This window comes from Notolepis coatsorum (assembly GCF_963971535.1).
Source record: "Notolepis coatsorum genome assembly, chromosome: 8".
Classification (NCBI taxonomy): Eukaryota; Metazoa; Chordata; class Actinopteri; order Aulopiformes; family Paralepididae; genus Notolepis; species Notolepis coatsorum.
Window position 1 is genome coordinate 85,528,720 of NC_140172.1, and position 276,188 is coordinate 85,804,907.

Consider the following 276,188-nt stretch of genomic DNA (forward strand, 5'->3'; position numbering starts at 1 on the left):
AGGTCTGTAGGCGGAGCTCTAACATAGAGTATGTGTTACACCTGGCTGGGTGTGCTCCTGCACGACACACAAAGTAGAGTGCATGACTGAGCAAGGCAGCTCTCGGTATGGATTTGAATAAAGTAAGACGCTAGTACTAAAGTGTCCATTCCTCGTTCTTACTACGACATAACATATTGGCGACGAGTGATGTCGATGTTGAACCTAAGCCAACCTGCACCTTTTCTTCAAAACGCCGGAGAGCCAGCCATTCCATTCAAGGCATGGATCAGCACGTTTGAAAATTACCTGCTAGCCATGTCCGAGAAGGAGCTACCTGACGCGCGAAAGCGTGCCCTGCTCGTCCATTGTTTGGGAGTGGCAGGACAGAGACTTTTTTTTTTTTTTTTTTATATATTTTTCCCCCTCCTTTTTCCTCCGATTTTTCTCCCATCCCAATGTTAGTCGTTATGCCAATTCCCAATCCCCTTCCTGGTCGCTGCGCACTTACCCCCCACAGTCGGTCTGGGAGAGTGGAGGCTACCACGTGCTTCCTCCGACACACGTCCAGCCAATCAACCGCTTCTTTTCACCTGGCAGCGCGGATCAGGGCGTAGCATGTGGAAGGATCACACTATCCCACTTAGATCCTATCCGCGCTTAGCAGAAGCCCCGACCGAACTGTAGGAGTCGCTGTTTACAACGACCCGGACCCACCCCGCCAGCTTCTCCCACCCTCTAATACTGCCAATTGTATTAGTGTGAACGGCCAGCCAAGCTGGTGACAACCCCGGAGCTGTGAGCTGGACTCGAACAGGCGAATCCAGCCACTCCGGGGTTGGTGACGAACGCAATCTCCGTTACGCCACCTGACCGCTGGACAGAGACTTTTCTATACAATGACGGTGGCAGATGATAAGTACACCACAGCTTTATCAGTTATTGGAAAGTTCTTTACACGGAAAGTTAATGTAGTGGCGGAGCGCTACCGTTTTCGCCAACGTAGCCAACGCAATGGCGAGAGCACGGACCAGTACGTTGCCTCTCTAAAAGAGCTAGCTACAACTTGTGAGTTTGGGGTGATGGAAGAGGAAATGATCCGGAACCAGCTGGTCGAAAAAACCAACTCAGCACGCATCAGGGAGCGACTACTACTGGAAGTTCCACTGACACTGACCAAGTCTGTAATGATCGCTGGTCAGATTGAAACTGCGGTATCGGAGGCAAAAGTCATGCTTCATGGACAGCCAGAGAGCACGGTAGAGGCGGTCCAGTTCTCACGCTCGCGACAGTACAGGTCACAGCGGGGTAATTTTAATGCGTCACCGCAACCCTTGCCTACGCAGTCAATGCAGGGTAAGACATGTTACAGATGTGGCTCTCCTCAACACATCGCCAGCTTTGATGGATGCCCTGCTAGGGATGCACTGTGCAAGACATGTAAAAAGAAGGGACATTTTTCAAAAGTTTGTCGGGGTTCTAATAGTGTGAGTGAGGTAACCGAGTCTGAGACTGTACATGAAGTGACTGTATTGTGCATGGTAGATGGTGCACGCTCTGTTGAAAAGATAGTGTGTACAGTTCAGGTTAACACAAATGAACGAGACGGTCAGGACATTGAGCTCATGCTAGATACAGGTTCAGCTGTGTCTATTTTGCCCAGAGCGAGTTACATGCAATTATTCCCTAATGCATCTCTTACAACACCAAAGCTAAGTCTTGTCAGCTACGGAGGTAATGCAATCCCCGTCCATGGATGCTTGAAGGTTAGCGTAGCTTTTGGTGACCGCTGCACTGACGCAGATATTTACATTGTGCAAAATGGGTCTCCAGTGTTATGGAGGGACCTGTTTACTGCGTTACAGATGCAGATACTAGACGGCAAGGTCACGTCAGCTCAGTGCTACCAGACAAATTCAGTTGCGACCAGTGTTGAGGAAAATACACTTGGGTGTGCAAAGGCATTCACACATCGGGTGAAAATGCGTCCAGAAGTCAGACCTGTGCAACAACCACTACGTAGGTTGCCATTCTCAGTTAGAGCAGCTGTATCCCAGGAGATAAAGAGACTGGTAGAGCAGGACATAATCGAGCCTGTAGAGCAGGGGTGCCCATGGGCGGAGTTTATGGGGGTGCAAGGGGTGCATTGCACCCCCTGGTGGCCGGGGGTGAAATTGCTTCTTTTTTTTTTTTTTTTTTATAAATCAATATTATTTTTATTTTAATAAAATTATAATAATTGTGAGAAACAAATCTGAATTCTATTATGTTTTGTTTTACAATACATTCATTTTATAGTAGTAATCATGTCACATTATATTATTTTCGTAATGACTTGCGACAGAAGTGAGTCAGTCAGACAGACACGCAGGTACGTGACAGTGCAGTAGTGACTGTGACAGTGTCAGAGGGTGACACTGACACAGCAGAGAGACACACACACACACCTGGATTTCGTCACCAACACCTATTTCTACCTGTACTGGATACTCTCATCAGCGAACTGGACAGGCGATTCACAGGAGAGGCAATACCACTTGCACAGGCATGTGCAGCAGTGTTTACATGTGACAAAAAAGGAATCGAACCTCTCCTGGAAAAATATGCACAGCCGCTGAAAATCAACCCTATTCTGGTTGGATCAGAGATGGATCTTGTAAAGGCGTCTTGTGACACAGTTGTTTCACTTGATCATCTTAAAAAGACTGTTACAAAGGGCAGCTATCCAAATCTGTACAAGTTGCTACAGTTGGCACTCACTCTACCCATTGGATCTGCTACCACAGAGAGAAGTTTCTCTGCCATGAGAAGGATCCGAAATTGGCTGCGATCAACAATGGGTGATAAAAGGTTTTCTTCTCTGTCCATTCTGAACATTGAGAATGATATAACGGCAAAGCTGGAACCGGAGAAGATTGTGGACATTTATGATGGACGCAAAAAAAGGCGCCTGCTTCTCCACTAGGTGAGAGTCGTGACTCGTGAGACACTTTTGTTTGTACAGCCTTTGACAACCTACTGTATGCATACGTGTGCGCGGCTGTGCGCTTGGCAGAGTGTTGCACAGTATTTTGTTATTTTTGTATGTCATGTTTGGTACAGTAAAGTGGTCTAGTGCAGTGGTTCCCAAAGTCGGGGTCGCGACCCAAAGGTGGGCCGCGAGCAGCCACGGGTGGGCCGCGAGATGATTTAAAAAAAATAAAAATAAATTTATTATTTTTTTTTGTCAGGCCACTGAACTTAGAAGCAGGCCAGGACAGTGTTTCTAGTTGTATTCTAAAATTCTATTCTATTGTATTCTAAAATGTGACTATATGGTTTTATATTAACTTAATAAATAAACAAAAACGAAAAATCTACTTATTTCAACGAACATTTCAAACTAAATAACAGATTATGCACATAAAACGCTGAAAACAACCGAAGCAACAATAGTATTTTAATGAGGCTATTATTATTATCATTATTATTTTGCAACAAGTTAGCCCTCTCATAAATAGCACATATAAATGAATAACTAACTTGAACTAACTTAATAGGATTGAAGTGATATTTGGCTTAAAAAATCGGTCGCCTGGCAAAAAAAAAAAAAAAAAAAGCCTGACGATGTGCATTGGGCCGCGGCTCTCTGACGCCTTATTTTCTGGGCCCTGGCCTGAAAAGTTTGGGAACCCCTGGTCTAGTGGAGCAGCAATATACTTGTTGTGGTCTTTTTATTTGAGTATTTCCTTCTTTATCTTTGTCACTTTGTCAATGATTAAGAGTAAGTCAGTTAAAAATGATCCCCCGTAGTGCTGTGTGTGTGAGTGTGTGTGTGTGCTGCTGTACTACCTAAATAAAATAAAAAATTAGGGGTTAGGGCATTGTAAAAACGCTAAAATAATAAAATAAAGGCGTGCGCGCGGGTGTCGTTCGCCAAGCAGTCGCACCCCCTGGCGTCAAGTTCAAACTCCGCCTATGGGGGTGCCCAACCTTTTTTGAACCAAGATCTACTTTTTAATTTACCACCTAGCCGAGAGCTACCAGCCAAAATTGTATATTGTAAGCCGTCATTTGAGGCTTTATAAAAGCAGCATAATGAACACAAATCTGTCAATGCCGAGCCCGACCTCATCTTAAATAACAAACAGCATTGCTTGTTGTAGTTAACAAGGAGAGGCAGAGTTGATTTAGCAAAAAAATAATTATAAATATAATCAAATTTTAATAATCGAGATCTACTTGAAATCAGCCCGCGATCTACCTGTCGATCGCGATCGACTGGTTGGGCACCACTGCTGTAGAGGCATCTGAATGGATCTCATCCATAGTAGTTACTACAAAGAAAGACGCAGGATTACGCCTCTGTGTAGACCTGAGGGAGCCAAATAAGGCAGTAGTCATAGATGGGTTTCCACTACCCCACATGGAGGAACTGTTTACAGAATTGAGGGGCGCAACACTGTTTTCGACATTAGACCTTCAGAGTGCTTATCACCAGGTTACACTACACGAGGACAGCCGTAGCTTGATGACATTCATTACTCATGATGGACTGTTTCGCTTTAAGAGAGTGCCGTACGGACTGGCGTCGGCACCCAGCTGCTTCCAACGAATGATGTCAATAATCCTCAAAGGTCTGTCGGGGGTCCAGTGCTATCTCGATGACATCATTGTCACAGGTACATCAGTGGAGGAGCACGACAGGAACCTGACTGCGGTGTTGCGAAGCATAGACAACGCGGGGCTCAAGCTCAACTACTCCAAGTGCCACGTCAGGAAAACAGAGCTGACTTTCCTGGGGCACACAGTGTCAGCAAAGGGACTACAACCTGACGCATCTCACGCTGCTGCTGTGTCTGAGTTACCCCCACCTACAGATCTCATCAGGCTGAGGTCATTCCTGGGGCTCACAGGGTGGTATTCAAAATTCATCCCAGACTACGCCGTTGTCGTGGAGCCGCTGCGAGCGCTGCTCCGAGGGTCAGCAACATTCGACTGGACTCCTGAGGCTCAGCAGAGTTTTGAGGCAGTTAAAGGACTCATAGTTGATAGCCCTGCACTCTCACTATTTGACCCTGAGCTGCCCACGGTCGTCACTACAGACGCATCGGACTACGGTCTGGGCGCCGTCCTCACCCAGATGCATCCGGACGCCTCAGAAAGGACTGTGGCGTTTGCCTCCCGCACGCTGTCCCAGGCAGAGAGAAAATATTCTACTGTGGAAAAAGAGGCGCTGGGCTGTGTGTGGGCAACGGAAAAGTGGAGGACATACCTGTGGGGAAGACACTTCACACTACTGTTAGATTCTGATCAATCGGCCAGTATCACGTCTTCTGGTGTTATCATCTCTCCATCCACTCCCTCTGCGTTGTGTAATTTTATCTCTCCGGACGTCTCATATACTGGCTGTACAATCCTTATCATTTCCCCGTTAGTGCAATCCGCAGCAAGTGTTCACCACCTCCATAAGAATTCGACCCTCAGACAGCATACCTTTCTTGAAAGAGCGTTGTTTATTGATATAAACAGAAACCTCATCTCAGATGTTATCATATTGTATTGTCATTGCTATCAGTCCAATAGTGGCTCAGGCCTGTCGTTAGCCAAAACCCTCCTCGTGTTAGCCGAAGCTAATGATGATGTGTCATTCCCCCCCCCCCACCGGCGAGGGTGAGAGGGATGAGAGTCTCTGATGGTTTCTTCCCTCTTAGTCTCAGTCAGATTGTAGTCTGCCCCTACCCGGAACCACTGTTCGATTTATAGATCTTCGTCATAGCAACGACGGCCCGCCCCTCTTCTGGTTGTCATGTGCCGCTGCCATGACAACCGCGTTTAACCTTTAAACACATTTCAAAACGTTTCATTACTGTGTGTCAAACCCCCCCAGTGCCCGCCGTATCAGCTTGTTGTGTCCTAGATCGGAATGTAAACATTCTGCCCTGCTCAGTGTGGTGCTCACTAACACCCTGCTCGCTCTGAACCACGTCTCCTGCTTCCACCACCGTCACCATGCACATTTCGACCTCTCTGACCTGACCCCCTTTAGATGCTCTCATCTCCCCCCAATCTATACATCACATACATTGAAAAACACCCAAAAACACCAGTTTTCTCTCATTCCCCCCTTTGATTCTTAATCAACCTTCAGAATCAACAGACTACTTGGTTTTTCAATTAATTATACCCAGAAATAGACTCATAACAATTAGGGCCCCTCCGTCTGCTGTTTGCCTTATTGTTTTCCATTACACGCATCACACCTAAACCAGAAAGGATAAACAACGGTCGGGGAGGAGAGAGAGAGAGAAGAGAGAGAGAGAAGAGAGAGAGAGACACAGATCTGCAACTTTTCAGACAACACACCTAAACCCTTTGGCCCCCCTTACTTAGGTACACCCCACGTCAAATCAGGGCGCTCCCTTCCCTCTTACAGTACACCCCCCATCTTGGGCCGGTCCCGTCTTCTAGGGCAAGGGCCCCTTCAGAGACGGCTCCTTTCCTGAGCTGGTCCCCGTTCCAGGGCGCGGTCCCCTAGGCAAAAAATGTCTCCCCTGGTCTGCTACTGTTCAGTGTCTCTGGCTGTCCTCTCCACCTCTGCGCTCCCACCGCCGCCGTCTCCTCCCTCTTGTCGTAGATGATCTGTGTACCAGGCTGCGGTGCCTGGCCCCTGCTGCTCCCTCCTCCTCCAGTCTGTCTCCTGGTCATCTCCACCGCTGTCGTGTCATCTCCAGACCCTGAAAGCAGAAACACAACACCAGCAGTTTCCTGTACACTCGACCCTTGTGTTTTCTATTAGTCTACGACCTTCTCCACACCTATTATCTGTCCTACAGGGCGGTTCCCTGTTTGTCGTCTTCCGTTGTGACACCAGGAGCTAACCGATACCCACTCCGCACAACTCTATCTTCGTCCCAGGTTGGCCCCTGGTGTCTTCCGAAGACTCTGCCTATTTATCAGGTGTGAGAAGGTGCAACTGGGAATTAAACCTATTTAATTAAACTAAATAGAGTTTAATTATATAATTAAAGACACGGTGGGGTTGGAAGAGAGAACGGCCAAGACTGAAGAATGGAGTACAGACGTACAAAAGATTCTAATGGAGACTCTCGAGGAACAAGGGAAGATGAGAGAGAAGTTAACTGACTTGGAGGGGAGATCAAGAAGAAACAATATAAGAGTGTGGGGTCTGAAAGAAGGGCTAGAAGGAGCCTCGATGTCCAAATATATGGAAAGCCTAATCCGAGAGAAACTGGACATGTCACTGTCAGAACACACCGATATGGGAATACAGAGGGCACATAGGATACAAGCACAGAGACCTCAGACGAATGGACCACCGAGAGCAGTCATAATTAACTTCCTGAGGTTTGAAGTCAAGGAGAACATTCTTAAGAGAGCCTGGCAGACGAAGATCGATGTGGAAGGACAGAGAATTTCCTTTGACCACGACTATGCAGCGGAGGTGGCTGCAAAACGCAGAAGTTACGCGGAAATAAAAAAGATTCTAAAAGAAAAAGGGATTCGGTTCCAATCACCGATGACCGCTCTGAAAGTGTACTGGCAGGAAGGCACCAAAACCTACAGCAGCGTACAAGAGGCAGCGAGGGACATAAATCGGGATGGAGAGAGGACGCCGGGACGAAGAGAGGGGGGAAAACCCACATATACACCCACCCCGCCGTCTCCTCCCTCTTGTCGTAGATGATCTGTGTACCAGGCTGCGGTGCCTGGCCCCTGCTGCTCCCTCCTCCTCCAGTCTGTCTCCTGGTCGTCTCCACCGCTGTCGTGTCATCTCCAGACCCTGAAAGCAGAAACACAACACCAGCAGTTTCCTGTACACTCGACCCTTGTGTTTTCTATTAGTCTACGACCTTCTCCACACCTATTATCTGTCCTACAGGGCGGTTCCCTGTTTGTCGTCTTCCGTCGTGACACCAGCAGCTAACCGATACCCACTCCGCACAACTCTATCTTCGTCCCAGGTTGGCCCCTGGTGTCTTCCGAAGACTCTGCCTATTTATCAGGTGTGAGAAGGTGCAACTGGGAATTAAACCTATTTAATTAAACTGCACCTCATCTCTCTGTGCAGTCCTTATCTAATCCATTATATAATTAAACTCTATTTAATTAACCTGTATATCAATATTATTATTATAATAATCCACCCTCTCCCTGCTCCAGTAGATTCTAACTTAAATCACTCCCCCACTCCGCCACTAGGTGGTAGTAGAGACCTGTGGAATCACTCTGTCATCTTCCTGATAAAACTCCCCTTCACTACCCCCCCCCCCCTCCACTAGAGGGTAGTAGAGACCTATCTTCAAACATTTGCCTGCATTATCCCACTGCCCCCCCTAGATGGCGGCCAAACTCAGTCTAGAGTATTTTAGTTGACGTGTCACTCTCTGACTCTAATCCGTTAGCCTCCTCATGGCCCTTTGCGGCCATCTTGTCTGCTCAATTTGGTTGACATTTCCTCTCATCTTATCTCGCTCATCCTCCTCGTGGCCCTTTGCGGCCATCTTGTCTCTGTGCCTAATGGCTACTCTCTCAAACAAACGACCGCTGTCCTCCTTTCGAAGGCCTAAACAACAAAAACAACTGTCTCTTAGAGTCTCGTCGGCCAAACAGGTCATAATGATGTCTGCAGGTCACATGACAATAGATGATCTACTAAACATGCAAGTACTGAACAGGTCAAAAAATTTACTGAATGCCAAATGACGGTAGGTCTGAAAAACGTAGGTAGATTCTCCCGACTCACAGTCCCGCGTTCCCGCCTACTTGTGAGGACAACAACCCTTATAGTACAGACAAACGAAAATGGAATTAACCCTTAGAAACACTGCCTTCCTTCACCGGCCCGTTCGTTTTTCATTCCCTGTAGATAAAACCCCTCTCGGTTTTTCAAAACACCATGGCTCTCTGCTCATATTATTACAGCTGGCTTCTCTGTCTACTTATTTACGTATTTATTTATTTATTTGGCTTAAAAGATCAAAACATGACTGATAGCGTCTATACCGGTTTGAAATGTCTGAGTGAGCAGCCATTGAAAAAAGCTCCCGGTCGCAAATCAAAACAAACGTGGAATAACATGATCTGAAAACGAAAAAGTAAGCATTCAATGACCAGGGTGCGATCCACGAGGGGAGCTCGGTGAGCCATGGCTCCCTTAGATCAGACATCAGCTCACCTGAATGCATGATTTGTGAATCTTTGGGGGGTCTCTAAATTACTGAAAATAAATGCTATTTTGATGTATAAATGATTTCCGCACAAATTCACCGTAATAGACAATAGGTTGCGGGCGGCACTGCAGATATACCCTACTCGTAATACGCATGGAACATGCATGCTATTCTTGCGTTCACCATTCGGAGCGTGGCGGCGCTGCACTGCAGTCTGCACTCTGCAGGCACAAATAGACACATCCAGGATAATGTCGAAAGTTTTTCTAACCAATTTTGATTTTACAAAGAAGACGAAGCAACTTGCTGCGGGGACTACTTCTGTGACATGCAGATTTTGAGAATTGGGCAGACCATCAGGACAGGACAGGTCGGTGGCGATAATGTTGCATTTTTTTACTACTGGAGATGAGGAGTGACTTTTAATAAAACTGCAAGAAAAACAAATGTAATTCTCTCCGCGGCAGTGAGCTGGAGTCTCTCTCTCTCTCTCTCTCTCTCTCTCCGCGGCAGTGCAGTGAGCTGGACTCTCTCTCTCTCTCTCTCTTTCTCTCTCTCTCTCGCGGGCGTCTCTCTCTCTCTCTTTCCGCGGGCGTCTCTCTCTCTCTCGCGGGCGTCTCTCTCTCCCCCCCCCCCCCTCTCTCTCTCCCCCCCCCCCCTCTCTCTCTCTCTCTCTCTCTCTCTCTCTCTCTCTTCTCTCTCTCTCTCTCTCTCTCTCTCTCTCTCTCTCTCTCTCGCGGGCGGGCGTCTCTCTCTCTCTCTCACGGCAGTTGCGAGACTCAGGGAAACGCTCTGACTTTTTTTCTTTTTGCGCCTGACCAACCCCCCCCCTCCCCCCCCGCTCCCCCAAAGATCCTGATATGGATCGCACACTGTCAATGACAAAAGCGAGGAAGAACAAGTGGACATATGAGAAAACAAAAAAGACCCCAGAAGAAAAGGAAATAACGAGGCGACGTGAAGAAATAACGAGACGACGTGAAGAAATGGCGCAGCTGGGCTGTGGAACTCGGAGCTAGTATTCGGGACATACAGGCAAGCATGCAAACTAGTGTGAAGGTAAACGAAGCGAACACGCAAAGCATACAGAAAAGTATAGACAGACTCAGAGAAGAAGTAAAGAAAGGACAAGACGAACTCAAAGAAGAAATAAATAAGAGACTTGAGTCAATTGACGAAAAGTTGCTGAAACAGGAGAAAGACACAGTGGGGTTGGAAGAGAGAACGGCCGAGACTGAAGAATGGAGTACAGACGTACAAAAGATTCTAATGGAGACTCTCGAGGAACAAGGTAAGATGAGAGAGAAGTTAACTGACTTGGAGGGGAGATCAAGAAGAAACAATATAAGAGTGTGGGGTCTGAAAGAAGGGCTAGAAGGAGCCTCGATGTCCAAATATATGGAAAGCCTAATCCGAGAGAAACTGGACATGTCACTGTCAGAAAACACCGATATGGGAATACAGAGGGCACATAGGATACAAGCACCGAGACCTCAGACGAATGGACCACCGAGAGCAGTCATAATTAACTTCCTGAGGTTTGAAGTCAAGGAGAACATTCTTAAGACGAAGATCGATGTGGAAGGACAGAGAATTTCCTTTGACCACGACTATGCAGCGGAGGTGGCTGCAAAACGCCAAAGTTATGCGGAAATAAAAAAGATTCTAAAAGAAAAAGGGATTCGGTTCCAATCACCGATGACCGCTCTGAAAGTGTACTGGCAGGAAGGCACCAAAACCTACAGCAGCGTACAAGAGGCAGCGAGGGACATAAATCGGGATGGAGAGAGGACGCCGGGACGAAGAGAGGGGGGAAAACCCACATATACACCCACCCCGATGGAGAGACTGGAGAAGATGCGCAGGTGGAACAGAGTCGAGAAGAGGAGGATGGATGAGAGATGGGGATTGGAGATGATTCGAGACAGAGCAGCTGAGGAGAGTGACAGAGGGACATCGGAGAAGCACAGGAAGAGCGCGAGGGACCACGATACTTCAAAAGGAAAGATAAGTACAAAACAAAACAAAAACATTTGACTAAGACCATGACTAAATGTGAAAGATACATAGAAATGCACACAACATAGAATATGAGTAATTGTAAACATAAAAAAAAAAAAAAAAAAAGATAAAACTTAAACAGAGAGAAGGCATGTGATACACAGTACAAATGAATGTGGACATGAAAATGACTGATTCTATGTCTCTGAAAATGACTGACAGAGAGAAAAACACACGTTGGACAGATTATATATATATAATAAAAAAATCCATATTACCGGGAGCTCAAGGACAGGGCAGCACACAGACAATGCTGGACTTACATGGTGAGCTTTCTTTTTTAGCCACTAGGGGGAGCCCTCTCACTAGGAGAGCCTTTTCTCCCCACCCCCCAGCAGGGGATAGAGGAAAGAAAAGAATTACCTCTGACACCATGGAATTGTCAAACTTTGTGAATGTTGTAAATGTTTATTATAGTTCTTTGAATGTAAGTCGAGTAGAGTTAGCAGTGGCTACAACTACAAATATTATTTTATGTGACATGGGTAGAACGGGAGATCATTTCGAATGGAAAGATGACACAAATTAAAGGTATTAAGATGATGTCGCTGAATGTTAATGGAATGAATAATCCAATCAAAAGGAGTAAGGTGATGACGAAGCTTAGAAAAGAGGAGGCACAGGTTATTTTTCTACAAGAAACCCATCTAATACAACAAGAACATGAAAAACTGAAGAGATTTGGATACGAGAATATGTTTTATAGTTCTTTTAAACAGAACCTTAGGAGAGGAGTAGCTATATTGATTAAGAATGCAGTGAAGTTTGAATTGATTAAAGAAGTGAGAGATAAAGAGGGGAGATATGTAATGGCCAAGGGGGAAATGGAAGGCCAAATGGTAACATTAATGAATATATATGCACCCCCAGACAGTGAGAAATACCCATTTGAAACCATCTTTGATATTATAGCAATGGAAGGGGAAGGCGTTTTAATCTGTACAGGAGACTTCAACGTAGTATTGAATTACAACATGGACACGACAAGCACAAATAGATGGAGAACACACATTAGCAAATATATGAATATACAAATGACAGAATTAGGAATCACGGATATATGGAGAGAAACACACACACTAGACAGGGAATACACACATTATTCACATCCACACACAACATATTCAAGGATAGATTACTTCCTCATGACAACAGGGGACAGATACAGAGTAGAAGATTGTAGAATAGGGGTAACAGACATATCAGATCACAGCGCAACATATCTGACAGTAAATCTGAAAAGTAGACGGAGAAACACAGTCTGGAGACTGAAGGTCTATTGAATAACAAAGGCTTAGTAGACGAAGTTGGGCCTAAAACCAAATTGCATAGGGTGTAACATCATGTGGCCCTGGCTAAGATAGGCTGTAAGTTGCTCTGTCACCCATTTCTCTACAACCTTGGATCAAATTGGTAGGATGCTAATGGGTCTGTAATTAGTGACATCTTTTGGGTCTCCTCATTTAAATAGAGGAATGACAGCAGCAGATTTCCAAGTGTCAGGGACGACACACTGTCTAATGGACAGGTTTATTAGATGGGATATTGGGTGGGCGAGGGTGTTCTTGTGCCTTTTCAGGAATGCAGTATCCAACCCATATAGACGTCTTTAGTTTTTGTATTCCTCAGAGAGCTGATGGTTTTCTCTACTGCTGATTCTGATATATCAGGGATTGAGAAAACTAAGTTTGTATCATCTGCAGGGGCCAAAGCACCTCAAAGGCACTAAAAACCAAATTACAAACATCTCAAAACAAACTAGTCAGACTACTGCTTGACCTGACTCCTAGAACCCACCTCACCCCTGCCCACTTTGCCAACCTAGGATGGCTTAGACTGAGTAGACAGCAACTTGCAATGGGCCTGGTCTAGAAGATACACGACTACACGACCAAGGTACCCATGTACATGTCAAAATACTTCCCAAAGGTCAGTGAATACCACGATCACAACACCAGAGGGAGTTCCACAAATCATGTGAAACCCAGATTCGGCTCAAACAAGGGACTAAACACGTTTCGCAATTATGCCACATCAATGTGGAACACCCTACCCAAAGCTGTAAAGGAATGTGAATCACTACCCACTTTCAAAAACACTCTCAAAGAACACCTACGGGAGACTGCAATTCGAAACTGGCCCCTACAAATGTCCTAACCCAGTTGTACAGTAAAGATCAAGTATGGCTTTGTCAGTATTCCAATGTACAGTGTGTGTCCCCCTACCCAACCCCCCCCCCCCCCCCCCCCACCTCCAATGTACAGCCCCACCCAACCCCACCCCACCTACCCAACCTCCTCCAATGTACAGTTTCTATGTCAAATGTATGTCAGTATTACAATGTACAGTGTACAGTATCCCCCCCTACCCCTCCCCCCACCTCCAATGTACAGCCCCACCCAACCCCACCCCACCTACCCAACCTCCTCCAATGCACAGTTTCTATGTCAAATGTATATACACTCTTTTTCTGGATTTTTTTGTATCGCAAACAGTACTGTATTTGCAAATCTGGTATGTCATAAATATATAGATGTAGTAGTACTGTCTATCTGTATGTCGTGTGTGTCATATGATGAATTGAAAATGGGGGACCCTGATGTAAACAAGACGAAAGTCTTTCTCTGGTCTGCATCCCCTTAACAATTGTATGTATTAAGCTGTACTGTACTGTACCCATTCTGCAATCTGTTAATAAACTTTTCAATAAATCAATTCAATCAAGTCGATGGCTGTGCTTTATGAGCTTTGGGCCAGCTCCTGAACAGAATCTATAAAAAACTGATTAAATTACTCTGATATTATAGTAGGATCTTGGGTTAAGGTTCCATTCACTTTGATTTCCAGTTGTTTTGATTGATCATTATCATTCCCGATTAATTTATGAAGGTTTTTCCAAATTACTTTACCATTTCCTTTATCACCTTTATGAAGAACTCGGCTTTGGCTTTTCTGATGTTCCTAACAACCTTGTTATGAAGAGAAGTAAATACGAGCCTATCTGTGCTAAGTCCTGACCTGAGAGTGCATTTTTCAGAGCAATGTCACACTTTTTCATCTGCCTCCAGAGGTCCTCGTTGAGCCAGGGTAAAGAAGCCTTTTGTCTGTGAGCTTGTTTTTTCACCTTTCTACTGAATGAGTCGAAGATGTTGCCAATAGTTGTTGTGTAAACCTCGTACTCTTTGGTTCACATATAATAACGAGACGGAGAGCATGTGTTCACGTTGACTGTTTACTAGCTTCCCCACCAGGAAGTACTGTGCCACATATATACCTGTCCGTGTAGCAACACGAGCCAATACCTTACATGACATCTTCCCCTTTTAGTAAGAAACATCTCCCCGTCCCTTAATAACAAATAATAATAATAATAATAATAATAATAATAATAATAATAATAATAATAATAATAATAATAATAATAATAATAATAATAATAATAATAATAATAATAATAATAATAATAATAATAATAATAATAATAATAATAATAATAATAATAATAATAATAATAATAATAATAAATCTTAACACCACAATAGGCATCCACTATTTGCATAACATTTTCAAACAATAAATCTTACTGAACTTATGAACACCTACAAATCACATCATCTTTCCTCTCTCTTCCCATCTTTTTTTTTCTCTTTTTTTTTCAGAAACAATTCACATTCTCCGATCATCACAATACTTCATTTACTGTTTTTTTCTTATTTTTTTTCAAACAGTCTTTCACATATCCAATCTAACTGGAGGATGTGACACCCTGCCAGAGAAAGTCACATAGGGCACTTTGGTGTTATCAGAATGTCTGTCATTTCTAATGTCACTGCCACATCGAGCTGGCTGGCATGTGTGTGTGTCTGAGTTACCTTGTTCCACAGTTGGCTCAGGTACCTCAGGTGTTGTTGTCTGTGGAGCCGGTTGTTGAAGAGTGCACAGGTGAGCACGATTTCTTCTCAACTGTCCTTCGTCCGTCTGTACGCTGTATGACAGACCCTCCTCCGTCCGCTTTGGAGAGCCACACCTTTTGGCCACACCGCAGCGTAGGTAAGGGACGGGCTCCCTGACGCAAATTGTAGCGACGTCGTCGCTCTTTTGCCTGCATCTCCGACTCCCCGAAGTCCCTGAGGTTTGGCCCGCGAGGGAGTAGAGACTTTGGGAGTTGTGGTATGTTGGAGCAAATCTGTCTCCCCATGAGGAGCTGTGCAGGGGAATAACCGCTCTCCAGGGCTGTGGCGCGGTATACCAGCAGCGCCTTTGCCTTGTCGCCTCCCCCTTTCCACAGTCTTTTCACCGTAGCCACGGCCCGCTCAGCCTCTCCGTTTGCCTGCGGATACCGTGGACTGCTGGTCACATGGGTGAAACCATACTCACTAGCAAAGTTCCGGAAGGGCAACCCACTGTATTGGGCCCGATTGTCCGAAACCAGGGTCTGTGTGGTCCCATTACGGCTGAATATGTCCTTCAATGCAGCCACAACCGTCTCAGCTGAAGCTACCTTAAGATGGGCAGCCTCCATGTAATGTGAGAAGAAATCCACAACCACCATATAAGTATTTTTCTCCCATAAGAACAAGTCTGTAGCGACCCGCTGCCAGGGCCTTTCTCGCACTGGTGTGGGGACTAAGGGCTCTCTGCGTTCCGCCCTGTGTTGTGAACATGTGCCACACAGTTCCGCCCTCACCGTCTCTCGCAGGGGCAAGGGATGTGGACTTGACAGGCCGTATGGGACAGCATCGGGCTCTAGCCCAATTTTGTAGGACCCGTTTAGCTTCCCTAAGCCTGAGAATACTTTGTGGTATTGAACCTTGACATCACCTCGCTGGGCTGATACTGTGTGCAGCCGCTTTATGAGTCCAAGCGCCTCTATTGCAGGAAGGCCTAGAAGGGCCCTGGTTAGCTCTTCTACAACATAGATTAATTGTGCTGTTGTTCTCTTCCTAATGGTTAGTTCACCACTGAAGCAGCCTCTTGTATTTAACTTGTATTTTCCTGGTCCATACAGTACTTTTTGTGGTGGCTGTAGATGACCATGTTTTTCAACTGAGTGCATGCTACTTGGCACCGCTGTGACCTGGGCACCTGTATCCAGCTTGAATATGGCCTCCTGTCCATTCAGCTCTAACCGTTCCAGCCATTCATCTTCAGGTTCCTCTAGGTTTACTACATTCAGGAACCCAAAGTCCTCCTCTTCATCTTGAGAAGGCACATCTGGAGAAGCCCCTGTGTGTGCCAGTGTGATGTCATGGACCCGTTTCTCTGTTCTGCATGTCTTTGCAAAGTGTCCTATTTTATGACACCCTACACACAGCATCACGGGCAGGGCATTATCTCCACATCCAGGAGACTGTGTGTCAGTCCTGTACTGTTGTACCTTCTGCCATTCATATTTCTGTATGGCCTCTACATGTGCAGCTGCCTGCTGCTCCGTGCCTCTTAAGACGGGCTGTTGTTCCTTTATTGCTGCACTCTGCTTCACCTTAGTCATTGTCCTTTCCAGAGTCAAATCTGCATCCATTTGCAGGTTTTCTGATAGCTTGGCATCTTATGCCTACTACAATTCTGTCCCTTATCAAGTCTTCTCTTAGGGTTCCGAATTGACAATGTTCAGCCAGTGTGTGTACAGCAGTGATAAAGGATTCAACATTCTCACCCGGTTCTTGGTTCCGTCTGTTGAAACATGCTCTATCAAATATGACGTTCCTCTTACTGACACAATGTGCATTGAAAGCATCCGTAACATCCTTGTATTTATTTTTCTGTTCCTCTGTGAGCGGCAAAACACTTAATATGTCTTCGGCGTCGTCTCCCGCTGCATACATGAAGGCATTTACTTGGAATTCTTCTGACTGTCTATCCAATCCAGACGCTATTATTTAACGTCCAAATGCTTCATCCATCTTGTCCAGTCATTAATATTATTGTTGAAATCAAACCTGCCTGGCGGAGCCAGCTGTGGCAGCGACGGCAACTGGGCTGCTTCGTCTCCCATCCTGTCGTCGTCTTTTACTTTCTTCTTGGCCGCTGGCTTCTTTGCTGGTTTTCTTGCTTTAACCTCAGCCTTCTTGTTGATCCTGAAAGACCTGTACGTGCAATTTCCTGCAATATAGAGCCTTCAATCTTGACCAATAAAGCTGCTCTTTTCACTATAAAACTCAGTTAACCATAACGTAGTTATGGTTAGATTTATATATTGGGGGGGGATATATCATATTTTTCATATGATCAAAAAGTGGTGGAGCAAGAGCATACCTTTGCTCCCCCAAGTTCAATAGTCGGAGAGCAGAGATGCTCCGAATGCTCTTATGGCCAGGCGTCTATGATTCACTGATACAAAGTAAAATAGTGCAGTGCAATAAAATAGTTAGTAAAATAGAATAAAATAATGCAATAGTGCATTACAATAAAATAGTTATCATCGTATTTTTTCGGGAGGCCGGTAAGGAGTGCATTACAGTAGTCGAGTTGGCTTGAGATAAAGGCATGGATCTGGTTTTCAGCGTCCTTTTGATTTATAAATGGCCGTACTTTAGCTATGTTTCTAAGGTGGAAGAATTAAGTTTTTGTCAACTTGCTGATTGTGATTTAAAGCTTAGGTCTGAGTCTACCATGACACCAAGACTTAACTCACTCAAATACAGTTAGCAGCTGGATAGACCACAGATGGAAATTAGCTTCTGCTAAATCTGGTGCAATCATATTTTCATGTAACAATGATGAATTAAAAAAAAAAAGAAAAAAAAAACCATTTATTTTTTATTTTTTTTAAATTAAAAAAAAAATTTAAATAGATTCTGGGCTTTTCAGAAAACATTCGGGGCTTGAGCCCCAGTAGCCACCCCTAGCCCCGCCCCTGACCCCGCTCCTCTTTTTAGAAGCAGATACTGCCTCGACGACCAGGTCACTGACACTGAGACCTGCTTTCTTGAGTCTGGGAGCTGCCTTCTTCTTGGCGGCCGGCGCGGCGGGAGCTGGATCGACTGCTTCCATTATCCTCTCGTTCCCTGCTGCGACACATCTTTTTTTTTTTTTCCCCTCGTCTCCTTATATTAAGTTATCCCACTTCTGACACCATGTTGTGTAAACCTCGTACTCTTTGGTTCACATACTATCATTGCCTTCCTTCACATTCTCATTGAGTAAAACATTAGACCAGTCAATTTCCGTTATATAATTATCAAAATTATTTAACACATTTTTAGAATTATTTCGTTGATCGAGGTTTTTAATAGGCCTAGTACCAAAAGTGTTTTGCGGATAACCCAGTCACTACTTTTAATTTGCACTATGCAGTCATGCTAACATTAGAATCTCATAATAACATCTGCCACTTAAACCATGTGCCTTGAAAATATTGGATGAAATATAGACGGTTTTAACTTGACAACATAAACACTCTAAAGGGACCCACATTAACCCTTTCACTACCACACTACCAAAGGGTTAACCCTTTCACTGCGACAATACAGAAGGTTAACCCTTTCACTGCCACACGACAAAGGGTTAGCCCTTTCACAACCACACTACAGAAGGTTGGTTAACCTTCTGTAGCGTGGTAGTGAAAGGGTTAATTATTATAAATCTTTTTCCAGTGGGCGATGGCCACTAGAATTGTATTTTTGGGTGTCGCTCCTCCCATAGTCGAGCGGACCAGACCGTACACGGAGCAGACTCCCGTGGACTCAAAGCGGACCCAAAGGGTACTCAAAGCAGACCCAAAGCAGACTCCAAGTGCGAACTGCATTTAATGTGACGCCGATCTGCATTTTACTCTGACCACTCGCTCCGTGCCAAGAGAGAGTAGGGCTTGAGATGTTTGAATGGCTTTTCTAAATGAAGTGTGTAAAACTGTCAGTTTTATTTCGAAATATTGGAAACGGAGATAACACTACTGTAGAGTAGTGTTCCGGTTTCTGCGGCTCTGCTGCTCTGCAGATAGACACGTTTATAGAATAGTGTTCCGGTTTCTGCGGCTCTGCTGCTCTGCAGATAGACACATTTGTAGAATAGTGTTCCGGGCTCTTCCCGGATCCACGAGGTTCAGGATCTATTCAGTGCTATCCAGAGGAGCGAGTGGATGTCTTTTGAAAAGCAGCATGGAGCAGAAGAAATAACACTGTGTGCCATAAGCTTGTTATCAATACCAAGTATGATGGTTATGCCAACTTTGCCAAGACGAAGAGGATGTTCGGCAGATGGACTGAAGATGAAAGTTGTTGCATGTTAGAACCTTCAGTCAGGCTATAGCTATGTCGGCTAGTACTAGTAGCAATTAGCTAAAGGCAGGGATGCGTAACTAGCGTTAGCTAATGCTAACGCTAGCATTAGCTAACGCTAGTTACGCGTCCCTGCCTTTAGCTAATTGCTAAGTTATCGAGTGCTAACGTGTGGCAGATAAACTAGGACTCCCAAGGGACTGGTACTTTTCATCTCCACGGAAAATGCGTCGATGTCGTCTCCTTCCAATTTTGCCATTGATACTGCGTTATGGTGAGTTTTTCATGCAACCTATTCTATTCCCGCCGTTGAGCTCTCTCTCTCTCTCTCTCTCTCTCTCTCTCTCTCTCTCTCTCTCTCTCTCTCTCTTTCTCTGTCTCTCTCTCTCTCTCTCTCTCTCTCTCTCTCTCTCTCTCTCTCTCTCTCTCTCTCTCTCTAACACACACACATACATTCTCTCTCTAACACACACACAGACATGCTCTCTCTCTCTAACACACAAACACACATGCTCTCTCTCTCTCTCTCTCTCTCTCTCTCTCTCTCTTTCTAACACATACAGACATGCTCTATATCTCTCTCTAACACACAAAATGACATGCTCTCTCTCTCTATCTTTCCCTCTCTTTCTAACACACACACACATATACATGCTCTCTCTCTAACACACACACACAAACAGACATGCTCTCTCTCTCTCTCTTTCTAACACACACAGACATGCTCTATCTATCTCTCTCTCTTCAATTCAAATGGGCTTTATTTCACATTCTTGTATTTCTCCCAGTAGGTATGGGAGTTTTGAGTTATTGTCCATGTTTTCAAAGTCTCTTTGGGTGTTTGCAATTTGTGGGAAGTATATGTCTTGGTATAGTGGGCAGGTTGTTAAGAAGTGGAGCTCGGTTTCCACCTCATCTTGTGTGCAGTGGGTGCATAGTCTGTCTTCGCTTGGGAGCCAGGTCTGCCTATGGCGGCCTTTCTCGATGGCTAGGCTGTGCTCGCTGAGTCTGTACCTAGTCAAGGATCTTCTTAGTATTGGGTCAGTCACAGTGCTCAGGTATTCTGCCACTGTGTACTCTCTGTTTAGGGCCAAATAGCATTTCAATTTGCTCTGGTTTTGGGTTGTTTCTTTCCAATGTGTCTCTCTCTCTCTCTCTCTCTCTCTCTCTGGCCTTGCTCTGGTGGAGGGTCAGGGGCATTGCCGGGTCTGGTCTGTGCAGCGATAACACTGTATATTGACTGTAGAACGGGAGCTCTCTCTCGCTCTCTCGCTCTCTCTCTTGCTATGTGTTGACTGTATCATGCCCAGCCTCGGGCAGCGCTATTATTTAAGAATATGATGACTGTATAAAAAAAAATATATATATATATATCTCGCGTTTAAATCTCGCACAGGGCCTCGCATTTCTCCCAGGCGGCCCTGCGTTCATTAGTTTTGGTATTGTCTGTGTGGGTTGCGTCAGGTACACCATGACATCATCTGCGAAAAGGCTTAGTTTATGTTCTCCGTCTGCCATGCCCACTCCCTTTATGTCAACATTTTGTCGTATCCATTGGCTCAGAGGTTCTGTAAAAAGGGCAAACAGTCCTGGAGAAGCCGGACAACCCTGTCTAGTCCCACGTTCTAGGGTGAAGGACATTAATTTTGATCCTTGCGGTTGGTTTGTCGTATAGGGCTTGAAAGGTTGCTATTATAGACTCATGAAAGCCAAATTCCCCTAATACCTTATATAAGAAGGACCACCTTACCGAATCCAATGCTTTCTCTGCATCTAAACTTATTAGGGCTGCCTCTATTCCCGTTTGGTTGATGTGTCTAATAATGTGTAATGATCTTCTGATGTTGTCTTGTGTCAGCCTCTGTCTAATGAATCCTGTCTGGTCCAGGTGTATAAGGTTGGGTAGGATCTTATCTTTGTGATATAATAGATGTAAACCGTTTATATTCCAAGTTTAATACACTTACGGGGCGATAGCTGCCACATTCCAGTTTGTCCTTCCCTTCCTTCGGGATGACTGAGATTATTGCTTCTCTCCAGGAGGGGGGGATTTCTTTTTTTCTAGTACCCAATTAAATGCCTTCAGTAGTGTTGGGGTCAGTTGATGTTTTGTACCATTCGGCGGTGAAGCCATCTGTGCCCGGGGCTTTATTTGTTTTTAATCTAGAAATTGCAGCGTGTAAATCCTCTATTGTTATTTCGTTTATCAAATCTTTATTTTGCTCTACTGTGGGTAGGTCTAGAGAGGAGAGGAATGTCACGATCTGGAAGTTGTTGTCTAATTTAGGTTGGGAATACAGAGTTTTATAGAAAGGGTTAATTTCTGTTGCCATGTTGCTAATGCAATAACTGAAAGGAAATACACTTGGGTCCAAACTGTTCCCTAACAACACAATTCCAGTGAAAATGGAATTCAGCTAGCTAACGTTAGCTGAATATTAACAAGCTAATTTGAGATTTCCTTACGTTAAAGGAACACGCCAACATTATGGGAAATACTGGAAATATGGCTTAGTAGATGCATTGGGCATATGTCTACAAATGGACACATGGTCACTTGTGCTAGTCGTAGGTGAACAGGGCATATGATCAAATATGGTTGCTAGCATTTTACATGCAGAGGGTTCACACATTTCTAGAAGTCCTACACAAACAATATATATTTCATAATTTAGCTATTTATTTAACTATTCAGTGAAATAATATGTTGTTATGAGTTTCATCAACTTGGTTTTGATTTTATCATTTTAAGTGTGGGAGTAGGTGGGGGCACACAAGTGGACAAAATCAATTCTGGAAGAAATTGAAATGCCCCAGGCCACTGCTGATTGGTCAGATGACATGGTTTGACGTTCTGTGATGTAGCCACATCCAATCCATGTTGTTCTCCAACCTCACAGAGGGGCAAGGGGGCAGGATGAGGCATGTCCAAGTTACCAAATATGGTTCGCTGCCTGATAAAGGGTTCCACCTAGGCCCTTCTACCCCTTAATTGCCCACCTCCCCCCATTCTCTGACCTAGCACATCCTGGGTAGCACACTCCCATTCAGCTATTTAGCCTTATTTCATTAATTCCTTATTTGGTTTGTTTGTTATGTTGAGATTGCCTTTATTTGAGCGTTGCCCCCCTGTGGTAATTTTTAAGAGACAGTAATAAAATTGTGACACAATTGTTACATCAGCCTCTGGTTCAGAATATTCAGAACACACACTTGAGTGGGGACACTGACCTCTTTGTAAACAATTGATCTTGTAGGATCCCTCACTCCTATACATGAGGGTGGCGCATTTTTCATACAGTCAACATATTCTTAAATAATAGCGCTGCCCGAGGCGGGGCATGATAGAGTCAACATATAGCAAGAGAGAGAGCGAGAGAGAGCTCCCGTTCTACAGTCAATATACAGTGTACAGAGAGAGAGAGAGAGAGAGACACATTGGAAAGAAATTGAAATGCTATTTGGCCCTAAACAGAGAGTACACAGTGGCAGAATACCTGAGCACTGTGACTGAAGATCCTTGACTAGGTACAGACTCAGCGAGCACAGCCTAGCCATCGAGAAAGGCCGCCATAGGCAGACTGTGTGTGTTAGAAAGAGAGAGAGCGAGAGCATGTGTGTTTGTCGTGTGTGTGTGTGTTAGAGAGAGAGCATGTATGAGAGATCCAAAAGGACAAAGATCAACACTTAAATCCAAAGAGAGAGAGAGAGAGAGAGAGAGACACATTGGAAAGAAATTGAAATGCTATTTGGCCCTAAACAGAGAGTACACAGTGGCCAGGCCCGGACTGGCCATCGGGAGCACCGGGAGTTTTCCCGGTGGCCTGGCCTGCACAGATAAAAAAAAAAAAATTATAAAAAAAAAAAAAAAAAAAAAAAAATTGCCAGGCGATTGTTTCTAGTTGTGGCGGCGGCGCGGCGCGATAGTTAGATAACCTAGATGGGTGGGGAACAACCAGGATTTCACTGTCTGCCACAGAGTTGGAGAACTATCTGACTCTCTCTCTCCCTCACGCGGATCACACACACACACACACAATGGAGCCGTGCTGCCGCTTGTGATTGGTGGAGGCGGGACCAGGCGATACAACTGATTGACAGCGGAGGCGGCGAATGGAATGGCAGATGGCACTCAGATGCAGAATAACAGCCAGGCAATGAGCCAGGTAGTGAGGGACTCGGGAGAGATACAGTAGAGCGAAAGTCAATTAACGTTGATGTCAAGATGGACAGTGGAAGAAAGAGAAAGGGTGGAGGAGAGAGGGATAAAACAAAGAAAAAGAAAGGCCCTTACAGGAGAGAGTGGTTAACTGTATTATAATAGTAAATAGAAAAATATGTTGTGCTCTTGCTTTTTTCTTTTTGAAGGTGGAGAGAGTAGCATTGCTAGTGCCACAACAGTTTTATTTGAGGTCCATAACAGTACATTGTACTAAGCAATTGTTGGCTCATTAGTTTGTGATTCACATGCACTAAAATTCACCAGAATGCAGGAAATTTAGTCTTTGTAACAAAAAAATTCCTGGTGGGGGACCCCCAGACCCCCCGCTTAAAAAGTGGCCTGACTGGGGCTATATTTCGCGCTATATCTCCCGGTATGAATTATTTCCCCAGTCCGGCCCTGCCTACATGGACTAGCTCTACAAAAAAAGAAACACTGGACTCTGCACCAGGTCAGACACCAGAGGTGACTGCATGGTCCAAAGTAGACTGACCACGTTTGGCCAAAACGTTCTGTCCATAAAAGGCAGTCAAACATGGAACAGTCTCCCCATTTCCATAAGGGAAAGCCCCACCCTTGCTTTTTTTAGAGGGCAACTAAAAAAATGGCTGAAGTCCAACCAGTCATGTGAACACATGTGACATGCTGTTATGTATTTGTAATTTTTTTTTACTGTTTTCATGTGTCCTGTTTTTATGTATTTGTACATTTCTTACTGTTTCTATGAGTCCTGTTTTTATGTTTGGGGACAACGGATGGAAATTAGCCTTGTGCTAAATCCGGCAATTTTTACACTCCACAGTGTTCATTAATTTTGCATTGTCCCATCCAAATAAACGAATTAAATAAATAAAAAAAATTGTAAATATGTTTAAGTCCACTCCACATTACAGTTCTACTTTTGTTTTGATGTGAAAAGTGATGCTGCATAAGGCGACTGCTGAGAGCGTCGTTTCTTGACTCTCAGCTGAGAGCGTTGTCAAGCTACAATATTATAAAATAGAATATTATAAAATCCTGTCAGGAAGCGTGCCTCAAAGCATGAATGAACCGGAATTTACCGGGCATTTACTGGCATTTCTAAGCACTTTAAACGCGAACTTTAGTGCACATATAAAGTCACGCTTATTATGATGAATTGAAAATGGGGGACCCTGATGTAAACAAGACGAAAGTCTTTCTCTGGTCTGCATCCCCTTAACAATTGTATGTATTGAGCTGTACTGTACGCATACTGTACTGTACGTGTGTAGCACGCGGAAACAGCTGTTCGTGCGTCACTCATAGCGAGTCACGCTTATTATGATGAATTGAAAATGGGGGACCCTGATGTAAACAAGACGAAAGTCTTTCTCTGGTCTGCATCCCCTTAACAATTGTATGTATTGAGCTGTACTGTACGCGTACTGTACTGTTCGCGTGTAGCGCGCGGAAACAGCTGTTCGTGCGTCACTCATAGCAAGGGGGGCGTACGCATGGAAACAGCTGTTCGATTTAGCAAGGGGGGCGTGCTAGCGTAGGTCAGCGGCCAATCAGAGCGCAAAACGGGAACCCAGAAACACGAACGCGTTGGTAAAAGCATACACGCTGCCCGGCATTGCATATGAAGGGGGGGGGGGGGGGGGGTAGCATAGCAGATGTAACGTTGTAAAGGCTAGTCCTGCCGGAGTATTTAAACCCCGCCCGCACGGCTCAAGTCAAGAGTCAAGTCAAGTCAAGAGTTTTATTTGTCACGGCATACAAGTATACAATGAAATGCGGGTGGTCTTGCCCGCAACGATGTGCAATACAGTAGTAACAACATATAATAGAATCCAATAAAACAACATTGTGCAATAAACAAGTAACATAGTAGGGCATATCGGTATTAGTTATTTACATATTTTATACAATCTCAGGTTATGCTATACTATTTTTAAAGTGACCTTTCCTTAGTGGCCATAAGTGTGGGCGTGTGCAGCATGTGTGTGTCGTGTGTGTGCTCATGTGTACTTGTGTGTGTAGAGTTCAGTGTTCAAGGCTCTGATGGCCTGGGGGAAGAAGCTGAGCCGAAGCCTCTCTGTCCTAGTAGCTGGGGTTCGCAGGCGTCTGCCTGACCTCAGCAGCCTGAACAGGCTGTTGTTGGGGTGGTGTGGGTCTTTCATTATTCTGCAGGCTCTGGATTTGCACCTCTTGTTGTATAGACCCTGCAGGGGTGGTAGTGCAATACCCGTGGTACGCTCGGCTGAGCGCACCACTCTCTGTAGGGCCTTCTTGTCCTGTGCCGTGCTGTTTCCATACCAGGCAGTGATGTTTCCAGTCAAGATGCTCTCTACAGCTCCGGAGTAGAAGGACTGGAGTATTTTCCCAGATACTCTGAACTTCCTTAAAGGATAACTCCACTTTTTTTTTAAATTAGCTTATTTAACATTTTCCCTGGAGTTAGACAAGAAGATGCATACCTTTTTTGTCTCTGTGCGTGCATTTTAGCTTTGGGAATAGACGCTCCGTTAGCATAGCTTAGCTTCATCACTGGAAGTGGGGGAGGACAGTAGCCTTACAGTGCCTTACAGTGTATTGCAAGGTCTGACATTGACCAAACTTGATATGCATGACCTTGGTGGGCTCTAGGTCAACTCCTGAAAAGGGGGTCAATGTCAGACCTTGCAATCAAAAGTTAGGGGCGCACTGAAATTATGGCAAGGGTTATTAGCCCCCTAACTTTTGATTGCAAAGTCTGACATTGACCCCCTTTTCAGGAGTTGACCTAGAGCCCACCAAGGTCATGCATATCAAGTTTGGTCAATGTCAGACCTTGCAATACACTGTAAGGCACTGTAAGGCTACTGTCCTCCCCCACTTCCAGTGATGAAGCTAAGCTATGCTAACGGAGCGTCTATTCCCAAAGCTAAAATGCACGCACAGAGACAAAAAAGGTATGCATCTTCTTGTCTAACTCCAGGGAAGATGTTAAATAAGCTAATTTAAAAAAAAAGTGGAGTTATCCTTTAACTGTCTCAGGTGGTAGAGGCGCTGCTTCGCCTTTTTTACAACTGAGTCTATGTGTGTTGACCATGTCAGATCCTCTGAGATGTGGACCCCCAGGTACTTAAAGCTGCTCACCCTGTCCACGGTAGTCCCGTTTATCCTCAGTGGTGTGTGTGTCTCCTGCTGTCCTCTCCTATAATCCACGATCAGCTCCTTGGTTTTACCAATGTTCAGGAGCAGGCTGTTGTCCTGGCACCAGCGTTCCAGTACCTCAACCTCCTCCCGGTAGGCCTTCTCGTCGTGGTCCGAGATCAGCCCCACCACCACTGTGTCGCCCGCAAACTTCACTATGGAGCAGTGGCGTCGCGTGGGTAAAATAACAGGGGAAGCCAAAAAAAATTATTAAAAAAAAATTATTAGATATTTTTATTAATATCTTTTTTTTTTTTTTTTTTTTTTTTTTTTTTTTTGTCAAGCAGTCACCATGTACACTACAGTATGGCTCGGCGGCCAGTCAAACTTTCTTAACAGATTGCAGAATGGGTACAATACAGTACGGCTCAATACACACAATTGTATAAGGGGATGCAGACCAGAGAAAGACGTTTGTCTTGTTTACATCAGGGTCCCCCATTTTCAATTCATAGTGACATTTATGACATACAAGACATCATGACATCAAATATACAGTACTGTTACCCATAGATCCTGACAGAGTATATATGATGGGGAGGGGACTGTACATTAGGAGGGGGTGGGTGGGTGGGAGAGAAATATACATATGGCCGGGAGAGAATATGACTGTCTATTAGACAAACGTGACAAGACAAACGTATTTCTCTGGTCTGCATCCCCTTAACAATTGTGTGTATTGAGCCGTACTGTATTGTACCCATTCTGCAATCTGTTAAATAAAGTTTTCATTCATTCATTCATTCACGTGTCTGTTGCGCGGCGCGCCCAGCCATCAGAGCGCTCCTACTGTAAAATGCGGAAGCAGCCATTTCAGCCTTAGTTTTACTCGTTTATAAAAATGATTTAAAATGTTTATTAGCAACGCCGAGCTTTCAAACCCCGCCGCATCTGTGTGTGAAACCCTAATGGAACGCTGGGTACCTTTGACATTTATATCCGATATATTTTGGACCCACCGCTAGCTTTTAAGCAGTGCTTGATGGTGCACATTAACCTGGCTACTACGGAGGAATAAGTGACTGCGTATTCCAGCCCCTGGCTTGCATTGCAGTCATGAAAGGGTATACAAGCTTGCCTGATAACGTTAGTTAGTCAGTCAGGCTGCTCAGTGCTTACCTGGTCAATAATGTGGTCCTCCTCTTGCCAGATAGATTTGTTAAATCATAATATCCACAGTGGTGTGCTCTGCTGGTCCTCAGTAAATGTCCCGCCGGCGAAAATAAGTTGCTATTAAAGTGCTAAATGTTAGATACACTAATAGAGGATTCGAACGTGCCCGCTCTGTTAATAACATTTTCAATCAATTCCGCGAGGGGATGATGTTCAGACATGTTTGTAGTAGACTACTAGACTGAGTGACCCAGACAGTTTTATACTACTAATGGGATGTCACGTTAGGTAGTCAGGTGGAAACGTGAACTTCTGAGTGCCCCGCCTCCAGGGGGGAAAATATGCTGAGTGTTTTCCTCCCAGCTCCGTTTTCAACTTTTAGGGTGTGGCAGTCAGCTCGAATCTGATTGGCTAGGATCGGATTTGGACTCTATAATGCTGGAAGCCTGGAGAAAGAGACCTACCCACTGCCTCTCTCCTATACTAGCTGCAGTGAGCACAGTCTGACAGTGTGTTAGAGGGAGTGAGAAGGAGAAGAGGGAGACATTAAAAAAAATATATATATATATATAACACAGATGCACAGATGAAAAAGAATGTAAACTATATTATTTTTTTTTTTTTTTTTTTCATATTTCATATTTCATATTTGATATGAATTTATAGGGAGGCATGGCTTCCGTTGGCTTCCATAAGGATTCGCCACTGCTATGGAGTTGGAGCTGAACTTGGCCACACAGTCGTGAGTACAGCCCTGGGGGGATCCGATGCTCAGGGTGATGGTGTTGGAGGTCTGACCCCCCACCCTGACCGCCTGGGGCCTTTCGCTCAGAAAGTCCAGTATCCAGGCGCTCAGAGCGGAGCTCAGACCCAGCTCGATCAGCTTGTCCACCAGTCTGGTGGGGACTATGGTGTTGAACGCTGAGCTGTAGTCAATGAACAACAGTCTCACATAGCCCCCCTTCTGGCAGTCAAGGTGAGAGAGGGTGCTGTGCAGTACTTGGGAGACCGCATCGTCAGTGGACCTGTTTGGCCTGTATGCAAATTGCATGGGGTCCATATCACTGGGGAGGGAGGCACAAATGTGATCCTTGACCAGCCTCTCGAAACATTTCATGGTCACAGAGGTGATCGGCCCTGAAAAGAAACTGGCTGGATGGATGAAAAATGTATGGATATAGCTAATAAAAGAAATAACGATTAAAACCTGAGTTTTCTCGTGATTGGCGCTGAACGGTTGGCAAGTTAACCCGACTTTTCTCATGATTGGCGTTGAATGAGTTAAGGGGATACAGACCAGAGAAAGACTTTCGTCTTGTTTACATCAGGGTCCCCCATTTCCAATTCATAATAAATCTGATGTCGGTGATATTAGTGTTGCAATAAAACAGGCGAGACAGTTGGTAAGCATGCACACATATGTGTAATGAAACACAGATAAGTGCATGCAATAGCAACTGAACATTTTGAAAGATTGAAAAATAGAGCAAATGGATCTATTTGAGGCATGTGAAAACGAATTAGAATCATAGCTGTATGATGTAGGCATTTGTAGATGAAACAAGAGCTTTTTAAGACTTTGAAATTTTCAGAGCTCAAAAAGCTATATTGTTTCAAAATATTGCAATGGTGATATGCCAATGGTTTCCTTGCAAATATATACCTTGATGGCTCTATGATAAAGCTGTTCGATGTGTTTCATGACAGTGACACCAGCAAATGACCAGTTTGTGAAGCAGTATTCAATATGTGAGAATATCATGGAACGAAGATACGTTTTTGCAGCATCAACTGTTAAAAAAGGCCGGATTTGTCTAAAATTAAAGGGGAACTATCTTATAAATGGCCTTTTTGAGTGTTTAGCATTGTTTCCTAGCTATGTGAACTTATATTAATATGATCTATGTCTCAAAATTCTCATATTGGCGCATTCTTCCAATTCTCCTCTCACAATATTCACCCTCACTGAACTGAGTCGTTTGAAAATGTGCCTATATGTGATGTCATATAGTCACTGCTGCATGTTAATGTTCAAGAGGCGGCGCTGCGGCGCAGTGGTTTAGGTGCCCAGGCTCAAAACAGCTCGAGATCTTGAGGTAGAAAAATGCTGTTTTTGAGGACTTGATTAGAAATACAAAACAATGAATAAAAAAAAATATATAATTGCAGAGGTGTTCCATAAACTCACAGGAATTGTGTAAAAGTGCCCAAATAGTGAAAGAAATAGTAAAATAGTTCCCCTTTAACTAAATTAAAATTAATTGTGCGTTTAACTTTTTTGACATGTTTCTTAAAGGATAGGTTCGAGTCCAAGATGATGCAGAGGTACTTGAAATGGGAAACCAATTCCAGTTCCTCCCCCCCCAGAAACACATTAGATCTTGTGATTCTGACTGGTCGTTTGCTGAACATCATGCATACCGTTTTTTTGTATTTAGCAGTAGGCATGAGTTTTGCAACCAGTGTTGGACCTTGTTCATTGCATTTGAGAGGTTACATGAGATCAGGTCAGTTTTTTTTTTAAATTAGCATTTTATAAAGTAGAACTGTAATGTTTACTTTCTCAGTCAGTGCTAAGTGCAGCATCCCTTTTAAACAGCTGTTCGTGCGTCACTCATAGCGAGGGTGGCGTACGCGTGGAAACAGCTGTTCGATTTAGCGTCCGCTGCTGCGGGCGTAGCGAGCGGGGCGTGCTAGCGTAGGTCAGCGGCCAATCAGAGCGCAAAACGGGAACCCGGAAACACGAACGCGCTGGTAAAAGCATACACGCTGCCGGGCAATGTGGACGGACCTCCACGAGCAGTATTTGGAATGGCGATCAGATAATAGGATTTTTTTTTTTTTTTTTTTTTATAGTTTTTTTTTTTTTTTATCTGTGCAGGCCAGGCCACCGGGAAAACTCCCGGTGCTCCCGATGGCCAGTCCGGGCCTGGCTGTGGATATATGCTCAATATACCATGGCTATGAACCAATCAGATTGCTTGATTTGAGCTAACCGTTTTATAAAATAGTATAACACTATGGTCAGAAGGCTGTATTATACTGTATTATTGTCAGTCATTATAACATGGTGTATAACAATATAACACTATGGCCATGAGGTAAAACTACTATATTTATACTGTATATTTCAGTCAGTCAGTATAACATGGTGTATACTTGCTTGGGTAAAAGCAGTTCAGGCAAGTAAAACTGTTCCTTTAAAAAGCTGCGTGGTGTCCTCAAACCCTGATTGGCTGCCTCTCTACTGACATCATTATCTCTCTCTCTCTCCTCTCTCTCCTCTCTCTCTCTCTCTCTCTCTCTCTCTCTCTCTCTCTCTCTCTCTCTCTCTCTCTCTCTCTCTCTCTCTCTCTCTCTCTCTCTCTCTCTCTCTCCTCTCTCTCTCTCTCTCTCTCTCTCTCTCTCTCTCTCTCTCTCTCTCTCTCACTCTCTCTCTCTCTCTTTCTCTCTCTCTCTCCCTCTCTCTCTCTCCCTCTCTCTCTCTCTCTCTCTCTCTCTCTCTCTCTCTCTCTCTCTCTCTCACACACACGCTCCCTCTATGTTCTCTCTTTCTCTCATCCGCCTCTGTAGTCATGGCAACCGGCTTTCCTGGCAACCTCCTCAGTAAATCAGCTTGAGCCTTGAGAGGAGAAATTAATAATAGCATTAAACATATTCCTAATATTATCAAAATGAAAAAATATATAATGATAATATATGTGTAAAAGTAACATAGTGTATAATAAATCATATAAATACAACACTATATATATTTTAATTATTCTTATTCTTATTACAGATGCATGTAAACAAAGAAATTGAATAATGTAAAGATATCCAACAGATGATTTGAGAGAAAAAGAGATTATGAGAGAGAGAGGTCGGGGGGGGGGGGGGACTTCACAGCCCAGGAAGTGACACATGAGCCTCACAGAATGAGAGAGAGAGAGAGGAGAAACATAATTATTTCCGGAAGAAGGAATAGGAGCTGGATTCCATATGTAGCTTTCTTGCTAGCACAGGGGATAGAGCAACAACACATAGAGGGAGCGTGTGTGTGAGAGAGAGAGAGAGAAGAGAGAGAGAGAGAGAGAGAGAGAGAGAGAGAGAGAGAGAGAGAGAGAGAGAGAGAGGGGGGAAAGAGAAGGAGATAAGAGAGAAAGATAGAGCTAGAAGGAGAGTACGAAAAATACAGACAAATAGATAAATGTGTGTGGAAGAGGGGCAAGAATATGCTGGGCAAGGATTATATGTTGGCAATCGTCATTGTCAAGTGCGGAGGTAAGCACACACACACACACACACACACACACACACACACACACACACACACACACACACACACACACACACACACACACACACACACACACACACACACACACACACACACACACACACACACACACACACACACACACACACACACACACACACACACACACACACACACACACTCTGTAGAGGTAACACATGGTCTACACACTGCAGAAATCACACAAACTCACATTACATACACACTATGTAGAAGTAACACATGGAAGTGTCTGTAACATAGTTATTACAGAGCTTGTATTATCTATTTTCAAACTTTTGCATGTTTTATGGTAAAAAAATCATCTAGTTACAGCTGTGTCATTCAGTGGCATGGCTCAGTTAGCCTCAAACAGGCAGCTTTGGCTGTCTCTTTAAATAAGTTAAATTGAACCTTTATTAATCCCCTTGGGGAAATTTGTTCTCTGCATTTGACCCATCCTAACTATTTAGGAGCAGTGGGCAGCCACACAGTGCGCTGCCTGGGGACCAACTCCAGTTGTAATGCCAGTACCTTGGTCAAGGGTAATGGCACTAGGAAACCTAGCATGCATGTCTTTTGGTGTGGGAGGAAACCAGAGTACCTGGAGGAGCCCCCACACAAACACTGGGAGAACATGCATACCTGGAGGAGCCCCCACACAAACACTGGGAGAACATGCAAACTCCACACAGGAGGAAACCAGAGTACCTGGAGGAACCCCCACACAGGCACACAAACACTGGGAGAACATGCGTACCTGGAGGAACCCCCACACAAACACTGGGAGAACATGAGTACCTGGAGGCAGTGTTGCGTTCCTCATATCAACACGGATTGCACGCACGCTAATGCCGCCACGTGCACGCGCGCTCCCGGCGCGTGCACGCACTCCCGCGCATGCGCATAAATGTTCCCTCGCTTAAGCACAGACTAAAGACGATGCCTAATTGCCTCTACGAATGGAATGTAACACATTTCATTCACAAGTTAGGTGTGAATGTATCTGAGAACGTATTTAACACACCTGACGACCGGCACTATTGATATGCAAAGTAGCCCAGGTGGGTACTTATAGCGAGTTGGCGAGTGCAGCGCATTCCTGTGCACGCGCGTGCCGTGCACATCCGTGCGTGTACGTGCACACGCTTCTGCTCACAAAACGTTGGCTGCACTGCGTGCAACCCTGTCCCATGAAGAACGCATCACTGCCTGGAGGAGCCCCTGCACAAACACTGGGAGAACATGAGTACCTGGAGGAACCCCCACACAAACACTGGGAGAACATGAGTACCTGGAGGAGCCCCCGCACAAACACTGGGAGAACATGAGTACCTGGAGGAACCCCCACACAAACACTGGGAGAACATGCGTACCTGGAGGAACCCCCACACAAACACTGGGAGAACATGAGTACCTGGAGGAACCCCCACACAAACACTGGGAGAACATGAGTACCTGGAGGAGCCCCCACACAAACACTGGGAGAATATGAGTACCTGGAGGAGCCCCCACACAAACACTAAGAGAACATGAGTACCTGGAGGAACCCCCACACAAACACTGGGAGAACATGAGTACCTAGAGGAGCCCCCACACAAACACTGGGAGAACATGAGTACCTGGAGGAACCCCCACACAAACACTGGGAGAACATTCGTACCTGGAGAAACCCCCACACAAACACTGGGAGAATATGAGTACCTGGAGGAACCCCCACACAAACACTGGGAGAACATGCAAACTCCACATAGGAGGAAACCAGAGTACCTGGAGGAGCCCCCACACAAACACTGGGAGAACATGCAGACTCCACACAGAAAGGCCCCGTGCTGAGGTTTGAACCCAGGTCCTTCTTGCTCTGAGGGAACAGTGCTAACCACTATGCCACCATGTCGATGAAAATCAGCTTCACTTCCCCTGTGCGGCTGTACTTCTTGGTTCACAAAATTCAGATCAAACTGTAAAACAGTTTGTCGTATATCTTATTTCTCACCTAAAATGTTGTCAGAAACATATTTTTGGAAAGAGAGAAAGAAATTAGTTTATGAGTGAGTGGACAAACAGAGATACGTGAGTCAGGAGTCAAACGAGAGTGTATTTTATCTTATTAGTCACTTTTTTATTGCTAGTGAAAAATAATAAACATCAATATGCCATGAGTAAACTATTGTGTTACATAGTGATGTAGATATAGACAGAAGAACAGGCTGGACAAAAAACTAGGCATTCTAGCAAGAAAGACTGGACTACAAATAAGGAATGTCAAGCAGTTCAAGTGATTACTGTTGGAGAGAATGGACCTCATTCACCAACATTGTTGTAAGTTTCCTCTTAAATAACCTAGTTGGAAGTTTGTAAGAGAAAACCTACAGTTACCCCCGGATTCATCAACGCGTGGAGAGGTTCTAACCTCTTAAGCCCGGAGCCTATTTTCTGAAAATCTGCCTAAAATACATACCTAAGTAAATGGAATATTGCTCCACTTCTACAAGGTCCATTTGCATATTCTTTGGACATCTATGGACCTCAGTGAATGGATTACCAGTGTCAGATATATTGTGTCTATTACTAGGCTTGCTTAAATTGTGATGAAACAAAGGAGAATATGAATTATGATTTTTCTTTGCATCTTTGACAGTGAATAACACCATGCTAATAATGACCAAACATGACATGAAAAATCTATGCTGTTGTGACATGGTTATGATGTTTATACTTGAATACGTTTGAAAATAAAAACGCTACTTTTATAGAACAATCTGGAGATATTGATTTATAACCAGATGTCATTTGCGGCCCGCCGACGGACCGCACGGGCGGAAGATGTTTTTAAATTGCCAAAATTATCGCAGCTGCGATCCCTTGAATGAAGTACGTCACTTATTCTCAAACTGGAAGCACGTTCTCGTACACCGCATTTACAGACACGCCCACCAGCTCCTTATAAGGCGAGGGCCATGTGCAAAACATAAGCGAGAAGCTCCCTGTATTCAACCGGTAACACGGATTATATTATTTGAATGACTTGTTTTATTAGATTTCAGATACTGTATGTGCTGCCCTATAGTAGAAAGTCATACTGTAGAACGTACAGTAAACATCTTAGCGTGACATCTTAAGGCTGCATAGAGTCGGGCGTACTGTGAGCGGACTAGACTCCGTGCGGCATGTCCGCAGTCATTTCATAGTCGAGGTTTCATAGTCAAGCATACCACCGCGTACCAATTTCCTACATTTCTCATGCCAGTTTACTACATTTAATGCAGGTTGATGTCAACCAACACGGCGAGTAGCCTTTTGTGGAACACCGGTGCGCAACGCGGACATCCGTGTGTTAAGGCCGGCACAGAGTTGGGCGTACTGTGAGCAGAATGGACTCTGTGTGGCATGTCCACAGTTGTTTGAGGTTTTCATAGTCAAGCCGAAGTGTACCACTGCGTACCAATTTCCTACATTTCTCATGCCAGTTTACTACATTTAATGCAGGTCGATGTCAACCAACACGCCGAGCAGCCTTTTGTGTGACGCGGATGTCCGTTTTGAGTCCGCGCGGACCTCTGTGGAGTCCGGTCCACTTACAGTATGCCCGACTCTGTGGCAGCCTTAAGATGTCATGCTAAGATGTGTACTGTACGTTCTACATTATGATTTACTACTATAGGGTAGCGCATACATTACATGCTTTTATCCAAAGCGACTTACAAGTTCTGTACGACAAGTCAGCAGGAAGGGTACAACTCGTTCAGTTGAGTAACAATGTTCATCAAACAGTGCTCAAACTTGGGTGCTGCAGTATTGAGTGCATAGACATAGGACATATTAGTATAGTAGGAGGAGTGCATGGTAGTATAGGAGAGTAAGAAGGTGGTGGGACGTTCGTTCCACCATTGTGGAGCGAGGACCGAGAATAGGCGGCTTCTCTTTGATGTCTGAGGCGGCCAGAGGATGTAGAGCGGAGGGGTCTTGACGGTGTGTAGTTAGAGACCATTGACCGGGAGCTGTTCCCTTCGACGTGCGATATGCCAGGTTGAGGACCTTGAAGCGGATTCGTGTGGCGATGGGGAACTAGTGCAGGTCCCTGAGAAGTGGGGTAACATGGGCTGATTTTGGTAGGTTGGAGATCAGACGGGTGGCTGCGTTCTGGATGAGTTGAAGAGGCTTGGTGGCGGTGGTCGGTAGACCAGCAAGCAGTGCATTGTCGTAATCGAGGCGAGACATGACATGTTGATTGGATGTTGAGAGTTGAGTGGCTTCTACAATATCTGCGATCTAATAAAACAAGTCATTAGAATAATATAAGCCTACTGTTCATTCATTACACACGTAGGCTATAGTACGCATACGCACGTGTGTGTGCGTGCGCTGAGGCAGGTGGCCAGGAGTGCGCAACAAGACGGTATAATATGGAATATTAATACAGTCTATTCCACTATAGCTATATATCCACAGAATTGCGTTTAGTTCTTATTTATTTATCCACTGTCATTTGCAGTGTTGGTGTAGTGCTTTTATTTATTTCACGATCACAATGCCTCTTGAGGCATGACTGTAAATGTAAAACGTAATTTTTCTCTCTCTGTCTCCTCTCTTCTCTCCCCCCCCTCTCTCTATCTTCCTAGACAACATCTGGAATGACCAGAGCCTGGAGCTGGACTCTGACCCCCCCCCCCTCTCTCTCTATCTTCCTAGACAACATCTGGAATGACCAGAGCCTGGAGCTGGACTCTGACCTTCTCCTCTCTCTCTCTCTCTCTCCTCTCTCTTCCCCCCCATCTCTCTCTATCTTCCTAGACAACATCTGGAATGACCAGAGCCTGGAGCTGGACTCTGACCTTCCGTCCGGCTGGCGGACAATCCGTGACACGGCAGGAACGTACTACTGGCATGTCCCGACGGGTGCCACTCAATGGCAGCATCCGGCTTACGACGCTGACGACAGCAGTATCCATGGAGACGATGTCCAACCAGTCAGTGACGCCAAGGTCGGTCCCAGGATGAAAGAACGTTTTAGGCTTTAAGATTTTGATTGGACTTAAACATTTATTGGATTAGCAAGTTACTTTTATGTTGCAATAACTTCTCTGTATCTTGTTTAAATGTGTTTGGGGGAAATGTCTGGGCTGCAAATAGCCTATCACTCCCCCCACCCGAACAATTTGTATGGAAATAAATCAACATTGAACAACTTTGCAGCCAAGAGAGAACTTATAGGAGAACACCCAGCGGCCAAGTCTTACAATTAATTTCATATGTAGAGGTGCACATGCAGCCATGAGGTACTGCATATGCTCCTCTACATAGGAAATTAAGTGAAAGCAGCCACGCTGCTAGACTTGGCTGGAGGTAATAAAGGATCATCTTATCTTATCTTATCTTATCTTATCTTATCTTATCTTAAAGAGAGCCTTGAGGTAAGGAGAGCCTTGAGGTAAAGAGAGCCTTGAGGTAAAGAGAGATTCTGCTAGCATACGTCTTATGATCTCTACTTTTGTAAGTTCAGGGGGAAGTAATATTTGTAAGTAATTCTGGGACTAGTAATCTTCCTTCATATTTTTCTACAAAGTTCAAGTTTCAAGTTTTATTTGTCACATATAAAGTACATGTGAAATGCTAGGTCCAAACACAAATATACAACATACAAAATAAGTAAAAAATGCAAACAATGAGGTACAAAATGCAAATCTTTTTGTCATAAATAGATCAGAATATGGTGTAGTGTTAAACAGTGTTTAAAGTGTCTAAAGTGAATGTTAAAGGTGAGTGTTTAAAGTGAGTATGTGCAAGTGGATGTGTGTGCAATGAATGTAGATCGATGGGTAAAACTATAACATAGTTGTTGCATAGAGTCATTGAGCATCCTGATGGCCTGGGGATAGAAGCTCCTTTTGAGTCTCTCTCTACTGGCCATGAGACTCCGGTAGCGCTTGCCTGACCGCTGCAGTGCAAAGAGGCAGTTGTTGGGGTGGCTAGAGTCTTTGACTATTCTCTTAGCATTGGCCCTGCAACGGTAAATGTCCTGTAGAGTGCGGAGCCCACCTCCAAATGTCCGTTCGGCTGTTCGAGCCACTCTCCAGTCTGCTGCGGTCACGTTCGGTGCTATTCCCAAACCAGGAGGTGATTTTACCAGTCCGGATGCTCTCTATTGTGCATGAGTAGAAGTTCTGTTAAGCTGTAGCCTTATTTTCAGAAATTTTGCCTATAGGTACATGCCCAAGTAAATGGAAGACTGCTCCACTTCTACAAGGTCAATTTACATGTTCTTGGTATCTAGGAACATCTAGGGACCTGGGGGTATGGATTCCCAGCGTCAGAAATATTGTGTCTGTTACTAGGCTTGAGTAAATTGTGGAGTAAAAACGAATTATGATTTTTCTTGCATATTTGCCGGTGAATAACACCATGTTACAATTGGGCAACCACCAAGCTCGCTCACTGAGCTCATTCAACACCTTCTTGAGATCAAGTGTACAAGAAATCTAAGCAAATGAATAAAGAGAAGATGATTAAACAGAAGGAGTTGTAGATACAGTAATTATAATCCATTTGAATTATACATTGAAAATTGACCTTGACCTTGAAATCATATATCTGTGGATAGGGAAAAAGCTCCTCTTTCCAATGGCAGTGTTAAATCTGGATTTAGTCATTTCTTCGCGGTTCTACCATAAAAGATTTTTCCGATCAATTCTTATTTTGGGTAAATCTGAACTCATTCCCCGCCAACGTTTATATACGTTATTGGGCACCATCCTTTGAAAGCCAACCACGTATATATACGTTATTTGATAGTTTTTCCTTTTTTTCGTTATTTTTATTCATTATTCATCCGGGGACCTTGGTGTTACCATAGGGAATGAGTCTGAGATCGCCAAAGTGCAATACCGGCCGCATCCAGCTAGATGGCGGTATCGAGCACCCTTTGAAACCTTGTATCTTGGCCTGTGCAACGGTCAAATGTCACCGGTCTCACTTTTCTTTGTTGGGCGAATGGAGCGGTTATAACTATCGGATTGAAACGCGTCAAATGCTCCCGATGCATGATGTGTGGTGGATTATGTTGGTGACACGATCAACACCAATACTGGGACTTGCGATCAGATAATTGGGTCTTTTTGGGGTATATCCTAGTGAAGGTAAGGGCTATATGATATTGTTGTGGCTGAAGGTTGTTTAACACAGCAAGAGACGATATTTCCAATTGTAACAAGTAGGTAATTTATTTAGGAAAAAGAAGTTCCAACAGCAAAAGCTATGGTTCGAGCAGAGGATCACCACAGCTTGAACAAAAAACACTCTCACTCCCAATCCCTCTGCCTGTCCCCTCAATCCCCTCTCAGTCCTGCCCCCCCATGACAGATATGATGACGTATCATATCATGTCAGATCTGACATGACGTACATTAAGATGATACGTAGATTTAACATCGGAGAGAGATAAGAACATTAAGAACATGAAGAGAGATAAACAAGATATGATGTACACACACGATATGATGTAAAACATTTAAGAACATTGAAGAGAGAGTGAGATGTGTGTGTGTGTGTGTGTGTGTGTGTGTGTGTATGTGTGTGTGTGTCTGTGTGTGTGTGCGTCTGCGTACAGACGTATGTGTATTGTATGTGTGTATTGTGTCACAGGGAATGTGTGTGTGTGTGTGTGTCGGTGTGTATGTCTGTGTGTGTGTGTGTGTGTCTGTGTGACTGTGTGTGTCTGTGTGTCTGTGTGTGTGTGCTGTGTCTGTGTGTGTGTGCTGTGTATGTGTGTGTCCGTGTGTCTGTGTGTGTGTGCTGTGTCTGTGTGTGTGTGCTGTGTATGTGTGTGTCCGTGTGTCTGTGTGTGTGTGCTGTGCCTGTGTCTGTGTGTGTGTGCTGTGTATGTGTGTAAGAGAGAAAAGAACAAGATATGAAAGCGATACGATGTACGAGATTACCAGCACACAACGTGCCGTACTGAAATGTCCATCTGTCCAAGTTGTTTTAAGAACGTCAGCCAGACCGTCTTTCAGCACTGCTAGTTGACCTATATTAAACTAGTCCACCCCATACACATTTTCCCCAACATTCCCCCATTTGGGGCTATCCCTAGTCCCACCCAAATCATATAACCAAGAAAATGTGAACGTCTAACTAAACGAGAAACCATATTTATATAATAAAAGTTTAAATGGCTGATCTAAACAAGAAACCTAGCCATATAATAAATTTTAAATGTCTAACTAAACAAGAAACCTTACTTCATTCACTGGACCCCTAACGGACCAACAAAGGCTGACTACCGTTCTCACAATAAACACAAAACCGCTCAAAACAAGAGTAATAATAAAACATCAAAAAAAAATACCCCAATTTATAATCCTAACCTGACAGACAAATCCCCCCAACCTCCACCGCTTACCAAATGAGCCACAGTTCCGGCCGGAAACCGCGACTCTCATCAGGGAAAGGAGAAGTTGACCGTCAGAACTAAACATAGAACATCCCTCCCAAAAAAAATGACATTGTCTCTTCCATAACATTGAGTCCCAGTGTCCATCGCTCAGCCCCCCTTCCATGCCCACGCCATAGTCTCCTCACCGTATTGCCAAAAGTCACATTTTGCCAATACAGCAACCACCACGCCACACCTCCAGTCCTCGTAGAAGCATGTCCCCATGCCTGGACGGGAGGCGCTGGTACCGACCTCACCACGTGTCCCCCCATCTTCGACGGGAGGTGCCCATCTTGCCCACTGCGTTAGCCCCCCCCTTTGTCCCTCCAGTCCCCAGAACCGATCCCCAGACCACTTCTTCTCAATGCTTCCTCAGGCTCAGAACCGACACTCTGCCGATGCCCCTTCCCATTCCGGTTTGACCAGGACCACGAGTAAAATAAACAAAAAATAATAATAAAAAAATAAAAAATAATGCAATGATTTTCAATGGTTGCAATCTCTATGCCGAAGGATCATTAGAAAATCAGACTAAAATTCCTAGTTAAAGGAATACCAACAAAACTGCACTCAGACCATCCCCCGTCACTCTTAAAGGAAAGAACCAACAAAAAGAAAATGTCCCTACCTCACCATACCCCTAATCCTCTATCCCCTCGTCTCCCTCTAAGGCAGCATAAAGCTGAGGATATGGCCCGATTTGTGGCTCAATCTCTTTCTGTCCCACCATCAGCATTTGGCTCGTTACGTGTGAAGTTACCAGCCTACCCAAGAGAGGCATACCACAACAGAAAAGGAGAACCAATATCAACCCTGCCACCCCAATGGATATCCCCGTCTGCATCACTATGCTTCCCCACTGTCCCAATCTTTCCAACACCCCACTCCCCCACCATTCTTCATTCCGGCCAGAATTCCCCCTCAACTCCTCCCTCAAATCCTTCAGCTTAGCCATGGCCTCGGAGAACTTTCCCCCTGGCCCCACATTCGTCGGAATGAATGTGCAGCAGTACTGTCCAAACATGGAACAGACTCCACCCTTCTCCGCCATTAACCAGTTCAGAGCCTGTCTATTCTGCCACGCCACCGTACTGGTCGCGTGCATCTGGTCCCCCATTGCATCCAACGCCTCCTCGGTGTAGTTGAGATACCGCTGCTGATTGTAAAACAAATAGTTGATCCACCCGGTGTTCTTATTGACCGATATCCATGGCAGAATAGACTCAAACCCTGCCGCAATCTCATTCTTAGCCATGAACTCGGCTGGAATGCCCCTTGGCTGTCCTATGCTGTCCAGATACACCCTTGGGTCTGCCTTGTAGCTACGCTTCGTTCGAGAGATAGGAGACTCAGAAGGTCCTTCCGTCACTGATAATGGTAGGACCACCATTGGCATGATCGCCTGAACCCGGGCACATCTACCTGACCAATCTAAAGGAAGTGTATTCCTCAACCTCCTACCGCCGCAGAGCCAGTATTGGTCCGCCAGTGCCATATCCTGGACATGAAAAGGGCAAGCTACAGGCCGTGGGTTGGTATCCACTCCCTTTAACACGACCCCGTGTCCACACTTTCCTTCTTTCGTGCAGTTAGTCGTGATGCTCCAAATAGTAGTGCACCGCCCCTCTGCCACCTCCCCTACATCCCGGGTCCCCTCCTTCTGCAAGCACTCGAAATCCTTGGTCAGCCATAGTTTGACACCTCTGGGTATTGGCAACCCCGTCGCTACCCCCTGCACACGTACATCCAATTTCCTACAACGTTCCCGCATAGTGACATCCTTGAAATCCGTGACGTTTCCTGCCGCCTTAAAACGACTAGAGCCGAGAAACCCCAAACACTCTGCCTCGCACCAAGGGCGACTATTATGGGGCCCCTCCCATGCCTCTGCGTCCCTGTCACACTGAGCCCAACTGAACTTCGTGCCCTTCACCAGCAGCCTATCCGGACGTGCCTTGGAGCAGACATAACAATCCTCTATCTGATTCTGCGCGCTCGTGTACTGGACCCACTTAAACCACTCATTCCCTAAAGCCGCCCTATACATCGGGTCAGCCTCCGGGTCTTCCTCGTCATAGTCATAGTCGCCCCCATCTTGTTCCCCGGAAGGAAGCAAACCCCTCAACCTGGCCCAGAGTGAGCCCACTGAGTCCCTCAACGTTCCGGCTGTCCTCTGGAACATATCCTGTCCCCCCACCTCTTCCGACTCAGTGTCCTTGACCTCCCTTTTTCCCCTCACCCCTGTCCCCTGTGATTGGTTCGGGACAGGCTCAACTCTCCTATCTACCCCCACAACCCGATCCTCGTTAGTATAATGGTAAGTATCCCCGCCTGTAACGGGGGAATGGTCAAAATCAAAAACATGCCCTTGCGGTCCTACGGGAAACACCCCTTTTGGTTGTAGTCTTATCTTCTCCCCCCCTTCCTCGATGGAGGGAAGAGGGGGCGCCTGATTCTGAGCCTGGTCATGAAACCCTGCTGGTACTTGAGCCTGAGCGGGACCCCGTGGGACTCCTACCCACTCAAACCCGTCATCCTCAAGGACGGGTCGACCGTGACGGTTCTTAATGACGTCGTTGTGCCCGGCCGACCGTCCGCACACTGCTGCCAACATCTGCGGGAGCATCAGCAGGCACTGCACCTTCCAGTTGCCGTCTCGGACCCTCCATGTCGGGTTCTGCATAACTGCGATCGATTGTATCCCCCAAGAGATCGCCGCTGGCCTTTATGCAGTGATTGAAGTGGAACCAGGTCGCTGATCCTTTGACTTGGACTGCCGTTCCAGTCGATCGGATCACCTCGTACGGGCCCTCTCTCCGGGGTGATGACCACTTTCTCTTGTGGACCTTTACGAAGACCAAGTCCCCAGGGATCAGTCTCGGTTTGGTGGCTTCCTTCTCCGCATCCTTCACCCCCTTTCTCTCCTTTCTCTGCTCCTGTCGAAACACAGCTTCATGTATTTTAGTCACTTGCTGAAGATATTTTTTCAGATCTTGCTCAAAAATATCTAATGCCGGGCCCCTAGCCAGGTGTCTAAATGGCGGTGCTGGCATGCTGCGGCCTGTAAGCATTTCATGCGGTGTTAGCTGTGTTTGGCGGTTTACGCTGCTTCTAATAGCCATCAGAGCAAGTGGCAAAGCATCAATCCAGTTAAGCTTAGTTTGCATACAGATTTTCAACAGTTTGTTTTTAATGACCAGATTGGCCCTTTCCACCTTCCCCTGCGACCCGGGACTATAGACACAGGAAAGGCGCTGTCTTATACCTAATTTCTGCATCAGCCCTTTAACCACCTTGTCGATGAACTCGCGGCCATTATCGCTTTGTAATATCGTGGGAATTCCAAATCTCGGAATGACCTCGCGACACAGGAACTTGATCACTGTGTCCGCGTTCTTGTGTTTAGATGGAATGGCCTCAATCCAGCGACTAAAGCAGTCCTCTACTACCAGGAGGTATCGTTTGCCCTGCACTGGCGTTATCATGTCTGTATAGTCCATAATCAGATGTCTGAATGGTCCCTCAGGGAGGGGTGTGTAAGCCGCCACTGTCGGTACTCCTTTGCGCACATTGCCCTGTAAGCATGTTAAACACCTGGCTAGTGTAACGTCAATTTGTGCCTGAAGCTTTGGGGACCAAAATCCCATTTTCGTGATTCGTTTCAGGGTCTCTGCTCTTCCACAGTGATCAACACCATGAGCCTCAGGTATCACTAAGGACAGAAGATCGATGGAGGCGACTATCAAACCGTTATGACTCCTCCACAGACCATCTGCCCCCCTTACAGCCCCCCTCTCCGTCCACGACTGTTTCTCGGCCTGCGTGGCTGAGTCCTGAAGATCACTCAAATTATCCTCAGTTACCTCAGTCGTCAGTTCGGCCGCAAACATCAGAACAGCCGTGGACGGCACCGCAGCCGCCGCCTTCGCGGCCTCGTCCGCCGCGTTGTTTCCCGTCGTCACAAAGGACAGGTCTTTTCTGTGTGCCTGGCACTTTACGATAGCAATGCTTTTGGGCAACTTTACAGCCTGAATAAGCGCCACAACCTGCTTGTGGTGAAGGATCGGTGAGCCGTCCGATTACTTAAAGCCTCTTGCCTTCCAAATGGCCGCGAATAGGTGGCATACGCCATGCGCATACGCAGAGTCTGTAAAGATGTTAACCGTGCGATCTTTAGCTATTATGCATGCTTCTGTTAGTGCTATTAGTTCTGCAAGCTGGGCCGAACATGGTTGCATGCATTGTCCGGCCTTTCTTGTTAGTGTTTCTCCGTTAGGTTTGCACTGTACGACGGCGTATCCTGACCTTAAATTTTCCCCCTCCCGATAGCAGGACCCATCCACAAAAAGTGAGAGTTCTGCTATCGCGAGCGGGTCGACTCCCAAATCAGGACGGAGTTTCACGAAAGCCTGTACCTCCACCTCACACTCATGCGGTTGACCCTCGCTCGGGAGTGGTACCAGATCCGCCGGGTTACTGCCGTGGCATGTTTTTATCGTAACGTCCGAGTACTGCAGGAGCCTCATGTAAGCCTGTTGCCGTTGGCTGGTCAGAACAAATTTGCCTCTTTCAATCAAGTTTGCCAATTTGTGATGTGTCCAAATGCAAATGTCATATCCCATTGTCACGGCCGTTGCCTTCTCATACATCAAATGTGCTGCGGCCAGGGCCTGATAACAAGGTGGCAGACCCTGCTCCACCGGCGAAAGAGCTCTAGAGTAATATGCTATCGGTTGTTTTTTCCCACTCCCCCCCTGTGTTTGAGTCAGGACAGCTGTCGCATGCTGCGCTCTATGTGAGACGAATAGGTGGAAACACTTCTCATAATCCGGCAGCGCCAGGGCAGGGGCCTGTAACAACAGACGCTTAATGTTTATGAACGCGTCCTCCCCCTCCTCGGTCCATGTCAAGGGAGCGCGAAGCTTGTCTGTACCCGCCTCTTTTATCATCATCCTCAACGGCGCTGTCGCTATCGTATAGTCCTCCACCCACTCAGAGCTGTACCCAGTCATCCCTAAAAACGTCATCATCTGTCGGACCGTCAATGGCCTAGGTGCCTTGGATACAGCTTCGAGTTGCGTGGGTGAGATGTTTTTTATGCCCTTTTGAATGACGCGAGACAAGTACTCAACTTTTGGCTGGCAGTACTGCAGTTTTGAACGGGATGCCTTGTGGCCTCCCACGGCTAATCCACTCAAAACTTTGATGGAGTCCTCATGGCACTGCTGACGTGTATCCGAGCAGATTAGAATGTCATCTGCATACAGTAAAACCGTGCTGAGTAGTGTGTCGCACACTCCTTGCAAGTCTTCCTTGAGCGCCTTCGAGAAGTAATGTGGCGAGTGCGCGAACCCTTGTGGCAACCGGGTGTAAGAGTATTGTTTCCCCCTGTGGGTAAAAGCAAACAGATACTGAGACTCTTTTTCCAATGGAACACTGAAGAATGCCTGCGTGAGATCAATGACCGTATAGTACTGCGAGCTACTCGGGATGTTTGTCAGGAGGGTGTGTGGATTAGCGACTTCCACCTCTGGTCCAGACACCACGTCGTTCACCGCCCTCAAATCGTGTACCAGTCTGTACCTAGCCCTGTCCGCCTTTAGCACTGGGTGGATAGGTGTATTACATCTGGATTTGAAAGGGACGAGCACTCCCCCCTTTAACAGTCCCTCAATCTGATGTGATATAGCTTCCTCCGACTCTGGCTTCATTGTATACTGTCTGATAAAGGGTGGTCTACAACCCTTCTTTAACCTGACCTTCACTGGCTGTGCCGACAATATTAGACCCACATCTGTGTCGTGTTTTGACCACAACCGTTCCGGGGTGCGCGCCAACATGTCCTGTTCCAGCAAAGCATCCGCCTCTGGAATAACGCAAGGGTCTCCTGGTAATCTGATTACTTGCGGTTTTGCCAAAACTGAAAAGGAAATCATTATTTTTATGAAACTCCCATCTGCGCTGTTCCAAATTAGCGGAGATTCCGTGGAGACCCACCTTTGAGTCTCGGATTCCTGTATCATTGAACCTAGATGTTCGGATTCGTAACCAGGATTTATTCTCAGAGTGATGTGTGGGGCGGCGTCTCTTAGTCTATGTTGTTCCCGTAGATACTTACCCGTGTTAACCCTCAACGCCGCGCCCTGTCTCCCTACAATTATCGTAGATGAGTCAATCTGCACCTGCTCGGGCTGTCCCTGCAACCATGCCTTGTTCCTAACTAGGTCACTATTCGTCAAATATTGTAGTGTGCAATGTGCCTCCATGTTTGTTTGTCTAGACTGAGGCAGTTGGGTTTTCAGAAATGGCTCCCAGGGGGCACAGACCCTTTGCAGCTCTGCATCTATGTTGCCCAGCCAGAACACAGTGGCCTCTTTCTCCCCCGTCCCTTGTAGCATCATTTGGTACACGTCTTGTTCAATTTGAATCCCCTCAGGCGTACATAGGATTTTACAGCCTAGTTTACACATTGCATCTCGTCCCAAGAGATTGCGCGGGGTGCTGTCCGAAATTAATACAGGTATTGTTATGGTCTTGTTGTTATACGTCATAGAGATTGGATCTGATGTGGGTATTAATTGTGTTTTTCCCGAGAATCCGACCGTCCGAACATACTGTCCAGACTGGGGTAAGTGAGCGGCGTATTTTTGCTTTATGCAGGAAAAACCTGCTCCAGTGTCTGCCATCATCTCTGTTAATTTGCCCTCCACTAGGACCTGCAGAATAGGTTCTTGCTCAGCTCCCTTGGAAACCACAATCATTTGATTTCCCCCCGTCGCATTCTCTGGGCACCCCTAGTGATTACCCCCCTGGTTTCGGGGCCCTCCTGTCTCCCCCTGGTCGTGGGGCCCTTGTGACTCCCCCTGGCGCACGGGTCTTCCATACTCCGAGCCGGGACGGTATGGTTGCCTACATCTCATTTCCCTGTGTCCCTGCATGCCGCAGTTCCAACAGTGGAAACGGGGAAACTGTTGTTCGTTCCCCGGTCCCTGTGTAAACCGTGGGCCTGATTGCCCATTCCCTGCCTGCCGCCTGGACGCCTGGTTCTGTGAACTATAGCCATAGCTTCTCACTACCTGAGGTGCAGGCGGGGGTCCCTGGTCCTGCATGGGTGGAGAGGTAGCAGATGACACCATTACTGCCTGCAACCTCCTTTGGGGCTGCAGTTGTTGCTGAGTTAACTTCCTTGCGTCATTTCTATCCTGATCCCTGACTTTCTGCTCCTGAGCCCTTTGCTTCTCCACACTATGTGTTACATGTGCACAGAACAAAGGATAAGTCATGTCCATTAACCCCACCATGTCTTCCAGTCTATTCTTAACCACCTCTGGAAGCCCTCTCATCACACTTTCTCTAAACATCGCTCTCTGCAACGGGTCAATTTCTGGGTTGTGTCCTAGCTCACCTCTCCACTCCTTCAGTACTTTGTTCACATAGGCGCCAGGCCCTTCCGTCTCCATTATGGGGTTGCCTGCCAGTTTTGCCGGATTAATACGTGATGGATATTGATTCCTGAGTTTGTACCACAACGCCGCTCTATGCGCGTTGAATATGTCTCCATCATGGGCCTGCGTGTCGCATGCCACTCGCATCGATGTATCACCCATGATGTCCCGGCAGGCACCAACTCCTAGCAAACGCGTCAACAGGGATTTGACGTCACCCACTGCTAGCAGAAAAGATGACGTATTTTCCTCAAACTGCGTGATCCACCTGGAGGCTCCTTCTGAAAGGTCCGGTAGTCTTACTATTAAACCATCGATGTCTAGAGGTGACCATGGCATGTGAAAGATATCGTTCCCCTTTATTAGCAGGGGAAACTGGCCTGTGCTTGTCACACTTCCCACGAATGTAGGGGCGAAAGTCAGGGTTCCTGTAATGTTTCCTTTCTCCTGTCCTGGTTTTGTGTCATTCTCATCTTCCTCCTCATTCAACAGTTTAGTGTGGCCACACGCTCCGTGTTTCTCTGATGTCTGCTGTGCCACACTCTGACGGGGCTCTTCCTCTATCTTCCTCCCGACTCCCTCCCTCTGCCTGCCCAGGTTCTCTACCTCCTCTTCCTCTGCAGTATACAACTTCCGACGTACTGTCTCGCCATATGCCGCCAGGGCTTTCGGATAGAGATCCTGCAGGGTCAGTTTGGGGGGGGTATCTCGCCTAAGGGAGGTCTCTGATCTAGCGGAGGTTTCTGACCTAGCGGGGGTTTCTGACCTAGCGGGGGTCCCTAATTCCGTCTCCTCATATTCTCCTCTTATTGTCACAGTGCCCACCGGCAATTGCGTGACATAAGGTGGGGATGTTGGTTTCCCTATATCCGTCTCTCTCTGATTTAGCGCTAAAGCTTCCTGCCTGTATGCTCTCCCCTTCTGGGCGTAGAGCTTCATTACCCCCAACTCTTCTGTCCTCTTTTTCAACCTCTTTTTGCTGCTGTCACCTGGCTTGTGGTTACGAATCATTACATTCATCTCTTCGCATATGTCGAGATCAAAAGTACCTCCGGAAGGCCATTTTGTGTCCCCGGCCTTTGTACGCCTCTGCCAACGGACACCAACCTTGAGAATTAGGTTCTTTATCAGCGGGTTCCGGTCTAACAGTATGTCCTCTGCTGTATGCATCGTTGTTTAGTGTGTATATGTGTTTATTGTGTTGTGTGTGTGTGTGTGTGGTTGTACTTCAGCTACTACTACTCTACAACTACCACTCCAGGACACAGTTAACCTAGATCTACTACTCTACAACTACCACTCCAGGACACAGTTAACCTAGATATACTACTCTACAACTACCACTCCAGGACACAGTTAACCTAGATATACTACTCTACAACTACCACTCCAGGACACAGTTAACCTAGATATACTACTCTACAACTACCCCAGGACACAGTTAACCTAGATCTACCACTACAACGCTACTACAACTCGGTGTGTGTGTATGTGTGTGACTGTGTGTGTGTGTGTGTGTGTGTGTGTGTGTATGTCGGTGTGTGTGTCTGTGTGTGTGTGTGTGTGTATGTGTGTATGTCGGTGTGTGTGTGTGTGTGACTGTGTGTGTGTGTGTGTGTGTGTGACTGTGTGTGTGTGCGTCACAACCCGCTGTCTACCGGGACACAGGAATGTGTGTGTGCGTGTATGTGTCGGTGTGTGTGTGTCGGTGTGTGTGTGTGTTTGTGTGTGATTGTGTGTGTGTGTGTGTGTGACTGTGTGTGTCTTTGTGTGACTGTGTGTGTGTGTGTCTGTGTGTGTGTCGGTGTGTGTGTGTGTTTGTGTGTGATTGTGTGTGTGTGTGTGTGTGACTGTGTGTGTCTTTGTGTGACTGTGTGTGTGTGTGTGTGTGACTGTGTGTGTGTGCGTCACAACCCGCTGTCTACCGGGACACAGGAATGTGTGTGTGTGTGTGTGTGTCGGTGTGTGTGTGTGTGTGTGACTGTGTGTGTGTGCGTGTGTGTGACTGTGTGTGTGTGTGTGTGTGTGTGGTTGTGTGTGTGTGTGTGTGTGTGTGACTGTGTGTGTGTGTTTGTGTGTGTGTGTGTGTGTGACTGACTGTGTGTGTGTGTGTGTGTGTGTGTGTGTGTGTGTGTGTGTGTGTGTATGTATGTCTACCCCCAGGGGTCAGCAAACCCAAGAGAGAGAGAGAGAGAGAGAGAGAGAGAGAGAGAGAGAGAGAGAGAGAGAGAGAGAGAGAGAGAGAGAGAGAGAGAGAGAGAGAGAGAGAGAGAGAGAGAGAGAGAGAGAGAGATGGCTGTGAATGAATTGAAGGAGAAGGGAAGAAGGGCTTTTTATGCCATCAAAAGGAAAATTCCAATTGACATCCCAATTAGGACCTGGCTCAAAGCCCTTCAGAGCCAAGAGATGAACCCAGATAAGAGTCCCCTCTGCCAGCTAGTCAGAAATCTCTGCCCACAAATGCCTCAGGACAGATACCAAAAAATCTGGCCCAACCAAATAACCTCAAAACAAAAAGAAAACTATATAGAATATTGGAACAAATCAACCAAATCTCAAAGTAAATTAGAATTCTATTTGACCCTAAACAGAGAGTACACGGTGGCAGAATACCTGACCACTGTGAATGATATAAAATTAAGAAAGACATTGACACGGTACAGACTGAGTGGACATAGTCTAGCCATAGAAACAGGCCGTCACAGGCAGAACTGGCTGCCCAGAGAGGCCAGGCTGTGTTCACTTTGTCATCAGGGGGATGTTGAGACAGAACCTCACTTCCTACTATACTGTGAGAAATACAAGGATCTAAGAGAAGTTTTCTTTTATAAAATAAATAAAATTGATCCACAGTTTATCCATCTCCCTGATAATCAAAAGCTGTTATATATATGTGGGGAGAAAAGTCAGTGTACAGTATTAGCTGCAAAATATGTAGATGGTTGTCATACAATAAGAGAACAAGCCCTGTAAATACATGTATCTGGGTGGCTACATCTGTAAAATGACTACCCGATTGAATGATTATTTTGTAATTTAATATGTTTCTGTTGATTGTTTACTTATTGCTAATATATGTATGTATTATTGCTTAATAATATATATGTTATTGTTTGTATATTGGACTTGATTTGGCAATAAGTATGTTGATATTTCATGCCAATAAAGCCTATTTGAATTGAATTGAATTGAATTGAGAGAGAGAGAAAAGAGAGAGAGAGAGAGAGAGAGAGAGAGAGAGAGAGAGAGAGAGAGAGAGAGAGCTATCTCTCTTGGCTCAACGCCCAGACCTGCTGGCTCTACGCCCAGAATGAGTTATCTTCTACAGATGCACGAAAGAAAGAGAGAGAGAGAGAGAGAGAGAGAGAGAGAGAGAGAGAGAGCTATCTCTCTTGGCTCAACGCCCAGACCTGCTGGCTCTACGCCCAGAATGAGTTATCTTCTACAGATGTGCAGAAAGAGAGAGAGAGAGAGAGAGTCGGGGAGAGGTTGAAGAGATGGAGAAATTTGACCAGAGGTCGAAAACATGCAATTAAAATTGATTAGTGGCGCACTTATAGCTTGTTAAAAGAGGAATCGCCCCAGTGTAAACACCTCACCAGTCGTGTTCGTTTTAGCCGTCCATCCAGACCTCGTCAACACAGTCAGCTCAACTTTTTCCTCCCGCAGAAACTCTGACGGATATTTATAATAACAAGCCCAACGCTTACCTTTTTGTCGACAACCGGCAGAATTTCTACGGGAGAGGCCGGAGCTGGCCGTGTGAGGGGGCCCCGGCAGGGCGGGTCTACAGGTCAAGGGTCACCAAATGTTGTGGCTGAAGGTTGTTTAACACAGCAAGAGACGATATTTCCAATTGTAACAAGTAGGTAATTTATTTAGGAAAAAGAAGTTCCAACAGCAAAAGCTATGGTTCGAGCAGAGGATCACCACAGCTTGAACAAAAAACACTCTCACTCCCAATCCCTCTGCCTGTCCCCTCAATCCCCTCTCAGTCCTGCCCCCCCATGACAGATATGATGACGTATCATATCATGTCAGATCTGACATGACGTACATTAAGATGATACGTAGATTTAACATCGGAGAGAGATAAGAACATTAAGAACATGAAGAGAGATAAACAAGATATGATGTACACACACGATATGATGTAAAACATTTAAGAACATTGAAGAGAGAGTGAGATGTGTGTGTGTGTGTGTGTGTGTATGTGTGTGTGTCTGTGTGTGTGTGCGTCTGCGTACAGACATATGTGTATTGTATGTGTGTATTGTGTCACAGGGAATGTGTGTGTGTGTGTGTGTGTCGGTGTGTATGTCTGTGTGTGTGTGTGTGTGTGTCTGTGTGACTGTGTGTGTCTGTGTGTCTGTGTGTGTGTGCTGTGTCTGTGTGTGTGTGCTGTGTATGTGTGTGTCCGTGTGTCTGTGTGTGTGTGCTGTGTCTGTGTGTGTGTGCTGTGTATGTGTGTGTCCGTGTGTCTGTGTGTGTGTGCTGTGCCTGTGTCTGTGTGTGTGTGCTGTGTATGTGTGTAAGAGAGAAAAGAACAAGATATGAAAGCGATACGATGTACAAGATTACCAGCACACAACGTGCCGTACTGAAATGTCCATCTGTCCAAGTTGTTTTAAGAACGTCAGCCAGACCGTCTTTCAGCACTGCTAGTTGACCTATATTAAACTAGTCCACCCCATACACATTTTCCCCAACAATATCAATCCTGCGTTGATCCAACCATGTCTTCACCCCGATCGCAACATATGTGTGTAACGTTACCCAGAGGGGAGCGTCAAAATATTAAAAAAATATATTATAATCTTTTTTTTTATATATATTTTTTTCTTGCCCCAGTTTCGGCACCCCCCTCTATATCTGCAACCATTATTTTTACATAAAAAAAAATTCTAACATAAGGGAAAATGAGCCAAAAATCTAAAACGGTCGGTCTGAGCCTCAGCTTTAGGTGTTCACAGTCAGAACATGCTAGAGCGCTGTGCATTGATGGGTATTGGTCAAGTGTTAGAATAGAATTGAGCGTCGAGGGCGGCTAGGTGGCGCAGCGGACATTGCGCTCGTCACCAACGCAAGATACACCGGGTTCTAATCCGGCTGTCGGCATTGCCTCCGGCTTGGGCCGGCCGTCATACTAACTCAATTGGCAGAGTTAGCGGGTGGGTAGTCGATGGGTGGTAATCTGGACGTTGAAAACAGCGACTCCTACAGGTCGGTTGGGGCGCCTGCACAGCAGAGACAGGAAAATGGCGGGGGCAGTGTGAGCCTCCTACACGTTACTCCTCGCCAAAATGAGAGTCCGCGCTGGCAGGTGAAAAGATGTGACAGGCTGCCTCCACATGTATCGGAGGGGACATGTGACAGGCTTCTATCCTCCCTACAATTGGCCAGTGGGGGGGCACATGCGAGCAACGTTCAAGACAGGGGAGAATTGGCACGGCTAAATTGGGATGGGAGAACAATTTTAAAATGAGGAGAAAAAGTGGATAAAAAATAATATTTGAGCGTTGAGAAAAGAAAGACTAATGTTAGAGAACTATGAAGAGACAAAAGCCATCCGGGTCACAGTATAAAAAGAGAAGAAAAGAAGAAGAAGAGAAACGTGCCAAGGTAAAAGGTATGCAATTTTGTACAACTTCCAAGACCTGCCACACCAAGAGCTGATGAAGCAAGCAGAGGCACTTGGTACACACCTTAAACCATGGAGGGCAATCTGATTTGGATGAGAAGGAAAATGTACCTGGCTTGCCATCAAAGAGCATGACAACTCTTGAGTGTTGGAATTCATACACACAAAGCAGCTCACAGAAAATATATCCCAACTTGTGTATTGCTCTGCAGATCAGTGCAATGCTACCAGTAACAGTAGCTTCAGCCGAGAGGAGTTTTTCCAAATTTAAAACTCTTGAAAACATACCTGAGGTCAACCATGGCTCAAGAACCCTCAGTGGTCTGGCTGTAATCAGTATTAACCATGAGGTGGTGGTCAGATTTCATATGATGATGTGATTGATGACTTTGCAGCAAGGAAGGCCAGAAGGATTGCACTGTAAATGTAAACCAGTAGGAGCTACAGGCTAACCTTGAGTGTGATGATAGGGAGTGGAATTAAATAGTTCTTCAGACAAAGTGAATTTGTAATTTTCTATTTATTTGTTTGTTTATTTAGCATATTATATTTTGATTTATATATGTGTAACATATTTTACAATACAAAATTTCCTTTTTAAAGCAAATGTGCACGTTATTTTATGTTTGTTATTGTTATTATTATTAATTATTATTATTAATAATGATAATAATAATAATAATAATAATAATAATAAAATAATAATAATAATAATTATTATTATATTATATTATTATTTTTTATTATTATTATTATTATTATTATTATTATTATTATATTATTATTATTATTATTATTATTATTATTATTATTATTATTATTATTATTATTATTATTATTATTATTATTATTATTATTATTGATTGTTAGCTAAGTTGTTTGTTTTAATTCTTTAGTGTGCACTTTACATTTCTTCTTAATTTTCTTTGAAAGCAAATTTGCACATTCTTTTATTGTTTGTTATTGTTATTATTATTATTATTGTGTGTTAGCTAAGTTGTTTATTTGTTTTAATTCTTTAGTGTGCACTTTACATTTATTCTTAGCTCTTGTTCTTGCTTGTAAAAAATAAAGGTGCAGTACTTTACTGTATAACTGTTAACCCTTTCACTGCCACCCTTTACCCTTTAACCCTTTACTATCACACAACCGACGGTCGTGAAAGGGTTAACCTTCTATGTATTGTCGCAGTGAAAAGGGTTAACCGTTTGGTAGCGCGGCAGTGAAAGGGTTAAGATGTTTTGATTTGGGGGGGGGGGGGGTGCAGTGGTAAAGCTCACCTAGGGCGCCAAATGTGCTAGGTCCGCCCCTGGGTGCCCCATAGATGCTGAAGGGGCTATAGTCCCTTGCCCCAGACCTCCTAAAATCCACAATCAGTTATTTGGTTTTGCTGACATTCAGGGAGAGGCTGTTCTCCTGGCACCCCAGCACCAGGTTCTCCACCTCTCCCAGGTAGGCCCTCTCGTTGTTTGCAGAGATTAGGCCCACCACAGCTGTGTCATCAGCAAACTTGACGATTGTGTTGCTGTTGTGCTTTGCCACACAGTCATGCGTGTAAAGCGAGTAGAGGAGGGGGCTCAGAACAGCCCTGGGGGCACCTGTGTTGATAGTGATGGATGAGAAGGTGCAGTTACCTGCTCTCACCACTTGGGGTCTTCCTGTCAGGAAGTCCACGACCCACTGGCAGAGGTCGTAGTTCAAGCCCAGGTCTCTGAGCTTGACGACGAGCTTGGAGGGGACTATGGTGATGAATGCTGAGCTGTAGTCAATAAATAGCATTCTCACATAGTTCCCCTGCCTTTTGTCCTGGGCCCTCATTTATCAATGGTGCGTACAAGGGAGTCGTTGATATCCAACATCACCGTGTACAAGTCCGTCAGCCTGTCGCGTATTTCTCCCATAACATGCGTTGTGTCTTCTTGGTTCGACAGTGCGTTAAATTAGTTGGTTAGACCTCTGTGATCGATCTCGCTTGTGAAGTTTCTCAGAGTTCGCTCGGCTTAGTCCATTATTTCACATCCCATGGGGGTGTTTCATTACCATATATGGATAATCATGCACGAGCATAGACTGTAAGAACAAATGGTATTTAGCAACATGGAGTGTGCGTAGGACCCGTGTACGCACGTGTGATAAATCCAGATTTTTCTGTGCGTAGAGACATTCTAAATTCCACGCTTAGGAACAAAAATAGAACACTTTCTACGCATTATTGATAAATGAGGGCCCAGGTGTGATGCTGGAACAGGGAGGAACAGATGTAGCCCTTCACTAGCCTCTCAAAGCACTTCATGGCTATGGAAGTGAGAGCTACAGGTCGATAGTCATTGAGGCAAGCAGGTGTGGGTTTTTGGGTACAGGGACAATATTGGACTTTTTCAAACAAGTGGGGATGACAGACTGTTCTAGGGACAGGTTGAATATGTCAGTGAATACTGGGGCCAGTTGGTCGGCACAAACTTTTAGGACACGTCCAGGGATGCTGTCCGGTCCTACTGCTTTCCTGGTATTCGCTTTCTTAAAAGTCCTCCTCACCTCATGCTCTGTTAACTTGAACACTGGTCTCCATCGGCAGTGGCTCTACTTTATCTTGTAATAGCCCATAGGCTGTTGTTGAAATGTACAGCCTCAAAATGTGCATAAAAAGTATTAAGCTCATATGCCAAAGAGACATCAGTGTTCAGCATGGGGGGCCTTGCCACATAACTCTAGTATGGCCATAAAATAGGTATTACATTCTATTCAAAGTGGTCTTAATAGGGTCTTAAAAAGTCTTAAATGTAACTTGTTGAAACCTTCAGGAACCCTGATTACTATTAGCAGGCCAGTAGTTGTAGTAACAATAATAACTAGAAGAACAGCCAAGGCTGTACAATCTCCCCACTTTGATGATACTTTTCACAGCGGCACGGTGGTGTAGTGGTTAACACTGTCGCCTCACAGCAAGAAGGTCCAGGGTTTGATTCCCGCTTGGGGACCAGGTTTCCGCGTTGCCAGGTAGCCTGAATACTTTCGACAACAAATGTTTGTTTCCGCGTCTCTGATTGGCCACACACGTTTCTGGACATGTGCGCCAATCGTGGGGCCGCAAGTTTCTACACTGGTTAAGCTTAGGCGCTCTTTCGAAGTTGGTTAACACTTTCTTCGCCAGGCTTATGTACATCATTATACCATCCTCTGCCAGCTCTATTTGTCTATGGAGAAGTTCCCCTTCTTTGCAGGGCTATAACTTTTTAAATTGTATTGCTAAATTGACATTACTATGGCCCATTCAACATCAAGTATCTATTGTTCAGGGTGTAGCAACGTTATACCTTTTCATTCACATATTCATACTAAAATACGGTCTAAAGTATAAGTATGTTTTTATCGTTTTCTGCAGCTTTCTGCAGAACGTGATTTATAGCCCTAAATGCATTATATTGATGATTGTATACAGTTTGATAGCGATCGGCGCGAGATAAAAAATTTCAAATGGACGTGCTTCTAGAAGTTACTACTTATCATCTGATGTTGACCGGATGGGGGGGGGGGTCGTTTATAATTCCGTGGCCAACGTTAGATGATTCATCTAGTGTGGGTGATATGATCATTAGAGCAGTTTGTATCGAACACGTTAAAAAAAACGCTGAAACTCACGTAGCTTCCTCGTAGCGTTGGCCGATGAGCGTGGAGCAAAAATATTCGGTAGCACTTTATAATAACACCCTGTTATAATACATTTATAAGGTATTTGTAGATAATGAACTAATCATGAACAAACCATTTATATACATTCATAAATGATTATTAAATCATTTATAACTATATTTGTATACCATTTACAGATTAGTTCTACATTATTTATAACTCATTATCAACATTGTTTGTACTTGATTTGTTCATCATTAAATAATGTTGTTTAATGTGTAGTAACACATTTGTAGATGCTTTGAAAAATGGATATGAAAAAACGACTATACTGTATCTCCATTTATTTTTCATGTTCAACAAATGATTTGTTAAGACATTCATAAAACATCTATAAATCATTTTGAGAGAAAATGGTGGTTTTTCAATGTATGTGATGTATAGATTGGGGAAAGATGGTAGCATCTAACGGTGCCAGGTCAGAGAGGGCAGAAATGTGTTTGGCTTAGCAGAGGTTGGTTCAGAGCGAGGGAACACCACACTGAGCAGGGTGTTTTGTTTTGCTGAAGACATAACACTGATAGCGAGAGCGAGGGAGAGGGGTTCATCTTAATGAAACAGTAGAAAACTGCATTTTAATGTGTGAAAGGTTAGCAGTTGTCATGACAACGCGGCACCTGACAACCAGAAAGGGGTGGGCTATCATAGTTATGATGAAGATCCTATAAAGCTGACAGTGGTTCCGGGTAGGGCAGACTAGAATCTGACCAAGAGCGAGTAGGACTGAGATCACACAAAGACACTTCCTCCTCCACCACGGAGGGGGGGGGGGAGGGAGAATGCCACATCATCATTACAGTAGCTTCGGCTAACGCGAGGAGGGTTAGGCTAACGAACAGGCCTGAACACTGTTGGACTGAATCACAAAAGGACGATAGACGAACACACCGAAAGATCATTAGAATAGACTCTTCAAGGACGATACAATTTGATAACATCTGATAACATCTGATTATGAGGTTCTGTTTATAGCAATAAAACAACGCTTCTCCTCATAAGGTATTTCACGGTGTCGGAGTGTGGAATTCTTACTAGAGTGGAGAATTATTATGGTTTATGGATTGCACTAACGGGGGAAGATAAGGATCTTATCTACCAGTATCGGAGACGTCAGGACCATTAAAAGTACACAATGCAGAGGAATTGGATGGAGGGCCAAACAGACGAAAACGTGATACTGGCCATCAGAATCTTACAGTTGGTGCCGTGACCCGGATTTGCAAGAGATTAAAACAACGGGAACAGTTGGTTGTTGATGACAGCCGGATTTGCAAGAGATAAGAACAACGGATAAAGACTTTTTCAATAATGGGGCGACAGTGGACAACAGTCATCAATGTGTGGGAGAATCATGATCGAAGCAAGGCCGGCCAGCCCTGGGAGAGAGCGGCGAGTCGAGCGGTCAGGAGGCAAACCAGCGCTGTAGGGGAAACAGCGCTCCGATCAAAAATGTGAGTTCACTGTGCACACGGTTGTTTTGATCTTTTAAGCCAAATAAAAACGAACAGATAGTGAATCCGTAAACGTAAACATTTCTAGTTCGACAGAGAGAATGCCAGCTGTAATAATATGAACAGAGAGCCATGGTGTTTTGGAAATCGAGGGTGTTATCAACAGGATAGAATGAAAAACAAATGGGGCAGGCTGCACGGTTTCTGGTGTTGGGAGTGTAAATGCAGGAGGAGAAAGGGGGGGGGGGATGCTGAACCAGACTGAAATCTGTTATGGCGGGATTGTTATGACAAGACTGTCGCCTGAGACGGCCCACCTTAAACTGGTCGCTGTGGTCTCAAGACGGCCGGAATTTGTCGTAGCGGGAGGAAAGTCGATCGGGTGTTTACCTTAAACTGTGTATTATGTCCGATAAGCAAGAGTTTAGTCCGGGAGAAGCGTCCCCTGATATGGAGGAAAACAGCAGTGTTTTTTAGGCCTTGGAAGGAAGGGCAGCGTTCGTTTGTTTGTGAGAGAGTAGTGCCATTATGAGCGAGACAAGATGGCCGCGAAAGGGGCCACGAGGAGGATGATACAAGATGGCCGTGAGCCACGAGGATAACAACAGATAAAGAACCAGGAAATGACACGTCAACTAAAACACCATGGAGGAGGAGTAGGTCGCCACCTAGTGGCGGAGGGGGGGTAGTGCTGGGGAGTTTTCATTACCCATAGGGGAATATTTAGATATAGGCCTGTACTACCATCTAGTGGCGGAGTGGGGGAGTGATTCGATAGTCCATCTAATGAGCACAGAGAGTGGATTATTATTATAATAATAATATTAGATATAGAGTTTAATTATACAATGGATTAAATGAGAATTGCACAGAAAGATGGTGCAGTTATTTGAATGGGTTAATTATGGAATTAAAGAGGGAGTTTGAATTCCAGTGGGGCCTTCTCACACCTAATAAATAGGCAGAGTCTTGAGGGGACACGTCACCAGAAAGAACTGGCGCGCGCTGGGGGTCACCCGTGGGACAAACGTAGAGCGCCGAGTGGGTATCGTTTAGCTGCTGGTGTCACGCCGGAAGACAACAAAACAGGGAACAGCCCTGTAGGATTAGATATGGGTGTTGAGAAGGTGGGGGACTAATAGAGAACAAATAGCGCCATGGGCTGTAGGACACTCACACCGTCCAACAGTCTGAAAGGGCGTGGCCATGGCAGGGGCTTGCAGAGGAAAAAATATATAGAGAACGAGCTGCAGGCCCAAAGCCACGGTAGACTAATAGAAAACACAGGGTCGAGTGTACAGAAAGACTGCCGGTGTTGTGTTTCTGCTTTCAAGGGGGGAATGACACCGACAGCGATGGAGATGGCCAGGAGACAGACTGGAGGAGGAGGAAGCCGCAGGGGCCAGGCACGGCAGCCTGGTACATAGATAATCCACAATTTATGATTCTGAAGGGGTGATAAGAATCAAGGGGGGATTGAGAGAAAATGGTGGTTTTTCAATGTATGTGATGTATAGATTGGGGAAAGATGGTAGCATCTAACGGTGCCAGGTCAGAGAGGGCAGAAATGTGTTTGGCTTAGCAGAGGTTGGTTCAGAGCGAGGGAACACCACACTGAGCAGGGTGTTTTGTTTTGCTGAAGACATAACACTGATAGCGAGAGCGAGGGAGAGGGGTTCATCTTAATGAAACAGTAGAAAACTGCATTTTAATGTGTGAAAGGTTAGCAGTTGTCATGACAACGCGGCACCTGACAACCAGAAAGGGGTGGGCTATCATAGTTATGATGAAGATCCTATAAAGCTGACAGTGGTTCCGGGTAGGGCAGACTAGAATCTGACCAAGAGCGAGTAGGACTGAGATCACACAAAGACACTTCCTCCTCCACCACGGAGGGGGGGGGGGGGGAGGGAGAATGCCACATCATCATTACAGTAGCTTCGGCTAACGCGAGGAGGGTTAGGCTAACGAACAGGCCTGAACACTATTGGACTGAATCACAAAAGGACGATAGACGAACACACCGAAAGATCATTAGAATAGACTCTTCAAGGACGATACAATTTGATAACATCTGATAACATCTGATTATGAGGTTCTGTTTATAGCAATAAAACAACGCTTCTCCTCATAAGGTATTTCACGGTGTCGGAGTGCGGAATTCTTACTAGAGTGGAGAATTATTATGGTTTATGGATTGCACTAACGGGGGAAGATAAGGATCTTATCTACCAGTATCGGAGACGTCAGGACCATTAAAAGTACACAACGCAGAGGAATTGGATGGAGGGCCAAACAGACGAAGACGTGATACTGGCCAGTTTGATCAGAATCTTACAATTTGCAGATCCTATTGTGGGGGCCAATCTGAAGTGAAGCCTATTCATCATGAACAAATGTCTAATACAGTTAATTATTTGTTTACTTTTTCATCACATGTTACAAATGTTGTAGACAGCTTTCGGATACACCCTTCTTTGTGACATCAAACAGTGACAGAATTAGGACTAAAAATAAATGCAATTGTATTAACATATAAAATACATGTGCATGACATATAGTGTAACGTGGGGGGGCACTAGGACCCAGGAGTACCCTGGCCAGGTAGAGTATCTAGAGAGGAAGTCTCACGAGAGTGAGACTTGACTTCACGTGTGTTGCCGTCTGTTTGAATGGAAGCACGATACATGCAGAACCAAGTTATCCGTGCTGCTCCTGCCCCACGCTTTTAATAAGGTATGAGCAGTTTAAACACCTTTTTTGTTGGTATTCGACCATTTCCGACCTACAAACAACTATTATATGTTGTGTAGACGTACTTGATGTAGTGGGCGCTAACGTTACATTTGTTCCTAATGTGTGCTCAGTATATTGCGGTATGTGATGATGACATGACACACAAGGGTAATAATTATTTGTATTTTCCGACTGTATAGGCGCCTGAAAATACAAATAATTATTACCCTTGTGTGTCGTGTCATCATCACATACCGCAATATACTGAGCACACATTAGGAACAAATGTAACGTTAGCGCCCACCACATCAAGTACGTCTACACAACATATAAGAGTTGTACTTGTTTGTAGGTCGGAAATGGTGGAATAGATTTACCAACAAAAAAGGTGTTTAAACTGCTCATACCTTATTAAAAGCGTGGGGCACGAGCAGCACGGATAACTTGGTTCTGCATGTATCGTGCTTCCATTCAAACAGACGGCAACACACATGACGTCAAGTCTCACTCGCGTGAGACTTCCTCTCTAGATACTCTTCAATACCTGGCCAGGGTACTCCTGGGTCCTAGTGCCCCCCCATGTTACACTATATGTCATGCACATGTATTTTATATGTTAATACAATTGCATTTATCTTTAGTCTTAATTCTGTCACTGTTTGATGTCACAAAGAAGGGTGTATCCGAAAGCTGTCTACAACATTTGTAACATGTGATGAAAAAGTAAACAAATAATTAACTGTATTAGACATTTGTTCATGATGAATAGGCTTCACTTCAGATTGGCCCCCACAATAGCATCTGCAAATGATTTATAGATGTTTTTATGAATGTCTTAACAAATCATTTGTTGAACATGAAAAATAAATGGAGATACAGTAGTCGTTTTTTCATATCCATTTTTCAAAGCATCTACAAATGTGTTACTACACATTAAACAACATTATTTAATGATGAACAAATCAAGTACAAACCAATGTTGATAATGAGTTATAAATAATGTAGAACTAATCTGTAAATGTTATACAAATATAGTTATAAATGATTTAATAATCATTTATGAATGTATATAAATGGTTTGTTCGTGATAAAGCTGGACGACATCAGAGCACGGATCCAATTCCAGAGGGACATTCGGGACTGCAACGTTCTCTGTTTCACAGAGACTTGGCTGTCTCCAGATGTCCCAAACCATGCAATAGAACCGGCAGATAACTTTTTCGTTCTCCGTAAGGACCGAACGGCAGAAGAATCACTAAAGACGAGAGGAGGCGGCATTGCTTTCATGGTAAACAAGGAGTGGTGCGATATAGGCAACGCAAAGGAATTGTCTAACCACTGCTCCCCAGACCTGGAGTATATCACCATCAAATGCCGACCCTTCTTTCTCCCGAGGGAGTTAACGTCCATCATCATGATCGGAGTACACATTCCACCACAAGCGAACACTGGGGCCGCACTTTCAAAGCTACACGACGAGATAAACAAACTACAGATAGCTAACGTTGACGCTGCCATTTTGGTTCTGGGCAATTTCGCGTCTTAAAAAGGTGTTGCCGAATTTCTATCAGCATGTGACCTGTCCCACCAGAGGCGAGAACATATTAGACCATGTATACTCGCAATTTAAGAATGGGTACAAGTCACAGGCTCTTAGTCCATTCGGTAAGTCCGATCACGCCGCCATCTTTCTTTTGCCAAAATATAAACAAAGTCTCAAGCGAACGCCGGTAGTATCGCGAGAGGTTAAGCGTTGGACTGTGACATCAGAGGAGACACTCCAGGCTGCACTTGAATGCACAGACTGGAATGTATTCCGTGATAACACAGCCAATATTAACGAATACACTGAAACGGTGCTTGACTTTGTCTGTACTCTGGTAGAAAAAACAATCCCCTCTACCACAATTAGAATCTACCCAAATCAAAAGCCCTGGGTAGATAAATCCGTCCGTGAGGCTCTGAAAGTGCGCACCTCAGCCTACAACACCGGGCTTGTGACAGGCAACATGGATGAACACAAGACGGCAAGATACAACGTCAGGAGAGCAGTAATAAACCTAAACACACTTTATATTTATTGGTAAAGGATTTGCACTACAACTCGTACACCTTACTGTAAATTGTACCTAAATTGTACCTCATCCCATTTCTGCTTTGCACTATATAGTATTGTATATTAGTACATTGCATAGTATATTGTATATTGTATGGTAACTCAGTTACTTCTATTCTGCATCGAACATTGTACATATGTCTATACTGAACACTGTGACCTCTATTTTTACTTCTATTTTACATGCTATACTATTATTTCATACTTATCTTGTCTAGCACAGTCTCTGGAGCCTAACAGTAAGAAGCATTTTGTATAAAAGTATTCTGTACTTCTGTATGACAACTATTAAAGAAACTTGAAACTTGAACTTGATTAGTTCATTATCCACTAATGCGTTATAAATACTTTGTAAATGTTTTTTTTTTTTTTTTTTTTGTCTTTTTCCCCCTCCTTTTTTCCTCAGATTTTTCCCCCATCCCAATGTTAGTCGTTATGCCAATTCCCAATCCCCTTCCTGGTCGCTGCGCACTTACCCCCCACAGTCGGTCTGGGAGAGTGGAGGCTACCACGTGCTTCCTCCGACACACGTCCAGCCAATCAACCGCTTCTTTTCACCTGGCAGCGCGGATTCTCACTGAGAGGGCGTGGCGTGTGGAAGGATCACACTATCCCACTTAGATCCTATCCGCGCTTAGCAGGCGCCCCGACCGAACTGTAGGAGTCGCTGTTTACAACGACCCGGACCCACCCCGCCAGCTTCTCCCACCCTCTAATACTGCCAATTGTATTAGTGTGAACGGCCAGCCAAGCTGGTGACAACCCCGGAGCTGTGAGCTGGATTCGAACAGGCGAATCCAGCCGCTCCGGGGTTGGTGACGAACGCAATCTCTGTTACGCCACCTGACCGCCCAATACTTTGTAAATGTTATACAAATATAGTTATAAATGATTTAATAATCATTTATGAATGTATATAAATGGTTTGTTCATGATTAGTTCATTATCTACAAATACCTTATAAATGTATTATAACAGGGTGTTATTATAAAGTGCTACCAAATATTCCTATTATGGGATGTTGAAATATGCGATCCATCTCCAGGTTGTATAATATTATATACGTCCAAATCATGTTGTTTATCGAGTTATTGGTAACGGATTGCTATCCATTGTGTCTAGCTCAAGTCCCGGGACTATTAGCGAGTGATCGGACCGAATTGGAATGAGCACCAGCTTCCGTTTCCGGTTTGGGCGATCCGCCAATCGGCCACCAGATGGCGCTCTTGAACCGTTGAAGAGTTGAGAGTGGATCAACAGTAGATCTCAAGTCTCCGGGGGAGAAATATGATTGCGATCACAGATTTTTGAAATATTGATCTCAATGACGTGTTACGGCGTCATTGGCAGAATGAGCATGGCGGGGAATGACGAGTTTAGGCGTCCTTGTCAGAGAAAGTGTTAAGGTTAGAGTTTGTCTTAGAGCATGACGATAGAACGCCTGCCCTGATTCTCAAGTTCTTTCGACGGTTAAGCTTAGGCACTCTTTCGAAGTTGGTTAAGGTAAGAGTTTGTCTTAGAGCATGGCGATAGAACGCCAGGTAGTTTGCAGGCTGTTAGACCCGGAAATAGGCGCAGAACTTGCTGTCCCACGATTGGCGCACATGTCACATGACCTGGCCAATCAGAGCGCAAAACTCGAACGCGGAAACAAACATTTGTTGTCGAAAGTATACACGCTGCCAGGTACCCAGGTGGGGTATCTCCCAGGCCTTTCTGTGTGGAGTTTGCATGTTCTCCCCGTGCTTTCAAGGGTTTCCCCCCCAGATAAGATAAACCCAATGGAAAAACATGCACAACAGATCGCTGACGCTGTCGCGTCCTTGACGAAGACGGGCAGGAGCACTTGGATTGGTCCCTGGGCGCGGTACCTCGCCGACGGCCTGTCTGCTCCCGGCTGCCCTTGGGGGGAAGGACGACGGGATGGGTTAAGCGCAGAGCTCAATCGCATTGGCGACTGAGAAAAAGACAATGCATGTGTGTGTATTCCTGTGTGTGTGTGTGCCGCCCATTGCATGTCCCATGTCGTTGCATGCCGAATAAAGACATCTCTAAAGAGGTCCTGCATTATTATACTGCCTCACTTCACACTGTCATATAATAAACATATTTGTCAAGTTTAAGACAAGTAACAAATGACTTTACCAAGTAAGTAACACATCACTTCCGAGCGAATTACCAACTGTGTCTGAGGGTCCCGCGGGCCAAACTGGTGACAAAGGGTTTCCGGGCCTTTACACACCTTTCCACACTGTGGAATAAGCTCCCTCTCAACATCAATCTGCCAACACCGTACAGACATTCAAGGCCTTGCTTAAAATCGACCTTTTCACTCTATTCCAGGGGTTCTCAAACTTTTTTATACCACAACCCCATTTTATTTAGGAATTGTTTTGGTGACCCCACACTTAATGTATCACATAATTTCAATGTGGAATTTGCCTCTTAAGCCCGGAGCCCTATTTTCTGAAAATCTGCCTAAAATACATACCTAAGTAAATGGAATATTGCACCACTTCTACAAGGTATATATTGTGGAAATATTGTGTCTATTACTAGGCTTGCTTAAATTGTGATGAAACAAAGGAGAATATGAATTATGATTTTTCTTTGTATCTTTGACAGTGAATAACACCATGCTAAAAACTGCCACTAAGCGCATTCAGTACCTTCTTGAGATCACGTGTACAAAAAATCTAAGGAAATGAATAAAGGGAAGATGATTAAACAGAAGGTTTTGTAGATACAGTACTGAATTCTCCCATCTGGACCAATGCAATTTGAAATATTATTATAGAATATAGAATAGCAGGCCTATAAATGACTTCATTATAGCCAATTCACACATTTATGGATTGGGCCAAATCTTCTCTTTCAAATGGCCAAGTTCAATTTGGATTTAGTATCACCAGGCGTGCATGAAGAACAGATAATGAAATCTACTGTATGTACAGTAGGTTTTTTATTCTTGCAAGACATCCGCCATTTTTTTATCCACTTTTTCTCCTTATTTTCAATTTTTTCTCCCATCCCAATTTCGTATCGCCAATTCTCCCCTTCAATTCTCCCCTCCCCTGTCTTGAACGTTGCTAGAATAAGCCTCCCACTGGTTGGCTGTAGTGAGGATAGAAGCCTTGCATCACGTGTCCCCTCCGGTACACAAGGAGGCAGCCTGTCGCATCTTTTCACCTGCCAGCGCGGACTCTCATTGGCGAGGTGTAACGTGTGGGAGGCTCACACTACCCCCGCCATTTCCTGTCTCTGTTGTGCAGGCGTCCCCAACCGACCTGTATGAGTCGCTGTCCACAACGTCCAGATAACCACCCATCGACTTCCACCCCTAACTCTGCCAATTGAGTTAGTATGACGGCTGGCCCAAGCCGGAGGCAACGCCAACAGCCGGAGTCGAACCCGGTGTCTCTTGCGTTGGTGACGAGCGCTATGTCCGCTGCGCCACCCAGCCGCCCTATTTTATACTTATTATACTTATTTTATACTTATCTTTTTTTATCTAGCACAATCTCTGGAGCAAAACAGAAATAAGCATTTTATATAAAAGTACTCTGTATTTTTGTATGACAACTAATAAAGAAACTTGAAACTTGAACTTGAACTACATTCACCGATGGCCGGTAATTCAAAATGGCGGATTTTCGCGATCACAACACCACATTTAAAAAACTAAAACCTCACTAATAACACTTTAACCTATTGGTAAACAAACGTATTGATGAAAATATACATTATAACTGCTGTTGTGACATGGTTATGATGTTTATTCTTGAATACGTTTAAAAAAAAAGATATATATATAATTATGTCAGACAATCTGGAGAGCTTGATTTATGACATTTTTGTCAGTGATGTCATTTTGGGACCGGTATCGGACCCGTCGGGCTTAAGAGGTTTTAAGGAATATCAAAATAAAAGCACACGTGGTTGAACTTGATCATGCATATTTGAATTACAGCACTATGTTATCAATACACATTTATAAAAGCATATTTAGCCAAAATATGTTGCCAGAACATAATATATATATATATTTTTTTATTTATTATAATCTTTGTTCTATTTCATTATGGCTTTCGCTCAGCATCATCTGCACTGTACTTCACTTCGTGCACGAGCACTGAATAAAAAATTCCACCATGTACCTTTACATCCCAACATTCGTCTGGCCACACCCCCATCCGCTTACCTTCATAAGCAGGTGTGTGGTCACCTACTCGCCTCCTTCTTCACTTTCACCACAAGGAAGTGCCTTCGGTAGATCCCACACTTGACGAGGTTGTTAGCTGAAGAAAGTTGAGACGTGTTTACATTGTTGCTTGTTTTTTTCTTCTCTCATATATTTCGATAGAAAAAAACGTAATGTCTACTTCGGAGAGTCGCGCTCGCAACGCTACTCTTCACCAGCGGTTCTCCATTTCCGCCTCCGTCGTGCATCTTGGAGCGGGGCTGAGACCTCTCTCGTGGTCGGCAGCCACGCCCGGTAGGCGTCCGATGGGTAGTTTGCCACTCCAAGGAGCTGGTGCACCGGGGCCGTCGCCTGTGCGATGGCCTGGTTCCGGCTCTGGTTCCTCTGCTTCCGGGGAATCGTCCGCTGTTGGTTGCGGGGGATTTGAGACGCAAACTTTTTGCGTCAGCTCGCTCCCGTCGCAAGATGGTGGCTTGCAGACGCGAACGGCCCGGTTTGGTGAGTTGCTGGAGCCAGGTGAGGATGCGTCGGTCTATACATGCCCGATGGAGACAGAGGACTACATGATAGAGGCGGACGGGTTCTTATTTGAAGGCCCGGTGGAGACATGTCTCCCACCCGTCCAGGTAACACTGGAGGGGGGTGAGATGTCTCCTTGGGGCGCCTCGTTCGAAGACATTGGGGTAGAACCTCTGACTCGTCGGCGGGATGCCCTGCTATCAGCCACATCGGAGTGTGGCTCCTTGACCAGTAGTAGCCTGCTGTATGTGAGGGATGCGGGCTCGGAGGAGGAAAGTCTGCAGGGGGAACTGCGTGCTTTGTTTCCCGAGCTCATGGCGGCGGCGGCAGTCGCAAACGGCGTGCCACTGCCGCAGCCACTGCCTGTTCCTGTCCCTGATGATCTCATAGGTCATCTATGGCAGCGTCGCCCGGTGAGAGGGGTGGACGTTGTCTACCCATTTTTCCCCTCAATGGCGGCCTATGTCCGTCAGGGCCAGGTGGTCTCCCACATCATAGGCCTTACTCCTGCCTACGTGCAAGTCACGCGGGTGGCGGGTTTGGTCGACGGTATGAAGGAGGGCATGCCACGGCTTGATAGGCCGATGGCGGCGCTCCTTTGTCCGGAGGTGGTGTGGGAGCCATTACGGAAGCCGGTTCCCCAAGGGAAATCGGCGAGGCGGTTGGCATATTGGAGCGACCAGTCATTTATCACCGGAACACAATCTCTAGCTGCCGCGTTTAACATCGCGCAGCTGGCGAGATTCATGTCCGGGATATTGACGGGCGGCACGGAGCTGACTGATGTACAACATGACCAGCTCGCCCAGTCGGCAGGAGCCATCCTGCATCTGACTCAGCCGCAGGCTATAGCCGCTGGGAAAGTGCGCGCCCTGGCAACTCTGGTCCAGCGCCACCTTTGGCTGGAGCAGGCGCGTGTGCCGGAGAAGAAGAGAGTTCCACTTCTGACGGCACCCCTCTCCGATGCTGGACTATTCGGGACGGCCCTGCAATTGATGACCTCGACTTGCAGAGAGATGCAGGAGGAGCGATCCGTGCTCCAGCCTCATTTCCCCCCTCCCGATGTCGACGGTGGAGTCAGACGGCCGCCACGTCGTCGAGCATCCTCCGCTGTGGCCACCGCCGCCACCACCGCCACTGCTGGACCTTCGGGGAAGAAGGCCAGGAGGAGAGAGGGCGCCTCCGCTACGACAGCCGGCCCATCTACGCCCGGAGGCGACGGTAGGGATCGTCGAGACCAGCCGCCGATCGTTTACCGTCCCTCCGGTGCTCCACGAGGTGGCAAATCCTGAGCGGCTCGTGGCAGGCGTCGCTAGGACCCAGTGACTTTTTCCCCCTGTGGTCCCCCCCTCTGTTTTTCCCTTCCCGGCCCGCTATGATTTTGTTCAAAAATAAAGAGTCCCCTCTAAAGGGGGACTGTATTTTTTGTTAACAAACTGTGTGTTTATTCACCAAACATATGATGGGGTTGCAACGTGTGAATCTTCGCTAGTATGGGTTGATAGGAGGGTTACATTCATGTTAGAGCTTAAGCAAGGCCTGCAGCCTACACTCGGTTGAAAAAGGTTTTTTTCTGCCTCGGCCTGAATCTCCACATAAAGGTAGAGGCTAGTTGTGTGCTCTGTTGCTTACACAGTGATATTGAGCTACAACACTGTTGTGTTGGGTTTGCAGTAATGCTCGTATGAAAACGTACCACGGCTCTGCCGTTCTCTCTCTCTCTACCAATGTTTTTTCTGTGTTACAACATGGATGCGGGTGTAGGATTCACACACACACGCGACTTGGTCTTGTTATAAACCCTGTTCACAGATTATCTGTGGTTAGCGTGCATTGTATTAGCTTGCGCTATTCATTAGCATTGCTACTAAAGGTATCATATGGCTAGTTGTTGTTGTTGTATGCAAGGGTTGGGCTTGTGAGGGGGTACCAGATAAACCCCTCCTTCCCTCTTCTGATTGGTCAGGGGGTTTATTCCTCTCTTATTAGTTCAGTCAGGGCCAAGCTGTTAGACGGCTTGGCAGGGAGGGGGGGGGGGGAAGGTTTCCCAGACTCTGCACCTATCACTACGCACGTTGCCATTGGACGATGGCTTCCGTGAGTTAGACCCGTATGTAAGGTCTGTTATTGTCAAAGTGTCGGGATAGAGCGTAGGAATTAAGGTTCCACTACGCTCGATATATGCGTAACTTGAGTCGGTTGGTCACATGACTCAAGGTTACCGTGGCTTTTTCAATCTATGGCTCACGTGGGAAGTTTCTCTGGGGAGTTCCGTCTATCCTCTGTGGTAGGGATGACGGGATATAAAAATGTAAACAGTTTTTATCCTCGGCTGCGTCAAGTGGGATTCATGTCAGTCGGTGTTTCATTCTTTTTTAATAAAAGAGTGTGGAGTATATGAAGCACCACACCCTTCTTATCGTTCTCCCAGGCGCCTTGAGGGATCAATGTGGGGTCTGGTTAGACTGTTCATTGATGTGTTTTGTGTCCCGACGCAAAACACTTGTACTGGGGTATAGCTGGTGTATACCCGCAGGTGTGTTTTGGAGTTTTTTCTTGAGGGGTTATAGGAACAACCACCGTCTGTACCGAGAGGGTAGTTGATTCCCTGGTATGTTGGAGCAGAGTCAACTCCCGGGTTGCCCGGTTGAGTGTGCCCCTGCACGTTCATGACGTCTGCCAATCATGTCAGCCTTCTCTGCCTCGACCCCTCTGGGTGGTTTTTTTTTAATGGAGGCTTTGTCATGGTGATCAACAATGCCAGCATACGCCCCTTCCGCCGGGGGGGCTGTTTTCAGCTGACTCCTTTGGCGCCTGTCTCGTCCGCAGTGCTCCAGGCTCAGGTTACAGCCTGCTGCCTGGTTTCCCCGGTGCGCTGCCTGCTTCCGTTGGTTAACCTTTTTGAGTGCTTACGGCCATGCTGACTGCCTGTTCTGCAGGGTCAGTGTGCCAGGCGGTGTGCTATTGGGGGGAAAGGGCCCGCTCTTGGAGGGGCCTTATCCGAATACGCTGGCGATGTGGGGGGCGGTGTCACTAATTGACCGCCTGGTGGGGTCTTGATGCCTGGCGTCATTGACCTCTCCGGGCCCCCTTTTTCCAAGGGATCCAGTCCCTTCAGTGGGTCTGGGTCTTCCTTCGCGCTCCGCTGCTACGGCCTTGCCACGGGGTTGGGTTTGCTCTTGACCCCGTGATTTTGGGGGCAGTAACGAGGTTGTTCCTTCCGTTCGTTCCCTGGTGGCATGCGGGTTGTGCGTGTGTGTAGTCGTGGGGTCAAGCCACGGTCTGCTCACCCTGTGCGTTGAGTTGCTTGAGTTCCTCTTCGCACGGTCGGATCCGTCTCCCTCCCGTAAGCCTCCAATAGGGGGGGTATCCTCCATTAGGGAGGGTCGGGGGGCTCGGTCCTCCCCGGTCTGATGGTTGTGGGGGGCCTCAGCGGGGTACATTTGTCGGGCTATGGCTCCCGCTCAGCCTCTCTTGTGCAGATGATGCTGAGCGAAAGCCATAATGAAATAGAACGTAAGGTTATGTATATAACCAAGTTCTATGAATTATGGCGACGCTCAGCATCAGACGCCGCTGCGGCCCTTGATCTCGCCTTGTGGTGAAAGTTTGGGAAGGAGGCGAGTAGGTGACCACACACCTGCTTATGAAGGTAAGCAGATGGGGGGTGTGGCCAGACGAATGTTGGGATGTAAAGGTACATGGTGGAATTTTTTATTCAGTGCTCGTGCACGAAGTGAAGTACAGTGCAGATGATGCTGAGCGTCGCCATAATTCATAGAACTTGGTTATATTCATAACCGTACGTTTTATTTGCCAATGCGCCTACCCACGACCCCACTTTGGGTCGCGACCCATAGTTTGAGAACCGTTGCTCTAGATGATCATTGAGTTACTTTGCTGTTGCGTTGTGTGTCTGAGGTGTACTTATGTTCTCTGTCTATCCGTCTGCCTGGTTTCCTGTCTCCATTGTCCTGTCTTATTCATATTATATTTTCCCCGGGCTGCACCCCGGACCGATGTAAAAATTGGCTGGTGGGCGCATTATGAATGAAAATATCATATCATATCATCACTTCCTGTTTACCATGCACTTTTCAGAAAATGTGTATCTGGGGTCATACAGTTATGGTTTATAAACTCTGTAAACAGTATCAGTAGGATATCATAAAGGGACAACCAACAGTCTAAAGGGCAGAGCAAATTGGGCCCATTCATGAATGTGTGAAAAAGCGAGCGCCTTCAAGCAAAGGTGTCTTCAAGATTGTGCACAAGCTTTTTAGCAATGGGGGAGGCACTGGCAGAATAGAGGTTCATGAGGAAGTGGTTTGGAAAGAATTGTTTGTATTAGCATTAATGTTGTTAAGCTAAATATACATAAATATAATATGCAAAGATATAGCAGTGTGATACTGTATACCAAACACACCTCAAGCCAAGTTCTGTGTATTTTTTTACAGAGTCAAGAGGTTGCCAGTTCAAAAGGAGGCTCAAGGGCACACAGACTGACAAATGGGCCTGTTGCCTCACTAGCAGACAGGTAACACACACACACACACACACACACACACACACACACACACACACACACACACACACACACACACACACACACACACACACACACACACACACACACACACACACACACACACACACACACACACACACACACACACACACACACACACACACACACACACACACACACACACACACAAGATGTTTTTATTTCAGAAATTTGGGAGCAGGTTTCGGACCTTATCCCTCCTGAATGTAGAAGGTAAGATTTTCTTTAGTATAGTCGCACAGAAGCTATAGCAAACTATTTAGAGAGGAATAATTTAATAGATACCACAGTGCAGAAAGCAGGAATTCCAGATGTTGCAGGGTGCATAGAACACACTAGCATGATATGGCACCAGAATCAGGCAGCCAAAATAGAGAAAGGAGATGTACACATGGCATTTTTAGACTTGGAAAATGTGTTTGGTTCGGTACCACATAGCCTTATTTGGAGTGCTTTTGATTTCCTTAGAGTGCCAGGCATGATTGTAATCTTGGTGAAAGCATACTACCAAGATATTAGAATGTGTACTACAGATTTGACAACAGCATGGCAGTGACTTGAGATAGGAATTATGGCAGGGTGTACTATTTCAACACTAGCATTCACAATGGTGATGAAAGTAATTTTTACAAAATGGGTGGTAGGTGGGGACAGCAGGGCGGGCTGCGCCTCCCACCAATTAGGGCTTACATGGATGACCTGACAGGACAGTGCCTTGTACAAAAAGGTTACTAGAGAAGTTAAATGATAATCTCAAATGGGCTAGGATGAAGATTAAGCCTAGTAAATCAAGAAGCCATTGACCAGAGGGAACGTAATAGAGAGAAACATTTTGTAGATGAGGAGGACATTTTATCTATGAGGGACAAGCCAGTGAAACGTTTGTATGTAATGAGGAGTTGAATGATAGTGAACAGATAGAGCAACTTATGAAATATGTTGTAGAGGGGATAGGAAGGATAGAGAAGTCAGGGCCTGGTGTTTGCAATTTGTTTTATTCCCTAAATTGATGTGGTGGGGCCATTGTCAGTATTTGAAGTGCCAATACCAAAGGTGGAAAGTCTTGAGGTTGCTTCATTTGTATTGTATATGGCTAAGAGTTCCACAGTACATTAGTAGTGTGGCGTTGTATGGGAAAGGCATTCTCCAGCTAACAGTAATTAATCTAACAGAGGAGTTTAAGTGTGTGAAGGTGAGAACAAAGTTATTGCATTGAATCAGGATAAGTGGAAGGTGGAGATATGGAAAAAACCTAAACTTTGAAAATATGTTGAAATTAAAGATAATTTTTTTACTGAACCTTATGTAATGTTAGATTAAGAGAGGACGGCGGTCTCTGTGGGCCCAGTTAAGGTCTGGCACCCTGCCATTGGCTGTGGAAGTGGGTAGATTCCAAGGTACACCTGAGGAGGAGCGGTTGTGTGTTCTCTGTGATCTGGGAGTGGTGGAGGATGAATTTCATTTTGTTTTTCACTGCCCCTTGTACACCGACTTGAGGATGGTTTTATTTGAGATCAGTTCAATTTGTAAATCCGAATTTGGCAGTCTGAGACTTGTATGTCTACCTCTACCTCTGTATATATTCTGTATATAACTCACTTACATCCTCACGTGTGAATAGTTAAGATTGTGTACACACTCTGTATATCATATACAGCAAAGATATTCTCTATATTTAATTTAATTTATTACGCTCCTATTACTGTATATTCTGACACTTTGTTTGACCCTGCATCATTTGTAGAAACCCCCCAAAATATCTCGGCAGATAATGCAGTTCACATATTTTAACTAGACAGAACGAAGGGTTAATGAGTTCTGTGTTTGGTTTGTTCAACAAGGATGTTTACCTGTTTTAGTTCAGTTTAGTTTAGTTTATTAGGATCCAGCATTGCAGTAGCTATTCTTCCTGGGGTCCACAAAGAAACTTACATTGTGACTGTGCAACACAATACTTACATCATAACATCACATTACAAGTGTTGCGTTCATTACATTGACTTTGAAGAACGATAGAAGAGGGTTCAGCTATTTCAAAAATTTATTACAGAGTGAATATTCAATATTAGAAGAATACACACACACAGCTGTGAGTGGACACAGGTTACTACTTAGCCGGGGCACAAGCAGAAAGTGTGTCCAGCTCCTTCCATAACATTGACATTTATACTTTTCTGCTTGGTGTTCTGAGCCAATGAGGTGGCTCTCTTCCAATTTAGCAGCATGGTTCAGGGCTAAGAAACGGCTAAACAAGGTAACGTTTAAAATAGCAAGGATCTGACGGTTAGGTGGCGTAGCGGAGATTGCGTTCGTCACCAACCCCGGAGCTGTGAGCTGGATTCGCCTGTTCTAATCCAGCTCACAGCTCCGGGGTTGTCACCAGCTTGGCTGGCCGTTCACACTAATACAATTGGCTGTATTAGAGGGTGGGAGAAGCTGGCGGGGTGGGTCCGGGTCGTTGTAAACAGCGACTCCTACAGTTCGGTCGGGGCGCCTGCTAAGCGCGGATAGGACCTGAGTGGGATAGTGTGATCCTTCCACACGCTACGCCCTCTCGGGGAGGATCCGCGCTGCCAGGTGAAAAGAAGCGGTTGATTGGCTGGACGTGTGTCTGAGGAAGCATGTGATAGCCTCCACTCTCCCAGATGATCTGACCTGGGTGGGTAAGTGCGCAGCGACCAGGAAGGGGATTGGGAATTGGCATACGACTAACATTGGGATGGGAGAAAATCGGAGGAAAATGGAGGGGGGAAAAGATCAATAAAAAATAGCAAGGATCTAGAATTACAGTTTGTCTCCTGGCTTTAGTTTTGAAGGACAGACTGGGGCCACAAGTGCAATTCCTACACACAGGCATTTGCTTGTTTTAATACAGTATAATAGCACACTTTGTAATGGTATACACACATTTGTAGATATTTGTCTATGCACTCTTACAATAGATAAATGGATAAATAGATTGATTCACAGATATTATATATTGCAGATCCTGTCATTAGTTTCCTCTGGTCAGACAAACCTGCTGTCTCAGCAGTCTTTGGCCTGCGACTTGACCAACAGATGGCCAGGCCTTGGCCTTTCGGTCTGAAATAGATCTTGACCACAGGCATCAGACACAGAGGCTGAGACTTCGAGAAATACATGGATAATGGAAGACATGGATAAATGGATATAGGGCCACACAATTAAACAAGACAAAGGAGTATAGACACACACACACACACAGACAGACATAATACTTACATCATAATATATAACGTTAGAGACGTGGACTAGTACACACACAAGACAAGCTCCAATATACAATAATCAATATACAATAATCAACTATTTTAAATATCTAAGAATACTTAACTGTACACATTATATGCCCATAAATTTGTTCATACATGCCTAATTTAACATCTAACAAAATTGATGTTGATACATAATGATGTTGTTGCAATGCAGTCCCAATACAGAGTATTTTACCTCATAATCACTCACTTTTACTATCACATAAGAGAGATAAGAGCATAAAAAACAACTTTCATACATGTCAATAGTTTCTACATCTGTTCAAATATCCCTTGTCAAAAGATGCTGTTTTAATCAAATAAATTGTATTTTACTGTTTACTGCTAAATGTCTAGGGAGTGAATTCCATTCATGCATAGCTCGGTACATAACCGTTCGTTAGATTGTTCTTGATGTAACCTTAATGGCTAAATAGAGATAAACTGCGCCGCTCTCTCTTAACTCATTCTGCGCCAAACCCGAGATTTATCGGGTTTAAAATCCAAGCGCTGAGCGCCAAACCCGAAATAGTTTGGGTTAGATCCTTTTTTCTTTTTTTCGATTTTCCCATTCTAAACACTCGTGCGGACCTGCCTGTGTCTCCCTGGCACTGCTGCCTACGTTATAATTGCAATGACGATCGAATCCCGACAGGTGGCAGTATCGCCTACCTTTTGAACTGGGTCTCTCAGTTGTCTTTCAGTGCCTCAGTACCTCCGGCTGCAGGAATCCCGAGCCCCTCAAAGTGAATCAGCACACAGCCATCTGTCGCCGATTTGCTCGCCTGAAACCTATTGTTTCCCGTATTATAGCCAGGCCCAATGCACATCAGTAATGGCGATCGCGATGGAACTACTGGGATTATTCATTTTGGAGTACCTTCTGACAAAGGTAAGGTCTATTTTAGGTCTATTTTACCGAACCTAAAACATGCTTTTGTATTGATCACAGTGTCGTATTTTACCGAACCTAAAACATGCTTCCGGTAACGATCGCAGCTTCGAAAAACGACCCCCCCCCCCCTTGATGACTTTGTGAAGAAACACATCTATATGGTATATACCTTTGATTTGAAAATAATATAGGTTTCAGGCGAGCAACCCGAACGATTTGCGCATATGCATATAACATGTCATATCTCATGATCTAGAAAACAAGGCTTTATTTTGAAACTGGGCAATGTTTAGCGTGGAATACCGCACAAACGAAAGTATGTAGAAATTAATTGGTTTGTCCCTGTTGGACTATAAATAGTGCCTGTCAAATGAGCCATACTATTGTCTCCATAGCTATAATATAGAATATACGATGGGTCCGCAAACATTGTGAAAATGGGCAATGACGCTGGCGCCAGGGAGTAAAGATGGAAAAACAGTGTGGCAGTCAATGAGTTAAGGAGAGAGACCCTCATTCGTTGCTACACACTTAGTTTCTAATGAGTTCCTAGTCCACACAGGGTTTCTAATAAAAGAAGGTGTACAGCAGAGGTTTTTGTATACCCAAAATATTACACTTTATTAAATCAAAACATATAAAAAAGGGATCATATAAAACTCTGGACCAATCTAGGGTAGACCACTACTGGTAATTAAAAGTACCCACCAATAGAGTATAGCACACAAGGTTATATACTCGTACTGGCAATCGTGTCTCGCTCTTCGCCATATTGAGATATACCTCATCTCCAGTACCTATTGTACTACATGAACGAAAACAAAGCACCCTTGCACTTGACCAGGCCCCGCCCCAGTGACCTCCTATAAGTCACCAGGCGTGGTCATACTCGCCCTTCCTCTTTTTCGTTTTCCATCATGGACGTGCTTTGCATCCCATGTAACTAGCTGTGATGAAATGCAGAGGGAAATTGAACAATGTTGGTTTTCGCCGGAGATTTGCCAGCCCCTGGAATCTTCTCGGCATGTTCCAACGGCGCCTCGTATGGGTTCTGTGGTCCTGCAGCTGGATGCATCTCGATGCATCTCCGTGTCGGGCCTGTCCTGTGGTTTCCTCGTCTTTTGACAGCAGATTGAGGGACGTCACGCGATGTTTAGCTATAGGGCTAACTCGCGTCCAGGTAGGATCTGCGCCACTAGGCATAACAATGCTGGCATTGGTGATGTTGCTCGAGTTGTCCCAGGAGACAACCGAGTTGTGTATTGGCGCAAGGGGCAGGATATCTGGGTAAGCGTTGTTGTTTTCCCGGTTATCCTGGAGCGCGCGGCTAACGCTATGCTATATGCTGGGTTACTGTTTCTGTTTTGATTCCCCGCTGAGGGATGTCTTTCTAAAAGGTCTTCCCTCCTATTAACCATTCATGCTGACGGTCAATCGTTGTCTACTGAGTATTGCGGGGGCTTGTTTACCTTTTTCATGGGTGAATGGGCTGAGGTCTAGGGCTTGTGTGCTTTTTGTGAATATTATGAATGGTATGCAGGACTGGGTTTCTCTGGTCCGCATCCCCTTAACGTTGTGTGTATGGGCTAGCCCATTCTACAGTGTATTGGTGGTGTTTTTAGTTCATTTATTCATTAACCCCTTCATGGGTGCACACCACGGTGGAGGTTGCTGGTTGCAACCACCACTGGTGCTCCGTGTTTATGAAGCAGGTGGCATCAGTCCTTTTTGCCTCTGGCATGTTGAAACAGTGCCCCGCCCGGCCGACGCCATGAGGTGAGTCGGCCCGGCGGGTGGCTGGTGGGCTGTTAAGCTTATACCGCCACCGTATAGAATTAGCAGCGATTAGTAACTTTGTTCGAATTGCTGTTTTTTCTGTCAAAAATGGTGTCTGGTGGCGGGGCCATGAGGGCCAGCCAACGTTGAAACATCGCGCAAGGTTTTTGATGTTATTAGCTTTGACCTAGCCGCAAGCTATAACCGCAGGGAGGGCTAGGATGCTGTCAACGCTTGTTTACAGACATCTTGGTTGGTTTAGTCTCCCTTTGGGGGGGTGAGAAGTTAAAAAGAATTTTTCCATCCTCAGGGCTCCCCTCTCCGCAGAGGATCTTTGGTCTTCCGCTGGAGCGCGGGCGGTATTTGACCTAGGTCCCACACAGCCTCACGCCGCGCAGCCAGAGGTGAGAGCAGGGCCTCGCCACAGCCGCTGGCGAGGCCCTGTTTCGGCCATGTTTCCCCCGCCTGAGGTACCCTGGGCTCAATGTCAACAGGTCTCCACAAGGCCGACAGCCTTGGCGGCCAAGGGATTGGCTACATTGGATGAGCACGCCCTAAAAAAACGTCGCCGTCCGGCTGTGTGCAGCCCGCTCTCCGGTCACTCCCTCCCCCAACACCAGCGGAAAGGGGGCTTTGATTTGTTTTCATTTGGCTGTGGGCCGCGTGTCTTCAATGAAGCGCAGACGGCCCCAAGTTCGCTTCTCATGGGGACAGGGGCTGACACCCAGTTGATGGCTGAGACTGGGTCTGTCCGTGAGAATGTTGTGCTGTCAAGCTGTGTTGGTTGAGCCTGGTGTTACGTCTGTCAACTACACGGGTTGTCAGCAGGGGGGCTCGAGACCTTTTGAGGCAAACATTGCGGGCTTCCCCGACCTCGCCTTCGCCAGGCCGGGTGTCATGTTGGTGCCTCCCACTCCTGCAAGATTGGCAGTGGTCTCGCAGGCGCGCGTGATTTGAGTGGTAGTAATATCACTGCAGGGCTACGGTGTGTAGGAACCCATGGGGGCCTCACACCTTGCATGTCCAGCTGCAGAACAACTCCTCAGCATGTTCTGGAGGGGTGTTCAGTGGGGGAGCTTTTGTCACCTAGTATGATGTCAGCTTCCCCCGTATCAAACCGGCCCTTTCTGTCGGGGTCCCCCCTTGGGTGTGATTGCCTCGTGGGTAGTGTCAGGGTCCGATGTCCCGACTCCACGGAACGCTCTGCTCGCAGGGTTGGCTACGCACAGCGAGTGTGACCGGGCCGCCTATCTACAGTTCCTAGCGGACCTGCGCCAAATGACGGCGGGTGCGTTTGGGAGTATCATCACATATGGCTACAGCAGTACCATATGTCGAGGTGGATGGAGAGAAAACGCTGAGGCGGGGACTTGTATTTACACAACCCCACCCGTTTTCAGGTTTGGTACAGGGTCACCAGCAGTGACAGCTCTGGTCAACGAGATCCAATCTCTGTGGGCGAAGCAAGCCATCGTCATGGCGTTTCCTCCCGGTATTCTCTGGTGCCTGAGAAATCGGGAGGGGGGTGTCAGACCCATGCTGGACTTGTCCCATGGGAAGGTTCAGCATTTTGGACCGTCTCCTACCTGTTGAACACTGTCAGGTGGGGGCCTGGTTTTCCTCCATAAACCTGTAGGATGCGTATTCGCATCCCCGATCTTCCATCCTAGGGCTTACTTACGCTTCCTTGGCGGTCAAGGTGGATTGTCAGGTCTCATACCAGGCAGGTGGTGGAATTCCTCACCAGCCTGGGGTTTGCTGTAGACTGGAAGTAGAGTACTCCTCTTCCCAGTCAACGGGTGGAGTACTATAGGCATCCCTCTCAGAGCATGTTATCGACACGGACGGTTATGGCGCTGTCCGTGATGCGCCTGCTCGGTATGATGGCATCTGCTCATTCCGTGGTCCCTCTTGGCCTCCTCTTCACCTCATGAGGAGGATACGGAGGTGGTTTTTCCAGTATGGAAATAGACCCGGTGAGAGGCAAGTGGAAGCAGCTAAGGTTCCCGTGTCAGTACTGGGGGACCTCGCCCTCTGGGGAGGGCCTGGGGCCCTCACCAGGGGGGTCCCCATGGGCAGTAGGCTGTCACACGTCACGGTTTTCACCGACGCCTCCCTCACTGGGGACGCGTCGGGCCAACGCAGTATAGTCAAGTCAAGTCAAGAGTTTTATTTGTCACGGCATACAAGTATACAATGAAATGCGGGTGGTCTTGCCCGCAACGATGTGCAATACAGTAGTACAACATATAATAGAATCCAATAGACAACATTGTGCAATAAACAGGTAACATAGTGGGACATCACGGTATTTGTACATAGTTATTTACAGAGCATGAAGGACATGCTAGGTCCCTAGGTAGTGCAATACACTGTTACTATACTATTTTTAAAGTGACCTTTCTTTGTGGCCGTGTGCAGCATGAGTGAGTGCTTTCTCATGTTAAAGTGGCTGCTAGTGTGCGAGCGTGCACAGTGTGTGTGTTGTGTGTGTGCTAATGTGTGCTTGTGTGTGTAGGGTTCAGTGTTCTGTGACCCTCAGTGTTCATTGTTCAAGGCTCTGATGGCCTGGGGGAAGAAGCTGATCCGAAGCCTCTCTGTCCTAGTAGCTGGTGTTCGCAGGCGTCTGCCTGACCTCAGCAACTGGAACAGGCTGTTATTGGGGTGGTGAGGGTCTTTCATTATTCTGCAGGCTCTGGATTTGCACCTCTTGTTTTATAGAACCTGCAGGGGAGGTAGTGCAATACCCGTGGTACGCTCGGCAGAGCGCACCACTCTCTGTAGGGCCTTCTTGTCCTGTGCCGTGCTGTTACCATACCAGGCAGTGATGTTTCCAGTCAAGATGCTCTCTACAGCTCCGGAGTATAAGGACTGGAGTATCTTCCCCGATACTCTGAACTTCCTTAACTGTCTCAGGTGGTAGAGGCGCTGCTTCGCCTTTTTTACAACTGTGTCTATGTGTGTTGACCATGTCAGATCCTCTGAGATGTGGACCCCCAGGTACTTAAAGCTGCTCACCCTGTCCACGGTGGCCCTGTTTATTCTCAGTGGTGTGTGTGTCTCCTGCTGTCCTGCGTTTCTCAATGGATTTGTCATCTAGGAGGGTTAATAAACAAATTTAGCCGGGGTGTATTTTTTTAAAAGGCGGGGAAAATTCGTGAGAGACCAAAATCCAAAATGGCTGCCGTGGAAATGAGCTCTTTAATGGTTTGACTTACAATGATGCACAATACATGGTTTCAGAGCTTATTTTGATCAAGGAATACATATTTGGTGTTTATATAATGATTTGACCTATTGGTGACCTTAAAATGCAAGATGGCTGCCAATTTTGAGCTCCAAAGGGATTTTTTTCAAAATCGTCACAGAGCCTTCATATTAGGCTCTGTGACGAAAGCTCTGCTCATGATGAGTTGCGTTATGGACAGAGGGGATAGGTGGGTATCTTCCACCATACTCCATCCATCTGTGAACGTCGGAGACATGATCACCCCTGTTTGCTTCAGCAGGGTGGGTTATTGGCCCCAGATGCTGTTTCCACAAGGTTGTCTGACGGCTTTGTCTGACCTCTCACCCTAGACCTGTCCGTTTTGGTAAAACCTGCTAGGAGTTTCCTCCTACTGGCATAGCTCTCAGGGTTCACTGAGGTACTCAAGCTCCCTTACTACAACAAGGTGAACAGTCGAAAGGGAGTTTTTTTTTTCTTTTTTTTTTATATATTTTTTGTAACTTTTGTATAACTATGGTGCTTCAACAAATAGCACTCCAAAATAATAATTGATCAACTAGTAGCCTAATGGCCTTAAGGGCAGATTTTGAGGCAACAGCATCTCCCTCTGGCTGACACAGCAACTGAACCATGTAATGTCAAACTGAAAATATAATTGTTAGAATAAAACACACTAATGTTCACATCACAATATTAAAAAATAAAGGAAATAAGGGTGGAGAAAAAAGGCTGGTAGAAAACACAAAATACAGAGTAGGGATAGATATAAAGTAAGCTAAGCAGACGATATAACGTAACAACTTGTTGTTGATGGATGATGAGAACCGGAGACATAATCACTATTCTTCATCAGAATCTGTTGATTCTCCACACTGACTCCATTCATCATCACTGCTACTCTCATCTGAGCAGTCATGAGATGTGAGCTGCTGGGGCAAGAGGGGAAGGGTATGACGCACTGGCCGGCACTTCCCATTCACTAGTTCCCAGCCATGACCAATGGGGGAAGGATGTTCTTGAAGGTTGTAATGGAGCTGGCAATATGTAATGTAGTTTGTCCTTCCCACATGAAGATCAAATCAAATCAAATTTATTTGTAAGGCCCGACAACACACGCTAATGTTCCCATGTGTTACGATTCCTGGAGCGTTTCGCTGGCATGTCGATGGTAGAGAGGAGTAGAACCCGGTATGCAGATTTAACACGAGGAGAGGTAGTGCAGGATGAAAATAGATGAAGCACGAGTCGTGGATGAAAGTAATAAGCACTTTACTTTAACGTGGCAAACAATACAAAACTGACTCACTGATAGAAACGGAGAAACAAAAGGTTGACAGCACACAGGACGAGGGTAACATGAACAATGATCGAGCACAGGAGGGCAGGGCAAACAACACTCATATACACAGACTAATTGACACATGAGGGTGATTGGAAACAAGACCCAGCTGTGTGGGAAAGACTGAAACAGCCTGGGGTAACATACTGAAACATGAGGAGACTAAATAACACATAGATACAGAAACAGGGGGAGAGTACACTAGACTAGACAATGGGGCACAAGAGATACACAGACAACAAACAAGTGAGCACCACAGATAACAAATGAATAAACATAGATAAACACAAATGCAGTGGTGTAATGTTCATGAGTGGTGCTGCAAGTCCAATGACCGGTCCATTAGGACCGGGGGGGTGACACCATGGGCCGGACACGTCTTCTTTAAACAAGTCAAGAAGAAACATAACAATAAGTCAAGAACAAAACAAGAACACCATAAGGTCCAACAAATTTAAAATAAATGCAAAATAAATGAATGAAAGATCCAAGGAGTCCTCATCAGCTGGGAGAAGAATCGTACACTTCTTCTTCAATTTGTGCCACTTGGAAGCTCTGGCCTGGCCACACGTAACATCTGCACTCTCAGCGTAAACAATTGAGAGGACAAATGCTTTCATATCCACTCTCTCTTCATCTTTCAACTCCAGACTCTCACCCACTCGTCCCAGGAGCTCTCTTGCCTCAGGAACAACCATCACCTTCTCCAACACCTTTTTCTTTCCATGGCCATAGAAGCCTGAGGTGTGGTCACTGCCAGTGATCACATGGAGAGGTATGATGATGTCTGCAACCTCTTCAGAGAACATTGCACGGCAGTTGATAAATGCATTATTGCGCTTGATCAGCAGATCACCTCTGATTTGTTTCGAGACATAAGCTACTTGGACAAACACGTCTGTGTCTCCGCAGTCTAGAACAACAGGTCCAGTGTAGTTGGTGGTCCTCACCTTTGCATAGGCGGAGAGCAGCATTGTATCTGCTTCTGGATGTTTGAAGACATATAGTCTCCATTAGGCACGCCAGTGCTGAGGTTGGTTGACACTTCTCCCTCACAGTATATGATATCACCCTGCACTTGACCAACTTGTGTTTTCACCTGTTCTTTCACACGTTTTTGCAATCTGACCTTGTTTCCTGAGTTGACCATTAGTTCACTGGATTCAGCAGCACCTGGGAACCTGTCTTCGGGTTTTGGGGAAACATTTGGAACGTCTGGATCACAGTAAGCTGTCTGTAGAGCCTCTTGAGTTTCAGTCAGTGCATTCCGCAGAATGTTGAGGTTCTCCTTGATGTCCTCCGATAGTACTTGTGCTCAAGAATCTTTGACAGTTGATTTTGGATAAGAACCTCTCTCAAGAGCAGGATGCACCGCACTCCCCGTCTGTAGTGCTTTCCTCCTAGTGCTTGGTCTACCGACCCCTCCACTACTACCCCTGCTGTAACCAGAGTGTCTGCCATTCCAGAGCCCTTGAATCTGAACAAAACAGAGGATATGGAGAGGGCTTCAGCGTTCTTGTTTTGTTTCAGGTAGGTGCTCTTTGGATTAAATCCAGGGTAGGATTAGTTTATAAAAGAAAGGTTGAGATCCAAGGCAGCTCTACACATTTTTAAAAAGCCTTTATTTGTTAGCTTACATTATTTAGAAAAATATAAAAAAAAAAAACGACATATTTCGGCCTACATGGCCTTCTTCAGGGTGTTGTAGCTGTGACAAGACAATACTGTGACTAAATAAAGAAAAAAGGAAAAAACAAAACTCAGGGAGTGACTAATTACAATGGGGGACAGCTGGTCCCAAATGAATGAAGGCAAAGCAACATTCTCAACTTGAGTTGAAGGAATATACAATAATACTAAATAGAAATAAATCCCTTGAATCTCTTGTAGATGGCATAGATGTAGGACATCAGCTGGTGGAAAGCTCCGAGGATTGGGATGATGTCCTTGAACATTTCTGGATTCTCCGCCTTGAGCTGAGTGATCGTCTTGTAGGTGGGCAGGTCACCAACAAGAAAGAATGGAATATTCTTCAGCCGCATGGCCTCCACATGTTTCACCATGATGTCATTCACCACTGACTTGCTTGGAGGTTCATTGTATGTTGTGTGGTAGTAAGGCTTGCTCTTGTTGGGTGGTGGATGACAGCAGGACTGGGTACCACTGTATCCTGGAACTCGCTGCTCTTCAGGTGGTGGTCTTGTACCATGATTGTCTACACGAGACAGTGCGCATGTATCACAGAGCGAGCACGCTGCGGAGCTGACCCATCCACTGGTGGATCTACCCTGGGACGAGCAGGTGGCTCACTCTTGCTACCAGGGGGCCATCTGTACTGGCAAACCTTTGTCAGTTCTGCACACTTCTGCTTTAGCTGTGCAGAGATTTCCTTCTTCTTGGTGAGCGTTTCAGCAGTCTCTTTGCCTGGTTTCTTTTCATAGCTCTCTGGCTGCACGTACATGACATTATTTTGTTCGATGGGCTCCTGTAGAGTCACCTGTCATAGTGTCAATCTTGAAGTCGTCATTGTCGATGATCACGATAGCTGGCTTGCTGACTGCGATCTCCTGTGGGCAGGTTGCTGATGCCTCCATATCAAAGCCTAGTGGTCATAGAGGAGCAGTGTATCTGCATAGCTGATGCAGACACCACTCTTGTGCAGAGTGTCTATTAGATCTTTACTCCTTGTCATGCCATGGACATTTACGCCTATGCATAGCATCATCTGTCTTGAAGACTGTGTGGTGGATATGCTTCATCCAACAGGCATAGTGGTACATTATATAATTTGCATAAGGATCTGACAGTGCTGTCGTTGACTCAATTAGTCGTGTGAGACGATCCCTGAGCTCCTCATCTTCTATGAGGATTGTGTGGCGCTTGAAGGAGCGCCATGCTGACGGTGTGTTGATTCTTAACAGCTTGCCCCTATTTCCTGTTCGGGTGCCTCATGTCCGTACCTTGCATACACCACACACATTTTGTTTTGTCATGGAGAGGCCCACCCACTGACGAACGAAGGTGCTTTGGTGACGGTCCCTCTGCCTCTTCATCACATAAAGCACTCTGAGCAGGCATTTCAGATCTTGAACACTGAGCATTTTTACTTTCGTTGTCTTTGTGTTGCCTGGCTTGCTTAAGCACAAGTTCAAGTTCAAGTTCTTTAATAGTTGTCATACAGAAGTACAGAATACTTTCATACAAAATGCTTCTTACTGTTACGCTCCAGAGACTGTGCTAGACAAGATAGTATCAAATAACATAATAACATAATATAGCATGAATTTAGAAGAAGAAAATGAGGTCACAGTGTTCGGTATAGACATATGTACAATGTTCTGAGTTACCATATAATATACAATACACAATACTATGCAGTGTACTAATGTACAGTACTATCTAGTGCAAAGCAGAAATGGGATGAGGTACAATTTTAGGTACAATTTACAGTAAGGTGTACGAGTTGTAGTGCAATCCTTCATCCATAAATATAAAGTGTGGGGAGTGGGTGCTACAGTGTGTTTGTTTAAAGTGGGTGTGTGCTATAAGTGTGTGGAGTGGGTGCTACAGTGTGTTTGTTTAAAGTGAGTGTGTGCGTGTGGATGTGTGTGCTATGTGCGTTTGGTGGTTGTTGTTGTGTAGTGTTCATTCATTGTTCGTTTAGCAGCCTGATGGCCTGGGGATAGAAGCTTCTTCTGAGTCTTTCTGTGCTCGCCTTGAGACTCCTGTATCGCTTGCCTGACCGCAGCAGTTCAAAGAGGCAGTTGTTCGGGTGACTGGAGTCTTTAATGATTCTCTTAGCCTTGCCCTTGCAACGCTTGTAGTAAATGTTCTGGAGGGTGGGGAGCCCCCCTCCAATTGTGCGTTCGGCTGAACGTGTCACTCTTTGTAGTCTGCTTTGGTCTTGTGCAGTGCTATTCCCAAACCAGGAGGTGATGTTGCCGGTCAAGATGCTCTCTATTGTACATGAGTAGAAGTTCTTAAGGATCTTCTGGCTGACTTGGAACTTCCTTAGGCGCCTGAGGAAGTAGAGGCGTTGTCGTGCCTTCTTCACAACACTGTTAATGTGTGTGGTCCATGTCAAGTCCTCGGATATGTAGGCTCCGAGGTACTTAAAGCTGTTGACTCTCTCAACCGGTGCCCCGTCGATGCTGAGGGGGCTGTAGTCCTTGACCCCCGACCTCCTGAAGTCCACAATCATCTCCTTTGTTTTGCTGACGTTCAGGGAGAGGCTGTTTTCCTGGCACCATCCCGCCAGGACCTTGACCTCTTCCAGGTAGGCCCTCTCGTCGTTGGCAGAGATCAGGCCCACCACCACTGTGTCGTCAGCAAATTTGACGATTGTATTGCTACTCCGCTGAGCCACACAGTCGTGTGTGTACAGGGAGTAGAGGAGGGGACTCAGAACACAGCCCTGGGGGGCCCCTATGTTGAGGGTGATGGATGAGGAGGTGCAGTTGCCTGCTCTCACCACCTGGGGTCTGCCAGTCAGGAAGTCCAAGACCCACTGGCAGAGGTCATAGCCCAAGCCCAGGTCCCTGAGCTTGGCTATGAGTATGGAGGGGACTATGGTATTGAATGCCGAGCTGTAGTCGATGAATAGCATTCTCACATAGTTCCCCTGCCTCTTGTCCAGGTGTGATGCTGCTGTGTGCAGCACATGGGATATGGCGTCCTCCGTGGACCTGTTGGGGCGGTATGCAAATTGCAGGGGGTCCATGTTGATGGGGAGGGAGGAGCAGATGTAGCCCTTTACTAGCTTCTCGAAGCACTTCATGGCTATGGAGGTGAGAGCTACAGGGCGGTAGTCGTTGAGGCAAGCAGGCTTGGATTTTTTGGGTACAGGGATAATAGTGGACTTCTTCAGGCAGGTGGGGATGACAGCCTGTTCTAAGGACAGGTTAAATATGTCAGTGAATACTGGGGCCAGTTGGTCGGCACAGACTTTTAGGACGCGGCCGGGGATGCCGTCTGGACCTGCTGCCTTCCTGATATTCACTTTTTTAAAGGTCCGCCTCACCTCATGCTCTGTTACCCTGAACACTGCGCCTCCATCAGCAGCCGACCCCCCCCCCCCCATTGCCGAGGCTTGTGAGCTGGTGTTGTTATTACCAGCATCAAACCTCGCATAGAAGGTATTGAGGTCATTTGCTAAGGAGATGTCACTGTTCAGTTTGAGGGAGGCGCCTTTGTAGTCTGTCATCGTTTTGAGCCCCTGCCACATAGCTCTAGAGTCAGCTTGTTCAAACTGGAGTTCAATTTTATCCCTGTAGCGTCGTTTGGCCTCTGACACTGTCCTCCTTACGTTGTATCGCGCCACCTTGTGGTCATTCATGTTGCCTGCCTCTAGGCCGTCGTTGTATGCTTTGGTGCGCTCTCTCAGAGCTTCACGGACGGATTTGTCTACCCAGGGTTTTTGATTTGGGTAAACTTTCATTTTGGTAGTGGGGATTGTTTCTTTCACCCTAGTACAAACATAGTCCAGCACTGTCTCCGTGTAGGCATTAATGTTATCTGTGTCGCGGAACACAATCCAGTCTGTGTGGTGAAACACTGACCGGATCGTCTCCTCTGACGTCACATCCCATTTCTGCACCTCTCGCGAGACTACGGGAGTACTTTTAATTCTCTGTCTGTACTTTGGTGAAAGAAAAATGGATGCGTGATCTGACTTACCAAAGCCACTATCAGAATGAGCCTTGTAGCCACCTTTAAATTGCGTGTAACAGTGATCTAGGATGTTACCGCCTCTGGTGTTGCAAGTCACATGCTGATAGAAGTCAGGCAATACCTTTCTCAGATTGGCGCTATTGAAATCTCCCAGAACTAAAATGGCGGCGTTAACATTCGCCACTTGGATTCTATTTACCTCGTCGTGTAGTCTGGAGAGCGCAACCTTGTTGCTGGCTTGCGGTGGAATATACACTCCGACCAGGACGATCGCCGTTAACTCCCTCGGGAGGAAGAAAGGACGACACTTGATGGTTATATATTCCAGTTCTGGGGAGCAGTGGTTGTACAATACAATATTCCCACACAAACCGAGACATTCCCACACAAACATAGATACATTGTATGATCTTGTGGGGGGCTGGGAGAGTGGCATAACAAATTTTCTCGCAGCAACACCAATAAATAACCACGGTTTGGATTCCTGTCAAGTTCATTCTGATATATTGATTTATTTCCATAATACAGTTCTAAAACCCACAAAGCAGTTTACTCAATAAAGTGTCTTCATATATTAGCCTGTTATAGTCAGATTGCATAAATATTTACCCATTTTCTTCAATATGGGGAACAGCATGAATGAATATAATCCTATTTTTGAATAAATAGGTATATTGTGTCTTGGGGCTATATGGGGACATATAAAATAAGGTTTGATATGGGGACTGGTTATGATACGTTAGTAATGAAGTACAAAACAAAACTGGATAATAATCCTTATTTTTTTGTTTTTGTTAACACCAAAGTAAGATAAATAAATAAGCAGCGCACAAGCGTTAAATTCAGCTCAAGCAACTAACCTTGCTAGCTTTGCATACAGAATACTATTTTATGTTAGGCTAATAGTGCAAAATAATTTTTGGTTCATTATGAAAATGTGATGGGATGAACTGGACACCATATTCTCAGTAACCTACCCTATTTAATGGAAAACCGCAAATCAGCAACTGTTGTTTACACACAAACATTGACTTTATTGACCTCAGATATTACTTCTGTGTACTTATACTGTATATTATTCAACTCATCATGAGCAGAGCTTTCATTAGAGCCTAATATGAAGGCTCTGTGACGATTTTGAAAATATTCTCTTTTGGAGCTCAAAATTGGCAGCCATCTTGCATTTGAAGGTCAACAATAGGTCAAATCATTATATAAACACCAAATATGTATTCATTGAACAAAATAAGCTCTGAAACCATGTATTGTGCACAGGCACGCGAGAAGTCCGCGGGGAGTGGGGGTGCTGAGATATCGATCGTTTTTGATTAATTTTTTTTATTTTTTATATAATTTATTTTTTTATATAAAATATATATATTATATAATTATACTTGTAGTTGTATTGTCTGCGAGACATCGCCACCACGCAACACGTCAAAATGCTCGCTATCTGCAAACAGCTCCACTGTCTGTCATGTCATAACCAACACTCTCGTTCACTTGACTAGAGGATACTATGATGAATTGAAAATGGAGGACCCTGATGTAAACAAGACGAAAGTCTTTCTCTGGTCTGCATCCCCTTAACAATTGTATGTATTGAGCTGTAGCCTACTGTACTGTACCCATTCTGCAATCTGTTATTAAACTTTTCAATCAAACTTTTCAATCAAAACCGCTGCCCAACTCCGCGCTCTGAGCGTGCGACGGTGCGAGACGAGTAACTGTTCTGATGCACACATCACAGCCCAGCTTACCCCACATGGCTGTTGCGCACTCCCTCTGCAATTCGTTCCCCGCATACATGATCGCCGACATGATGCAAAAGGTCTTCGATCACCCTCCCGGGGGCTCGGATAGTTCTGCTGGCTTGTTCATATATTCCTTTACTGCGAATGCAGCGTCCCAAAAGTCCAAAACTATCCCAGCCGCTGTGTCTATTTTTTTTACCAATGGATTTCCAGTTCCGCGTTGACGCTTCCAGGCCGCGTCTATTCGAATCCCAACCAGTTCATGCGTCGGCTACATGCTGTTAATAATAACACTGCATTATCGAGACAGCGCCCCTATGACGATCTGAATGAATTCCAAGAGTAGGGTAAATCTGCAGTGCCGTTCCGCTCTGTGACATGAGTAGCCTCGGTTACAAATTTGGAATAAAATCCAAAACAACCTTGCAGTTGCAGTTACACTCCCATCCAGCAGGGGGTGCTGCAGCCCCTGCCGCACCCCCCCTTCTCGCGTCCCTGATTGTGCATCATTGTAGGTCAAACCATTAAAAAGTTCATTTCCACAACAGCCATTTTGGATTTTGGTCTCTCACAAATTTCCCCCGCCTTTTTAAAAAATACACCCCGGCTACATTTGTTTATTAACCCTCCTAGATGACAAATCCATTGAGAAACGGACCTTCGCTCTCCACGGTCACGGAAGTGCCACAGATGACTCTACTAGTAGGGGGCAGCTGGCAATACCATGCTGCCCGGTCTGCGCTACATTCAATGTGTTGGTATTGAAGGCGGTCCTTCTGGTCCTCAAACAGTGTTTTGATCAGGACGGAAAATACGACGTCAGCGTCGTATATCAACAGACAGGGAGGAGAACGCTCCCCCCGTCTGCACCGGGCGGCGGGCGGCTGGCTATTGGCGTTCTCCATCTGCGCAGCCTGAGGGCTTTCCACATCCCCGGCAGGGTGAATGTGGGTACAGGTGTGATGTTGCGGGGCAGTCCTCACCCTCACGAGTGGGGATTACGTCCGGACATAGTCGGGCAGGTCTGGGACCGATGCCGTGGCCGCCTGGGATTCTTTCTTTCTTGCTTCAACAACAGTCTATTTTTGGTATAATCGTTTCGAAACCAAATAATGATTTATGATTCTGAAGGTTGATATAGAATCAAAGGGGGGAGTGAAGGAAAACGGTGTTTTTCAATGTATGTAATGTATATTGGGGGAGATGACAGCATCTAAAGGGGCCAGGTCAGAGAGGTCGAAATGTGCATGGTGGTGGTGGAGGCGGTTTAAAAGTGGCTGGCAGTCAGAGAGGGTGTTGCAGCAGCAGACTAAGAGAGCCCAGGGCTTCAAGGTCCTTTAGCTTGTTAAACATAACAACTGATAAGGACAGGGAACAGTGCAGGCACAATGGTCAGAGAGAGTTTTGACATTAATGAAACAGACATTTTAATGTGTGTTAAAGGTTTAAAAGCAGTTGTCATGGCAGCGGCACATAGTAACGAGGAAAGAGGGGCGGGCCTGCCGTTGCTATGGCGAGAATATTGAAAAGTACGTTTCTTCCGGGTGTAAGCCAGACTGAGATACGAACCACACACAAGAGAAGAAACTTGATCAGAGACTTTGAAACGATTCCCCCCCCCCCCTCCTCGCGGGGAAAGGGGGGGAGGACTGACGTGGCACGACCACAGAGAAGGCTTTTGGAATAACCACCAGGCCGCGACGACACCGAGCGGGGTGACAGGAGAGATCATTAGAATAATGAATTTAGTTTTCTTCCAAAGACCTTTCAAGGACAATACAATCTGGTAACATCTGATCTGAGGCTCTTGTTTATGGAATAAACAACGTTTTTCCAAGAAAGGTATTACGCTGTCAAGTGTCAAATTCTTACGAAGGCTGTGAATTATTATGGTTACGGATTGCATTAAAGGGGGATGACAAAGATTATACAGCCAGTATGAGAAGACGTCAAAGAAATAAACACAACGCAGAGTCAGCGGATGGAGAGGTGATAACACAAGCCAAACAGATGAAGAGGTGATACTGGCTGATTGATCACAATCTAACAGTAGGGGGTTATGGTTAGGGTTAGGGTTAGGTGGTTAGGGTTATACATAAAATATAGCCGACACTATCCACACACACGTGAAAAAAAGTCTATTTGCCGAGAATTGCGACAGGGGTGACTGGAGGGTTAAAACAAGTGGTAAGTAATTTGTGAAAATGGTGTACAGCAAGGGCCACAGCTTCCTTGAGGCACTCCACACTTTACAGTTTTAACTTCCGAATAGCCATTATAATAACCATTAAAAATGATGATTTGTTTCCTATTAGTTAACTTATTAGTTAACTCTGTGCTCTCTGGACTAAGAGTTATAGACCCCTGACAAGCTAGCAGGTCACAAGAAGTTCACATGCACATTTAAAGGTACAGACCTCTCACATTTTTTTTTCAGGTCTCCCTGGGATGATGATTACGCTGGATGTAACCGCGACCCTGACATCAAGGTGAAATAATAATAATAATACATTTAACAATAAATTCGCAAATTGTGTCTCTCTCTTCAACCTATATTATTATAAATGTATAAATATACTGTGTACATGTATAAATATACTGTGTAAATGTATAAATATACTGTGTAAATGTATAAATATACTGTGCAAATGTATAAATATACTGTGTAAATGTATGTTACAATGATTTAAAGCTGCACTATGGAAGCTTGGCTTGTGGTACAGAAGAGCTGGCTGTACCAGAAGAGACCAGAAGAGCTGGCTGTACCAGAAGAGACCAGAAGAGCTGGCTGTACCAGAAGAGACCAGAAGAGACCAGCAGAGCTGGTTGTACCAGAAGAGACCAGAAGAGCTGGTTGTACCAGAAGAGACCAGAAGAGCTGGTTGTACCAGAAGAGACCAGCAGAGCTGGTTGTACCAGAAGAGACCAGAAGAGCTGGTTGTACCATAAGAGACCAGAATAGCTGGTTGTACCAGAAGAGACCAGAAGTGCTGGCTGTACCAGAAGAGACCAGAAGAGCTGGTTGTACCAGAAGAGACCAGAAGAGCTGGTCATATGAGACCAGAAGAGCTGGTTGTACCAGAAGAGACCAGAAGAGCTGGTCATATGAGTAGGGTGACCAAATCTGTATGATCCAAATGCAGGACAGCATGTCGATTTTGCGGGACATTTGTTGAAATTGCGGGACAGTAATGAATATGTTTGCAAGAATCATGTTTACATAATGTATTCATAATTTTGATAAAAATATAAGCATTTAATGTATTAAAAACACAATATTAATTGCTTATTATACTCATAATTATATAGAAGACCATACCATGCAATCCAACATGCTGTTAAGATGTTCCCGAGTCCTATGGCTATAGTTAAGATGTATGCAACCTGTGATCTCTCTTGTAATGTGATACTGAAGTGCATACATTGTCTACATTGGCTTCCTTGATTCTAAACCTGTCCAGAACATGCTACACAGTTTAAATGTTTCTTTCAATAATAATCTGACAAATATTTGTTTTTATTATTAACATGTTAAATGTAAATATATCACAGGTATATATACAGGATGAATATAATAACATGACTCATGAGTATAGCATGAGTAGGCCTACAAAGAGTGTTATCCTGCATAAGTGAAATACATACATAAACAAATTAAAACAGCAGTGAACAATAGGAAACAACTATTTAAAATATTGCCTGCGCTTCGCATTGTGCCTCTGAAAGTTTCAGCACCTTGGAGAGCACCATACCTGACCAGGGGCGGGGCTATGGGGTGGCTACTTGGGCTCAAGCCCTGAATGTTTTCTGAAAAGCCCCGAATCTATTTTCAAAAAAATAAAATAAAAAAAGATATATATATATATATATATATATATATATATATATATATATATGTATATATATATATATATATATATATATATATATATATTTTTTTTTTTTGGACAATTAATCATTGTTACATGAAAATATGTTTGCACCAGATTTAGCAGAAGCTAATTTCCATCTGTAGTCTATCCAGCTGCTAACTGTATTTGAGTGAGTTAAGTCTTGGTGTTATGGTAGACTCAGACCTAAGCTTTAAATCACAATCAACAAGTTGACAAAAACATAATTCTTCCACCTTAGAAACATAGCTAAAGTACGGCCATTTATAAATCAAAAGGAAGATGAAAACCAGATCCATGCCTTTATCTCAAGCCGACTCGACTACTGTAATGCACTCCTTACCGGCCTCCCGAAAAAATACGATGATAACTATTTTATTGCAATGCACTATTGCATTATTTTATTCTATTTTACTAACTATTTTATTGCATTGCACTATTTTACTTTGTATCAGTGATAATCAAACCGTAAACAAAGACGCATATTAACACTTTCAGTGCCAGATGGCGCTGTTTACTGTTACTGTTGAAAGGCCAGCACCTTTTAACATGGGGATATGTGGCTGTGTTTGCAGGCCTAAAGCTATATTATATATTATAGCTATGGATCTAATAATATAGTCGATTGTCATTGAGTTTCTTCCGGTCAAGATGCAAAAAACAGATCATTTTTCCATCCATACATTTCCGTTTTATACCATCGTGAATATGAGTGTAGTTTCAGGGTGGTCTGGTGTCATTTCCAAAATGACAGACACCAAGCCACATCGTTTCAAATGGAGTGCAATAGCGGCCGCAAGGTGTTAGGCGGCGGTATTGGACTTTTGAGATCTCAGACCCATCCCCAGTGATAACACAGGCTGCCGGCATGTCTTTATGAATGCAAATATCGAATAAAAGAAACAACGATGAAAACCAGACTCTTGTATGAAAGGTGCTATACAAACACAGTGTATTATTATTATTATTATTATTATTATTATTATTATTATTATTATTATTATTATTATTATTATTATTATTATTATTATTATTATTATTATTATTATTATTATTATTATTATTATTATTATTATTATTATAAATTATTATAGTTTGCTTCATTAATTAAAGGGTGTGAATTTAAGTGTTCTCTAGTGCCTTTTGTCCGCTTTAAGGTGGTGGTATACGTTAAAGGTTGTGGTGTCGAAGTAAAAAAATCCGTGCCCGCTTATGCGGGCACCTATCTGGGCTGAGCCCCGGATCTCCTACAATCCTAAATCCGCCCCTGCTTCTGACCAATAGAATATTATAAAAATATTGACATGTTAGAGAGAAATTCGCTTTGACTTATTTTCTCTCTTCACGAGCTCCACACTGCATCTATTTCACTGGTCCGTCCACGCGCCGGTCATGAGGGAGAACAACCTCTCTACGAACGCATTCGTGACGTTTCTCTTTAGACACATGACAGAAAGAGCCTTCAGATAATTCTCACCGGAGAAATCGAACCACTTCTCGAGGTAGATGATGGCAGACATGTAGAAAGATGTGAAGTCTGCTCTTGTCTTTGTTGCTCTCGCATCTGGGAAGTGGCGGAGAAGGACGCGTCTAAGAAGGAATCCGTGAGCCTTTGCATGGAGTTTCCCACGCAGGGTAGAGAGGATGGGGTAGACCTCGCATACAGTCACGTCATCCCCCAATAACCAATAACCAATAGCCAATAACAGCTTGCATATATAGTACCTGGCGCAAGCTGTTTATTGCAGCGCAACTTGAGCGACCGGAAATAAACAGCTTGCGCCAGGTATATATAATGCGCTTGTGCTGGTTATACTAGCTATGTTACATAACGTTACGTATGTAGTACTTGCGGTGCGTGCATTAGTGCATGTTTTGGGGATTAATGAGAGTACAAAAACAATAATTATTAATAATAATAATTATAATTAATAATAATAATAATAATAATAATAATAATAATAATAATAATAATAATAATAATAATAATAATAATAATAATAATAATAATAATAATAATAATAATAATAATAATAATAATAATAATAATAATAATAATAATAATAATAATAATAATAGTAATAATAATAATAATAATAATAATAATTGTTTATTGAATTGCGGGACATTTATTGAAATGCGGGACAATGTTCTTCTCTTGCGGCATGCGGGACAGAAGGCTGAAATGCGGGACTGTCCCGCACAAATCGGGACGTTTGGCCACGCTACATACGAGACCAGAAGAGCTGGTTGTACCAGACCAGAAGAGCTGGCTGTACCAGAAGAGACCAGAAGAGCTGGTTGTACCAGAAGAGACCAGAATAGCTGGTCATATGAGACCAGAAGAGCTGGTTGTACCAGAAGAGATCAGAAGAGCTGGCTGTATCAGAAGAGACCAGAAGAGCTGGTTGTACCCGCGGGAAGTCCACGGGAAGTGGGGGTGCTGAGATATTGATAGTTTTTGATTACATTTTTATTTTATTTTATATCATTTTTTTTTTATAAAATATATATATTATATAATTATACTTGTAGTTGTATTGTCTGCGAGACATCGCCACCACGCAACAAGTCAAAATGCTCGCTATCTGCAAACAGCTCCACTGTCTGTGTGTATACTCTGCTTTGGTCAAATCACATTTAGCGTGGGGCCTGAGAGTGCTGAGGCTGACGTTCTGCAGATGGATACTATTGAGTCAGAGCGTTCAACAGGGTCTGAAACATGTTATGAGGGGGTGCTGAGATAAGTGATATAATAATAACGTCATAGGTTTACCACTCTGGTAAACCAACACTCTCGTTCACTAGAGACCGCGCTCTCACGCTCAGCTCTGCGGAGCGTGCGAGACAAACATGTAACATCACAGCCCAGCTTACCCCAACTGTTGTGCCCTCCCTCTGCAATTCGTTCCCCGCATACATGATCGCCGACATGCAAAAGGTCTTCGAACACCCTCCCGGGGGCTCGGATAGTTCTGCTGGCTTGTTCACGCCAGGGAAACCGCAGATATATTCCTTTACTGCGAATTCAGCGTCCCAAAACTTCCAGGCTGAGTCTATTTTTTTTACCAACGGATTTCCAGTTCCGCGGTGACGCTTCCAGGCCGCGTCTATTCGAATCCCAACCAGTTCATGCGTCAGCTACACGCTGCTTTAATAACATTGCATTATCGAGACAGCGCCCCTATGAGGATCTGGCAATGAATTCCAAGAGTAGGGTAAATCTGCAGTGCCGCTCCGCTCTGTGACATTGAGTAGCCTCGGTTACAATGGAATAAAAGCCAAAACAACCTTGCAGTTGCAGTTACACTCCCCGCCAGCAGGGGGTGCTGCAGCCCCCGCCGCACCCCTAGTTGCCGCGTCCTTGGTTGTACCAGAAGAGACCAGAAGAGCTGGTTGTTCCAGAAGAGACCTGATAAGAGACCAGAAGAGCTAGTTGTACCAGAAGAGCTTGTATGGAGAATCTCACTGTTTCATATTGCTGTTGGAAGGATTTCCCCTAATGAAAATATTTATGAAATGTTCCACAGTGCCGGTATAAACGTGCTATAGATAACGTTTTCTTTTTGTAGTTTGTTTTTATCAAAAACTATTCATTCATATATATTTTTTTGTATTATACATGTATGCACATAGCATTTAGAACGGTGCAGAATAAAAGTATTGCTTTTCCCACCAAAAAATTATTGATTGATGAATTTATAATTTAATTTCCATATATTTCCATAATTTGAGAAGATTATATTTTGAAGACCTCTAAAAGAAAAGTTACCCATTTGTCAGGAAAAACATCCCTAGTGGTTAATTTCATGCCATTAGGGGTTCCCTAACCCTAACCCTAACCCTAACCCAACCTTAACCCTAACCCTAACCCCAACCCTAACCCTAACCCTAACCCTAACCCTAACACAAACGGGAATATAAGGGGTTACAATTCGGAAATCTTTGGAATCTTTGATAGATATGTTGAGTTAGGTTCATAGTGGTATTCATAAAAAAAGAATTGGAACGAAATATTACAAATTAAGTTTTTTATGACCTTGAACGTGATGCAATCTTTTCATTCACTGATGTGCCAACTCTGTCTAAAAAAATGTGGCGTTCGAAAAACGAATGCTGTTGTTACATGTATCCCCTCCCTACTTACCTGGAATGCACCTGATTGGATAAATGACATGCTGGTGCTCTAGTCAGTGTGACACCTAGTAGCTGAGTGTTATCTATAGCACCTTTAACTACCTCCCCCTCCCTTCTCAGTCGTTCGCTGTGCACTCACTCGGCTGGCAGGAAGTCGCAGAAGAAGAACTGGTGCCGGGGAGGAGTGGCCTCGCCGTCAACGATGCCATCCAGAAGCTGGCTCACCACTGGCCAAGTGAGGGGCGAGAGACTACAGCGGCGCGGGGAGGAGCTTGGGGCGAGGTGAGAGGGGGCGAGGTGAGACAGAGAGAGAGAGAGAGAGAGAGAGAGAGAGAGAGAGAGAGAGAGAGAGAGAGAGAGAGAGAGAGAGAATTAAACACTGAAAGAAAGATTGTATTGAATGACAAATGAATGAATAGAAGGAGTGACTGGGGAAAGAGTCACTTAATTTGAAAGAATGAAAGAACAAAGAATCAGAAGAATGACAAAACAAATGAATTAAGGGAAGAAATTATTAACATTTATGTATTTATTGTTTTTAATATCTTTTTGTTATATCCTTTCCATATATTTTAATCATTATATAATTTCTAATACCTTACTTTCAGTTTTAGATTTTTTTTCACATGTATATTTAAGCATTACATCACGCGCAGGAGTGGTTTGTGAAAAATAAACCATGCTTAGGGATGGTCGTTAGACCCCCTAGGCATGGTTTATTTTTCACAAATCACGACTGCAAGTGGTGTAATGCTTTTATACAACTGCCACATTCATCCAACCTTATTGCTATACAATAAACACACATTAATCGAAGATTTATTGAAAAAAACATCCGCCAAAAAAAGTAGTTCCCACAACAACAAAAAAGAGAAATTGCCTCCATGTGGAAGCAGATCGGAAGTGCATCCAACCAACTAACACATCCAACTGTCTTTCAACTAAGACATCCAACCAACTAACACATCCAACTGTCTTTCAACTAATACATCCAACCAACTAACACATCCAACTGTCTTTCAACTAAGACATCCAACCAACTAACACATCCAACTGTCTTGCAACTAAGACATCCAACCAGGGGTGTAAAGTACTTGAGTAATTGTACTTCATTACAATACTTAAGTACTGTTTTGGGGGATTTGTACTTTACTCAAGTATTATTAGGTTTGTATACTTTGTACTTTTACTCCAATACATTTCAGAGAAAGAAAACATACTTTTTACTCCTTACATTTAAAATGCAGACCTACAAAGTACAAAGTAAAAATCTCACAGGTCCAACCATTTTAATTAGTATATTTTAATTGTTTATCTGGCCGAACTAACGTTAACATTATTAATCCTGCGACCGCAGGTAAACAGCCAATCAAATCCCCATCGATGGAAAATGAACCCGCCCATACCCATGCTGATTGGTCCTTGTGCAACACTAGAAAGCGGGGATCTTTGATTAAACACCTGCTATCAGAAGAATAGACAGTCAGATCCACATTATGCTGTGGTTAATATTGTGATATTATTCAGGGTACTCCAGTATTCTGTCTTTAATATTGTGATATTATTCACGGTACTCCAGTATTCTGTCTTTAATATTGTGATATTATTCCGGGTACTCCAGTATTCTGCCTTTAATATTGTGATATTATTCAGGATAATCCAGTATGCTGTGGTTAATATTGTGATATTATTCAGGATACACCATTCTGTTTTTAATATTGTGATATTATTCATGCTGTGATGTGAATGCCGTCCATGTTAGTTTACCTTCAATGGAGAAGTGCATTAAATAATTGTAATGCAAAAAAAATGTCCTCTGTTCTTTCATTTCAGCATTGTCTATCGCAGAACACATTCCATTGTGGGCAGAGTGTATGCTTGGTTTCATTCCAGCCTTGCCTAAACACCAGCTGATGATTTCACTAATTGGCTCACCTCTTCAACTAACTCACCTGGTGCAATCAATGTATAGTTCAAATGAAAACTTGGCCCACGATGGAATGAGTTTGAGACCCCTGGTCTATCCCTTTAAAAAAAAATTACTTTTACTTTTTAGTACTTAAGTACATTTAAAAGTAGGACTTTTTTACTTTTACTCAAGTGTGTTTTTAGCCAGATACTTTGACTTTTACTTGAGTCAGATTTTGAGACGGTACCCATACTTTCACTTAAGTATAATTTCTGGGTACTTTTTACACCCCTGCATCCAACCAACTAACACATCCAACTGTCTTTCAACTAAGACATCCAACCAACTAACACATCCAACTTTTCTTTAGTTTTTAATTATGAAGTTAGCGGTTGTTATTGGAATGATTGATTGATTGATTGATTGAACATTTTATTACCAGATGCAGAATGGGTACAATACAGTACGGCTCAATACACACAATTGTTAAGGGAATGCAGACCTACTTTCTATAGAACTTCATTCTTAGATGCTTCTATAGAAAGTAGGTAAAACAAATTAAAAAGTTTTCTTTGCCCTATAGGGAAAAAAAGGTTTTCTTCGCCCTATTTCTTTCTTTCTTTTTTTAAACGTACTTTAGAGGGCCTAAACTTAACCAGTTGGAAACCAGGCGTACAGTAATAAAATTAGCAATCAACCAATCAATCAATTCAATAGGCCATGCTCACTTAAAACAGCGCAACACCCAGCTCTCTCTCAGTCTGACTTTCCTCCGCCGTTGCAGACAGGAGTGTGTGTGTGTGTGTGTGTGTGTGTGTGTGTGTGTGTGTGTGTGTGTGTGTGTGTGTGTGTGTGCGCGCCAGACAGTGTGAGAGTGAGCTCTGCAGTCAGGGGGAAGGTAGAATATATTTTTTTAAATTGCAAATAATCAATCAATCAATCCGCGATTTTTCTTTTGTTCCACAATGACTGATGACTCATAGATTACACAATCCAACATTGTGTAAGAGACTAAGACATTCGCCGTGACAGAATCTGTTTATATTTAGTCGTTATGACGCTATCAACATATCCATTTGTTAAAGATTATTGTCCGCCATCTTGTTTTTTCGGCGGAGTGATTGTAATTCGGTTGTGGGCGGGTCCTGGGACCAAGAGTGTGGATCATGACAGATACATACGTGTAAATTGACTGTTTCAGCCAATTAGAATCGAGAAATTTGCATGCCGTTGTATAATTGTATATATTTAACATTATAATTATATTTTGCTTTTGTAAATCTCTCAACCCCCCCACCTCTCTCTCTCCTAAGGGGCGGGACATGACACTCATCCTAAGGAGAGACACACTCAGCCTTGTGGACCCCGTCGGCCACGCCCCTCTTCACTGTCAGCCAATCGTGGACATCCGTGTCTGGGGCGTGGGCTGCAACAATGGCAGGTTCGGCCAATCAGGACAGAGATGGGCAAAAGAGAGAGAGAGAGAGAGAGAGAGAGAGAGAGAGAAAGAGAGAGAGAGAGAAGAGAGAGAGAGAGAGAGAGAGAGAGAGAGAGAGAGAGAGAGAGAGAGAGAGAGAGAGAGAGAGAGAGAGAGAGAGAGAAATAATGAATAAACGAGAAGAAAAACAGGATGAACTATGAACAGCAAGAACAAAAGAAAGAAAGAAGGAAAGAAAGAAAGGGTTGATGGTTGAGAGACAGAGTGAAAAAAATTACAAAATAAATAATGTTGAAGGGTGACTTTTTTAACACACTATTTGTAACTGAGGGGTACAATTCCCTGACTGTATTACTAGATATGATACTTACTACCACTACCTTTGTACTTAATATTCGGCCACCCAGTACACGGCATAAATATATTATCATGAACACTCTCACGTAGATGAAACGGATCCAACACAAATGTACGAATTAGAAACAGGTCTTTATTTCCTACACAGCGATGGTGTGTAGAATAAGCACTTAATCACTTAATTACATTTATGAATTGAAATAGTATGCACTTTTATGGCAAGGAGTATTCGTCGGTATATCAATAGAGAATGTCCAATCTCTGAAGGCGCAGGTGGTAAATATACGACCTGGAATAGTTAAGGAATAACAGCAATGATACTTTAATGATTATAGGCTGGATACACTAGAGGGGGTTAATCCGGTCGCTTGTAAGCCGACAGGAGTAGGAGGGGGGGGGGGGTAGAATCCAGCTGCCTCGTCCGGCCAAGGGTATCCCAGGTGAACCCACTGTAGTGCCGTTCAATGCGCCGGCGATCCTTGGACCACAGATGAAAGCAGGTGGACTCTTTGTGGGCCGGCTCTCTCCGGTCCACGGGGGAGAGACGTGAAGAGACCTTGTCTTGCAGAGCGTCTCCTCACCTTGCGTCCTCTCCAGGGGGGGGGGGTTCCAACACACGGCAGTGTCGGGGGTCTTTATCCATGGAATAATCAAAGTATCCAAAGCATAATCCGTGCCTGGGAAGGCGGGCTGTCGTCGGTAGAATAATCCGGTATACAGGTCCACTCGCTCGTCGGCTCTGGGGCTCCTCGGGTGCAGCTTCACATAGGGTCAACCACCCTGGGTAAGCAGCCAGTTCTCTGCCCGAAACGATGGGGTACTGACTACGGTAGTATTCTCACCGCACGAAGCACTATATATTAACAGACTATTATTAGCTTAATAGACTACGTCCAACTCGACGATATAGTGCCAAATATGACTATTCAAATATTAATATACACGATGTCTCAATACCGATGGTAGGCGAACTTGGCCTTACTCCCACACGTGGCGTCGCGGGGAGGCTTTACGTCTGTGACTCTATTGGAGGGTAAGAAACTGGACTGAAAAGAAAGTCCTACTTTAGTAGCGCAGTATATATACGCACTATGAACAAATAGTCCCATTAGTGGTGCGGTAGCCAAATTCCTACGCGGAACTAGGACTTGTTCGTACATGTCGAGCGGTACGTTTGAACTGGGTCTGAGGGGTATGGCAGCCTGGCACCAAGGTCTCGACCAATAGTAGAATGGAGACTATTATGGGATGTTCAGTAGGCTAGAATGGATATTCAATGCATATTGTACAAGGAATATACAAGGGATATCAGGGAATATTAGAGAATATACAAATACAATTAAATATATATATATAAATAAATATATATATTCGGTTTAATCTGGCCCTTCACAACAGCCACCCCCTGAATAGGTCCCAGACCTAATCAGTTAAACAGAGACAGATTAATCGCGTTGTCTATTTACACATAAGGGTTTGCTGTAGGGGTCAGTCAACTTCACAAAGTCATAGGGTTGTAGGGTCATGGTCATCATCGATTGTGTCTGGGAGTCGAGGCAGTTCTATGAGCCTTGCCACGGGACGGGTGTAAGTGCGACCCTGGACGAGCACTTCAGCTGCTCGGACCTTGCCGTCGGCACCGGTGATCACTTTGCTTACGCGGCCGGCCGGCCACATAGCTCTGGGCAGTGATTGATCAATAATCATGACGACTGTTCCTTCTGTCAAATTGTCTCTCTCCTTTACCCACTTCTGGCGGGTCTGTAGAGACGGTAGGTAGTGCAGTAGGAAATTGTTCCAAAACTTGTCGGCTAATACTTGGCTGTACCTCCACATTCGTCGGCCGTTCGCTTCTTCAGGCCGGTACATTGTCTGTGGTAATGCAGGATCTAGCCGCCCCATCAGGAGTGTGTTGGGGGTTCTGCGTAGGCGACCACCCACTCTGATGAGGGTATGAGCGTCGCTCTCGGGGGCCAGATGAATTAATCTGCTGTCGGATGGGACGGGCTTTCCTCCCTGTAGACAGGCCAATTCATCGGGGAACGAGTCTCTCTGGGCTCGCTGCAGTAGAAGCAATTCTGCTTCCTCGTAGTTAGCTGCTGACATATCAGCGGGGGACTTGCACTCCGGGTGGTACCGCAGGAATGTTCTTTGTTGTGCACTCTCTATGGACGTGCAATCGTTTATGTTAGGGTCGGTGGAGGCTACGGTGCTCAATCCACAGAACACAGACTTCTTAATTTCCACCTCCTCTGGACTTGCTTCCCTCGGGATAGGCATGGGCCACTGTCCTTCCGGGAGTCTTAGGAATGCGGGGCCGTCACTGTAGACATTGCGACGGGTGAGGTCATCCAGGGGCATCCCCCGGGTGATGACGTCAGCTGGGTTCTGTTTTGTATCAACGTAGCGCCACTCTGTTTCTCCGGTTAACTCTTCGGTTAAGTCTTGAATCTCGGTGACTCTGACTCCCACGAAGACTTTGTACTTGCATGAGTCCGATTTGATCCAGGCGAGTACCGTCGTGGAATCTGACCACAGGATTGTTCTAGACACCGGTATGGTGAGCTCACGTTGGATGAGCGTGGCTAGGTGCGCTCCGGCTAGGGCTGCGCAGAGCTCTAGACGTGGGATAGATTGTTGCTTGCGTGGGGCTATTCTCGAGCGGGCGAGGACAAATGCTGTGTAGATCTCTCCCCCCTGGTCTTGGGCCCGCAAGTAGGCTACTGATCCGTATGCGACCTCTGAGGCGTCACTGAAGACGTGTAAGTCCATTTTACATGTCTCTGGCCTCACCGTGGGTGGGAAGTAGCTTCGGCGCATATTAACGCCTGGGAGTGAGTGGAGCTCCATCTCCCACTCTCTCCAGGTGGATGCAAGGTGTGCGGGAATGGGGTCGTCCCAGCCCTGGTCCTTGTCCCACAATGCTCGTACAATCATTTTTGCCCTGGTGGTGTACGGTAGAATACATCCTAGCGGGTCATATTGTCGGGCGAGTGTTGTGTACACACTCCGTCTGGTGGTCGGCGCCGCCGCCGGCCTTCCCTGCTCCGTAGTCAGGGGCTTGTGTCTGTAGTGAAGCGAATCTGTTTTGAATCGCCACACCAATCCCAGGGTCATCTCCTGGGCTTCTCCCGGGATTGTAGCCATCCAGGTCTCGCTGCTGGCTGCCTTGTCCTCGGAGGAGAGGCTGCGCAGTACTTGCGGATCGCTGCTGGCCCACTGCCTGAGATCAAAGCCGCCTTTGATCAATGAGGCGCAGAGTTTAATCAGGAGAGCCTCGGCTTCTTCCTGGGTTGAAAGGCTTTGTAGACAGTTGTCTACGTAGAAGCTGTTCTTTACGCTGTGTCGGACCTCTTCTTCCGCTGCTGGGTCCTCTGCTACATGTTTCTGTAGTGCAAATGTCGCACAGCAGGGGCTGCACGTCTTTCCGAAGGGGAGGACTTCCCATTGGTAGATGGCTGGGTGCTCATCTCCTGGCTTCTCTCTCCATAGGAACCGTAACAGGGGCTTGTCCGCCTCTACTAATCTCACCTGCAGGAACATTCCTTTAATGTCCCCGCTGATGGCCACCTTTTCCTGGCGGAAGCGGAGTAGAACGCCGAGTAGGGAGGGGCCGAGTGTGGGACCGGGCAGTAACTCTTTATTCAGATTTTGGGATCCGATCTGGTAGCTGCAGTTAAATACTATGCGGTCTTTACCGTTGTGATGGACCTTGTGGTGGGGCACGTACCACGATTCAGTGGTCTGGTCAGCCTCTTTAATGTCCATCTTTGTGACGTGTCCCGCTGTGATGAGCTTCTCAATCTCAGCGCGGTATACACTCTATTGGGCGGGGTTCTTGGCTAAGCGCCGCTCCGTGTTCAGCAGGTACCGTTCTGTGGCGTCTGTCTTGGCGTGGAAAGTAGGCATTCCTTCTCGCCGCAGGAGTGGCGTGGCGTATCTCAACACGCCGTTGACCGGGACTCTCTTGGTCCCTGTCTCGAGGAGGTGAATGGCGTAAATGTCATCTTTAGAGCGAATGTCTTTCTTTCCGTTCTTAAAGGGCATTTGTTCCAGGGTCCATAGCCGCTCTACGTGTTGCAGGAGTGCGGTTTCTCCCTCTGTGACTCGGGAGTGGAGACATCTAGTGGCTGTACTTCGGTTGAGAGATTTGGCGAGCGGGCCTTGGAGAGTCCATCCCAAACGGGTCTCGACTGCTGCAGGACAGCCTCGGGGTCCGGTATGAACCCGGTCTATCGGGACAATGAGGTCTGCATGGTCGGAGCCTATCAACAGGGTCGGCATAGCATTGTCTATGAGCGGGATCGGTAACTTGCGCAGATGTGCATATTTCTCCATCAGCTTGGCGACGGGGTATGTGTACCGCGACAGTCCTATTTCTTGGCTGGTGAAAGCGTCTGCAATCTGGTACCGTCGCTCAGGCTGGCCGCTTGCTGCGATAGAGAATGAGACATTCTCGCCCTTTATCGTCTTCAAATCTCGTCTTATTGTCCGAATTGTCATTTGGGTTTCGCTTCCCCGCAGCCCTAGCTGGGCCGCAGCGGAGGCGAGCAGCAGGGTCTTCTCTGACCCGTCATCGAGGACGGCGTAAGTGTCCAGGACTTTATTCTGGTAGCTTAGTGTCACACGCACTACTTTTAGGAGTACTCGGGCTCCACTGCTGCTGGCGGGATCGATGTACATGACGCTCGCTTTGCGGCTGGATGGTGCAGGTGAAGGGCGCCGTCTGTTACTGTCGTGAAGTATGTCCAGATGGGCTCCATCGCACTTGGTGCACCTTTTCTTTAAGCGGCATTCGGCTGCCATGTGTGAGCGCGCACAGCGAAAACAGCGCTTGTTGGACTTTATCCATTGACCTGCTTCCTCCGCGTTCAGCTTGGGGAAGGAGTCACATTGCGCTAGCCAGTGTTCTTTCTCACAGTAGGGGCACACTATCTTCCACTTCTCCGTTCTGGAGGGGGTACTGTGGCTCCTGCTGCTCGGTACTGACTCCGATTGGTGCATCACAGTCACCGATCTTCTTACATCATTTAGTCGTCTGGTTCCTTCTCTGGAGCCAGGGGTGCTCCGTCCGAATGTATCTAGCCGTAGGCTGCTGACTTCTCTCGCCAGGAAGTCTGCTAGATCGAGGAGGTTCGGTTCGGGGCCATTCGGGTCTCTGTGGTCCCTCTGCCGCCTAAAGCACTCCTGACGAGCGGGCGGCAGCTTCTCCAGAATCCTTTCCACATTTGAGTTGGCGTAAAGTTCATACTTCCCCTTCTCTCTTTGCGCTCCCAACATCCCTACCAGGGACTGCACTCTGATGGACAGGTCGTCCAGTGCTCGATTGTCTATTGCTGGGGGTAAGCGGTCGATGTGTCGGATCTCCTGGATCACGTAATCCCATATGCGCCCATACCTCTGGTCCAATGCTACCAGCGCTGCTGTGTATGGGGTGGTGGAAGTCGCGTAGGCGAGCGCTATATTATGTGCGCGGGGCACCTTTAAGTGCTGCAGTAGGATGGCGTATTTGTGGCGTTCATCCAATACATCCACCAACATGGTCTCCAGACACATGCGGAGTTCTGTATACTGGGCCCGGTTCTCTTGGGTGAAGTCGGGTACCATAGGCGTGCCAATGTATGACGCTGACTGTGGATACATCGGCGAGCGTTGGGGGAGAGGCCTCCTAGGCGAGTCTCCTCCCGCTCCTTGGTATGGGCTGGTACCGGCAGTGTACCATGGCCCGCTTGTCCAGGTGCTGTTCCTCGGTGCGGGTCGTGCGTCGTGCTCACCCGTGTATAGAGTCGGGGGTCTGTAGCGCAGCTCCGCGGGAGTATAGCCTGGGCTGTACCGGACCTCCTGGTCCGGTAGAGTACTGTGCTGTCTTCGGGCGTGGTTCTCCTCCTCTTCCTCTTCGTCTTCAGTTAGGTCATCCAGTGCTTGTAGTCTCTGGTTTAGCCTCTCCACAGGATATGCTGCTCCTTCCCGGTTGCTAGGTCTCGCTTGGACCGGTGGGGGGAGGTGGTCTGTGGGGGGTATGGACCTCGTCTGTTGGTCAAGTTCAGGGTTGTTTACTCGGCTAGGGGATGCCGCCCTGGAGGTGTGTCTAGACGAGTTCCTGGAGCCTCTGGCGGAGGGAGAGGGTGTTGTCCGTCTGATCAGCTGTTCTATTAGTTGCGCTTGCTGTCTGTCGCGCTCTGCGTCCCGTAGAGCACCAGCAGCTGCTCGCTGGCTGTCTGCTCGGTCTCGGGCCACATTCTCTTCCATCTGAATGCGTCTTATTTCTAGACGTATATGCTCTTCTTCGCTCCGCTGCTGGATCTGCAGTCGGTCGCGTTCAGCAGCGGCGTTCAGGCTGATGAGGAAGGCCTGCTGTAGGGTCCTCTCTGACTCGCTGGGAGAAGGCGGTTGTATAGGGGAGCCTTCCCTCGGGGTACTCCTTGCGGAGCCTTGGAGCTCTATCTCCACGGTGCTCTCCCCGTTCTCTCTCGGTAGCGTTGTATTCCTCCCGGGACTCATCGGGGACTACTTCTTCAGTACTGGTGGGGTGTGAAGTCATGTCTGGTTCCCACTGGTCCCCACCGTGAACTTGGTCAGTTACATTAGAGCCCGTAGGGGCCTCTATGGTCGGGGTAGTCTGGGCGTTGGGGTTAGACATACTTTTACTTTCTAGTTTTACCGCGTTTACTGTTAGTAGAAGACTAGGTTGTTGACTGACAGCGTAAGCCTCTAAGTACTGAGGGAGCCGTCGTTCGCGCTGCGGGCGTTGGTTAGGAGGATCGTTTCGTGGAGTGTTCATAATAGGCCATTTCAATATTAATAACACTATATTAATATTACACTAATTACCCTCCGGCTCGAAGGACCAATTGTAACTGAGGGGTACAATTCCCTGACTGTATTACTAGATATGATACTTACTACCACTACCTTTGTACTTAATATTCGGCCACCCAGTACACGGCATAAATATATTATCATGAACACTCTCACGTAGATGAAACGGATCCAACACAAATGTACGAATTAGAAACAGGTCTTTATTTCCTACACAGCGATGGTGTGTAGAATAAGCACTTAATCACTTAATTACATTTATGAATTGAAATAGTATGCACTTTTATGGCAAGGAGTATTCGTCGGTATATCAATAGAGAATGTCCAATCTCTGAAGGCGCAGGTGGTAAATATACGACCTGGAATAGTTAAAGAATAACAGCAATGATACTTTAATGATTATAGGCTGGATACACTAGAGGGGGTTAATCCGGTCGCTTGTAAGCCGACAGGAGTAGGAGGGGGGGGGGGGGGTAGAATCCAGCTGCCTCGTCCGGCCAAGGGTATCCCAGGTGAACCCACTGTAGTGCCGTTCAATGCGCCGGCGATCCTTGGACCACAGATGAAAGCAGGTGGACTCTTTGTGGGCCGGCTCTCTCCGGTCCACGGGGGAGAGACGTGAAGAGACCTCGTCTTGCAGAGCGTCTCCTCACCTTGCGTCCTCTCCAGGGGGGGGGGTTCCAACACACGGCAGTGTCGGGGGTCTTTATCCATGGAATAATCAAAGTATCCAAAGCATAATCCGTGCCTGGGAAGGCGGGCTGTCGTCGGTAGAATAATCCGGTATACAGGTCCACTCGCTCGTCGGCTCTGGGGCTCCTCGGGTGCAGCATCACATAGGGTCAACCACCCTGGGTAAGCAGCCAGTTCTCTGCCCGAAACGATGGGGTACTGACTACGGTAGTATTCTCACCGCACGAAGCACTATATATTAACAGACTATTATTAGCTTAATAGACTACGTCCAACTCGACGATATAGTGCCAAATATGACTATTCAAATATTAATATACACGATGTCTCAATACCGATGGTAGGCGAACTTGGCCTTACTCCCACACGTGGCGTCGCGGGGAGGCTTTACGTCTGTGACTCTATTGGAGGGTAAGAAACTGGACTGAAAAGAAAGTCCTACTTTAGTAGCGCAGTATATATACGCACTATGAACAAATAGTCCCATTAGTGGTGCGGTAGCCAAATTCCTACGCGGAACTAGGACTTGTTCGTACATGTCGAGCGGTACGTTTGAACTGGGTCTGAGGGGTATGGCAGCCTGGCACCAAGGTCTCGACCAATAGTAGAATGGAGACTATTATGGGATGTTCAGTAGGCTAGAATGGATATTCAATGCATATTGTACAAGGAATATACAAGGGATATCAGGGAATATTAGAGAATATACAAATACAATTAAATATATATATATAAATAAATATATATATTCGGTTTAATCTGGCCCTTCACAACACTATTAATTAACTTACCTATTTCTCTTGCATGAAGATTAATTTCCTAAACCCTTAATTCTTTCGTTTTCTTTTGAATGTCAAGTAACTCGCTTTCTTTCTTCCTTCCTTTTCTGTTACTGCCACTCCTCCCCTCAAACACAGAGACAGGTAAATCATCACCCTCTTTTCTCCTGTTTTTTAACCCAAAAACAGACGACAGACAGACTGAACCAAAGACAAGACCGACAGACAGACTGAACCAAAGAAAGACTGACAGACAGACTGAACCAAAGACAGACCAACAGACAGACTGAACCAAAGACAGTCATAGTTTGAAAAATACTATTTAGAAGATTATCTTTTCACCATAAACTGCCCTAGATGATGTACCAGCGGTGGACAACATGGTGAAGAGCCCAAGTGTTTCAACTAAACAGGGTGAAACTTGCTTCTTGTCTTGGAACATGGGTGGTCGTGAGACATTCCAGTCATATCTTTTGTCGCATTCGCATCTTCAAAGGGAGTTCCCGTGTCGTGTTGGCGTAGTTTATTAGCTAGCAAAATGATTTTCAGTGACTTCATTGAGTTGCTTTTATATATATATATATATATATATATATATATATATATATATATATATATATATATATATATATATATATATATATGCGGTATATGTCCAGAGTCACAGTGAGACAGTGTTCAGGTTGGACTATGAACACCATAGTCCAATTTTGTCCATGTTCCTGCCTCTTCCCTGGAGCTAAGAAGTGTTAGATTCGATTAGATTCAAATGTATTGTCATTATATAGCACAAGTAAGGTACAACTAAAAGCGGTTTGGCATCCAACCAGAGTGCAAATGTAGCAGCAAAAGTGCAACAGCAATATCACATCAGGAAATCAAATTCAAGCCTTGGAAACTGAACAGCGAGGATGGAAGCTAGTATTTGTCCGGTGGAAGTAGGATGCAGAGGATTTATAGCACGATCGACTTTATCATTGGGAGATTTGGGGATTTGTTGGTGGAGTTTGCGAAAAGCAGTAAATGAGATGTCAGAAGAAGCATTGAAAGGCAGTCAGTGGATTTGGTTGAGGAGAAATAATGTCAGCTGGGGGCCAAAGTAGGGTAAGAGCAGGGGTGTAAAAAGTACCCAGAAATTATACTTAAGTGAAAGTATGGGTACCGTCTCAAAATCGTACACAAGTAAAAGTCAGAGTATCTGGCTAAAAACACACTTGAGTAAAAGTCAAAAACGTTTCTACTTTTAAATGTACTTAAGTACTAAGTACTTTTTCATGTTTTGCATGTCAAAATACACTATAATATTTGGGCAAAAAAATCCAGGGAGAGTGTGTATTTTTGGAGCAAAGGGGCCTCCCTTTGACCTCTTTGGATCAATGGGTTTTAACAGATTGTTGGACTAATTGGCTTTCGGTCAAATGGGAACTATTAAGCTTTAAGAATAATGTTCTGTCTGACCTATGGACAGTCCCCACATTGCCACCCAAATTTTTTCTAAACTTTAGAAGTTGTCATGTTTGCTCTTTAATGTCCACCAGTGGAGGCTGCTGACCAAATTTTTAGGTGAAGCACAAATTATTATATTATATATTAAATTATATTTTTTAAACATCCCCAACGCTGCAACACCCCCATTCCTCCCAGGTGTCAGGCTCCTCATTCGCTTCCATTCATTTTGGGGACCATGTTTAAATATCATCCTTCTGAAGTATAAACAAACTATACTGCTGTGACGATTTCAATAAAACAGACCATTCTGAGTCAATGGTATGCAGTGGCGTTGCGCAATATGTCGGGGCCCCCCCGCAGGGCAGACCACTCCCCTAAATCAAACCAAGCAGACCATGTACAGTATACAGTGGTTCGGCGGCCCGATCAAACCAAGCAGACCATGTACAGTATACAGTGGCTCGGCGGCCCGATCAAACCAAGCAGACCATGTACAGTATACAGTGGCTCGGCGGCCCGATCAAACCAAGCAGACCATGTACAGTATACAGTGGCTCGGCGGCCCGATCAAACCAAGCAGACCATGTACAGTATACAGTGGCTCGGCGGCCCCTGATCAAACCAAGCAGACCATGTACAGTATGGCTCGGGCCCATCAAAAAATAACACAGTATGCTATGACTGGCCCCTGTAAATGTCCTAACACAACCCCCTCAATGTACAGTAAATGACCAAGTATGGTTTTGTCAATATTCCAATGTACAGTTTTGTTTGTACAGTTGTACAGTGTATGTCCCCCACCCCCACCTCCAATGTACAGTCCCGTCCCCCCCCTACCCAACCTCCTCCAATGTACAGTTTCTACGTCAAATGTATATACTCCCTTTTCTGGACTATTTTTATATCACAAACAGTACTGTATTTGCAAGTCTGGTACATGTCATAAATGTATAGATGTAGCAGTACTGTCTATCTGTATGTTATGTATGTCATATATGTTATGATGAATTGAAAATGGGGGACCCTGATGTAAACAAGACGAAAGTCTTTCTCTGGTCTGCATCGCCTTAACAATTGTATGTATTGAGCTGTACTGTACTGTACCCATTCTGCAATCTGTTAATAAAGTTTTACAATTCAATTCAATTCAATTCACGGCAGAATGTGTAGACAATAGACAGACAGTGAAAACAAAGTTCTCCTCCAAGTCCTGTGGGTATTGTCTCCTCAACGTTTCTGCAGCTGAGCGAATTGCAGTTCTGCTCAATGAATGAATCCGAGAGGAATCCGAATTTCCCCTCTAACTAGTGCTATATGCTTCATTGCGTCATTAATAAAGTTTTCAATCAATCAATCAAACAATGCCGTTTGTTTAGACATTCACAAGACTTGCATAACGTTACAACTGCACGACAGCAGTTTAAACAACAACATTATTATTGTCCCTTACCTTAGATGAGCCGCGCCTGCTGCATGCATCCCACAACGTCATCTTTTCCATTCATTCATTCCAGATAGGGCCATGGAGAGGCATTGTTGTTATTGATATCATCTTCATCAATGCCATCATGTTTAGACATTCACAAGACTTGCATAACGTTAACATAACGTTAGCTAGCAAGCAAGCTAGTCGACAATATCTCCTTCCTCCATTGCAACGCTATCTACAGTACTAGAGAATTCAAAGTGCCCGCGAGGCGATGACGTTGTTGTTGTTGTCACGTTTAGCTTTTATTGCAGGTGTATATATATATCATCAAACGATGCACAATAAGTTCATGAACAATAACAAAACACTCCACCCTGGGCCTGATAGTTGCGGTGGTAGCCCTTTAGCTACGTTAGCCCCAACAAGTTATCTTCTTAAACTGAGATACAAATTATTTTGTAAACAAGCTCGCTGCAGAGCCGCAGTACGGCACAAGATAAACCATTATCTGATTGGGCCACAAGGCTGTCAATCATGCTAGCTGCAGAGCCGCAGAGCAGCAAAAGAGAAACCATTAGCTGATTGGATAACAAGGCTGTCAATCATTCAATCCACCATTCAATGGCAAGAGTTTAACTGCACAGACCGTGCTTAGATGACGTTAATAGCCTATTTTGATTGGCTATTATTTATTATTTATTTAACCCTGGTCAACCTGTGCAGATATTCTGCATGAATAATTACTGCAGTGCAGGCCTGCTCAGAGCGGTCAATTTTGGGCATTTTTGAAGAAAAAATTAATTCACTGGCATTTTTTTTACAGAGGAAAACATTTATAATAAAATAATAATAATAATAATAAAAAAAAATATATATATGTATATGTAAATTAATAATAATTATGAATTATGAGTGAATTTGTATTTCACGTGTTGTCATAGAGAAACCTCCACTGAATTGTCCACTATGTGTGTTTGTGTGCGTGTGATTTGAACACAGGGACTTTGCCTTTGTGTCCAGCGATAAGGACTCCAGTATGTTGAAGTGTCATGTGTTCCGATGTGACGCGCCTGCCAAAGCCATCGCCACTGCGCTTCACCAGATGTACTGCAAGGTGAGGTATTAGTTAAGTAGTTATGTAGTTAGTTACTACAGTCTGTGTGGGAGTCCAGGGTGGCCTGGCTGGCAAACATACCAGTCCGTGTGTTGGAACCGGTGCTTCACCAGATGTACTGCAAGGTCAGGTAGTTAGTTATGTGGCTAGTTAAGTAGTTAGTTAAGTAGTTAGTTAAGTAGTTAGTTAAATAGCTAATTAAATAGTTAGTTAAGTAGCTAGTTAAGAAGGTAGCTAGTATAAAAGTATGTGTGTGTCCCCCACAATTATTATTAATGAATGTATCATTAAAAAACCTTTTGCAGGTCTAAAATTAATGTTGTTGGTTACATGTTGCGTACATGAATCCCCTCCCTACTTCCCCATGTGGAATGCACCTGATTGAATAAATTACATGCTGGTGCTCTAGTGCAACATACGTTAGCTACATAAAATGATCTATAGCACCTTTAAGTAGCTGCTTAAGTAGTTAGTTAAGTAGCTAGTTAAGTAAGTTAGTTAACATGTTTTCAACAGCACGCTAATAAAGACATTAACACTTACTGCTACTTAAAGGTAGAATCTGTAATGCTGTGAAAACTGTGACCTCTAGGCAATAGAGCGCCTCTGGTATTGCACTTTGTTAATCGCTTTGGATACAAGTGTCAGCTAAATGACTAAATGTTAATGTTTACATATTTCTTTTGGTCTGTTGTGTGAGTTGGAGTTTAGTAACTTATTATACTGTGAATTTCTCTAGACCTCTCTTGTAGAGCCTGAGGTATAGCCAGCAGGAACAACCCCTCCCCTCTATAGAAACCCAACTCCAACCCACACATCAGATTCATATGTCTAATGAAGCTGTCTAAATTCCAGATCATGTCAGAAAAGGCCTTGTCGACACACCCCTCTAACTCATCTGTGGCTCGTTCACTCACCATGGAGAGCATCTCACCAGAGGATCTGCCCCGGCAAGGTACTTTTGCAAACAGAACATAATGGGGCCATAGGCTGAAGTCGTATCTAGTACAGGTCCAAAGTTGATAACAATACCACAGAAAATTTGCGTTTTACACAGGTTTTTCCAATGGTATGTATAGGTATGTTTATCCAAAATGGCCATTGGCACCAATGAAGTAATGCACTCAGCAGATGTTGAACTAATCTGGACCTTTACGCAGAGAGAAACCATATATATCCTGGGAAACATCCCTCAAGTCGGGTATCGTCGTTTCCAGAATTTCATTGGCTACAAAAATGGTCAATCATTTTCACTGTCAGAGGTGATTTGTCCGGTCACCGGGAGGCGAAACCGTAGGTGGTCACCTTTTCTAAACTTTCGGGTTGTTTCCATCTCATGGCTATAATTTTTTTGGCTGCTGTAACTGTAAGCTGTAAGGGTGTGGATGTAGCGGCTGAGCCCACGGAACCCCATGCGCCTTGAGCACCACCCTTAGCTGTAAGTAAAAGGATGCGCTGGAGAGGTCATAAAAATCAGGCTAAGCGTCTCCGAATAAAGCCACAGTGTACTAGCACGTCATATATTTTTGTAGATGATGGGCCAGGACGTTGGCAAATATTTTGAGGTCAGCACAGAGGATACTTAGGGGTCTGCGGTGTGTTTAACCCCCCTGTGTTCCAGATTAGTGTGTTCAAATGAGCTATAGTCGTATCTGTATGTGTATATGTCAACATACCACAGCAGCCAAGCAAGGATAGAGGAATGTGGGTCCTGAGAGGTCCAGTCCATCTGTAATATACCCTTAATACTGGAGGAAGAACAATTACAATAAAGACAATAAAGTGAATCGAGCGCCTCTATAGCACATATGAAGCAGATAGTAGACAGTAGACAAGGCCCCCGGGTGTACAAAAAACTATACACATAGAGCACAAAAGTGCTCCACATCTATACACCATGGAACATAATCAAGATACTCATTTATTTATTATATGGTAATTTGTTATGTATTCTCCACTTGCACAATGTGGGGGCGGCATATCCGGTTACGTCTTACGCCTTCCGGTCCCATCACAATACATAAATATTATTAATAATATTATTATAATATTAAACCTCACCTAGACCCACTCCAGTTCGCCTACCAGGCCCGACTGGGGGTAGAGGATGTTGTCATCTACCTGCTGAACCAAGCCTACACTCACCTAGACAAGCCGGGGAGCACTTGGTTTTGATACCATACGGCCTGGGCTGCTGGGTGAGAAGTTGGAGGCGATGCAGGTGGAGGCCCCCCTTCCCCTTGTGTCCTGGGTTGTTGACTATCTGACGGGCAGACCACAGTATGTTCGCCTACAGAGCTGTGTGTCGGACAGACTGGTCAGCAACACCGGGGCCCCGCAGGGGACAGTCCTCCTCTTCACAGTCTACACCAATGACTTCCACTATCGGTCAGAGTCCTGCCACCTTCAGACGTTTTCAGATGCCTCTGCGATAGTGGGATGTACTGTATTAAGGACGGTGATGAGAGGGAATACCGGGCACTGGTAGTGGACTTCGTCACATGTTGCGATAAAAAACACCTGCAGCTAAATGTGACGAAGACCAGGGAACTGGTTGTGGATCTGGGAAGGAGGAGGAGTACGACTTTGACCCCCATTTCCATCAGGGGAGTCGATGTGGACATGGTTGAGGATTACAAATACCTCAGAGTTCACATCGACAACAAACTGAATGGGTCAAAACACGCAGAGGCACTCTACAAGAAGGGCCAGAGCCAACTCTACTTCCTCAGAAGGCTGAGATCCTTCAACATATGTACAAGGATGTTGAGGATGTTCTACGACTCAGTGGTGGCGGGGACCTTCTTGTATGCTGTGACCTGCTGGGGCAGCGGACTGAGAGCAGGGGACGCAAACAGGCTGGATAAGCTGGTCAGGAAGGCCAGTAACATGGTAGGGGTGGAGCTGGACTCTCTAGCGGTGGTGGCGGAGAAGAGGAGCCTTGCTAAGCTCCATGCCATTAGGGACAACCCCGCCCACCCACTATACACTAGGGTGACCAAACGTCCTCTTTTGCCCGGACATGTCCTCTTTTCACGCCCTGTCCGGACCGTCCGGGGGGGGTTTATAAATTCATGAAAATGTCCAGGTTTCACGGACCGTTTGCATGTATTTAAATTGACTTGCGCATTGCACAGAATACTACGGTACTCTGTTGCGTGTGTGACGTAATCCCTGAGAAGCTTTGTGGGCGGCTCTACAACTACGCGCACACACAAACAGGAAGGGGACAGAGCGGCAGCTCACATTCACAAAGCCAAAGTGCAAATGTACTTTTACAGATTAACTGCAGAAGAAATTCCAAATGTACCGACCCGTCGGAACAAATGGGAGGCGGAGTGCACCGTGTGCAAAGCTTTCACATACACGTGTGTGTCCAATAAAGGTGCAGGCGATCTTAAAGCGCACATGGACATGTGCAAGTTGAGAGTTTGTCTGCAAAGTTGACAGACTTCTTTGTTAAACCCGGGAAAACAGAGGATGCTGTAAAGTAAATGCAGCGGAGGGTGCGTTTGCGTTTCATACTGTGAGACACCACAATCTATGGATTGCACAAGTGCCTTGCTAAAAAAGGCATTTCCAGACTCTGACACTGCCAAACAGTTCAGTAGTTTGCGCACTAAATCCGAAGCCAATGTGTTATAGCGCCCCACTCGATTGATGTCGCACATGAAGCACTCAAATCAAATCCAGTACTGTGGTGTTTCTACAGACAGGAGTAACCACAGAGCAGTGAAAATATTCCCAATCATAATACAGTGCTTTGACTGGAAGAGGGGTGGCATGCAAACAAAATTAATCAAGGTTAAATACACCAAATGAGACAGCAGAAACCATTGCACAATATTTCATTGAAACATGGGGGAAAAAACGATTTGTCGGAAAAATGCATTGCATTTACTGGCGAAAATTTCAACACAAACCTTATTTTTGTCCAGTAAGACTTGAAAAGAGAGCTATTATTTTGTTACAGGTTGATTTTTAAGTTATTATTGTGCCATTGAGATTTGTCAGATAATTCTAGGCATAATCAAGCATGTTGATTGTTGAGTAACTTTGGTTTGGTGTGTCTTTGGTTATAGAGAGATATTGTTGTGTTATATACAGTAAAATAATATAAATAATAATTGTATCCATACAGAGGAGGCATACTTTAAATATATTAAAACAATAATGCATCTTTGAGTAAACGTTGAGTAACATCAGGCATGCGTTGCTCATGGGACAGAGTTGCACGCCGTGCAACCAGTCTGTGAGCAGAAGCACGCGCAATCGCGCATGCACTTGCACGGATGTGCACGCACATGTACGGATGTGCACGCACGTGCACACAGGAATGCGCTGCACTCGACTGATGCGCCAACTCGCTAAGTACTACTTTGCATAACAATACGGCTGGTCGTCAGGTGTGTTCAAATACGTTCTCAGATACATTCACAAAAAACTTGTGAATGATATGTGTTACATTCCATTCGTAGAGGCAATTAGGCACTGTCTTTAGTCTGTGCTATGCGAGGGAACATCTATGCGCATGCGCGGGAGCGCACGCACGCAGCGTCATTAAAACATAGTGCAACCAGTCGTCCCATGAGCAACGCATGCCTGAGTGTCAGGAATGGAGGTAGGTGAATTCCAATGGGTGAAGGCAATCACAGAGACGGAGAGTGTTTACTCTTGAACAGGTTCGACTTTAATAGTAAGAACACAGAGTAAATTCTAAGAGAGACAAGTGCTAAATAGCACAGGCAGGAATAAGGTAAATAGGAGCTTATTGGAGGTCCAGAGTTGAACCGTCCGCGTTATCCCCGAACGCAATTAGTGAAGACCTGACAATGAACAAGCAGAAGACAGGTAGGTTACATAGACACCAAATACCAACATTCCACACACACCCCCGTGACAGCCAATCAGGAACCACCCCTAAGTGACAGCACTAATTGACAGGGAAAGGACAGGTGACAAGCCTAGTGACAAATGCCAGGAATGTGGGTGGTCACCGACCTCAGTCGGTGTCCAGAACGTAACACCTGAGTATCATTAAGTATCTCGAGGCTGGGGGGGCAGCATGTCCTCTTTTTTGGAAATCAAAATATGGTCACCCTAATGTATACATTTATTATGATTATATTTTTTATGTTTAAATATCAACATTATCTGGCCATCCTCAGTAAATACTATCAAACTCCTTTGACCTCACCTACTTAAAATCATTGACGTAGAGAGAGGGACAGAGAGAGGCTGAGGCTCCCCCGCCCCCCCCCTCCCTTTCCTCACTGTTTTCTCTGCCTCTGAGCCGGGTCAGCTTAGTTTAGTTACCGGGAGCAGCTAACTAGTTAGTTTTGGTGAGGATGCAAAGCATGTAAGATGCATTGGAAGCGTTGCAGGCAGGGCTTGACATTAACACCTGACCACTGGCCAAAAGCTGGTAGAATTCGGCTGTGGCCGCTAACTCTGTCATTCTACCGGCCACAGTGGCCGGTGACTTTTGTAGTCTACAAAAGGCATCGGCAATAATTAAGTAAATCCAAGTGATACTACATAATACTACAACTCCCACAACAATTCGGAAAAGTGCATTACCGGCCAGATCCTGGTAGTGGTGCTGTCTTGAGAATGGAGTACTCCTTGTTTTCAGACCAGATGTTAATTTCTTTCATTCAGGCCTACTTTTTCTGTTAGCGTGAAGCTATGCCTTAATCAGATCGCATGGAATACCTTTTGCGACGCCGAATTCAGTATGCAGTAAAAGAATATAGCATCAGCCAATGGACATATCGATCTACCAGATGGCGATCAATAACTGGGAAATCCTTTTTGGGATCCAACCGGCCACAGCTAAAAACGATTTCATGCTGATCAGGCCTTGTTAGCATAGCCAACCAGCCGATGAATTAATGAAAACTTTATTTAACAGATGGCAGAATGGGTACAATACAGTACAGCTCAATACACACAATTGTTAAGGGGATGCAGACCAGAGAAAGACGTTTGTCTTGTTTACATTAGGGTCCCCCATTTTCAATTTATAGTGACATTTATGACATACACAACATACATGACATCATGACACATCAGTGTATGATGCTACAATAACGAATGCCGTTATTGGTAATCAATAATCAGAAACAACGTCCCCCACCCCCTTGCCCCCTTTCATGCATTCATGGTGGAACATGATACCGATCATATGCATTTTGATTTTAAACCTATTCATCATCACACTATAAAATGGGAACGTATTGATGAAAAAATTATTTAGTGTGGTGATTTTTGGCTGGTGAAAATGCTGAGTGGCTAGTGACTTTGGAAAACCACTAGCCACAGTGGCTAGTGAGCCAAAAAGTTAATGTCAAGCCCTGGTTGCGGGGAAAAACAGGCAGGGACTTATTTCCTGGTCACAAAATGCGCACTCTAACATAACATAGCACGCTGTTGTTGTTGGGCTGCCGGAGCTGCGCTTGGATTATTGAATTGAATTATTGAATATTTTTTGATGGGGGGGTTCTACTGGCCCATTTAGTCCACTCCGATCGGCCCACTTTGGTAGGGTAGGGCTGAAAAAGTTAGATGTAAAAATGAAAATTGCCACAGAAAGATGCTTAAAAATTGCCTACTAGCTCTTGCAGTGATTTCAGTCATCTCCCAGGCTACATGGTCTGTACGGCGGGCCGGTGTGGGCCAGTGTGAGTCGGTGTGTGGGCCACTAATGTGGGCCGGTATGTGGGCCGGTGTGTGGGCCAGTGTGTGAGTTGGTGTGTGGGCCAGTGTGTGAGTCGGTGTGTGGGCCACTAATGTGGGCCGGTATGTGGGCCGGTGTGTGGGCCGGTGTATTGGCCGGTGTGTGGGCCAGTGTGTGGACCAGTGTGTGGGCCGGAGTGTGGGCCGGTGTGTGGGCCGGTGTGTGGGCCAGTGTGTGGGCCGGTGTGTGGGCCAGTGTGTGGGCCAGTGTGTGGGCCGGAGTGTGGGCCGGTGTGTGGGCCAGTGTGTGGGCCAGTGTGTGGGCCAGTGTGTGGGCCAGTATGTGGGCCAGAGTGTGGGCCGGTGTGTGGGCCAGTGTGTGGGCCAGAGTGTGGGCTGGTGTGTGGGCCAGTGTGTGGGCCAGTGTGTGGGCCAGTGTGAGGGCCGGTGTGTGGGCCGGCAGTGGCACCGGCAGGATTAAATTCCATAGTACGCATGCTCGCTTGCACAGAAACAGTCCATCCAGATGATGTAGCCTACACAGCGCTCTACTACAGATACACTACCCAGAGCGCAACGACACACATAGGTGACAATAGTGTGTGTGCGGGCTGGAGCGACTCTGAACGTCTCAGGCTGAATTTGTGTCCCCTAGCGCCTAGCCTATCCGTGACATCGAACGAGAGAAACTCAATGCCATTTGGAGCATACACCGTAGCCTATTCTCCTAGCCTATACAATATAAGCCTTCAGAGACGTTTTTTGTTGTCCTTTTAATGAAGGAATACTCTCCAAATCAGATAACACGTACGATTGCTTCTACTGTGCGAGCTGCCTGTCATTGCTGTTTGAATGAAGATTCGCTTCTGTGTTGTCAAATGTTGTGCTTAGTGAACAACGTGAGGCTGCCTGGAGATATAGCTCTAAGGTGGAAGAGCTGATCAGCAGAGGGAAGCAGTAATCTAACAACTGGGAGAATTTCAAACAGTAAATCTTTCCTTTTTTCAGATATTTGATACACTGTTTCTCCATCAAGAAAGCTTTTTCATAATTTGGATGGCATTTTACTAACTTCAGTGTCAACCAAGAATGATATGCAATTCGAAATTGGCCCCTAGCTGAAAAAGCTAGAATTAAAAAACTAAAATTGCTAGTAAAAGACGCAGAACAATATAAAATTACAGACCTGTTTAGTAGAGGAAGGAACAAGTGACTTGCTGCGAAACATGCTGGTGATGTAGAGTAGGACAGTTTAATTGGGGGAGAGACAGAGAGAGTGACAGACAGACAGACAGACAGACAGACAGACAGACAGACAGACAGACAGACAGACAGACAGACAGACAGACAGACAGACAGACAGACAGACAGACAGACAGACAGACAGACAGACAGACAGACAGACAGACAGACAGACAGACAGACAGACAGACAGACAGACACAGAGACAGAAAGACACAGAGAGAGAGAGAGAGAGAGAGAGAGAGAGAGAGAGAGAGAGAGAGAGAGAGAGAGAGAGAGAGAGAGAGAGAGAGAGAGAGAGAGAGAGAGAGAGAGAGAGAGAGAGAGAGAGAGAGAGAGAGAGAGAAAGAGAGAGAGACCTGGAAAGCGAATAGGCTCTTGGAATGGGTGTCTGGGCGGAAGTGGGGGGTCTTTCGATGTTGATTAAACGGCAAGCAACTAATGTCATGAGTGCAAAATTAAAGGACAATAAATCGAATCTAACTGAAATTGTGTAGCACAGACATTTCTATGGATCAAAACCTCAATATTATTATGGTGTAGTTAATACTTCACATATCCTTAATCCCTAGGCTAATGAGGCACTAAGGTGTTAGTAAAAAAAAGAAAACGTATGCCAATGACAGGAAGTAACGGTATATGTGTGTGTGTGTGTGTGTGTGTGTGTGTGTGTGTGTGCATGTGTGTGTGTGTGCACTGTGCACGAGTGCACATCTAGGGGCGGGATGTTGACTCCTTAGCCACAGCCTTGGGTTGTTTAATACTGGACGAGTGTTTCATAACGGCCGCTGTGTGGGCCGTTTCGGGGCCGGTGCGTGGGCCGGTTTTGGGGCCGGTGAGTGGGCTGGTGCGTCTGAATGTCCCGGGCTGAATTTGTGTCCCAGTCCGCCCCTGCCTGCACCTGAGTGAAGTCTAGTATTATAGCGGCACGGTGGTGTAGTGGTTAACACTGTCGCCTCACAGCAAGAAGGTCCAGGGTTCGATTCCCGCTTGGGGACCAGGTTTCCATGAAGCCAGTTACCCAGGTGGGGTATCTCCCAGGCCTTTCTGTGTGGAGTTTGCATGTGCTCGCAAGGGTTTCCCCCCCGATAAGATAAACCCAATGGAAAAACATGCACAACAATAGATCGCTAACGCTGTGGCGTCCTTGACGAAGACGGACAGGAGCACTTGGATTGGTCCCCTGGCGCGGCTCACGTTGACGCCTGTCTGCTCCCGGCTGCCCTTGGGGGGGAAGGACGACGGGATGGGTTAATCGCAGATACGAATTGCATGCATGCATCGCATGTGTGCCGATTGATGACCTCTGAGCAGGTCCTAAATTATAATTATAGTAAAAGAAAATATAAAAAAAAATATATATATACAAATCATTTATAATTTCTTTTCTAAAACGGTAATCGTGCGTTAAAAAATGGTGGCATTAACAGAATTGTGCGTTAACGCGTTAATGACGTGTTAACTTTGACAGCCTTAATTAATATATGTTTTATTATTATTATCCTTGTATCTGGACTGATATCTATTTTATTATTATTATTATCATTGTATCTGTATTCATATATATCTATTATATATTTATATTATTATTATCCTTGTATCTGTATTGATATCTATTTTATTATTATCATCATTGTATCTGTATTAATATATATATATATATATATATATATATATATATATATATATATATATATATATATATATATATATATATATATATATATATATATATATATATATATATATATATATATATATATATATATATATATATAATTATTATCCTTGTATCTGTATTAACTCATTGACCGCCGGGAATTAGACAGGGCCATGCTCTAGCACTGCCACGCTTTAAAAGATAGGAGTGCATCACCTTGTTTGTAGAGCTATAACTATATTCTATATTATAACTATGGCTAACTAACTAACTACACGAATCCGCTTCAAGGCCCTTGACCTAGCATACCGTGCGGCAAAGGGAACTGCTCCCGCCTACCTCCGGTCAATGGTCTCTAACTACACACCCTCAAGACCCCTACGCTCTGCATCTTCTGGCCGCCTCAGACCTACTCCTATCCAAGCTCCGGGAGGGTCATCAAAGAGAAGTCGCCTATTCTCAGTCCTTGCCCCACAATGGTGGAATGAACTACCCACCCCAGTTAGGACAGCCGAAACACGTCCAATCTTTCGCCGTCGACTAAAGACTCACTTCTTCAACCATTATCTGAATTAAAAAAAAAAAAAAAAAAAAAAAAAAAATCTAACCCTAACTAACCATACTGTCATGCACTTGTCCTAATAAACTAACCTACACTGTAGCACTCAACACTTTGATGAACATTGTTACTCAGCTGATAGAGTTGTGCTCTTCCTGATGGCTTGTCGTACAGAACTTGTAAGTCGCTTTGGATAAAAGCGTCAGCTAAATGACTAAATGTAAATGTAAATGTATGGCTACAATACTATCCCCCATTTGACATCAGCTATCTATCGTTCAATATGTGAAAAATAATGAATTTTTCCATCCATACGTTCCCGTGTTATACCGTGGTGAATATAAGTATGGTTTTAGAGCGGTCTAGGGTAATTCCCGAAATGCTGAGTTATGGTAAATGGCTGCTTTTTTATATAGCGCTTTTATCCAAATCGCTTTCCAATTTGTTACTCACATTTTTACCCACTCATTCACACATTCACTCACATTCACACACCGACGGCAGAGGCAATCATGCAAGGTGCCAACCTGCTCATCGGGAGCAATTAGGGGTTAAGTGTCTTGCTCAAGGACACATCGACACGCTGCCCAGGAGGAGCGGGAATCGAACCGGGAACCTCCGGATTGCCAGACGACTGCTCTACCTCCTGAGCCACTGTCGCCCCGTAGCTGTATACGTCAATTCCACTATAGACGTTGCCGTTTCTTGCCTGTACACGCTATTATTCCGAAATCAAATCTATATCATAGGTATTATGTTCCATCATGAATGCATGAAAGGGGGGGGGGGGGGGGTCGTTTCTGATTATTTCATTGTCAGTAACGGCATTCGTATTGAACACTAAAATCACTTATCAGCCTGATCGGTATAAAAGCATTGCAGGATCATGCTAAAATGTATGTCAAATCGGCCTTACCTGTGATTGGGAGTATTCCAAAAATAATATTCCAATTGTTTGATCGCCATCTGGTACATCCAATGTCCATTTGGTCCACGGCATAATCCACCACAACATATGGATCGGGGATATTTGACACGCTTCAATGGAACCGGGAGAACCGTTCACCTCGCCCAACAAGGAAAAATGAAACCCGAGATATTTGGTTGTTCCACAGGCCAAGATACAAGGTTACAAAGGGTGCTCGATACCGCCGTCTAGTGGAATGCGGCCGATATTGCACTTTGGCATTCTCAGGATGATTTCCCATGTTAACCCCGAGTCTGTGTGCCTGTAATGAATAGAAATATTGAATAAAAGAAATAACGATCAAATAACATATACGTGGTTGGCGTTCAACGGTTGTCGGCCAAACACGTATATAATCGTTGTTGGCGGCCATTGAGTTAATATATATTTTGTTATTATTATTATTGTTATTATCCTTGCATCTGTATTTCTGATATTATTACTATTGTTGTTGTTGTCAACAGTATTGTGTCTTTGTGGTTTCATGGTCTCAGTGGACTTCCTTGATGCCATGAGACAGCGTGTCCAGAAGTTTGATGTCCAGTATGTCGGTAACCTGCCTGTGTCTCGAGCCATGGGTAAGAAGCTCCTTATCTGTGCTTTTCTACACTGTTGTTGTGTCTTCCTGGTGCCATTTGGATGGTACTCATCAATCTGTAAGGTCTGAGATTTTACCACCCAGGAAGTTGCACTTGGAAGATAAGATTGGATAATATAGGATAAGATATCACTTGTAGTGTTGTCTCTCTCTAAGCTTGGTTATAGGAGGTTAACATGACCATGGTGTACATCACTTGTAAGGTTTTCTCTCTCTAGGCTTGGTTATAGGAGGGTAATATCACCATGGTGTACATCACTTGTAGGGTCGTCTCTCTAGGCTTGGTTATAGGAGGTTAACATCACCATGGTCTACATCACTTGTAGGGTTGTCTCTCTCTAAGCTTGGTTATAGGAGGTTAACATCACCATGGTGTACATCACTTGTAGGGTCGTCTCTCTCTAGGCTTGGTTATAGGAGGTTAACATCACCATGGTGTACATCACTTGTAGGGTTGTGATAGCTGTCCTGTAACTATTACATATCTCTCGCCAGGATCTAATATAATATCGGAACAAATTAAGTTGACAGATTTATGGATTAGAATGGCTACTCCCCTTGATTTCCCTTGAAACAATGAGTGATACACCTGGCCAACCCATCTCCTCTTTAATTTAATATCAGTTCCCTTTAAGTGGGTCTCTTGAAGGAAGGCAATGTTAGCACCAAGATGTTGGAGATGATGGATCACCTTACTACATTTGAGTGGTTGTTTTAAGCCTCTGCAATTCCAGCTGCAAGACCTGAGTACACCTCCCAACTGCCGTGCTGATCTAGGTTGGGTCATAACACACGCAAAAAAATAGTAGATGTCTGGAAACATGTGCTAGGTACAACACAAATGACGAACACAGATAACAATAAAATAAAACTGCAATAGGGCGACCAATCCAAGTATACAGAAGTAAGAAATAGCAGACACAAACAAAATTACTTCCCCTTCCCTCCTCCCCCTCACGCAGAAGCATCTCCCGCTCTGAGATACGCGTGTAACATGTAGTTAACCTTAAATCTAATTAGCACACACTATTATAATAAAGATATAATAGATCCTCAACCCCTTATTCTGGAGATTCTGTGGCCACAACTTTCTTAATACTTGCATGAACAAAGTCTATCGCTGTCTTCGGATCCTCGAACGTGTGCTTGGCAGGGTGATCTTTAAGGTGGCTGGGAACACCAAGCCGAATGTGACGCCTGGGCAGGCATGTAGCTGACGTTTCACCCTGGCGAAGGTAGCCCGCCTCTTAGCCACAGCAGCAGTGAAATCCGGGGATATGAAGATCCTCTTGCCCTGGTACAACAGCTGGGAGTTGCGGGATGCTCGGTGCAGGATCTCATTCCGGGCGTGAAAAAAGTGGACCCTCATGATAAAGGGCCGTGGTTCCGACGACTTGGGTCTAGATCTCACGCTCTATCCAAGAGTGGCACCTCATCCAGATTCAAAACTTCTTTCATTAGTTGAGCGATACATTCGGTCAGACGAGAGCCCTCTATGTTCTCCGGAATTCCCCCCAAGCGAATGTTGTTCCTCCTGGATCTTCACCTGGTCAGGTAGTTTGCTCACTGTGAATGTCAGTCCGTTCAGCTGGTCGCTGTGGTCCGAGGACGCACGGTACAATTCGTAGGGGTTCAATCATGCTCCTCATCTCCTTGCAAACCGATGAGATCTCATTCCGAAGCTCAGTTGCCAGCGAATCAATCTTGCTACAAATGTCATTTCTCAGAGAGTCTATCATGGATTTCAGCCCCAAATTAGCAGCACCTGTGTCAGCGTCACTAGCATTAGCAACATTAGCCTCCTCGCTCGACATACTCGTCTGCGAGGGTTTAGTACGACCTGTATGTGTCGTCATCAGAGGTGGACTGGCAACAAAAAGCGGCCCAGGAATTTGTGGTCAAGCGGCCCCCATTTGTCTGAAATAACATATTAAGCTAATCAATCAACGAATCATCAAATAACAAAACACAATCCACTAATTTACCTTTGTGTCAAGTTAATATGCAAAACAATGGGTCTCATTTTCAAATGTTTTTCTTTCATATATTTGTGCGTACAGAACATATCTTTTGTAAGCTGCAATTACTTTTAAACTCTGTTGTGCAGTGGCACTGGTTGGTTGTCACACACCCCTGTTTACATATTAGTCCCTGCAAAGGCTTCTCCATCCTCAACCTTTCCCTGTCTTTCTCTGCCTCTGGTTCACCTGTTTGTCTAAATAGCATACACTTTTTTTTTTATAATGCGTTAATAGATCTACAAACCATTGCAATATGGGACCGTTATGCTATAAGGCCGATTGTGGCATCGTTTCACTAACAGAGCTCAAAGAAAGTGTTACAAAAGAAAGTGTTACAGTCCACATATCATATTGCATGTAACTCCTCTCAGTTCAACAAACAATGCAGACGTTCAGGTTGAGCTCAAGCGCATTTATTGGGCAACAACAACCTCTTCAAATCACAGAACAGACTGCCTTACAAACTGCTTTAACCTCTTAACAGGCGCCCCCAAAAGTGGTAATTTTAGTTTTTGTTTTTGAGGACTGCATACTTTTTTGAAAACCAAAATACTATACTTTATATGTATAGCACATGCATGAGCCTGGACTCTTTTGAAAGATGACATTCTGAAGTGTCTGATACATTAAAGAAAATTCACTTTTAGTGCTAATGAAATAGAGTAACATAGGTCTGAACTTGAGTTGTAGAAAAACTTGTTACTCATGTTTTTCTGTAGTAGTCCAGAAGTAGTATTTCCTCAACAAGTTGTATGGCTGAGAAGACACCCTGGGTCCATAGCCTGGAGTCTTGTGTAGTACATGTCCAAGTTTCATAAAAATCCATTCAGAGTCAGTGATTAGGAGCGATTTTGGTAAACTGTGTAGCGTTCCTGGTTTCTTTTTCCTCATTCATTCGGTGGTTTTCCTGTTTTTGCTCGTGACTTGCATCCACAGGTGGGGTATCATTGGAAAGCCACACTCATTGGCTACAACCCCGTCCAATAATTTTCGAGATCGCCAAATGATTGACGGAGCTAGAGCCCCGGGAGTCAGGAGTGGTATTTGTACAATACATGCCTCACATATCGGCATGTAACTTGAGAACTGCTGAACGGATTTTGTCACCTGAAACGGCTATCGACCGGCAACAAATAGGGCTTTAATTCGATATATAGATTGTATTTAAGAAATATGCACACCCGAGCCGCTAGAGGTTGCCAAAGTGCTGGTGGGAAAATCGTCCTCAAGAGGGCCCACATGTGGGCCGTTGCATGTTAAGAGAACAAACTTATTGTTACCAAAAAGCATTACAATAACAGCATTGTGATCGTATAGTATGCATTAGTTCCCATTACGGTTCCACCCATGCAATACAATGATAGCTCTTCACACAAAAACACAGAATATATGTCCAATCAGTTACAACAGCACAATCAAATACAAGGTAATGTTTTTTGATTAAAGTTACAAATCACAAGTCTTAATGAATCTGCAGAATATGCCCCCCAGTCAAGGCTAGATAAATATCCTTCCTATCCCAACCATGTCTATAATGATCAGTTTCAGCGAAGATGGAAGAAAACATCAAATAAACCGAGCTACTGTAAAGCACACAGGTGTGTGTTTAAGAAAATGTTAATACAATCACTCACCCCATCCTACTAAGAAGGAATGACATCCTTCTCTCTTTCAAAATAGCAAAATAGTTTCCCTCGCTTAGCCGATCCAGTTAGCCATTCTGTTTGTAGTTTTCGATATTAACTCTTTGACTGCCACCAGCTTTCTCCATCTTTACTAAATGGTGCCAGCATTATTGACCATTTTAGCGATGTTTGCAGATCCATCGTGTGTTCTGTATTATAGCTATGGAGACAATAGTATGGCTCATTTTACAGGCATTGTTCATAGTCCATTACTGACTAATCAGTTAATTTCTACACACTGTAGTTTGTTACACGCTACATCCTAAACATCGCCCCATTTCCAAAATAATATATTCATAGATTGCGAGCTATGACGCGTTTTATGTAATAAGCCCAAATCGTTCTGGTAGATCACCTGAAGCCCCAAATACTCCCGAATCAATAGGTATATACCATGTACATATGTGCCTTTACAAAGGGGTAGTCTTACCCTGAAAATGCGGTCGTTACTAAAAGCTTCGTTTAGGTCCGGTAAGATACAACACTGTGATCGTTACAGAAACATGTTTCAGGTTCGGTAAAATAGACATTGAATATACCTTACCTTAGCCAGAAGGTAAGGTATACGGGAAACTATAGGTTTTGAGGCAAAGAGATCTCCTAGCGATTGCTCTGCAAGAGCTCCTCCCCCTCAGAGTGAGTCAGGAAAGAAAGGGAGCAGGACAGAGACAGTTTAGTTCAGACAATCAGAGTTAAAAAGGTAGGCGATACTGACACCTGGTGAGATTCGTCATTGCAATTCCAACATAGTCAGATGAATCAGAGACACCTAGAGGGGTCCGGCTGACCGTATAGAACGGAGATCAAAGGAAAAGATCAAAGGACCAAAACCAGAGAAATCTCTGGTTTTTGGCGCTCAACGCATGGCGAGATTTATCCTGGGTTTGGCGGTGAATGAGTTAAAAGAACGTTGTCCCTTACTCCCTCTCGTCTGAACAATACGCAATTGGGGTGTCGGCCTTCCATTTCCTTACATTTTCAATTGTTGTTCAAATTCTTAACTTTATGAAATCGTTCACTATCAGAAACTCTAATCAGTACATCCCGTATAGTTTAACTAGATAGAACGAAGTTTATGATGACGTTTTGCTTTTAATGCGATTTGATTGGTCTGAAGCCAAATCTCATCTTTTAATGCGATTTGATTGGTCTGAAGCCAAATCTCATCGGCTTCCCTTGTTTTGATGCGCACTGGCGAGGCAGAGGCCTTGGTGGAGTTTTTTCCCAAGTTCTCTGTGCTATGAATACAGTACATAGTATTTCTTTTATTTTCCGCGTTTGATTAATAGAACTTTGCCGGGCCAAATTGAAATGCCTCGCAGGCCTGGTGTGCCTATTGGGAGCCCCTGATATAGACATATCATACATAGAAACTGCCAATAAATAATATGTCTGTTTAAAACAATAAAAGAAAATACGAGAGGTTGGGCGGCCCTCGCAAGTGGAGATGGACCGGCCGGCCCACAGGGAATATTCCCGAATTTCCCGATGGCCAGTCCGCGCCTGGTTGTTATATGGTCATTGATCCTAAAGTACATGAAAGTGTGTCAAAGTAGTTTAGAAAGACTTTGCAGCCGACGGAAAGTTTAAATAATTATTAAAGCACTGCGTCTGTAAGATGATTTGTCACTGCCTCATGGAGCGTTGAGGCAAACACAACCGACATGTTATGCGCCCCTAGTGGTCCTCTGTGTAAAGCAACTATGAGTTCTAGAAAAGTGCTATATAAATCAAATGTATTATTATTATATCATTATCAGTCACAAATCAAATCAAATCAAATACAATTAATTTGTAAGGCCCGACAACACACGTTAATGTCCCCATGGGCCGGACACGTCTTCTTTAAACAAGTCAAGAAGAAACATCACAATAAGTCAAGAACCATAAACACCATAAAGTAAATTTCTTTTTTGAAATAACTGCAAAATAAATACAACACTCCCAGACATACCCCATGCGAAGGTAAGGAAAAACTCACTAAAACCTAGCAATAGGAAAAAATTCACCACAGGCAATGTGGAGGAGAGAAACCTTAGAAGGGCCATTCAAGGGGGGATCTCCCTTCTTAGATGTCGGTGATAGTAGTGTTGCAGTAAAAACAGGCGAACAGTTGGTAAGCATGCACTCATGTGTGTAGTGAAACACAGATAAGTGCATGCAATAGCAACTGAACATTTTGAAAGATTAAAGATAGAGCTGATAGCGATAGCAACTGAACTTTTAGAAAAATTAAAGATAGAGCTGATAGCGATAGCAACTGAACATTTTGAAAGAATAAAGATAAAGCTGATAGCGGATCTATTTGAGGCAAAGGGGCGGCGCAAAGAGGGTTGCGTCCTCCCGGTCTTTATCACGGGACGTCCAACACTCCGGTCATCACTCCGAGACAGCCGGAGACAGGGAGACAGGGGGCGGCGCAGAGAGGGTCGCATCCTCCCGGTCATCATCACGGAACGTCCAACACTCCGGTCATCACTCCGGGACAGCCACTCACAGGGAGACAGGGAGACGGGACAGGCGTTAGACAGCTCACGTGATTGTGATGGGCGGACATAGCAATAGATACAAGTGGTAAGCATATATGTGAATAGAATAGATATATGTAGTAAGCATATTATGTGGATAGAATAGAAGTACTTAACCCAGCAATGAAACCACGTTGACAGACCACGGACAGAAGACGGTAAGAAGCTGATCCATGGCCTCGGTGGTGCACGTAGAACAGTGGCGAAAGCCTTATCGCAGCACGGCTGAGGGGCGGCGATGAAGCCCGAGTTGGCGATTTTTTATTGGTTTGTCATGACAAACCAATTACATAATCCAACATATGTGTAAAGAAACAACATATTCCAGTTAACACTATGGTCGCCGAAAACGCCGGAACTCGTCTTTGCTCGCCATGCTCATTCTGCCGAAGACGCCGTAACTCGTCTTTGATCTGTTTACATCTTTTTTCGATTTTCCCTGTCTGAACTTCACCGCGGAGCTTTTGGCAGCGAGTTTGGACCGGAAACTGCAGTTCCTCTCAAATTACACTAGGTGGCAGTGTCCCCCTATTTTCTAACACTGTATCACAAGAGAATGAATATTGTACCCTAAAATGAAGCTGGCATTTGATTGGCCAGCATACCTGACCACAGGTATAAAAGTTTGCGGCATCCCAGAATCGATGAGGTTTTGTAGGGGAGAGAGAGAGAGAGAGATAGATAGAGCGATAGAGAGAGAGAGATTGAGAGAGAGATATTTGTATTGTGATCAGCCTATAGTCTATATTTATAGTTTTATACAGTATAGTGGTAGTATCAGAATAATTGTAAGGTTTCAGCTGTGCTTTAGAAGTACTTAGTCGTGCTAACTAGTATTACTTTTGTGAGGGATTAGTGTGCAGTTTAGTTAGTATATTGTAGTAGTAGTAGTAATAGTAGTTTGATCAGTTAGTAGTTCCATTTAGATCAGTATGAGGAGACGTAGTGTAGGTAAGCGAGGCGACAGACCCACGGCGGATCGGTTTGTTCAAATGAAGCTGGCATTTGGACCCGCCGTTGCAGCAGCAGCAGCACCAACGACCGGTCCTTTGCTAGCTCCGATCGGAGAGAGCCGTGAGACCGTCGCTGGGCCCAGCGACGTGTCTCGCCCCGGGACCGGGAATGGCTCTCCCCGTCGCAGTTCGAGGAAGAGGAAGGTGGCCGCTGTGCTGATATCTTCTTCAGCCTCCTCGAACAGCGATTCAACGGTCCATGAATCTGATGGGAGTGCCGATTGGCAACCACCAGGTAAGGTCGTGTATATGTGATTGTGTGTGTGTGAAACGTATATATTTTGATGATGATTTACCTAACGCTAATTGATTCATTGTATACTGTGAATACGTAACGTTAGTTCGCCAACCAACGCCGGTATGCATTCATTATAGATCGGGAGTCATCTGACGAGGATATCGATCTTGGTCGGAGATACTATGGATCTGATTCATCTCACGAGTCTGACAGGGGGCATGGTGGTCGTGGTGGTCGAGGGGAGAAGGGTACGTCATGTTGCCCTCCATCTCACACTTCAAACAGGCCTACAAACAACATCTGATGCTAGAAAACCTCTACTGTGTATAGCATTTAGCACAGTCCCAATAGCATTGATTACTACAGCACACACACACACACACACAACACACACAACACACAAGGCCTATAAGATCAAAGCCATGAACACTCCCCCAACCCCTTTGAACTTCACAGCACATGGCGAGGCCTCTATGCATATCCAATAATGTAGCTTAGCCTCTATGTATTGATTTGAACATGCATGAATAAAATAATGGAAATAACATCCAAATCAAATAAGCAGATCACTGCATCAATGCCTGCATATCACACACACACACACACACACACACACACACACACACACACACACACACACACACACACACACACACATGTACATGCTTTGATGTACAATGGCCACTGATTTATTTTGTGTTCATTACAGGATCCGACACAGAGTCCGGCGGTGGTACACCAACATACTTGGGTGTGTACTAACTACATTCATGTATGTAAATGTATTACTATTGTGTTTAATGAGACTTACTTACTGAATGAATTTAATCCAATTCAGATTCTGGCGCAGACTCCGCAGAGAGTGACACAGAGACTGGCAACGACATAGCATCACATTCTACTCCTGCAGGTAATTGTACATAAAATATAACACATAATGCTATATATATATATATCATGTAAATAAAATGACAATACGTTGCCCTAGTGTAATGTATTACATCATGTGATTCTAGAACTGGATGCTAGTCGGGACATGCCGGAACCCGTTGCAGGGCGGAAACGCACATCTAAGCGCGGTAAGTTGGCCTCACTCTGCACACCACTTCCATCTCTGACCTCTGACCCCCACACCACGTCCAGCTCTGACATCTGAACCCCACACACACTCACTCATTCACTCACACACAGTTTGTAACTACGTGGCATATGAATGTTTGTCTACAGTAGGGGTGTTATAGTATATTTGTATAATTGACAGGTCGTGGAGCGAAGAGCAGGTCTGCGATCCGTCAGGAAGAGGAGAATGCCTGGTCTCGTGAGGGCTGGGTGCCTCACAGGATCCCCTTCACAGCCCAACCGGGGTTGCTCCAGGACGCCGCGGCACTGAAATCGTACCGGCCTGCAAAATGGCTAGATCTGTTCCTGACGGATGCTTTTCTCAATGCCATTGTTGCCCAGACCAACCTCTACGCTGATCAGTGCATTGCCCGGCTGGACCCCACGCTAACCAGTAGCAGGGCACTGCATTGGACGGCCCTCACATTGAAGGAGCTGAAGAAGTTCCTTGGACTCAATTTCCTGAGCAGTGTCCTTTGGAAGCCTCGCGTGGACATGATGTGGACCACTGACGATATGATGTTCACACCATACTACTCAGACACCATGCCACGCAACCGGTATGAGTTGATCTGGCGATTCCTCCACTTTGCGGACAATACATCCCTGGATGTTAGAGACAAATTGTGTAAGGTACGCCCTGTAGTCGACCATGTCAACGCGAGGTGCAAGGAACTGTACCAACCCGAACGTGAGCTCGCCATTGACGAGGGGATGATGGCATGGCGAGGCCGCCTGACCTTCCGGGTCTACAACCCCAACAAGCCAACCCGGTATGGCATCAAGTCGTACATCCTGTGCGAATCACGCACAGGATATTGCTTTGCATTCAAGCCATATTGCCGGGATGGCGTGAACCTGGGGGACACGGTCGTCGGTCTGCTTGGACGTTTGTCTGGGGCCGGTTATATGCTGTACATGGATAATTTTTACAACAGTGTACAAATGTCCGCCAGGCTCCGACAGTTGAGGACCGACGTCTGTGGTACCCTCAGGAAGCACCGGGGGGAGCCAACCATCATCAAGAACCTGACCAAAGCTGACATCCGTGTGGGGGAGCGCATTGCGGTCAACAATAAGCAGGTCCTGATCGTGGCATGGCGCGATAAGAGGATTGTGAAGACCATCAGCAGCTACCACGAGGACACCATGGAAATGGCGAAAGTGTGGCAGAAGCAGAAGAAGGGCAAAGCGCTGAGGGTGGAGATGCTCAAGTCGTCATCCATCATGTCGTACAATAAATTCATGAACGGCGTCGACCAGCTGGATCAAAACATCTCGTACTATCCGGCTGCACGTAAGACTGGAAAGTGGACCAAAAAGTTTGTGATGTATCTGATCCAAATATGTATGTTCAACGCTTTTGTCTTGTACAAAACCAGGCACCCACAAGGCTATTATTACAACCTCTTCCGGTTCACCAGGGCTGTGGCGCGGACCTACACAGGGGGTCAGGAGAAGAAGATTCCTGGGGTGACAGCGGAGATGGAGGCGGAGGCGGAGGCAGGGGGTGGGGGTGAGGAGGAGGCAGGGGCTGAGCAGGAGGCAGGGGCTGAGCAGATGGGGCGTGACGGGCAGCGCGACCCTAGGGCCCCACCGGGGGACCCGCAGAGCAGATTAGTGGGTGGCTTTGTGAAGCATGTAATGGTTGCATACAAAGCCACCCCCAAGCAAAAGCTACCGTGTAGGAAATGTTGGGTCTGCAGTAGGCGTGGCCTCAGGAGTGAGACCAGATATTTTTGCACATCGTGCAAAGTCCCCCTGCATCGTGACAAATGCTTCGCTCTGTACCACACAAAGAGGGATTTCTCTAAATAGTTTCTTTATTAGTTGTCATACAGAAGTACAGACTACTTCTAAATAATCCGGCACACAGAAGTACAGATTACTTCTAAATAATCCATCATTGTGTGATACAGACAGAACCATGTGTACATAGTATAGCTAGCTGAGAGTAGTATAGTGTATTATAGTATAGTATAGAATAGTATAGTGTATGGGTAGTTGCACTGTTTTCTGTACAAGACAAATGCGTTGAACACATGTATTTGGGCCACGGTTGTCGATATTGCATAGGCATGTTTGGACCACTTGCAGATGAGACGTTATGTTAGCGATCTAGCTGTGTCGACTCCATTCATCATTTGCATTGTGTGTGTATATAGTTTATTTTTTTATTTATCTTTTTCCCCCCTAATTTTTACCATTTGCACAGAACCAATGGTTGCTGACAGTCACCCAGTTTATAAAAGTATATACTGTAGGTAACATGCCACACTTTTCTAATGCAGTCCATTGGCCTCTTATTTATATACTTTGGAAGCAGGTATTGGATATTTTTTGGTCCACAGATCATCTGGCGCTTCATCCATTTATCAATGGACAATGCAGTCATTGATGCGAGAGACCAACTGTAAGGTATGCCCTGTAGTTGATCATGTGACATGCCTGTACTGTGAATGTTACCAGCAAACTTCTAAATGCACTGAAACAATGGTTGGTTATCCTCCAGTGTTCACTTTTTATAAGGTATTGTCTTGGTAAATTACCATAATCCTATACTGTGAATGTTACCAGCAAACTTCTAAATGCACTGAAACAATGGTTGGTTATCATCAGCCAGTGTTCACTTTTTATAAGGTATTGTCTTGGTAAATTACCATAATCCTATACTGTGAATGTTACCAGCAAACTTCTAAATGCACTGAAACAATGGTTGGTTATCATCAGCCAGTGTTCACTTTTTATAAGGTATTGTCTTGGTAAATTACCATAATCCTATACTGTGAATGTTACCAGCAAACTTCTAAATGCACTGAAACAATGGTTGGTTATCATCAGCCATTGTTCACTTTTTATAAGGTATTGTCTTGGTAAATTACCATACTCCTATACTGTGAATGTTACCAGCAAACTTCTAAATGCACTGAAACAATGGTTGGTTATCATCAGCCAGTGTTCACTTTTTATAAGGTATTGTCTTGGCAAATTACCATAATCCTAAACTGTGAATGTTACCAGCAAACTTCTAAATGCACTGAAACAATGGTTGGTTATCATCAGCCAGTGTTCACTTTTTATAAGGTATTGTCTTGGCAAATTACCATAATCCTATACTGTGAATGTTACCAGCAAACTTCTAAATGCACTGAAACAATGGTTGGTTATCATCTAGTGTTCACTTTTTATAAGGTATTGTCTTGGTAAATTACCATAATCCTATACTGTGAATGTTACCAGCAAACTTCTAAATGCACTGAAACAATGGTTGGTTATCATCAGCCAGTGTTCACTTTTTATAAGGTATTGTCTTGGTAAATTACCATAATTTTATACTGTGAATGTTACCAGCATATGTGTCTAATGCACAGCAACAATGGTTGGTACTGATGACTTGTCACCCAGTTTATTGAACATATTTTGAAATAAAAATGTTAATTTCATCAAAGTTTCAAGTTTTCTGCATTGTAAAGTATTCTGTATTTTATAATAATGTTTTCAGGACCTACACCAGTAGTTATAACTTACTTGTTTGTTAGCGCCAGGCATGGTGGTTGATAAGGTAGTAGTATTTCCAAGTGAAACTAATTGATATATTATCAATACAAGCTATTATTACTTTATGAATGTGTTTATCATGTATGGATGAATAAATTGGAAAACAGGTAGGTACAGAGCAACACAGTGTCTACAACACGGGAGCAGATTATGCACAGTACATGAATGAGAAACAGTCAAAATGTTTTTTTTTTAGTTTATTGCATGCACATGATCTATAATACCTGATCGGTACAATATCTACTAACCTGATCAATACAATATATTCCCACCTGATTGATATAATAGTATTACTGCATTTCAAGTTTGTCAGTCAGTCAGTCGGACTGTCAATCAAACAATCAAAAAATAAATCAATCAAACAATAAAACAATCTATCAAACAAACCATCAAACATTCAATCAATCAAACAATAAAACAATCTATCAAACAAACCATCAAACATTCAATCAATCAAACAAACATTCAATCAATCAAACAATAAAACAATCTATCAAACAAACCATCAAACATTCAAACAATAAAACAATTGTAGTAAATTCCTACAGAACCCTACAATAATCTAAGGTTATTGTAGTACAGTACAATGAGATTGCTTATCTGGAAGGAGGAGAAAGGGTTCATATTGATAGAATTGTTGATCTCTTCATCTGACTTAAAGCAGATGAAGAATTAAACGTGTAGCCAGACAAACCATGAACTATAGTCCAATTCAACATTTATTTGAGCCAGAGGCCCAGGTGAATAAGAACAAAAGATTATCAGAAAACATTAACAGGGCTGTCTGTGTACAGAAATCACAATCAGGTTTTGCCTTCTCAAACCCCAATATGTACAGAAACAGTCACTTGGTAACATAATTTGAACATACATTGACCATACTGTACACATTATACATGAGTAAATCTGGTTTCAGATATTAAGGATTACACTAAACTTAAACAACAAATGGTGTTTCCCATGTTTTTACTCACATAAAATGCAAACAGCACAGCAGCAGTCTCTCGATGGTGGGGAGGGGTGGAGCCGCAGATCGGGGTTGGTTGATCTGGGCTCCAGACTAACATTTTGTGTCCCCTTTTATCTTGTAATTTCTAGCCAATAATAGTACATTTTACTAATATGGTCCTCCAATCCGACGTCTTCTGTGGGCGGTCTCCCCTTCTCCCTGGTTTCCTCTGGGGGGGGCTGGTTGCCCCCCTCCCTCCTCGATTCCTTGTGTGGGTCTTGTCCCACGGGTGGGGGCTGGTGTGATGTCATCTGGTGGGGTGGTGTGAATACGCTTTGACCCTTTGGGCCATATTACCATACAGTACTAACCAGAATTCTATAGTGGGGGGTGGAGAATGGCTCTCTGTCACCCCTGTATCCATCCATATTTAGCACTGAAAACCCACTCTGCTTGTTGACAGAGTAGCTGTGATGACTTCACTAACAAGAGTGTAATCACCCTTCAAACCTTATTTCTAATATTATGGTTTACTCTTTTGATACTAAACAGTTGATTAATAGATAACTTTGTTTGTGTTTTAGTGTCAGTTTGAAAAGGTGTAGTGGGGGGTTGAGTACAGCAGGGTTTTGCTAGTGGCCCCCGTAGGTGTGGTGGTAATCTGGTCACAGTAGGTGTGACCTTTGTCTGTTCAACTGTCTCTAGTCTCGTTCCTCATTTAGCCCTGCAGCCCATTCTGCTAAACAGTATACAAGGCATAATGTCAATACTACCACATTTCCCCACTTTGACGATTCTTATCGTCACATATGATATATTGACTTGATTTTCTATACATACTAACCATACATTTAAATAATAAAATTCATTTTTTCCAAAATTAAAATACATTTCTTCAAATTTCTCCATTTTTTCTTTTTCCATTTTTCTTTGGTACATATCATCAATTAGCTTTTGCTCCTCAAGGCTCATAGCCAAAGGCCTACTTTCTAAACAACAACTTTTGGGTTTGTTGAAAACAATAAAACAATTTAATCTAATCATTATACCTTTAAATAAAACACAATTTTTAAAAACCAATTTTTCTTAAGTTACAGCACTTTTGATTCCACGTTCTTTCATAAGATCTGGGGACGACACAGAAATTAGTATTCATAATATTTTAATTTTTACATTAATTTGCTTTTTTCTCCTGTTAATTCCTTTTCCAAGACAGCACAATCACATTTGCATAATCCTTCAGTTGGTCTTCTCACCTATCCACCCCCCTTTATGACCATAACATGGACATAATACCTACCACCTCGGCGCACAGTCGGGCAGGGAAGGCGGAGCATCACTCAAGAAAAAAAAAATTTCACCACCTCACTTTGGCCATAATCTACGCCTAATATTCTACCTATGTGCATGCGTTTAGTACCCCTGCGTTGTGTCATAACCTATATCAGTTGCTACCGTTCAGTTACCTCCCGTTCAACATACTAATCAAACACCACATCCCACAGAGGCCCTTGCTCAACTTCTCGCACAGTCTCTGACCGTTTTCGCCCCCCCTTCACCCCATGCTGGCCAGCCTCAGCTGTAGCCACTGTTTGTAGGCCTGTGACCTCGTCACATTTTGACCCATGACTGTATTTCCTTGGATCTACAGACGACTCTGTCAGCCTGGCGGCTTGTCCCAAACCTCTGGCCGCTGTTCTCGGGGCTATGTTGAAGGAGGGGCCAGCGTCCACAAGCGACCTCTCTTCACAATCCAACAATCTCCCACAGGAAATGACTGAACGGGTTCACACCATTGTGTCGTAATCTAATGAAATGTATTCCTACACATCTTCCATGATTCCTCTACCTGTGACGGTCCGTCCTCCCCCCTCGACTGAAATCTGCGAGGGAACACACAAAACAAATTTCTTTTCACATAATATTAAATATATTTCCAAGAGAAACCAAACGGTAATCATTATGCAAACGTGATGGGACCACTTAGCTTTTGTTGACATTCCGCCCTGAAGCCACTCCCTTCAGCCTCCAGCTTTCTCCACTCACCCTGACCATAACAGATGAGAAATAAGAAACAAAAGGCAAATAATCAAAAAAAAACTTCCAACAGACCTCACATGTGAAAGCAAATCAATGAAATTAACCAGCTCCAAACGTAGACCACCTCAATGGCTATTTAGAAAGAAAAGAAAAGAAATCTAAAACCCTACATCTAAACCTCATCACACCTGTCATCGTGATTTTGACACCTTTCAAGCCAGCACAGTCACCCTCTACAGGCTCCATTCACACCCATTCAGGCCACACAATCATAGATTAAAAATCTTAGAAAACAAACCCAAAAATGTACATCCCTGCTTACATACAAAAATTAAACTTAAATGAAAGTAGCGTATCCGTACCAACACCACCACTGTTTCTAAAATAACACTATAAACCTTGACACTCAACCAAATAATATGACCTAAAGTAAACGCTTTTATCCAATTTCTCATAGCCTCATAACACATTCAATCCTGAACTTTAGAGTCCTCAGAAACGAAAGAAAAGCAAAAACCAATCAAACATCACAATTCAACATCATCCACACATTCTGAGCACACCACAGTGGCTGTTACCTTAAACAAAACAAACTCTTACATTCAAATGATATGAACTGAAATAAAAAAATGACACAGCCAACCCCTTTCTCTCAACCACACAAATTAACCAACACTCTCTCAATCATTATCAGCCACTCTGATCATTTCAACCTAAACAAATACTTTCAAATTCTCTCTCATACAACTCGTTAATCAACCACAGACCGACAAACAATGGTTATTTGTTTCTCCCTCTTCTGCTCTTAACTTTTCTGCTCTCAACCTTTCTGCTTTTAACCTCAGGCTACTACAGCCTATCCTCACATCTGCTCCTCTTCTCTCACTTCAAAGACGGACTGGAGTCCATCTTTAATTCAGACCTATCCATGCCCTCCAGTGCACAGACAGACCCAAATATTCCCTTATCAAAACAGTTAACATTCATAAGTCATAACCCCAAATGAATGCCTACTTCCCTGATTGTCTCACTCACTCACCCAGCTGTTCCCTGACAAACCTTCCCCTGTCTCACCTTCCTGTCACTTCCTGGCCCCCTGGCCCATTACCCCCACTTCCTGTCCTCTGCTCTAAAAATAACTCCATCTGTTATCTCACTTTGACTGTTCTCTCCTATCTCCACCTGTGACCTCTCCCCCGTTGCTTCTTGCCTCGTCATCCTGTCATAAAAAACAACAGCCATTGTAACAGCTGTACATCTCGACCCCCCTCGAGCCTTGAGACCTGTTACAAAAGGATTCCTACCCCCCTGGGCAATATAACCCTTCTCCACTTCTGTCCCTTTTGCTACTGGCACCTGGTGCAATCTCCTCACACACCCCTTGTCTATATGCAGACCCCCTGCGGCCTTATTGGCCCCCGGGCCTACAAAGCCCCATTCTTTCCTGCAATCAACAAAGGGTTAATCATTCCACACAAATCATCTATAATAATTTCAAATATTTGCAATTTCACCTAGTATTATCTCAACTACTGTAAACACAATCATATAATTAAAGTTACTAGTCCCCCGCCACTAAGTTATCCTATTGTGACCCCCGGACTCGCAATAGATTCTTAATATAAACATCAGCTTATTTAAATCAATGGCCTCAAAGCTATAACAAGTATCAATATCTGACATTTTAACATCAATGCATTCTATACAATATTTCAAGCTTACAATTGTACATGTTACACAAATTTAAAAGACTGGAAATCTCCATCAACTCTAATTATTATACATGTAAGCATGCTTCATTTCAACATAACATTATAGTGGTTAATCCTAAATGTGCACCAAACCTCAACATAACATTATAGTGGTTAATCCTAAATGTGCACCAAACCTCAATTGTTGTTAACAGGTTTAGGAATGTTCCTCTACTGTATCTTGTATGTATTTAGCTGTACTATTTTTAATCAATCAACTACTCATCCCCCCTTGGATAAAAATATTCCTGTGTCAAACGTGCGTATGTAAACCAACCACTAACAATGTTACATTTCTTAGCCTGTGCACTTGTATCAAATCGCCAATGTACTAATAAAACTGCTTTCTCACACAGACAACAAGGTCCCACCAACAAATTATAATCTCCCATAAATCTGAGACCTGTGTCCACATAATAACAGTGTACTAAAGATTTACCTTATACAACCATCTTAAAATAATCAAATCACATTTGTACACGCACAACACCCACTCACTAGAAAGCACATTATTTATCAGTTAAGTTCCCCCCATGTCAAGTCTCATAACTGTAAACAGAATATTCTGGGAACGCCTAGCCCTGTATACAGGTGACATGTGAAAGTAATGTAGATGTATTAATCAAAATATGACGCAAGCGATATGCCTACCCCCTTGGATAAGACACCCCCTGTGTAACATATTTATTGCCCATTTATTTCAAGTACAATGTGTATCTGGTTTATGAATCCCAGTGTAAGTTAAGGGCATGTATTCTAAACCATCTAATCCTATTCTAACCGCCGTCTCATCACATGCTACCCCTACACAATTTGCAGTAATACCACCAAACCCACTCCCAGAACATCGTCTACAATCACACAGAATGCACAATACACAACACACAAACACAACCACTTTACAAAATGCAGAATATTCACTAGAATGCACAATATACAAACACAACCATTTCACAAAATGCAGAATATACCCTTACCCGTTATTCCTGGCCCCTGAGCGAATTACCACGAATGCATTAGACCCAATCCACGTTGTACCGCGCATGCGCAGTGGCCAACGGTGCTCCCCGGACGATGTATTACGGCAAAGCATAACTAATATCATAAACGCCTTGTTTCAACACAACACACTGCCACGACATCCACCGCGTTCTCTAACTCTTCCCAAACATCATTCTCAAAACTCGAAACGTAACATACGTCGCTCGCCAACTCCACAACGGCACGCAAGCTAATTAGCCTAGCCAGCTCCAGTGCCTCCCAAGCCCTAGGTCCCACAATTATGACGTCAGAAGCGACCAACTTTCGCAAACAACTCCCAATCAACGTTATTATCACACAATTGCTTCACACATAAGCATCGCTCACTCAACGCCGCCCGCCGCTTCTAAACATAAAATTGCACGAACCCTTTCCACGGCGCTATCGCCCAAACTCTCATACCAGCTAATCCGCTAGCCAACCCTAATGCGACGTTCAATGCCCTCACGGGAGCCGTGCCTTTCAAGATCCGTTCATCCACGTAATCCGCCCAGTACCAATCCAACCATAAACAATTCACACATGCTTAAAATAACCAACTACCTCAAAAGAAAATAATTTTTAAAACATTCACACCATCCAACGCCGCACACATAGTCCAACACGAATCATCTCTCCTACCCTTCTCTCCGCCTGGCTCCATAGTACCGTGAACGTTACACACTCTCTTCAACACCATGACGTCATCAAGCAGCGACTTCTTAATATCATACACAATCGTTACGGCATCAATAATAACCCTCAAAACGGCCACAATCTCTCCAACCTATGCCGCCTCGATTCGCTTCCTACCTGCAATCGCCGCCACAGTGTTTAATCAATTCTCTCATAACGCCATCGTAACGTCCCCTAGTTTCACCGCGGACTTTTCCACAGAGCTAAGCTAGCTAGCCCCAATCACCAGTATGACTCGCCCCAGACCTATGTTCGTTGGTCATTAAAATATCATAACAATACAACAATAAGCTCCTACGTTCCCTCAATCATTCCTAACCCTAGCCATAGTACCCACATACAATCATTACTGAATGTTTAAGCTTACCATAGCTCTGTTGTCGAATTTCCACTAAGTACTTTATCAGTCATCTTAACCAAATGTTTTCTAAGTACTTATTCATTATTACAGCGTACGCAGTCAACTAACGCCGGTTATGCTCAAGGTCAAAAAAGATCACCGGACCTGCTCGATACGCGCCCTAAGATCGAACACACATCTTCATTTAATTCGGCTTGATAGTTTTCCGCAGATACCATGTCTCGACTACCCATGTTCAGTCAGCAAAACCACCCCTTATTGAAGCCCCTCGAGCATGAACACGGCCCCGCTTAAATTAAATTACTACGTAATAATCCCGTAACCTCACAAACTAGTTCCCCGATCACGAAGGCTCTAATTCGTCTTACCAAACTGATTTACATGTTCTAAAGAGGCAACAGAGCCTTTCTATACAGTACACACGGCTCCCTTCCCCCTTCAGAATACGCAAATCCCAACCAATTTAGCGCTCCTTTTCCTGAAAATACGTTCTTGGGAATTCGTATTTGTTCAGGAAGCGCTTCCTATCGCACGCCACAGACTACCGTGTCTCCTGGCCAGGAAAACCTTTAGTCAGTCGCCATACGACGCATTAACCATCTCCCGTGATCAGATAGTCTATGACTCCCAATATACATCTTCATTTTTACATGAGGCTACTTGGTGCAACCCCCCTCGTATAGTTCATAAAGTATATTCCATACGAGACTCAACCCCCATGGCCCGCATAGGCCGGGAACGGCCTCCTGTGTCTGAACAAACACACAAACATAAAAAGCCCACGTTTGCATGTTCACTGCACAACAAGCGCGATCCTCATACCTCCGGACATCCTAACCTAAGTCACCGCTCCCCCATCCCTGCATGCAAAAGGCCATATTCACCGTGGGCCCCAACAAGTGGCGTACACAACCAACCTTCATCCTGTCCCTCTCTCCTCCCTCCCAGACAGCAAGCCCCTGTCTGCAACTTCAAACGCAGCAACCCCCAGCTCTTTTCCCCGCACGTCCCCAACACACAGCAAGGTCCAGAGACCTCACCGCACCTCTTCAGGGGGGGATACAACAGGGTGGGAAGAACGGCACCATTTCTGTAGTAAATTCCTACAGAACCCTACAATAATCTAAGGTTATTGTAGTACAGTACAATGAGATTGCTTATCTGGAAGGAGGAGAAAGGGTTCATATTGATAGAATTGTTGATCTCTTCATCTGACTTAAAGCAGATGAAGAATTAAACGTGTAGCCAGACAAACCATGAACTATAGTCCAATTCAACATTTATTTGAGCCAGAGGCCAAGGTGAATAAGACAAAAGATTATCAGAAAACATTAACAGGGCTGTCTGTGTACAGAAATCACAATCAGGTTTGCCTTCTCAAACCCCAATATGTACAAAAACAGTCACTTGGTAACATAATTTGAACATACATTGACCATACTGCACACATTATACATGAGTAAATCTGGTTTCAGATATTTAAGGATTACACTAAACTTAAACAACAAATGGTGTTTCCCATGTATTTACTCACATAAAATGCACACAGCACAGCAGCAGTCTCTCGATGGTGGGGAGGGGTGGAGCCGCAGATCGGGGTTGGTTGATCTGGGCTCCAGACTAACATTTTGTGTCCCCTTTTATCTTGTAATTTCTAGCCAATAATAGTACATTTTACTAATATGGTCCTCCAATCCGACGTCTTCTGTGGGCGGTCTCCCCTTCTCCCTGGTTTCCTCTGGGGGGGGCTGGTTGCCCCCCTCCCTCCTCGATTCCTTGTGTGGGTCTTGTCCCACGGGTGGGGGCTGGTGTGATGTCATCTGGTGGGGTGGTGTGAATACGCTTTGACCCTTTGGGCCATATTACCATACAGTACTAACCAGAATTCTATAGTGGGGGGTGGAGAATGGCTCTCTGTCACCCCTGTATCCATCCATATTTAGCACTGAAAACCCACTCTGCTTGTTGACAGAGTAGCTGTGATGACTTCACTAACAAGAGTGTAATCACCCTTCAAACCTTATTTCTAATATTATGGTTTACTCTTTTGATACTAAACAGTTGATTAATAGATAACTTTGTTTGTGTTTTAGTGTCAGTTTGAAAAGGTGTAGTGGGGGGTTGAGTACAGCAGGGTTTTGCTAGTGGCCCCCGTAGGTGTGGTGGTAATCTGGTCACAGTAGGTGTGACCTTTGTCTGTTCAACTGTCTCTAGTCTCGTTCCTCATTTAGCCCTGCAGCCCATTCTGCTAAACAGTATACAAGGCATAATGTTATGGTTTCCTAATTATTCACACCTATTAATTATGAAATTCAATGTCAATACTACCACACAATCTAACAAACAAACCATCAAACATTCAATCAAACAAACATTCAATCAATCAAACAATAAAACAATCTATCAAACAAACCATCAAACATTCAATCAAACAATAAAACAATCTATCAAACAAACCATCAAACATTCAATCAATCAAACAATAAAACATCTATCAAACAAACCATCAAACATTCAATCAATCAAACAAACATTCAATCAATCAAACAATAAAACAAGCTATCAAACAAACCAATAAAAAATCTATCAAGCAAACAATAAAACAATCTATCAAACAAACCAATAAAACAATCTATCAAACAAACCAACAAAACAATCTATCAAACAAACAAACAAAACAATCTATCAATCAAACAATAAAACAATCTATCAAACAAACCAACAAAACAATCTATCAAACAAACCAACCAACAAAAAATCTATCAAACAAACCAACAAAACAATCTATCAATCAAACAATAAAACAATCTATCAAACAAACCAATAAAACAATCTAGCAAACAAACCAACAAAACAATCTATCAAACAAACAAACAAACAAACAATCTATCAATCAAACAATAAAACAATCTATCAATCAAACAATAAAACAATCTATCAAACAAACCAATAAAACAATCTATCAAACAAACCAACAAAACAATCTATCAATCAAACAATAAAACAATCTATCAAACAAACCAATAAAACAATCTATCAAACAAACCATAAAACAATCTATCAAACAAACCAATAAAACAATCTATCAAACAAACCATAAAACAATCTATCAAACAAACCAATAAAACAATATATCAAACAAACCAACAAAACAATCTATCAAACAAACTAACAAAACAATCTATCAAGCAAACAATAAAACAATCTATCAAACAAAACAATAAAACAATCTATCAAACAAACCAACAAAACAATCTATCAAACAAACCAACAAAACAATCTATCAATCAAACAATAAAACAATCTATCAATCAAACAATAAAACAATCTAGCAATCAAACAATAAAACATTCTATCAAACAAACCAATAAAACAATCTATCAAACAAACCAACAAAACAATCTATCAAACAAACAATAAAACAATCTATCAAACAAAACAATAAAATAATCTATCAAACAAACCAACAAAACAATCTATCAAACAAACCAACAAAACAATCTATTAATCAAACAATAAAACAATCTATCAATCAAACAATAAAACAATCTAGCAATCAAACAATAAAACAATCTATCAAACAAACCAATAAAACAATCTATCAAACAAACAATAAAACAATCTATCAAACAAACCAATAAACCAATCTATCAAACAAACCAACAAAACAATCTATCAAACAAACCAACACAACAATCTATCAATCAAACAATAAAACAATCTATCAAACAAACCAATAAAACAATATATCAAACAAACCAATAAAACAATCTAGCAAACAAACCAATAAAACAATCTATCAATCAAACAATAAAACAATCTATCAATCAAACAATAAAACAATCTATCAAACAAACCAATAAAACAATCTATCAAACAAACCAACAAAAAATCTATCAAACAAACCAATAAAACAATCTATCAAACAAACCATAAAACAATCTATCAAACAAACCAATAAAACAATATATCAAACAAACCAACAAAACAATCTATCAAACAAACTAACAAAACAATCTATCAAGCAAACAATAAAACAATCTATCAAACAAAACAATAAAACAATCTATCAAACAAACCAACAAAACAATCTATCAAACAAACCAACAAAACAATCTATCAATCAAACAATAAAACAATCTATCAATCAAACAATAAAACAATCTAGCAATCAAACAATAAAACATTCTATCAAACAAACCAATAAAACAATCTATCAAACAAACCAACAAAACAATCTATCAAACAAACAATAAAACAATCTATCAAACAAAACAATAAAATAATCTATCAAACAAACCAACAAAACAATCTATCAAACAAACCAACAAAACAATCTATTAATCAAACAATAAAACAATCTATCAATCAAACAATAAAACAATCTAGCAATCAAACAATAAAACAATCTATCAAACAAACCAATAAAACAATCTATCAAACAAACAATAAAACAATCTATCAAACAAACCAATAAACCAATCTATCAAACAAACCAACAAAACAATCTATCAAACAAACCAACACAACAATCTATCAATCAAACAATAAAACAATCTATCAAACAAACCAATAAAACAATATATCAAACAAACCAATAAAACAATCTAGCAAACAAACCAATAAAACAATCTATCAATCAAACAATAAAACAATCTATCAATCAAACAATAAAACAATCTATCAAACAAACCAATAAAACAATCTATCAAACAAACCAACAAAAAATCTATCACTCAAACAATAAAACAATCGATCAAACAAACCAACAAAACAATCTATCAATCAAACAATAAAACAATCTATCAATCAAACAATAAAACAATCTAGCAATCAAACAATAAAACAATCTATCAAACAAACCAATAAAACAATCTATCAAACAAACCAATAAAACAATCTATCAAACAAAACAATAAAATAATATATCAAACAAACCAACAAAACAATATATCAAACAAACCAACAAAACAATCTATCAATCAAACAATAAAACAATCTATCAATCAAACAATAAAACAATCTATCAAACAAACCAATAAAACAATCTATCAAACAAACCAACAAAACAATCTATCAAACAAACAATAAAACAATCTATCAAACAAACCAATAAACCAATCTATCAATCAAACAATAAAACAATCTATCAAACAAACCAATAAAACAATATATCAAACAAACCAATAAAACAATCTAGCAAACAAACCAATAAAACAATCTATCAATCAAACAATAAACCAATCTATCAATCAAACAATAAAACAATCTATCAAACAAACCAATAAAACAATATATCAAACAAACCAATAAAACAATCTAGCAAACAAACCAATAAAACAATCTATCAATCAAACAATAAAACAATCTATCAATCAAACAATAAAACAATCTATCAAACAAACCAATAAAACAATCTATCAAACAAACCAACAAAACAATCTATCAATCAAACCAATAAAACAATCTATCAAACACACCAACAAAACAATCTATCAAACAAACCAACAAAACAATCTATCAATCAAACAATAAAACAATCTATTAAACAAACCAATAAAACAATCTATCAAACAAACAATAAAACTATCTATCAAACAAACCAATAAAACAATATATCAAACAAACCAACAAAACAATCTATCAATCAAACAATAAAACAATCTATCAATCAAACAATAAAACAATCTATCAAACAAACCAATAAAACAATCTATCAAACAAACTAACAAAACAATCTATCAAACAAACCAACAAAACAATCTATCAAACAAACCAACAAAACAATCTATCAATCAAACAATAAAACAAGCTATCAAACAAACCAATAAAACAATCTATCAAACAAACCAACAAAACAATCTATCAAACAAACCAACAAAACAATCTATCAATCAAACAATAAAACAATCTATCAATCAAACAATAAAACAATCTATTAAACAAACCAATAAAACAATCTATCAAACAATCTATCAAACAAACCATCCATCCATCCATCCCAGTCTAAATTGCTTTATAACACGTTCAGTAACTATTATCCCAGTCATTTCCGGATTTCTGACCGGCGACCAAAGTGTTAACGGTATATATTTTTTAATGATTGCTTACGGTATAAATTAGGTTAACTGGAGCTTAGTATTGCTGCCTGGCGCGCGACTCGGGCTTCATCGCCGGCCCTCAGCCGTGCTGCGATAACGTTTTCGCCAGCGGGGAGAGGGGCGGCGTGAGAGGCATCGCTGCGCTCATCAACGACCCTCCGTGCTCCGGCTTTCGACAGCGGGGAGAGTATTATGGGGCTTATGCCGCGAAGCAGTAACACAACAGTGAACACATAGTTAAGTACGACTGACAGATGCATTGCAACTATGTGTGTTACTGCTTCGCGGCATAAGCCCCATAATACTCTCCCCGCTGTTGAAAGCCGGAGCACGGAGGGTCGTTGATGAGCGCAGTGATGCAGCTCATGTGCATGCGCGCGCTCGGCCAATCAGAGCGCAAAACGGCAACGCGGAAACCGAACAGCGTTGTAGAAGGCATAGACGCGACCAGGTGAGATCAGGGTAGGTTGAAGGAGAGAGAGAAAAGATGGGTCTTAGGCAGGGATTTAAAAGCTTCGACAGAGCAGGTGCCCCTGACGACAGTGGGGTAGGGAGGGAGGCTCTGTGGCCGGAGGATTTCTTTTTAACCCTAGGAATCGATAGAAGCCCCGCATTTTGTGAGCGCAGAGCACAAGCGGGCGAGTATCGAGAGATGAGATCGGATAGATAGAGCGGTGCAAGCCCATTAAAATTTTTGTAGGTGAGGAGTAGCACTTTAAAGTCAGATTGGGCTTGAATAGGAAGCCAGTGTAGGGCGGACAAAACTGGTGTGATGTGATCACATTTTCTAGTTTTAGTTAGTATCTGTGCAGCCGCATTTTGCATGAGTTGATGATTTTTGATGCTTGAATTAGGTAGGCTTGAAAAAAGTGCATTACAGTAGTCTAGACGTGATGAGACAAAAGCATGAATTAGGGTTTCAGCATCAGCCATAGTTAAAATGGGGCGAATTTTTGCGACATTACGAAGATGGAAGATGGCAATTTTGGTGACATTTTTTATATGTGCATTAAATGAGAGGGAAGAATAAAAAATGACTCACAGGTTTTTTATGGTGGAGCTCTGGGATACATGACAAGTATCAAAGTTGAGGGAGATGTCCTGAAACAGGCCTCTGTGGTTTGGGGGGCCAACAATTAACATCTCAGTTTTATCTGCATTAAGGAGTAGAACGTTTTGCGACATCCACTTTTTAACGGCAAGCAGGCAGGCCTCAAGATTTTGTAATTGGGAGGAATCGTTTGGCTTAATATGTTTATATAATTGGGTGTCATCAGCGTAAAAATGAAAGTGTATGCCAAATTTGCGTATGATATTGCAGAGGGGTAACATGTCAATCGAAGATAGCAAAGGGCCCAGGACAGAGCCTTGTGGGACACCGCATTGCACTGGGAGGGTCTCGGATGTTAATTAAGCATTACATCACGCGCAGGAGTGGGTTATGATTCTCATAACCCACGACTGCGCGTGGTGTAATGGCTTTTATACAACTGGCGCATTCATCCAACCTTATTGCTATACAATAAACACACATTAATTGAAGATTTATTGACAAAGTCATCCGCAGAAAAAGTAGATAAAAAAATATATATATTATAGTCGCGTTAAAATACGTCATGGGCTATAGGCTTTTAAAACAATTTAATAGGCTAAACTTCGTTTTAACTTCTTTAATTCACATTTGTTTATTTCATTTCATTTTCCCGACATAATGCTACCTGCCTCTGCGAAATCCGTGATTCGGTTGCGATACAGATGAATTATGAAGTTAGCGGTTGTTATTGGAATGATTGATTGATTGATTGAAAATTGTATTACCAGATTGCAGAATGGGTACAATACAGTACAGCTCAATACACACAATTGTTAAGGGGATGCAGACCAGAGAAAAACTTTCGTCTTGTTTACATCAGGGTCCCCCATTTTCAGTTCATCATAACATATATGACATACATGACATACAGATAGACAGTACTGCTGCATCTAGACATTTATGACATACCAGATTTACAAATACAGTACTGTTTTTGTAGGGTGATTATGGTTAATTTACATTGATGGTAACATTCCCGGTTATAGTGCAGTTTGTGAAAAGAGTATCTGGGTCGTTATTTTGCCTCTTAGCTGGAACAGAATTCTCAGAACCTTCTGCACCTTCTGCAATGTGCTTTTGCGCAGATGAACCTGCGAGAACATGGCTATAATTTCGCCTGTTTAAAAAATGTCGGGTCCAATAGGATTGTGAGGGAAGATTCACATCTATGGCCAGTGACAGACATAATCTCCCTTGATTGGAAGCCTGCATTCACCATGTATTTTTTCCTTATCCGGCTTCTTCTGCTGTGCATCCCATTCATCAAATGTCAGTCCACCAAATAGATAAAAATTTCCTATGATAAGTTCGTTTTTCGTCAATGTCACCATGTATTTTTTCCTTATCCGGCTTCTCCTGCTGTGCATCCCATTCATCAAATGTCAGTCAACCAAATAGATCAAAATTTGCAATGAAATCGAAAATGTTTACCAACTTGTGTTTACAAACAAACCTGTGCGGGACATCCAGTGAAATGACTGTCGTTTTGAAGGAGAGGGAGATTTTACAACAAATGCCATCTAACACCACACTTCCCACGATTTATATTTTGAATAGGTTGCTTCAAAGCATGTTATTGGTTTGATTGATTGATTGGAAATTTTATTAACAGTGAAATTAGTGTCCTTTTGACGAATGGCATCTAACAAGAGGACTTTGCACGATTTTTATTTTGTTCCACAATGACTCATGACCCACCAATTACATAATCCAACATTGTGTAAGAAACTAACACATTCCACCTCATAGAATCGTTTTTGAATTAGTCGTTATGACGCTTTCAACACATCCATTTGTAAAGATTATTGTCCGCCATCTTGGTTTTTCCTAAAAAGCACTGGCGGAGTGATTGTAATTCGGTTGTGGGCGGGTTCTGGGATCACGAGTGTGGGTTATGAGAAATAACCACGTCTAACTTGACTGTTTCAGCCAATCAGAATCGAGAAATGTGCATGCCGTTGTATAAATCATTATAGACCATGCAGTGTGTTCTATCAGTTAAATAAGATTTAAACCAAGCAAGTGCGTGACCCCGAATGCCAACATGATTCTCAAGCCGACCTTGTTACGACTCAGATATGTGTGTTGAACCCAAATTCAGTACAGAAGAAAGGTGCTGAGATGGTAGTTGCTCTTCTCACCAAAAACAGTGTTTCCTTTTATTTTTGAAACATCAAGAGCGATACTGGTATTATACAAAAGAAAAACAAACTAAATAATTGTAGCGGCTATCTTGATGTTCTGATAGACGCTCGGTTGGGTGCGGGGATTCCTCGTCTTTGACGCGCGATTAGAAAAAACACAATGTCGAGTCCGTGTCACCTGCCGTTGGGTGAAGTTCCCATTTAATTGAAGTATTCAACTTAATACATGTGATGAGCCAAAACAATAATGTCTGCATAATGCTGTTAATAATACTGAAAACGAGCGAGGCTACGTGCGTGTGTTCATGCGATAAAAACCGTGAGATCTCTCCGTCACCCATACCTAGATACCTTGATTGACATAGCATACACCTGTGCCTTTATTCAAAACCTATGCGCTCCGTGCTGCCACCCAGTGCTCCGTGCTGCCACCCAGTGATGAACTTAACAAACTACAAACTAAGCACAAAAACCATCAAATAGCTCCAACACACCGGCCCCAAATGTGAAGGTGGAAAACAATTACATTAAAGAAGAAAAAAGGAGCTATAACAAATGTTCTTGGTTCTTCTCTGAGCCAGAGGTTACCAGCACGTAACTCAACGTTGGGTCGTGACCTTTACCGCCAGACCTTACACTGCTTCTTGAAGCAGAAAGAGCTTGGATATGGGCCGCTCCAACTGCCCTGTCTTGGTCTTCAACCGTACTGCCCGTACAAGCCCTTTGCCCATCGTTGTGAGAATGTCTGGGGTATGGGGTCATCCCAAGACATGTTCCTTCGACACATTTCTTGCAACAACAGTTTTGGTAGCAAGGTGAATGGTGATGAGAACCCCAACTGGTCACTGGGACTGACGATTGGAAAAATTCCACGTCTGGTGTGTGCTCGCTTTTCCATTCTCAGTCTTTCCTTCTTTGGGTGGCACACCCAGTGATGAGGGCGATACCACACACTGCCATTTTTGTAGTCCGGCTGGACTTGAGGCACAATTTCTCCGTAGCCACTGTCAATCACATGAGTAAGAAAATCTGTGTACTCATTTTGGTAGCCCTTATTCCGTTCAAACTTTCTTTTCAGACCCTGAAGGCGCTGTTCCACAATGCACCTGTTGTTTGGCATGGTGATGTCATCCACTTTAAAAGGCAAGTCCATGCAATAATGTCCTTCCTGCATGCAAATAGACTTATCCAAGATCTCCATAAATCTCAGGTCCTCTCTTGACATCTCCTGCTTCTCCTCCAGTGACTTCTCGTTGAACTCTTGGTTGTACTGAGAGACCAACAGCTCCTCCAGTTTGACAATGGATGTCCTATTGGCATATATGGTCGAGCAGCTTCTCTGACAACCATTATTACCCCTCAAAGGACCGTTGACGACCCACCCAAATAGGGTCTTCACGGCATAAGGTCCATCACCTTGGCTGTTGATAATTTCCCAGGGTTCCATGAGTTTTGATCCATTAGCTCCAATCAAAAGTTCAACATCAGCGTCCAATTCTGGGATCCTGATACCCTTCAGATATTCCCATTTTTCAATATCTCGCTGAGTAGGGATGTTACTCTTTGAATCAGGGTGTTCTCCTTCGGCACAAATGCAGTTGCCTGTAGGTTGAATTGAGGTCTCAGCTCTTTAATAGATTTGCTCAGGTAGGAATTCATTCCATCTGAAAGGGCCTTTCCTCCAACAGCACTGCCTTCCAGCACAGAAAGTCTTGCAGTAACAACAGCCATTTGTGTATCAAGCTCCAGTTGCTCCTTAACTTTTCTGAGTTTCTCTTGTTCTTGTCTGAGTTTCTCCTCTTGTGCCTCTATTTCATGTTTCCTTTGCAGAGCAGCGGTTTGCTCGATTAAAGCCGCTTTCTCTGCCATGGCATTTAAACGTGCAGATGCAGTACTAGAACATGATGCTCTACTGGCATTGCTTCTTGACCTTTTACTAGACACATTAGACGCACTGTCTCCAGCTTTAATTTCCTCATGCAAATCAGATTTCATTTTTTCCAATTCAGCATTATCATCATTGACCTGAAAAATCCCATTTTCGCTCAACCATGTTGATACTTCATTTACAAATGTATCATTTGTTTCCTTTGTTGCATAAAACCATTCGTCCTGCTTTCTCTGTGTATCCTCAGTTGTTGGATACTCAGTCATCAATGTATTATGTGCCTCAGAGGCAACTTGACATAGAGCTTTGAACTGTTTTAGATTTTGGTGCACACGATTTACATTGTCATTGGAAACTAGAAGAGTGATGATTTCCCTTTTCAATTTCCTTGCTTGTGTACAATATGCATTTCTGTCCGTTTGCCTTTCAATCAAAATTGATAATCCCTTTAAAGAAGGCTTTCTTATTCTTGGCTCACAAACATTTTGCCCTTGGCTGGGCTCCACAATATCATGACGTAAACTCATTTTTGATAATACGTACTGTTCCTTTAAGAGACTGGAGTCTCTCTCGTGAAAAAAAGTCAATACAATAACAACAAAACTTTCAATGCTGCTGCTCCATTAGCAAGCAACCCAGTGCGATACACTAACCAGTCCTCCTTTGGTGTGCTATCTCGGGATGATGATCTTTATCCAGAAGCAGCATTCCAAGCCAGGTTCCAAAATCCTCCATTTGTCCAAGTAAGATCGGGTTTTTACTTGTGTAGCGGCTATCTTGATGTTCTGATAGACGCTCGGTTGGGTGCGGGGATTCCTCGTCTTTGACGCGCGATTAGAAAAAACACAATGTCGAGTCCGTGTCACCTGCCGTTGGGTGAAGTTCCCATTTAATTGAAGTATTCAACTTAATACATGTGATGAGCCAAAACAATAATGTCTGCATAATGCTGTTAATAATACTGAAAACGAGCGAGGCTACGTGCGTGTGTTCATGCGATAAAAACCGTGAGATCTCTCCGTCACCCATACCTAGATACCTTGATTGACATAGCATACACCTGTGCCTTTATTCAAAACCTATGCGCTCCGTGCTGCCACCCAGTGCTCCGTGCTGCCACCCAGTGATGAACTTAACAAACTACAAACTAAGCACAAAAACCATCAAATAGCTCCTACAATAATAATTAAATGATAATCAAAAACACGGCAGCCGCATCCTCCAGGCCTGGAACGACACAACACTCCGTAGACAGCTACTCACGGTAATGTTAGATGAAGAACTGACAAATGAGAGAATAAACACAAGGCCATTATAAAGAGAGTCAAACACACAGCAGGCGTCAATCAGCAATCAGGACAACCTGGAAGAATAGAGAGGGTGAAATACTCCAGGGTGGCGCTAGGAGCTTTTACTCCTAGAGAGAGTAAAAGACCCAAACGTTACAGTATCACCCCAGACGAACGGCACCTGACGTTCATCTAGGGGCCTCGGGATGCAGTCGACGAAAGTCATTAATAAGACTGTGATCTAAGATATCCCTCTGAGGCACCCAGGATCGCTCCTCTACCCCGTACCCCTCCCAATCCACCAAAAACTGAAACCCCCTACCCCTCTGCCTGCAACCCACGATCCTCCGCACGGTGTAGACCGTCTGTCCATCAAGGATGCGGGGCGGAGGAACAGCAGGGACAAGGGCGAAGTGAGAAAGGGTTTTAAAAGTGAAACGTGAAACGTCGGATGAACCAGCATGGAAGTTGGGAGTAACAACCTGTAGGCCACTGGGTTAACCCGACGAACCACTTTAAAGGGACCCACAAATCGTGGAGCCAGCTTCCTGGACTTGACCTGGAGGGGAAGATCTCGAGTTGAAAGCCAAACCCTCTGTCCCGGAGGAAAAACCGGGGCCGGACAGCGCTTGCCGTTGGCCTGATGCTGAGCCTTAACAGAGGCTTTCCGCAGTGCCGCCCGAACCCGGCTCCAGGTCCTGCGACAGCGAGTCACGTGAGCCTGGACGGAGGGCACCTCTGCCTCCTGCTCCTGCTCGGGGAAAAGGGGAGGTTGAAAGCCATATTGGCATTGGAAAAGCGACAACCCCGTAGAGGAAGAGAGAAGAGTGTTATGAGCATATTCTGCCGACGCCAGCTTCCGACTCCATGTTGCCGGGTTACCTGAGACGTAACACCTCAGAAAGCCCTCCAGATCCTGGTTGACGCGCTCCGTCTGCCCGTTAGACTGGGGATGAAACCCAGATGACAGGCTGACGGAGGCGCCGAGACTGGAAGCAAACACTTTCCAGAACCTGGAGGTGAACTGAGGACCCCGGTCAGAGACTATATCTAAAGGAAGCCTGTGAACCCGAAAAACAAGGACCACCACCACCACCAAAATAGTCGTAAGGCCATCAGAAGGGGGAAGCCCTGAAATAAAATCTAAGAATATGTGTGACCAGGGACGTTTGGGAATGGGAAGAGGACGGAGGAGACCCGCCGGGGAACGCAGAGAGGTCTTGCTGCGCGCACACACCGGGCAGGCTGCCACAAAATAATGCGTATCCCCCTCCGCTGTGGGCCACCAGAACCTCCTGCAGATGAAATCCAGGGTCCTGGCGGCCCCAGGGTGACCGGTAAGGAAGGAGGTATGCGCTCATTGCAACAGTCGTGAGCGCGCAGCCTTGGGCACATACAGCCGCACCAGGGCCCCCCCCCCAGGATCAGGTTCATGTGCCAGTGCCGACCTTACCACCCTGTCTATGCCCCATGACACAGGAGCAAGAATAAGAGCCTGGGGAATAATGGGATGGGGTATCTCCTCTCTGTCCATAGGATCGAACTGGCGAGAGAGTGCGTCAGGTTTGACGTTTTTTGACCCGGGCCGAAATGAGATGGAGAAGCGGAAGCGTGTGAAGAATAACGCCGACCTAACTTGGCGAGCGTTAAGGCGTTTAGCCCCCTGGATATAAGCCAGGTTCTTGTGATCGGTCCACACAATAAATGGGTGTGCAGCCCCCTCCAACCACTGTCTCCATTCCTCTAATGCTAGTTTAATGGCCAATAATCCCCGATCCCCCATGTCGTAATTGCGTTTGGCTGAGGACAGGCGACGCGGAAAAAAAGCGCAAGGATGCACTTTCCCGTCCTTTAAGCATCTCTGAGAGAGCCCCCCCCCCCCCCCCCCCCCCCCCCCCCCACGCGAAGTCGGAGGCATCCACTTCTACCAGAAACGGAACCTCCGGGTTGGGGTGAATCAATACAGGGGCGGAGGTAAATCGACGTTTGAGGTCACAGAAAGCTGTCTCGGCTTGAGGCGACCAGTCAAAGCCTGGGAGAGATGCTTTCGTGAGAGCCGTTAAGGGAGCAGTCAAGGCATTAAAGTTACTAATAAATCGCCTATAGAAATGAGCAAACCCCAAAAAACTTTGCAACTGTTTGAGCGAAGAAGGACGAGGCCAGTCTAGGACCGCACTCACCTTGGCCGGATCCATACACAGATCGCCCCGGGTTAATACAAACCCCAGAAAGAACACAGTGTTTGTATGAAACACACATTTCTCAGCCTTAACAAACAGCTGATGCTGGAGGAGACGCTCGAGAACCTGTCGAACGTGCTGCTGATGCTGCAAAATATCACGAGAGAAAATAAGAATGTCATCTAGATAAACGAAGACCGACACTCCTATTAGGTCCTGCAGCACGTCATTGACCAGTGCTTGAAAGACTGCAGGAGCATTAGCTAAGCCAAAGGGCATGACTAGGTACTCGTAATGCCCGTTGGGCGTGTTAAACGCAGTCTTCCATTCATCCCCCTCTCTAATCCTAATCAAGTTATAGGCATTACGTAAATCAAGTTTGGAAAAAACTTGCGCCCCCTGTAGTGACTCAAAGGCGGTGTCCATGAGAGGCAATGGGTAACGGTTCTTAATAGAAACATTGTTTAAACCACGATAATCTAAAACAAAAAAAAACAGTGCCCGCAGGTGAGGTGGAAAGACAAATGTGACCAGCGGCCAATGCCTCCTCAATATAGCAATTCATGGAAAGCGTCTCAGGACGAGAGAGCGAGAACAAACGACCCAGAGGTGGAGAGGTACCGGGTAGAAGATCAATAGTGCAATCATATGACCTATGAGGAGGAAGTGCTTTAGCACGGGTCTTGCTAAAACCCTCCAGTAGGTCCCAATAAATATCGGGACCCCTGTTAAATCGGGATTAGGAGAGGACGTAGAATCTGCAGCGCCTACGGCCACCCTGGAGGGAGACAGAGAAGAAGACAAAGTGGATGAACCTTCGATGGAGACCGGCCCAGTGCCTCTCTCCAGTGAAAGCTCACCCGTAGACCAGTTAATACAAGGGTTATTTGTTACCAGCAGAGGATGACCCAAAACAATAGGAGAATGATGTGAAACAATGATATAAAAATGCAATGATTCCCACTGACCCCCGCTACCTGGAGACGCACCAGCGCTGTGCGCTGAGTAATAAGGCCATTACCCAGAGGTTGGCCGTCAAGGGCCTGAACAGGAATAGGTACCTCTAAAGCCTCTAAAGGAACCCCCCACTCCCGAGCCAACCCCTCGTGCATAAAATGTCCCGCTGCCCCTGAATCTACCAAAGCCTGTGCCTGTTTAAGATGAGAGCTCCACCCAATAGTGACATCAAAAAAATTTCTAGACTCATTGGTGACAGAGGATAAATGCATTCCCGCTAATACCCTTCCCAAGCCTAGCGAGAGCTCCCGACGTGAGCCGTCCACCTGCCTCGTAGATGGAAATGACCCGGAAGGTGTCGAAGACCCTCCGTAACTCCTGGGTAAAGGTATCAGCGCTGGTGCAGACTGCCGAGTCGATCTCCCATCCTGCCGTGGCCCAGGAAAGAGCACGGCCGGTCAGCAGGGTGATAATATGGAAAGTTCGGTGGGAAAAGTGAGAGGCTGTAAGCTGAAAACAAGGGAACACTGCGTGATGAACTCTCTGCAGCCCGTTGGAGCTCCACCGTAGCGCTCTGGAGGAGGAATACGCTGCTCTCGAGCCCCCACTCGGATAGGCGGCGGTGTTACCTCCGCTGGCTGAAGCCTGGTTGTCGGTGGTGAGAGCCCAACCTCAAGCTCAACCTCCACCTGCCGCTGACGGCGGGTGGCCGTGTCCAGCTGAACCTCCTGCGCCTTCAGCTCCTTCCGGATTCCGTCTGCTGGGTTCATGATGGTCAGTTCTTCTGTTACGACTCAGGTAGGTGTGTTGAACCCAAATTCAGTACAGAAGAAAGGTGCGGAGACGGTTGTTGCTCTTCTCACCAAAAACAGTGTTTCCTTTTATTTTTGAAACATCAAGAGCAATACTGGTATTATACAAAAGAAAAACAAACTAAATAATAATTAAACGATAATCAAAAACATGGCAGCTGCATCCTCCAGGCCTGGAGCGACATGACACTCCGTAGACAGCTACTCACAGTAACGTTAGATACAGAACTGACAAATGAGAGAATAAACACAAGGCCATTATAAAGAGAGTCAAACACACAGCAGGCGTCAATCAGCAATCAGGACAACCTGGAAGAATAGAGAGGGTGAAATACGCCAAGGTGGCGCTAGGAGCTTTTACTCCTAGAGAGAGTAAAAGACCCAAACGTTACAGACCTAGAAGAATCGAATGATCGATAGTGTCAAAGGCTGCACTGATATCAAGCAATAAGAGCACAGAAGTTAGGTTTGAGTCAAGAGAGAGCAGTAAGTAATTTGTGACTTTGGTAACCACCGTTTCGGTGGAGTGTAATGCTCTAAAGCCAGATTGAAAAGATTCATTAAGATTATTGTTTGATAGATGGTCAGTAAGTTGCGTTGCGACAATCCGTTCTAATATTTTGGATAGGAACGGAAGATTGGAGATGGGTCTGTAATTTTTCAAGATTAGAGGGTTGAGGCTCGGTTTTTTTTTCAAGTAGTGGTTTAATGACGGCTGATTTAAAGGCCAGGGGCACCACGCCAGTAGACACGGAGGTGTTGAAGATATTGAGTAGGGCAGGGCCTAGAGTTGGGAAGAGTTTTTTGATAAGAGTTGCTGGAAGAGGGTTGTGGTATAATTATCTGCTTAATAATACCAGTGTTTTAATAATCAGTGTTAATCTTCCATTTTGAACTCAATAGATTGTCTTCAAATTCAATCCCCAGGTTAACTTGGCCAATAATCATTACAGGGAGAAGCTGTCTGTGTGTAGATAAGATGATCAAGTGGAGATGTTGTCAGAGAGACCAGATTTGCATATAGATAGACCAGGCTGCTTGCATCTGTGGTAAACACAGACCATAAACCCGGTTACTATAGCAACCAGTCACCATACAAAGGTGCTTTTACATTTACATTTACATTTAGTCATTTAGCTGACGCTTTTATCCAAAGCGACTTACAAGTTCTGTACGACAAGACAGCAAGAAGGGTACAACTCTATCAGCTGAGTAACAATGTTCATCAAGTGTTGCGTGTTACAGTGTAGGTTAGTTTATTAGGACAAGTGCATGACAGTAAGGTTAGTCAGGGTTAGATTTATTTTTTTTTTTTTTTTTTTTTAATCATTTCAGATAATGGTTGAAGAAGTGAGTCTTTAGTCGACGGCGAAAGATTGGACGGGATTCGGCTGTCCTAACTGGGATGGGTAGTTCATTCCACCATTGTGGGGCAAGGACTGAGAATAGGCGGCTTCTCTTTGATGACCCTCCGGGAGCTTGGATAGGAGTAGGTCTGAGGCGACCAGAAGATGCAGAGCGTAGGGGTCTTGAGGGTGTGTAGTTAGAGACCTTTTCTTGATTACAATGTCGACCAAACTCCCACGGGAACTTCAAAGCGAATTTATTGATAGACTGGAATGTAGGCCGCAGTAACATGTAACTGATAAAGGCAGCTGCAGAACTGTAGAACAAAGGATCTCACCAAGAGATAAACAAGCTTGTTTCTGTGAGAAGCACTCAGGGCCCTGGTCACATGAAAATCAAAAGAGGTGGGCTTTAAATTAGTCTTAAAGACATTGGTAAAACATTAAATTGTAATTTGCAATATGAAATATGACCCGAATTGTATTGCCATTATTACTGACATGATATGCTTAATCAGACGAACATGTTGATATGAGAAATGAAATGTTTATGACTAGAAAAACCGGTCGAGGATACAAGTATATTTGGAAGATATTGTACAGTTTGCCAATAGTTGGAGTACGTCAAAGTGTAAAACAACATGCTTTCAGGAAAAACCCAATTTAAAATAGTGATTAAAAAAGATCTTTTGAATGAATATATTTGCCAATTGTGTTGTACAAAGTTGAAAAGTGTTGTAAGTCACATTAGAACGTGCACCAAGACAAGACATAGAAAAAGAAATGCATACTGTTGTTACAAAGGGTCAGATTAAACCGAATATATATATTTATTACTTGAGATATATTGTATAATATTTGTATATCGTCTGATATCCCTTGTATATTCTTTGTATATATACACGGAATATCCCTTTACCTAGGTACAGGCCAGACCATAATATTCGTTCTCCTATTGGACAGCGACCCCTAGGCGCCAACGGCCATACCCCCAATGGCAAGTTCAAAGCCACCGCCAAGACATGTCTCAACATGTCCAGGTTTGCGCAGTAATACGAGACAGAACTGAGGTTGGCACTAGATTATTCACCTTACGTATAAATACGTCGCAGGTGGATACAGAAGCACTTAGTCCAAAACGTTGAAGCCTTCACCACGATACAACGTGCAGTGAAGTGGGCCCCTTTGCCCCTAAATAGAGCCTTGAGAACCGCATGCGAATAGATAGCTAAAGTGTCAGAGTTTAACGCTGTATCGTCGAGTTCGACTTATTCTATTGTGAAGTAATAGTCTATTATTTATAGTGTATCGTGCGGCTACCGTTCTACAGTGACCAGCATTACCACCGGTTCGTCGTACTCTAGCTAGTGCACTTGTCCAGGCTGGGCGGCCTAAACTCGTGCCGCCATCCGAGGAGTCCTAGACGAGAACCGTTGGATATGTACACCGGAGAACCTACACCGGCGAATGCAGAGCCTTTTCCGGCTGGATTATATTGCTTTGGTACTGTGGCTGCTGGAGCAGAGAATCGTCTACCCCACTGCTGTGTGGGATCTACCCTGTGAGGAGCATCATCAAGCCTGCCTCGAATATCATGCAGTATCTGTCTCTAATCCTTTCAATCTCACCATTGTTACACTCTATCGCCCTCCAGGTCCCCTCGATCACTTCACAGATGAGCTGGACATGCTTCTAAGCTCCTTACCGGAAGATGGTACCCCGCTCCTTCTATTGGGCGACTTCAACCTGCCTGACTCATCTCAGTCGGTCCCAGTGGTCTCCCTCCTACAACAATTTGACCTGACTCCCACTGCCATGCCTCCCACCCACAAAGCAGGCAACTCCTTGGATCTCATATTTTCCCGTAACTCCAGCATCATTAACACCACGGTAACTCCCCTACATGTATCTGACCATTCCTTCATATCCTTCTCACTAACTCTCATGCTTAACCGAAAAGTCTTCACCCCAACTCAAACCGTCTCACTCAGACGCAACCTGCCCTCCCTATCCCCCTCCACCCTCTCCTCTGACATAATATCCGCTCTACCTTTGAGTGACACCTTCTCTGCTCTCCCCACAGAGATGGCAACCTCCACCCTCCTCTCAGCCCTTGCAACCTCCTTCGACAAGCTCTGTCCCCTCGTTGAGAAACCTGCCCGCCGTTCCCCACCCAGTCCATGGCTGACGGATGCAGTGAGAGAACAAAGACAGGTCCTGAGAGCGGCTGAGAGGAAGTATAGAAAGTCACGCCTCACTGCTGACATCGACACATATCACAACCTCTTGTTAACATTCTCCAAAACCATTACTAATGCCAAAGCTTCTTTCTTTCACCATAGGATCGAGGCCTCTGCCAAGAATCTTCGCAAACTGCATGCTACCATGTCCTCCCTCCTCACTCCCCCCCCACCTCCTCCTCCCTCATCTTTTTCTGCCGAAGACTTTGCGATCTTCTTTGAGGAAAAAGTGGAGAACATCCGCAGCTCCTTCTCCCAACCCCCACCCATTCCAAACGCTGAATCGAGAACCTCATCCTTCACTCTGTCATCTTTCTCTCCCATTACAGAAGCCGAGACCCTGACACTGGTAACGTCGAACCGTCCGACTACATGCCAGCTGGACCAGCTACCCTCCCCACTCCTCCAGACCATAGCACCGGACATCCTCCCATTCCTAACTGCAACCATCAACTCCTCACTCAACTCGGGGGTGGTCCCCACCTCCCTAAAACAAGCCAGAGTCATGCCCCTCATAAAAAAACCAACCCTGAACCCCACCGTCATAGCCAACTATCGCCCTGTCTCTCTTCTCTCCTTCCTTTCTAAAACACTTGAACGTGCTGTATCCAACCAACTTACTGCTTATCTCTTACAGAATGACCTCCTAGACCCCAATCAGTCTGGCTTCCGGACTGGCCACTCCACAGAAACGGCCCTCATTGCGGTCACAGAGGCACTTCACTTAGCAAAAGCGAAAGGCCTCTCCTCTGTCCTGATTCTCCTAGATCTATCTGCAGCCTTCGACACAGTCAACCATCAGATCCTCCTCGCGGCCCTCGCAGGAATGGGAGTGGCTGGATCTGCGCTGACATGGCTGACATCATACCTCAATGACCGCTCCTACCAAGTGTCATGGAGAGGGACTCTGTCGGCCACCCGCCCCCTCCGGACGGGTGTCCCCCAGGGCTCGGTCCTAGGACCCCTTCTCTTCTCCCTCTACACTAAATCACTGGGTAACATTATCACATCTCATGGCTTCTCATATCATTGTTATGCCGATGATACTCAACTCTTCCTCTCCTTCCCTCCCTCAGATATCCACGTCTCTGAGCGGATCTCGGCCTGTCTGTCCGACATCTCCGCCTGGATGACGACCAACCACCTCAAACTGAACCTAAGCAAAACAGAATTGCTCCACCTGCCGGCCAAATCCTCCCCCCTGACGACCTCTCCATCACAGTCGAGAATGCAGCTGTGACCGCGTCGCCGACCGCCAAGAACCTTGGTGTTGTCCTCGATGACCAGTTGAACTTCTCTGCTCACATCGCAGCGACAACCAGAACCTGCAGATTCCTCCTGAGCAACGTCAGAAGGATACGCCCCTTCCTGACAAAAGAAGCCACCCAACTCCTCGTCCAATCAACAGTCATCTCCCGCCTCGACTACTGCAACGCACTGCTAGCTGGCCTCCCGGCCACTGCCACCAAGCCTCTTCAACTCATTCAAAATGCAGCTGCCCGCCTGATCTCAAACCTACCGAAGTCAGCCCATGTCACCCCACTTCTTAGGGACCTGCACTGGCTCCCCATTGCTGCACATATCCGCTTCAAGGCCCTCGACCTAGCATACCGTGCGGCAAAGGGAACCGCTCCCGCCTACCTCCGGTCAATGGTCTCTAACTACACACCCTCAAGACCCCTACGCTCTGCGTCTTCTGGCCGCCTCAGATCTACTCCTATCCAAGCTCCCGGAGGGTCATCAAAGAGAAGCCGCCTATTCTCAGTCCTTGCCCCACAATGGTGGAATGAACTACCCATCCCAGTTAGGACAGCCGAATCCCGTCCAATCTTTCGCCGTCGACTAAAGACTCACTTCTTCAACCATTATCTGAAATGATAAAAAAAAAAAAAAAAAAAAAAAAAACTAACATTAATGTCATGCACTTGTCCTAATAAACTAACCTACACTGTAACACGCAACACTTTGATGAACATTGTTACTCAGCTGATAGAGTTATACCCTTCTTGCTGTCTTGTCGCACAGAACTTGTAAGTCGCTTTGGATAAAAGCGTCAGCTAAATGACTAAATGTAAATGTAAATGTAGGACCACAGAGGCTGGCTAGCTTTCATCCATGCTGTCGTGCATACTGGAGTATAGCTGTTGCTTTGTCTACGGACCAAGGGATTACTGCACTGGCTCCTGTATCTGGAGCCTCGTTATTCCGTGTTGATCCAGACTTTGCTCCCGAACATTCCTCTCCCCTGCTGGCTTACAACCGGAGGGAACCCCCTTAGTATCTCCAGCTGACTACGAGTGTGCCTTATGTAATTCTTATGCTACAGGTGGCGTCAGTTATACCCATCTTATTATGCTCATGGACTTACGCTCTTGACTTACTTAAGTGTTCTTTGCCTTACAAGCGCAATTCATAATTCTCAATCTGTAACCTATCGTTGCTGCTCTAATAATAAATACCTCTAAATAGAACTTTCTTTGTCAAGCCGTATTCTTGTGTGGGTGTTCACCAGATATACCGTGTACTGTATGGCCAGTAATTAAAGTACATAACTAAGTAGTGGTTTAATGATACCATACTCTCAATACAGTCAGGGAATTGTACCCCTCAGTTACAATTGGTCCTTCGAGCCGGAGGAATATCAGTGTAATATCTAAATATAATATTGATATTAACCATGGCCAGCGGTGAACACTCCACAAACGGCTCTCCTAAGCTAGAACGCCCGCAGCGCAGACGTCAGCCACCTCCTTACCTAGAGGACTACGCTGCCAGTCTAATACCTAGCTTTATACAGACGTTAAATGCGGGAAAAGCGGATAGTAAAAGCATGTCAAATCCTAACGACCAGGCGACCTTGCCAGTAGAGACCCTAGTGGGTTCTAACGTAACTGACCAAGCTCACGGGGGGGACCAGGAGGGACATGACATGACTATACCCCCAGACAACGACCACGGGACGGTCCCCGGAGAGCTCCAGGATAAAGAAAGCGCTCCAGGGACGGAACCCGACCCACTACCAGAAGAGAAGCGCGCCCAGGAGATAGACCTCCTCGGGGCGCGCCAGGAGAACGGATCTCCAACGAGCACTGTCAGAAGCCGATCACCTCCATCAGTGTTTTCCCCCAGCGAAGCGGACAAGATGCTGGCGCAGGCATTCATCGCCACCCTGGCAGCCTCCACTGAACGCGATCGACTCCAAGCACAGACGCTTAGCGAGCGCGAACATTCTTCCATGGAACAAGAGCGCCTCCGGGCGCAACAACTAAGTGAGCGCGAACACTCTACCATGGAAAGAGAACGCCTGCAGGCTCAACAACTGAGTGAGCGTGAACAATCTGCAGACCAACGAGAGCGCCTTCACGCGCAACTCCAAGCGCAAGCCCTTAGTGAACGCGAACACTCTGCAACCCAGCGAGAGCGCTTCCAGGCGCAGCAAAGGAGTGAAGACGACCGCATACGCCTGGAGACCAGACGCCTCCAGACGGAAGAGAATATTGAAAGAGACCGCGCCGATGCCCAGCGCGCCGCCGCAGATGCACAGCGCGACGCCGCCAATGCACAGCGCGACGCAGCCCAAGCCCAGCGCGAAGCAGAGCGCGACATCGCTCACATCAAGCGCGAAGCAGAGCGCGACCGGCTACAGGCGCAGATAATGGAGCAATTGATTGCCAGGGCGACACCCCCTCTCTCCGCACGGAGCTCCAGGGCATCATCACGACAAGGGTCTAGGGCACCTTCCCCTACCCGACCAAGTGACCCGGAGCCCGGCCAACAGAAAGAGCCTATCCACGTCTCCCAACCCCCTCCCCGACCGGTCCATACGAGACCCAGCAACCGGGAAGAACCGGCCTATGCCGCCGAGAGACTGAATAGACGACTTCAAGACCTAGAAGAGGAAGAGGAAGAGGAAGGTCAAGCCCACCAGCAGCATCGTACTCCACAGGACCAGGAGGTCCAGTACAGCCCAGACTTTACCCCCGAGGCCCTGCGCTACAGACCCCCGACTCAACTCAAGGGTGAGTTTGACAGCCAGCCCCGAGGAACAGCACCTGGGTACCCGGGCCTTGGTACCCACCAAGTACCAGCCCACGACAGCACGTACGGGGAGACTCGCCCAGGAGGCTTCTCCCCCAACGCTCACCAATGTGCCAGCCATCCATGGCATCGCACCTTGGCACACCGACGTTCCCGGATTTTACGCACGAGGACAGAGCACAGTACACGGAATTACGGATGTGCTTAGAGACTATGATGTCCGACGTCCCTGATGAGTCGTACAAATATGCTATCCTCCTCAAGCATCTCAAGGTGCCCAGAGCGCATAATATAGCGCTGGCATATTCCAACTCAAGTACCCCATACACCGCGGCTCTAGTAGCCCTCGACCAGCGTTATGGACGCATATGGGACTATGTGATACAAGAAATAAGGAATATTGACCGTCTCCCCCCAGCCACAGACAATCGATCATTGGATGACCTCTCTATCAAGGTACAATCCCTGGTAGGGATGCTGGGGTCCCAAAAGGAAAAAGGTAGACACGAACTGTATGCTAACTCTAATGTAGAAAGGATATTAGAGAAGCTCCCTCCAGCACGCCAAGAGCGATTTAGGCGGCAGAGAGACCACCGTGATCCCGACAGTCCCGAGCCATCCCTCCTAGACCTGGCCGACTTCCTCGCGAGAGAAGTCAGCAGCCTACGACTGGATACGTTCGTGCGGAGTGGACCAAGCCCAAGAGATGGACCTCGGAGATCCAACGATAACCGCCGGCTGGTGACCGTCATGCACCAAGCCGAATCAGTGCCGCGGAACAAGAACCACAACACCCCCTCGACGAAAGAGAAGTGGAAGATTGTATGCCAGTACTGCGAGAAAGAACATTGGCTGTCACAATGTGACACTTTCAAGAAGATGACCGCCGACGAGGTGAGTCAATGGATCAAAGCCAACCGCCGCTGTTACCGCTGTGCGCGCAGCCATATGGCAGCCGAGTGCCGCTTGAAGAAGAGGTGCAGCAGGTGTGACGGCGCCCACTTGGACGTCTTGCATGACAGCAACAGGAAGAAACTCGCACCCCCAAGCAGCACCAGAGTAAGCGTCATGTATATCGACCCCGCCAGCAGCGGGAGCTCCCGAGTGCTCTTGAAAGTGGTCCGAGTGATATTAAGCTACGAGGTCAAGGTCCTGGACACTTACGCCGTCCTTGACGATGGGTCAGAAAAGACTCTCCTCCTCGCATCCGCTGCAGCCGAGCTGGGTCTGCGGGGGAGCGAAGAAACGATGACAATTCGTACTATAAGAAGAGACCTGAAGACAATAAAGGGCGAAAACGTCTCCTTCACTATCGCAGCAAGCGGGCAGCCAGAGAGGCAGTATAGGATCACTAACGCTTTCACCAGCCAAGACATAGGCCTGTCACGGTACACCTACCCCATCCCCAAGCTGATGGAAAAATACGTGCACCTACGTCAACTACCTATACCGCTCATCGACGGCGCCACCCCGACCCTGCTCATAGGATCCGACCACGCACACCTCATCGTCCCAACGGACCGGGTCCACATCGGGCCCAGAGGCTGTCCAGCAGCAGTCGAGACCCGCCTAGGATGGACACTACAAGGCCCCCTCTCCAGGTCTCCCAACCGACCAGCAGCCACTCGCTGCCTCCACTCCAGAATGACAGAAGAAGACACCACCCTCTTACAGCACGTCGAGAGGCTATGGACACTAGAGACAATGCCCTTTAAGAACGAAAAGAAACACATTCGTTCAAAGGAAGACACTTATGCCATAGCCCTCCTCGAGCAGAGGACAAAGAGAGTCGAGGTCAATGGAGTGATGAGATACGCAACTCCACTCTTAAGGCGAGAGGGTATGCCCACCTTCCACGCCTCATAAGAAGCGACGGAGCGATATCTACTGAACACCGAGCGGCGTCTAGCCAGAGACCCCGCTCAAGCCACTGTGTACCGCGCTGAGATTGACAAGCTAATCACAGCGGGACACATAAAGAAAATTGACATTAAAGAGGCCGAGGCCCTCCTACTCAAGCTCCGCGCCTCCCTGATCAAAGGCGGCTTTGATCTCCGGCAGTGGGCCAGCAGCGACCCTCAAGTACTGCGCAGCCTCTCCCAAGAGAACAAGGCAGCAAGCAGCGAGACCTGGATGGCGACCATCCCAGGTGAAGCCCAAGAAATGACATTAGGACTAGTCTGGCGCTTCAAAACAGACTCGCTCCATTATAGACACACACCCCTGACCAAGGAGCAGGGAAGGTCGATTTCACTACCGACCACCAGACGGAGTGTATACAGAACACTCGCCAGACAATATAACCCGTTGGGATGTATTCTACCTTACACCACCAGGGCATAAATGATTGTGCGAGAGCTGTGGGACAAGGACCAGGGCTGGGACGACCCCATACCCGACCACCTTGCTTCCACATGGAGAGAGTGGGAAACAGAACTCAACTCGCTCCCAGGTGTTAACATACGCCGCAGCTACTTCCCACCCACAGTGCGGCTGGAGACGTGCCAGATGGACCTGCACGTCTTCAGCGACGCCTCCGAAGTAGCCTACGGTTCGGTGGCCTACTTGCGGGCCCGAGAGGAGGGAGGAGAAATACATACCGCCTTCATCCTGGCTCGTTCAAGGATAGCCCCCCGCAAGCAACAATCGATCCCGCGTCTAGAGCACTGCGCAGCCCTAGTATGAGCGCAACTCGCCACGTTAATCCAACGTGAACTCACCATCCCGGTGCAAAGAACAATCCTGTGGTCAGACTCCATGACCGTACTCACATGGATCCAGTCCGATTCGTGTAGATAAAAGGTCTTCGTGGGAGTCAGAATCACAGAGATCCAAGAGCTAACAGAATCAGCATGCTGGAGGTACGTGGACCCAGCAGACGTCATCACACGGGGAATGTCCCTGGATGACCTCACACGTCACAATATCTACAGTGACGGTCCCGAGTTCCTCAAGCTCCCGGAACAAGAGTGGCCTAACCCCACCCCACGGGAGGCTAATCAAGAGGAGGCAGAGATGAAGAAATCTATGTTCTGTGGGTTGACGCACACACCAGTCCCCACAGACCCCAACATAGACGACTGCCCCACCCTTGAGAGTGCGCAGTTAAAGACATTCCTGTGGCACCACCCTGAGGTTCCCTCCACTACTGACATTAATGCAGCTAATTACGAAGAAGCAGAACTCCTTCTGCTACAGCGAGCCCAAAGAGACTCGTTCCCCGACGAGCTAGACTGTCTGCAGGGATCAAAGCCAGTCCCGTCAGACAGCAGACTGCTCCACTTGGCCCCTGAGCGCGACGCCCATGATCTCATCAGAGTGGGTGGTCGTCTGAGAAGGGCCCCGGACTTAACGGATGACGTCAAGTTCCCTATAGTTCTCAACAGCCGACACAAGGTCACAGAGCTCATCATAAAGAAATACGACGAGGACGTGCACCACGCTGGGGCAGAGAGAGTCTTCGCTGAGATCAGACGTCGCTATTGGAAACCGTCTATATTATTGTCTGATCACGGGACAAACTTCAAAGGCGGAGAAAGAGAGCTGAGAGAGAGCTTCCAAGCTATGGGCCCAGAACTTAAGACCCACCTCGCTCCCTCTCAAATTGATTTCCAGTTTAACCCCCCGAACGCCCCTCACTTCGGGGGAACCTGGGAACGAGAAGTACGTTCAATAAAGACAGCCCTGTACGCCGTGCTTGGGGCCCAGACCGTGGCGGAAGAAGTCCTCGCGACAGTCCTCACAGAGATCGAGGGAGTATTGAACTCAAAGCCCCTCGGTTACGTCTCAAGTGATGTAGCAGATGTCGACCCAGTTACCCCCAACACTCTCTTGATGGGGCGGCTGGACCCCGCGCTCCCACAGACAGTGTACAGACCTGAGGAAGCGAACGGCCGAAGAATGTGGAGGTACAGTCAAGTATTGGCTGACAAGTTTTGGAACAGTTTCCTCCTCCACTATCTACCGTCTCTACAGACCCGCCAGAAATGGGTAAAAGAAAGAGACAATCTGACGGAGGGCACAGTCGTCATGATCATAGACCAGTCACTACCCCGAGCTATGTGGCCGGCCGGCCGCATAAGCAAAGTGATCACTGGTGCCGACGGAAAGGTCAGAGCGGCAGAAGTTCTCGTCCAGGGACGGACATACACCCGACCCGTGGTGAGGCTGATAGAGTTGCCAAGGCTCCCTGACTCCCTTGATGACGACCATGACCCACTGACTTTGTGAATTGCCCTACTCCTTACAACGGACATTGAGTAGTGGACAAGGCGGTTAATCTGTCTCTGCTTATCTAATTAGGTGCAGACTAATTAGGAGGCGGCTGTTACAAAGGGTCAGATTAAACCGAATATATATATTTATTACTTGAGATATATTGTATAATATTTGTATATCATCTGATATCCCTTGTATATTCTTTGTATATATACACGGAATATCCCTTTACCTAGGTACAGGCCAGACCATAATATTCGTTCTGGCAAGTTCAAAGCCACCGCCAAGACATGTCTCAACATGTCCAGGTTTGCGCAGTAATACGAGACAGAACTGAGGTTGGCACTAGATTATTCACCTTACGTATAAATACGTCGCAGGTGGAAACAGAAGCACTTAGTCCAAAACGTTGAAGCCTTCACCATGATACAACGTGCAGTGAAGTGGGCCCCTTTGCCCCTAAATAGAGCCTTGAGAACCGCGTGCGAATAGATAGCTAAAGTGTCAGAGTTTAACGCTGTATCGTCGAGTTCGACTTATTCTATTGTGAAGTAATAGTCTATTATTTATAGTGTATCGTGCGGCTACTGTTCTACAGTGACCAGCATTACCACCGGTTCGTCGTACTCTAAAATTTAAATTTTTTATTTTTTTTTGTCAGGTCACTGAACTTAGAAGCAGGCCAGGCCAGTGTTTCTATTTGCACCAGCGCAATAGTTAGATAACCTAGGTGGGGAACAACCAGGAGATCACTGCAACTCACACAAGTTGGAGAACTATCTCTCTCTCTCTCTCTCTTGCTCTCACACACACACAAAGGGAGCCGCATGTGATTGGTGGAGGCGGGATCCTTACGAAAAACTACTAATCATTGACACATGCTAGCCTGTAATAATCCCCCCCAGAAAAATGTACTTTGCATTTGATATATTGCAAATATATGCCATCACACACACTGGCATTTAAAGGGTTAGAATTATAAAATGAATATGTGGTGTTATGATCAGGGCTGAAGTTGAATAAAATATTGTATTTATCAATTACAAAAAACTGAAAATCCATAAAAATCTGTGTTGTTGCTAATCATACATATGCTAGCCTGTTTTTTAACTAAGTTGTGATGCCATCACAAACACTGGCATTTAAAGGGTACAAATAAAAAAAATGCCTGCACCAGAATGCAGGAAATTAAGTCTTTGTAACAAAGAAATTCCTGGTGGGGGACCCCCAGACCCCCTGCTTAAAAAGTGGCCTGACTGGGGCTATATTTCCTGGCCTGAATGATTTCCCCAGTCCGGCCCTGGTTAAAAGCCTCCAATGCTTATTAGTGTGTGTGCGTTTGAACGTTTGCATGTTTCAACCATACATTTCCATTTAAAATAATTTTTTTTACCTCCTATAATAGTGGGGGTCGCGGCTCTCTGACACCGTTTTTTTTGGGTTGCGGCCTGAAAAGTTTGGGAACCCCTGGTCTAGCCTGTACCCCCCAGACATGTTGCTGGTCCCGTCAAAACAGTATCCTATCAGCCTCTCCATGGGCAGGTCGAGGCGTAAAAGTATTTTATACACAAAAACAGCGTCTCGGCTGTTGTGTCTGGGCCGGGCATTGTAAAAACCCCAAAAGAAGTTCTGAGCTTCCAAGTTGTCATCGGCTAACTGTATATTACACGAGAATTGTTCTTTTCCAGTGAGTGACATCAGTGGTTCCGTCAGCGCTCAAGCCAAAGATTGGGCTTTTGGATGCTTTGCCTCTAATTTGTCGCTGAATATCATGGGCAAGCAGCTGTAAGATTTCGTTTTGGATGTTGTTGGACATCCAGTTGTCTCTATTTTGGAGCCAATTCTTCAACTCGGGATCAGACTCGGTGCGCACTCTTTCCATCATGAGCTGCCATAACACCCCATCCCTATTTGCATCACCCCTCAGTGGAAGCCCCTGGCGCCCGAGGGGGGGTATAGGGGAACAGACTCAGTTAACTCTTCAATACCTGATGCTGAGGCTGAACCTGTCGTCTCTGTCTCTCTCTGACGTTTATCAGATTTAGTGGGACTCACTGGGACCGGCGGGACGTTTAGAAAATAAATCTGATATTTTTCTTTTCTGCGAGTGAGACATTCTGTGCTAGCAAAGTCTGACTACTAGCTCAAATCGACTGACTGCGCAAGCACTGTATCACAGTAGCTCAGTGGTTCGTGGCGCGTGGGAAGGGCGGGAGACAGGAGGTGAATACAATTAGTTGTTTCACCTGTCATTCAATCAGTCTGTGACAGTCTGTCATCACTCGAAAATCTACTCGGTTTTACACGTATGATTGTGTACATACAGTAGTGTAATGAATGAATGAAAACTTTATTTAACAGATTGGAGAATGGCTACAATACAGTACGGCTCAATACACACAATATTAAAATGGTGACGTGCTTTTAGCAGGATAAACTTATAATATACAGTGTTACAGTTATACAGTTACAGTATATACAAATATATAAATACTGTCAAAAAAAAATAAAAAATAAAGAAATATATATATATATATATTTTTTTTGCAATAATTGAAAGGGGGTGCTGCAGCACCCCCCGCACCCCCCCTTCCCGCGTCCCTGGATATGTACACCGGAGAACCTACACCGGCGAATGCAGAGCCTTTTCCGGCTGGATTATATTGCTTTGGTACTGTGGCTGCTGGAGCAGAGAATCGTCTACCCCACTGCTGTGTGGGATCTACCCTGTGAGGAGCATCATCGAGCCCGCCTCTAGGACCACAGAGGCTGGCTAGCTTTCATCCATGCTGTCGACTGGGGAAGACACCCCCTCTCTCCGCACGGAGCTCCAGGGCATCATCACGACAAGGGTCTAGGGCACCTTCCCCTACCCGACCAAGTGACCCGGAGCCCGGCCAACAGAAAGAGCCTATCCACGTCTCCCAACCCCCTCCCCGACCGGTCCATACGAGACCCAGCAACCGGGAAGAACCGGCCTATGCCGCCGAGAGACTGAATAGACGACTTCAAGACCTAGAAGAGGAAGAGGAAGAGGAAGGTCAAGCCCACCAGCAGCATCGTACTCCACAGGACCAGGAGGTCCAGTACAGCCCAGACTTTACCCCCGAGGCCCTGCGCTACAGACCCCCGACTCAACTCAAGGGTGAGTTTGACAGCCAGCCCCGAGGAACAGCACCTGGGTACCCGGGCCTTGGTACCCACCAAGTACCAGCCCACGACAGCACGTACGGGGAGACTCGCCCAGGAGGCTTCTCCCCCAACGCTCACCAATGTGCCAGCCATCCATGGCATCGCACCTTGGCACACCGACGTTCCCGGATTTTACGCACGAGGACAGAGCACAGTACACGGAATTACGGATGTGCTTAGAGACTATGATGTCCGACGTCCCTGATGAGTCGTACAAATATGCTATCCTCCTCAAGCATCTCAAGGTGCCCAGAGCGCATAATATAGCGCTGGCATATTCCAACTCAAGTACCCCATACACCGCGGCTCTAGTAGCCCTCGACCAGCGTTATGGACGCATATGGGACTATGTGATACAAGAAATAAGGAATATTGACCGTCTCCCCCCAGCCACAGACAATCGATCATTGGATGACCTCTCTATCAAGGTACAATCCCTGGTAGGGATGCTGGGGTCCCAAAAGGAAAAAGGTAGACACGAACTGTATGCTAACTCTAATGTAGAAAGGATATTAGAGAAGCTCCCTCCAGCACGCCAAGAGCGATTTAGGCGGCAGAGAGACCACCGTGATCCCGACAGTCCCGAGCCATCCCTCCTAGACCTGGCCGACTTCCTCGCGAGAGAAGTCAGCAGCCTACGACTGGATACGTTCGTGCGGAGTGGACCAAGCCCAAGAGATGGACCTCGGAGATCCAACGATAACCGCCGGCTGGTGACCGTCATGCACCAAGCCGAATCAGTGCCGCGGAACAAGAACCACAACACCCCCTCGACGAAAGAGAAGTGGAAGATTGTATGCCAGTACTGCGAGAAAGAACATTGGCTGTCACAATGTGACACTTTCAAGAAGATGACCGCCGACGAGGTGAGTCAATGGATCAAAGCCAACCGCCGCTGTTACCGCTGTGCGCGCAGCCATATGGCAGCCGAGTGCCGCTTGAAGAAGAGGTGCAGCAGGTGTGACGGCGCCCACTTGGACGTCTTGCATGACAGCAACAGGAAGAAACTCGCACCCCCAAGCAGCACCAGAGTAAGCGTCATGTATATCGACCCCGCCAGCAGCGGGAGCTCCCGAGTGCTCTTGAAAGTGGTCCGAGTGATATTAAGCTACGAGGTCAAGGTCCTGGACACTTACGCCGTCCTTGACGATGGGTCAGAAAAGACTCTCCTCCTCGCATCCGCTGCAGCCGAGCTGGGTCTGCGGGGGAGCGAAGAAACGATGACAATTCGTACTATAAGAAGAGACCTGAAGACAATAAAGGGCGAAAACGTCTCCTTCACTATCGCAGCAAGCGGGCAGCCAGAGAGGCAGTATAGGATCACTAACGCTTTCACCAGCCAAGACATAGGCCTGTCACGGTACACCTACCCCATCCCCAAGCTGATGGAAAAATACGTGCACCTACGTCAACTACCTATACCGCTCATCGACGGCGCCACCCCGACCCTGCTCATAGGATCCGACCACGCACACCTCATCGTCCCAACGGACCGGGTCCACATCGGGCCCAGAGGCTGTCCAGCAGCAGTCGAGACCCGCCTAGGATGGACACTACAAGGCCCCCTCTCCAGGTCTCCCAACCGACCAGCAGCCACTCGCTGCCTCCACTCCAGAATGACAGAAGAAGACACCACCCTCTTACAGCACGTCGAGAGGCTATGGACACTAGAGACAATGCCCTTTAAGAACGAAAAGAAACACATTCGTTCAAAGGAAGACACTTATGCCATAGCCCTCCTCGAGCAGAGGACAAAGAGAGTCGAGGTCAATGGAGTGATGAGATACGCAACTCCACTCTTAAGGCGAGAGGGTATGCCCACCTTCCACGCCTCATAAGAAGCGACGGAGCGATATCTACTGAACACCGAGCGGCGTCTAGCCAGAGACCCCGCTCAAGCCACTGTGTACCGCGCTGAGATTGACAAGCTAATCACAGCGGGACACATAAAGAAAATTGACATTAAAGAGGCCGAGGCCCTCCTACTCAAGCTCCGCGCCTCCCTGATCAAAGGCGGCTTTGATCTCCGGCAGTGGGCCAGCAGCGACCCTCAAGTACTGCGCAGCCTCTCCCAAGAGAACAAGGCAGCAAGCAGCGAGACCTGGATGGCGACCATCCCAGGTGAAGCCCAAGAAATGACATTAGGACTAGTCTGGCGCTTCAAAACAGACTCGCTCCATTATAGACACACACCCCTGACCAAGGAGCAGGGAAGGTCGATTTCACTACCGACCACCAGACGGAGTGTATACAGAACACTCGCCAGACAATATAACCCGTTGGGATGTATTCTACCTTACACCACCAGGGCATAAATTATTGTGCGAGAGCTGTGGGACAAGGACCAGGGCTGGGACGACCCCATACCCGACCACCTTGCTTCCACATGGAGAGAGTGGGAAACAGAACTCAACTCGCTCCCAGGTGTTAACATACGCCGCAGCTACTTCCCACCCACAGTGCGGCTGGAGACGTGCCAGATGGACCTGCACGTCTTCAGCGACGCCTCCGAAGTAGCCTACGGTTCGGTGGCCTACTTGCGGGCCCGAGAGGAGGGAGGAGAAATACATACCGCCTCCATCCTGGCTCGTTCAAGGATAGCCCCCCGCAAGCAACAATCGATCCCGCGTCTAGAGCACTGCGCAGCCCTAGTATGAGCGCAACTCGCCACGTTAATCCAACGTGAACTCACCATCCCGGTGCAAAGAACAATCCTGTGGTCAGACTCCATGACCGTACTCACATGGATCCAGTCCGATTCGTGTAGATAAAAGGTCTTCGTGGGAGTCAGAATCACAGAGATCCAAGAGCTAACAGAATCAGCATGCTGGAGGTACGTGGACCCAGCAGACGTCATCACACGGGGAATGTCCCTGGATGACCTCACACGTCACAATATCTACAGTGACGGTCCCGAGTTCCTCAAGCTCCCGGAACAAGAGTGGCCTAACCCCACCCCACGGGAGGCTAATCAAGAGGAGGCAGAGATGAAGAAATCTATGTTCTGTGGGTTGACGCACACACCAGTCCCCACAGACCCCAACATAGACGACTGCCCCACCCTTGAGAGTGCGCAGTTAAAGACATTCCTGTGGCACCACCCTGAGGTTCCCTCCACTACTGACATTAATGCAGCTAATTACGAAGAAGCAGAACTCCTTCTGCTACAGCGAGCCCAAAGAGACTCGTTCCCCGACGAGCTAGACTGTCTGCAGGGATCAAAGCCAGTCCCGTCAGACAGCAGACTGCTCCACTTGGCCCCTGAGCGCGACGCCCATGATCTCATCAGAGTGGGTGGTCGTCTGAGAAGGGCCCCGGACTTAACGGATGACGTCAAGTTCCCTATAGTTCTCAACAGCCGACACAAGGTCACAGAGCTCATCATAAAGAAATACGACGAGGACGTGCACCACGCTGGGGCAGAGAGAGTCTTCGCTGAGATCAGACGTCGCTATTGGAAACCGTCTATATTATTGTCTGATCACGGGACAAACTTCAAAGGCGGAGAAAGAGAGCTGAGAGAGAGCTTCCAAGCTATGGGCCCAGAACTTAAGACCCACCTCGCTCCCTCTCAAATTGATTTCCAGTTTAACCCCCCGAACGCCCCTCACTTCGGGGGAACCTGGGAACGAGAAGTACGTTCAATAAAGACAGCCCTGTACGCCGTGCTTGGGGCCCAGACCGTGGCGGAAGAAGTCCTCGCGACAGTCCTCACAGAGATCGAGGGAGTATTGAACTCAAAGCCCCTCGGTTACGTCTCAAGTGATGTAGCAGATGTCGACCCAGTTACCCCCAACACTCTCTTGATGGGGCGGCTGGACCCCGCGCTCCCACAGACAGTGTACAGACCTGAGGAAGCGAACGGCCGAAGAATGTGGAGGTACAGTCAAGTATTGGCTGACAAGTTTTGGAACAGTTTCCTCCTCCACTATCTACCGTCTCTACAGACCCGCCAGAAATGGGTAAAAGAAAGAGACAATCTGACGGAGGGCACAGTCGTCATGATCATAGACCAGTCACTACCCCGAGCTATGTGGCCGGCCGGCCGCATAAGCAAAGTGATCACTGGTGCCGACGGAAAGGTCAGAGCGGCAGAAGTTCTCGTCCAGGGACGGACATACACCCGACCCGTGGCGAGGCTGATAGAGTTGCCAAGGCTCCCTGACTCCCTTGATGACGACCATGACCCACTGACTTTGTGAATTGCCCTACTCCTTACAACGGACATTGAGTAGTGGACAAGGCGGTTAATCTGTCTCTGCTTATCTAATTAGGTGCAGACTAATTAGGAGGCGGCTGTTACAAAGGGTCAGATTAAACCGAATATATATATTTATTACTTGAGATATATTGTATAATATTTGTATATCATCTGATATCCCTTGTATATTCTTTGTATATATACACGGAATATCCCTTTACCTAGGTACAGGCCAGACCATAATATTCGTTCTGGCAAGTTCAAAGCCACCGCCAAGACATGTCTCAACATGTCCAGGTTTGCGCAGTAATACGAGACAGAACTGAGGTTGGCACTAGATTATTCACCTTACGTATAAATACGTCGCAGGTGGAAACAGAAGCACTTAGTCCAAAACGTTGAAGCCTTCACCACGATACAACGTGCAGTGAAGTGGGCCCCTTTGCCCCTAAATAGAGCCTTGAGAACCGCGTGCGAATAGATAGCTAAAGTGTCAGAGTTTAACGCTGTATCGTCGAGTTCGACTTATTCTATTGTGAAGTAATAGTCTATTATTTATAGTGTATCGTGCGGCTACTGTTCTACAGTGACCAGCATTACCACCGGTTCGTCGTACTCTAAAATTTAAATTTTAAATTTTTTTTTGTCAGGTCACTGAACTTAGAAGCAGGCCAGGCCAGTGTTTCTATTTGCACCAGCGCAATAGTTAGATAACCTAGGTGGGGAACAACCAGGAGATCACTGCAACTCACACAAGTTGGAGAACTATCTCTCTCTCTCTCTCTCTTGCTCTCACACACACACAAAGGGAGCCGCATGTGATTGGTGGAGGCGGGATCCTTACGAAAAACTACTAATCATTGACACATGCTAGCCTGTAATAATCCCCCCCAGAAAAATGTACTTTGCATTTGATATATTGCAAATATATGCCATCACACACACTGGCATTTAAAGGGTTAGAATTATAAAATGAATATGTGGTGTTATGATCAGGGCTGAAGTTGAATAAAATATTGTATTTATCAATTACAAAAAACTGAAAATCCATAAAAATCTGTGTTGTTGCTAATCATACATATGCTAGCCTGTTTTTTAACTAAGTTGTGATGCCATCACAAACACTGGCATTTAAAGGGTACAAATAAAAAAAATGCCTGCACCAGAATGCAGGAAATTAAGTCTTTGTAACAAAGAAATTCCTGGTGGGGGACCCCCAGACCCCCTGCTTAAAAAGTGGCCTGACTGGGGCTATATTTCCTGGCCTGAATGATTTCCCCAGTCCGGCCCTGGTTAAAAGCCTCCAATGCTTATTAGTGTGTGTGCGTTTGAACGTTTGCATGTTTCAACCATACATTTCCATTTAAAATAATTTTTTTTACCTCCTATAATAGTGGGGGTCGCGGCTCTCTGACACCGTTTTTTTTGGGTTGCGGCCTGAAAAGTTTGGGAACCCCTGGTCTAGCCTGTACCCCCCAGACATGTTGCTGGTCCCGTCAAAACAGTATCCTATCAGCCTCTCCATGGGCAGGTCGAGGCGTAAAAGTATTTTATACACAAAAACAGCGTCTCGGCTGTTGTGTCTGGGCCGGGCATTGTAAAAACCCCAAAAGAAGTTCTGAGCTTCCAAGTTGTCATCGGCTAACTGTATATTACACGAGAATTGTTCTTTTCCAGTGAGTGACATCAGTGGTTCCGTCAGCGCTCAAGCCAAAGATTGGGCTTTTGGATGCTTTGCCTCTAATTTGTCGCTGAATATCATGGGCAAGCAGCTGTAAGATTTCGTTTTGGATGTTGTTGGACATCCAGTTGTCTCTATTTTGGAGCCAATTCTTCAACTCGGGATCAGACTCGGTGCGCACTCTTTCCATCATGAGCTGCCATAACACCCCATCCCTATTTGCATCACCCCTCAGTGGAAGCCCCTGGCGCCCGAGGGGGGGTATAGGGGAACAGACTCAGTTAACTCTTCAATACCTGATGCTGAGGCTGAACCTGTCGTCTCTGTCTCTCTCTGACGTTTATCAGATTTAGTGGGACTCACTGGGACCGGCGGGACGTTTAGAAAATAAATCTGATATTTTTCTTTTCTGCGAGTGAGACATTCTGTGCTAGCAAAGTCTGACTACTAGCTCAAATCGACTGACTGCGCAAGCACTGTATCACAGTAGCTCAGTGGTTCGTGGCGCGTGGGAAGGGCGGGAGACAGGAGGTGAATACAATTAGTTGTTTCACCTGTCATTCAATCAGTCTGTGACAGTCTGTCATCACTCGAAAATCTACTCGGTTTTACACGTATGATTGTGTACATACAGTAGTGTAATGAATGAATGAAAACTTTATTTAACAGATTGGAGAATGGCTACAATACAGTACGGCTCAATACACACAATATTAAAATGGTGACGTGCTTTTAGCAGGATAAACTTATAATATACAGTGTTACAGTTATACAGTTACAGTATATACAAATATATAAATACTGTCAAAAAAAAATAAAAAATAAAGAAATATATATATATATATATTTTTTTTGCAATAATTGAAAGGGGGTGCTGCAGCACCCCCCGCACCCCCCCTTCCCGCGTCCCTGGATATGTACACCGGAGAACCTACACCGGCGAATGCAGAGCCTTTTCCGGCTGGATTATATTGCTTTGGTACTGTGGCTGCTGGAGCAGAGAATCGTCTACCCCACTGCTGTGTGGGATCTACCCTGTGAGGAGCATCATCGAGCCCGCCTCTAGGACCACAGAGGCTGGCTAGCTTTCATCCATGCTGTCGTGCATACTGGAGTATAGCTGTTGCTTTGTCTACGGACCAAGGGATTACTGCACTGGCTCCTGTATCTGGAGCCTCGTTATTCCGTGTTGATCCAGACTTTGCTCCCGAACATTCCTCTCCCCTGCTGGCTTACAACCGGAGGGAACCCCCTTAGTATCTCCAGCTGACTACGAGTGTGCCTTATGTAATTCTTATGCTACAGGTGGCGTCAGTTATACCCATCTTATTATGCTCATGGACTTACGCTCTTGACTTACTTAAGTGTTCTTCGCCTTACAAGCGCAATTCATAATTCTCAATCTGTAACCTATCGTTGCTGCTCAAAAATAAATACCTCTAAATAGAACTTTCTTTGTCAAGCTGTATTCTTGTGTGGGTGTTCACCAGATATACCGTGTACTGTATGGCCAGTAATTAAAGTACATAACTAAGTAGTGGTTTAATGATACCATACTCTCAATACAGTCAGGGAATTGTACCCCTCAGTTACAACTGTATTGAACAAAAGATTAATTCAGTCTAATTTGGATCTAAAACGAATTTGGGATTAAAGTCTCACTTTTGAGTCGAGAGGCAGGTTTAGAACCGGTCGCCATTTTGAATCTGACCCCAGTAAGCTGCAATTGGATGGGCGTGGTGACGTCACCCGGAAGTGACATCACCAGGCCGACCTTTTTGTTTCATTCATAAAAGCCATGTTCGGGGAACCAAGGGGAGAAGAGAAGAAGAAATCGACGTAAGAAGACGTTTCAGCCTCCAGAGAAACCTCGATGGTGAAGGACAATTTTGCTACCAAATCGGCAATAGTTATAGACGAAGCATCACGCTGGTCGGGACATTTTTAGTAAAACTGCTTTGAGAATCTGTGAAATCGTGTTAGTTTCAGTGACTCCCAGTGCCGGCGATTTCTACCGCTCGTGCTACCAAGGGAACACCCCTTTTTCCAGAGTGTGCCTTTTGTAAAACAGTTATTGATTACGACCATGTGTATTAATAAAACTGTTGATTTTAAGAATTGGAGCGAACGTTTGGTTTCCAAATCATTCTACAGCACCTCATCACTTTTTGGGACATCAGGAAACAACACAGAGTACATTTTTATCCATTTTAAGAGACGATAGGGTCAAACAGACAGGTTGAGGGTTTAGCCGCGCCAACCAATTTAGAGAGGGCATAAGTGAGACGTTTTCAAGGCAGCATAGAGTATGGCTGGATTCAAAGTCAGGGGGAAAGCCCATCAGAGGTTGGGAGGGACTCTGATTGTTGAGTAAGCCAAACATTTCATCTCTTATGAGATACATTTTCTTGGTAAAGAATTTAATGAATTCGTTAGCTGAGAACGCATGGTTTAGGGCAGTTGGTTGTTTCTGATTAAGTTTTGCAACTGTGTCAAACAGAAACTTTGAGTTGTTTTTGTTTTCGTTAATGAGCCATGAAAAATATGAGGTTTTGGCAAGTGAGAGTGCCTTTTTGTAGTTACGTAAACTATCATTCCAGGCAAGGCGGAATACTTCGAGTTTGGTCGAACGCCATTTATGTTCAAGTTTGCGACATGCCTTTTTAAAGGAGCGAGTTTCCTCCGTAAACCAGGGAGTTTGTTATTGCGGAGCACGTTTAATTTTAGGCTTAAGGGGAGCGACAATGTCGTGCTACGAAGGGCGGCGTTAAGTTTGTCTGTAAAGAGATCAAGGGGGCCAGAGTAAGAGAGGAAGGGAGAGAGGGTGTCTGGTAGGCAGTTAACTAGAATTGGGACAGTTGAGGCGTTAATACGACGGCTCATGTAGGATTCTACACTGTCAGGGCGAGAAAATTTGAATGAGACCGACAGAGTCAATGATGTCGGTAAAAGCCTTATTTAGGGGATCTAGAGTTTTGTTGGAATGAATGTTAAAATCACCAACAATTAAAATGTTATCCAAGCTCAGAGATGAAAGTGGAAAACTCATCTAGGAAGAGGGTGTAAGGGCCTGGGGGGCGGTAAAGGACAGCCATTACAAAGGATGCAGTGGAGGTAGGAATCAGACCGCCACACTTTCTGTTGGGGGGAGAGGGACGCAACAGGAGCACCTCAAACGAGGAAAACTTACAGTTTGCGTCGGATGTAAAGTTGTGCTTAGAGTCGTAAATTAGAGCAACTCCGCCTCCTTTCTTGGAGGTGCGTGCGATATGGGAGCTACTACAATTAGGGCGTGAAGCCTCATTTAAGGGCAGAAAGTCATTAGGTTTAAGCCATGTCTCAGTGAGGCCCAATAAGTCGAGACTATGGTCTGTTATCAGTTCATTTACCAAAAGAGCTTTGGTTGGCAGATAGCGAATGTTGATAAGGCCAACCTTCACGCACTCTGTATATTTAACAGCGCGATTTTCAGCCATGCGGGTAGGTTTAATCACAATTAAGTTGGTACATACAGTAGTGTAATGAATGAATGAAAACTTTATTTAACAGATTGGAGAATGGCTACAATACAGTACGGCTCAATACACACAATATTAAAATGGTGACGTGCTTTTAGCAGGATAAACTTATAATATACAGTGTTACAGTTATACAGTTACAGTATATACAAATATATAAATACTGTCAAAAAAAATTAAAAATAAAGAAATATATATATATATATATTTTTTTTGCAATAATTGAAAGGGGGTGCTGCAGCACCCCCCGCACCCCCCCTTCCCGCGTCCCTGGATATGTACACCGGAGAACCTACACCGGCGAATGCAGAGCCTTTTCCGGCTGGATTATATTGCTTTGGTACTGTGGCTGCTGGAGCAGAGAATCGTCTACCCCACTGCTGTGTGGGATCTACCCTGTGAGGAGCATCATCGAGCCCGCCTCTAGGACCACAGAGGCTGGCTAGCTTTCATCCATGCTGTCGTGCATACTGGAGTATAGCTGTTGCTTTGTCTACGGACCAAGGGATTACTGCACTGGCTCCTGTATCTGGAGCCTCGTTATTCCGTGTTGATCCAGACTTTGCTCCCGAACATTCCTCTCCCCTGCTGGCTTACAACCGGAGGGAACCCCCTTAGTATCTCCAGCTGACTACGAGTGTGCCTTATGTAATTCTTATGCTACAGGTGGCGTCAGTTATACCCATCTTATTATGCTCATGGACTTACGCTCTTGACTTACTTAAGTGTTCTTCGCCTTACAAGCGCAATTCATAATTCTCAATCTGTAACCTATCGTTGCTGCTCTAATAATAAATACCTCTAAATAGAACTTTCTTTGTCAAGCCATATTCTTGTGTGGGTGTTCACCAGATATACCGTGTACTGTATGGCCAGTAATTAAAGTACATAACTAAGTAGTGGTTTAATGATACCATACTCTCAATACAGTCAGGGAATTGTACCCCTCAGTTACAACTGTATTGAACAAAAGATTAATTCAGTCTAATTTGGATCTAAAACGAATTTGGGATTAAAGTCTCACTTTTGAGTCGAGAGGCAGGTTTAGAACCGGTCGCCATTTTGAATCTGACCCCAGTAAGCTGCAATTGGATGGGCGTGGTGACGTCACCCGGAAGTGACATCACCAGGCCGACCTCTTTGTTTCATTCATAAAAGCCATGTTCGGGGAACCAAGGGGAGAAGAGAAGAAGAAATCGACGTAAGAAGACTGTGGTAAATTCCCACAGAACTTCTACAATAATTTGAGGTTATTGTAGTACAGTACAATGAGATTGATTATCTGGAAGGAGGAGAAAGGGATCATATTGATAGAATTTGTTGATCTCCTCATCTGACTTAAGCAGATGAGGAATAAACGTGTAGGCCAGACAAACCATGAACTATAGTCCAATTCAACATTTATTTGATCAGAGCCAGGAGACCAAGGTGAATAGGACAAAAGATTATCAGAAAACATTAACAGGGCTATCTGTGTACAGAAATTACAATCAGGTTTGCATTCTCAAACCTCAATAATGTACATAAACAGTCACTTGGTAACATAATTTGAACATACATTGACCATGCTGCACACATTATACATGAGTAAATCTGGTTTCAGACATTAAGGATTTACACTAAACTTTAAACAACAAATGGTGTTTTCCCATGTATTTACTCACATAAAATGCATCAGTCAGTCTCTCTCGGTGGTGGAGCGGTGGAGCCCACAGACCCCTGGGGTCGGTTTGGTCTGGGGCTCCCGAATTACCAATTTGTCTCCTCCTATATACTACAATTTCTAGCCAATAATAGAATACAGTTCACCAACACAGTTGATCCAATCATGCGTCTCCTGTGGGCGATCTCCTGTGGGGGCTGGCAGCCCCCACCTCCGGGCCGTGGCGACGCGATGGGACAGAGACAGAGGGGGCCCGTCGGTGGCCCCCGTCGGTGTGGTCCCCCGCTGAGCACAGAGGGGTTCCGCCGGTGGCCCCCGTCCGTGTGGTCGCTGTGTTGGGTCTTGTCTCACGAGTGGGGGCTGGCATGATGTCCTCTGGTGGGGGGGGTGTGAATAATCTTTGACCTTTTGGGCCATTACCATACAGTACTAATCTGGTCACATTAGGTGTGACCTTTGTCTATCCAACTGTCCCTGCGTCTCATTCCTCATTTAGCCCTGCAACCACTTCTGCTAAACAGTATACAAGTTTATTTATGAAATTCAACTCAATATTTACCACAAGACGTTTCAGCCTCCAGAGAAACCTCGATGGTGAAGGACAATTTTGCTACCAAATCGGCAATAGTTATAGACGAAGCATCACGCTGGTCGGGACATTTTTAGTAAAACTGCTTTGAGAATCTGTGAAATCGTGTTAGTTTCAGTGACTCCCAGTGCCGGCGATTTCTACCGCTCGTGCTACCAAGGGAACACCCCTTTTTGCAGAGTGTGCCTTTTGTAAAACAGTTATTGATTACGACCATGTGTATTAATAAAACTGTTGATTTTAAGAATTGGAGCGAACGTTTGGTTTCCAAATCATTCTACAGCACCTCATCACTTTTTGGGACATCAGGAAACAACACAGAGTACATTTTTATCCATTTTAAGAGACGATAGGGTCAAACAGACAGGTTGAGGGTTTAGCCGCGCCAACCAATTTAGAGAGGGCACTAAGTGAGACGTTTTCAAGGCAGCATAGAGTATGGCTGGATTCAAAGTCAGGGGGAAAGCCCATCAGAGGTTGGGAGGGACTCTGATTGTTGAGTAAGCCAACAATTTCATCTCTTATGAGATACATTTTCTTGGTAAAGAATTTAATGAATTCGTTAGCTGAGAACGCATGGTTTAGGGCAGTTGGTTGTTTCTGATTAAGTTTTGCCACTGTGTCAAACAGAAACTTTGAGTTGTTTTTGTTTTCGTTAATGAGCCTGGAAAAATATGAGGTTTTGGCAAGTGAGAGTGCCTTTTTGTAGTTACGTAAACTATCATTCCAGGCAAGGCGGAATACTTCGAGTTTGGTCGAACGCCATTTATGTTCAAGTTTGCGACATGCCTTTTTAAAGGAGCGAGTTTCCTCCGTAAACCAGGGAGTTTGTTATTGCGGAGCACGTTTAATTTTAGGCTTAAGGGGAGCGACAATGTCGTGCTACGAAGGGCGGCGTTAAGTTTGTCTGTAAAGAGATCAAGGGGGCCAGAGTAAGAGAGGAAGGGAGAGAGGGTGTCTGGTAGGCAGTTAACTAGAATTGGGACAGTTGAGGCGTTAATACGACGGCTCATGTAGGATTCTACACTGTCAGGGCGAGAAAATTTGAATGAGACCGACAGAGTCAATGATGTCGGTAAAAGCCTTATTTAGGGGATCTAGAGTTTTGTTGGAATGAATGTTAAAATCACCAACAATTAAAATGTTATCCAAGCTCAGAGATGAAAGTGGAAAACTCATCTAGGAAGAGGGTGTAAGGGCCTGGGGGGCGGTAAAGGACAGCCATTACAAAGGATGCAGTGGAGGTAGGAATCAGACCGCCACACTTTCTGTTGGGGGGAGAGGGACGCAACAGGAGCACCTCAAACGAGGAAAACTTACAGTTTGCGTCGGATGTAAAGTTGTGCTTAGAGTCGTAAATTAGAGCAACTCCGCCTCCTTTCTTGGAGGTGCGTGCGATATGGGAGCTACTACAATTAGGGCGTGAAGCCTCATTTAAGGGCAGAAAGTCATTAGGTTTAAGCCATGTCTCAGTGAGGCCCAATAAGTCGAGACTATGGTCTGTTATCAGTTCATTTACCAAAAGAGCTTTGGTTGGCAGATAGCGAATGTTGATAAGGCCAACCTTCACGCACTCTGTATATTTAACAGCGCGATTTTCAGCCATGCGGGTAGGTTTAATCACAATTAAGTTGGCATGGTTTATAGCACAAGGACGAGCTGGGTAAAGCGGAGCGTAACGAGATATTCTAGTTTTGATTGGATATACCGGGTTAAGGATAGAGATAGAAAGAGAGGAGTAGGGAGCCTGGTGGAGGAGGGACCCAGCATGGTTAGGAAAGGTATAGGGATTGGCAGGCTCCATCGGTTTAGCATGACTAGCAGGCTCACTACGAGCCTGTACCCTGGCATGCTTGTGGGGTGGCTGTCAGCCCGAAGCTATAATCTTGTCTATATTTCTAGATAACAGAGAGGCGCCTTGCATGTTAGGATGCACACCGTCCTTTCTCAGCAAGCCAGGGCGCCCCCAGAAAGAGGACCAGTTATCCACAAACACTAAGCCCTGTTCTTTACAGTATTTTTCCAGCCATCAGTGTAGAGAAGCTGTCCTACTCATGAACTCATCATCATGCCGGTTTACAGGCAGGGGGCCAGAGAAGATTACTCAACGCCAACTCATCTTTCTGGCGAGGTCAGAAAGCCTATGTTAATCTTTGTGACCTCAGAGACTTTCATCCTACAGTCATTATTTCCGACGTGTATAACAATTATGCTCAAATTTATCTTCAGTGGGTGTGAGATGTACGTTATATTTTCCCCTTTCTATGCTATTCGCCAGAAATCTCAGGTTGGCTTCAATGTCGGTAGCTCTGTCTCCCCCAAAACATTTAATCTCGGCTGGCTTGCCTAGTTTAATATGCCGGGTGATGGAGTCGCCAATCACAAGGACAGGTAGACAAGGTTTCAGTGGAGACAGCTGCGTGCTGGGACCGGAACCCGCAACACGTGTAAAATCAGGTTGCGAAGCAAGTGTCAGGACCGAGACCGAGTGGTTACACTGCCGCCCCGTACCGGGCGCTAAGGCCATGTCCTGAGCACTATGTCTGTCTCCAGACTAGAAGACCTCGCTTGAGGCTCCTTAGAAAAGCCTGAAGTGTCCAAGACTTCTAAAGCTGTCTGTTTTCCTAACTCAAGTTCAAGGACACGACTCTCTAACAGAGTTAACCTTTATTACCATGGAGGGACAGACAGGACACGGAGACATGCTTACCCAGGTGGCGGAGGTAGACCGGGAACATTTTTTATTTTAATAAAAAGTGCAATTTATCAACTACTAAAGGCTACGTGTATATCAACAGATTAATCTTATTTATATTCATAGGACTTACCTGACTCCTATAAGATTGAACCGAATGGGGCTTAAACAAGACTCTCTATGCTCCTTGTGTTTAAGGGGTGATATCGGTACATTTATACATATGTACTGGGAATGCCCCACTGTTAAGATATTCTGGGAAGAAGTAACCACGCAATTATCAGAATTTTTATTTCTGACCATACCTGTACTGCCTTCTGTATTGTTGTTGAATAATGTTTCTCAGTTAGCAGCCTCTATACAGCTAAAGAGACTAATTTTGTCCGGTCTTACGGCTGCTAAAAAGCTGATAGCATCACGCTGGATTCAACCGGATAAAATGTGCCTGAAGGTATGGGTTCTTACTTATCTCGATGTGATTTATCTAGAGATATCTACAGCAAGAATTTTAGGTGTCAATGAAGCCAGCATTGCAATCTGGTTAGAAGTGGTGGAGAGAATAAAGGTTAGCATATGAATTGTAATCCTTGGTTAGAAACGAAATAATGGATGGATTATCCAAGGGGGGTCCTGAGGGGGGGGAAGAAGAGCGAGCAAGAGCATATGTATGTATTGTATTGTATTGCAAGTATTATGTATATATCTCGTAAACTACATTTATATTTATTCAAATACTGGAATGTATAATCCTGTGATTTATTGTGGATATTTACTGTTAATGCTTGTGTGTCTAGTTTTATGTCATGTCAAAAAAATAAATAGAAACATTTGTTCATAAAGGCTACGTGTATGAAGCCAATTGAAGGTTTAACTAAAGAGCTAAAACCAGTAGGTCGAGCTAGCCGGTCACCGGTGCTTGTATAAACTATGCTTAAATCCCTGATGAATAATGTCCCACACCTGTAGGAGGCTGGCCTCTGACAATTGATTGGACTAATTAGCAGGAGAAAAGCCAGATGCTAGATTCACACCCTCTTATGACAGGGGTGAATTCAGTTGATTCAGAGAGAAACAGCAACCAAATTGATACACAGAATGCTACTTCTTTTTACACAGCTAGTTCACAAATGTAGTCTGTCTCAGCTCCTCAGTGCAAACTGAGCTTCAGGCAGGAGTCTGTAAAACACAAGCCTGGCCTCTGACAATTGATTGGACTAATTAGCAGGATTTCATTTTGATCAATCCATTGTAATACACCGTTTTTGAATTCATCCACTGGTATTATTTTAGGGATGTACCACTCACTTTGAACGTCATCCTCTGACATTACTGACAGTAAAGTTTTGACAGAATAATTTACATCATTCAGTTCTTGATATACTTTGTTGAACTCATTTTCCACTTTTGATTTAACAATTTCCACATTGCATGTACACTGTAAAAAATTAATGTTTTTTCACGGGAAATTCACTGTATTAATTTACAGATTACTTTTGTTTTTCTACTTTAATTGTAAATGCCATAGAAATACAGTAAATTACCTTTTATCAAAATATTAACCATTAAATAAAGGTTGTAATCTGTAAATGTATTTGATTTGACTGTAATTTGACAGTAAGTATTTGGCAACCATTGATTCCAGACATTTACCGTTTTCTTGCAGCTTTCTTTTTCTTACAGTGTAGGCCTATGCTTCATTAAATTAGAGACTTCATTTTTCCTTCTGGTTAAAACACCCAATTTGGCGCTTCTAGTTGCTTTCAGTTATTTTAATCTATTGGAATGTACAGCGTCAATTTCATCCCCCAAACTTTCCATTTTTCCTTGTTGTTCCTTTAATGTTAATGCACAAGCATTGCACGCCAGTTTTTTTTACAATGTGACTCAGATCCACAGCCTTGGTTGATGCGCGCATGCGCTTTTCCGTATGAATACAGCAGAGATGAGTTTGTTTGGTTTATAAAAAATTGTATTTATTGCGATTTACTTGAAGCTTGTTTAGCGTGGGGTTCTTACCATACGACGTGGAGGTGTGCTGGTTTGTTCACGTTGAACGGTGTTCTGTGGTTTCCAATTTCTAATTTCCAATTCCGTAGCGCTTGCGACGGTCAAAAACCGTAAAAAATCCAGTGTTGTGTTTTACTAGGGCACCAGTCCCATTGATAAAAGTGTGTTTGTTCACACACTCAAAAAGACACGCCTCCAAATCATACCAGATAAAGATATTTTCCAATCATTTTCCAAACAATATTGCTTCATATATTTAACTAAATAAATAATAAGGACTGAATCTGGCTCCAACAATTATTATTATTAATAATAATAATAATAATAATAATAATAATAATAATAATAATAATAATAATAATAATAATAATAATAATAATAATAATAATAATAATAATAATAATAATAATAATAATAATAATAATAATAATAATAATAATAATAATAATAATAATAATAATAATAATAATAATAATAATAATAATAATAAATGTGATATTGGTGTTATGTAGGTGTTCTGCAGATGTGCTTTGGACATCCAATAATATTACATGTACTTTGAACATCCAAATTGTCAGCTCAGACTTTGGATTATGGCGTCCATTTTCGAATATCCAAGGTCAACAACCAATTTAACTCTGTCTGTCTGTCTGTCTGTCTGTCTGTCTGTCTGTCTGTCTGTCTGTCTGTCTGTCTGTCTGTCTGTCTGTCTGTCTGTCTGTCTGTCTGTCTGTCTGTCTGTCTGTCTGTCTGTCTGTCTGTCTGTCTGTCTGTCTGTCTGTCTGTCTGTCTGTCTGTCTGTCTGTCTGTCTGTCTGTCTGTCTGTCTGTCTGTCTGTCTGTCTGTCTGTCTGTCTGTCTGTCTGTCTGTCTGTCTGTCTGTCTGTCTGTCTGTCTGTCTGTCTGTCTGTCTGTCTGTCTGTCTGTCTGTCTGTCTGTCTGTCTGTCTGTCTGTCTGTCTGTCTGTCTGTCTGTCTGTCTGTCTGTCTGTCTGTCTGTCTGTCTGTCTGTCTGTCTGTCTGTCTGTCTGTCTGTCTGTCTGTCTGTCTGTCTGTCTGTCTGTCTGTCTGTCTGTCTGTCTGTCTGTCTGTCTGTCTGTCTGTCTGTCTGTCTGTCTGTCTGTCTGTCTGTCTGTCTGTCTGTCTGTCTGTCTGTCTGTCTGTCTGTCTGTCTGTCTGTCTGTCTGTCTGTCTGTCTGTCTGTCTGTCTGTCTGTCTGTCTGTCTGTCTGTCTGTCTGTCTGTCTGTCTGTCTGTCTGTCTGTCTGTCTGTCTGTCTGTCTGTCTGTCTGTCTGTCTGTCTGTCTGTCTGTCTGTCTGTCTGTCTGTCTGTCTGTCTGTCTGTCTGTCTGTCTGTCTGTCTGTCTGTCTGTCTGTCTGTCTGTCTGTCTGTCTGTCTGTCTGTCTGTCTGTCTGTCTGTCTGTCTGTCTGTCTGTCTGTCTGTCTGTCTGTCTGTCTGTCTGTCTGTCTGTCTGTCTGTCTGTCTGTCTGTCTGTCTGTCTGTCTGTCTGTCTGTCTGTCTGTCTGTCTGTCTGTCTGTCTGTCTGTCTGTCTGTCTGTCTGTCTGTCTGTCTGTCTGTCTGTCTGTCTGTCTGTCTGTCTGTCTGTCTGTCTGTCTGTCTGTCTGTCTGTCTGTCTGTCTGTCTGTCTGTCTGTCTGTCTGTCTGTCTGTCTGTCTGTCTGTCTGTCTGTCTGTCTGTCTGTCTGTCTGTCTGTCTGTCTGTCTGTCTGTCTGTCTGTCTGTCTGTCTGTCTGTCTGTCTGTCTGTCTGTCTGTCTGTCTGTCTGTCTGTCTGTCTGTCTGTCTGTCTGTCTGTCTGTCTGTCTGTCTGTCTGTCTGTCTGTCTGTCTGTCTGTCTGTCTGTCTGTCTGTCTGTCTGTCTGTCTGTCTGTCTGTCTGTCTGTCTGTCTGTCTGTCTGTCTGTCTGTCTGTCTGTCTGTCTGTCTGTCTGTCTGTCTGTCTGTCTGTCTGTCTGTCTGTCTGTCTGTCTGTCTGTCTGTCTGTCTGTCTGTCTGTCTGTCTGTCTGTCTGTCTGTCTGTCTGTCTGTCTGTCTGTCTGTCTGTCTGTCTGTCTGTCTGTCTGTCTGTCTGTCTGTCTGTCTGTCTGTCTGTCTGTCTGTCTGTCTGTCTGTCTGTCTGTCTGTCTGTCTGTCTGTCTGTCTGTCTGTCTGTCTGTCTGTCTGTCTGTCTGTCTGTCTGTCTGTCTGTCTGTCTGTCTGTCTGTCTGTCTGTCTGTCTGTCTGTCTGTCTGTCTGTCTGTCTGTCTGTCTGTCTGTCTGTCTGTCTGTCTGTCTGTCTGTCTGTCTGTCTGTCTGTCTGTCTGTCTGTCTGTCTGTCTGTCTGTCTGTCTGTCTGTCTGTCTGTCTGTCTGTCTGTCTGTCTGTCTGTCTGTCTGTCTGTCTGTCTGTCTGTCTGTCTGTCTGTCTGTCTGTCTGTCTGTCTGTCTGTCTGTCTGTCTGTCTGTCTGTCTGTCTGTCTGTCTGTCTGTCTGTCTGTCTGTCTGTCTGTCTGTCTGTCTGTCTGTCTGTCTGTCTGTCTGTCTGTCTGTCTGTCTGTCTGTCTGTCTGTCTGTCTGTCTGTCTGTCTGTCTGTCTGTCTGTCTGTCTGTCTGTCTGTCTGTCTGTCTGTCTGTCTGTCTGTCTGTCTGTCTGTCTGTCTGTCTGTCTGTCTGTCTGTCTGTCTGTCTGTCTGTCTGTCTGTCTGTCTGTCTGTCTGTCTGTCTGTCTGTCTGTCTGTCTGTCTGTCTGTCTGTCTGTCTGTCTGTCTGTCTGTCTGTCTGTCTGTCTGTCTGTCTGTCTGTCTGTCTGTCTGTCTGTCTGTCTGTCTGTCTGTCTGTCTGTCTGTCTGTCTGTCTGTCTGTCTGTCTGTCTGTCTGTCTGTCTGTCTGTCTGTCCGTCCGTCTGTCCGTCCAGGAATGGAGGTTCTGAACAGAGCAATAGAGAGCATTATGAGCAGCACTGAGATGGAGGAGTGGGAGCCGGTGGCCGTCCATGTGTCTGACAAAGTGCTGTCACTATGGAGACAAGAGGTGTGTGTGTGTTTATCTTTATACAAAGTGCTGTCACTATGGAGACAAGAGGTGTGTGTGTGTTTATCTTTATACAAAGTGCTGTCACTATGGAGACAAGAGGTGTGTGTGTGTGTGTGTGTGTGTGTGTGTGTGTGTGTGTGTGTGTGTGTGTGTGTGTGTGTGTGTGTGTGTGTGTGTGTGTGTGTGTGTGTGTGTGTTTATCTTTATACAAAGTGCTGTCACTATGGAGACAAGAGATGTGTGTGTGTGTGTGTGTGTTTATCTTTATACAAAGTGCTGTCACTATGGAGACAATAGGTGTGTGTGTGTGTGTGTGTGTTTATCTTTATAGATAAAGAGATAGAGAGAGAGATAATCAGATAGGAATGGATACATAATAATCAGAGGAGAATGTAGGATGATATAAGAAGGAACAAGAGAAGATTAGGATGATCTCAAATAATAATGATAATAATAATAATAATAATAATAATAACAACAATAAGCTTATAATTTGCATAGCAGCCCAATATGCTTCACAGCAGTAATGCAGACATATAAATAGGCATACATTTAGCATAGAATTTACACTATAGAAATCACAGCATATAAAATCATGGGTGCAAAAGATGGTGGGAGAGGACCTGGACGCGTGTATCACTTCCGCAACGGATTTAGTCGGATTTCGGTTTCCGGGTTCCGGTTTCCGTGGCACGCCCCCGCGGCAGCGGCAGACTCGGCAGGCTTGCCGCTGCGCCCTGCTGTGGCGAGACGCTGGAGTTCACTTCCCCTTTCACATCGCGCCACGCTTATGCTGTCTAGCACAGTCTCTAACAGTAACAGTAAGAAGCATTTTGGATAAAAGTATTCTGTACTTCTGTATGACAACAATGTATGCCTTTCAAATGTTAAATGATAAATGATTAAATGATTCACACTGAAATCTACGCTCTCTCATCCTGCTTTCCACAACGCGACAATATTATTAAACAGCAGCTCTGTCATTGAAGTGGGAAAAGTGAGCCGTATTGTATATTAGTACATTGCATAGTATATTGTATATTGTATGGTAACTCAGTTACTTCTATTCTGCATCGAACATTGTACATATGTCTATACTGAACAGCGTGACCTCTATTTTTACTTCTATTTTACATGCTATACTATTTTATTTCATACTTATCTTGTCTAGCACAGTCTCTAACAGTAACAGTAAGAAGCATTTTGGATAAAAGTATTCTGTACTTCTGTATGACAACAATGTATGCCTTTCAAATGTTAAATGATAAATGATTAACTGAAATCTACGCTCTCTCATCCTGCTTTCCACAACGCGACAATATTATTAAACAGCAGCTCTGTGCTGTTCACTATAGACATATGTACAATGTTCGATGCAGAATAGAAGTAACTGAGTTGAATCATGCGCGATTCAAAACAACTTGTTGCTCTTCTTCTGCCCCCTTGTCCTTGCAATCAGCCCTCGCGGGGGATACCGTTGGCTCCAGAATTTCATTGTCTACAAAGGCGGTCAATAATTTTCGCCATCAGAGGTGACTGGTCCATTCAGGACCCAGCCAAACCGGACGTTACTTGTCCGAATGGCTTGTCAAATGACGCTTGTCGGTTGTTTGGTCTTGTAACCCGAGACTGGAAGCACGCAATAGGTCGAGAATGGTTTCGATTGAACGGCGGCAAATTAAACTTTCCAACAACGTATTGGTTGGTCAGGAAAAACGCAGGCCGAAGCCGGCAGACGAGGGCAAAGTGCCGCGACGCGTGCGCACGTGCGGCCGGGCCGTCCGAGGTTTAAGAGGTTAACTTGCACCAGCTAAGATGAAGAATGGCACCACTGGATTGGGCAAAGATTTCCATTTCCTCCGCACAGTAGAGGGCCATGGTCTGGTCGGTGCATTGAGTACAGTTCTTTCAGTGGGCACCAGAGCAGTCCAATAGGTGAAATAAGACGCTGAAGCCAGTATGAGTAGAAGGGGCAAGGTCTGGTAATCTGAAGGTTCCCGATTGATTGATTGCTTGATTGAAAACTTTATTAACAGATTGCAGAATGGGTACAATACAGTATGGCTCAATACACACAATTGTTAACTCTTTTTCTGCCACACATTAGCCTCATCCTGTAGCAGCTACCACCAGCGCTGTAAACGGTGGGAGTCGCTCACCTTGTTTGCAGGGCTATAACTATTTAAATATTATAGCTATATATGCAATACTATGGCCCATTTGACATTGAGTATCTATCGTTCAAGATGTGAAAAAGGAATATTTTTTCCATCCATACATTGTCGTTTTATACCGTGGTGAATATAAGTATAGTTTTAGAGTGGTCTAGGGTAATTCCTGGAAGGCTAGTTATAGGCCACAACACATATTATACTTAATCCATTGGCATTTCGTCCCTATACATGCTACAATAAAAAATTCAAATGCATATGATCGGTATATTATGTTCCATCATGCATGCATGAAAGGGGGTGGGGTCGTTTATGATTAATTGATTGTCAATAACGGCATTTGTTAGTACAACAGCATACGCTGATCAGGGTGTTGGCTATGAAAACAATGGACAACCAAGCTGGAATTGACGTTAAATTGCTCTTACCTGTGGCCGATGAGACTCCAAAAAGAATATTCCATCTGCTAGATCGTATGTCCATTTGGCCCACGTCATAACCCCCAAAAGCATAATGATTCTGGCGTCCCGAAGGCGATTCAATGCGATCGGTATATGCAATGTATATCTTGATCCACGTTACAAGATAACTCCGCCTGGATGACTTTCAATGACGCACAGCCCCACACACAAAGACACAAAGGGAGTGCAACATCGGCTGCATACCACCAGGCGGCGGTATTGGACCGTTGCGATCTCAGGCACATTGGCACACAGTACCACAGCATACCAGGATGAATTATGAATGGAAATAAAAGAAATAACGATCCAATAATGAGTATACTCGTTGTTGGCAGCCATTGAGTTAAGGGGATGCAGTCCAGAGAAAGATTTTTGTCTTGTTTACATCAGGGTCCCCCATTTTCAATTTGTCGTAACATTTATGACATACACGACATACAGATAAACAGTACGGTTACATCCAGACATTTATGACATACAAGATATACAAATATACTGTACTGTTTAAGAGACAGAGTTTCTAAAAGAGAGTATACATTTGAGGGGGAAGAAACTGTACATTGGAGGGGGTTGGGTGGGGGGGGGGGGTTGGATATTTACAGGGGCCAGTTTCAAATTGCAGCCTCCCGTAGGTGATCTTTGAGAGGGGTTTTGAAGGTGGGTAGGGATTCACCTTATTTTACGGCTGTGGGTAGGGCGTTCCACATTGATGTCTCATAATTGCGAAACATGTTTATGTAATAGGGTGGATTATCCCTACTTAATGAGGGTGAATTTATACTGTCACCAGGTAGCGGGAACCCGGCAGAGCTGAGTCCGGCTGGGCCCCCGACTGCAGTGTAAGGGTACTAGATTCGGGTTTAGCAAATGGGGCGGATGGGGCCTAGGATTTACTAACCTAGGTGATGTATACTGGTCCTTCTCACCCTCCAGGGCGATGCACAGCAACCCCTAAACACCCACACCACCCCTAGTACGTCTCACACCCCCTCACACCCGGTGGCAGTAGTGGTGGATGGTATGATTCTTCCCCAAAGCAGTACCGTACCTTGCTGACTGTTGGAGACCTGTAATGAGCACCTTCCCCAATTACACATACGCAGTGGAGCAAAAGATGTTAGAGGAAAATTATAATAAGAATAATAATAATAATAAAAGGGGTTAGACGGTAATGCACATTAATTCACACACACACAGTGAATCCAGTTACTCGCCTCTCCTTTTACTGGGAATTACTGCACAAGCAAACAACATGTAACACTGTTAATACTATACCCCTAAGGGTTAACGCTGGCACACAATCACTTTAAGGGTTAATGTTGGCACACAATCACTTTAAGGGTTAACCCTCTGCAGTACCCAATCTGTTGAGATTAGCACATGCTCAAACGAGCTACATGGAAAAACACCTGTCGCCTATAGGTGCTGCAACACAAACACACGCAACACAATATACACACGCAACCAAAATAAGTGGGGCCCACACTTTAGAAATAAAAGTCCCTAAATCTAAGCCGGCATTACCCCACAACAACAAAAGATGTAGCGCCCGGTTGCTGCTCGGGAAACGTGGTGGCCGTTTATGTACTAGCCCCTTCACTCGAAGCGAGCATGTACTCCACACAAAGCAGGTGCGTGTTCGGCCGTCAAGGTCCTGATCTACTGTCACCTGTGAGACACGAAGGCAGGGTGGTCTGGCGGGGAATAGGCAGGGGTGGTCTGGCGGGGAGAAGATGGAGGAGGTGATGCTCTCAACGTCCGATGCCGATGCCCGCAGACTCCTCCTTGATCTCCGCTTCTTTGCTCCTTCCACCTGTTGCCAACCACCTCCCACCAGCTCCCTTGGCGGTAGTCCTCTGCCAGGTCTCTGAGTCCAGAGCAACACGAATCAAAACAGCTCAAAATTACACAACAATATTTACACAACAGTTAGGATGACGTCAGACACATCCATGTGTCTACATTTCCCCCCACTTTAAACTTGCCAAGTCCCAAGGCAAGTTACACAACCCCCTGTTTAGTGGAGTTACTCAATCGGACATCGCATACATTCACACAGTCCTTAGACCAACAATTTCGCACAACTTTTCACAATTCGCAAACACTGTTCACAGAACACACTCTTGAGTACATAGTCGTAACGATACCTGGCAGGCAAACGACCTCTAGTACTCCTCTGTGGCCGGAGTGGTCCGACCCCCCCCCTTTCAGACCTGTGTCTAAATCGTCCGTTCCCACCGACAAGTTGTCGGCAGCGGCCTCGTCCTCTTGGACTACAGGTTGTTCGCCTGGATCGGCTTCCCCTCCCCCGTCTGTTCCGTCCCCACTCTATGAGTCCGAACCCACCCCTTCCCCAGTGTCGGGCATGACCCCGGTAACCACCGAGGGGCCCTGGGTGGAGTGCACACTCTAAGAGACGGGTCTCGAGGGCGATAAACGACGTGTCCCATGTCAGACTCGGAAGAGCTCTGTGAATGGTCATGAGTCCCCCGGGGGGCCCGCATGTGCTTCCTCACGCCTCGGGCCGTCCCGTTGGTGCATGTCCTGGGGGCCTGAATCTTAGGGAACACGTCTCGAGCCGGGGCACACCGTTTACACTGTTGCATCCAGCCATCCACCGATGCCGCCATCCCGGCCCAGTAATAGCCCTGCCTCATTAAACCTAGTGTCCCGCGTTTGCCAAAATGTCCCCCATGGTCATGTTGAGTCTCGTAGATGTGGCGCCGCAGTGTCGTCGGCACCACCAGTTGCAGGAACTCCTCCCCGTCTCGGGGTTCACTAACGCGCTGAAACAGTACCTCGTTGTGCCAACGGAAACGCTCCCACTGTCCATATAACTTGCGTAGGCATGGGTTTACTTCTTGCAACAGTGCTTTGGTAGGTGGGGTCCCGCTGGCCACTGCCCGCCGTACTGGCCCCAGTTCGGGATCTTCCACTTGGTTGCCTACAGTTGCCGTAACTCGTCCCAGCTATATCCTCTGTCTCCCTTCTGGGCCATTATTTGCCTTGCGACGACCGCCGGAACCCCCGACGGATCGGTCCTCTCCTTGGGGCCCAGGCGAGCATGGACTTCTTCCGCCGGGATCACTAGGAAGCCCTCCCTCGGGCCCACCTCGTCCGTCTGCCTTGCGACGATCGCTGGGACGTCCGGCGGATCGGTCCGTTTCTCGGGGACCAGCCGAGTACGGACTTCCCTTTTCCAAGGAACCAGAACCTCTGGTCCTGGTCTCATCGGGAAGCGGGACAGGGCATCAGCACTTCCGTCGGGCCGGCCGCATTTATAGCGAATTATACGGCACGCTCTCCCCCTTCCATCTTCAGCTCTTCGGCCGGTGATCGCCATGTCGGACGACCCTCCGGCTGCAGTGTCGATGGCGCCTTGTGTTTGCGTGGGAGAAACCTCGAGGCCCGTGCTTCCGACTGCCGTGATTCCCCCTTGGCGTATGGGCACTCGCGACTGATATGCCCTGGCTGCTGACAAGTGTAGCAGACCAGCCTTCCATCTTCGCTCCTACGGGGTAATCTGTGTGCATCGCGGGGCGGGCCTCCATGCCACCCCCTAGCGAATAGCTGTTCCTGCCGTGTCATTAGCTGTTGAATGGACTCCAATAGAGCTTGTAAGATCGGTGGAGGGATGTTATCTTCTGCAGCAGCAGCATTCACTACCCCCCGGCCGGAGCTGTGTGGAGAGGCAGTGGATAGGCCCTCCTCTTCCTCTGACCAGTCGATCGCTGCTAGCATTAATTCAACGAACGGCAGCGTCTCTTTCTCCCTCGAATATCGCTTCATCTCCCGTCGCAGCGCATCACCTCTCAAGCCCAGGACAAACTGCTCCAGCAGTAAGGTGGCGGTGTCCGGGACCCGGTCGGGTCCTCTTCAGACGCCGAAGCATCTCTTGTAGGTCGTAGGCGTATTGCCTCACGGTCTCGCCGACTGCTTGTTTGCGGTCATAAAACTCCCCCAGACGGACGCTGGCTGGGGCTTTGTCTCCATAGGTTGCGTCTAGTACTTGGAACAGGTCGTCCGGTTGCGGGTCCTCCTCTTCCAACATGAACCGTCACCGGAGCAGTGATGACTGCCGTCGCGATCAACAACGACAACAGCAGCCGCCATCACCCCAGTCATCACACACATAATAAACCTCTCCATAAAACAGGGACACGTCCCCAAGGACTTCAAAATTGCGAGAGTGACCCCTCTGCACAAAAAAGGCAGTAAATTAGACCCAGGCAACTACCGCCCTGTTTCTATCCTTACCTCCATCTCGAAAGTCATGGAAACAATTGTATACGAACAGGTCGAAAAATACCTTGCGGAAAAAAATCTAATCTACGAATTCCAATCTGGCTTCAGAACATCCCACTCCACTGACACATGCCTTCTCTATTTAAACGACCACATCAAACAAGAGGTGGACGCGGGCAAATACTGCGGCATGGTCATGCTGGACCTACAAAAGGCCTTCGACACTGTCAATCACACCATTCTGATTGACAAGCTAAAAGCAATTGGTTTTGATAGTCTATCAGTGAGCTGGATGCAATCCTACCTGGAGGGGAGAGAGCAGATGGTGGAGGTAAACGGTACCCTATCCCCCCCCCCTCACAGTAAACTGTGGTGTTCCACAAGGAAGCATACTAGGTCCGCTACTGTTCCTAATTTATGCAAATGACATGTCGTCAGCTTGTGACTGCAACTTGTTCCTGTTTGCGGACGACTCAGCCCTGCTGGTCTCTGACAAGAACAAGTTACAGGTTGAAAAAACCCTCAGCTCAGAACTAGGCAAAATCTGCATATGGCTCGCTGATAACAAACTATCATTACACATGGGCAAAACAGAGTCCATTCTCTTCGGTTCAAATAACAAACTCAGCAAGACCGACGGCTTCTCAGTTACAGTGGGTGACAATATTGTCACAAGGAAAGAAGATATTACCTACCTGGGTTCCATCCTAGAGGCAAATCTTTCCTGTGACAAAATGGCATCCAATGTAATAAAAAAAGTCAACCAACAAACTCGATTCTTGTACCGGATCTCCTCACTGGTAAACAAGAATACCCTGAAGACTCTAGCAGGAGCACTCATTCAAGGGTACTACGACTATGCTTGCACCTCATGGTACCAAAGCACCTCAAAGGCGCTAAAAACAAAATTACAAACATCTCAAAACAAACTGGTCAGACTACTGCTTGACCTTACTCCTAGAACCCACCTCACCCCTGCCCACTTTGACAACCTAGGATGGCTTAGAGTAGACGACAGAGTACAGCAACTTGCAATGGGCCTGGTCTACAAGATACACTACACGACCAAGGTACCCATGTACATGACAAAATACTTCCCAAAGGTCAGTGAATACCACGATCACAACACCAGAGGGAGCTCCACAAATCATGTTAAACCCAGATTCGGCTCAAACAAGGGACTAAACACGTTTCGCAATTATGCCACATCAATGTGGAACGCCCTACCCAAAGCTGTAAAGGAATGTGAATCACTACCCACTTTCAAAAACACTCTCAAAAAACACCTAAGGGAGACTGCAACTCGAAACTGGCCCCTGTAAATGTCCGAACACAACCCCCTCCAATGTACAGTAAATTACCAAGTATGGTCTTGTCAATAATCCAATGTACAGTGTTGTTTGTACAGTTGTACAGTGTCCCCCACCCACCCACCCCTCCTACCCAACCCCCCCCCCCCCCACTCCTACCAACCCCCCCCCCCCCCACCCACCCAACCACCTCCAATGTACAGTCCCCCCCCACCCCCACCTACCCAATCCAATGTACAGTTTCTACACCTAATGTATATACTCTTTTCTTTCGGGACTCTTTTTGTATCACAAACAGTACTGTAATTGCAAATCTGGTATGTCATAAATGTATAGATGTAGCAGTACTGTCTATCTGTATGTCATGTATGTCATATATGTTACGATGAATTGAAAATGGGGGACCCTGATGTAAACAAGACGAAAGTCTTTCTCTGGTCTGCATCCCCTTAACAATTGTATGTATTGAGCTGTACTGTACTGTACCCATTCTGCAATCTGTTAATAAAGTTTTCATTCATTCATTCATTCATTCATTCATTCATTCATTCATTCATTCATTCATTCATTCATTCAACATCACCGTCTGCTGGGCCTCGACCTTCAGGTGTAGTTTTACGACCTCCACTTGGTCTTCGACTGGTATTCTGTTCGTCCGGAAGTGGAACTTCATCGCCCGGATCCAATCATCAACCGACAGCTCTCCCCTCTCTTTTCCCCCACCGAACTCGCTGCACTTTCGGTCCCGCTGGACATACACCGTCGAGGGGGTCACTTGGGGCATGCTGGGTTCTCTCTGGATGACGGTTTTGACCAAGGCCAGTGCTTCTTTCTGGTCGGCCCGGGACTGCTCCATGAGCACCGTCTGTCGGTCCACATGTTCCGCTTGGTGAAGGTATTTGCCTTGCAGGGCCTCTATATGTTCGGTCAAGTCCCTCATGGGTTCCGTCCCCTCTTTCTTCACCTCGGGTGAAGTCTGTTGGGTACTCAGTCGCTCTAAGCGCAGCGCCTGCTCCGCATACTCCTCCTGGAGCGCCGTGTATTTCGCCGCCATTTCCTGCGCTGCGTGGGTTTGTTCTTCTGACATCTCTGGTTTCTCAACAGGTCGCTTCAAGGAATTTGGTTTGGATTTTGATCCTGTTCGTGACGCCAAATGTAATAGGGTGGATTATCTCTACTTAATGAGGGTGAATTTATACTGTCACCAGGTAGTGGGAACCCGGCAGAGCTGAGTCCGGCTGGGCCCCCGACTGCAGTGTAAGGGTACTAGATTCGGGTTTAGCAAATGGGGCGGATGGGGCCTAGGATTTTCTAACCTAGGTGATGTATACTGGTCCTTCTCACCCGCCAGGGCAATGCACAGCAACCCCTAAACACCCACACTTCCCCTAGTATGTCCCACACCCCCTCACACCCGGTGGCAGTAGTGGTGGATGGTATGATTCTTCCCCAAAGCAGTACCGTACCTTGCTGACTGTTGGAGACCTGTAATGAGCACCTTCCCCAATTACACATACGCAGTGGATCAAAAGATGTTAGAGGAAAATGATAATAAGAATAAGAATAATAAAAGGGGTTAGACGGTAATTCACATTAATTCACACACACACAGTGAATTCAGTTACTCGTCTCTCCTTTTACTGGGAATTACTGCACAAGCAAACAACATGTAACACCGTTAATAATATACCCCTAAGGGTTAACGCTGGCACACAATCACTTTAAGGGTTAATGTTGGCACACAATCACTTTAAGGATTAACGTTGGCACACAATCACTTTAAGGGTTAACCCTCTGCAGTACCCAATCTGTTGAGATTAGCACATGCTCAAATGAGCTACATGGAAAAACACCTGTCGCCTATAGGTGCTGCAACACAATATACACACGCAACACAATATACACACGCAACCAAAATAAGCGGGCCCACACTTATAACAGAAATAAGTGTGAAATAAAAGTCCCTAAATCTAAGCCGGCATTACCCCACAACAACAAAAGATGTAGCGCCCGGTCCCTGCTCGGGAAACGTGGTGGCCGTTTATGTACTAGCCCCTTCACTCGAAGCGAGCATGTACTCCACACAAAGCAGGTGCGTGTTCGGCCGCCAAAGTCCTGATCTACTGTCACCTGTGAGACACGAAGGCAGGGTGGTCTGGCGGGGAATAGGCAGGGGTGGTCTGGCGGGGAGAAGATGGAGGAGGTGATGCTCTCGACGTCCGATGCACTGCAGCAGAGAAGGCGAGTCGACGCGAGGCGACGAGAGGAGCTAACAGGGCTAGTCCTAACTGAAGCTAAGCTAACTAGCCGGTGTGGCTAGACTCAACGTTCGGACTACACACATATACGCAACGCTGGTCGACGTCTCCGCCCGTCTGCTTGCCGTCCTCTGTGTCTTTCGCCCCTACTCACTGTACTGAAGCTAACTTTGCGGCGCACAACGTCACTTCTTCACGCTGGGTTCATGCACATGGAAGTCCGCGTGTTATCCAGGTGTATGGCTCTCCGCTAACACATCTGCTCCCATCCGTGGATTTCAGCGAAGAGGAGGATTCTGCCCGCAGACTCCTCCTTGATCTCCGCTTCTTCGCTTCTTCCACCTGTTGCCAACCACCTCCCACCAGCTCCCCTGGTGGTAGTCCTCTGCCAGGTCTCTGAGTCCAGAGCAACACGAATCAAAACAGCTCAAAATTACACAACAATATTTACACAACAGTTAGGATGACGTCAGACACATCCATGTGTCTACATTTAGTCCCTTGTTTGAGCCGAATCTGGATTAAACATGATTTGTGGAACTCCCTCGGGTGTTGTGGTCATGGTATTCACTGACCTTGTACATGTACATGAGTACCTTAGTGGTGTATTCACGATATGATTCCGACTCCTCCCCGCAGTGTGTCAAAGTGTCCATGAGCAAGACACTATGAGCAGGTTGGCACCTTGCATGGTCACCTCTGCCTTCAGTGTGTGCATGTGTGAGTGAATGGGTGAATGTGAGGCATAAGTTGCAAAGCACTAACATATAACTGCAATATATCTTATCATCTCTCTGTCCCTGCAGGAAGCTGAAGGTCCGTTCTGGAAGCGTCCCGTACGCTACCTGACCTTCCTCGGCGTTGGGCACGATAGCCGGACCTTCGCCATCATTGCCGACGGTGGCACGCGGCGCTTTGAGTGCCACGTCTTCTGGTGTGAACCGAACGCCGGCCTGCTCTCCGAATCCGTCCAGGCCGCCTGCATGGTGAGTTAAACGTGAATGGAATGGAATGAATGGAAGCCAACTTGATTGGCAGGTGACAACAGGCTGGGCCATTTGCTAACGTAGCATTGTAACATTAGCTTGTAACATAGCATTATAATGTTAGCTTGTAATATAGCATAGTAATGTTAGCTTGTAACATACCATTGTAATGTTAGCTTGTAACATAGCATTATAATGTTATAGTGTAGTATCCTCAAGAATACAGTATGTGCATAATCTTGTGTAATTTTTGCAATTGTACATATCTAATTTACATGATTAGAAGAATTATGGTAAACTTTATATTACCAGCTATATATAATTAACCAAGTTCACATTGACTGTGAGATGGAGAATTGATTAGACAGGAAGTTAAGAGCGGAACCATGTAGGCGGCTACGTGGCGTAGTGGGCAAGGCGCTCGCCACGAATGCGGAGACGCTGGGCTCGCCTGTTTGAGCCCAGCGCTCCACATTGCTTTCAGTTTAGCTGGTCGTTCATACTAATACACATTGGCCGTATTAGGGGGTGGGAAACTGATGGGTGGGGATCGGACGTTGTGGACAGCGACTTCTACAGGTCGGTTGGTGCGCCTGCGCAGTAGAATCAGGAAGTGTCGGGGGCAGCGTGAGCCTCCCACGCGTTACTCCTCGCCACTGAGAGATCGAGCTGCGCAGGTGAAAAGATGCGACTGCTGTTACCTCAAGTACCGGAGGGAACTTGTGCTATGTATGACTTAGTCCACATTGCAGCCGGCTTGTGGGAGGCAAGAAACAGCGTCCGTGACAGGGGAGGGTTGAATTGGATGATACGAAATTGGGATGGGAGAAAATAGAAAAAATGGGAGAAAAAGTGGATAAAAAAAAAGAGCGGAACCATGTAGTTCAGGTGATGCGCCAGGTCCCCCCCTAGGTGATGGTTTCCGCCCTCTCACGCCAGAGGAGTTTCTGGAGTAAACTGAGCAACACGTGTCTTCACTACTCTTGATCATATCTTATGCTTTCAGGTCAGTACACTGTGAAAAGTACCGAAAACACTATCGTTAGAAGTTATAACGTTAGGTGATATGAGTAACAAGAATTGTGAAATGAGTTGAATGTTTAACAACGTCAGTAAGAATATAAAATATGTTATGTGCACGCACATTGTGATATGCATTGGCCACGAGGGAAGATGGCGTTTTCCACGTTATCAGATACTAGCAGCGCATACTTGCCGCTGGGGTATAAAAGACGTTATATATATTACGTATTTATTTTTTTCACTTTTTCTCCCCATTTTCTATTTTTCTCCCATCCCAATTTCGTATATCCAATTCTTACCTCCCCTGTCTTGAACGTTGCTAGACTATGCCTCCCACAGGTCGGTTGTAGTGAGGACAGAAGCCTTGCATCACGTGTCCCCTCCGGTACACGAGGAGGCAGCCTGTCGCATCTTTTCACCGCAGCATCTCGAACTCTCAGTGGCGAGGAGTAACGCGTGGGAGGCTCACGCTGCCCCCGTCACTTCCTGCTTCCGTCGCACCGGCATCACCAAACTGACCTGTAGGAGTTGCTGTCCACAACGTCATTTGAAGCAGGCACCACTGCTGTTGTAATTGTCTGGTAATAGCTGTTTCGAGTGTGTTTATTATTACTGCCTTCCTATACCCAGTTAAATCTCTTTTCATATCTCACGCCCCAAAGGCGATAGCGAGGGGGGTGTACGCGTGTAGGTCAGTGGCCAATCAGAGCGCAAAGCGGGAACCCGGAAACACAACTGGGTTGGTAAAAGCATACACGCCACCAGGACGCACATGTCACTATACACCACCAGTCAGAGCTGAATGCTAATGAGACACCATTTTGTGAAGTTTTAATAAGAGCAAATGATTCAAGGAAAGGAATATTTCCCATGAAGTTTAAGAGCAGTCTTAAACTACGTTTGACTTTGGTGTTCTTTGAACTATTGGCATTGGTGACAAGTGGCGACCTGTTGTTTCAATAGCACATTGTAATAGTACTACTGTTTGGCTAAAAATAGGAATAGTTAGCTATCCCCCGCTCTCTCTCTCTCTCTCTTGCTCCTGCTCTCTCTCTCTCTCTCTCTCTCTCTCTCTCTCTCTCTCTCTCTCTCTTGCTCCCGCGCTCTCTCTCTCTCTCTCCCTCTCTCTCTCTCACCCTCCCTCCCCCTCTCTCTTCCTCTATCTTTCTTTCCCCCTCTCCCCCCTCTCTAGCTATACCTATCTCCTCGCCCCTCGTTTAAAGGTGTGATCTTACATTGTGAGTTATCCTAAAAGCTCACACATGCACGTGTAGAGTGAATGTTTGGTATTGTACACTGTAAACCCGCATGTTCAAAATAATCAATTAGTTTGAGTAGGGTATACTCAATATTCTATGAAAGTTCTACTAACTTGAATGTCTTGAGTTCGTGTGACGTGTTCTTATGTTTTGAGTAAATAAAACTCATAGTTTTTGATTGACTTGGAACTATTCACTTATTAAGTAAGTATAATGTAAAAGCATAACTTAAGTACAACTTAAGATAATTAAGTAGATACAGACTCTAAACCGCATTATGTTTTGAGTAAATAAAACTCATAGTTTTTGATTGACTTGGAATTATTCACTTATTAAGTAAGTATAATGTAAAAGCATAACTTAAGTACAACTTAAGATAATTAACTAGATACAGACTGTAAACCGCATTATGTTTTGAGTAAATAAAACTCATAGTTTTTGATTGACTTGGAACTATTCACTTATTAAGTAAGTATAATGTAAAAGCATAACTTAAGTACAACTTAAGATAATTAAGTAGATACAGACTGAAAACCGCATTATGTTTTGAGTAAATAAAACTCATAGTTTTTGATTGACTTGGAATTATTCACTTATTAAGTAAGTATAATGTAAAAGTATAACTTAAGTACAACTTAAGATAATTAAGTAGATACAGAGTGTAAACCGCATTATGTTTTGAGTAAATAAAACTCATCTTTCTTGATTGACTTGGAACTATTCACTTATTAAGTAAGTATAATGTAAAAGCATAACTTAAGTACAACTTAAGATAATTAAGTAGATACAGACTGTAAACCGCATTATGTTTTGAGTAAATAAAACTCATAGTTTTTGATTGACTTGGAATTATTCACTTATTAAGTAAGTATAATGTAAAAGCATAACTTAAGTACAACTTAAGATAATTAAGTAGATACAGACTGTAAACCGCATTATGTTTTGAGTAAATAAAACTCATAGTTTTTGATTGACTTGGAACTATTCACTTATTAAGTAAGTATAATGTAAAAGCATAAATTAAGTACAACTTAAGATAATTAAGTAGATACAGACTGTAAACCGCATTATGTTTTGAGTAAATAAAACTCATCGTTTTTGATTGACTTGGAACTATTCACTTATTAAGTAAGTATAATGTAAAAGCATAACTTAAGTACAACTTTATTAACAGATTGCAGAATGGGTATAGAGGTGTGATAGGTGTGATATGTGTGAGAGGTGTGATAGGTGTGATAGGTGGGATTGGTGTGAGAGGTGTGAGAGGTGTGATAGGTGTGATAGGTGTGATAGGTGTGAGAGGTGTGATAGGTGTGATAGGTGTGAAAGGTGTGATAGGTGTGATAGGTGTGGGAGGTGTGATAGGTGTGATAGGTGTGATAGGTGGGATAGGTGTGATAGGTGTGAGAGGTGTGAGAGGTGTGATATGTGTGATATGTGTGAGAGGTGTGATAGGTGTGAGAGGTGTGATAGGTGTGATAGGTGTGAGAGGTGTGATAGGTGTGATAGGTGTGATATGTGTGATAGGTGTGAGAGGTGTGATAGGTGTGATAGGTGTGAGAGGTGTGAGAGGTGTGATAGGTTTGATAGGTGTGATAGGTGTGATAGGTGTGAGAGGTGTGATAGGTGTGATAGGTGTGAGAGGTGTGATAGGTGTGAGAGGTGTGATAGGTGTGAGAGGTGTGAGAGATGTAATAGGTGTGAGAGGTGTGAGATGTGTGATAGGTGTGAGAGGTGTGATAGGTGTGATAGGTGTGATAGGTGTGAGAGGTGTGATAGGTGTGAGAGGTGTGAGAGGTGTGAGAGGTGTGATAGGTGTGAGAGGTGTGATAGGTGTGATAGGTGGGATCGGTGTGAGAAGTGTGAGAGTTGTGATAGGTGTGAGAGGTGTGATAGGTGTGAGAGGTGTGATAGGTGTGATAGGTGTGAGAGGTGTGATAGGTGTGATAGGTGTGATAGGTGTGAGAGGTGTGATAGGTGTGATAGGTGGGATCAGTGTGAGAGGTGTGATAGGTGTGAGAGGTGTGATAGGTGTGATAGGTGTGAGAGGTGTGATAGGTGTGAGAGGTGTGAGAGGTGTTATAGGTGTGATAGATGTGAGAGGTGTGATAGGTGTGAGAGGTGTGATAGGTGTGAGAGGTGTGAGAGGTGTGAGAGGTGTGATAGGTGTGAGAGGTGTGATAGGTGTGATAGGTGTGAGAGGTGTGATAGGTGTGAGAGGTGTGATAGGTGTGAGAGGTGTGAGAGGTGTGAGAGGTGTGATAGGTGTGATAGGTGTGAGAGGTGTGAGAGGTGTGATAGGTGTGAGAGGTGTGAGAGGTGTGATAGGTGTGAGAGGTGTGATAGGTGTGAGATGTGTGATAGGTGTGATATGTGTGATAGGTGGGATCGGTGTGAGAGGTGTGAGAGGTGTGATAGGTGTGAGAGGTGTGATAGGTGTGATAGGTGTGAGAGGTGTGAGAGGTGTGATAGGTGTGAGAGGTGTGAGAGGTGTGATAGGTGTGAGAGGTGTGATAGGTGTGAGAGGTGTGATAGGTGTGAGAGGTGTGATAGGTGTGAGAGGTGTGATATGTGTGATAGGTGGGATCGGTGTGAGAGGTGTGAGAGGTGTGATAGGTGTGAGAGGTGTGATAGGTGTGAGAGGTGTGAGAGGTGTGATAGGTGTGATAGGTGTGAGAGGTGTGATAGGTGTGATAGGTGTGAGAGGTGTGATAGGTGTGATAGGTGGGATCGGTGTGAGAGGTGTGATAGGTGTGAGAGGTGTGAGAGGTGTGATAGGTGTGATAGGTGTGAGAGATGTGATAGGTGTGATAGGTGTGAGAGGTGTGAGAGGTGTGATAGGTGTGAGAGGTGTGATTGGTGTGAGAGGTGTGATAGGTGTGAGAGGTGTCATAGGTGTGATAGGTGTGAGAGGTGTGATAGGTGTGATAGGTGTGATAGGTGTGAGAGGTGTGATAGGTGTGATAGGTGGGATCGGTGTGAGAGGTGTGATAGGTGTGAGAGGTGTGAGAGGTGTGAGAGGTGTGATAGGTGTGATAGGTGTGATAGGTGTGAGAGGTGTGATAGGTGTGAGAGGTGTGGGAGGTGTGATAGGTGTGATAGGTGTGATAGGTTGGTATCTATGACCTGTGCCTGTATAGCATGACACTGTTGGTATCTATGACCTGTGCCTGTATAGCATGACACTGTTGGTATCTATGACCTGTGCCTGTATAGCATGACACTGTTGGTATCTATGACCTGTGCCTGTATGCTAGCATGACACTGTTGGTATCTATGACCTGTGCCTGTATGCTAGCATGACACTGTTGGTATCTATGACCTGTGCCTGTATGCTAGCATGACACTGTTGGATCTATGACCTGTGCCTGTATGCTAGCATGACACTGTTGGTATCTATGACCTGTGCCTGTATAGCATGACACTGTTGGTATCTATGACCTGTGCCTGTATGCTAGCATGACACTGTTGGTATCTATGACCTGTGGCTGTATGCTAGCATGACACTGTTGGTATCTATGACCTGTGCCTGTATGCTAGCATGACACTGTTGGTATCTATGACCTGTGCCTGTATAGCATGACACTGTTGATCTATGACCTGTGCCTGTATAGCATGACACTGTTGGTATCTATGACCTGTGCCTGTATGCTAGCATGACACGGTTGACCAGTATCTATGACCTGTGCCTGTATGCTAGCATGACACGGTTGACCAGTATCTATGACCTGTGCCTGCATGCTAGCATGACACGGTTGACCAGTATCTATGACCTGTGCCTGTATGCTAGCATGACACAGAGAGAGAGAGAGAGAGAGAGAGAGAGAGAGAGAGAGAGAGAGAGAGAGAGAGAGAGAGAGAGAGAGAGAGAGAGAGAGAGAGAGAGAGAGAGAGAGAGAGAGAGAGAGAGAGACAGAGAGAGAGACAGAGACAGAGACAGAGAGAAAGTGAGAGAGATGTTAATAAAGTTTTCAATCAATCAATCAATCCGGGCCTGTGACGTCACTGTACCCATTCTGCAGTCTGTTAATAAAGTTTTCAATCAATCAATCAATCAATCAATCAATCCGGGCCTGTCACGGTCACTGTACCCATGATTCCAATAAAGGAATATCTTATCTTATCTTATAAAAAATATATTTTCCACTCATTTCTATGTTTCAACATTACTGTCTGATGCAGTAACATTAGTGTGATGATGTCTGCATGAAAACATGCAACCTGCATGGTTCCCAGATAGCAAAAGACATTAATTAAATGTTGGATTTTGGTCAGATTGGTTATTTTTGGTTGAGGTTGAAAAAGCTATGTTGATTCAATATTTAATTACAGATACCATTTCAACATTTGAAAAACTGTCGTTGAATATAGATTCCCCCTCCCCTCCTCCCCTCCTCCCCTCCTCCCCCTCCCCTCCCCTTCGAGAGGGTAGTCCTAAGCAACTCGCGAGACCTAGAAGATCTCACGGAACTTGAGGTATTCAAACGTAACTTGTTGGCGCGATGGTGTCTTCACTACTGGCTTGACAAATAGTCTGAGCCAAACTCCTTGGTAAGTCATTGACAATATAATGTATTATGCCATTCACATACCATAATCTTGCTGTCATCGTTTGACTACATGCTACTTTGTGAATTATTACCGTGGTGGCAAGCAACTAGTAGCCTACAGTGCAGAACGAAGCTTGTAGCATTGTTAGCATTATTAGCTAGCATGCTAGATAGTATACTAGTTAACTGGTAAGTGAGTTCTTATGGGAATAGTATGATCCCGTTCAGATACCATCACCGGGCTGTTATCGTTTGACTAAATGTTATCTCTGTGCCGTGGCAAATAGTTTGGAGCTTGTTTTAGCAAATAGTATTGCATATTATTACAGTAGCTAGCATGCTACTAACGTTAGCTAGCTAGCATGCTACTAACGTTAGCTAGCTAGCATGCTAGCTAACGTTAGTCCGCCATTTTGTTTCGTGATTAAAATGTAAGTTTTTAATAGTTACATAAGCATTGTTGTAACCTGTGACCTGTTCCACCCCAGGTGAAAATCTGCATAAAATGTATACCTAGGTAAATGGAATATTGCTCCACTTCTACAAGGGCTATTTGCATATTCTTGGTATCTAGGAACATCTATGGACCTCAATGAATGTATTCTCAGTGTCAGAAATATTGTGTCTATTACTAGGCTTGCTTAAATTGTGATGAAACAAAGGAAAATATGAATTATGATTTTTCTTTTCATCTTTGACAGTGAATAAAACCATGATAATAATGACCAAACTTACAAAACTGCCACTGAGCTCATTCAGTACCCTCTTGAGATCACGTGTACAAAAGATCTAAGGAAATTGATAAAGGGAAGATGATCAAACTGAAGGTTCTGTATATACAGTACTGAATTCTCCCATCCGGACCAATGCAATTTGAAATATTATTATAGAATATAGAATATATGCTTATACATTACCTTATTATAGCCAATTCGCACATTTATATATATATACATATAGTATATTTCAAATGGCCGAGTTCAATTTGGATATAGTATCACCAAGCGTGCATAATAACAGATACTGATATTTACTGTAATCGACTGTACTATTTTATTTCCCCCACAGTGTAACCATTTTGAAACTAATTTCAGATCTAATTCTTCCTACATGGTACCAATAGTGTGGAGAAACTGACTGCGTTTCAATATTTGTCAAAAACGTTACCTTTTGTAGCTTATTATCGCGAATCATAACAATTATTGATATGATTCATTCAGAACGCTGAACTTTGAACCACCATAGTATGTGACAGGAAGTGTAGATCGGAGAAATTTCAACGCAGGCCGATAGCTAGCGATCTCCTCTACAAAATGGCTGCAAGTAAACTACAATTCAGATGGTTCAACATTTCCATTTCCGGTTCCGGGTCAGAATAGACGATCGCAAATAGAAAACTTAAAATGATATAAGTACACTTTTAACCTATTGCTAAACTATTGCCAACCTAACCAGGGGAGGAAATTAGGCCACTTTACTCGCCAAATGCGAGTATTTTTTACGTTTGGCGAGTGATTCATGAAGACCACTCGCCAGTCTGGCGAGTATACAAAAAAATTAAACATTCTGCAATCACTGCACTGGCAAACGGTGCGCGTCTTCTGAGTGTTCGCTTTAGTTGACACTGTGCCACGAGAGCACTGCACAAGACCACCCGCGGACATATAATGTTTAATAAACGTTTGCGCAGTACTGGCCAACCCGCGGACATATAATAATAAAAGTCCCGCGGTACTACTAGGCTAGCCATCAGGAGCACTCGCAAACAGATAACATTAAACACAGCAGAAGATGGAAAACAGACAGACTGACCAACGGGGAACTGCATCCAACCCTAGTACAACCATCGAGTATAAGTTACTAAGGACACATTTAAATCAGAGGTGTAATGTTGTCTACTGGAACTGTATACAGTGGTTAGCTTCTAGTTAGCGTTACTTATATAGCTGCTTGCTAGCTAACATTAGCCCCGTGTGCTCAAAGCAGCCAGCTAGGTGTATCTGTTATGACTATAATGTTTCCGAAAAAGCACCGGACTACGACGTAAGGTTAGACATTTTATTTCATGCTCAAAAGCCCCTGGCTTGCACATCGCAGTCACGAAAGGGGCTAGCTAAGCTCAACCAGACAACAGCACACCAACCCAACTGACGTTACCACAACACTTGACGGTACGTCACAGCACTGTCGTAAGACCACCGTGCTGTCTTAAAGGCACAGTGTGCCTACCCAGATGCATACACAACATTGACGCGGCTTGACATACAAAGAAGTAATTATCACAATTAGCGATTTTTTTTGTCTGGTAAAAAATCTGTTTGGCTGGTAAAAAAAATCAGATACTCGCCAGTTGGCTGGTAAGCCAAAAAGTTAGTTTCCTCCCCTGAACCTAACGTTTTACATTCGACATGTATTTGTGACATAGAAAGCTGATGCAGACCACATTTGCCCTGCGCCGACAGACCATAGTGAAGTCCAGCCCACCAGTGAAAGAGCTCATGGACCTCTGGCCTGCTCTCAAAATGGAGTCTGAGGTAATATAGATCAGCTCTCTTTCCTGTGTTAACATTTGGCACATTCTGTGTGTTTTAAAGTGAAACTTGTGATTCTTAAGCCTGGTTTATATACTCTAGCGGCGCATCTGCGTGTGTGTTCTGTGCGCCCCCGCGAGCTAGTCATCAGCGACCGATTCCGCAAAGCATGTAATGACATGGTTGACCAGAAATCCCGCCGTCATGCTCTGAAGCCCAAACCAAACAAAGTAAGAGATCCACCAAGTTGAAGTGACTAATTGATGTTGATATACTATATTGTCCTGCTGTTTTTAAATATAGGTGTATGCAGAGTTCCAGCTGATTGCCAACCAGAACCTGCCCAACACATTCTACGCTGAGCTTGACCGCCATCTTCCTCGACTGATGACGTTATTCAGACAGAAGGCGTCCAAAACTGGGAACACGGCAGATGCTTTGGCTCACATTTAAAAAAATCCACGATGAACAGGTGAATAGATTATTATACATGACATGTCATAGGTCGAACCTCTGTAACATTGAACAGGTTCAATGATTCAAATGAGCTTTTGAATTTTACAATTAGTCCACCATTGTGTTTGCCATTTTTCTGATTGCATTAAAGATGTGAACATGTTATTTGTGGACATATCTGATTGGACTGTTTAAAATCCGCTTTGTTCAGTAAACATTTCCATATAATACAATTTTTTTTTTCTTCTTAATCTTACATCTTAATAGGAAATCCATGATGTTCACACCAGGCGTACCACTGTTCTCCATGCCCTGCCTGTGTATCTGCATGAGGAAGTCTCTGGATTTTTCAAAACCTGCACAGTGAGTCCGAGTGAAAATAATTTACAGTACAACTGTATATTAAGTGAACAGTTAATCAAAATGCTAAGTATCAGTCTTCCTTCCTTCCAGGTCTCCCTTGTGAAAAAGATATTTGATCTCGACGGGACTAACCTGGTTAAATAAAAATAACCTTCTCACCAAAAAAATTGTTCTAACTAAAATATAAACAACTTACAAACACAACTCCATATACTTATCTTTGTGCTGCACTTTGTAGAAACCATGGATTTATTTGTGATTATTATGTCTCTTTCATTCCTTCAGGACACGCCTGATGAGCCAGAGCTTCAGGGTGTTGCAGTGGCCCTCCTTACTGTCATCAGTGACCATGACACAAGTCCAGTTCACTACCAGCCTGTGACAATCTCTGATTGGTGATTCCTTCCTGGTAATGTTTGGACTAATCTATGCACTACACCTCAGCTACCCCAAGGGACTTACCAACACTTTTGAATTCATTCAGAAGATTTTACTAGGTCTAGAAGCTGGTAAACTGTTGCCTAGGTTGCAGACTCTCAAAAATTACTTGATGATGCAATCATTTTTTTTTCTTCTGATTTTTCAATGGATTTTCTCCCTGTCCCAATTAGTCGTTGTGCCAATTCCCCCCCCCCCCCCCCTACCTGGTGCTGTATGCATGTTCTCCTACGAGTCGGTATAAGGGCGTCCCGAGTCGATCGCACGCTTCCCCCGAGACGTGCGCCGACAGCCAGTGACGTCTTTTCACTTGGCAGCGAGGGCTCTCATTGGTGAAGTGTAACGCGTGGGAGGGCACGCTATCTCCACCAAGTCCTGCCCCGCTTAGCAAGCGCCGAGACCTGACCTGTAGGCGTCGCTGTCCACAACGCCAGATTCCCACCCGCCAGCTTCCCCACCCCCTAATACTGCCGAATTGTATTAGTGTGAACGGCCAGCCAAGCTGGTGACAACGCAGGGAGTTGGATTCGAACACGCGAATCCAGTGTCTCCAGCGTTGGTGACGAACGCAATCTCCGCTACGTCACCTGACCGCTCTTGCATTAAACTTTTGAAGGTATTATTTTGACATGACAAGGAAATTAATACCTCACCCCACATCCTTCTTTCAGATGAGTTTCTATTCCTTACTGTAATCAGTGATCATGACACAAGTCCAGTTCACTACCAGCCTGTGACAATCTCTATTGTCATTGAAAGTCATATCATGATCAGCCTCCCCAGATTTGGTGATTCATTCCTGTAATGTTTGGACTAATCTATGCACTACCCCAAAGCACTTACCAACACCTCAAAAGTGTGTCTATAGAAACTCATCTGAAATGTCTTGTCATGTCAAAATAATACCTTCAAAAGTTGCTGTACTACTTTGCAGATGTTCAGCCAATAGGTCCAAACTACTCAATGTACCTTGTTCTTTATTTTTTATGTAATATGTTTACATTTGAGAGTTTTACAGTTCTAATTTTCTTAACCGTCTATAGCTGGCATTATTGTAATTTCATCCAAGTAAGTTTTAGAGTTGAAAGAGTTTATCAGAATCTCAAAGGCAACATCCAAGTCCCAAACGTTTGTTTCTCGAGGAACAATAGGAGGCAATGGGCATAAATGCCACTCTGCTCTGACTGCTTCCATTGCTTGTAGGCAGTGGTAGAGTTAGTGTTCTCAGTACAGAGTACAAGGCGATATACCAGGAGCCATAAACGCAACACAGAAGCATTATTATTAACATATACAGAATATGAACTTATACAGAATATGAACTGGTCAATTACACAACTAGAGTGAATAAAGACACAATAATTGATTAATAAAATAACTATTCACCATTAGCTGGACTCAGTTCCGTTTCACTTGAATGAATCGCTTGGGAGTCAGCAGCAGCAGACCATCGATCTTGTATGCTGAGAGTGGGACTGTATCCTTGAGACCTTGTAGGCAGTAGTATACTGCCCTGTCAAGGGCTAACCGCAGTAACTTGAAAAAAGTAAAAATTTAGTTATGAGTGAAATTGACCTTGTCAATAAATGTTTTATCTTGTGACCAAGTTTCAGATGTTAATGTCGCTCAGTTTTGGAGATATGGGGTTTTAAAAACTGCAGTAACTAAAAAATCACACTCAAAACCCAGGCAGACCGCAGTAACTTCCAAACAGTGAAAAATGGCTTTAAAGTGTTTTGACTTGCCATCCAAAATGTGTTATAGGTAAATAGATGATAGTACCCAGATTTAACATGTATTAATGAAGTAATCTTTAATTAACCCCAAAAAAGCAGATATTGCACTCTGCTGCACGATTTCCTTAAATAATTATACAGGTAATGTACAGGCAAAGTGCAGTAACTTCAAATACAATGTTGTTTTCCCTCCAGCTTTCATAACTTAACCTAGCCATTTTGAAAATGAAATTTAATACCTGAATATATTGGAATGATGATGATCCAAATAAAATGGCTAGGTGAAGTTATGAAAGCTGGAGGGAAAACAACATTGTATTTGAAGTTACTGCACTTTGCCTGTACATTACCTGTATAATTATTTAAGGAAATCGTGCAGCAGAGTGCAGTATCTGCTTTTTTGGGGTTAATTAAAATAACTACGTCATATTTTTGTATGCCTAAAGATTACTTCATTAATACATGTTAAATCTGGGTACTATCATCTATCTACCTATAACACATTTTGGATGGCAAGTCAAAAAACTTTAAAGCCATTTTTCTCAGTTTCACTGTTTGGAAGTTACTGCGGTCTGCCTTGACAGGGCAGTATAGTTAGTGTACTGTATAGTGTTCTTAGTACAGAGTACTGTAGTGTTCTAGTTATCATTCTGCAAACATAGCCTGCTCTAAATGACGGATGGTGCCCCTGACATTCTGACTAACTCTTTCAATGAAAACACCATCTTGTTCCATGATACATCATGGAGCAAATACAGCTGCATTTCCATATGTAGGTATGTGCACTATTAACAGTATTGCCAGCTGTATAGCATGTAATGTGGATTGGTATTTTGGTTCCACATTGGCAGGACCCAATATACAGCACAACGTTTGTGAATTTTACATGTGCCAAGCGGATTGACAATTTTCAGATAATCTATACATTTTATTCTGTACTGTACATAGATACACTGTGTTATCCCAACGGTCACAATAGTTGCCGTCAACATGTTTGCTCATTCTATGACCACACTATACAAATTTGAGTAATTCAGCCAGGATGTAAACGGCTCTGGTCATGTGCACTGCACATATTGAGACCCTTTATTATTTCAATATTTGCTGGAAATACATTGATACATCATTCAGTAACATTTTCAGAGCCTCATAACAAACATTATTACACTATTGTGACCAGAGGGATTAAATGTGTAATATACATTACATTGTATGTACATGTTATAACATGCATGTATTTATTTTCTATATATATTTTCTATATATATATATTTTCAATTTTAACATTGCCATAATGTTGGAGAGGGCAACACAATGTTTTTGTAAGATAAATAGATGTATACTCTTTGAATAGAAATAAATATAAAGAGTTTGAAGTTGTAACACAATGTTTTTGTAAGATAAATAGTTTCGATGAAGAACAAAACCTCCTAAATGCATACAAAAAAGGGGGAAAACTTCATATCTGCACTTTGCAAGGCACTAATACCTGGTCGGTATTGTTAACATATATAGTCCAAAAACAGTGTACAGTGTTTACAGTGTTATTGTACATTGCTAACATACAGATTATATATGTATACTCTTTGAATAGAAAAAAATAAAAGAGTTGTTTGAAGTTGATATAATGTGCTTGTGTAGTTATTTTTCTGTTAACTTATTCACATGGATTTTAAAACTGAACCTTAAGTTATAGTAACTGCAAATATTTGAGTTGATTAACTTAAAAATTTGAGTTGATTAACTTAAAAGAAATGAGGCATTAGATGGCCTCAATGTCTTTGAGTTCTGTTAACTTAATCACATGGATTTAAGGTTGAACCTTAAGTCACAGTAACTGAACATATTTGAGTTGCCTCCACTTGAGAACCTTAAGTCACAGTAACTGAACATATTTGAACTGCCTTAACTGAGAACTGTAAGTCACAGTAACTGAACATATTTGAGTTGACACCACTTGAGAACCTTAAGTCACAGTAACTGAACATATTTGAACTGCCTTAACTGAGAACTGTAAGTCACAGTAACTGAACATATTTGAGTTGACACCACTTGAGAACCTTAAGTCACAGTAACTGAATATATTTGAATTGCCTTAACTGAGAACTGTAAGTCACAGTAACTGAACATATTTGAGGTGACTCCACTAGAGAACCTTAAGTCACAGTAACTGAACATATTTGAACTGCCTTAACTGAGAACTGTAAGTCACAGTAACTGAACATATTTGAGTTGACACCACTTGAGAACCTTAAGTCACAGTAACTGAACATATTTGAACTGCCTTAACTGAGAACTGTAAGTCACAGTAACTGAACATATTTGAGTTGACACCACTAGAGAACCTTAAGTCACAGTAACTGAACATATTTGAATTGCCTTAACTGAGAACTGTAAGTCACAGTAACTGAACATATTTGAGTTGACACCACTAGAGAACCTTAAGTCACAGTAACTGAACATATTTGAATTGCCTTAGCTGAGAACTGTAAGTCACAGTAACTGAACATATTTGAGTTGCCTCCACTTGAGAACCTTAAGTCACAGTAACTGAACATATTTGAACTGCCTTAACTGAGAACTGTAAGTCACAGTAACTGAACATATTTGAGTTGACTCCACTTGAGAACTGTAAGTCAGAGTAACTGACCATATTTGATTTGACTTAACTGAGAACCTTAAGTCACAGTAACAGACCATATTTGAGTTGCCTTAACTGAGAATTGTAAGTCTTAGCCAACTGAAAACATTTGAGTTTATCAACTTAAAAAAATTGAGGCATGGGATGGCCTCAATTTTTTTAAGTTCTGGAAACTTATTCGGGTTTACAGTGTAGCAAAGAGAAATATGTTTCTGATTTAAGTGAATATCTGAACAACTATTGACATTGAACCGTTGGTAAATTAAACCAAAGAGAAATATGTACATGATTTAAGTGAATGGCTTGATAACCACAGATATTGGAACAAGGTAGCACTGTAAATGAACGAATATGATTGAACTGAAGGTTTTGATAACCATTGACATTGATTAACCAGAGACACTGAAATAGACGGACAAGTGTAATAGATGTAATTGATGATGTACATTTTTGAGAAGTGATGTTTAACACTTTGATCGCCATGGTTCAAATTCATAATTTACCATCCCTAGCCAGCTCTATTTGTCTATGGAGAAGTTCCCCTTCTTTGCAGGGCTATAACTTTTTAAATTCTATTGCTAGCTTCTAAGTCACTCATTCATTAATGATTCATCAATCTTTTTTTTTCAATTTCATCCAAAAACTAAATGTAATCTAAAATTGGGATTAATTTAAAACCATTTTACAATCAGTGTGAACCATAAGTGTTTTTATTCATATTTAATAGTGAGATGTTGCTTGAATGCTGGGTTTGCACTAGGGTCTGTTTCTTCCTTGTACCAGTGATATTCACATTCGGGTGATGCCGTTTCAAATGTGTGATAAAGTTTGCAATAAAGTTGAACAATGCCGGCACGTAGCCCCTTTCGTGACTGTGATGCAAGGCTTACATCACAGTCACGAAAGGGGCTAGCCGGCACGTAGCTTTAGTGCGATCCACCTGGCTGTCTTTGTCCATTACTGTCGTTAACTGGGAATCCGAAATTATCCCAAAAGACTTGAATGTTGTGGGAGCATCTTCTAGCTCTGGCTTGCACTCGCCATACTAAGGCTAATATGCTATGCTGAATTACAGCTATCGTTCAGCGTGGCTGCGTGCTGCGTGGGATGAACAAACAACATCCGGTTAGTTGTGCACGTTATATTTGGGACGGGGGGATTTAAGTTCTGCAAAAAAAGGTTCCGTACCGTTGCAATCGTTCGGTGCACAGCGCGTACTGTACCGGAGGACCACATTGAGGCGGTACAGTACAGATACGCGTACCGTTACACCTCTATTTAGGGGTTATAGGTATCTTGCTCAAAGACACTTTGACATGCTGCCCGGGAGGAGCGGTAATCGAACCGGGAACCTCCGGATTACCAGACGACTGCTACACCTCCTGAGTCACATGTTACATTTTATTCATATTATTTAATATTATTTATATTATTTTAACTTAAAATGTCATGTTATATATTTAATTTGTTACTGTCAGAAATTGAGGAACATCTGATGAAAATAAAACATGTTTTCAAAGTCATTGTTAGAACTGTTAGTATTATCAAGTACTCATATCTGTACTTGGTATCTACAAGTACCCACATTTAAGTACTTGTACTTGGTCTGAGTGAAAGTGGTATCGGGACATCCCTAGAATATACCACTACATTTATATAAATAATTACAGATTGGGGCATTAATTAACTGGCTTGTCTGGTAAATAAATGAATGAATAAAACCTACCCTTACCTTACCTTATCTTATTGTATCTTATATTATCTTATCTTTCCTTACCTTACCTTATCTTTCCTTATCTTACCTTACCTTTCCTAACCTTACTAGGGCTGGGTTAAAACAATTTATTTATCGATTAATAAAATCCCAAGATCTATAAAAGAAATTTATAATGATAATATATATATTTATTTTTTTATCCCCCAATTTAGCCAATTCCCTCCCTGGTCTTTGCGCGCATTGCCCCACTGTTGGTCTGGGGAGGGTGTAGAGAGGGATCGGCAATCAAGTTTGGCCTCGGGATAGGCATTTTCCATTGGTTCTCCCAGTCCATGTGACCATTTCTAGCATTTCCATTGGCTATAGTGACAGACATAGATAATGATTGTGGAAATACAACAAATCTACGAAACCACTTACTGAGACATCACCCAGACGTGTATAGTAAAAAGGAATAAGGGTGTTATCTTATAAAACCATTTAACTACCTGTACTCTGCGTTGTGTATCTGAATTCACCTTAAAACCTATTTACTTATAAAAACCATCACGGTTTGTAGGACGGCGGCGGTGCAGGTAAATGAAGAGAAGAGAGTTGAGCTAATGTAAAAATACTCTTTTATTTCAGCAGTCAGGAAGTGAAATAACAAGAACTTGTGTGCACTGATTCAAGTATACCCGATACTATGCCATCGGCTACTTGTTTCAGACTAAAATAATACAATTAAAGAATGGTCTTCTGGTTTCTCGGATGGTCATCTCTTCTTCCTAAGAACAAAAAGAGAGCCTGTTCTCGTTCTCAGCTCGTCGCCGTCTCCTTCCAGTGGGGGTGGGTCAAAAAGCGTCTCTGTCTGCTGTGTGTGTTCGCCGTCTTCCTGTGGGTGTTCTTTTCGCTCTACCTAACATGCTAGTCTTAAAGCCTTTTCTCCTCCCCCTTTGGGATGTGCTAGAACTTACGTCAGAGGGGAGGACCTCTTCAATCTGATTGGCTTAAGGCGCATAGTCGGCCATTTTAGATTTTAGAGTCAGCGGCCATCTGGTCAGAAAGAGGCAGTCCTCTATTTTTAAGGACTAAATAATACTTTTGGAGTTTTTGCATTCAAAGTATACAACATCTAATTTTACCAACTAAAATCTAAGGATTACTTTTTAACTTTATTTACTTAAATAGTGTAGTTCTTTTGCCGTATTTTAATACCTATGTTAACCTATTATTTGAGTATAAGATCTTCTCTTTGGTTTTAAGACACTCCTATTGCATTTTAATCATTATCCCTTATATGCAGCTAGTTTTCAGTATTATGGGTATTTCATATCATTACGTCCAACATCATTAGCACAACATAACTGTAATATTTGCAGTTTAATTTGGAGTTTCTTTAACGATATAAAAGTACTTTAATTACTGGAGTAATGAACTTAGTGTCTCCTGAAACATTTGGTCTCTCTACAGTGCCCACAGGATGTCTGCAGCCTAGGGCTTTGTTCCAGCTGCTTTGTGACACTTGTATGTAAATTCGTTCAGGGAGATGTTATCTATGGACTCTTGGTGAAACCAACTGTCTTCAACTGTTACACTATTTTATTGTGCTTCCATCGGCTGTGTAAATAGCACCGGCCTTTGAACTTATTGTTTGCACCTACTTCCCCCAGGGGGAACAGAGGCTTATCTAAAACAGGGAATGCTCCCAGGGCCTCACTTAGTATTTGAATGTTGTGACTAAATCCAGTGTGATGTGCCGATCCTACCCATTTCAATCTCCCAATGGCTTGTTGACCTGTCTTGGGAAAATGCAGTCAATCATATTTTCCCACCCTTATTTAATACCAAGTTTGATCCGAGAATTCTACCACACGTGACATATGCAAAAGCGAATGTTCCAATAAAAAGTACATTCATGTAACTGCTTGACAGTCAATTCTTGATGTAAACATTGATATTTTTAACAATGCAACATGTTAGAGGGTTCCTTGAACCATACAATTTTTATAGCATTGAATCAAATTTAATCGGAAATCGAATCGATTCGGGACCTTGTGAATTGGAATCAAATTTTATCGGAAATCGATTCGATTCGATTCAGGACCTTGTGAATCGAATCACTGTCGATACCCAGCCCTAAACCCCTTACCATACCATACCATACTTATCTTAACCTACCTTATCTTTCATTGCTTTTCATTGCCTTATCTTACCTTTCCTAACCTTATTTTACATTACATTACCTTTCCTTACCATACCATACCACTCCTTTCCTTATCTTATCGTACCTTTCCTTTCCTTACCATACCATACAACCTTTCCTTTCCTTACCTTATCTAACCTTATATTATCTTTCCTTATCGTTATCTTACCATACCATATCATACCTAACCTTTCTTTTCCTTACATTATCTTACCTTACCTTTCCTTATCTTACCATACTTTATCTTACCTTTCTTTATCTTAACTTATCTTACCTTATCTTACCTTTCCTTACCTTTCCTTACCTAACCTTTCCTTATCTTTCCTTACCTAACCTTTCCTTACATTTCCTTGCCATATCTTATCTTTCCCCTTCAATCCAGGTCCATTACCCGAAATGTCTTGTCGCTCATACTCCGCCCCCTCGCACTTACCTTACCTTACTTTTCCTTACCATACCATACCATACCATACCATACCATACTTTACTTTCCTTACCTTACCTTACCTCAGTGGTTCCCAAACTGTGGTGCGCGCACCCCTTGTGGTGCGCGAGCACCCTCTAGGTGGTGCGTGACATGAAAATTAAGGCTATTGGTAGTAAATCAATTTTTTTTTTTTTTTTTTTTACAATAAAATTTCATAAAAATTTTAGTCAAACCTTTAGTATTATGGATATTATACATGCTGGCAGAGTACATGCATCCATGTTGTCGTGAACATTTTAATTAAATAAAGAAATTCTCTATCCATAGGGAAGAGATCAAATAAAAAATAAAATCTGTGCACGGAGACCAGCAACAATTTTTTCTAACAGAAACCCATTGGGGGGTGCGTCAGCTAGGTCGGGAGGTGATAGGGGGTGCACGGCCACAAAAGTTTGGGAACCGCTGCCTTACCTTATCTCATCTTATCTCATCTTACCTTTCCATATCTTACCTTACCTTACCTTTCCTTACTTTATCTTATCTTAACCTACCTTATCTTTCCTTACTTTTCCTTACCTTATCTTACCTTTCTTTACCATACCTTTCTTTTCCTTATCTTATCTTACTTATCTGATCTTTCCTTATGTTATCTTACCTTACCGTGTCTTATCTTACCTTATCTTTCCCTCCCTTACCTTAACTTACATTTCCTTGTCTTATCTTACCTTATATTTCCCTACCTTATCTTTCCTTACCTTTCCTTACCTTATCTTATCTTTCCTTACTTTTCCTCACCTACCATACCTTTCCTTTTTTCCCCTTATCTTATCTTACCTTATTTTACCTTACCTTTCCTTACCATACAGTACCTTTCCTTATCTTACCCTACCTTACCTTTACTTATCTTATCTTACCTTTCCTTGCCATAATCTTATCTTTCCCCTTTAATCCAGGTCCAATACCAGAGATGTCTTGTCGCTCAGACTCCGCCCCCTCGTCTCAAGGCCTGGCGCACCAGCAACGCCCCCGCCGCCTCCAAGGTCAAGCGGGCCAACTCTATGGACGGTTCCACCTTCCTACTGTCGGGCCATGCCTCCTGTTACCTTGACGATGACAGCGCCTTGACGACGATGACAACCACCACCGCTGCGATGACTTCGGTATCCAAGGGAGACCCGGGCGGCAGGAGCAGAAGAGGCAGCAGCCACGGAGCCAAGAAGGGAATGCTGGCGTTCTTCGAGACATTCAGGAACAAGAGCTCCAGCACCATGGGGGAGGGGCCTCTGAGAGGGGGGAGGGGCCTCTGAGAGGGGGAGAGGGTGCTCTGAGGTGGGGGAGGGGCCTCTGAGGTGGGGGGGGGGGGTTCTCTGAGGAGGGGGGAGGGGCCTCTGAGGCTTGCAATTGCTCATTCCTTTTCTCAAGTCACGTCCACGCCCGGTTTCATTCATTAAAAATATCCCCGCGGGATTCACATTTGCAATGCTCCGTTATTAAAATAACCACATAGTGTGTGTCGCGACTCGCGAGTGCCGTATCCGTATAACTATGACATGCATTATTTAGGACAAAGTAAATCCATAGGCTGAATATGATTTATTATCAGCATTTTAGGTCTATTATTTTACATTTCAAAAGCCCCCTCTAGAAAAACGAAGCACAAAAACATAATTCAGAATGGTATAATGGGATCTAGACTGTGAGGAAGGGAGCTGGCATTTCTTTTTGCGAGGGCGTGGCCTGGTTATCCAGCTAACTGAACTAAACCCTGCGCTGGACCAGGTTCAAACATTCTGATCTGTTGCCATAGTGATTTAGACAATCGCGTGTCGGGGAACCGAAATATCTGGCTTATGTCAAGTTATCCTGAAAATTATCCGGCTAACTCAGTTAGCCAGGTACGAGGAACAGGGCCCAGGACCCCTCAGGACCAACATCCCGACCATGCTTTGCTGCTAGATCATGGCTTTTACTCTCTCAGCCGCTGACGCTCACAACCCAATGTCGGATTCTTTAACTCCAATCACCAGCAGTGGAGATCTCCATATAAATTACATCTCAGAATGTTAAAGCCCAATTGATCATTGTAAGGTTTCCGGGTTGTTTCCATCTCATGGCTATCAGCTTTTTGGCTGCTGTAACTCCCGTTAAAATTGGTATTTTTTGTTGTATGGGAGCCGGTAGCTGGGAGATATCATTCAGGAGTAGTGTTGTTGCCGATAGTGGAATTGTCAGGAACAAGAATATTTTTTTCAGACACAGAGGTAGTTTCCTCCTCATCATAGTTATATTGCGCCCTCTATCAATTCATTGAAACATGCTTTGAAAATACACCATTCTACTGATGGATACAATGGAATAAGAGACAAACAACATTGTAACATAATATCGTTGTTTTGATCAAGTAAATGTCATGCGTTCGAGTAAATCCTTAATGAGCAAGCAATTGATCTTCGATTAATTGTTAACATACCTAGTTTTGGGTTTATGGAAACATCCTCTACACATGGTTAGAGTATACATGGCTAGGGTATCTCTACATGGTTAGGGTATCTCTACATGGTTAGGGTATCTCTACATGGTTAGGGTATATCTACATGGTTAGGGTATCTTTACATGGTTAGAGTATCTCTACATGGTTAGGGTATCTCTACATGGTTAGGGTATCTTTACATGTTTAGAAGTATCTCTACATCAGTGGTTCCCAAACTGTGGTGCGCGCACCCCTTGTGGTGCGCGAGCGCCCTCTAGGTGGTGCGTGACATGAAAAGGCTAATGGTGGTAAAAAAAGATTTATTTAATTTTTTCTTTTTTACAATAAAATTTCATAAAAATCTTAGTCAAACCTTTAGTATTATGGATATTAAACATGCTGGCAGAGTACATGCATCCATGTTGTCGTGAACATTTTAATTAAATAAAGAAATTCCCTATCCATAGTCGCCGTGGGAAGAGATCAAATAAAAAATAAAATCTGTGCACAGAGACCAGCAACAATTTTTTCTAACAGAAACCCATTGGGGGGTGCGTCAGCTAGGTCGGGAGGTGACAGGGGGTGCACGGCCAAAACAGTTTGGGAACCGCTGCTCTACATGGTTAGGATATCTCTACATGGTTAGAAGTATCTCTACATGGTTAGGTAATCTCTACATGGTTAGGGTATATCTACATGGTTATGGTATCTTTACATGGTTAGAGTATCGCTACATGGTTAGGGTATCTCTACATGGTTAGGGTATCTCTACATGGTTAGGGTATCTTTACATGGTTAGAGTATCTACATGGTTAGGGTATCTCTACATGGTTAGGGTATCTCTACATGGTTAGGGTATCTTTACATGGTTAGAGTATCTCTACATGGTTAGAAGTATCTCTACATGGTTAGGGTATCTCAACATGGTTAGGGTATATCTACATGGTTAGGATATCTACATGGTTAGAGAATATCTACATGGTTAGAGTATCTCTACATGGTTAGGGTATCTACATGGTTAGGGTATCTCTACATGGTTAGAGTATCTCTACATGGTCAGGGTATCTACATGGTTAGGGTATCTCTACATGGTTAGAGTATCTCTACATGGTTAGGGTATCTCTACATGGTTAGAAGTATCTCTACATGGTCAGGGAATCTCTACATGGTTAGGGTATCTCTCTACATGGTTAGGGTATCTCTACATGGTTAGGGTATATCTAAGTTACATGGTTAGGGTATCTTTACATGGTTAGAGTATCTCTACATGGTTAGGGTATCTCTACATGGTTAGGGTATCTTTACATGGTTAGAGTATCTCTACATGGTTAGGGTATCTCTACATGGTTAGGGTATCTCTACATGGTTAGGGTGTCTTTACATGGTTAGCGTATCTCTACATGGTTAGGGTGTCTTTACATGGTTAGGGTATCTCTACATGGTTAGGGTATCTCTACATGGTTAGGGTATCTCTACATGGTTAGGGTATCTTTACATCGTCAGGGTATCTCTACATGGTTAGAAGTATCTCTATATGGTTATGGTATTTCTACATAGTTTAGAGTATATCTACATGGTTAGGGTATCTCTACATGGTCAGGGTATATCTACATGGCTAGGGTATATCTACATGGCTAGGGTATCTCTACATGGCTAGGGTATCTCTACATAGTTAGGGTATCTCTACATGGTTAGGGTATCTCTACATGGCTAGGGTATATTTACATGGTCAGGGTATCTCTACATGGTTAGAAGTATCTCGGTCAGGGTATCTATGGTATCTCTACATGGTTAGGGTATCTCTACATGGTTAGGGTATATCTACATGGTTAGGGTATCTACACGGTTAGAGTATCTCTACATGGTCAGGGTATCTATGGTATCTCTACATGGTTAGGGTATCTCTACATCGTCAGGGTATCTCTACATGGTTAGGGTATCTCTATGGTTAGGGCATCTCTACATGGTTAGGGTATATCTACATGGTTAGGGTATATTGCAAGTATATTGCAATTGCAAACGCTTTTCAATTGCAAAAAGGACATAACTCACCCCAGTTAATTACAACAGGACAGTTGGTTCTATTGCAAATGGCTGGTGGTCGTTGGTACAAACAACACCCAGGGGTAGAATTACCAAAATGGTCGCTCATCTTTCTGCACTAAAATATTAACTGGAGATTTCTGTACATTATATAAAACAAGAACTATATTCAATTACATTTGAGATATAATTCTAATCATATTAGGTAACTTGAATGACCACAGAGTACTCACTATCCCAAAGTACTTCAAACTATCCATAAGTACCCCAAAGTGTACCATTTAAGAGCCTTTGTTGAAGTATCTTGAGAACCTTTTTGTTTTGTATTTGTCCTTTGTCCCCAGATGAACCTTCATATGTGTGTGTTAGGGTGACCAGGTCCCAATAAACCAAATGTGGGACAAAGGGTATGTTTGTGAGGGACAATATGGGACACCCCCCCCCCCCCCCCAGCGCGCAGCCCCCCGCCCTTTTGGTGGACTGTCCCTGTCCCCTCCTTCAAGGCTCATCCACCACTGTCCTTATTAAAATGACCACAAGCCTAATATGTTTTGCCCTTATTCATTTAATTTTTATTTTCCTTTTGTCTCTAATGGGTGTCAAATTAATAATAATAATAATAAATAATACTCAAAATGTATTAAATAAATTAAATTACCACCCAGACTTACAATCACTTATCAAACAGAGCAGGAACAGTAACAAAAGTCTCAACTCACAAGTCCAGGGATTCAGGGAATGAGCAGGGGGGAGGAAGGATGAGGGGGAACTTGCAGTGATGATTGGAAAGCTCAACAGAGCACGAACAGTAACAAAAGTCTCAACTCACAAGTCCAGGGATTCAGGGAATGAGCAGGGGGGAGGAAGGATGAGGGGGAACTTGCAGTGATGATTGGAAAGCTCAACAGAGCAGGAGCAGTAACAAAAGTCTCAACTCACAAGTCCAGGGATTCAGGGAATGAGCACTCTGACTGCAGGAAGTTGAGCATGTGATTATCAAAAATATGTGTGCAGTATATTATTAATATATTTTAGTGAAATATATGGCAATATCCATTCCCACCATATCATAATATATGGAAATAGAATAATATACACACCAATATAATTACCATGTGTATATTTGTAAATATATTGTGGATATATCCTTTGATAATATATTGTTATTGTAATAAATTGAATAATATATTGGCAATACTCCCACTATATTCCTAATATATTTGCAATATATTTAATTTCCCTTAGGGAATCTACACCCTCATACACACATGAATTTAACACACCTTTGGTTGTTTCCTCCCGTGGCTTAACCGCTGGCGTTTTGAGTTCTCTAAGACAACTCTCCACCGAAGTAGGGGCTAGCACGTCGGTTACGATGGCTGCTGCATTGGTCCGACCACAGGCCATTGTCTTGGCTGTGTCAGAGTCAGGGAAAATGGTAGGGGCTAGCTTGGTACCACAGTCTGCTGATCTGTATGACTGGGCATGTTGGACAGTGTGGTAAACAGTTGTTACCTCTGCAGCAGTTATTTTGTCTGCTTGTCCAACGTCTTTTGGTCGGAGAAATGCGAACATGGATTTTGACATCTCTTTTTGTGTAACAAGTTTCTTGTGGGACTCAGCTTGTCTATGTCGTTTTATATCAAATTCCCCCCCGTGCCCAATAGAGAACGAACTATTGCAAAGTTCACAATAAACCCTCTCTGCATCCCCCTCGACATTTCTCACCTATGGGTATTCTGTTTTCCATTCGCTACGGTAACTACACCTCCTCTTTTTGTTTGGTGTGTCCTGCATTTTTTTAAGTACGAGTGTGTTCTAGCTGTCAGTGTCTTCTTCTTCTTAATGGCGGGTTGCACGAGCTGTCAGTGTCAGTGTCACTCAGCTTTTTGCTATTGCAGAGATTTCAAATAGGGGCGTGCCCCCCGCTTAAACGCGTGTGCAGTGCTACTATGTCAATAAAAAGACAGAGGCCGCCTATTCACATTGGCTGGGGGGGGGGACGTTCGCGCAGATGACAACCAATAAGAGGGACATGGTCTCAATTTGCGTGACGCGTGAAAAGAGAGTTTTGCTGTGCAATCACGCACAATGCGTGACATCTGGTCACCCTAGTGTGTGTGTATATGTATATATGTATTTACACTAAGTACTTTAGCACAAAGGATATGTAGTATATCATGTTCTATAACAATAGTGTACTATGAATGTATTTATACTAGGGCTGTCACAATTAATGCTTTAACTTTGGCGATTAATTTAAATTAATTAAAGCATTAAAATAAATAATTAATCTATGGAGTGGAAAATCTTCAACGTTCTGAACTTTCAGCAGTATATTTGCTTGTTCTTTTTTGCATCGACTCATGCACTTTTTTGAAAATCATCTGACATGAAGATGGAACACATTTTTGTTGTTAATATGATTTATATTACTATTAAAATACTATTAAAATAGTATTTGAATCTAAATATACTTTCTTTGTGTTGATTTTACATTAATTCCATGATTTTACTCAAGTTAATATCTGTTACAAGCTTCGATCTTAAGTAAAAAAATGCAATTTTTAATCTAGATTAATTACAGAAAATGTTGAGATTAATTAGTTAATTTTTTTTTATCTATTGACAACACTAATTTATACTTTTAGTTACTAATATATGTAGTATATCATGTACTATAATAATACAGTATCATAGGGAGAAGTATACTTGAATTGCATGTATGCTTAAAGTTTAAATACATGTAGTATATTATGTACTACTACTACTATTACTACTAATAATAATAATAATGATGATAATAATAATAATAATAATAATAATAATAATAATAATAATAATAATAATAATAATAATAATAATAATAATAATAATAATAATAATAATAATAATAATAATAATAATAATAATAATAATAATAATAATAATAATAATAATAATAATAATAATAATAATAATAATAATAATAATAATAATAATAATAATAATAATAATAATAATAATAATAATAATAATAATAATAATAATAATAATAATAATAATAATAATAATAATAATAATAATAATAATAATGTATGGTTACTACAAGTTGAAATGTATTTATATATTTATATAAATATGGTATGTAGTGTACATGTACACGTAGATTGATAGTATGCCAGTAATAATAATATGCAATAACTATAACTTGTAGTACGAGTAGAAATGAAGCAGAGACTTGCTTGGCGTAGTAGTGAATGTAGTGAATTAGAGCTTTGATGATGTCATTGAAAATGCCACGAAATGATTAAAGGAATGGCTTCAAATCAATGTCTCTCTGCATCTTTACTTGATTTGTATGTTTCAATTTTATTTGACTGGTTTATGTTTTATGTGTTTGTGTTGTTCTTACGGTCCAACCACTTTGGTCAGGCGGTAAGCCTGCAGGCTGCTTCCTCCTCTAATCACACCACAATCAACACAGCACAGCACTGGCTGGCCTGTGACACTGCCAGGTTGTAATGCTGTCTTCAGCGCTACGTTAGCTTGGCAGAGAAGCGGTGTGATCTGTCCTTAATGAAGGCGACAGTGAATCTTGAGTTGGAGCTGTTCAGGGTGCATTTGGACCAGGCTGCCAATGACCCAACGTTAAAACCCTCTGAGGTCTGGGCTTTTTTGTGTTTCTGCCCCCCCCCCCCATTCTGGGCCTGTTAGGGGGATTTAAATTGTTGTATTTCTTTACATAATATGAAAGTACAGGTTCATACCTTCAAAATAAGCCATCACTTGTACAAATCAGGCAGATACTATTCAATGGCTAGCTAATAGGGCGGTCAGGTGGCGTAGCGGAGATTGCGCTCGTCACCAATGCAAGAGGCTGCGGTCTCGACTCCCGGAGTCAGCATTGCTTGGGGCTTGGGCTGATCGCTATACTAACCCGTTTGGCTGGGTTAGGGGGAGGGCAAGTCATGGGTGGGAATCTGGCGTTGTGGACAGCGACGCCTACAGGTCAGGTCTGGGCGCTTGCTCAGCGGAGGCAGGACTTGATTAAGGCAGCGTGACCTCCCACGCGTTACACTTCACCAATGAGTCCTCTCTGCCAGGTGAAAAAAGAGTCACTGGCTGTCGCCGCGCGTGTCGGAGGAAGCGTGCGGATGACTTCAGGGTTCCCTTGTACCGACCAGTAGGAGAACATGCGAACAACAAGCAGGTAGGGGAGGGGGGGAATTGGCACAATGACTAGGACGGGGAGAAAAACAGAGAAAAATCGGAGAAAGGAAGGATAAAAAAAAAAATACTTGCTAGCTAATGCTAACAGTTTGGCAGTCCAACAAAGAAACGTACAACATAGCTAACGCTATGGACTCATATGGATAGCATCTCATCACGTCTGTTATTATTCCAACTATAGACCGGGGAGTCACGTTGTAGTTTTAAGACCCGCCTGGTTTCAGATTAATTGTTAAATATGGTATTTTACCATAGGAGCTTTTCAAGGTAGCGGGTTTATATGATTCTACTTATTCAACATTTGATGGGAGCAGAGTTGAGCATAATTAAATTAGATCTACATTTTTACATTTGAGAAAAACTAGAAAAAGGTCATGGGTACAATGCAATTGAATCTATACTTGTTTCCATGGTAACTATTACAGTACATATGCCTCTGCATTTGACTAGTTATGAGCGAACGCTGTGGAGCTGAGAGGATGATGTTACTAAACCAAAATAGTCAAAACAACAGACAGATTACCTGACTGGTTTGGTTTTAAACACTGTAATTGGGATGGGTTTAGTCATATGCCTCTGCATTTGACTAGTTATGAGCGAACGCTGTGGAGCTGAGAGGATGATGTTACTAAACCAAAATAGTCAAAACAACAGACAGATTACCTGACTGGTTTGGTTTTAAACACTGTAATTGGGATGGGAGAAAAATTGAAAATGGGAGAAAAAAGTAGATAAAAAAAAAGAGAAAAATAAGAAAAGCCACCGCCACATTCATCAAGCTGTTCTTAAAGTCCAAATCCGTTCTTACCCAGGTGTGTTGAATGATGAATCCCACCTGTTTGTTCACACTCAATTCATTTGCATACAGACACACCTCGCCTGTGAAGTTACAAATCAGCTGTGACTTTGTAAACAACGATGATAGAATGACCAATTTCACGGCACGAAAGTAGACGCTTGGATACGAGTTGAAAGTCAATGGCTTCAGGTTTCTCAGTCAATTTATTCAGCAGAGCAACAGCAGCAGGATACAGTAGCGTTCACAGGATACAAAGAATCTCTCTGACACACAGCTTGTCCTGTCGTGTGTGTCCTACTGTTCAATATGAGTGGTTTATATGTGCTCAAACCGAATCTAACGCTGTTCTGTAATTGGCTATCACTACTGGCCAACTGGATGGGTGGGTTTCTGATCGCTGAAAGTGTGTGAGTCATCTATCAATTGGTCATGAGGTGTGTTTGATCAAATTGCTCTAAAACCAGTTTGTCCTGTGCTGGTTCAGACATTGGTCTCTGGGAGGACACATGAATGTGTGTGTGTGTGTCGTTAATCAGGTTTACACCGAAACTGGTTCCTGGCGGGGGGTCATGTGAGACAGAGGGTGTGTGTGTGTGTGTGAGTGTGTGCCAACTTAATCAGTGGTTTGCTCTTAACTAGCCATTCTGAATAATGCTATAATAATGTTGAATAATCATTAATAATCAATCAGAAATACACTATAGTATCAAATCTATTGGCCATATGAACATAAATGTTACTTCATTCCTCTCTTGTGGATGCCACAATGGGATCCACACAAACAGAATTTCTTATGTTTTAATAAAGTTGTTCCTATATTTAGCTTAACCAAATTAAACCATTCATATTTTAATAGTATACTAAGATAAACAATTAGAGAAATATAGTATTTTGTTTCTCTTACATTGTGTTTCGCCATGCAAGGCAATCAAGCATCGTAAAATCAAAATAAAATGTCATTTTTTAATAAATTAAAAAAAAAGTTCTACCTCTCTTGTTCCTTGAGAGGCAGGCACGCGGGAACTATAAAACGGCAGGGGGTGCTGGGGGGTCGCCAGATAAAAAAAAAAGAAAAAAAAAAAAACGTTTTTTTTTTTTTTTTTGGTCAGGCCACTGAACTTAGAAGCAGGCCAGGCCAGTGTTTCTATTTGCACCAGCGCAATAGTTAGATAACCTAGGTGGGGAACAACCAGGAGATCACTGCAACTCACACAAGTTGGAGAACTATCTCTCTCTATCTCTCTCTTGCTCTCACACACACACAAAGGGAGCCGCATGTGATTGGTGGAGGCGGGATCCTTACGAAAAACTGCTAATCATTGACACATGCTAGCCTGTAATAATCCCCCCCAGAAAAATGTACTTTGCATTTGATATATTGCAAATATATGCCATCACACACACTGGCATTTAAAGGGTTAGAATTATAAAATGAATATGTGGTGTTATGATCAGGGCTGAAGTTGAATAAAATATTGTATTTATCAATTACAAAAAACTGAAAATCCATAAAAATCTGTGTTGTTGCTAATCATACATATGCTAGCCTGTTTTTTAACAATAAGTTGTGATGCCATCACAAACACTGGCATTTAAAGGGTACAAATAAAAAAAATGCCTGCACCAGAATGCAGGAAATTAAGTCTTTGTAACAAAAAAATTCCTGGTGGGGGACCCCCAGACCCCCTGCTTAAAAAGTGGCCTGACTGGGGCTATATTTCCTGGCCTGAATGATTTCCCCAGTCTGGCCCTGGTTAAAAGCCTCCAATGCTTATTAGTGTGTGTGTGTTTGAACGTTTGCATGTTTCAACCATACATTTCCATTTAAATTTTTTTTTTACCTCCTATAATAGTGGGGGTCGCGGCTCTCTGACACCGTTTTTTTTGGGTCGCGGCCTGAAAAATTTGGGAACCCCTGGTCTAGCCTGTACCCCCCAGACATGTTGCTGGCCCCGTCAAAACAGTATCCTATCAGCCTCTCCATGGGCAGGTCGAGGCGTAAAAGTATTTTATACACAAAAACAGCGTCTCGGCTGTTGTGTCTGGGCCGGGCATTGTAAAAACCCCAAAAGAAGTTCTGAGCTTCCAAGTTGTCATCGGCTAACTGTATATTACACGAGAATTGTTCTTTTCCAGTGAGTGACATCAGTGGTTCCGTCAGCGCTCAAGCCAAAGATTGGGCTTTTGGATGCTTTGCCTCTAATTTGTCGCTGAATATCATGGGCAAGCAGCTGTAAGATTTCGTTTTGGATGTTGTTGGACATCCAGTTGTCTCTCTTTTGGAGCCAATTCTTCAACTCGGGATCAGACTCGGTGCGCACTCTTTCCATCATGACCTGCCATAACACCCCATCCCTATTTGCATCACCCCTCAGTGGAAGCCCCTGGCGCCCGAGGGGGGGTATAGGGGAACAGACTCAGTTAACTCTTCAATACCTGATGCTGAGGCTGAACCTGTCGTCTCTGTCTCTCTCTGACGTTTATCAGATTTAGTGGGACTGTCACTGGGACCGGCGGGACGTTTCGAAAATAAATCTGATATTTTTCTTTTCTGCGAGTGAGACATTCTGTGCTAGCAAAGTCTGACTACTAGCTCAAATCGACTGACTGCGCAAGCACTGTATCACAGTAGCTCAGTGGTTCGTGGCGCGTGGGAAGGGCGGGAGACGGGAGGTGAATACAATTTGTTGTTTCACCTGTCATTCAATCAGTCTGTGACAGTCTGTCATCACTTGGAAAAACCTGATGGATCCATGAGGCTAGGATAAGCCTTGTGGACCCAACTTTTTAGATGAAGGAACGGGTACATACGCACACAATACACGACCACTGATGGATCCGTAAGGCTTGGATAAGTCTTATGGACCCAACTCTTTAGATGAGGGAACGGGTACATACGCACACAATACGCGGCCACTGATGGATCCATGGGGCTTGGATAAGTCCTGTGGACCCAACTCTGGCCACTAATACCACTGACCACTAATAAAAACGTAACTACACTAGCGTTATAAGAGCTAACATTGCTACCTACCGTACAAGTGCATTGGTTTAGTGCATTTCCTACTTCCGGTTGCTACTGAGCGGACATGTTTGTGCGGACCTGTTCTCCCAAACTGGTAAGCAAATGACTGTTTTCATGTTTTCATTTTTACGTTATTTTCATTTTTACGTTATTATTATTATTATTATTATTATTATTATTATTATTATTATTATTATTATTATTATTATTATTATTATTATTATTATTAGTATTATTATTATTATTATTATTATTATTATTATTATTATTATTATTATTATTATTATTATTATTATTATTATTATTATTATTATTATTATTAAAAATATTGATCTTAACTGATCACTGTGACTTTATTGCTTTTATCGTTATATATGCATATGTCTGTGTACAGCACTTTGAGCTACATGACATGTATGAAAGGTGCTTTATAAATACTTACTTACTTACTTACTTACTTACTTACTTACTTACTTACTTACTTACTTACTTACTTACTTACTTACTTACTTACTTACTTACTTACTTACTCGAAAATCTACTCGGTTTTACACGTATGATTGTGTACATACAGTAGTGTAATGAATGAATGAAAACTTTATTTAACAGATTGGAGAATGGCTACAATACAGTACGGCTCAATACACACAATATTAAAATGGTGACATGCTTTGAGCAGGATAAACTTATAATATACAGTGTTACAGTTATACAGTTACAGTATATACAAATATATAAATACTGCCATAAAAAAAAAAAAAAAAAATGATATATATTTTTTTTCTTTTTTTTTTGCAATAATTGAGAGGGGGTGCTGCAGCACCCCCCCGCACCCCCCCTTCCCGCGTCCCTGTTGAGAGGTGAATCTTCTCCCACAATCAATAGGGATAGAGGCATCCTTGGTTTCAAGCCTCGCTGTATCTTCTTGGTCTAGTTTTCGTTCTCTGTGGCCTCTGTGGCCTCTCGTGTATTTGCACTCTGACAGGTGCATCATCAGACTCCGATGTATTGAAGCCCTAGTTTTCGGCTGCATCTCTATCTCCCTCTCTTTCTCCGACAGCTGTCGGTCAGGTGTCTCCTCTCTGCCATGCCCTCGATCTCCACCATTGTCCTCCGCCGATGGTCTTTCTGGCTGAGGGCTGCTCCCAATGACAGCCTTTTTGCTGTTATCCGTCGTCTGGCGCCCTCCTGCAGTGGTGCAGCCCGGAGTCACAAGGGGTGATTTTTCCACCTATACGTTCGTACCAGTGTTTCACGGATCACCTCCTGTGGCCCCTGGTGTCGTCTCGGCCCCCCAGAGTTTCTGATGCGATGTGATATGGTACGTCTCTCCACCTCTCTTGAGACTCTGGTTTCCCACCGCACAACCTTGTGTGTCTCGTGCTGGTTCACTGATTCGTTGAACTTCTGTACACGGTCGCCTGGGAGGATCGATGGCCTTCTCTCCATTTCGTCTCCTTTGGTTGCGTGCATTCTGGACACATAACTTGTAGAGACTCTTGTGCATGTTAATTATTTCCCTAATCTATCTACCTAATCTATCTCTTTCTTTTCAAAACCAATAATTAACTAACTATAGTAACAAAGGATTTCATATTCTGATTCAACCTTGTGTGTGTTTTTTTCTGAATTTGTTTTTCCATTTCTTAACCTCTTTAGATTGCTTTACAATGTCTGTCATTTTGTCCATTTGTTTATACATTACATTTACATTTACATTTAGTCATTTAGCTGACGCTTTTATCCAAAGCGACTTACAAGTTCTGTACGACCAGTGATGCCACAGATTACTTGTAAAAGTAATCCGATTACTGATTATTGATTACTCCTTTAAAAAGTAATCCAAGTTACTTTACTGATTACTTGATTATCAGAGTAACTTAGTTACTTTGAAAGTAACTAGGTTACGAAGTCGTCGTCGTTCCCCCAACTGTTTTTTTAAACGCTTTATTGAAAGTGCATAAATTGTTTTTAACTTGTTTCTCTGCACATAACGTAAATTGTTAAACTAGTGCTTCAGCTTCTGTACCATCAAGTATGGTAAAGCAACAGTCTATGATGCTCACAGCATTAGAGCAGCCAGCCAGTGGTTTTACAAAACCAGTGTATCCATTCACATCTAACAAATGCAGGCTGAACTATTCAATTATATCAACTGTAACTATTAAATTGTTTTTATAAATGTCTCTCTATAAACATACAATCAGTCTCTCTTTAACATGTAAATTAACTGTAAATCTGGCAAATAAGAGCTTTTGCTCTGCCACCATCAAATATACATTAATCAAAAGGGAAAGAAACAATCTCTCTCTTTTGCTGTTTGGCTGGCCTCCGAGTCCTCCTGTACCTACTAGTCGAAGCGTCGGCTAGTGTTGTGATTCCAGATGCTTTCAATGCAATTGGATGTGCTGTTTTTAGCGGTAGACAGTATTTTGTTTCCTCCGCATATGAACGTGAAGTAGTGACTGACGAGCGTTTTGGGATGGAAGTCTGAACAGAAACTCACTTTTAATTTTGCCAAGCGTTTTGGGGTGGAATTCTCCGACGACGGAGCCCTGCTGTCACACGATTGGCGCATATGTCACATGACGTGCTGTGAAGACCCGCCCTACTCTGCCTCTGATTCGCAGACTGTGGATGGGGAATGTGATTGTACCAAAGCAGAGTCACTCACAGACAGAGTGTCCAGTCACGCCGCGGCCCGCGGGACACATTCTTGTGTAACCCTTTCACTGCCACACTACGTCACTCCCAAAAGAAAAACAGCTCAAAATGTATTTTTGACTGTCGAAAACGAAATAAAATACTGCATTCCGCCTGCATTATGAATTTATGATGAGATAGTAACGAAATAGTAATGCACAGCCACTTGGACAAGTAACTGCAATCAGATTACTGGCTTTTAAAGATTAACGCGTTAGATTACTATTTTCGGGGGAAAGTAATCAGATTACAATAACGCGTTACTTAGTAACACGTTACCGGCATCACTGTGTACGACAAGCCATCAGGAAGGGCACAACTCTATCAGCTGAGTAACAATGTTCATCAAAGTGTTGAGTGCTACAGTGTAGGTTAGTTTATTAAGACAAGTGCATGAGAGTATGGTTAGTTAGGGTTAGATATATATTTTTTTTAATTCAGATAATGGTTGAAGAAGTGCGTCTTTAGTCGACGGCGAAAGATTGGACGTGTTTCGGCTGTCCTAACTGGGGTGGGTAGTTCATTCCACCATTGTGGGGCAAGGACTGAGAATAGGCGACTTCTCTTTGATGACCCTCCCGGAGCTTGGATAGGAGTAGGTCCGAGGCGGCCAGAAGATGCAGAGCATAGGGGTCTTGAGTGTGTGTAGTTAGAGACCATTGACCGAAGGTAGGCGGGAGCGGTTCCCTTTGCCGCACGGTATGCTAGGTCGAGGGCCTTGAAGCGGATTTGTGCAGCAATGGGGAGCCAGTGCAGGTCCCTAAGAAGTGGGGTGACATGGGCCGACTTCGGTAGGTTTGAGATCAGGCGGGCCGCTGCGTTCTGAATTAGTTGAAGAGGCTTAGTGGCAGTGGCCGGGAGGCCAGCGAGCAGTGCGTTGCAGTAGTCGAGGCGGGAGATGACTGTTGATTGGACGAGGAGTTGGGTGGCTTCTTTTGTCAGGAAAGGGCGGATCCTTCTGACGTTGCTCAGGAGGAATCGGCAGGTTCTGGTTGTCGCTGCGATGTGAGCAGAGAAGTTCAACTGGTTGTCGAGGACAACACCAAGGTTCTTGGCGGTCGGGGACGCGGTCACAGCTGCATTCTCGACTGTGATGGAAAGGTCGGTCAGGGGGGAGGATTTGGCCGGCAGGTGGAGCAATTCTGTTTCGCTTAGGTTCAGTTTGAGGTGGTTGGTCGTCATCATGGCGGAGATGTCGGACAGACAGGCCGAGATCCGCTCAGAGACGTGGATATCTGAGGGAGGGAAGGAGAGGAAGAGTTGAGTATCGTCGGCATAACAATGGTAGGAGAAGCCATGAGACGTGATAATGTTACCCAGTGATTTAGTGTAGAGGGAGAAGAGAAGAGGTCCTAAAACCGAGCCCTGGGGGACACCCGTCCGCAGGGGGCGGGTGGCCGACAGGGTCCCTCTCCATGACACTTGGTAGGAGCGGTCATTGAGGTATGATGACAGCCATGTCAGCGCAGAGCCAGCCACTCCCATTCCTGCGAGGGCCGCGAGGAGGATCTGGTGGTTGACTGTGTCGAAGGCTGCAGATAGATCTAGGAGAATCAGGACAGAGGAGAGGCCTTTCGCTTTTGCTAAGTGAAGTGCCTCTGTGACCGCAATGAGGGCTGTCTCTGTGGAGTGACCAGTCCTGAAGCCTGACTGATTAGGGTCTAGGAGGTCATTCTGTAAGAGATAAGCAGTAAGTTGGTTGGATACAGCACGTTCAAGTGTTTTAGAAAGGAAGGAGAGAAGAGAGACAGGGCGGTAGTTGCCTATGACGGTAGGGTTCAGGGATGGTTTTTTTATGAGGGGGGTGACTCTGGCTTGTTTTAGGGAGGTGGGGACCACCCCCGAGTTGAGTGAGGAGTTGATGGTTGCAGTTAGGAATGGGAGGATGTCTGGTGCTATGGTCTGGAGGAGTGGGGAGGGTAGCCGGTCCAGCTGGCATGTAGTCGGACAGTTCGACCTTACCAGTGTCAGGGTCTCGGCTTCTGTAATGGGAGAGAAAGATGACAGAGTGAAGGATGAGGTTCTCGATTCAGCATTTGGAATGGGTGGGGGTTGGGAGAAGGAGCTGCGGATGTTCTCCACTTTTTCCTCAGAGAAGATCGCAAAGTCTTCGGCAGAGAAAGATGAGGGAGGGGGGGGGGTGGGGGGGGAGTGAGGAGGGAGGACATGGTAGCATGCAGTTTACGAAGATTCTTGGCAGAGGCCTCGATCCTATGGTGAAAGAAAGAAACTTTGGCATTAGTAATGGTTTTGGAGAATGTTAACAAGAGGTTGTGATATGTGTCGATGTCAGCAGTGAGGCGTGACTTTCTATACTTCCTTTCAGCTGCTCTCAGGACCTGTCTTTGTTCTCTCACTGGATCTGTCAGCCATGGACTGGGTGGGGAACGGCGGGCAGGTTTCTCAACGAGGGGACAGAGCTTGTCGAAGGAGGTTGCAAGGGCTGAGAGGAGGGTGGAGGTTGCCATCTCTGTGGAGAGAGCAGAGAAGGTGTCACTCAAAGGTAGAGAGGATAGTATGTCAGAGGAGAGGGTGGAGGGGGATAGGGAGCGCAGGTTGCGTCTGAGTGAGACGGTTTGAGTTGGGGTGAAGACCTTTCGGTTAAGCATGAGAGTTAGTGAGAAGGATATGAAGGAATGGTCAGATACATGTAGGGGAGTTACCATGGTGTTAATGATGCTGGAGTTACGGGAAAATATGAGATCCACGGAGTTGCCTGCTTTGTGGGTGGGAAGCATGGCAGTGGGAGTCAGGTCAAATGATTGTAGGAGGGAGACTACTATGACTGACTGAGATGAGTCAGGCAGGTTGAAGTCACCCAATAGAAGGAGAGGGGTACCGTCTTCCGGTAAGGAGCTTAGAAGCATGTCCAGCTCATCTGTGAAGTGATCGAGCGGACCTGGAGGGCGGTAGAGTGTAACAATGGTGAGATTGAAAGGATTAGAGACAGATACTGCATGATATTCAAAAGAGGAGAGTGACAGTTCTGGGAGGGGTGTTAAGTTTGTAGTCCATGAAGGAGATATCATGAGGCCAGTGCCTCCACCCCGTCTGGAAGGTCGAGGTGTGTGAGTGAAGTTATAGTTTGTAGATAATGCTGCAGGTGTTGATGAGTTATTGGGGGTTATCCAGGTCTCAGTTAGAGCCAGGAGCTGCAGATTTTGACTATGGGCGTAGGCAGTAATGAAGTCAGCTTTCTTGACTGCTGATTGACAATTCCATAAGCCTCCCCGTACTGTACTGTTTATAGAATAGTTTCTGATGAAACTTTGTTATTTCCTACTTATTGTTTCTAAAACTAATTTCATATTTATTTCATCATCTTGGGTATAACTTCTATTAGTGAAATACTTTTCACTCACCTTTCTTGTGTCTCTCTCCTCAGATCCAACCAGGAAGAATGGGGCTTTTGACAAGGCTTGATTATTTTCACATTTAACTTGTATTCTGTGTTTTTTACTTTACCATATATATCTATTCCTATTTTTACTGTTCAGCCTCTTCTTCAAGAAGGCATGTAGCGTTTGTGTGATGTATTTTATTTGTATTTTCTGTGTGACTCTGTTCTCGACACTCTGAGTCTAAGCCGAGTCCGTGTGGTGTTCAACTATTGTTCCTTCTGTCATTACACATGTTATACTTTAATATGACTAGTTTGGCCAGTCTTGAGCCAATATCTTTTGTGAGGACGGCTTGTGCTTTTTCACCCCACAGAATTCGATGAGCTTTTACATATAGAGAATTCTGCTTTTGAAAGTTCCATTCCTTCTTGATATGTTTCATCAGTCCAACCCAGTGTAGGCTGCTGACCAAATTTTTAGGTGAAGCACAAATTATTATATTATATTATATATTAAATAATATTTTTAAAACATCCCCCACTGTGTTTCAGTGGTCAGTGGACACAGATGAAAACATATTAACATTAGGTGACAGCGGACCTGACCAGATGAAAACATATTAGGTGACAGCGCACCTGACCAGATGAAATCATATTAGGTGACAGCGCACCTGATCAGATCAAAACATTTTAGGTGACAGCGCACCTGACCAGATCAAAACATATTAGGTGAAGGTGACAAGGAAGCCACAGACTCATACCCCCCCGACACTCAACTAACCGCCTCGGACAGTCCTTCATACCAGTGGCCATCAGGCTCCACAACAGTGGGCAGCGACTGCTGCCAGACATCGACCTAGAACTAATAGGAACCCAAGTAGGACAATAACACTACCTTATGCATACTGCACCTTATGTGGATACTGTGATACTGTGAATAATGAATAATGTATATTTCAGTTAGTTAGATAGTAAATTATATTGACCTATTTGTTTACACTGCTTGTGTTGTTTTCACTACCTGTACCGCCCCCCCCCCCTTCCCCCATGCTGCTATGATGCCTGAATTTCCCCAAGGGGATCAATAAAGGAATATCTTATCTTATCTTAAAAGGAAAGATGAAATTACCTACCTGGGTTCCATCCTATAGAGGCAAATCTTTCCTGTGACAAAATGGGATCCAATGTAATAAAACTAAGTCAACCAACGAACTAGATTCCTGTACCGGATCTCCTCTCTGGTAAACAAGAATACCTTGAAGACTCTAACAGGAGCACTCATTCAAGGGTACTACGACTATGCTTGCACCTCATGGTACCAAAGCACCTCAAAGGCACTAAAAACAAGATTACAAACATCACAAAACAAACTGGTCAGACTACTGCTTGACCTTACTCCTAAAACCCACCTCACCCCTGTCCACTTTGACAACCTAGGATGGCTTAGAGTAGACGACAGAGTACAGCAACTTGCAATGGGCCTGGTCTACAAGATACACTACACCACTAAGATACCCATGTGCATGTCGAAATACTTCCCAAAGGTCAGTGAATACCACGACCACAACACCAGAGGGAGTTCCACAAATCATGTTCAACCCAGATAAAATAATAAAAAAAAAAAAAAAAAAAACGTTTTTTTTAATAAAAGAAAATAGTCATAACTTAGAAATTAGATTGCATAGGTCTATGAATCGATATCGTGATTCTGTTTCAATTAATTGCCCAGCCCTACAGTGTGTACAGTAAGTTAGCTTGGTGATTATCATTGTGATGTAGGCTAAGCTGCCTAGCTACTGTTAGCATACAAGCACTGTAGCCTACTTACTTTTTCATCCACAACGTTTTTTCTGATCCAGATGCATAAATCCACTTCTTCATGTTGCTCAGTTGCTGGTTTATACTTCGGTCCTAATGTTGGCGCATAGTTTAATTTAGCCTGACTTGTTATAGCTGTACAGCTTACTAACTACTAAACAACAACTTTCTCATAGTCTCAACTTTCACATAGTCAAAATGGGTCCAGCTGCATGTGAGGAGGATAGGTTTAGCTCGGGCCAATCTCAAGTTTCTCAAGTTTCTTTATTAGTTGTCATACAGAAGTACAGAATACTTTTATACAAAATGCTTCTTTATGTTACATTTTGTATAAAAGTATTCTGTACTTCTGTATGACAACTAATAAAGAAACTTGAGAAACTTGAGATTGGCCCGAGCTAAACCTATCCTCCTCACATGCAGCTGGACCCATTTTGACTTTGCAATGCAGAAATCTCTGATTGGATTTGCAAGGCTGCCAATCATATTCAACCTCCGTGTATTGGATGTCAAGGGCTGTCAATCAATCAATCCTCCATTCAATGGCAAGAGTTTAACTGCACAGACCGTTCTTAGATGAAGTTAATAGCCTATTTTGATTCGCTGTTATTTATTATTTATTTAACAATGGGTCACACCTGTGAAGTTTTCTTCACGAATAATTACTGCAGGCAATACTGCAGTGCAGGCCTGCTCAGAGCTGTCAATTTTGGCCATTTTTGAAGAAAGAAAAATTCACTGGAAATAGTTTTTTTTTTTTTTTATATATATAGGTATATGTAAATTAATAATAATTATGAATTATGAGTGAATTTGTGTTTCACGTGTTGTCATAGAGAAACCTCCACTGGTCCAACCTTTAGTTTGGATAATGAGCGGAAACCCTTTTTTTATAATTTTTTTGCTCAGTTTCAGACTATTTGTCAGCAAATTTTTCAGTCAATATTAGACTTCTGATGTGTCATATCATTATCTTATTAAACAAAGAAAAACATAGAAAAACAAAAATACATAACATTCTATACTTGATTCTATTATTGTTAGAACATTAAAAAAAGAATTTTGGGGACATATTTGTTAGTAATGCTTGTGGGTTATGTGTTTTCTGCTGGACAGTTGACCAAAAATAATTTATAGTTGTAACATTGTCTGTTCAAGTGGCAAGCGTTTTCAGGTTTCCCCTTGGAAGTATGGTGTGATTATCTCCTGTACTGGCCACCACCTTCCAACCGCTCGTCCGTAGCACTCATTGGAGGTGCCACCTCTCTGCTGTTGTCTCACATGTCTCAAATTGTCCACTGTGCTGGTTTCGGATGCCTCTCATCTTGTCCTGAAAAGCATCCTCATAACAATCTTCTCGTCTGGATTTCTCCAGATACTCCTTTCCATTGATACTGTATATCCTTAGTGTCGGTCAGCATAACTCCTATGTGTTTGTTGATCACAGGAGTCTACTTATTATTAATGTCACTGTGGAACACTGTCTTCCATTTTGTGTTCCTTCTTTAAATAGTCTTTGATTACCAGTCTTATTGTTGTCTCATTGCAATATTGGTTGCAATTAGGTCTGGTTTCTTTGATTATGTCCCATGCAGGGCTTGACATTAACACCCGCCAAATGCGGGTAGAATTCGGCAGTGGCGGGTAACTCCGTCATTCTACCCGCCAGTGGCGGGTGACTTTTTTTCTATGAAAAAAAACTTTGTAGTCTACAAAAGGCATCTGCAATAATTAAGTCAATCCAGGTGATACTACATAATACTACAACTCCCACGAGGACTGGGTGCGCACAGTGTGCTCATTCATTGGCCCATCCACTTCGCCCTGTCGCGTGCGTCGTGTTGCCTCCGTGTGACAGCCAGTGATGCCACAGATTACTTGTAAAAGTAATCTGATTACTGATTACTGATTACTCCTTTAAAAAGTAATCTAGTTACTTTACTGATTACTTGATTATCAGAGTAACTTAGTTACTTTGAAAGTAACTATGTTACGAAGTCGTCGTCCCTGCTGCTGCCACAACATAAGAATTACAACAGTTTTTTTTAACTCTTTATTGAAAGTGCATAAATAGTTTTTAACTTGTTTCTCTGCACATAACATAAATTGTTAAACTAGTGCTTCAGCTTCTGTACCATCAAGTATGGTAAAGCAACAGTCTCTGATGCTCACAGCATTAGAGCAGCCAGCCAGTGGTTTTACAAAACCAATGTATAACATCTAACAAATGCAGGCTGAACTATTCAATTACTGTATATCAACTGTAACTATTAAATAGTTTTTATAAATGTCTCTCTATAAACATACAATCAGTCTCGTAACATGTAAATGAACTGTAAATCTGGCAAATAAGAGCTTTTGCTCTGCCACCATCAAATATACAATAATCAAAAGGGAAAGCAACAATCTCTCCTAACTGTTGAGCAGCAACAGTATACTTCAAGAAGAATGTTCTTTATGTTTGAATACCTATCTAGTATCTGAAGCTCATGCTCTTAAAAAACAGTCTATTAAACGGTACTGCTCCTCCTATGCTATTATTATTATTTATTATTGTGTGCTACTGACAACCTACATACTGCAGTATGGTGTTTGTTGTGAAGGATCAGATTAAACCGAATATATATATTTATTTATATATATATATTTAATAGTATTTGTATATCGTTTGATATCCCCTGTATATTCCTTGTACAATATGCACTGAATATCCCTTTAGTCTACTAACAGCCCATAATAGTTTCATTCTACCATTGGACGAGAACCTGGCGCCAGCAGCCATACCCCTAGGTTCAAGTTCAATCGTGCCGACCAACATGTCGTGGCAAGCCCGGTTCCGCGTAGGAATACGTCTGGCGAAATACGAATGGTACTATTTGTTCACAGCGCATATATATATGGCGCAAGTAAAGTAGAACCTTCTTTTAGTCCATTAGTTCTTTACCCTCCAACTAAGTAACAGACGCAAAGCCTCACCCACGACGCACGTGTGGTGCAGTAAGGCCTACTTGGCCTCAGAATAGGCATTGAGATATCGTGTGGATTAATAGTTGAATTGTCATAGTTTGGCACTATACCGTCGAGTTGGACGTATTTCTATTAAGCTAATAATAGTCTATTATGTATGGTGCATCGTTCGGTTAGAGTTATAAAGTGAGCAGTACCCCCATCGTTCCTGACGTTATCTGGAGTCTTAACCAGGCTGGGCAGACCACGTGTGGTGCTTGCATCCGAGGAGCTCCGGGCCAGGACGAGTGGACCTGTACATTGGATTACTTTACCCGGACGACGGCGAGCCTTCCACGGCTTGGATTATCTACATGCTTTGGGTGCTTTGATTATTCCATGGATAACGGCCAACACTGCTGAGTGTTGGAACTACCCCCCGGAGAGGAGTCCAGGTGAGACGGCGCTCTACCCCGAGTGAGGTCGCCTCACGTCTCTTCATCTGTGGACCGGCAGCTACCGTCCACCAGAGGGTCCAGCTGTATTCATCTGCGGACCGAGGTTCTGTGGGCATCGTGTTCAGGACTCTGAATTCTCCCAAGAAATCGTCGGCCAGATGGGATACCGCCAGCGGCTCTTCTAACCCCCCCCTACTGTCTTACAACCAGCGGGACCCCCCCCCCCCTTAGTGTATCCAGCTATAATCATTTAAGTACCATCGCTATAGTTCCCTAAAGAACCAGGTTGTATATTTGCTCCCTGCGTAACCAGAGATTGGACATTCAATGTTGATTTACCTACGAATACTCATTTGCCATACAAGTGCATTTCAAATCATAAATGTCATTAAGTGAACGTTGTATATACCCTTTGCTATATAAAATATTCGATTTATACATTTGTGTGGACTTCGTTTCATCAGGTGGGAAAGTGTTCATCATATCTATATCATGTACTGGATGGCCAGAAGTTAAAGTACAAGCGGTAGTGGTTTAATAATACCATACTTATCAATACAGTCAGGGAATTGTACCCCTCAGTTACAGTGTTCCATGTTCATGAATAGTGCAATGCAAAAGATGTTTAACTCAAAGGTGGAACATACCTGCACTATGGCATCTGGAAGGCCTGCAGTCGTCTTGGAGAGGGTGTCTTTCAGAGCGAGGGTCTTCTGCATCAGCACTTCAAGTGTGGGTAGTAAAGTTCCATATATTGAAATTCTTTATTCGGAATAACCCCTTGAGATGTAGCATGAGGACAGTCACCTTGTAAAATGTCCAGTGCTACAGTCAGAGGCTTCATGGTGGTGCAGTACTCATGCAGGAAATGGTATTCTGTATCTTTGAAGCAAGTGACTCCCACCTTGGTGCACAGAGGTAACATTTCTTCTACAACATATCTCCAGTCCCGACCATTCTCTTCAGCTCTCGCTCACTTACGGGTGGTTTTTTATTGAAATCCAGCTTTTTCTGTTTGGCTGGTGGAGTCCTGTAGAAGTCGAAGCTTCGGCTTCAGGTTTTTTTCTATCAGTTTGGTCGTGCTGTGTTGTGATTCCAGATGCTTTCAATGCAATTGGATGTGCTGTTTTTAGAGGTAGACAGTATTTTGTTTCCTCTGCATAGTGAATGTTTTTTTCACCCGGCTTAGCTGACACAAACGTGAAGTAGTGACTGAACTTCCAGAGCAAGAAAGCGTTACCAGTGTCTCCCTGCGCCATTGTAGTGGTAGGCTAGCTCGCTATGTTTTGGTAAGCCTGATAATAACAGCCACCGCCCACCAGCATGGTACAACACGTGAGGTTGCGTTCTCAGACACGCTTTGAAAACGTGACATGTGACGTCACTCCCAATGCAAGAAAAACAGCTCAAAATGTATTTTTAACTGTCGAAAACGAAAGAAAATACTGCATTCTGCTTGCATTATGAGATAGTAACGAAATAGTAACGCACAGCCACTTGGACAAGTAACTGCAATCAGATTACTGGCTTGTAAAGATTAACGCGTTAGATTACTATTTTCAGGGGAAAAGTAATCAGATTACAGTAACGCGTTACTTATACTGGCATCACTGGTGACAGCTGACAGCTGAACGAACGCTGTTAGCTCAACTGGTTAGTGAGACCGACTCATCCATAGTTTACTTTACAGACAGTTATATATTCGTACTGGCATCGCGTCCCGCTCTTAAGCCATACCAAGATATACCTCATCTCATGTACCTAGTGTACTCCATCAACGAATAAAACCAAATACACCCAGCACCTGCCAGGCCCCGCCCCCACTGCCGTACTATATAGTACTGGGCGTGGCCACCACTCACTCTTCCTCTATTTTCGTTTCCATCATAGCGGATGCAAGACACCCTATGCAACTAGTTGTTATGAAAAGTTTAGATAATATTGAGTGCTTACGAAGATTTGCTTACCCCTGGAATCTTCGGGGTATATTCCAACGACACGTTGGGTCTATTCTGATGTTCCCTCGTCTTGTGGCAGCAGATCGAGGGACAGCGTGCGAGGTTGGCTATCGAGCCGGCTCGCACACAGGTAGGCCCTGTGTCATCAGGCATTGATGCTAGTGTTAGTAATGCTGGTTTGTTTTGTTACACAACCGAGTTGTGTGTCGGCGCCAGGGGCGGGATGGTTTGGTGAACGTTCCCTGAAGTGGACGGTTTCCAAGCGATCCTGGAGCGTGCTGCTAAACACTAATGCTAACGCTAATGCTAATGCTAATGCTAACACTAATGCTGAAATGCTGGGCACTGTTCTAATGTTCCCCGCCGTGGGATGTTGCCGCTTTTCCCTCCTCTTAACCGGTTCATTGATGAAGGTCAGTCGGTAGCTAATGTGGGTTTTTTTGCTGAGTGCTATTTTACCCTTTTTATGGGTAAATGGGTTGACAACAGGGTGCAGGGCGGGTGTGCCGTGGCTAGTTAGCCAGGTAGCATCGATCATGTGCCCCGGCGGGGTTGGACGGTGTCCCACCCGGAAGCCGATGCTTGAGAGCGAGTCGGCCCGGCGGGTGGCAGTAGAGCTATACTGCTGCAGGATGGAATTTAGCGGCGGCCAATGTTGTGGCTCAGCTGACTGTTTTCTGTCCACATTAGCGTCAAACGCTATGATATATTGGGCTATTGTTTCTGTTCTGTCTCTCTGCTACGGGAATGTCTGTCTATACTACAGTTTTCCCTCCTCTCAACCATTCATGCTGACGGTCAATCGGTGTCTACTGGGGGAGTAGTGCGGGGGGGGCTTTGTTTACCTTCATGGGTAAATGGGCTGAGGTGTGCTGTTGTGAATATTATGAATGAATGCGGGACTGGTTCTCTCTGGTCCGCCTCCCCTTAACGTTGTGTGCATGGGCTTGCCCATTCTACAGTATGTTCGTGGTGTTAGTTCATTTATTCATTAACCCCTTCATGGTGCACACCACAGTGGAGGTTGCTGGTTGCAACCGCCACTGGTGCTCCGTGTTAGCATCAGTCCTTTGCTCTTGACATGTTGAAACAGTGCCCCGCCCGGCCGACGCCATGAGGTGGGTTGGCCCGGCGAGTGGCTGGTGGGCTGCTAAAGCCTGTACCGCCACGGTATGGAATTGGCAGCGATTAGTAACTGTGTTCGAATTGCTTTTTTTTCTATCAAAAAATGGTGTCTGGTGGCGGGGCCTTGAGGGTCAGCCGACGTCGACACATCGCGCGAGGTTGTTGATGTTATAAGCTTTGACCTAGCCGCAAGCTATAACCGCTAAGGGCTCCTCTCTCCGCAGAGGATTTTGGTCTTCCGCTGGAGCGCGGGCGGTATTGTCCTAGGCCCCACACCGCCTCACACCGCGCAGCCAGAAGAAGAGAGAGCACGGCCTCGTCAGCGACGATGACGAGGCCCTCGACAGGCGGCCATGTTTTCCCCCGCCAGAGGTATCCTGGGCGTTGAATCGACAGGTGTCCACGAGGCCGACAGCCTTGGCGGCCGAGGGATCGGCCATGTTGGATGGGCTCGGCTTGGAATATACAAGCCGTTGCCGTCCTGCCGCGAGCAGCCCGCTCTCCGATCACTCCCTCCCCCAACACCAGCGGAAAAAGGGGGCTCTGATTGTTTCCTTTGGCTGCGGGCCGCGTGCCTTCGTTGAAGCGCGGGCGGCCCCACTTTTCGCTTCTCATGGGGACAGGGGCTGACACCCAGTTAATGGCTGAGCCTGGGTCTGTCCGTGAGAATGTTGTGCTGTCAAGCGGCTCTCACACCATAAGCTGTGTTGGTTGAGCCTGGTGTTACGTCTGTCAACTATAAGTGTTGTCAGCAGGGGGGCTCGAAACCTTTTGAGGCACACAGTGCAGGCTTCCCCGGCCTCGCCTTCGCCAGGCCAGGTATCATGTTGGTGCCTCCCACTCCTGAAAGATTGGCAGTGGTCTCGCAGGCGCGCGTGATTTGGGTGGTAGTAATATCACGGCAGGGCTACGGTGTGTAGGAACCCATGGGGGCCTCACACCTTGCATGTCCGGCTGCAGAACAACTCCTCAGCATGTTCTGGAGGGGTGTTCAGTGGGGGAGCTTTTGTCACCTAGAACTGATGTCAGCTTCCCCCGTATCAAACCGGCCCTTTCTGTCGGGGTCCCCCCTTGGGTGTGATTGCCTCGTGGGTAGTGTCAGGGTCAGATGTCCCGACACGGAACGCTCTGCTCGCACGGGTCCAGGGTTGGCTATGCACAGCGGGTGGGACCGGGCCGCCTATCTACAGTTTCTAGCGGACCTGCGCCACATGGCGGCGGGTGCGTTGGGAGTGTCATCACATTATGGCTACAGCAGTACCATATGTCGAGGTGGATGGAGAGAACGCTGAGGCGGGGACTTGTATTTAAAACACAACCCCACCCGTTTTCGGGTTTGGTACAGACCCTATTGTCAGGGTCACCAGCAGTGACAGCTCTGGTCGACGTGATCGGATCTCTGTGGACAAAGCAAGCCATCGTCGTGGCGTTTTCCTTCCGGTGTTCTCTGGTGCCTGAGAAATCGGGAGGGGGGGGGGGTGTCAGACCCATGTTGGACCATGGGAAGGTTCAGTATTTTTTGGATCATCTCCTACCTGTTGAACACTGTCAGGTGGGGGTCTGGTTCTCCTCCATAGACCTGTAGGATGCGTGTTCGCATCCCCGATCTTCCGTCCTAGGGCTTACCTACGCTTCCTTACAGGGTTAGCGTATGAGTACCAGGGGCTGCCGTCGGCTTTTCTCTGGCTCCCCGCATCTTCACCAAGTGCGTGGATGCCGCACTGGGGCCTCTGCGTCGTCAGGGGTTACGAAGTGTATTCTGCCCTGCCGACTTTCTGGTCCTTGGCGGTCAAGGTGGATCGTCAGGTCTCATGCCAGGCAGGGTTCCTACCAGCCTGGGGTTGCTGTAGACTGGAAGTAGAGTACTCCTCTTCCCAGTCAACGGGTGGAGTGCTATGGGTATCCCTCTCAGAGCGTGTTGTGACACGGTCCGTGATACGCCTGCTCGGTATGAGGGCATTTGCTCATTCCGTGGTCCCTCTTGGCCTCCTCTTCACCCCAGGAAGAGGTTACGGAGGTGGTTCTTTTCCAGAATGGAAATAGACCCGGTGAGAGGCAAGTCAGGGCGGACAATACGACGTCAGTGTCATATATCGACAGACACGGAGGAGTACGCTCCCCCCGTCTGCACCGGGCGGCGGGCGGCTGGCTATGGGCGTTCTCCATCTGCGCGGCCTGAGGGCTCTCCACATCCCCGGCAGGGTGAATGTGGGGATTATGTCCGGACATAGTCAGGCAGGTCTGGGACCGATGCCGTGCCGCCTGGGATTCTTTCCCCCATACATCTGTTAGGTCAGTTGTTGGGGCGGGTACGTTGAGGAGCGCAGGTCCTTGATCCTGATTGCGCTGGACCGGGGTGCAGCTGTGTGGTTCCCGGTCCTGATCCAGCTCTTGGTATCCCATCATGGCCTGTTCCTTGGTCATCGCGGGCCCTCTCTCAAGCGCACAGGTCTCTGTGTTAGTTCCCTGTGCTGGGCCAGCTGCTGGTGGGTTGGCTGGTGAGAGGGTGAGTCTGGAGAGGATGGATCCTTCTGTGGTTGGTACCATCCGGAACGCGCATGCTCCCTCCACTATCGCGGGTTACGCGGGTAGGTGGCGTATTTTCCAAGAGTGGTGTAAGGCCACCCTCTTGTGAAGCGTTTCCTGCTTGGCGTTGACGCCTTAAGCCGGTGAAACGCTCTTTGGCTCCGAGCTGGGATCTTCAATTGGTCCTCGGTCGGTTGTCCTTGGCCCCGTTTGAGCCTCTTGAGCAAGCGCTGTTTGGACGGCTGTCGTTCAAAGACTGCGTTCTTGCTGGCCATCACCTCCGCTAAAACGCATGGGTGTGCTTTGTGCTCTCTCGGTACGGCCAGAGTGCCTGTCTTTCGTTCCGATAGCGGTGCCACTCTGCGGCCTAATCCAGCCTTCGTGCCTAAAAATATCCGGAGTGCTTCCGCTCCAGGGATATTATGGTTCATCCGCCTCCTCACGCTAGTGAGTTGGAGGCGGGCCTTCACCTGTCATGTCCGGTCCGGGCTTGGGGGTTTACCTCAGCCGTACTCAGGGCTCTGTCGAAACAGCGCCTTTCCCATTGGTTGTGCGAGGGCATTGCCCTTTGCTTCACGTTGGCCGGGTTGGCTCCCCCTGGGGGCGTCAGGGCGCACTCCGCTCGTGGGGTGGCGGCCTCTGCCGCTCTCCTGGGTGGGGCCTCGGTGGAGGACATCTGTGCTGTGGCTTCATGGTCCTCACCGGGTCCCTTCGTAAGGTTTTACCTCATGGACATGACCGGGGGTTCTGTCTCCCAGGCGGTTCTGAGGTCTGTGGCCTCTCCTGCTTCCCGTCCTTTGGTAGGGTAGCAGGCGTGTGTGGGTGTGGGCCACAATGTGTTGTGCCACACGTAGTTCCGCCTGTGCTGTGTGTTCAAGAGGTTCTAGTTCCCTCTTGTTCGCACTCGGGTGGAGTTGACTGCGCCCCCTCTTCATTAGGAAGGATGGGGTGACGAGACTCCCCTCCCCCCTGATGTGGGCTTACGGGCCTCAGGGGGTGCATTTGTCGGGCCTCGCGTCTGCTCGACCCCATATCTCGGTATGGTTTAAGAGCGGGAAGCGATGCCAGTACGAATATATAATGACAGGTTATGTATATAACCTAGTTATATGAGTACTGGCTAAGCGTCCCGCTCTTAGCGTGCCCTGAGTTCCCTAGGGGAAACTTTTCTTTGAAAACGATTTTTTCCGAGGAAGAGTGAGTGGTGGCCACGCCCAGTACTATATAGTACGGCAGTGGGGGCGGGGCCTGGCAGGTGCTGGGTGTATTTGGTTTTATTCGTTGATGGAGTACACTAGGTACATGAGATGAGGTATATCTCGGTATGGCTTAAGAGCGGGACCCTTAGCCAGTACTCATATAACTCGTTAGCTAATGTTACAATGTGGCGGAATATTGTGAAAAGACCGGGTGAACCAAACCATCAACAAACAAAAAAGAGAAAAGAGAATGAGACCGAGACCGGAAACACGAACAAAGTACAAGAGGAGGCGGAAAAAAACGGTTGTTCATTGAAAAGTGGCGCTCAGGTCGCGAGTGGCTAGGATATGATCCAAAGCAGAAGTTCATGTTCTGCATTGATTGTCGTATGTATGGCACTGACAAGTCCATGTCGTTTTTTATTGGCACAACCAATTTCAAATTAGAAACGATAAAGGATCATGAAATATCAAACGGCCACATACATACTCTAGCTACCAAGCGGTCGAAGGCCGGTCTGTTAAGACAGTGTTGCGGTGAGATCCCTGGTCTCAATGAAATCGGCTCAGTTGGACAAGTTGAAGCTGCTGTTCCGCAACGTTCACGCAATCGGGAAGAAAGGCAGACCCTTCACCGACTATTTGTGGATGTGCGAGAAAGTATTAAACAAACTATTTATGTAACGTGTATTATTAAACTAATATTACAGTGTTTGTTAGCTAGCTAGCCACATTCATTTAACATTAAGAAGCATAAAGGCTGATTGATTGATTGATTGATTGATTGATTGATTGATTGATTGATTGATTGATTGATTGATTGATTGATTGATTGATTGTTTGATTGATTGATTGATTGATTGATTGATTGATTGATTGAAAACTTTATTAACAGATTGCAGAATGGGTACAGTACAGTACAGCTCAATACATACAATTGTTAAGGGGATGCAGACCAGAGAAAGACTTTCGTCTTGATTACATCAGGGTCCCCCATTTTCAATTCATCATAACATATATGACATACATGACATACAGATAGACAGTACTGCTACATCTATACATTTATGACATACCAGATTTGCAAATACAGTACTGTTTGTGATACGAAAAGAGTCCAGAAAAGAGAGTATATACATTTGACGTAGAAACTGTACATTGGAGGAGGTTGGGTAGGTGGGGGGGGGCTGTACATTGGAGGTGGTTGGGTGGGTGGGGGGAGGTTGGGTAGGAGGGGTGGGTGGGGGACACTGTACAACTGAACAAGCAAAACTGTACATTGGAATATTGACAAGACCATACTTGGTCATTTACTGTACATTAATTAATTAATTAAGACTAACACAGTCCTGGCCACCCTCTTAGTCATGAGAGCACTCACAAATATATGCTGCACATTATCACTGCGGTCTCTGCCACTGTTGGTCTGAATTAGCTCTCAGCACCATGGACAGCTGCCCCAGATGCCCCTCCCTCTCTCTCTCTCTCTCTCTCTCTCTCTCTCTCTCTCTCTCTCTCTCTCTCTCTCTCTCTCTCTCTCTCTCTCTCTCTCTCTCTCACTCTCTCTCTCTCTCTCTCTCTCTTTCTCTCTCTCACACACACACACACCGAATAGAGGACTAGACATCAAAGCAAATATTGGTAACAATATATCACAGTGCTCTACAATTTAATTAATTAAGTTTGTACTTAGTTTTTGTAATTACATACTCATTGTTACACAGTGTACTTACTGCATTACACTTCCTTAACATTAACAATAACCCTAACTATATTCCTAATCCTAACCCTGACCTTATTCCTAGGTATTGAGTCAATTCAATGCAGTAAGTACATTGCAACAATGACTAAGTACAATACTTGTTATACTGTCATTACACAAATAGCTACACAGGAACAGACAATGTAAAGTGTGACTGTCTGGGTAGGTGGGATGTTCGGGTGGGGACAGATGTTATTGGATTAGATGTTATTTTATCAGGCACCACACTACTGACACTTTTTGGGTGGGGGCACGAGACTTTTTGGCTGGTGAAAATGCTGAGTGGCTAGTGACTTTGGAAAACCACTAGCCACAGTGGCTAGTGAGCCAAAAAGTTAATGTCAAGCCCTGGTCCCATGGCATTTCTGCCTGTAATGCCCCTTTTCCACTGCATGGTACCTACTCGACTCTACTCTACTCTGCATTTTCGGTTTTCCATTACCAAAATACCTGGAACCGGGTACTTTTTGGGTTCTTTTTTAGTCCCTGCTCTGTTGAGGTTCCAAGCGAGTAGAACTGGCACCAGTGATGTGAAACACTGCAGACCACTGATTGGTCAGAAGAGAGAAGCGTCATACGTTGGAGCGTCTGCACAAAAACAGAAAGCCGCCATCTTTAATGCCTCGCGTAGGATTCATTATTTGTTTGCAGCAGGAACAAGTGCAATAAACAAAAAAGTATACAGTCACTGTGTATTCTGCCTCATTTATTGATGACACACAATTTACCACAGAGCGGAGAGTTTACTCTCACAAAAAGATTGCTGATTTGTTAAGCTTGTTGTTAGCTTAAGGTGCTAATGTGCTTGCGTTTTAGCATGGCTAGCGTACATAGCGTGATCAATATAACTAGCTATTGATTGTTTGTACTAGTAACATTAATGCTAGTAGAATAGACACAACGTGAGGTAATCACCATCCATTTTAATCCGGTTATTACCTAATGCTAACGTTAGCAGATAGACGCGAGAGGTAACGTTAAAGCTTGTTGTTAGCTTAGGTGCTAATGTGCTAATGTTAAAGCTTGTAGAATAGACACAATGAGAGGTAATGTTAACGTTAGCAGAATAGACACGAGAGGTAACGTTAGCAGAATAGACACAACGAGAGTCTGGTTAATGTTGTTATTGATTGATTGATTGAAAACTGTGTTTTACTCTGGCTTGCTCCAAGCCCTCACGGTCATAGCTAGGCTGGAGCTCTCATGCTGTACACCAGCGGCCCGCCTCCCCACACGGAGACAAACGGAGTACTACCTGCAGTGGAAAAGGAACGAAGTACCAGATACCTAAAGCGAGTACAGTAGAGTAGGGTAGAGTCGAGTAGGTATTATACAATGGAAAAGAGGCTTAAGTGTAGTCTCTTACCACATTAGGGCCTTGGTGTTGCATCTGTTGTGCCCAAGGTTGCTCTCTTAGGAAAATGTCTCTCCTCCTGGCATTACCTTGTGGCCGGCGATCTGGTTGGTCACAGTCTCGGCCCATGTGACCATATGCACCGCAAATCCCAGCACTCAACTGAATTGGATCTTCTTGGAGGTCGGTGAGGAAGTCCATTAATTTTTCGTCTGAAATCGGTAGGATTATTTCCCATCTGTTGCTGGGGCGTGTGTGTCATCTGGGGCATCTGAGACACTCTTTGTTGTTGCTGTTCTGGTTCAGGAGGTGTTGGTTGGTATTGTAGTCCTGTTACTACAGTCTGGGTTATATCCACATTTGCCCCTCTCTGCCTATTGTCACAGGGAGGTAAGGTGATTGAGGTCGTATCTGTTTCTGCAGAAAACCTTTTTGTTATGGGGGTTATTTTTTCTATGTCAGGAGCTTGTTTTTCGTCCTGATGGTGTTCTGCTCTTTTATTTGCTTCTCTAGAAAACAAACTCAATACTGACATTTCTTTCATACTCTTTCTCTCTTTATCACTTCCTCTATTGTATTTAGTTTTAGTTTGCAACAAGAATTTCTAAAGAGTTTATGATTTTTAGATCAAATTAACCTGTAGTCGGCCAGCTTATGGATGGCCACCTGCATAGGCGGCGCGTGAACCGGACATTAGGGTAGGCTAAATTGCGCGGAGCGCACAAAATGTTTCCTTTTTTGTCAATACACACCCACTGGGCTATGCGAGGCGAGCCCCACTCATTTAATATATAGTGCAAATTAAGTGTTCAAATGAAGGCATCCAATAATAGATTACCCATTCTCTTACCTTAATGCAGCAAAATGCAACGTTTCATCTTGGCATCAATGGGTCTCATTCCTGAAATTTTTTTTAAAAGTTATTCTGGAAGACTTGTCTTGGAACCACTGAGACAGAATCAATGGGTCTCATTCCCGAAAATGTTTCAAAGATATATTCTGGAAGACTTATCTTGGAACCACTGAGACATAATCTATGACAAGTTCACTCTAAGTCCTGAACGTGCTGGTAATATGTCTTAAGTGGCTGAAACGGTCGCAGCTGTGACAAGATTTGGTACCTGCTTGGCGAATGCCATTCTGTCTTAACTCGAAACTCGCGTTCCCGTCTAGGTCATTTGCATACAAACCACGCCCCCGACACTCCTTATAAGGCATTCAATATGGGCAGTGTGCAAATTCTCGCTGAAATGTCAAAGCGAGGCTCTGACACGGTAGGAAGCGCACCTGCCTCTAAGCAACGGCGAAAGAATTTCACAAATGCTGAAATGGAGGTGGGGAACCCTTGTAAACAAGACAAACGTATTCCTCTGGTCTGCATCCCCTTAACAATTGTGTGTATTGAGCTGTACTGTATTGTAAATTCTGCAATCTGTTAATAAAGTTTCTATTCATTAATTCAGGTACTGTTATCGGGAGTGGAGACCTATAAGATAAGGGGGTGCTTTTCAGTAGCGTCAGCTCCGGTTACAGGGGCACCCACAAACGGGAGGTATGTATTGTATGTATTGAGCTGTACTGTACTGTACCCATTCTGCAATCTGTTAATAAACCTTTCAATAAATTGTAGAAGGGTGGATTATCCCTGCTTATGGGAGTAGTTATACACAGCCACCTGGTAGCAGGATACAGTAGAGTTTGATCTATCTGCACCCCCGTCTTTGGGCCCGGAACGTCGTTCTGGAGGGCGGGCAGCAGGAGCGGATGGGGCCCAGAGTTTACTAATCTGGGGGGTGGTACTCTGGTCTTCCTCGACTTTCAAGGCGGTCAGCAGTAGCTCCCCACACTCTCACTTCCCCCAGTACCTCCGTTAGCCCTCCCACACCCGTGACTGTCAGTTCAATAGTTATATTGGGCTTCCCTTTAAGCAGTACCCTTCCTTGACCACCTGTATAGACCCTCAATGAATATGCTGCGAATGGGGTGTGTTGTGAAGGATCAGATTAAACCGAATATATATGTTTATTTATATATATATATTTAAATAGTATTTGTATATCGTTTGATATCCCCTGTATATTCCTTGTACAATATGCACTGAATATCCCTTTAGTCTACTAAACAGCCCATAATAGTTTCATTCCACCATTGGACGAGAACCTGGTGCCATCAGCCATACCCCTAGGTTCAAGTTCAATCGTGCCGCCCAACATGTCGTGGCAAGCCCCGGTTCCGCGTAGGAATACGTCTGGCGAAATACGAATGGTACTATTTGTTCATAGCGCATATATATATGGCGCAAGTAAAGTAGAACTTTCTTTTAGTCCAGTTCTTTACCCTCCAACAGAGTAACAGACGCGAAGCCTCACCCACGACGCACGTGTGGTGTAGTAAGGCCTACTTGGCCTCAGAATAGGCATTGAGATATCGTGTGGATTAATAGTTGAATAGTCATAGTTTGGCACTATACCGTCGAGTTGGACGTATTCTATTAAGCTAATAATAGTCTATTTATGTATGGTGCATCGTTCGGTTAGAGTTGTAAAGTTATCAGTACCCCCATCGTTCCTGACGTTATCTGGACGCTTAACCAGGCTGGGCAGACCACTAGTGGTGCTTGCATCCGAGGAGCTCCGGGCCAGGGTGACTGGACCTGTATATTGGATTACTCTACCCGGACGACGGCGAGCCTTCCACGGCTTGGATTATGCTTTGGGTGCTTTGATTATTCCATGGATAACGGCCAACACTGCGGAGTGTTGGAACTACCCCCCGGAGAGGACTCCAGGTGAGACGGCGCTCTACACCAGTGAGGTCGCCTCACGTCTCTCCGTTGTGGACCGGCAGCTACCGTCCACCAGAGGGTCCGGCTGTATTCGTCTGCGGACCGAGGTTCTGTGGGCACCGTGTTCAAGACTTTGAATTCTCCCAAGAAATCGTCGGCCAGATGGGATACCGCCAGCGGCTTCTCTAACCCCCCCCTCCTACTGTCTTACAACCAGCGGGACCCCCCCCCCCCCTTAGTGTATCCAGCTATAATCATTTAAGTACCATCGCTATAGTTTCCTAAAGAAACAGGTTGTATACTTACTCCCTGCGTAACCAGAGATTGGACATTCAATGTTGATTTACCTACGAATACTCATTTGCCATACAAGTGCATTTCAAATCATAAGTGTAAACAAGTGAACGTTGTATATACCCTTTGCTATATTAAATATTCGATTTGTACATTTGTGTGGACTTCGTTTCATCAGGTGGGAAAGTGTTCATCATATTTATATCATGTACTGGATGGCCAGAAGTTAAAGTACAAGAGGTAGTGGTATTAAATACCATATCTAACAATACAGTCAGGGAATTGTACCCCTCAGTTACAATTGGTCCTTCGAGCCGGATGGTAACTAGTGTAATATTAATATAGTGTTATTAATATTGAAATGGCCTATGATGAACACTCCACGAAACGGTCCTCCTAACCTAGAACGCCCGCGGCGCAGACGACAGCCACCTCAGTACTTAGAGGATTACACTGTCAGTCAACTACCTAGCCTTCGACAAACGGTAAACGCGGTAAAAGTAGAAAGTAAAATTATGTCTGACCTTAACGACCAGGTTTTCCCGAACACAGAGGCCCTAGTAGGTTCTAATGTAACTGACCAAGCTCACGGTGGGGACCAGGAGGGAGCTGACATGCCTTTACCCCCCGCCACTACCGAAGAAGTAGTCCCCGACCAGCCCCGGGAGGAAGACAACCCTACAGAGAGAGAACACGGAAGAAGAGGAGGAGAGCGCCGAGGAAATAGAGCTCCAGGACTCCCCAACGAGTACCCCCAGGAGCGGCTCACGCAGGAGCGGCTCACCTCCACAACCGCCTTCCCCCAGCGAAGCGGAGAGGATGCTACAACAGGCGTTCCTCGTCAGCCTGACAGCCTCTACCGAACGCGATCGACTTCAGGGTGAACGCGATCGTCTCCAAGCACAGGCGCTTAGCGAGCGCGAACAACTCCAAGCACAGGCGCTTAGCGAGCGCGAACAACTCCAAGCGCAACAACGGAGCGAAGAAGAGCGCACACGCCTGGAGATGAGACGCCTTCAGACGGAAGAGAATATGGCAAGAGACCGGGCCGACGCCCAGCGCGCCGCTGCCGGTGCCCAAAGAGAAGCAGATCTCACCAAGCGCGAAGTCGAGCGCGACAAGTTACAAGCGCAGCTAATGGAGCAGCTGATCCGCAAGGCAACACCCTCTCCCTCCGCCAGGGGTTCAAGGAACTCGTCGAGACAACAGTCAAGGGCAGCGTCTCCTCAACGAGCAAGCGACCCTGAACTTGACCAACAGACCGAGCCTATACCCCCCGCAGACCCCCTTCCCAGACCGGGCAAGCGAGACCCAGCTACAAGGAAGGAGCGGCATACACTGCGGAGAAGCTAAATAAACGATTACAGGATCTGGAAGATCTGATAGAGGAAGAAGAGGGAGAGGAGGAGAACCAAGCCCGACGACAGCACAGTACTCCACCGGACCAGGAGGTCCAGTACAGCCCAGGCTATACCCCCGCGGCGCTGCGCTACAGACCCCCGACTCTATTCACGGGGTGAGCACGACGCACGACCAGCCCCGAGGAATAGCACCTGGACCAGCGGGCCATGGTACCCTGTCAGTACCAGCCCACAGCGAGGCGCAAGAGGGGACTCGCCCAGGAGGTCTCTCCCCCAACGCTCGCCGATGTATCAGCCATCCACGGCGTCATACATTGCCACGCCGTCGTTCCCAGACTTCGCCTATGAGAGTCGAGCACAGTACACGGAGCTCCGGATGTGCTTAGAGACAATGATGGTGGATGTCGCTGATGAACGCCACAAGTATGCAATATTACTGAAGCACCTGAAAGTACCGCGAGCGCACAATATAGCGCTAGCCTATGCCACCTCTTCGACACCATACACAGCGGCCCTAGCGGCGCTGGACCAGAGATATGGACGTATATGGGATTACGTAATCCAAGAGATAAGGCATATTGATCGCCTACCCCCAGCCACAGACAATCGCTCATTAGACGACCTGTCAATCAAAGTGCAGTCCCTGGTAGGGATGCTGGGAGCGCAACGGGAGAAGGGCATGCATGAGCTATACACCAACTCTAACGTCGAGAGGATTTTGGAGAAGCTGCCACCCGCAAGACAAGAGCGTTTTAGGCGGCAGAGAGACTACCGGGATCCTAACGGCCCCGAACCATCCCTCCTTGATCTAGCCGACTTCCTGGCGAGAGAAGTCAGCAGCTTACGACTGGATACATTCGGGCGGAGCACGCCAAGCTCCAGAGAGGGACCCAGGAGAATAAATGATGGAAGAAGATCGGTGACTGTCATGCACCAATCAGAGTCAGTACCGAGCAGTAAGAGTCACAGCACCCCCTCGAGAAAAGAGAAGTGGAAGATAGCGTGTCCCTACTGTGAGAAAGAACACTGGCTGTCACAATGTGACCTATTCACAAAGATGAATGCAGAAGAAGTGAGTCAATGGATAAAGTCCAACAGGCGCTGTTACCGATGTGCGCGGCCACACATGGCAGCCGAATGCCGCCTAAAGAAAAGGTGCAGTCGGTGCGACGGAGCCCATCTAGATATACTACACGAAAGTAATAGAAGACGGCCTCCACCTGCACCATCGAGCGGCACCAAGGCAAGTGTCATGTACATTGACCCCGCCAGCAGCAGCGGCGCCCAAGTGCTCTTAAAGGTAGTCCGTGTGACATTGAGCTACCAAGATAAAGTCATGGACACTTACGCCGTCCTTGATGACGGGTCAGAGAAGACCCTTCTGCTCGCGTCCGCTGCGGCCCAGCTGGGACTGCGGGGGAGCAAGAACGAAATGACGATTCGGACAATAAGAAGAGATTTAAAGACGATAAAGGGCGAGAATGTCTCCTTCACTATCGCAGCAAACGGGCAGCCAGAGCGACGGTATAAGATTACAAATGCTTTCACCAGCCAAGAAATAGGACTATCGCAGTACACCTACCCCATCGCCAAATTGATGGATAAATATGTGCACCTGCGACAACTACCTATCCCGCTCATAGACGGCGCTACCCCGACCCTGCTGATAGGCTCCGACCATGCAGAACTCATAGTCCCGATTGACCGGGTCCATACAGGACCCCGAGGCTGTCCTGCAGCAGTCGAGACCCGCCTAGGGTGGACCCTACAAGGCCCCCTCGCTAAATCTCTCAACCGAACAGCAGCCACTAGCTGCCTCCACTCCAGAACGACAGAAGAAGACACCACTCTCCTGCAGCATGTCGAGAGGCTATGGACACTAGAGACAATGCCCTTTCAGAACGAAAAGAAAGATATTCGTTCTAAAGAAGACATTTACGCCATCAACCTACTCGAGCAGGGGACAAAGAGAGTCACAGTCGGCGGAGTGATGAGATACGCAACTCCACTCCTGAGGCGAGAGGGAATGCCCACCTTTCACGCAAAGAAAGATGCCACGGAGCGCTATCTATTGAACACGGAGCGGCGCCTAGCCAAAGACCCCGCTCAAGAGAGTGTGTACCGCGCTGAGATTGAGAAGCTAATCACAGCGGGACACGTAACAAAGATTGACATTAAAGAGGCCGATCAGACGACCGAATCATGGTACGTGCCGCATCACAAGGTCCATCACAACGGCAAGGATCGCATTGTGTTTAACTGCAGCTACCAGATCGGATCCCAAAATCTGAATAAAGAGCTCTTGCCCGGCCCCACACTCGGCCCCTCCCTACTAGGCGTGCTACTGCGCTTCCGCCAGGACAAGGTGGCTATCAGCGGGGATATCAAAGGGATGTTCTTGCAGGTGAGACTAGTAGAGGAGGACAAGCCCCTGCTGCGGTTCCTATGGAGAGAGAGGATCGGAGATGAGAACCCAGCCATCTACCAGTGGGAAGTACTCCCCTTCGGAACCACATGCAGCCCGTGCTGTGCTACATTTGCACTACAGAAACACGTCGCAGAGGACCCAACAGCAGATGAAGAGGTCCGACACAGTGTGAAGAACAGTTTCTACGTGGACAACTGTTTACAAAGCGTTTCGACTCAACAAGAAGCCGAGGCTCTCCTAATCAAGCTACGCGCCTCCCTGATCAAAGGCGGCTTTGATCTCAGGCAGTGGGCCAGCAGTGACCCGCACGTATTGCGCAGCCTCTCCCCCGCGGACAAGGCTGCCAGCAGCGAGACCTGGATGGCGACCATCCCAGGAGAAGCCCAAGAAATGACACTAGGACTAGTCTGGCGCTTCAAAACAGACTCGCTCCACTATAGACACAAACCCTTGGCTCCAGAGCAGGGAAGGTCGACGGCGATACCGACCACCAGACGGAGTGTATACAGAACACTCGCCAGACAATATGACCCGTTGGGATGTATTCTACCTTACACCACCAGGGCAAAGATGATCGTACGAGCACTATGGGACAAGGACCAGGGCTAGGACGACCCAATACCCGCACACCTTGCCTCAACATGGAGAGAGTGGGAGACGGAACTCCGCTCACTCCCAGGCGTCAATATACGCCGCAGCTACTTCCCATCCACAGTGAGGCCAGAGACATGCAAGATTGATCTACACGTCTTCAGCGACGCCTCCGAAGTAGCCTATGGATCGGTGGCCTACTTGCGTGCCCAAGAGAAGGGAGGAAAGATACACACTGCTTTCATCCTGGCCCGCTCAAGAATAGCCCCACGTAAGCAACAATCTATCCCACGTCTAGAGCTCTGCGCAGCCCTAGCAGGAGCGCATCTAGCCACGTTAATCCAATGTGAACTCACCATTCCGGTGCACAGAACAATCTTGTGGTCAGATTCCACGACAGTACTCACATGGATCAAGTCTGATTCATGCAGATACAAAGTCTTTGTGGGAGTCAGAGTCACCGAGATTCAAGAGTTAACAGAAGCAGCGAGCTGGCGGTATGTGGACACCAAACACAACCCAGCTGACGTCATCACCCGGGGAATGTCTCTGGATGACCTCACCCGTCGCAACATCTACAGCGACGGACCAGAATTCCTCAGGCTCCCGGAAGGAGAGTGGCCTACGCCCACCCCACGGGAAGCAAGTAACGAGGAGGCTGAGAACAAGAAACCTATGTTCTGTGGACTGAGCACAGTCGCCTCCACAGACCCCAACATAGATGACTGCATTACCCTAGAGAGTGCGCAGCAGAGGACATTCCTGTGGCACCACCCAGAGATTCAGTCCACCACTGACATGTCAGCAGCTGACTACGAAGAAGCAGAACTTCTTCTACTACAACGAGCCCAGAGAGACTCGTTCCCCGATGAGCTAGACTGTCTACAGGGAGGAAACCCCGTCCCATCAGACAGCAGACTGCTCCACCTGGCACCAGAGAGTGACGCCCATAATCTCATCAGAGTGGGTGGTCGCCTGCGGAGAGCCCCCGATCTACCGGATGACATTAAGTACCCGATAGTCTTGAACAGCCGACACAAGGTCACAGAGCTGATCATAAAGAAATACGACGAGGATGTACACCACGCAGGAGCAGAGAGAGTCTTCGCGGAGATCAGACGTCGTTATTGGATACTGCAAGGGAGAGAAGCAGTGCGGCGCTTCCAGCGAACCTGTCTAGACTGCCGTAAGTGGCGCGCGCAGCCCAGCATACCACGGATGGCTGACATACCTCCCTGTCGCCTCCGACTCGGCGACAAGCCATTCCACTCCACAGGCATGGACTGCTTTGGCCCGTTGTATATAAAGAGAGGAAGAGGAACCGAGAAGCGGTGGGGTATTGTATTCAAATGCATGACCACCAGAGCGATACATATCGAGCTCCTTCCGACCATGAGCACAGACTCATTCCTTATGGCCTTCCGAAGATTCACATCACGGAAAGGAAAACCGTCTACATTGTTGTCTGATCACGGGACAAACTTCAAAGGCGGAGAAAGAGAGCTGAGAGAGAGCTTCCAAGCTATGGGCCCAGAACTTAAGACCCACCTCGCTCCATCCCAGATTGACTTCCAGTTTAATCCCCCGAACGCACCCCACTTCGGTGGAACCTGGGAACGAGAAGTACGTTCTATAAAGACAGCCCTGTACGCCGTGCTTGGGGCCCAGACTGTGGCAGAGGAAGTCCTAATGACAGTCCTCACGGAGATCGAGGGAGTATTGAACTCAAAGCCCCTCGGTTACGTCTCCAGTGATGTAGCAGATGTCGACCCAGTCACCCCCAACACACTCCTAATGGGGCGGCTGGACCCCACGCTACCCCAGACAATGTACAGGCCTGAAGAAGCGAACGGCCGAAGAATGTGGAGGTACAGTCAAGTACTAGCTGACAAGTTTTGGAGCAGCTTCCTACTCCACTACCTACCGTCTCTACAGACCCGCCAGAAGTGGGTAAAAGAGAGAGACAATTTGACAGAAGGAACAGTCGTCATGATTATCGACCAGTCACTACCCAGAGCTATGTGGCCGGCTGGCCGCGTAAGCAAAGTGATCACCGGTGCCGATGGCAAGGTCCGAGCAGCTGAAGTACTCGTCCAAGGGCGCACTTACACACGACCCGTGGCGAGGCTCATAGAACTGCCCCGACTCCCAGACACTATCGATGATGACCATGACCCCATGACTTTGTGAGTTGACTGACCCTTACAGCGGACCTTGAGTGGTAGACAGTGCGGTTAATCTGTCTCTGCTTAGCTAATTAGGTGGGACTAATTAGGGGGCGGCTGTTGTGAAGGATCAGATTAAACCGAATATATATGTTTATTTATATATATATATTTAAATAGTATTTGTATATCGTTTGATATCCCCTGTATATTCCTTGTACAATATGCACTGAATATCCCTTTAGTCTACTAAACAGCCCATAATAGTTTCATTCCACCATTGGACGAGAACCTGGCGCCATCAGCCATACCCCTAGGTTCAAGTTCAATCGTGCCGCCCAACATGTCGTGGCAAGCCCCGGTTCCGCGTAGGAATACGTCTGGCGAAATACGAATGGTACTATTTGTTCATAGCGCATATATATATGGCGCAAGTAAAGTAGAACTTTCTTTTAGTCCAGTTCTTTACCCTCCAACAGAGTAACAGACGCGAAGCCTCACCCACGACGCACGTGTGGTGTAGTAAGGCCTACTTGGCCTCAGAATAGGCATTGAGATATCGTGTGGATTAATAGTTGAATAGTCATAGTTTGGCACTATACCGTCGAGTTGGACGTATTCTATTAAGCTAATAATAGTCTATTTATGTATGGTGCATTGTTCGGTTAGAGTTGTAAAGTTATCAGTACCCCCATCGTTCCTGACGTTATCTGGACGCTTAACCAGGCTGGGCAGACCACTAGTGGTGCTTGCATCCGAGGAGCTCCGGGCCAGGGCGACTGGACCTGTATATTGGATTACTCTACCCGGACGACGGCAAGCCTTCCACGGCTTGGATTATGCTTTGGGTGCTTTGATTATTCCATGGATAACGGCCAACACTGCGGAGTGTTGGAACTACCCCCCGGAGAGGACTCCAGGTGAGACGGCGCTCTACACCAGTGAGGTCGCCTCACGTCTCTCCGTTGTGGACCGGCAGCTACCGTCCACCAGAGGGTCCGGCTGTATTCGTCTGCGGACCGAGGTTCTGTGGGCACCGTGTTCAAGACTTTGAATTCTCCCAAGAAATCGTCGGCCAGATGGGATACCGCCAGCGGCTTCTCTAACCCCCCCGTCCTACTGTCTTACAACCAGCGGGACCCCATGCTGCATCTTACAACCAGGGGGCCCTTAGTGTATCCAGCTATAATCATTTAAGTACCATCGCTATAGTTTCCTAAAGAAACAGGTTGTATACTTACTCCCTGCGTAACCAGAGATTGGACATTCAATGTTGATTTACCTACGAATACTCATTTGCCATACAAGTGCATTTCAAATCATAAGTGTAAACAAGTGAACGTTGTATATACCCTTTGCTATATTAAATATTCGATTTGTACATTTGTGTGGACTTCGTTTCATCAGGTGGGAAAGTGTTCATCATATTTATATCATGTACTGGATGGCCAGAAGTTAAAGTACAAGAGGTAGTGGTATTAAATACCATATCGCTGCTGTCGGGACAAAACCTCATAACTCCATTTTTTGAATTTTTTTTTTATTATATAAATCAACTCCGTAGATCATCCTCCATATGTGTGTGTGGGTTTTACAAAGTTTAAACAATGGGAATGCATTAAACCGATCATCTGTCTAAACCTCCTAACTCTATTCACCCTAAAATCTGTGTTAGTTTTTTTCATCTGCTGAAAAGTTGGGTTTTTGGAGTTATGAGGTTTTGTCCCGACAGCAGCGATATCTAACAATACAGTCAGGGAATTGTACCCCTCAGCTACAGGGTGGAAGGGTTAAATAAATATACCACAGTCACAAGTATTTACCCGGTCAACAAGGTTAGCATATGATCAGAAATAGACACTCACACCGTGCTCCCATTTACTTCTACTTTATATAAGCCTGGTCAATTATCAGTTACAAGTTGTACTTTATGTGGTTCATATGGCATGTACTCATATACGGCACCGGGTGCTCTCACTTGTATTATAGGGGAACACTATTCCCAACATAGGCACCTCGTGCTCAATACATTAATAGTAAACCCCGCTTGGATTAGGGGAAGACCCAGGCACATGGTAAGTAGTTCAATGGGAATTCAAGAACGTCACAGTGATGCACAAATACAAAAGAAATCATTTACATGTGGGCCCACGTTACCAAATAAAACCTACTCTAAAGCCGGCTTATAATGTTTGGGGTACCCCTAGACACTGGTCGTTAGAGTTCGCTCGAATGGATACTGTTGTGGGCACACGAGGTACCGTTGTACTTAGCCAAGATGGCGGACCCACTCTCATCACCTCTCGTCCGGGTGACAAGATGGCGTCGGGCAATCCTGCGAGCACAGCCAGCGGGCTGGGGTAGACAGCATGGGCAGTGGTGAAACTGGAGGAGCGTGCTGTGTTGTGGCGACCTCTGCTGGTGGGGAGAGGTGTCCTCTGCGGCGTCGATGAGACGTCCACTGCGGGCTGTTGACTGGGCTGGCACGCTCTAAACTGTTTGGCTACCTTAAACACAGCTAAACTGTGGGTCTTAGTGAACCCTCCTGATATCGTCTGTACTACTAACGCAACGTGGCTGTATGCACCACCGGTCTTCAGCGACGCTCGCCTGGTAGTATACTTGAGTCACTATAGCCGTTAGCAGCATGCTAATACACCGCACACACTGCTACTATAACACGTTATCTATGAACGTTGGTTCTTCTTTCCGTATCGCTTACTCACACACTTCACTATCGCTTGTACTTCTTGGATAACACGTTATCTAGCAAGTACTCTCTATCACCCGTCGCTCTCCAACGGGGCTCTTCAACGGGACATGCAGGTGGCATGTTAGTGATCCATATCGAAGCCGGAGAAAGAGGAGCACCTCGCATCATTAGTAGTCCGGGCGAGATATCAAAAGGAACACTGTTTATCACACTTTATACACACACAGGGGAAGTAACAAGTTAGTCAGCACTTCTGAATACTTAGCAGAATATTCAGGATGCTACACAATCAATCAGTAAACTGCATCGAATAATGAAAAAAGCAAGCAAGTCGAATTCAGGTCCAGATTTAATTCACCTATAAATAGGATTAATTGCACGCATGTGAATAATCTATTCACATGCGTGCAATTAATTGCTGTCGGACTAAGACAGCACGCCTATTATCCGGGCCCATTAATGGGTCAGGATGCATGTCCTGGTCAGGTGGTTGTTGAGGTGGCTGGAGGGGTAGCGGGACACCACGCATCTCCACGATGTTGTGCAGGACGCAGCAGGCCATGATAATCGTACACACCTGGAAAGAATAAATAAGCCACAATAAATGACATGCAACATATGATTGTATTGGGCTGAGGTGGGCACCCATACATGTTTTAACACGGCATGGCCAAAACAATTTATCAGCTGTTGCCTTCATGCACACCTTATCCGGCTTGTACAGCAGCTTCCCACCTGCTGCATCCAAACACATCCAGCGTCTCTTTATTGACCCAATTGTGCGCTCCACGGTGGACCAAACGGCGCTACAGGGATAAAATTGAACTCCTGTTTGAACAGGCTGACTCCAGAGCTATGTGGCAGGGGCTCAAAACGATGACAGACTACAAAGGCACCTCCCTCAAACTGAACAGTGACATCTCCTTAGCAAATGACCTCAATACCTTCTATGCGAGGTTTGATGCTGGTAATAACAACACCAGCCCACAAGCCACGGCAATGGGGGGGGGGGGGGGTCTGCTGCTGATGGAGACTCAGTGTTCAGGGTAACAGAGCATGAGGTGAGGCGGACCTTTAAAAAAGTGAATATCAGGAAGGCAGCAGGACCGGACGGCATCCCCGGCCGCGTCCTAAAAGTCTGTGCCGACCAACTGGCCCCGGTATTCACTGACATATTTAACCTGTCCTTAGAACAGGCTGTCATCCCCACCTGCCTGAAGAAGTCCACTATTATCCCTGTACCCAAAAAATACAAGCCTGCTTGCCTCAACGACTACCGTCCTGTAGCTCTCACCTCCATAGTGATAGATTTAGTTCATTGATGATGCCTGGTAATATCTGATATCTGTGCTTAGGCTGCACACTGCTCTCTGTGTCTCTCTCCCCCTGCATGTGGCGTGACCTGATGACCTCTGGCTGAAGGCACCTTCCACACACAGGGCTGGCTCCCTCCTCACACACATGCACGCGCACATGCACACACACTCACGCGCACATGCACACACACTCACGTGCACACGCACACACTCACGTACACACGCGCACAAGCTGTCACGCCCCTTTGAGTTATGGAGATGTTATTCTCGAGAATAGGGGCTCCCTGAGTACATCTGGAAACAATTAGCCCCCCTTCTTCTGACCAAGCACACACACACACACACACACACACACACACAAGCACACACCACACAAACACCCATACATACACACACAGAGACATACACACACACCCCCCTCCCCTTTCTCAAGAGTGTATAAAATGACATGTAATGTGGATATTCTGCCCCTTCCTCCTTCTTCTGGTGATGTGCCCGCGCGGGGTAACTGTCTTCTTCTCTAATGAATAAAAGCTCCGTTTGAGAAATACTCTGTCTCCGCTTCGTCTTTCGGCCGACTGGTCCACTGGCAAATCAATTAAGAACTCACGGCCAGGGATAGGCTAATCCCTAACAATAGCCATGAAGTGCTTTGAGAAGCTAGTAAAGGGCTACATCTGCTCATCCCTCCCCATCAACATGGACCCCCTGCAATTTGCATACCGCCCCAACAGGTCCACGGAGGACGCCATAGCCCATGTGCTGCACACAGCAGCATCACACCTGGACAAGAGGAAGGGGAACTATGTGAGAATGCTATTCATCGACTACAGCTCGGCATTCAATACCATAGTCCCCTCCAAACTCATAGCCAAGCTCAGGGACCTGGGCTTGAACTATGACCTCTGCCAGTGGGTCTTGGACTTCCTGACGGGCAGACCCCAGGTGGTGAGAGCAGGCAACTGCACCTCCTCATCCATCACCCTCAACATAGGGGCCCCCCAGGGCTGTGTTCTGAGTCCCCTCCTCTACTCCCTGTACACACACGACTGTGTGGCTCAGCGGAGTAGAAACACAATCATCAAATTTGCTGACGACACAGTGGTGGTGGGCCTGATCTCTGCCAACGACGAGAGGGCCTACCTGGAAGAGGTCAAGGTCCTGGCGGGATGGTGCCAGGAAAACAGCCTCTCCCTGAACGTCAGCAAAACAAAGGAGATGATTGTGGACTTCAGGAGGTCGGGGTCAAGGACTACAGCCCCCTCAGCATCGACGGGGCACCGGTTGAGAGAGTCAACAGCTTTAAGTACCTCGGAGCCTACATATCCGAGGACTTGACATGGACCACACACATTGACAGTTTTGTGAAGAAGGCACGACAACGCCTCTACTTCCTCAGGCGCCTAAGGAAGTTCCAAGTCAGTCAGAAGATCCTTAAGAACTTCTACTCATGTACAATAGAGAGCATCCTGACTGGCAACATCACCTCCTGGTTTGGGAATAGCACTGCACAAGACCGAAG

At 44.9% G+C, this 276,188-nt stretch overlaps 1 protein-coding gene across 1 annotated transcript; it reads left to right on the top strand.

Moving 5' to 3' along the window:
- Positions 1-32,097: 32,097 nt before the first annotated feature.
- Positions 32,098-228,582, top strand: apbb3 (amyloid beta (A4) precursor protein-binding, family B, member 3; the record flags this gene model as incomplete). Its single annotated transcript, XM_084320466.1, has 13 exons — positions 32,098-32,189; positions 36,997-37,187; positions 72,893-72,972; positions 93,378-93,429; positions 93,633-93,901; positions 99,057-99,264; positions 102,190-102,317; positions 114,840-114,954; positions 115,810-115,909; positions 126,555-126,638; positions 196,400-196,515; positions 207,770-207,949; positions 228,229-228,582. Exons 1-13 carry the CDS (start codon positions 32,141-32,143, stop codon positions 228,580-228,582), a joined length of 1,926 nt encoding a protein of 641 aa, XP_084176592.1. The 5' UTR covers positions 32,098-32,140.
- Positions 228,583-276,188: the final 47,606 nt, after the last annotated feature.